This window comes from Denticeps clupeoides, chromosome 15, assembly GCF_900700375.1.
Source record: "Denticeps clupeoides chromosome 15, fDenClu1.1, whole genome shotgun sequence".
In the NCBI taxonomy this organism is placed as follows: domain Eukaryota; kingdom Metazoa; phylum Chordata; class Actinopteri; order Clupeiformes; family Denticipitidae; genus Denticeps; species Denticeps clupeoides.
In genome coordinates, this window is record NC_041721.1 from 9,342,725 (window position 1) to 9,607,256 (window position 264,532).

The following is a 264,532-nucleotide window of genomic DNA, read 5'->3' on the forward strand; positions in this document are numbered from 1 at the left end:
TGGCTCATGAGACATAAAAATCAGTAAGGAAGACGGATTGCTGTTTGTGAATGTGATTTTATTTCGGGTGCAAAAGGCATTGTTTTAGTACACAGTCTATCGCCTTATTCATGGAAAAAAAAGACAAATGCATTGGTGAAAAATACATAAGCGAATGTAAGGTTTATGCACTTGATTACTGGGTTCTGGATTTTGTACAATTTATGATATTTTAAGTGTATAGTAATGTCTCCATGAAATCTTTACTAAAATGTGAGACACCATCATGAAATAATACAACATTTTAAAAAGCCCAAAATCAAAAATCAATTATATTGATCCAGCCAAGACAGATATGGACACAAAAGAACATATGGATCCATGTGTTGTTATTGGCTGAACACATGGATCTCATTTCCCAGTGACAATTAAGCGATTAAAACTATTGTGTAGATGGATGGTGTGAGGGCAGGGTTGGGCGGTATGTATCCACCTGAACTTATTCCACGCAAGTGCAGGAACTTCTGACCTCCATGGCTCCAGGAATGACACGAAGGACAAATGTCTACATACAATACATGAAATACAGCAAAGCCACACCCACTCTGCAAGCACACGCACACATAAACACACGTGCTCTGCCTCACATGCTCAGCATCACTTCTCTCTCTCTCTCTCTCTCCTCCCTCCCTCCCTCTCTCTCTCTCTCGCGCTCTCTCAGCGAGTGTGCAGTAAGTGCAGTGTGCGCTGTAGAAGGCTGTTGAGTGTTGCTCTCCTCTCTCTCCCGCTGCTGATTCTTTTCTCTCTGATTAGTTGCCGTGACTTTGCAGTGGAAAAGGCAGCAGGATGTCTTGAACACGCTCCGTGAACATGGTGCAACGGCGTGGCAACTGACTGCGAGAAGGAAAGGAAAGGGGAGAGGAAGGAGGAGAGGAAAAAAACGACAACCTGTACCTTTATATCCCTTCTTCACTAAGAGGTATGTACAGACTCCACTCCTTCATTCTCCATCAGATCTAAACAACTTTTTGAGCCTGAATAGTCTTAACAGCTGCCTTTGTACAGAAGCTGTCTTTTAAAAGTTTAACCTGCTGGAATGTGTGTGTGTGTTTGTGTGTGTGTGTGTGTTCATTCTCTGTGATTAAAAGGACGGTGTGTTTATCTGCTGTATCTGACCAAACCAGGGTTGCACTCTCACTCAGCACCCCCAAGTTTGTCCTCACACTTCTGCTCTCCACGACTAGAAGTAGCTGCTCTTTTATGTGTATGATTTTTTTCATGTGCGCACACGCTATATGTGTATGTGAGTTTATTGAGTGTGAGTGTGTGGGTTTGCACCCACCTACTGGGGATTGCTTCTGTGGTCCCTGTGAGAAAAAATTAATCAGGGACTCTAACTAAGGGTAAGGTAAAAAATTAGGGATAGGGTTTGGAGAATGCCCATTCTATTAAAACTTAATAATTAGATCACTGTCTTTCCATCTCATCCGAGAATATATCTGGACATTAATTAAAGGTATGCATATAGGAAAGATATCACCTTCTCTAGCTGACAGCCCTTTCTAGGGTTTGTGTATGTATGTGTGTGTGTGTGTGTGTGTGTGTGTGTGTGTGTGTGTGTTCTGTTTCAGCACTAGACTGGTAGACTGGAGGAAAGCTGGTGACTTGTAAACAGTAGAAGGCAGAACAACCCCCCTCTGAGAAATAATGAACGATCCCCAGACAATCCATAAAAGCAACACGCCATAGGAGCCCAGGGATTCCACTTCACACACTCATCAGTGGTCAGTGGTGGGCAGAGTGTGTGTCTGTGTGGTTTTGTGTTTTTGTTTGTGAGAGCAGGTGTGAGTGCTCTGATCATTTATGTTAATGGTATTGGTGTGTGTGTGTGTGTGTGTGTGTGTTGATCAGGAATTCAGAGAACTCCTCTCCACTGACTACAGCTGCCACTATTCTCGACCTCTATCTTAATCAGCCTGTGTCGTTTGTATTGACCTGGTGGGGGGTGATTGTGTCGTACTGCAACAGCTCAACATCTATGGCCTGATGGCCTCTCTAACATTTCCTGCAGCAAAAGAGGTTTATGACATGTAATTGCCATTTTGTGTTTTTACATGCTCTATGACCTGAACATAGTGTGGAAATTCGTAATAAAAATAACCAATGACTTTGACAATGACACACAGTGATAACACAACTGTGTCATTAAGATCATATTTATTATGGATGTGGCATAAATATTTTACCTCTACTTCAGTATAAGTCGACATACATAATAAAATATATGTATTATAGAGATTAATGGAACATTTTGTTTTATATCTTAATGAACTGTACAATTTTGTTACTGAATCTTCTCCGGCGAGAAAAGTGCTGCTGTTTTTACAAAGGAATACAGAAGACTGAGCATTCTGCTTGTGTTTAAGAGGATTTGGCAGGACTCACAAAAAGTTACCATCCCCTCACAATGTATACAACCATCAGTGACCTCCAAGAGTGAAAGTGATTATTTGTCAGCTGTTATATACAGCACTCTGTACTGTATACAGTGAAATGTGTGCTCTGCATTTAACCCATCACCAATTGTGAGCAGTGTGCAGAGCATAGGGAGCTGTGTGTGGGGACGATACCTTTCTCAAGGGTACCTCAGTGGCACCTTGACAGTTGGTGGAGTCAAACTTGTGACCTTCCGATCACAAGTTTGCTTTCTTAACTGATACGCCACCACTACAGATAAAAAATCGGTAAAAAAATGTTTCCTATAGCACACTATTAACTATAATCACAGCAAGCATAACAATACATAACACCCAGTGCCTGATTTTTGCAGCTCGCAAGCGTAAGACCGTCACCACATTCCCCCACAAAGAGCAATACGAGTGTTTTTTGTTGTTGTTGTTGTTGTTGTTTTTACTTTTATGCAGATTAAGTTACAGATTAATTTGTAGAGGTGGCATGGACAATCAAACTTCGTAAGTGCCGTTGTTATGAAACCATCAGATGCTTTAATCATTTAAATTCAGTATTTTTTCATGGTTGAAAGCATTTTACTGCCTCTCTGCATCACACTTCATTGTTTTTTGGAAATACTGATCATCCGCATGTGATCCACATTGCAGTAATGCAATCACTGCTTATGATATTGTACACAACACACCTTACTCTACTCATCACTGTAAAAGAACAGTAGTGCAGTCTGTGGCTCCCAGAACTTTATTTCATGCACCTTTATTTCATGTTCTCTTGCAGATGAAGGAGAAACAATAAACTAGACAGGGTGTTGCTGCATTTACTGATGACTTTACAGCCAACTGGGCAATCCTGGTGTGAGAAACCAATCCAGCCGTTCATTTCATGTGATCAGGAAGGAACAATTAACACAGATTTATTTTGCTTAGGTCTAGATCCAGAAGCTGGCAGAGATGATCTATGGATGCCATTCACATGTCTCAGGCAATAAGCTCTATGAGATCAAAATTACTGATTTGCACCTTGTGTCAACTTAATTTTAATGCCGCTCACCCCTCGTGAACCTCTGTCTTTCCTCCAGTTTCTCATTATTTTTGCTCATTATGCAAAGACATAAATTACGCAAAAAGAGTTCTTAGAGTTCTTAGTGATGCCCATGAGCTTCAAGGTCTGAAATGCTCAAAATGCTGAATTGTTCAGAAAGAGCTGAGATAATTTGATAAGATGAGATAATGAGATCATTTTCATCTAAATAATAATTGAATGCTAACATTTGGGCCTCTGTTGTTGCTTGAATGGGATCCTTTTTGGTTCAGAATTGATTATATGTGCAGTGCAGGTAGGCTGCATTGCATGCATGGGACAGTATTAACCACTTTAAATTATAACAGGGACACAAGATTTTCACAGGAGCACAAGGCCTTCAACCTTTACCAAGTCCAGACGAGAAAATGTTAGTCTGAATTAAGGCTCCAAATTTAGATTCTTCAATTTAGGTCAGACACATCATTCCTCTTAGGTGTAAAATACATTTTGGAATGGAGCAAAGAGTCAGGATTAATGAGAGTGATATTTCAGTGGGCAACAGGGGGCCTTATCCTTTCACAGACAAACTTTTTTCCTCCACATTTCATAGAGAATTACCTTGTTCGTTTTGAGGGTTTTCAAAGGTTATACACACTTTTTTTTTCTGGCAGAGAGCCGCCTGTTACTACAGCGATTTCTCTGTTATGTCTTCACCCAACTACACTTCACAGTACTGCTGTTGCACCCTAGTTTAAGCCCCAAAATATACACAAACACCAATAACAGAGTCAAACAGAAAAGCTAAAAAAAAAAAAAGCTATCAAATCAGACAACAGTCCAGTGCTTCAAGGCAATGAGAGCAACTTATCCAGGAAGCTTCTGAATGAGGAAGCTTCTGCTCATGTAGAGTAGGTTATTGGCATATCATTGGCTCATCTGTCATCATGAGAGGCAAAACTTGGAGGAGGTGAATGAATACAAAGATAATACAAATATAATAGAACATTTCAGACAACATTGTCTGGAAATCACACAATATTTGAAATGTTCTTCCATTGGCTTAGGGTCAGTGTCTGGTGTGATATTTTTGTTCTGTTCTTGGTAAATCCGATCCATCTATTGGTGTGCATAGTCCAATGTTTCTCTGCTTAGGATTTAGGACCAAATTCTCACAAATTAAGGAGGGGAAAAATGAGAGTCAAGATTTAAAGCAATATTTAAAGTATATTTTAGTGTACTAAAACAGCAAGTCAATTTTTAGCACATTATTTTGTGTGCTAAATATAGTGGAAGAAATAATTATTTGATTTTGCCACTATCATAGAAATGATCAGTTTCTTGGTTTATTTGAACAGTGAGAGACAGAACAAAAAAATTGAAACAAGAAAAAAATCCCACAGATTTTGTCCCACTACTCCCTGCAGAGATTCTTCAAGCCATTTTCAACAATGCCTTGGCTGTGAGAAGACAGTACATGGCCCCATCCATCTTCCCTTTGATGTGGTGCAGTTGTCCTATCCCCTTGGCTATGCTTGGGGGCTGCATAAAGTGAAGATATCACCTTCTCCTGCTGACAGCCATTTGCAGCATAATGTTTCCACGTCCATGTTTGACGATGGGGACGATGTTCTTGGAGACATCGGCAGCATTTCTCCTCCTCCAAACATGGCAAGTTGAGTTGATGCCAAAGAGCTTAATTTTGGTCTCTTCTGACCACAACACTTTCACCCAGGCCTCCTCTTATAATTTAGATGTTTAGTAGTAAACCTGTTCATGTGCTTTCTTGAGCAGGAGGACCTTGCAGGCTGCAGGATTTCAGTCCTTCACTGTATAGGGATTTTTTTTTTTTTAGTGACCATGGTCCCAACTGCTTTGAGATCATTGACAGGTTCCTCCTGAGTAGTACTGGGCTGGTTCAACACCATTCTCATAATCTCTAAAAAAAAGAAACTCCACAATGTAAGGTCTTAGTACTTATTTTATGGTTCTTCCATTTGTGAATAATCGCACCAACTATTGTCAGCTTATCACACAGCTCCTTGGTGGAGGTCTTGTAGCCCATTACAGCCTTTTGTAGGTCTATAACCTTGTCCCTGACATCTTTTAAAAGCTCTTTGGCCTTGGCCATGGTGCAGAGTTTGGAATTGGAATTTAAATGTATTATTATGGATTTTTTTTGTTCTGTTCAAATAAACCTATCACTGAAACTAGAAACTGATCATTTCTGATCATTTCACAGGGGATCTAATAATTATTTACCCCACCGTATTATTTCCCCCACCCCAACTGTCTAAAACCATTTCTACTACAGCTGAACTTCAGTGAATTAATGTGAGTGTACTGATATGTACGTTTATATTTAGTTTATGTATGTATGTAAGTATGTATGTATGTAATGTTATGTTATGGTGCTTGTTTATCATCTTGGTACTCACAAAAATTTGCTTCTGTATGTGTGCTCTTTCTCCTACTGATTTGTTGTCTCCTCATCTTCATTCTTACTGTGAATGCTAACTGTGTGTAACAGCAAGATCATGTAAACACATCCTCACAATTATGGAGTAAAAAGGCCCTGTAATGACAGCAGAGACACAGTAAGAGAAGGATGGATATAGTCAGTGAGCGGATTCCTGAGCTGCTGTTTCTAAGTGGAATGTTGCCTTTAGTCGAGAGGGCAGGATGATGTACTAAAACAGCAGGCCTTTAAATACTCAGCAGGAGTTGAGGCTTGTTCTTCCAGTCTCACTAGAACCACCACTGCTGTGTTAAACTGGAGTCAAGTGCAGTGAAGTCATAAAAATGGCTTGTATGGTGAAAGTGGACGCCACTAACCAGTGACTAGATGCTGTTTCGTTGTTGCCCTGTAATTTTGTTAAACTGGTTACTGGGGTGGTAGTAGCCTAGTGGGTAGCACACGGGCCTATGAACCAGAAGACCACAGCTTCAATCCCCACTTACTTCTGCTGTCTCCCTGAGAAAGACACTGAGTTTCTCGGGGGGGACTTTCCCCGTAACTAATTATGGTAAGTCACTCTGGATAAGGGTGCCCGCTAAATGCCATAAATGTATATTGTTTATGTATATCAGTAATCCATTACTATCTAAGTGAGTGCATATAGTATACAGCCAAAGACAACCAACCTAGAGAAGAGATTCATTTTAGAACATTGCATTGATGATAGGATGATGACATGAAAGGGCGTGGCATACTGAATTGATTTAGAACTTTAGCCCTCAAGACTTTTTGGACTTGGACAGAGCACCAAACCGACTAGGACCGCCTCTTGTCATTTCCCTAATTTTGGAAAGTTGAATTTTTAAGGATCTGTGGAAACCCTGCTATGCCATCTGTGCTCTTGCCCAGTTTCCAAAACAAAAGTGAAGTGAAGTGAAGTGTTGTCACACAGCAGCACAGGACGCGGTGTACACAGTGAAATTTGTCCTCTGCATTTAACCCATCACCCTGAGTGAGCAGTGGGCAGCCATGAAAGGCGCCCGGGGAGCAGTGTGTGGGGACGGTGCTTTGCTCAGTGGCACCTTGGTAGATCGAGATTTGAACCGGCAATCTTCTGATTACGGGGCCGCTTCCTAATCCGCTAGGCCAACACTGCCTCTAATGTCTAATGGCTCAGCTGAGGAGCTGACATTTCTGTGGTAGACCTAATAAAAATGTCTCTTGTTGGTTAGATTTATATTGCATATCATTATTGTTTATACGGATGTTGTTTCAACAACATCAGCAACATTAATTATATGGCACGGTATTAACTGTCTCATTACATCATTACTCATCAATCACAATAAATGTCGCCTGGAAAAAACTTTTAAGCAAAGTAAATCACAACTGAAGATATTTTATCCTAGCACAATGAGAAATGTACAATTTGAAAGGTAGTTGAAAGTTCATTCCACAAATGGATTAGAACAGTCTAGAATGGGATTGCAATGCCAGGTGACATTCCAGTGCAGTGGTCTGGATGTATAAGTCTTTATAATTGAGTTCACATAGTTGAGTGCAGATCTAGAAATCATTCTCTAGACAAGCATCAGGTACTAATTTGATTCAGTCAGCCTCGGGTTGCCAGTGGAAGGTCAATGAACAGCAGACTGACACTGAGGAAACTTACCAGGGCGTGAGGTCACTGTACAATTTGTGTGTGTCCCCGAAAGTAAATGATGTTTCCACGAAAACATTCCCCTTTTTACGAGATGGGTGGATTCAAGCAAGCATAGAGCGAGCATTCACCAGATATCAGTGTTTTACACTTAAATAAGTGTTGTGCATGAACAAATTTATATTGTCAACTGAACAAATAATTTAATGATTTTAAACATGAGTGACATTTACTATTGTGAGAGTCAGCACTGCTTTTAAACTAATGTTACAGCATGTCACATGACACCTCCATACACATGTATGCCTCTTTTCAAATGTGCAGCTGGTGCATGTCGTGCACAGACTGTTCAAATTTCAAATTTTGTTTGTCACATATACAGTCATACACAGTATGATATGCAGTGAAATGCTTTAGAGACTGCTATAGACCACAGTCGTGCAAATATTGCAAACATAACCAAATATTACTCTTTTATGTTATTAACATAAAATATGTGTAACAGGTAGGGTGAAGGTGTGCAAATGTTTTTTTCTGAAACATATTTCCTCACCATGACCTCTAATCAAAGTGACCGATTACGAGGTCAGGTGTGAATCAAGCATAGTTATGTCCTTGTCAGGCAATGATGGATCTGTAACCATGGGGACAACAGCCTCTCCTCACAGAAAAACATCATTACATTGAAATTTACAGAGCAATAATAGTTTCCAATATAATTTCCTGTTTTATTTATTCCTAAAAAAAAGAAACATCACTTTGATAATTGTTGCTTAATTCAGGTCTGTACTGTATGAATGCAGACCGCAACACTGTCTTGTTCGATTGGCCATGCTGAAAAAAAGCAAAACTGTGGATGCGACATGAGAAAATTTTCAAAGTTATTGAAATTCAGAGGCACTTTGCATGTGCTCCAGGGCAGCTTTGAATTTGGTTGGTTGGCTGACGTGGGCTGCGCGTTTTCGCTCTCAAACTGCAACCCCACCACTGCGCTGCTGAAAGTTTGATCACAGGCTTCTCTCACAGAGTGTGAGTCTGACAAAGGACCATTTTTAAATTTCACACATCTTTATGTTGAAAGGGGGAAGTCAGCCGGAAAACAGTTTCATTCGACTCGATTTTTCACCAAAATGTTTTCTGTGCGCCTCTGTGCTGCATCACTCAGCTAAAATGATGCAATTCATCTTGGTCACCGGTGAAGAATCTGCACCCTCCAATCTCCCCTGGGCAAATTGAAGGCTAATTTGAGAGAAGATGGATGTGAATTCATGTTCAGCAGAATGATGTTCTATCACCCCACCCTCGAACACCCTCACATAACCTGCAATGTTTGACAAACTCAATTTAGTCAGGTGGAGAAAAACACAAATCAACCACCACTGTGGAGGTTAGTGCGTGTAGGTTGCAACTGAAAATAGGCTACTCTGCGGCAGTAGATTGGAAGGAGAGATCTGGCAGTTAGAAGACAGCATTTGATGTCACTGTGCACGGTACACTCACAATGCCTCTTTCCCCCCACCTTTCAAATTTACTGGCAAATATGTGAAGTTATCAGTATCATATCATCATGTTTTAGTTCAGTTGTTCTCATGTAAACTGTATTTTCTTGTTTTTTTTCTGCTCCTTTTGGGCTTTTTAAAGACTTTGTGGTCCAGGACTATGTGAAGCCACATTTATGCTTGGGAACGAAGTGAATGACAGTCTTGTGTGGAAGAAAGCAACCTCCCAGCATATCTCTCCAAATAAAATTAAAGTCTGTGTGGTACAGTTGATGTCAGAAACGGCTACAAATCTGACAACATGGAGGACGGATATCAGCTTCTTTCCTATTGAACAGGGCCAATGGAGCCACTGCACCCATATTGTTTTACAGTCAGTGCTGAAATACAGCCCCACTGACGTTTTACAGCAGGTCTGTGAGCTGTGTCATCTACACAGGCCCTTGGGAGGATGAATGGGCCCTCGCTGCGGGTTAGCCTTGGGACGGCACAATATTTTCTGCACTCTTTGTAAACAGCTCGCTGGAACCTTGCCGAGAGAACCTGCATGTTTGGATGTGTAGATACGCTTACAAAGGGGTGCTTCCTTCTCCTTTCGGCTCTTCAAGGATGCAGGATTGGCACAGACTCAGACTTCAATTTGGTCATGTTTAGTCAACCCCTCACAATGGGGCAAAACTACAATACACAATAGATTTAAAGAGACTCTCTCTCATGTTTCACCATAGATCAGTCTGTGTGGATGACCTGGTCACAAGGGTTACATTACACCTCATAATCATGCAGCATACTACATCCTTTTTGCTATTTGATTTAAGAGGGAAATGTCAGAGTTCTTTTTTCCCATAAATAATCTACAATATAGTATGTCTGCCTGACATAATTTAAGTAAATGAAATTATTCTTGGAAATGTAGAGATTCTTGCAAGTAGATGATACATTAGCAGTGAATGTGTTATTGATCAAAGAGCGGTCAGTATTCAAGAGAATTTAAAACGTCATGTACCATTATTGCATTTTTGTCTAATCCATAAATGTAAGGTTACACACACGCTATTTCAGACATTTTTTGGAGAAAATCCAATGCCTTTGTTGTAATTGGCCCAAAACAGAGTGTGTAATGATTCATTTATTTTTAAATGTTGCTCAAGGGGACCTCGGTAGCACATTGGTGGTAGGGACAGTGTTCTTTACATTGGCGGTGGGGACTCTTCCTTACCCTTAAACCCCCCCCCCCACACACACACCGCCAGAAGGGAAACAGCCTCCTCCATCTGTGGCAGCACACACAACGTTCCTTAAATTAACCAGTCCTCTCCAGCCTTCGTGAACTGGAACGTGCTGTTTCTCTTTCATTATTCTTTTATAGGGACCGAATCTCATTTCCGCCCCTCTGCTGAGAAACTAATTATCGGACCTGCATACAAAAGACAAAAAGCCTTCCCCTTGTCCATAGGTTTCCAAGGTAACAGCAAACATTGCTTGATCTGCACAGAAGCATATTGTTTATTTTAATGTGCTTCTTTTTTTTTTGATAGAGAGGAATAAAAGATTAAAGTTTGGCCTTCATTATAACAACATTTCTCAGAAATCATACATGGTTACATTCACCTGAGCCTAAAGACGCTCAGTAAATAATCATATGCGGCAAAGTTGGTCAGCAAACATCACGATTAGTGTGGGTTTAAGGATTCTGTGTTAGTCACACAATCAAATGCAAATGACCCTTTTTGGACCAGAAACTGTAATCCATAGCCGCTTAGCCACGACAACGGTAATCACGTGTAAACAGTAGGAAGAGTCTGCACCCTGTCAGATTCTCCGAAACGGAGCAGATGTTTCAAATGTTGCAACACTGGTAATTGGCGGAGGGATGAGGATTTATGATGGAGCGTGTGCGGAGTTTTTAGCGTCTCTCTTTTCAGTTGGCAGAGCGCAGCGCTGGGGAACGCCAGCTCCGCCTCTCTCGAGCTTGCCGCTGTGGCATGTTGTGACAGACAGCGAGGCAGAGTGGCTGTCAACCAAACACAGACATGTTGGGCTGGTGTGTATACATACAGTCAGATAATCCATTCCTGACCTTAAATCGGACTTCTCACTTCTGTAAACATGTTAAAAAATATGAGGACACAACAGGACACAATGCTGTGTATCACTTTACTTTTTAGAAGGGACGAAACACTAAAAGAAATCTGATTTGAAAAATACACGTAGGTTGCATTCATATATCCTGCTCATCTAATAATCTAATAATTTGGAACCATTTTCAGTCCCTTTTCACTCCTCTGGATTGTATATACCAGAAGTTTGGGTGGTGGTAGCCTCCCAGGGGACTGTCCCTGTCACTACTGATTGTAAGCCGTTCTGGATAAGGGCGCCTGACAAATGCCATAAATGTAAATAAGAAGTTGTCATATTTGCACTATAATAAAGGAAAATATGACTAAATGGTCACTTAATTAGTTAAATCAATGCAACAAAATGTCCCATGTGTAGCAAAAGCTGGCTAAATAGATACATAGAGTGTAAATTGCCTTTATAGCACAATGAAGTTCAAACTTTGTTGTAAAGTTTTGTAATAGAGAGATTTGGACCAGGTAATGGTGGATGAATGCTAAATACTTTGTATATCAGCATCGACAATGAATAAAACATGAGCATGAATATTATTTCTTGGTCTGTCATCCTCATTTGAGTGTGAGACAGAAACTAATTAAATATGATAGTAGAATCACAGTTAAAATAAATGTGGGATTAACTGATTTGGCTCAAAATACAAGTCATTCCAGTTTATGCACTAGCATCAATGTGAATAAAATATCAACACCATTTCCTGTAGATTTTGCTGTATTTCATCTATAATCCGAGTACAGCTTTGATTCATGAAATAATAAATGAGAAATTAAATACTTAATGTTTGTATTAGTTTATTTAATCACGATTAGAGGTATTTTATTTTTGGCAGTAAACTCAAAGAAGAGGAGTAGAAGAATAAGGATGATTAGGGAGTCCTGATCCATTGCACCCGGCACCAATTGGCCTTAATGTATTGGGACTCCCTTAAAACCGGAATGCAGCCGACGGATCGGGACTGCAACATTACAGTGTACACTGTCACTTACTTTATGTTTGTTTTCATTTCCTGGCATCGCCACACACCTGCAGGTTTGTTTTTGTTTGATTCCTTTGTCTTTTTAGCCCTCATGCCATTTTATCCTTTGTTGTTATCAATAATTCTCATTTGCATGATGTCCTGTTTAATTTGGGTAAATGGGGTGTGGACTGGTGGCCTCCAGGACTACCGTCCCTGTAACTGTTGATTGTATGTTCTGAGTGGCAAGACTTAACTATGAAAACTTCTATAAGGTAGAAGTTTTACATTCTGCAAAACTTGGATATGAATAATAAACATGCCCATTAAATGAAAATGCTTAATAAACATCCAAGGGTAATGACTTTAAGGCACACAAACATGTCTTTATTAGGATAAAGTTTTTTCTACGTTCCTTCTCCTTCTCTGTTCTCCTTCTTGCTCCATAAGTGCAATCATATGCATTATCCAGCCTGTTCATGGTTGCGAGTCCCGGTGGTGTTTGTGTGTGGGTGTGTTTCCAGAGCGGAGCTTCGCCTCATTGCTACTCCAACTCATTACCTATTCGTTCTCACTAAGCTCTGACGTGATTCGTGTTGGTGGTTTCTTTGGGTCAGCTGTACATTGTTTGTGTGCATTATATGTGTGTGTTAGTGTTTGTGGGGTCCTAGATTTTCCAAAGGCTTATCCATGACAAAGAAAGCATCTGCTTTGTGGGAAAATGTAATGCAAACTACTCTCATTTGGAAAAAAGAATGAATTACTCAGAAGTAGTTATATAAATGCAATAGGTGTGTTATGCATGTGTGCATGTTAAGACACTGTCAGCAGGTAACTTCAGGCAAAGCTGTGTGAATGGGATCTTGTCAGCTTATCTGTTATTTCTCATGGGTTCTGGAACAGTAAGAGGTTCTGCCTCTCAGATGAGGCAACAGAGCAACGTGCTGCTCTGGGATTTCTCTCACTCTAAGGGGGAGGGGCTTGGAGGGGACGCACATGGAGAAAAAGAAAGAGGAAATCCCACCAGTAAAGCAGAAGCTGTGAAAGAAAAAAAAAAACGGTTGTGCTGTCTCCCGGTTTATCTGTACGCTGTGCACGTAGAAGAGCTCCTCGGTGTGTGGGTGATCTGATGTGCTCTATCGCTCTCTCTCTCTCTCTCTCTCCCTCTGTCACTCACTCTCTCTCACTCTCACTTTCTCGCCCACCCATACCTGCATGTGTCAGTAGGGCCGATGTGGGCATGAAACGGCTGCAGTCAGCAGTGTGGCTGCAGAGGTGATGTGTGATGGAGGTGACGTGTGAGTTGCAGTGTCACTGCCCCCGAATCAGCCTCATCTGCCATATCTTGCGAGTTCTTCGCACCCCTTCCCCTACAAACTTACTCTGCCACTCAAGCCACCAGTCAATTCCGACAGTGCTGCCTTCTTCACACATGACTCACTTTCTGAATAGGATATGCACAGCCTCTGTTCAGCGTTTTAAGGTTATCTGCTTCTGGTTACGACTCACAAATTACAAAAAGTGAAATTTTATTAAACCTTTTTTGTCAATTAAAAGTCATTCCCATTCATCAACCCTGTTAATGAAATACTGCTTCTCCTGGATTGACTGATTATTGGCTTCCCAGATACCAATGTGAAGAGGTAGGGCATTTCCTCTGATTAGCAATCTTTGCAGTTTTCCCACGGTTCCCACACCCCATTGATGTGAAGTGAAAGTGATTATTTGCCATATGTCATACACAGCACTTGGCATTCAGTGCACAAAATCAAATGTGTTCTGAATTTAAAGTGTGGGCAGCCGTGAAATGTGCCCCGGGAGCATTGTGCTCAGGGTGACTTCAGTGGCACCTTGATGGCTGGTGGATTCGAACCTGCAGCCTTCTAATTTAGCTAATTAGCTTTAGCCTGTACATTGAAAAGAGCCCAATGTTGCATTTTTCACACATTTTCAGGAACAACTGTTTTATGATATAAACAAGAATCATAAAAGGCTCAAATGATTGTTTGAAAGCTGTCTGCTGGGCCTCTGTTATTTCTTGTTTCCTGTAGTCAGTTTGTCGTGCCTCACCCTAACTTCAGAAGTCAGAAGGGATGTTTCTGACAGCAGTTGTCAAAAGCAACTCTGACAATGTGGTTTGTGTTCTGTGTCCCCTGGACAGGTGAAGAGTGGTCCACAGTCATGAGGAGAGCGGCGTGTGTGAGAATGTGTGTGTTTGTGTGTGAGTAGGGTGTCCAGCGCTGCTCCCTCATGCTGACAGAGAGATGACCATGTACCAACGCTGGTCCTTTAACACACTGGCCGTCATCTTCCTGCTACTGTCCACTGCCGGTGAGAGTTACACGTACAGACACATTACATACCAAGTCACAATTCTTCGCATATACAGTGTAAAAGAAAAGTTGTTGGAACTTCATACCTCAACTTCATACCCATGCAGCTATTGCCTTAAATTTTTTATTTTAAATTTTTGTTGTGTTTTTTTTTCTAGTTTACTGGGGACACTGTATATTTGAATATGGTTAATAAATTCTCAGTAGATTATCAGAAAAGCAGTTCTCATATTATTTATCTGGAAAGTCCTGATTCATAAATTCTACATGTTGACTTGACAGAAAAGGTACAAAAACTTTACATCAAATCCATAGGATACATGAAATGGTTATATGTAAATCTTTTTTATTATTTTTAGATCCAGTTCAAAATATGTAAGTCACTTAATGTTCATGCCAGATTAATTGCAAACCAATACTCAAAATAGAAAGTTCTAGAATCTGATGAAGCTCAGTTAACATTATGTGACAAGATGATTAATGAGTTCATTTTTGCGTAACAAAATAACCAACCAGTTTAATTATTACATGTATACATAATTTGACACAATTTGCAATGTATAATAAGTATGGCAGGAATGTAGAGAAATCAATTGGGATCTGCTATCATATCCTAACTGGTGTCCCTGTTACATCCTGTGCCCTTCTCTCTCCATTTCCCTTAACTAAAACAAATATTCTGGAAGGATGGTCTACTGTGAGTCCTGCAGTTATCAGCAAGGATATGTCTAGTGGACAAAGTTCATTCCATGCACTCTTGTTCCTAAGTAACTGTAGTTTAGTGGATGTGTCACGGGTGGGCTGGACATGGCATGAAGGAGGACGCATTCGCACGATCACAGGACAGGGGTTTAATACAAACTTCACGAGACAAGGGAACATCAACACGCACAATGACCCGACGGCGAACAGACACGAACAGGATAGTTTTATACAATTATATAAATAGACAGCAGGTGAACACGATCAGGAAACATTACACAGGACGAACATGAAACTCCGGTCCGGACTCCGGATCCGGAGTAACCCCTGCCGGTCCGGATCATTACAGGATGACACAGATGAATTGAGTAGACATACCCGTCCTTTTGCATGCCACAGTTGCTTCTGCCATGTCTTCATGGCTTTTTAAGTCACACATGCAATCTATGTGATATAATGAAATTATGTTTAATTTTCCGTGAAGCCTAAACAAGGTGAAGCAAGTTTAATGACACTGCCCAGTCATGTTTAATGGACTATGTAACAGCAGCATCGGGCACATAATGGGCACCAGTGAAAGGTTTACACTTAGAAACCGCAGTCACACAGTAACCTCTGAGTGTGGGGATCTCAGAGTGGGACCTAATTGCCACAATCCCATTTCACCGTCTGCTGTTGGGTGGTTGGTGATCCTTAATTACATGTCACATAGAAAGCCTGTGGACAGTGTGTGTATAGTGTGGGGAGCTGAGAAACGTAACCCTCCAGCCTGCATAAAAAAGCAGAGACATGAATATTTGACTGAAGCGTTGTTGTGTGAGGGGGGGGGCTTATTGTGTTTGAAGCGCCTTCAGCCTTTTTAAAGCTGTCTGAGAAGCCATGCAATAGACTGAGGGAGGAGAAAACAGAAACAGGTCTAATTTTAGGAGGGTGGACAATATTCTTGTGCATAAGGTTATAAAACACAGGATTTCAATGAAGGTTCCCCATGATGGTTCCCCATCATACTTACAGCAGCATGTTGGTCTAAGTGCCTTTGATGGAATAAAAGCTTGCTGTGTGATCCCAGAGGATTTTATGGGCAGTTTATGCTGCCGTCTAACATGCTAGGAAAATGGACATGTGTTATTAATATTGTTAATATCACCAGGTCGTCTTAGGACAAAGTCAATGTGAAACATCTGTGGGCCCCTTTTAAGTAATATCCTCTTAAAGTGAAAGATTTCTGTAATAACAGTTGCACAGCTGGTTGATATGAACTCAGAGCTTGTCTGTGTGTGTCCACTATTGGTGTAATAAAACACGAATGGACCCGAATGCTCTAAAAAATGCATTCTGAGGTTATCTGATACCTTAACCGAAACCCTCTAACTTTAACTGCAGCCAGAACCATGTGTTTGAACCTATTGGAACCCATATGGCTGAGTGCCGATTTTCCATTTATGCCTGAAAAATATTCCTAGAATGATTTTGTATGTTTCATTTTGTGCATGAAAAAGGCATCACAGCGTCCACTACACTTTAAAATGTATGCAAAGAAGTAAAATATTTACAGATGTAACAGACAAGTCTGATATCCTGTTTCAAACAGAATGTGTGGTTGAAACTTTTGTTGAATTTTTTTCATAGATATACAGTATTTCGGTATATATTCTTTGTCATAATATTTAAGTCAAAGTGATTATTTTTGTTATGTGTCCTCTGCATTTAACCTATCACCCTTTGTGAGTAGTGGGCCATGAAAGATGCCCGGGGACAAGTGTGTGGGGACGGTACCTTGCTCAGTGGAACTTTGACAGTTTGGGATTTGAACCTACAACCTTTCAGTCAACAGTCAAGACTGCTTCCTAAGCTGCAGGTCCACCACTGCCCTCTGCAGTGCTATGCTTGTGTTATGTAATAGAATCGTTGGTCATGAGAATGTTAGTATCTTTTTTTTTTTTTTTCTGAATTTAGACACATCTGGCAGTCTGTGCTGCTGTTTAATATTACCCCTAACATTTCTCACATTAATCCATAATGGTCATCAGTACAAGGATATCCAGCAAACCCAAATAATTTGATGATATTAGTTAAAGAGGTGACAGTGGGAATGTCTACATTGTGATTACGTTATTGACATACTGCTCCTTCATTGTATTTCAATTCAGCCCATTAGTACAGAAATACAAATGTGTAAGTGAGAAGACATAATTATTTGCATATACAGTGGCTACAAAAGTATTCAGACCCCTTAAATGTTTTACTTGTTAAATTGCAGCCATTTGCTAAAATCATTTAAGGTTTTTTTTCATTAATGTACACACAGCACCCCATATTCAAGAACAGTCGCAGAGTTGTTCTGCAGTCACTCCATGATTATTTTAACTGTGTGCTTAGGGTCATTGTCTTGTTGGAAGGTAAACCTCTGGCCCAGTCTGAGGTCCTGAGCAATCTGGAGAAGGTTTTTGTCCAGGATATCTATGTGCTTGGCCGCATAAATCTTTCCCTCTATTGTAACCAGTCGTCCTGTCCCTGCAGCTGCAAAACACCCCACAGCATGATTCTGCCACCACCATGCTTTGTTGTTGTGACTGTATTGGACAGGTGATGAGCAGTGCCTGGTTTTCTCCACACGTACCGCTTAGAATTAAGGCCAAAAGTTCTATCTTATTTCTCATTTTAGCAAACGCCATGTGGGCTTTCAAGTATCTTGCACTGAGGAGAGGCTTCTGTCAGACCACTCTGCCCAACTGGTGGAGGGCTGCAGTGATGGTTGGCTTTCTACAACTTTGTCCCAGCTCCCTACAGCATTTCTGGATTTTTTTGGGGTTCTTCTTTACCTCTCTCACCAAAGTTCTTCTCCCCGATAGCTCAGTTTGGCCGTACGGCCAGCTCTAGGAAGGGTTCTGGTCATCCCAAACGTCTTCCATTTAAGGGTTATGGAGGCCACTGTCCTCTTAGGTACAAGTGCAGCAGAAATTTTGACCAGATCTGTGCCTTGTCACAATTCTGTCTCTGAGCTCTTCAGACAGTACCTTTGACCTCAGGATTCTCATTTGCTCTGACATACATTGTGAGCTGTAAGGTCTTATATAGACAGGGGTGTAGCTTTCATAATGAAGTCCAATCAGTATAATCAAACGCAGCTGCACTCAAATGAAAGTGTAGAACCATCTCAAGGATAATCAGAAGAAATGGACCTGAATTAAATATATGAGTGTCACAGCAAAGGGTCTGAATACATAGGACATGTGATATCAGTTTTGCTTTCTTAATAAATGTTCAAAAATGTCAAAAATTCTTCCGTCAATATTGGGTGCTGTGAGTAAAATAATTTCACTTAAATTATTTTAGCAAATGGCTGCAATATAAAAAAAAATCATATCCACTGTATATAAAAAAAAAACATTGTATTCTGTATGTATGTGTATACCAAAATAAATATACTACAATTATGTTGACCCTGCAACAATCAGCAGTCTTTATGTGTGTGTGTATGTGTGTGTGTGTGTGTGTGTGTAAGCAGCTAGGATGCCTGCAAGTGCTATGGCTTCACAGGCCATTAAATTAAATGCACAGGACAGCCAAGCTGTTGACGGTAACCTTAAAAACTACAAGATGTTAATGGTTCAAATTAAAAGCAAAACATTACAATTATATTGACATAGGCCGTTAAAAGGCAGGTGTTTTTCATTTTGCAACCTGAAGATTATTTCTGTTTTCCCTCTCGTACATTCCAGATATGTGAGACTCATGTTATTGCTTGACTTTCTGCCTACTTGGTTGACGGCTACATGGCCCAACTCCTGCCAAATACCTTCCCTGGTAATTTAGAGCCTTTTATGGGGTCAGAGGCTTTTCTAGAGAGCCCTTGGCCCTGTCTCTGTCAGGTCTGATTTATTGATGCCATTAATGACCTCTCCACACTTCTGTGCAAACTGATGATTAGACTTTTTTCCATCATTAACAAGAGGTCAAGTGGGGTAAACCTCAACCAGTTTCCTATATTGTATTATTTTGGTTGCTCATGTAATATTCAGGCCCAATTTTGGACCCTGTCGATTCAGAGCAGATTAAATGTCATTGCTTTGGGAGTGAAAACACTCCCTCATTTGCGGCAGAGATGTCACACACACATACACAGTAGCGAGAGTCAGTGTTTGTGGGAGAGGGGCTCTGAGTTCCTGATGTCAAATCCACGTTTCTTCTTCAGACAACCCTCATCTATATGCAAATGGTAGGGCAGCCAAGGTACAGGACCGTGGTGTGGTCAGGATGGATTTTTGACTTGTTAAGATTGAGTGGACAAGTGAACACATTTATTCCTTGATCTTCTTTTGACAGGATTATTACCCGATTGATTATTAACAGCATCGGCATAATGTGAGAAGTGGAAAATCTGAGATCTTCTGTTTTAAATGATTCATTATACAAGTGGCCATTCTATGCAGCTTGTACATCCTGGCCTCTATCTCTGTGTGTGTGACAGATGTAATGGTTGACAAGATTCTGATTCCTAGCAGAGAAGAGGGACATTTTTAATGAGGTTTCTGCTGTAAGGTTCCAAAAGACTAATTACCACCAACATCAAAGCCCCTCTCTCCCTCTGTCTCCCTGCATCCCCTCATCCACTTTCCACCTCTCTCACCCTTGCCAATCTATTCCTTCAGTCTCCTCTGTGCTCTGTCTCCTCCCTCCCCTTCTTCATTTGTCCCTCATTATTTTACCTTTTTCCCAGTGTTGTATTGTTTGTAACCCCTCCCCCCCCTTGCCACGTTCACCCTAACCCCTAACGCCAGCTGGCTAACCCCGCGGTCCTGGAGTGAACCTGCTCATTATCCCGGCCCTCATTATCACAGCCCCGTACGATTCACAGGCAGTAAAGAGAATGGCACTGGGAGCGTTCTCAGCGCCTCGCTCCAAATCGCCCAGTGAGTAATGCTGCTCCCCCCTAATGGAGAACCTGACTGTCTGCCATGAACACGCTGGCCACGTCCAAATTCACTAAACTGGCACACTTCCCTTCCCTCAGCTGATCTGGGAGAGAAAGAATGATGGCAGAGCAAGTTCCTTGTTAATACACAGTTTAGCTGGGTAACCAATCAGTTGCAACAATTGTCACAGCCAATCACTGGAGCCATGAAGGGCAATTAACAGGACTGAAGAGGGCCATTATCACTTTGTGTTGACTTCTTTTCCCTTCAGCTCTCTCAGCGCACTTCCGAGTCTGTGAGCCCTACTCTGACCACAAAGGGCGCTACCACTTCGGTTTTCATTGTCCCCGCCTCTCCGACAACAAGACCTACATGTTCTGCTGTCACCATAACAACACAACCTTCAAGTACTGCTGCAACGAGACAGAGTTCCAGAACGTCATGCAGCTCAACCTAACTACAAACACTGATGGCTTCACACATAAGTGAGTACCAACATATAGATTTCAATAAAAGTTTTGGCCAACCTTTAGTAAAAAGAAGCTTCCGGTCTGTTTGCATGTGTGCACTTACACACTAATAGCAGAAGTCACATTTACAGCCGAACTGATGAATCAGTTATAGCCATTACCACTTTGATTGGTGAAGCTCACGCTTATTGGTCAAATTTGCAGAAAGGTTGCAAATTATTTGCAAGGTCATGTATAGTTCATTGAGGTTGGTTTAATTTGCATTAACTCATGAACGAGATGTTCTGTGACTTCCTGAGGTACTTCCACATCCATTAAGGGCAACACAAGCAAACATGAACAAAACTCATAGTGTAAATAATAATACATTATCCATTAATCCATTAATGAGCAGGGAACCATTATAGCTAAATTCGATTGCTGATAGTGGCCAAGAGCTATAACTTGATTTTATATAACTTGTTTATCCTTCCATTTTATATCTTTAGTGTGTGTAAAAGTGTTCAATTAAAAGCAATATGTATGTAGCTTTTCTCAACAACTACATAATTAGTTTAATAATTAAGGTGACATTGCCTGAAGATCTCTCTTCCCGAAATGTGTTGAATTTAATGAGCGGTCAAATGCATATACCCTGGCCTTTTACTGCCGGGCCTCCCCAGTTCTGCTAATTAATTGTTTTATTTAAATTAACTATTGCAATTAAATGAACCCTACCTTAATGATTTTTGTTTTCCAGGAATTTTGCTGCTACCAACTATAATATTACATAGCCACTGTTGTTTATTGGGTGAAATGTTCTGGTTCTCAATAAACTTATGTTAATAAATATTTGTAACAAAAATTAAACTAAATGAAAATGAAAAAATGAAATGAAAAAATGAAAAAACTATTTGCACTATCTGCTGTGGTATATGATCAACGACTTAACATCTAAGTGTTATGTTATGTACTTGGTCGGCAACCATGAATGCAGGAACCAAGGTTTCCCAGCAAAAAATTGCCCAACGCATCACAATACCCTTCACATAGTCCTGATGCTCATGTGTCCATTGTAAACAACCCAGCCTGGTCCTTGGTTGTTTTAGCCTAGTGGGTAAGACACTTACCTATGAACCAGAAGACCACAAAGTTACAGGTTGAAACCCCACTTACTATCATTTTGTCCCTGAGCAAGACGCTTAACCTTGAGTGTCTCCAGGGGGACTCTCCCTGTCACTACTGATTGTAAGTCATTCTGGATAATGCCATCTGCTAAATGCCATAAATGTTAAATAGTCAACAATATTTTCTTCACTTGTAAATGGTGCTGGTGCTTTACTGTTTCTGTAATGAAAACAGTGATGTGTTATATTCAATTTTAACAAGTTTTGCACAACTTTAAACTTTATTTACCAATTTCTAACCTCATCAACTTAATTGGCAGTCTGTCTCAAGTGACAGTACAGTAACAACACGGTTCATACACCTTCCATTACCTTTGTAGAGCGGCTTGAGTACAAAAAAGACAGAGTAAGAAAAGCTTTAGCTGAAAGAGCAGAGTGGCGTCTTTTAAAAGGAGTCAGCCACTGAGTGCCAGTGGAGTGTTATTATTACTCAAACAACGGCCTGGACCAGCAAGACACTCCACATGCTGAGAAGCCTTAGTCATCCAGGCAGGCCTTCACAGTAGCACCCTGACATGCTCCCTAAATCAAGAACATGTTGCAGAAACGCGGACACGTGGTGCTTGCATTGAGACAAACGCATGATGAGGCAGGACCCCATCGGTTCTGAGTGTTTTCACGCCCTCAGCGTGACCCAATCACACTGAGCTGCTAGGCTAGTCAGCATGCTTTTCCCTCCATTTAAATGAAGCATAATGCCTGTGTGGGCGGGGTTCATCAGCAACCAGCCACAGCGATCAAAAGAGAAGACTATCAAGGCCTGTTTGTTCTGTGAGTGACAGAGTGTGAGGAGAAACGAATGTGGCATTAAAGTTGCACACAAATGCACGCTGTGACATGCACAGGGGACACTGTCATTTTTATGCTTCCATCTGTCTGTGTTTTTTCAAGCCCCCCTCTAGTTTTGGTAGCACATGTTTTTTTTTTTTCTTCCTTTAAACTGCCTCACGTTCCTTAATTTGTCAAGCATTTCAGATTAGATCGGCTGGATGTTTGATGAAAGTATCACTTGGAGAGCTGCAATTTTAGCATTTTTTTAGCATCAGTGCAGAAATGTGCGGCTCTTGAGATCTCCATATCCTCCCCATAGTCACGAATCATAAGATGGGGGGAAATGCAGTAGATGCTGTCGGGTTTCAGTCTGTTTTTCATTTTCACTTCGCCTGGACAGCAGTGCCCTGCGGATTCTGCGATGAAAACAGTGATAAGTGGTCACAGCTTCCGGAGTTCCTTCTTACTGCTTTAACCTTAACTTACCTGGTTCTAGTTCTGCCTGAAATGTGCATTATATGAATGTAAATATACAGCATCAGAATCAATTCTCAATGTTTTCTTCTAACGGCGTTACAGATCACTGGGGTTTTAAGTAATCACCTGCATTAAATGCACCTTCTTAATGTGTTCATAATACAGTCATATCACATTCATGAGCTGCCATTAAAACGTACAACCCCAGATCAGAAAAAGGTGGGACATGGTGGAAAATGTGAATAAAAAGAGAAAAACAAGTAATAAATTTATCTCAAATTCTATTTCATTGCAGACATTATGAACACAAAATAATTCATGTTTTTTCTTGTCAACATTATTTGATTTGTAAATAAATATCCATTCTTGCCACTCAGGCTTGGAACACAGTCCAAAAAAAGTTGGGACAGTACAGCATTTACCACTTCGTACAGTTCCCCTGTCTTTTAACAACACTTAAAGGACGTTTAGGCATTGAAGAAATCAAGTGCCTGCGCACGGGTCAGTTAATCAATTCTTGAGCTTTTTGTAGTATAAGCTTCTTTTTTCCATCTGCATTCCCCCCACAACAGCAGGATTAGTGACAGTTTAACTAAATGCAAGACAATGGCAATAAAGTGCACTAGTGCCTCTGTATTGCTATAAATTAAATTCAGTCATCTCTCTTTCTGTAGCAACTACACAGCTCTCGTTGGCGTGTGGGTGTACGGCTTCTTCGTTATGGTACTACTGGCCCTGGACTTCCTGTACTACTCAGCCATGAACTACGAGCTGTGCCGAGTCTACCTGGAGAAGTGGGGGCTTGGTGGTCGCTGGTTAAAACACGCCCGGAGCCAATGGCATGCCCACGCGATGGAACGAGAGCAAGTTCGTGGGCCCAGTCTCAGTCTGAGCCACCATCATCATCATCACAGACACAGCCTGAGAGGAGAGGCCCAGAGCCCGACCAGCATGACCTTCCAGACCTCCAGCGCCTAGTGGGTCAGCCTCCATGTTACAGCATTAAACTCTTTTGCAATATATAGTCCCCTCCAAAACCATCAAACACGTTTGTGAATGAGATAAAAAGATGAAAATAGATCACAAGTTGTATTCCTTAGGAAGAATGCTAGATATCTGAAACAACAAAAGACATTTTATATCAAACCAGATTTTCAGGTGAGCAAAAGTATCTTACCCACGGGTGTAATCATATATGTAGTGGCTATTAGGGATCCATCCTAAAATTCAAATTTTATTTGTCACATACACAGTCATACACGGTATGATATGCACTGGTCACAGCAGAGAGAAGAGTCTATTGTTGGGGTGGCTGAGGTCCTTCACTATCTTCCTGGCCCTGGTCCAGCACTCCTTGATTGAAGGTCAGGGAGCTTGGTAGCCCTCTGTAGGGCTCGTGTGTCCTGAATGGTGCTGTTCTCGAACCAGGTTGAGATGTTTCCCGTCAGCATGCTCTCTATGGTGCAGGAGTAGAAGTTCCTAAGCACCTTGGAGCACAGTCTAAAGTCTCTCAGGCGTCTGAGGTGGTAGAGACGCTGCCTGACTTTTTTCACCATGGCATTGCTGTGACAGGACCATGACAGGTCCTGCATGATGTGAATACCGAGGTATCGGAAGCTGTCCACTCTCTCCACTGGGCTCCTGTTGATGACAGGGGTCTGGTAGTTACTCTTCTGCTCGGTACTATTAACTCCTTTGTCTTACTGACGTTCAGGTGGAGATTGTTCCTCTGGCACCAATTCTCCAGATTTCCAACCTCCTGCAGGTAGGCTGTCTCGTCGTTGTCAGAGATCAGGCCCACCACGACAGTGTCGTCAGCAAACTTTATGATAGTGGTGGAGTTTGTAGTGGCTGCACAGTCATGGGTGTACAGAGAGTACAGCAGGGGGCTCAAAACACAGCCCTGGGGGGCTCAAGTGCTGAGAGTGATGCTGTCTGTGGTCTGCCAGTTAGGAAGTTGGAGATCCACTGACAGAGAGATGAGCTGAGTCCCAGGTGCTCCAGCTTGGTGGTGAGATTATCTTGTTAAATGCTGAACTGTAGTCGATGAGAATCCTAAATCTTGATACTATTGATACCAAGTTTATATCAGTATTGGATCGATACTAACACAATGGTATCGATCTTTTCACTCTTCTGTTTCTGTACCATGTCCCACTGAAAGTAAACGTGTCAGTAGAAATACTGCTCCTCACACATCAACGTGACTCGGTGACATCACAGAAAGGGCTGGTCTTAGCCGGTTTGGTGCCTTGGGTGAGCATAAACCCCACCCTACAGCAGATTCAATAATATTTATTTTTTGTATAAAGTACAAAAACACCAATACCAAACTGAATCTTATTTGGTATTGGGTCGAAAAGGAAATAAGTGGTATTTTGCTCTTAGTTTGAGCTTTGGTTCTGACCTCACATTATGCTGACATTTGAATCATGTTCCTTAGCAACAATGACAGACTGATTAGAGGGAGAGATATAATATAACATAATATCATCTAAGTCAACTAAAAATATTGTCCATTCATTTATGCTTTATATTTGGTCCCTCAGACTGGGCATAAGATGCCCAGACAGGGTTTTGTAACATGAGTCCTGGCACTGGCGTGTGTCCCTGTGTCTGCTGTTGGATGACCTTATATGACTGTGTTGTTGTCCATCATGGAACTACATGAGTATCAGGTAGGGTTTGGTTTAGTGTTATCATTGGTTAGAGCAGAATTACCTTCATACAAGTTATGTTTTGAGGGCATTTACTAGTTTGTAATACACCCAGACCTGCTGTTTTAAAGTCTTTTTTTTTTTGTAAAACCTTCATATCAGACCACTCTATCCACCAAAACCTCCACGTTTCACCTGCTTAGCTGGGAAAGAACCTTCTGAGAGGGAGCATGTGTAATGTGATGAAAGGTCAGAATCAACAGCCAATACTAGGCCGTTACTGGGCCAACAACAGACATTGTTTTAGTGAAGAAAGGATCACATCATATTTTTTTTCCAGAGGCCAACCATCTGTTCTTAATAACATAACATTTCCACCCCGACTGCTGTGATGAAATGAGTTCTGTGTAAGATAGCATGCAGAAACTTTGGTTTGCTCAAAATGAATATAGGTACACATTAACCATTTACATATTGACTAGATTGCATGCCCTTCAGGAAACAGGGGGGTCCCATTTACAAATGTAAAACATAAATCTACTTTGGGTACATTCAGCTAATGTGCTGCCCAAGACAAAAATAGAATGTGTGTTGCTTTTCTCCAAGCTGTAAAAGAGGTTCTGGTTCTGAGTCTGTGTGTCTGATTTGAGGATGCTCATCTAATTTGGCTCCTGGAGCTGGGAATAATTTGATTTGGGAAACATTTCAGCTCCAATCAAAAGGACTTTGCTTCATTTCCTTCAATAAACAACTCAGGGGGAGATCCAGTTAGTGTCCCTGGAAGCATGTTTTGTTTGTACCTTACATGGGGGTAGGTCCTATTATCCTGCATTTTGAACTGGGAGGATTTAATCCCCCATATGCACATCAAATGATTCCTTCTCCCCTGTCCAATTTTTACTCCATATTTACTCTTCTCTGAACAATTGTTACAAGTCCACCAGGTTCTTCCTTAGACAGCCATGAGCTTTGCCTTCATATGTCAGGTCCCATCCTGTAGAAACAGCCGTGAAATAACGTTGAAAGTCATCCGCCCTGCACCAGGGGATTCATTCAGTTTTGCATATCTCTTATTATGGAGTAAAATTGGCTTTGACTTTCATTTAGCAAAATTCTGAATTTGGTGCAAATGTGGTTACTGGGTACCTGGAGCACTGGAGACAAGCATAAGAACAAGCATTATACCCTCACATTTTGAAGATCCTCAACCTCTTGGAGAATATGCTAATAAACTTCAGTGTTCCCTGGGCATACCCAAACCTTTAGCTTCTTGAACAAGTGGTCCTATGTGAGACTGTGGGACCTCAGATGTTCCTAGTGCAAGACAGCATATAACCAGGTAGGCTACATTATAAATGGGCCCGAGCTGTCTAACTAGAGCAAAGCAACCACTAACTCCAGTCCAGTTGGACAAATGAGGGCAAATGATCACTTGATGCATAGCACAGAACATTTATCATTATTACAAGTCGGAGCATTTGTGGGTTTAATTATATGGCTTCTTTTCTAAAATAAATTGCAAGTTTTAGCTAAGGTGAGCGAGGTAAGTTTGAAATTGGGTTTTGCGGGCTGCTGATTCTCTGCTGGTTGTCTCCTGCAGGTACTCACTGCTTGAATCAACAGTGACAAGGGCACATATGCGCTCATTTTTGGACATGTTCAGGCATATGCTCTCAGGCTCCCAGGGCTTTCAGTTTGATTAGGATTGGCACACAAGCACATGTGGAGAAATCATTTACACAGCGGCCCTTGAAGGTTTTGGTGGGGAAAGGATCAAAATATGATAGTGATAATAACATGAAAGCAGCTACTACCAAACCAAATGCTGAATTCTATTGAATATGACCTTGAATTTGACTCTACATGCGTTACTTCTTATATGGTGCTGCAAAAACCCCAAAATACTGAAGCTCTAGCTCAGTGCTCACACCCTGTTAATCTTTTATCGATGGGAAGTTAATTCCTTAAAATGTTGCCCAACTTCTTCAAATGTTAGACATTAGCTAACAAGAAACTTCTATTAGTTTTCCATATCTTCTAGCTGCTTTGGGGTTTCCCCATACAATACATGCAAACCATTGGGGCAATGGTTTCAAACCATTGGGGCAATGCAGCATGGACAAATTCATGCCACTTTGTGTGTCACTGTACTCCTTTGAAGTGCTATGTTACTATTGAACTATTATATAAACCATTGATGATAGATAAAGGGACTTTATTGACACTGCCTCTCTGTTTGTCTTTGTATTTGAGATTTTGCCTCAGTGGGACGTTCTGTTGCTGAGAGACAAGCACCAGTGTAGATGCAGCGGCTGGACGTCCTCAGGACTGGAGCCTCCAGCACGTTCTTGCTCTATCTGCCTTTGCCACCTTGACTCAGCCCGTCACGTTTAACAGCCTTGATCGAGGTCAGAAACTGCTGAGCTGAATCCTGGCCCCCAGACTGTTTCACCAAAGCAAGATTTGGGTAGGGTTTGGTTGGGTTGGGTGCCCAAAATACCAATGCAGCCCCCATTAAGGGATAAATCCCTGTAGTAGCAGAGCGGGTGCAGTTTAAAATGGATGACCCAGGGGAGGCTGGTAGTAACACCATAGTGTCCTGTTTCCCTTGCACACCACCCACCCACCATGCTGTGCACTGGAGCTGAGCTCTGCGTGACACTGACTCATATATTTGGGAAAGACAGACTCCAGATTATAAATATCTGTTTGGTACATTTGTTTCATTTGCACTGCATCAAAGCCAGGTTTGGCTCTTAAAAAACAGTAGGGTTATTTATGACAGTTATAATGGTCTTTATGAGTCTTTATTATAATGTGAACCCAGGCATAATTTTGGATGGATCACTTATGTTGGCTGGTTTAGGTAGGAATGTGTTATTAGTATTGCTTTTTTTAAATAATTCAAAACATGTGAACATCAGTGGAATCACACAGAAATCATTGGAAAATAAGTAAATTCTTTCACATTTGGATTCAACATAAAGACACTGGCCTCTGAGATCTATTATGTATGAAGGGTGTACTTCATATTCAGAGCCTACTGAGACATGCTACTGTGTTACAATAGGGACATATTGTATGTAATCCTATGTCTAATTATGGAAGTTTAGGGTATATAACAAAGCAAAGTACAAGCAGAAAGCAGAAAATATATCAGTGTAGCATTTTTATGGAAGGAATCCTGAAGTAGTACTTAATGGAACAATGCAGCACAAGTCAAAGGTTATATGATGGAGTAGCATATTTGGTATGCTGTTCATCACATACAGTTTTTGTTTTCTTCAAGACAACAAAACTTTTTAAAAAACTGTTACTCCTGATGCAACCTTATCTCATGATGGGATTGTGCTGAGATTTTTCAATTATTCTGAAAAATAGAAAACAGGGGAAAAGGAAGTGGACTGACCAGATTTTTGTCTGGTATGGTGACCATGATTTAGTTTAATTAACTTTTGGTTTTAATGTTTTTTCTGAACTCTAATGGGTCTGTTTGATCATTGGGGTCTGAAATAACTGCAATGTAATTTGTAAACAAGTTACATTGGAGAATCTAAAAAACATAGTTTAATATGAGTAATACCACTAATTAATGCAATTTTTAGTTACCTGGTTCTGTTTTCAAAATCAGATGAAAGAAAATGGTAAGAATACAGAAGAAACCCATAGAAATAATGGTCGTGTGTGAAAATATCCCTCTCAAGAACACCTTTACAAGACAATGGTACATGTCCACTATATATTGCTATTTCAAATCCACCCTTGGACAGGCCGTTAGAAAACCACTATCCGCAATAACACACATAGTCTTGTGTTGCATTTTTGTTTGTGTTTTAGAGCAGCACTTCAGCTCTACTTCTGAATTCTGTCATTCAGATTTTGTCATTCAGGATTTCTATGGCCCACGACATTGGGTAAAGATGGTCAGATATTGGCAGAATTTGAGCTTTTCATGCCTATTATTAATGGCAAGACTGACATATGGTCATATGAAGGAAGTCATGATGTCCTAACTCAGAAGTAGAATTGTGGACTGCTGCCATAGAAGAGACTGTTGTACTTATATTTACTCGTTTTTGAGGTGATTAAGTAGAACTGTGTTTTCTGTATTTTTCTCGGGGTTGGGTTTTTTTTTTTGTTTTGTTTTTTTTTAACAACATGGGCTAGTGTTGGTAACAATTGCCTTAGAGTGAATCTACAGTACACCTGTGCTTCTTAGTGAGAATAACTCCAGCCTAGGTGTGGTGTGGGTAGCACACAGTTTTTGTGTTTTTAAATGACTGCATAGAATGTCTGAGTTGTAATTGCACTTGTTTATCTTTTTACTGTCACAGGGATAAATAAAGATCTACCTTTTGCAGTGTGTTTCAAAAAAATCACAGTAGTCTTTTCTTTAATGAGCATGTCTTCTGATCTCCATGTATGGTAATTATGAGAATTTTGACTGTGAGAGTATGACAGTGGTTGTGTTTTTTTCTGTGTTTCTTTTATTCCTGAAAGTGAGTTCACCTCATTTCAGTTTTACAGAAATTACTCTAAAGAAATATCTTTTCAGTCACTTTTATGATACTACAGATATCGAAAGCATTTGTCTCATGCACACACATAAACTTTCAAGCTATTGTAATTTTGATCCTTTTAAAATGTTTACATTCATGAATGTGTCACGGGCTGAATGGGGAAGGAACCGCAGGAAAAGGACATTGTGGCACCAAAAGGGACTTATTGAACAGGAACAAAGGAAACGGCACGAGGGCCAAAAAATGGGGACAGCTCAACAGGAACAGGGATAAACTAAATCTGACCCACAGGCATGTGGTGATTGCCAGGAACTGAAATACTACTCTGTCACGATGGCTGGACATGGCGAGGAAGAAGGACGACAAAACGAGAGTTTAATACATGATGGACAGGACAAGGGAAACATCACCAAACAATGACCCAATGGAGAACAGACATGAACAGGGGAGCTTTACACAATCAGACACAATCAGGAAACATATTAACACAGGACTAACATGAAATTAACATGAGTGGCCCCTGCTGGACCGGATCATGACATAGGGTGCTTGTAGCCTAGTGGGTAACACACTCGCCTATGAACCACTCGCCTATTAACCCTAAGTTGCTCCAGGGGGGGACTGTCCCTGTAACTACTGATTGTAAGTCGCTCTGGATAAGTGCCATAAGGTTCAGGGTCCGCGTCAATGTAGCCGCGTCTCCCTGCAGCTGCTCTTCTGTATTTAACAGGGCCTAATCGTCCCCACTCAACAAGCTTGAGCTAAGAACGATTTGGCCCTGTTTAGAGTGGTAATCAGAAGGTTCCCACACACTGCTCCCACAGTTAAATGCAGAGACCACATTTCACTGTGTGCACTAGGTGCTGTGCTGTGTGACGTCTGACAACTAATCACGGTCAGTACACTCCTGGATGTCCGTCTCCTAAATAACCGCCTGGAGTAACTTGTGGACTGGGGGGGGCTATGGCCCTGAGGAACAATCCTGGGTGCTGCGGTTGGACATCCCAGCCCTGATTCAGGAGTACCAGGATTCACACCCATCGGTCCTGGGTCCGTCTGGTACTGCTACCTTCCAGTACAACTATGCCACAATAAATCCAGCTTTCTCGATCTCACTCTCTGCTTTGTCTCCCACTATGGAGCCACCTTGCACCAAGCCCCACGCCACCACACATCTTTCACGTCTACCACAATCTCACTCACCTCCAAGAAAACGTTGATTGAAGCATATTTGGCGCCATCGCAGCACACTGCTGACTGAACACAGGTCCTGAACACCCATGTGGACACTTTTATCTGCTCCAATGAGCAGAAAAACGGTCAGTGTTCATTTTGCGCTCAGAAAAAGGCCGTGTGAACTCTCATTTCACTGACATATTTGAAAACATAATATGAAGTAATGTAGAAAAATTTATGGGATGCATCATGATCCATAGGTTATTGAGGCATTGATAATCATAATTGAATGGTGAGAAGGTTCACACCTCTAATCCCCAGTGGCTGGGTTGTTAATTGACAGACTTTTATTTAATTGAATTGTATTCACAGCTGTTATAAAAGAATCCCAGTTATTACTGGAGACTGCTAGTGCAGTGGTATTACATAAGGCTAACAGTATTGTAATTTCCTCATTTCTTGAGAGTTAACTGGAGTAGCATGTCATGTTCCTTCACTTAACTGGTGTGTTGCCACGGAAACAGATAAGCCCATACAGTGTAAATGAGTGTAGATAGCAAGCTGTTGTACAATGGCTGTACCTCCCTCCATTTCATTGAATTTATCACAAGCGTGGTAACTCGCTTGCATGAACTCGATCATGATCCCAGTATGGTAAGGTAAGGCTTGATCACAGAGAGAAGCATCAGGTTTCCATAAAGATCTTCACCAGGATGTGGACTAAAAAGAAGATTTGGAAGATTTCAGGTGGACGGTGGAAGATTTCAGAAGCTTACAGGTCACCTATGACCACAGCTATTTACAATTGCAGTTATTTTTAGCTCTTAAAATTAGCTGCAACATCATCCTAACAGCATAATCCAAATAATGTCCAAATAATATCAAATGCACATACAGACAAATAAAGTGCTGAAAGGGAATGGTTCTGGAAACAAAACTGTCCATACAAAAAAATCTATGTGTTTATAGGTGAAGACAAATGTATTTTTAGTTCAACCCACAGACAGAACAGGAGAGAGCGGAGATAGGCCGAGACTCAGTGGGATAATTAAAATTATGCATGCAAACGAATCACGTCCATTTTTCACCACAGCAAGGTTAATTTCTGGTAGTGTCAAATTTACCGACCAAATGCAACAAATCACTCTGACTTAGTTAATCTATTAAAGTCCTATTATTATCTACTGCCACCATGACTCGCCAGGCAAAAGACACAGAACTATTATTTGGATGGCATTAGGTTGGGTTGTTGATCATGTATTACCTTGTTTATGCATATATTAAAACTTTGTGCCACTTTTGCTTATCTGAGGTAGCCTAGTTAGGGTGGTAGTAGCCTAGTGGGTAACACACTCGCCTATGAACCAGAAGACCCGGGTTCGAATCCCACTTACTACCATTGTGTCCCTGAGCAAGACACTTAACCCTAAATTGCTCCAGGGAGACTGTCCCTGTAATACTGATTGTAAGTCGCTCTGGATAAGGGCGTCTGATAAATGCTGTAAATGTAAATGTAAATGTAAATGTAGTTATTTTAAAGCCTAATTTCTAATGCTTTTATGTTTGATTCATTTCAAACAATACATCCTACATACAGTATCTTGCACATGGGCCTAGCGGGTAAGGACTCATAATTGGACTGTTGCTGGTTCAATTCTCAAACCGCCAAGGTGCCACTGAGCAAAGCACTGTCCCCACTCACTGCTACCGGGCGCCTTTTATGGCTGCCCACTGCTAACTCAGGTGATGGTTAAATGCAGAGGACACATTTTGTTGTGTCACCGTGTGCTGTGCGGCAGTGTTTTACAATGACTGGAGGAAGTGACTTTTTGACACCAACATAGACTAGGTCATAATTGTGTTTTTTCACTAGTAACAAGACAAAAGCAAAAGCAGCCATTATTGCAATTTTGTAAAATAGTTTGAGCATAAATGAGCCTAAATGCAATTACACATTTCTCTGTTGATGCACTCGGAACCATTGATATTATCCTAGTGGGTAAGACACTCGTCTATGAACCAGACACAAGAGACACAAGACAGTAGAATAATGTAAGAATTGAGAGTAAGGTAACTACAATAGAAAGTAAAAAAAATACATCAGAATAGAGTATAGAAAGCAAGATATAGAGGACAGCATACATTATTGCACATAATATTTAACACATGGTGAAATTTTAATAAACAGAAGTGTTGCACAGATTATTTTGCCTTAGTGTATCTAAACTTGGGGTTTTCATGAGGGACTGCCCCTGTAACTGATTGTAAGGTGCTCCAGATAAGGACATCTGATAAATGTCATAAACATCGAAGAAAAAAATTTGAAACTGTAAATACATGGTGTTGATGAGATATTTACAGAGGTTAATATTTTACAAACAAAGGGTGTCCCACTTGTTGTAATACTCCTGTCTACCTCGGGAGGCGCTAGTGCTTTAAATGCATTACTGCAAGTCCTGCATGTCGGGATGACAAAAACAAAATCCTCACAGTGTCTCTAAAACATCCAATCGCTAGTCAACTATATAGTGAACATTGGTGAACTAGTACACTAGTCTAATAGAACTTGGTGTTACAATCTCTGCGATTATACACATATAACTGGAGTTGTCAACTAGTAGCTGCTTCTTTCAGTGACATTAACTTAACTGGGATACACTGACACCTTTCAGCCCCATTCCTCTGCCTCAGATGCCAAATTGGCATATATTGTGGCTAGTTCCTTTCATATGCCTCTTTGATGGCATCATTCAAATGGACAGTCAATGATGAAGACACAACGGCAAGTCTTGGCCCAGAGGACCAGATGTGTGCACAGGTTGGTGACTGCGGAGTTGGATGGGAAGGTGACTCTCTGAATTAGGTTGCAGAGCATGTACCCCTTTACTGCCTACGTATCTCTGGCTCTATTAAACTGGTGGGAGTCAGGAGGTGAATGAGTAGACGTTTTATCATTATAAGTTCACATTTAACTCAAAGTCATAGAAGTCCATGAAATACCGTGATAGACTAGATATTTCTCACTGCATATAATCAGAAGTGCTGCAAGGCAATCATTTTATAATGGAAAAGTTGGGGAACCTGACAAAATTGTTATATTTAGATTATTTTGTATTTGCTGCAGAAAGTGAAAAATTCTACACAACATCAGCTGCCACTAGATAAAGGGCTTTGTTTGACTGTATTTCTTTAGCTTTCCTCTCTGTTAAATCAGACTATTAATCCCAGCTTGGTCCAAATTGCTCTCTGATAAGATGCCGTTTTGTTTCAGAAATTAAATATAATATGTTAAAAGCGATCTGTCTCTTTTTGAGAATCACACAGTCATCTATATCCTGACCCTCCTGTAGAAATTTCATCAGCAAACAGTGATGAACAGAAGACTTGCACAGAAGTGTGCAGTTTTCCAGCTATTTAAAAAATCTCACTTGGAGTAATCTGCAGAATCGACCAGGAGGAGATCTGAAAGCAGCAGGAAGCTTTGTTCCTGGTTCATTAACACACAGCATTATTGTTTGCTCTGAAGCGAATGACTAAACACTCACTTCCACTGTTAATACAGAGTCATGCAAGGTCAGTAGCCTTGGAAGCGGCTCAGCCTGCCCTAAAGAATTTGAGAGTGTTGGCATTCTATGAGGTGTGAAGGCTGCAGCAAAGCTGCCGACGAACGAGACCTTCACAAATGTCGATCAATAGCCTGGTATTGATTCATCAATCACTGCAGGGCTTCATTCAGTCCAGCTTCTTGACTCTTTAGTGCTCAGGCACATCTGAAGATGACAAATTGCCAGAAAATGTCACAGGGACAGGGGGGGGTGTGTGGACATTGATGGTGGACATCAGAAGCTAATTCATACAGACTGAGGATCTGTACAGCATTTCAGAGAGTTTATCACTCTTAATCCCTTTTGCTTACTGGTACGAGTACAAATGCAATTTTAATCTTAGGGAATTTCAGGATTATTTCAACCAAATAACAATTGTTTGATATGAGAGGTCAAGTCCAAAAGATCCATAGGGTTTTGAACACATGTAACAGGGTGTGTGACAGTGCCCAGTTTGAGAGGCCGACACAGCAGGAGGCCTCAGCTACTTAAAGATAAAAAAAAATGGCCATAAACCAATTCAGTTATGGAGCGTGAGGGGCTGGTTAGTGCTCAAAAATTATTTAAATTCATTACATTTTATCTATTGCTTTACAGTCATTAAGAAACATACTTCACTGAAACACAAAAATAGGTAAGATAAGATCAATGACTACCCAATTCAAGATACGCAAAAGATTGTGTATGTACATGTACCAGGATTCCCTGCTAAGTGCACATTGTGCAGCATAAATATATATAGTATCAGTGTATATATATATGAGTATTGATTGAGACATCTGGGCAGCATTTTTGAGAATGTATGAGAAAGTACACTGAATAAAAAAAAAATTGTTAGGTTAACTTAGTTCAATTATGTCCACACATTTGAATTAGGCTACTTGAGACTAAGGCAGGCAAATAGAACTAGCATACTTCAAATGTGTGGAAATAGGTGTCATAATTGACAAATAATTTTTTGAGTGTAGAGACAACACAGGATATTCTTCATTTTCAACAGTTCAGGAATTTATCAAGTCAAGTCAAGTCAAGTCAACTTTATTGTCAATTCTGCCACATGTACAGGACATGCAGAGAATTGAAATTACGTTACTCTCTGACCCATAAAAGTAACATTAAATACAAAAACAGTAACAGTAACGAATACAGAGTATAAATACAATTTAAAAAGAAAGGCACAATATACAATTTTAAAAACACCATATACAAATAAGGGCACATGGTGGAGAGTGCAACATCAGGAGAGTGCAAAAACCAATAGTGCAACAGAGTTTAAGTTTAAAGTGACGAAGTGAAAGTGAGGTAGATGGCAGACCAGAGCTGCACAGAGTGACTGGTGCATGGTCAGTTTGTGTGATTTAGAGTTCAGAAAGTTTGTGGAGCAGAAGAGGGGAGTGAGGGGAGTGGGGGCAGAGCCGGGAGGGAGTTGAGTTTCCTAAATATAGCTTTTTAGCTACTCAATCCATTCAAATAGGGAAACCTCCTTCACCCCTACTGACATAGAGAGGATTGTTGTCATGGAACCATGAAGCAAGTGCCTTCTCCCTGTAAGATGACCCTTTACTGTTGCCAACAAGGCCATTGTTACCTGTTGAGGTAAATTCAGTATATATATTCAGTGTGTGTGTGTGTGTGTGTGTGTGTGTGTGTGTGTGTGTGTTTATATATGTCTATATATGTGATATGTGCTATATATATGCTATATATATATAGCCTATCACAGTACATTAGGAGTAGGGCAGAGCACCAGCCCACCAACAATGTCGGTATTAACTGTGTATAATTGAATACAAATTTGGGCTCCTCACACCCTAGACACTTCAGTCATTCTGTACAGTGAGTTGTCAGTAATCATGTATCAGTCTTTTTATTACTTTGAAATAGCCCTGTGGTTCATAGGACTGACAAGGGTTCTTCTTCATTAACTGGACACAGGCATCACAGTTATATATCACGATATATTACTATGGCATTATGAATATACATGGGGCAGTGGTGGCCTAGTGGTTAAGAAAGCGGCCCCGTAATCAGAAGGTTGCCGGTTCGAATCCCGATCTGCCAAGGTACCACTGAGGTGCCACTGAGCAAAGCACCGTCCCCACACACTGCTCCCCGGCCGCCTGTCATGGCTGCCCACTGCTCACTCAGAGTGATGGGTTAAATGCAGAGGACAAATTTCACTGTGTGCACTGTGTGCTGTGCTGCTGTGTATCACGTGTGACAATCACTTCCACTTTCATACTATATGTGAATGGCAAAACCTCTCTGCAAAACCTCTCTCACATAGTTTCCTGTAGACAGGAATAAATTAACTGACAGTGGGAAATCTTGCAACTTCTCAGGAAATGTTGATGATTTCAAAAGAAACACACAGAAATCTAATTTCCTCATTCATACTGATGTACTGAAACCCACTACTTAGAAATTAGACATAATACTCTGGAGAGGGTGTGGCTTGGCATGGAAACAGGACACGGTTGCACAACTTCACAGAGATATGGGCTTTACTAGGAACAAAGCACAAAACACAGGATCAGGTACAAAGACATATATACTGATACAATAACCTTGCACAGACTACATACAATAGGACTGCTCTATTCACATAACATCAGGTTAAAATGGTCAGGAATTGGGGGACAACAAACACAATAAAACTTGAAACATGGAGCTGGAGTATGCCCCAAAGTCAGAACCGTGACAGATTCACTTCACAGACCAAATCTAGAGCCTATTCTTGTGACTGTTATGAAACAATGATGGACCCTTAGGTGTCAGATTCTACTCTGCTTGTCCAGATGAGGTTCACAGCAGACCCACATATAACTCACTCATGCTTTGTTCTTAATGAATGAACAAATTAATGATTACACATCTCTCATGTGACATTTATGCTGCACTTAAAGTCTTTCTTCATTCACAAATTCCAGTGTTAGCAGACGTCTGGAATTAGTCAAGCTGTATCCTCTCTTCTGGACCCTTAAGGTCACCTCACAGCAGAGGAGCAATTCAGTGTCCCTATTCATTTTAGCCTCGCCACTGGAAGCTATTTTAAAGACACTTCAGAGGTGCATGGCAACAAATAAAATACACAGCCACAGGGGTCTGCCCTTTTGGATCCTCATTGAATTACACTGAAAAAATACAGAAGTATGAAAACCCTCTGCACCTAAAGATTTTCAAGCATTGATTAATCTTTTCTACAATGGGTCTATCATATAGGCACATATGGTATAATGTAACTGAAAGTTACAAACTTATGTTATTGAAAAGTATGCCAATTGAAGCTGGACAGGTCATCACAGGGTCCACAAAGAATCTACAACAATGTAATTTATACATTTTCTTAGTTTTTCCATGGAAAAAAAGACATGAAATGTAAATGAATATAAAAAATACATACAAAAGAATAAGTGATAATAATAAGTTTAAAATTATGTAGTCAAACCAACATCTGCTGAAGCAACATACTATACTAGTTTGAAGTACACCAGCTTTATTTCTTCTTTAATCAGTGCATCTGTTTTCAGCTATGCTGAAATTATTTAATAGGGTTTTCTAATAACCAATAAAAAAATTTACTCTCAAGACTAATAGTTCCTGCAGTAAGATTTACTGCAGTATGCAGTAAATCCATTATTAACAGCCATTGCCAGCTACCAGAGTCATTTACAACATGAACAATGTCTGGACTGGACTCATTTGGTGTCTTTTTAATGCACTAAATAGTTGTTCCTCATCCAAAATTAGGACATTTTAAAATAATCTTAAACTCTAGAACGGTACTATTCATATAATCAACTGCACCCAGCAAACACCATGAAACTTAAGATGGAAATATGCAAGTAGGCCCAGTCATCAAATCATTTTAATAGAGTATTGAATTACAGAATGAAAACCGTGCCACTTGGCAGCGATACTTAAAATGAGAAAACAATGGCGCCATCTACACGAAAAATAGTGTAATGACGAGCACATGCCTCACTGGACCGGGTTGCCAGGCCTTATGATTTCAGTTCAAAACAAAAACTTGATTCTGTAACTTACAGAATAATTTGTGTCACTTTTTCGGGTAGAGAATCGTTGTATGCATGATTAACTGTGCGCAGTTTATAGTTGATCTCGTAAGCACATTTTCCTCGGGCATATGCAGTAATTGTTTTGTGCCACGATATTTTGCCATGATCTGGCAATACCGTTTCCAGGACATCCACAGGTAAACTTGTAAAAGGTTTTTCGGTCTGTGGGTATGGATCCTCCGCCAGCGTCTTTTTACGGAAAAGTCGAAAAGAAAAACCCAGTTGTATTAGCATTCACTGCTGATATAAAAGAATTTAAATCGTATGTTAAACGCCTGAAGGAGTCGTCATACACAAACCACAACGCTTATGCAAGAGGGTAAGAATACGGAGCTAACAAGCTAACTGTTTTTCCCTCAGCAGGGGCTTTTTTATTGTGCTTACGTAAATTATGTACTAGAAAGAATAAATCGATTATTGCGAGGGATGAACATATTATTGGACAGGTGGTTGCCAGATTGGGAGAAATCTTTCCTCTGACAAAAGAAGTAAGCTTCTCTATTGGGGGTACTTTGAATATTTCTAATTTGCAGGGCCAAAAAAGTTTTTGAAATATGGAACAAGTACAAACCACGACTTCCACCCCATTACTTCAGTCAGAACCTGCTGCAAACAGCAGATTTCCTCTACAATAACAAGGTCAGAATGTACACATTTTCTATTTCTGGCACGGTATTTAGCGTCAGGGCTACACTCAGAAAAGTCTTCTGCATTGTTTTTAGTTGCACAAACTTGCCCTGTGGCAGGGCTATGGCCGTCACCTTCAAGAGCTGTGCACGAGCAACATAGAAAACGTCAAAGATGTTGATCACCTGAAGAGCTCCTTCTTTCCAGATGGCTTTGACACCGAACAAGCCAATCTTACCGTGAGTTTAATTTCTCTTCATTTGTTACTGTAGGTTTTGAAACACTGCCCACATTAACTTGTGCATGTCTTTGCGCATCTTTAAACTTGTTATGTCTGTCTCAGTTTCGCGCCCTGCAGGGCCAGATCCTGTGTTCATATTATTTGGAAAAAGAAAAGGGAGAGCAGTTGAGTCGTGACAGGCTGCAGAAGCTTCTCAGATTGCTGGGTTTTCTGCGCATCTTGATGCAGGCTGTGCTTCCCCATGAGCGGCTGTTCTGGATTCTCTACAACGGTGCTGGATGCCATTTGAACTCTGCACTTTCAGATTCTTAAAAAAAAAAAAAGTTCAAAGTACAGAATACAATGAAATATTTTATTTAATAACTAAAATAATCATTCATAATTGTAATTTCATTCTTAGGCTCATTACACATCTACAACATATGCAGATTCCTGATGTCTTCAAAGCAGTCTGCTCAGGTACAACATGCGTGTGTGTGTGTGTGTGTGTGTGTGTCAATTTCCTCTCTATGGTCAAGCAAACAGTGGAGATGCACTGCTGCCCATAAACACTACGTTTTCCAGATTTTATTACCTGTATAAAAACAAAGAAAAAGGCTCTCAATGTAAATGCTGGTTAATGGTTACTTTGTGGCCACCTTAGCTCAGCGCCTGCAAACAGGCTCCTGTCTTCTAGTGGCACCTGCACCTGTTTCTGTCAGAAGTGGTAGGTGGGGCTTAGTCATTTGTCTCCAAGGTTCAACTTGAAACCAGATCACCTTAAATAAAAGGGAAGAGCGACTCAATGGCCAGGAGGTGGAGCCAGAAATTCACCCGACTCCTCCCACACAGGGCATCCTGAAATGACAGGAGAGAATTAAACTAAATGCATCTACACACTGAGGAACATTAGTTTGAAAGGTGGTGGTATGTGTATAGCTTCATCAGCCATGCATCTTTTGCAGGCTCTGGAGTTCCTGTTGTGGGCTTCTGTCTGTCTGGAGGTGTCCATTCCGCTGCTGAATGCCCATTTCGTTACCTGGAGGGCCACTCTCTACTGTGCTGTGTGCCAGTGTTACTATGAAGAGCATCACAGTGCTGAGGCAGAGGTGGGACTCATCAGTTTTTTTACAATCAGCAGAGCAACTTAGGGTTAAGTGTCTTGCTCAGGGACACAATGGTAGTAAGTGGGATTTGATTCTGGGTCTTCTGGTTCATAGGCGAGTGTGTTACCCGCTAGGCTACTACCACCCATACTTGATAATATAGTTCACCAAAACAATCCCTCACTGTAAATTTTGGGATACAAATGGTGTAGAGGACAACTTTGGTTAGCTATACATTCTATATTATGTAATATCATTCTGTAAGGAAAAGCTTTTTTATAAAGTGTTTGGTAAGTTGCTTTGTATGCTTGCTTATTTGTTTTCCATTGGGTTCCTGCCAACTAATTGATTGATTGGTTAATTACTGCAGCGATTAATACGTTTCAGTATATTCATTTATATTCATAAAATTAATTCCTTCTATGGTAAAATATAGTCAAATGCTCAGTCAGAAGGGAAATAAAACAGCTAAGGAGATGACTGCACTGAAATGACTGAAGTTGGGGTTAAGAACTGTCCAAAACAGGACAGTACTTCAGGATGACAATACTAGGATTCATCACACCACCTTAACACCATTGAGAATCTGTGGGCTGAACTGGAGAAGCCGTATGTAGTGGTTATAATCTCACGAAATAGTTTACTCATTGACGCAGTGAATGCATGCTGTATATCCAGTATCGAATTGCCAGATCATTTTCTTTTTTCATGAGAGATCAGTGTACTTTTAAAACAAATGTGTGTTAAAGAAGAAAAGCATGTATCTAGTGGTGGCATGTATGGCAATATGTATTTGCCAATAATTGTTATTAATTATTGTTTCTATGGATTCAAAGCCTTCAAATCAGAATGAAAACCAGTCTCGTAGTTTCCTATAGACTTTCACCATTAGCAGAGATTTAGGAAAGTTAAATGTCTGTTTGTGATTGTCTTGTTTTACTTTTGCATACAGGTGTTTGCAAGACGTGCTCTGAAGAAAATGAGTGACCTGGAAACTCTTGAGAGAATGAGTGGATCGGAAGTTACAGTTGAGTCCCAGCTAGCCTACAAAGAGGCCTCTGTGAAGGTATATAAAATTATAAGCAAAGTATTTTTACCGTGTTATCATGGCCACTTAATATTGATTTTGTTCTGTGTGTATACAGCTTACAGCGATGGTTTTTAAACGGTCTGTGTTTGAAACACGGAGGACATACAAATGCCTTCTTAAGAGTGAACAGATTGAAGAGATCCAAAATGTGAGTAGAACCTTACATCATGACGTAACCCTACCACTCTTCCATCTGTCAGCCTTTTCAGTCAGACTTTCACTCCAGTCACCACCAGTCACTTTCTCAGAGACTCCACTTCTGATGGTCCACATTGTTTCTCAATACTTTTTTCTCAGGGTGGTAGTAGCCTAGTGGGTAAAAAAAAACTGGCAAATAAACCAGAAGACTGCAAACTCTCAGCTTTAAACCCAACTTACTACCATTGTGTCTTGAGCAAGACACTTAACCATGAGTTGCTCCAGGGGGGCTCTACTAATTGTAAGTCACTCTGGATATTGTAAATGCATCGTGTAAATCGTCATTAGTCAGTCATGAAAGCTGGACAGCTGCAGACTTTTTTTTACAGAATACTGAGAAATGACATGACAAAATATGTACAGGAATAAACCTATAGCAAGGAGTGTAGGTGATACTGGTTTAGTAAATTGTCCATTACTTATTTCTATATTAGTACCACTAATTCCCTAATCACTATTTTTTTCCTCTGTTTAGGTACCCTGGCCTCGTAATTCAACAGAGCATCTTCTGATGGAGATGTTTCAAGGCGATGCAGCTCAGTTTCTGGCAATGATGGAAGCGCTGTGGGACACCACTCGCCGCCCGCTCCAAGTTGGCCTCCCTAAAGAGCCTGACATCCAGGAGGTGATGCTGGAGCTTCTGTTTGCTGGTGTCAGGTTACTGTCTGGTAGGACCTCACATACTAATTATGGCATTCCAACAGAAAATATATTCTTTTCAGTGTGTCTCAATTGCATTCTCCATGACATATGAGCCAATAACAGATGGTATTTTTTTATATAAAACTAAAATTCAAACCTCTTACAACAATACAATTCATATTATATATATTTATATATATATATATGTGTGTGTGTGTGTGTGTGTGTGTGTGTGCTTGTATTATATATATATATAATGTTGTCAGTGTTGTCAGTAGAGAGTTAGAACACTGAATGGAGCTCTATCCATTGTGATCTGAACAGTGGAATTCAATGGACTGTACTTCACCATGCTGTATGTTCACTAAATATTTACAGGAACGGTCATTAGACTGATGTGTTATATAATGTGTTTACATGGATGTTTACATACACTACAGGAGTGGGAGGTGTCTAGTACTTCATAGTACTCTACATTGCATGTCTTAATAAAACAACTAGATAAAACTATAAGTAAAAACAGGTGTTCATATAAATCAGGGGAATTGATCAGTCAAATTAAGGTACTTAAGACACTTGAAAATCGTGACTATTCTCTTTGCAAGGATTCATCCATGAATCTATACACAAGTGTTCACAACAAGATAATACCCCAAACGGTTCTTCAATCTGGCACCAATTAAAAAGAAAACATCACAAACATAAAGTGACAGTGTAAGTTTTTGTTTTTTAGTTTATCTCCTGCTGTTCTTAATTGCTTGTCTTCAGTAATATAAAAATAATGTAATACAATAGTGGCAGAAGTTTCTATAGGTAGAGGTGGGCCTATGTAATCCTGGCTGAGAATGAAGAGTATAAAAGTTACAGTTTAACTAAAATTCTGGATCTGGACCTAATTAATATAGATTAATGCTAATTGTCCTTTCCCGATTACATTAAATGAACAGCTGCGTTTGTCTTCACTATGGGGAAGAAACGGCATCCAGAGCTTCTCTCCCCAGGATGTCCCAGCTGACTGTAATTTAATCAATAAATGCAGCAACTGTTTAATGGTTTAATGGTTTTCCTTCTCCTGCGACACAAAACAAATGCTCAGCCCCACCTTTTTGCATGATATGCCATACACACAAAATGATCTGGTGCTTAAAACATAAAGCTCTGTGTAAGGACTTAATTTTTTGCAGGTAATGGAAGCTCCAGAAATCGCATCTGTAACAGTAGACTTCCATCCTGTGTGAATGGAATCAGCACCTCTTTGACCCTAATGGAACTGGCAGCAGCAGGTACATAATTTCTTTAACAACCTTTCATAATTTTTCATAAAGTTCATGGTCCAGGGCATGCTGCCACATTTTCCTGTCTGTCTGTAACCTGTACAGGGGAGGATAAGATCTCAGTAGAAGCTGCAGTGAAATTTGTAAAACTGCTGTTTCTCTATGAGCAGTGGCACATGTTCTCACACCTGTCACATGGCCTTCAACAAGTCCTATCAGTAAGCCTTTCCCATCATCTTTTTCGTTGTGTCCAGTGTTTCTTGTACTAGCACCTCATACAATATATACAATGCCCAGTGGAACTGGGCAGTTAATTAAATTTTGCATCACGATTATAAGCTGTCACGATGGCTGGACATTGCGAGGAAGAAGGACGCATACGCACGACGACAGGGGTTTAAACCAAACAATGACCTGATGGCGAACAGACATGAACAGGATAGATTTATACAATTATACACAGGTGATAACAATCAGGAAACATGACACAGGACGGACCTGACCATGACATCAAAATTTAATCTTAAAATAAAATCTTGCATAATTAATAACTACCTTTTGCATGATTCAAAACTATGAATAAAACCATTTTAAAATACATTTTTAATACCAATTCTATAACCAACAATAATATTAATTTTTCATTTTTGCTGGTTATGAAATGTGTTGTTTTTTTTACTTTCCTTAATACGCTTTTTTATCTGCAATGTGAAAGGAAATGAAAGCTGATAATTACAGAAAGGCTGAGTTAGAACTGACCCTGCTGGAAGCTGTGGCACCTCTGATCTCTCCAAGGAAATTCCAGAGACCAAACTCTAAAGATGGTATCACCTTTTTATGTGGTATTTGCCAGTGTATCAAGCATGCATTTGATACCTTGATAATAGTCAATCAAGTATATCATTTTGTTGTAAAGTTGCAGATGATGCTTTGTGACAGTAGTGTGGTTTTTGTGCACACAGAGAATACCAAGCAGCTGAAAGTGAAAATTGGACCCTCTGAAATTCTAAGTTTGGTTCAGGCTCTGCATGTCAGTGTATGCACATCTCAACAGGTCTGTATATTTTTACAGGGTAGTTTTAATTTTAGAGCTTGTGTTAGTGTGGTGGTGGTGCAAATTTGAAAAAAAAAATGTAGCTCATAATAAGTTAGTCTAAATGTACAGACAGAATTACATGTAGGCAAATATTTGGACCACATGATCAAATGATTAGAAATGTTAGGGAAACATATTATTCATTCTCAAAAGTTTTAACAAATAGGATAATAAAATCAATGCTCACTCCGTAGAAGAGATGTAGTGGAACATGTCCCCTTCCATGAAGGTGGAAAGTATCTGTGCATGGCCCTGAACTTGTCTGTTGATTTCTTAAGTGTAAGTACCACTCTAGCATATAATGTTTTCTATTTGTGTGTTCAGGATATACAGCCAGATGGGGATCTAGTGGTGGACATTATTCTTTTTCTGTGGTCCAAATGTAAACCGCTGTTCCAGAAACGTCAGGAAAGCCACCAATGTCCTGTTTATTACCTAGGCAAGAAGAAGGAGCATGATAAGGTGGTCACCTCACCAATGAGCTCACTGAGATTCCAGAAAAATAATTGTTGAATCATAATTATTGCTTAATATTTTTGGATGCAGTGGTTAAAGATCTTATTAATGCTGAATGAAGTGGCCTATATGTGTAATTTGGTGGAAACTGACCCATGGCTGGCAGCGGAGGTGACATTCAGACTTGCCACAGTCCTGGAAAACAGTGCCAGCAGTCCACTCCATTATGGGAGAAGAACAGGTGCAGTCGGACAAAATTAGGAGAGCATTGCACTTTTCGATAAGTCATGTGTATTTTTTGCTTACATTTATTTGCTAGCATTATATAGCATTTCCTCTTTACTCTGTAGCCACAACTGAAGACAGTAGCCTGGACTGCACATCAGTAGATAAGCACAGCACGTCATCCATAAGTTTAATGGTAAGTCCACTGGGAACTCCAATTCTGTCTCAAAGCTCAAACCAACCAAAATTACTAATTAATCCAGGTTGAGGAAGTGCTCTGTGATCTAAGTGTGTATATGTGTGTGTGTGTGTGTGTGTGTGTGTGTGTGTGTGTGTGTGTGTGTAATGAAAGTCCCCTAATGAGCAGCTGCAGATTGCAAGGGATGTCCTCGAGAAAGGAATAGAGGCCCTCTCACGTGGCAGGACCAGGTTTTTGCCTTCAGATGGATCAGCTATTGTTGATAAGGTCTTCATGCATGTGTGTGGACACTCATTACCTTTTCACAGACAACTAATTTATGGAATTATTAATGTGAAGAATGTGAATACTGCAATATATTTTCCATTACAATATTTTACTGCCAGAAATATGGAAAGTTTGATAGAACTTCATTTGGTGGGGGGGAACCAGCCAACTTCAGCTTCTCCCTTTTACAAGACGTACACCTGGAATTGCTAGTGCTTCAGCACAGAGTTGAGCTCCAGCTGCAGAATACCACCCCAGGTGAGTCCCTGCCCCATCTTTGTGGGGGTGAGGAATGCAGTTTTGAATAACTATGCACATTGATTGGTTTAAATGTTAAGTCTGTTTTAGTGGACATGTTACTTTCAAGAAAAGCACTCCAGAACCCTGTGCCTTAATAATTTCCCTGTACACAGAAACTGTACTTCTGGAGAGGATTGGGAAGAACAAGATCTCCAGAGCACTCTTCTTGACTCAGAAGGCTCTGCTTTCTTATAGAAATGATCAGAGAAATACACAGGACCTACTTGAGGTAACCTTAATTCTCTCACACATTAGTAAGAATTAACCAGATTCACCGATAATTGTTAGTAACAAAATTTAAAAAAAAAACGCAGAAACATGGCCAAGGTATTGATGCAGTCTATTGAATTCCTCCTGTCTAACAGCACCTCTTTTTGTCGGATGCTTAGCAGGTTGTGTTGTTGTTGGAGAAAGCAGAGCAGGATGAGAAGAGGCTGTTTACTTGCAGTGCTGCAGCAGAAGAGAAGAGTAAAGCACCTCCACCTCCAGTCCTGCAGTCTCGCTCCAACCACACCATGGTCTTCAAACCTGCATCCTATGCCTTGGAGGATCAGGTACTAAAATCTGCTGTGTTAGGCCTAATATGATCTAAAATATTACATATGGCTAGAAATTTTTTAATATGCATAATATATATGGCTAGATATTGTGACAGGGTGACAGTGTGAAAAACGTAGTTGTTAAAAAATTATTTAAAAATGTAGTTTAAAAAATGTACTGTTGTCATAGATGCTTTAAATTTTTTTATATCTATCTGCAAGAATAAGACATTGTGACACATTTATTTGTCAATGTGAAGAGAAGTAGCTTAGGGACGAAAGAGAACATGTAAACAGGAATGAAAGACAATTTATATGATAGGCATGTGTAATGATTAAGCAATCACATTAGTTTCAAAAATATTAACAGAAAAATACAATAACTCAAACTTTGTTCCACACTTCTTGTCTGTGATGCAGGTTTCCTGGTACCAGATATTCGGACGAAAGGTAGAGGGCAATGACATGAAAGTTAGACTGGGAGATTGCCAACTGATTGGCACAGGAGACATGGTGAGTTTGAAAGTTTTATTTTCTATGTGTACATTTCAGCTCAAATAGGTCATTGTAAAAAGTAAAATGTGATTCAATGTCTAATTTCCATCAGATACCTTCTGTAGGGGAGTGTCTGCTTTCTGTTGAGGGTCTACAGTGTCACCAGAATTACATCTTTTCAGTAGCAGCCTACGATGCCCAGGGCAATCTGGTGGGTGGCACCATTGGTAAAAGTACCAAGCCAATATTGGCATCCCTGCCATTACCCTTACTGAACTCTTGGGCATACCTTGCACAGGTAAGAATGATAACTAGTGTCAATGAGAACATAATTGTATGCCCTTTGTCACTTTGCCATACCTCCGTGGTGCGCAAAATGCTTACCGGATTCTCTCACATACTGTATTTTGACCGCCCTAGCAAGCTATACTGTGGTTCAATCTTTCACGCATAGAAAATGTGTCTCACATGTTTCATAGCATATCATCATACAGAAGAAATTGCTAATCTTTTCTTGCAAATTTGGCTCGGCTTCTGTCCTAAATGGGGCCTCATCATTTTAATTCTGTATGCGTTCTCACTGTGATGTGGGTCTGTGCGCAGATGTGAGATATGTTAGACTGACCGGTCAATCTGTCTGATCAGGTTGAAAATCAGCCGATTTTAATCCCTTGTGCATCCAAATTGAATAATTGTAGTTAAAAGTCATATTACTTTACTTCACCAGTTATGTGTGAGGAATATTTTATTCCATGCACTGTAGAAATAGTTGCAACAGTTAAGTTTTCAGAAAAAAAAAATATATTTGTTTTATTGTTCAGGCAGCATATCAGACTGCCCAACCTGTGCTGGCTATGAGAGCATGCAGTGAGATTTGGAGCCACTTCACTCACCCCACCACACCATCAAGTGACAATGATGCTCCTGCATTCAACATGGAGGGACTATCTCCAATCAGGCCAGTGACACTGAGCAAATGATTACAAACTGTTTTATTCAGCGCTTTCCTTTGGTGTGGCATCTTAAATAGGTAAAATTAGACTATAATAACTGAATGACTTTCGGTCGGACCCTAACACCTTTTTTCATTAGGCTGAGAATGGAGATCTTGCATCTCTCCTCTGCACATTTGCAGCAGCTATTCTTCTCATGTATCTTCATACAAACGGACATACATGTTCAGGAGTTGGTGCTGTACTGCAACTCTCTCTGTGACGAGGGCCCACTCATCTGGAAACAGGTACAAATGTCTCTCCATCCCTTCCGCTACAGCATTTCCACTTGTATGTGAAATGTAAATGAATTCAACTAATAACTAATACTAATAACTCATAATGTTTCTTCCAGTGTTTCTACTAATTTAGGCACAATTATACCCCATGGTGATCAGTATTCTGTAACTCTGTGGTTATGTAATAAAGGACACTGTCACTGAACTATGTCCCCTTGTTGTCCCTTACAGAAGGCCAGGCTGGCTGAGAGTGAACATGTGATGGTGGCCATGGATCTGGCTCTGTGGCTCAACGACCACAGTGGCGCCCTGCAAGCTGTAGTTCAGTGTTATGGGCTGTTGGTTCCCTTCCTGTATCACCACATCCAGTCCGAGGCTGTTGTGCAGGTGACGGAATGTAATTTTAAGTGCTTCTCAGTGTGTTATGAAAGACAATGATTAGCAAGGCAGTGAAAAAACATGTGAGTTTTCTATCTCTTCAATGGTGCAGACACTGATGAAGTGCCTGTTGGTTCTGCTGGAGATTTGTGATGTGCTGAAAGAAAAAAGACCTAATGCCACAGCAAAGGCTCTGCATCACATGGTGGCAGCTATCACTTATTATATAGCCAAGGTAAAGTTTTTAAACATATAGTCTTGAAGAATCAATCTGAGAACACACACCACTGATTAGTGTCAAAGTGTGTCATGGTGTGTAGTTCACACTCCTAGCACTTGTCCGCACTTGTCTGCGTTAAATAAAATGAAAAATATGATTTCTGTTTTGTGTACCCAGGGCCTACACCACTTTAAAGAGGACTCTATGGCTGTGGCAGTGATTGAACAGGGAAAGAGACTTTTGCAAGAAATGACAGAATTGACAGAACCATCTGTGAAGCAAGACATTGTATGTTAACAAATACTGTATCATTAGTATGTGCATATGTACATATATTATGTACTATATTATATAAATTTTGACAAAGGAAAAAAAAGGACTCTTATATCAAAAAATCCTTAAAATAACATGTTTTTATAGAACCAATCTGGGATCAGTTCAGGATATGCGCTTAGTTAGTTTAAAGATTAGAGTACAGATTAGAGTTAGTGTTTGTGTGTGTGTGCAGGGAGAGAAGAGGAGTCTGAGTCTACCAGTAAATGCAGAGCTAGAAGTACAGCTCAAAGCCCTGGAAGTTCTGACCAACAGAGGAGTCACGTCGCTGCACAGTGGGCCCTGGAATAGAGGTAACTACTGGCTTCAAATTCATGTGGATGCTTGATCTGCCGTTTGTGTCAATGATAATGTAACTTCATTCTTACATTAGGACTTACATTAGTTATTGTCATAATAAAATTCAGGTATGTAGAGACACTTCTACAGACTGACTTCATGTGCAACAGAGGAGGCATTTTCTTGTCTTCCTAGATTGCCATCATGCAGTCATAGCAGGAACCTTACTGTAAAATTGGTGGTTCAAACCTTTTTAACTGTTCATGACAAATATTATGCAATACAAATATGCAATAAATGTATTGTCTATAGATACGAACACTGAGCCTGCTGTCCTGTATAGTGTGGTAGAAGTCCAGCCCCTGAAACTGGCCTTCAAAGAAGGTACCATCAAGCAGCATCAGACACCCAGATCCCATTTGAACATCACGTCATTGCGTTTGTTTTCATTTTACTTGTTTGAGCAGTGATGAAGGTCAGAGGGGAGCTGTGCTTCTTGGAGCTCACTGTCCTCCTGTTTCAGAGAGCTCTAAGAGAGAATCAGCAGCAACTTCTGCTGCAGTGGGAGCAGGATGTCTTCAGCTGGCTAAGCAGGTGTGTGCAGATGTTTGTTTGCTCTACAGTATTTATATAGTGTTGTAAAAGCAATTTGGACAATGGCAGGGGAAGTAAATGAGATTAACAAAAAAACAGGTCTGGTTCAAAAAATATTTACCATGTGGACTCTAACAGGCGAGATAAGAATCTGACTGGGGTTAAACTGACAAGGACTTCTAACAAAAAAGAGCTAAAAGAGTTCACCACATCTGTTATTGAGTACGACAATAAAAAGGTAAGCTTTGATTTTCCTGTAGATGCCTTTCATGTCTGGCTATTGAATTTGCAAAAAGTAAATCAATTAGGTGTAATTGATTTACTTGATTTTGCAGAGTCCAAAGGCCCAGACCTCAAAGACTAATGAGAAGAATCAGAAGAAGATTTTGTTGTCTGCTCTCAAGGAAGATGAGCCAACTAAAATGTACACCCATTAATTAATTTGTTTGTTTTTCATTCTTTTTACTGTCTGTGTATATATATTTATGGCAATATTACCATAAACTTTTTTTTTTATCAGAGAGCAAATGGCAGTGGATACACTGCTGTTCAAGTTGTTTCCATTGGTTCAGAAGTGGCGCCGCCGCCGTCATCCTAGGCAGGTCTGCGCCGACGAGTGCCATTGGCGCTGCCACCTCAACCTCAGTCTGGCCCACGCCCACCTAGGCCACCTATATCACAGTCTGCATTACAATCAAGACAACAGAACAGAGCTTTGGTACAGTCATTGAAGAGATTATACTCACCAGAGCTTTCTCGATTGATTGAATATGGCTTATATGCATTTTCATTATTACAATTCATACTGTCATATTACTTTGAGGTTTAAATTTTTCTTTAGGGTGCGGTTGGAACAGATAATGTGTATGCACAAAAACCACAGTGACAATACTAGCATTAAATGAAAAATATAGGCTTTAATACAAATTTCCCAAAAATAAAAATACAAAACTCTGCAAAAGTAAACTTTGGCCTTTAAGTTTTTAGAAATATTAGTATTTTAATATTTTTATAACTGAAAAACAACCAAATTTGCAATCAACAGTGAACTCTTAAATGTTGTCTTGTCATGTTTAAAATGTTGTTTAAAAGACGTGTAAAACATTGGCCCTGCTGGAAACTGAATTACTAATCTATGTCTGCTCCTGTTTGCAGCTACAACCAACTCCCATCATCTTTTTTCTCACTGAGTTGCACTGGTATCCTTTTGAAGTGGAAAACCATGCCCCAGTCTGGAAGATTCGCCAGCCTTCCAGCAGAAGCCCCAAAATATAGACCCCAGGCTAAATCCAATACTAAGATGAACAAGTCCAGCGAATACTTACAGAGTGAGTCACTCTACATCAAGCTGTATGTAACAACTTTGCTTTTCAAGGAACAATGTGTAAAAGTTTACACCCAAACCAATTGGGGGCACTATTTCACAAGAAAGGTATCTACATTTCTTATAAGAAAATGGCTTCTAAGCGTCTAATAAATAAATACTCCTGATTATCAACTGATTTTTTTCACCAACAACTTTTAAATCTAGCAGCAATTTATTTATTTGCACTTGTGCCTGTATATTCAATACAGGGTTGAGGGAGACACGCTGTTGTGTGTATTTGCCAGTACTTGAGATAGTTGATTAACATGCTAACTTCAGTAAATATGTCTCCTATGCAATAAATTTATGTTTTTGAGATGTTCAAACTGCTTTTTCATATTCATTTTTACATTCTTTTACTGTGTAAATAAAAAAATATATTAAAAAATTGTTCTTTAGATGGTAAAAGGAGCTATGAAGAGGGATCAGACACTGCAGAAACAGACAAGGCCACTGACCTAGAATCTCCACACATGCCGAGTCAATTCATGGAGCAGCCAGCAGATTCCCCCAGATCCCCTTCCTTGCCCCATCAGCACCTGGACATTCTGAACCTGGCTTTAGTGCACCTCAGGAGGGCTATGGTACAATTCAAGAAATCCCTAATTAATATCTATTATTCACAGTTTTTGAACATTTGTTCATTTTCCGAACCTGTTTGTGCACGTCAAGGTTTGTGGTATATGGACATGAAATTAACAAATAATCCTATTTCAATCAATTTTTCTGTGTATGCAATGTAATATAGTTGTGTTCTATTTGCAGGTGCTGGCCCATCGTATAGCTGACTGGTCATCTCTGGTATGTGTGTGCAGTGTTTTGTGGGACCAGTTCATTGTGGTAACTGGACTGATAGAGACAGGACAGGTAACAGATCTGAGTATGGAGCAGTTCTATAAAGTGATTACCCCTCTGCTGGTGCTAGCTGCAGACTTTCTGATGGACATGATGGACCATAAACAGGTCAGGATCCCAACTCATACCCTTCAGATTTAGAATTTCAAAAATAGTACTTAAAACATGTGTGCAGAGTTCAGTTATGTAATAATGGAAATTATGAATATGTGACATTAGAGAATGGAGAAATAATAGTACTAAAAGTCAGGGCATTTCACTTGCATCAGAATAAAGTAATTTGCAGTAAGTTTCTCAGGAAATTATGTTCAGGTAAAATGAACACTTTCGATATCACTATTTAGAGACCAATGGTAATCCTGAAAGTATTCACAGCACATCACTTTTTCCACATTTTGTTATGTTACAGCCTTTTTCCCAAATAGATTAAAAAAGTCTGTGATCAAGAGCGCTCTGGAGCAGGTTTTCATTCACGACATCTGTGTAAATTGCTGCAATCATCTTTTTACACTATCCTAACTAGTCTCCCAGTTCCTGCAGCTGAAAAACATCCCCACAGCATGATGCTGCCACTAACATGCTTTATTGTAGGTATAATATTGGCCTGGTGATGAGCAGTGCCTGATTTCCTCCAAACGTGATGCCTGGCATTTACACCAAAGACCAGAGTGTCCTTCAGAGAGTCCTTCAGGTGCCAGGCAGGCTGCCACGTGCCTTTTACTAAGGAGTGGCTTCCATTTAGGAACTCTACCATACAGGCCTGATTGAAGGATTGCTAAAGAGATGGTTGTCCTTGTAGAAGGTTCTCCTCTGTCAACAGAGGACCTCTGACAGAGTGACCAACTGCTTCTTGGTCACCTCCCTGACCAAGGCCCTTCTCCCCTAATCCTTCAGTTTAGGTGGCTGGCCAGGTCTTGGAAGAGTCCTGGGGGGGTTGAACTTCTTCTGCTTATGGACGATGGAGGCCACTGCACTCAGTGTGACATTCCAAAAAGTTATGCGCCGTGAATACTTTCCGGATGCACTATATGTGTCAGACTTTTTAAAATTAGCAATGCACAAAGGTCTAGTATTTACATCCTGTTGGTCTCTTTGAACACTGCAATATATCATTGGATTGTTCTTTATCACTGTTGAGTAGAGTTCCTCCTTTTCAAGCTGTCATATTTGGTCACTCATAAAAGAGGCCTGTAAAAAATGTTGCACCATTTGTGCTGATGTATTTGTGGTCAGTATTGTGAAAGTGTTTGCACTGTGCACATTTTTATCTTTGAAAAGATATTATGTGCTTAGTGTTCTACAGTCATTATAAGCCATTTATGTGTGTGTGTGTTAAGATTGAAATGTTGCCGAAATGAAAACGTACACATGCAATATGCAAGTATAATGTTTGTCAGGACTCATTGGGTCTGCACAAACAAAAGAGAAATAAAGTCAAACATGACTCAGAAGTCCTTTAATTTATATGGATTGAAGTAACCTGATTTTCTGTAACATTCCACAGCTGTGGAATGTCTATGTGGAGGAGGACACAGAACTGAAGTACAGCCTGCATTTCTCCACACCACTGGATGATGTAACACAGGTGGACCTACGGTGGCTCCGGAGCCTGACCCTGGACACACTGGAGCTGCTGCACTACCAGGCCAAATGGGAGACTCTGGTCCACTTGGCCCTAAAATACAACCACTACACGAGGTCTGTTGTACATGCAATAAAACATAACCATAAAATTACCATACCATACTTTTTTTCTTATAAGAATGTTTTATGATTATGTTGCATTGTGCACAGTGTATCCGGAAAGTATTCACAGTTTATCACTTTTAACACATGTTTTAATGTTACAGCCCTATTCCAAAAATCAGAATTCTACAAACAAAATTTGAAATCACATGTACATAAGTATTTACAGCCTTTGCCATGAAGCTCAAAATTGAGTTCAGGTGCATCCTGTTTCCCCTGATCATCCTTGAGATGTTTCTGCAGCTTAATTGCGGAAATTAACCATTGATTGGACATGATTTGGAAAGACACACACCTGTCTATATAAGGTCCCACCTTTGACAGTTCACGGCAGAGCACAAAACAAGCATGAAGTCAAAGGAATTGTCTGTAGACCTCTGGGACTGGATTGTCTCGATGCACAGATTTGGGGAAGGTTACAGAATAATTTCTGCTGCTTTGAAGGTTCCAGTGAGCACAGTGGCCTTCATCATCCGTAAGGACTCTTAGACTGTCTGACATCTGCAGATCTTCTGGATTCCCATGAGGGAAGATCAGATCTGTAGGTGTATGCTTTCATATTTTGGGGGCCATAATATGCTGATTTTGGTGCATTTCAGTAACAGTAAGCACTGTTTTTAAATCCACGTTATTAAATTCCCCTGCGATAATGAACACTGCATCAGGATACTGACTCTGTTGGCTGCTAATGCTGCTGTGTAATTGTCATAGAGCTGTGGTAGTATTAGCTGCTAGTGGCATGTAAACAATGGTGATCATCACCAGTGGTGGATGAAGTACACAAACAATGGACATGAGTGAAGGAGAGGTATCCAAGGTAAAAATTTTACTTGATGAAATTGTGAGTGAGCCGACTTCCTTGGACTAGAATCAGTACCGCACATGAATGATCTCAGGATGCTTTACTGTTAGCACTTCATCAGAGAAAATAACTTTACCCCATTCCTCAGCAGTCCAATCCCTGTACCTTTTTTCAGAATATCAGTCTGTCCTTGGTGTTTTTCTTGGAAAGAAGTGGCTTTTTTGCTGCACTTCATGATCAGCAAGAACCTCTATCCTTTGATTTCCTATGATCCGATAAATGGTTGATTTAGAACAGTGCTAACATGCAGTAGATATGTTTTTTGGGGATTAAGATCATTTTCATGGCAAAGAGGGACTTTGCAATTCATCACATCACTCTTCATAACATTCTGGAGCGTATGCAAATTAGAAGGATAAAAAACGGAAGCAGTTAACTTTGTGAAAACCAGTATTTGTGTCATTCTCAAAACTATGACATTCTCACATGCCACATGCATTGCATTTGCATTTGTAGCATTTTGCAGACTCCTTTATCCAGAGTGACCTCCTGGTTTCCTCCAACCTCCTGGTTCATGACCAGGCCAATACCATCTCTTGTTCACTTGTTCACACTATCTTGTTCAGTTTCTGCTAATTAAATGTGTGTTATAATGGTGTTATATATGGTGTTTATATATACATATATATATATATGTGTGTGTGTGTGTGTGTGTGTGTGTGTGTGTGTATATTTATAAAGTAATTCTAGTTTCATGTGATTATAGCCACAATAGTATGAATATGAGTCATGAAAACCAGAACAATTGGCAAGGAAGCACGAGCCATAGGTCCACAAAGAGGCAATGAGTGAAATGAATAGAATCAGAGGGTGTTGATGTGTCTGTAGGGAACGTTATACACATATGATCACTCCTCTGATGGTCCACGCCCAAAGAATGCTAGTGGAGAGGATCAAGTTTTGTGGTGGCCCACCAGTACCGCAGCCACATTTCCTCAGGACCAGAGAGATCACAAAGGACATTGTGAGCAAACCAGTGTTTTATCGTTGCTTTTAGCTTTAATGATTAAAGTTGTGCCAAACGTACAATTCACATGATTACACTTATGTATTAAATTTATATTTGTTTTTAGATCAGCTGTAGAAACTATGTGGGCAGGCAGCTGCTTTTAGGGTGGACCCCTGGCAGTAAGAGCTACGCCAGCACTTCAGAGCCCCTGCCACTTGCAGGTACAAGCAAATTATCCTCCTTATCCCAATTACATATTTAAATAAATGAAGAAAGGCCTGTTCTCTATCAAACATTCGCTCGGGATCTCTCTATGGGAAAGCCCTCGGTGTGTCAAATTGCTGAGCACCAATGACACCACGTCTGTCGCAGACAGACCAATGGCAGCTGCCCACCAGGAGCCCCAGCTCACCTATATCAGCTGCTGCCACTGGAATGGCTTTCTTGCACTCTTCCACATGAAGATTGGTAGAATTTCATCAGCACTTGAATTGTAGCTGCCTCAGAATGCAGACTCGTTTTCCTTGAGGTACTGGGGCTTCCTTTCTCCATTCATTCCATGAATCAATATTTGCGGACAGGGAGATGACGGACATTGTGGAGGAAGACAAGAACCACTTGCTCCGTGACTGTATGAAAGAGGACAATGAGTGCGCCATTTTCCTGGATACACAGCCCCCCAGGGGCCTTCAGTCTGGTCAAGGTTTGTAAACAAGCGGCGGCCAGACTGGGCATTGACTTGCGTGTCCCCCAGGATGTCCTCGAGAGGGACTTTTAGACAGAAAGAGACTTCCTTCTTGTTGTGGTGGCTGCGTCTGTGCCAGTCCTAGGATAAACCTTTTTCCGATAAACCAACCAGGTACCCTTCAATGGTAACTCTGTTTTGGACATTGGCGGCATGGAGAACCTCCACAGTCAAGACCTCCGTGGCTCATCACCTTCACCCGACCAGGAGAGCTGCTTTCTCCTCTGCAGGACTATCGATCCTAGGTAAATTGGAGAGTTTCACAGCCTTCATTTACCAGAAGATTTTTAAATCATCTGAGCATTCCAGCAGAGCACTTAATGTGATCTTGCTCCAGACAGTGCACCAAGCGAGGAGCTAGGAAAGCAGCTGGACTTTGGAAACCCCAATCCAGCGACCTGAATCTGCGCACTTCATGAGGCACCATTCAGATCTGCGGCCGTACTATGGGTCTGGCTGTCGCGGGTGAGAAATCGCTGTGGCTGAACTTATCCAGCCTCAGTAACCGGGAGACGGTGGATCCTCTCAATGCCCTGGTGGATTGGAAGAACCTGTTTGGCCCAGTAGTGGAAGCAATGTGACAATGGTGTGACCTCCAGAAGAAAGACTTCAGGTCACCTGATAAGCTCAACACCGGGCCACAACAGGGGGTGAAGCAGTCATATGCGACACCGGCACTGCCCACCTCACCCCCCAGCGGTAAAAAGCACCGGCAGATCTAGAATATTCATTTCCCTCGTCACAGGGACTCCTTTGACTAACGTCTCACTCACTCCCCTGCCACGCGATCTGCGATCGGTCAAGCCAAGGGCGTTCCTATAGTGAGATACCTCACTCATGTTATCAGAGAACCGGGGTTACGTTGGGTAACCTAACGTTTTTTTTCTCTTTGGAGACAAGGTGCTGTTCCAGGTGTGTATGTTTGAGTGCATGTGTGATCAGATTTTTGTTTTGTCTTCAGAGCGTCAGAGGGCTATGTGTCTGGTGTGTGTGCCACTGGATGTTGAGGACACCCTACAGTGTTTCAGAGAGGTGCAACACAAGACCCAGCATGCAACCTGCTCCTTCCAGCACAGTCGCACACTGCTCCTGCAGTTTCTGGCTCATAATCAGCATTGTGAGTCTACTGATAAACTGCACATTAAACATTAAAGGGTCCTGCTAATGTTTGTTTTTAAGTGAAGTATATGTGTCATTGTCACATCCTCGTCTAGGGGTGTAGAGGAACGTGAAACAGATGGGTTTGAAAAAGGGACACATGAAGACTAACAAAAATGCATTTATTTATAGTGAAGCTATATACAAGTAACCAACAAGACAGTCACCACAAATAAACACACAATACAGAGACCTAACAAAGGGAGGGAGGTATTAGGTGACAACTAACAATCACACAGGCAAAAAATTATACACAAAGCAACCTTAACAAAACTACACTACCAAAAACAGTCTGAGGTCTCCTTTTTAAAACTTGTGGCAGCCAATCATTCTGCAGCAAGCGAAGCCAGTTGGTAGGAAGCTCCTCCCACTACAGCAACCTAAAAGAGACAGACAGTCACACTCAAAAGCCAATAGAGACACACACAAAGGTGTATACGACCAGATGTATGTTATTTTGCATATTTTGCTTGTAGACATTGGGCAGTCTTTCTATAAGAAGAGGGATGGTCAGGCTCTGGATAAAGTGGAACTCAATGTTGTAGCCAGCACTGTGGCCTCCATTAATCCACCTGATCTGAGCACAGAAGACTTCAGCTCTCAGGCCTCTATTTACAGCTGCCCCTTACCTCCATCCCAGCTGACGACAGTGCTGTCGTCCTACCTTAGAGCTATCGGTAAGAAAACACACCCTATAATGATGTTGCAAGTTTCTGTGGTGTAATGGTACAGAAACAGACCTTGTTTAAACGGGGCAGTGGTGGCCTAGTGGTTAAGGAAGCGGCCCCGTAATCAGAAGGTTGCTGGTTCGAATCCCGATCTGCCAAGGTACCACTGAGGTGCCACTGAGCAAAGCACCGTCCCCACACACTGCTCTCCGGGCGCCTGTCATGGCTGCCCACTGCTCACTCAGGGTGATGGGTTAAATGCAGAGGACAAATTTCACTGTGTGAACTGTGTGCTGTGCTGCTGTGTATCATGTGTGACAATCACTTCACTTTCTATAATGTTACTGGCTTGACCAGTTATGAAACTGCAGTATACATTAGATATGGTATGTCATTGTAATAGGCATTATAATTAAGAATTATATGTTGTCTTTGCTCTAAAGACGGCCTTACAAGCAAGCATCACTCCCTCGGGGTCTTGGCCCAACACGACTTGGGGAACTTACATTTTTATAATGGAAATTTAAGGTATTTTATTTTAACTCACAGATTTTTTAGCAATTATTTTTTAGAGACAATTCCAATTGTGTGGAAGCAAATATACAGACTCACTGAATAGCATGTACTGTTTGTATGACTTTTAAAATATTTTACTGACAAATTATTATTAAATGTTCTTGTGGTTTCAGAGCCGCGCACTCATGCTGGAATAAGGCCCTAGGCTGTGCCCTGCAAATCTCAGAAATGTCAGACCCATGGGATAGCCTTTCCTGCCGATCTCCAGAGGAGATCCTAAAGCATGCTGGGATATGGGGTTGCCTTCAGGCAGCTGTGCTTATGACCAAAATTGCCCAGTGAGGCTTTCATTTGTGCAATTTGCTAATGAAAAGCATTTAATGATCTGTAACACTAATTTGACGTTATGTTGGTATTTTCTTAGATTATGTCAATATTATAAATGTTTTGCTTTTGCAGATACATCCTCACATCAGATATCGGACAGCGCACCAAATGCTGTCTGCTTGCGGCACATTTGTTCAAGGTAAATCTGTTCTAACATGTTTTTGCCATTATCGCGCCAATCCTTGACTATACTGGTGGATAAGGGCGGTATAGAAATAACAAAAAACATCCCAAAACATACAGGTCTCTCTTATAAAAGGATATTTCTTCAGTTTGGAGCAGTAGTTGCCCACTAATTTCTGGAGAATTGAGATTGGTTTCACAAAGACTAGAGCTTAGGTATAAGAAAAAGTCTGACTTCAGGAAATAACATTTAGCAAGACTGCTGTAGAATGGAAGACATTTTGGCAACCATGTTAAACTCTGCTCTGTTTACGCTTTGTACAGATTTAAGTTATTCAAATGACCTGTCATGATATGTCTGTTTTCTAGTGTTTGTTGGCAGCCTCCATGCCACACCCTAAAGATGACATTTCTTACATCTCCTACACTCTGGACTCGGATGTTGTTCCAGGACTGGATCTCTTCTCTGAGCCCCATCGTGGGGACATCGGCTCTACTGTTTCCAGTATCACTTTCCTCTCCCATTGGCTCTACAGCACAGGGCACCTCATCACGGTAAAAACATAACAGACACACACATTAACCCCTAACCTTTGGCTGCTCCCATTACTAGTCGCCACAGTGGATCAACCAATTCACATTCACATGGCAAAAGTTTAGTGGCGGATTCCTTTTTCAATAAAACCCTCCTCATTTACCTGGGCTTGGGACCGTCACCAAGAAATACATTGTCATGTGAATTGGATTAGACTCACACATAAATAATGTCCAGAAAAACAATGCATCTGTCTTTCTGCTCTGAGATGTCCTTTTGGTCTCTCATAGATGCAGCCTGTCCTTTGCCTTTACCTGTACATGGTGGACAAAGTATGCAGAGACACACCGCGAACCATCAAATGCAGGATTCTGAAGGTGTGTGACTGACATTAGTAGCCATTAGCAGTGTGTGGCTGTGTTCAATTAGTCTTTTGTATGGCCTTATATCATGTCACATTATTATCTATTATCTATGATAAACATATTTAATATGTCCAACCAAGTGGACTTTGTCACCTGAATTACATGATTGTCATTTATGATTGTTCATTGTGATAGACAGCAGCACAGCACACGGTGCACACAGTGACATGTGTCCTCTGCATTTAACCCATTACCCTTAGTGAGCAGTGGGCAGGTTGAACCGGCAACCTTCTGATTACGGGGCCACTTCCGGGAAGCTGGTTTGAATCATCGCTCACCAAGGGTGATGGGTTAAATGCAGAGTCAAAGTCATTTTTATTGTCATCTTACTATATACACGTACACTAGATTGCAGAGATTCACAGTGTGCAAAAGGACGTGGAATAACACACAACATAAAAACATGACAAAGGACATTGAGCATTGAGCTGTAAAATAGTGCAGGTCGAGACAAACTGGACAGATCTGTGCCTTTTCATTTTGTGGACACATTTTGTTGTACATTTTGTTGACAATGACACTTTACTTTCATTTGATGCAAACCCTTGTTCCTTAACTCAGTATCGAAAACAGCTGTCTTGAATTGCTGATTCTAGGTTCGGTCCCTTGCGGAGCTGGGCATGTTCCAACAAGCAGTGAGAGAGATGAATCGCCTCATCAATGCAGAGGACCTTCCCCGGCCATATGGCTCCAACCACAATGCAGAGAGAACCATGGTAAACCTTCCCACACACAAAATATGCTTGAATTTGATTGATTTCATTTGATAATTAGGGTGGTAGTAGCCTAGTGGGTAACACACTCGCCTATGAACCAGAAGACCCGGGTTCGAATCCCACTTACCATATAAACAATGTATTGGGCTAATTGAGCAGTTGTTCTCATTACTGTTACTGGTTTTTACAGGAAATTACAGAGTTTTGTGACAGAAAGAAAATTACGGATTCTGCCAACCTGCAGGTGAAAATGTTTTGTGTTTTCTTCATTTGACCATTCCTATGTAAGGATTGCCCTTCAGTGTCTTTCAGTAAATCCTTCATATTCATTTCCCAACCTGTGCGTCCCTATGCAGTCTCTTGAAGATCTGGTCAAAAGGAAGGTGACATCAGATATCAGAGTACTGTATGGCCCCAAGTTGTGTTTGAGGCTTCTTCTGGCTCAAGCACAGCTCATTTTAGCCCTGTGTAAGACAGTCCACAACCTGCCAGATTCTCTGGAACCAGGTACCACTGCATATCAGAGGAGAGGCCATAAAGCTACAGAGATGATCCAGATTATTTGTGTTCACCTCATCACAACGTGTATGTGTGTGTGTTCATTTTACTATGTCTAGAACCCACTGAACCCACTGATGTTCAGGACAGTGAAATGAGCAGAAGGTCTACCTCCCCAGATCTTCTTTTTGACCCTCAGAAGCAGTTCACACCTGGCAGAGTCAAGGTGCATGTGACTTTTTGTACTGATCTATGAGGTCAGAATTCAAATATTTAGTTAATACAGTGTGAAAATTTTTCACATTGCTGGATGAGTTTGTAAAACCTCCTCACATGGTCATGAAACATTGTGCAGACAACAATAGTAAAGACAGCAAGTATCCAAGATTATATCATTTATTTTCCAGGAACAGATTGAAAGGTGTGAATTTCATTTAAATGATGTTCCTGCATATATGCGTATTTGTGTGTGTGTGTTAATCTTGCAGGCTTTGCTTCTGAGTGAAGTTAGCAGTATGATCGCTCTTCATCTCCCTTCCAATCACGCACATATAAAGGACCCTGAGGAACTTGAGCTCTCAGTAGACACCATAATGCTACTGTCTGCAGTCTACCTAGAGCAAGGCAAAACTGCTGGCAGGTAAAGAACCACTAATCATTTTCTCCTGTACCTTTTTCCCCTTTTGTCCCAAATAAATCAATACATTTTTGGGAGTGTCTGTGATTTATGATTTGTATCCCTACAGTATAGAACTGGTGATTTGTGCAATGAGACTGCTGGACTCTGCCATGCTGAAAAGCAACCCATCTTGCACTACGACCGCACAACCCCCAGAGCCCTCACGCTCCACAGTCAAACTTAAGAAGGTGCTCATCGAGGGGGTTTCATAAGTTCTTAAAATATTTAAACTACCAGTGATATAATGATATAGTTATCTATTTTATATTCCATATTCAAACATTCAAACTATGTGGGTAGTTATATACAAATAAAGGTTAAATTCACCCTAAAATAACTAAGGAAAAAGAAATAAGTAATAAGACTGAGACTGTGAATCTAATTAATTAATATTTTATTAATACTCAAAAATTGAATGCATTTTGAGTGGTCTTTGTATACATTTTGTGTGTTATATATATGTCTGTTTTTATAATTTGCTACTGATGTCTGTTTGTGTTTGTGACAGTGTCACCAAGAAAGAATATCCAAGGCAGACTGGCCTCTTAAGGAAAATTTAACTGACTTCCCTCAAGGAGAGGAGGCCAGAGAAAGGATGAATTTGTCTCTATGGTTGAACTGCAGGCTGGCACTGGTGCAAAGCCTGGTGACTCACTTCCCTGTCACTTCCATCATGCCCAGTGAGCTAAATATCTTTTTATTCTTTCACATAAATATATACTATTCTGGCCCAAATATTGTCAAGTGATATGATCTTACAGTTGTAGTAGTCTAAAACAGTAAACAGTACTGGTAAATGCCACTAAAAGCATTTGCTACTTAAAGCATTTGTGTTTTTCTCAGTTAAAGTGTAAAAAAAGCAATTGCTGTGTGACTTGTTGTAGGTAAGCAGAGTAACCTGATGGCAAGTAAATGCCTAGCAGAAGGTCTGCAAGAGGCTGAGGCTCTGAAGGACCGGGACACACAGGCTCTGCTTTTGCTGCAGGGGGTCATTCTGGACACACTGCAGGGCCAACCCAGAGAAAGCAGGGACAAACTGCTGCAGGTTTACAATTACGGCATTTATCAGACACCCTTATCCAAAGCGACTTACAATCAGTAGTTACAATGTTAGTAAGTTGGATTTGTACCTGGGCCTTCTGGTTTATATGTGAGTCTATTAACCACTAGGGTACTACCACCCTTCAACTTCATTTGCACCTTTTTTAGGGCAATGGTGGCCTAGTGGTTAAGATAGCGTCCTTGTAATCAGAAGGTTGCAGGTTCAAATCCCGATCTGCGAAGGTGCCACTGATCAATGTCCCCACACACGGCGCCTGTCATGGCTGCTCACTGCTCACTAAGGGGGATGGTTAAAAGCAGAGGACACATTTCGTTATGTCACCATGTGCTGTGCTGCAGTGTGAAGTGAAAGTGAAGCACAGCACATGGTGCACACAATGAAATTTGTCCTCTGCTTTGTGTTTCACAATGACAGTAACTTTACTTTCACTTTTCATTTTCATTAATGAACAGTTTTGTGCACTCAGGCCATGGCCACCACAACAATTTTTGTGTGTGTGTGTGTTTAGGAAGCCGTGACTCTGCTGTCTGGACACAGAAATCGGTCTCTTCGTTCTGACCTTGTTTTGGCCAAAGCCACACTAATGCTTTGTAATCTTAGAAACTCAAGGGACCAGAGCCTCCTGGTGTTCAATCAGAAACTTCTGAAGAAGCAGGTGATACTTCAGTTCATCAATATTCTCTGAATAGATCAACAGCTCACATAGCCCATGAGTTGTTTTCCTTTTACTTTCTCCCTCTCAGCTCTTTGCCCTGGGTGAGTCTATAGATCTGGAAGAGGGTGGTACAGTACTGATACCCTCAAGTCCAGGATTTCAGAATATATATCACCCACAGCTTCTTCTGCTGGCCAAAACCACCATGAGCTTGGGTAAGTTGTCAAAACATTTTTTGTATTGATCAGGTTTGCATATAATCAAATAGTATTACATTCACAACCAACAGGTGTCTGTGTGGCCGTAAAGACCATAACTGACCATTCAGAGGAGGGCGCTGAATTAGATCAGCCTTTGCTTTTGGCTCACAGGGTGTTGGACTCTGCCCTGCAACTCACTCAGGCTGCAGCTAATGGAGATTCTCAACTGGAGGCAGACATTTACTACTGTATGGGTAAGGAGATGACAGTGGATTTGGGGGAGTGTTTTTATGTTCAATTCATTTAAAGATAACTTTATCTTCTTAAATGTATATAGGTATGGTAGAAAAACATCTGGTCTCCCTTGGAGGCCTCCAGCCACATTCAGTGGCCCAGACCTTTATGAGGAGCATCACCGTCTGTACAACCCATAACCTCAATTTACTGTGAGTGCAATATTTTGAGACAAGGCAAATCATAAAAAATCCTAAAAATATACAGTACAGGCCAAAACCTTCGACACACCTTCTTGTTCTATGTGTTTTCTTAATTTTCATGACCATTTAAGTTGGTAGATTCTCACTGAAGGCATCAAAACTATGAATAAACACTATGAATGGAGTTATGTACTTAAAAAAAACAGTCACCGGACCTGAACCCAGTCGAGATGGTTTGGGGTGAGCTGGACCGCAAAGTGGCCAACAAGTGCTAAACACCTCTGGGAACCTCTGGGAACTCCTTCAAGACTGTTGGAAAACCCTTTCAGGTGACGACCTCTTGAAGCTCATCGAGAGAATGCCTAGAGTGTGCAAAGCAGTAATCAGAGTAAAGGGCGGCTATTTTGAAGAAACTAGAATATAAAACATGTTTCCAGTTATTTCACCTTTTATTGTTAAGTACACAACTCCACATGTGTTAATTCATAGTTTTGATGCCTTGAACGAGAAGGTGTGTCCAAACTTTTGGCCTGTACTGTATATCTGTCCATTTGGGATCAGATTACTCTCTTCCTTGTGATGGTTGTGGTGCAGTTTACCTAAAAATGTAAATTTCCAGGCAGGTCCGTCGCTGCTACTTGGAGATGGCATTACTTTTCCTGCAGCAGTGGCAGCGCAGCTATCCTGGAGCACAAAACCAACTCACTTCAACACCCAATGGACAAAATGTGTGTTTTGTGGCATTATTTTCATGTTCAGATATGAGTTACTGTATTTCTTATGCCTTATATTTGTAATTTGTTCAGAATGGAAGTCTTACAGAGGAGGTATGTCAGTTGCTCAGCTGGCTCTGTGTGAGAACAGCCAAAGAGGTGAGGAATCAAACTGAGGAACACACACACACACACACACATATACACATATAAAGTCGCTTGTGTTATTGAACTCTGTGTTGCTACTGAAAAATATTTGATGCAAAAATTACCTAAATGTCCATTCATATTGTGTTGATTCTGAAAATTTGGTTCACTTTTACAGATAGCAGAGGCTAATGCCAACTGTTCCCATCTGCTTGATGCCATGAATTCCTCCCATGAGCATATTTCTTCAATAGCCCTAAAATCTCTGCCTCTTTTTGTCACATGTGAGTTGGCTTTACCCAGTGGTGATTTCTGACTAAATCACCAAACCTCTTGCATGCATTTATTTATGTCTGCAATATTTGCATTTGGGTGTGTATGTTTGTTTTAAAAGCTGGCATGAATTCAGAGTCACCCCTGAGCCTTGGCCTGTCCACTGAGCCTGGCCTGAGCAGTGGCACAAGCAGAGAGCTTATCTGGGCAGACCTGTCTCACTACTACACCCACCTAACCAACCTCCTTAACATTTCGCTGCGCTCAGGTAAACCTGGTTTAAATGTATATGTTATATTGCTGAGATAATAAATACTGTGTTTACATGCAAATGGTCTGTGTGTGTCTCAGTTGGACCGGAGTGTTTGGATGGGTTGGTTTCTCTTTTGGAGGACAGTACTATATCGCTAAGGCTGGTTCATCTACAGACTTTCTTCTCCTCCTTTCTGCCTTCTTACAAAGAAAGCTGCCTCTCCCTTCAGCTTCCAATTAGTGTAATACAGCAGCCAAACTTCATCCAGGTCTGTACACAGTTGTTGCACACACAAGTACACACATCCAAATTTGGCAATGTCTCCAGTTATACCTGAATGCGACAATACATTCAAATAAATAAAGTAGAAATTATTTTATAGCATTGGCTTCTGAAGTATGAACCATAGGCTGGATACTGCTTGTCATTCAATTTTTGTCCCCTATTTGTTCTCAGGATATTTGTAATATGTGTGATGGCCACTGGTGTTAGATTTGGTGCTGTGTCCAGTTTGAACTGTTCATGTTCTCAGCAGCAGGGGCATTTTTTTTCTATAAAAGTACTTTAATTTTGTTGGTGATGAGTTTTGCAGTGGAGTTTCAGACTAGTGTGTGCAGTAGATACTGTATGTCCCACCCTTAAGTGTCTGTTTTTTCCAGAGCAAGCAGGCAAATATTGAAATGTACCCCTGGGCTGCTGCAAAAGCAGGACAATTGTGCATCCAATGGCATCAGCAGTCATTGGAAAAGACAGAAAACAACCAGAAGGTATGCCCATCTTATTAGGAAAAAGAGCCGCACCAACAGAACTATTAAGAGTGTCAAAAATAAAAATAACATCCAAGCCAGCACTGACAAAGACAACTGAACTGTATTCAATGTCGGTCCTGTGTTTTTTTTTTCTCTTCAGCAGATATTGTTGTTCTACGCTTTCAACAAAACAACAGATGCTGTTACAGTGGCCGACCTGCAGGTGGGACAGTATGTGGTTTCCTTGTACAGGTTAGTTTTTCTTCTGCTGTGGCACATCACATGGGATGCTAATACTTTTTATGCATCATGATTGTACATAATAAAAATTAGGGATAAGAAAATGATATAAAGTATTAATATCACAAACAGATGGGTGTAAGGACCATAGCTGGCCATACAGAGGAGGGTGCTAACTAGAAAAACATCCGAGACTTTAAAGCCTATTGTGAATTTCAATAAAGAATTAGTTTATTGTTGTTGCTAAAGAAACATTGTGTAAATTGTCAGTGCACGTCTAATATCTCACAGGATCTGTGGATCACAGAAGCCCGTTCCTGATGTCCCTGTGCCTGGAGTTTATACCACAAGGCTAATTTCTTGCTGATAGTAGTTTATTTAATTAATGAGTTGCATGTTCTTACTGCTGTAGAGGTAAAAAGTAGGTTCACATATCCATTTTTCTTTAAGTTCCTAGTCATTGATTGTGGGTTGAATTGTACCCAGGTACATCAAAGACTCCACTGTAGATACATTTTGGTTGGTGGTTTTTAGATACAGGTTTCCACGTAACTGACAAATATGAAGAAAAACATGACATATATATTACTATGAATTTTAGGCTTAATGGAGTCCATGACCAGCTCCACAGGGCTTGCATGAGTCTGAACCGGCCAACTCCTCCCCCACAAACCTCTACAGCCAGCCTTAAGCCAAGACTCAGCGAGACCCCTGACAAAGGAACACACTCTGAACCACAGCAACAGGTTTCCGGAGACACACATGGAAACATCCCACACTTCCTGTGCACATATTTCTTAACACACAATGTCATCACACTTTTGAAAGCTCAGACTTACAGAATTGCACAACAGCAGTTGAGAACAGAATTTGAACAGCAGTGCAGATGTCTTGTGTCTGTGTATCAGGTGCAGTTGGAGGAGAGTTGCTGTTTTGAGATCAGGAACCTGCTGGTGCAACCCCAATGCCAGTCGACTTGCCCCAGTGAGGTCAGCCTCACTCACCTTTATATTCCAGTAACATTCATGCAGTGATTTAAAAAATGTATAATGTAAGAGAGCAAGACCTTTCATAACTGAGGTGATCAGTTTAATGTCCGTTTGTCCTATAGGTACCCTTCGAAGTTAACCTGCAGACACTACAGGATCTGGAGCGCTGTTTCAATCCCTCCAGAGGAGCCACGTTGGAGGAGGAGGCTTTGGTCACATGGATACTGTCCCTCCTCCAACCTATGAAGCAGTAGCATTCAGCAAAACAACCTGTTTAGACCAAACTTGGGAGTTTGGTCTGAGATTAACTCTGATGTTAATCTTAATCTGTGAAACTGTCCCAAAACATTTCGATTGAACATGCAGTTCTGCAAAATATTTTAAAACACATTTCATTTTGAGAATAAAGGTAATCTTTATTGCATCATATTGGCCCTTCACATGATGTGAAAGCCCTTCACATACAATAGGAATGGATCTGGCCCTTGGGTGCTATGTTCTGGAATGAGTCAGTCCACCTCCCCCACATATCACAATATCACAACCATCATATGATTCTGTGTTTTGTTGTTTTTTTTTATCATCTGAAAACATGCAACTTAAAAACATAGTTGTACTGCTGAGGGAGTTATGGTGGCATAAAACAAAAAAAATTTAACAAACTCAGCCAAGGGGAGAGAATAATAAGGATGCATAAAAGAGGTAGGACAAAAAATATGACCAAAAACAAGTTTCAGAACAGGTACTGATTCCAAAGTCCGTAACTTCAAGTTCTACCAGACACACACACTGATAATTTAAAAAGTTTTCCTCCAAGCCTTCCCACCGGAACACCCGCCACCTCCACGTTCCAGTGCTCTCTAGTCCCTCTCTCTCCGCCAGGTCCCAGTAGCTGCTGTGCATCTAACGCTTCGACAGTTCGTTGGATAACCAGTCCAGCCCTTCATATAGACCCGTGCCCTGGGTCGCACAGGTTGCCTGGACGTGCCACTGTAAAGCCGGAGCAATGAGACAATTAGACATCTAATGATGGTTCTGAACTAAATGAGATAATTGAGAGGTAATAACGGTTTATACATTGTGGAAAAGCGGTTTCGAACAGTTAATAAGAGGAACCGCAAACATTAATGTGAAAATCATTCATGATGTATAAAGGCACTTGGGATGCAACAGCACAATCTTTTTTACTGTGATTATTTGTGGGGTTTTTTTATTCACAATTCAGTCCGTGTTGCATTTTACAAGGCAGTATTTAGACTAGTCACTTCTAAAATTTTACCATTGCACATTCAAATAATAAAAAAACAAATACATTACTTTTTAACTCTACTGTAATTCAGCCATCACTACTTTTTTTTTTTTTTATAAACTACGTTGACCGACCCTGTTCAGTACAGTTTGCTTTAAGAAGTGTATGTACTCACAGTTCTAGAACGCAGGGTCTGTAGACCCAGTTTGTCTGTCAGGTCACTCACTGCCATGGCATTGGGAAGGTCCTGTTTGTTAGCAAACACCAGCAGGACGGCATCCCTCAGCTCATCCTCCTGCAGCTACGAAGACAAATCCGGACAAGTCCGCCAATCAGAAATCACCAACCCAACGCTTACTACTACAGCTGCCACTGCTACAACCCTCTTTTTATTTGTACACACTTATACAAGAACACAGTTGGGTGGTGACATTTTTAACAGGTGAGCCGCCTACCATTTTGGACAACTCCTCAGCGGATTCTGCAACTCTCTCTCGGTCATTGCTGTCCACCACGAAGATAAGACCCTGGAAAGAGACAAAGAAGGAGCCTCGTTGTGAGCACAGCACGGGAGAAGCTGTCGGGAACACAGCCGAAGGCGTGACACATGGATGAAAGAGAAGCCATACCTGTGTGTTCTGAAAGTAATGTCTCCAGAGCGGCCGAATTTTGTCTTGGCCGCCCACATCCCATACAGTGAAACAAATATTCTTGTACTCCACGGTCTCCACATTAAAGCCTGTCCGACATGACACAGGGATCTCAAAACTTCACAGAAACAATCTTCTAACAACACCGACAAGATTCAAAGAGTACATGTTTGACTCAGTCATTACAGATAGGCCGTAATAGTAAGATAATACTGTATAATTCATTATCGATAGGGTTGAAAGATGTGGTTATAGAGGACTCAGTCTTACCAATAGTAGGAATGGTGGTTACGATCTCCCCCAGCTTCAGCTTGTAGAGAATGGTGGTTTTGCCAGCAGCATCTAAACCAACTGTGGAGGTGAGAACGCGATAAATTAAAAAAAAAGAATCACACGACTCCCTACAAAATCCGAGTTGGTAACTTGGTGTAAGAACATCTGGAGTAACCTCAGAGGACACAAAGGGAATAAAAGTGCAGGTTTGGGTCTTCCATGAACATTGGGAACATGTTAATCCATTCCTGGCGCAGAGTTCACAGAGACCAAATACAGTCGATTATAAACTTTGGACAAAAACCTAGTTCCGTCCTATAAACAATACTCGCATAGAACCGAGATCCTTTTTGTGGGGACGTGGGGGGTGTTGTCGTCCACAGACTGACAGAAAAAAAACGAAACACAAAAAAGGAATTAAACGCGACGCATTTAGTCGACGGGAGACCAGAGGAAGTCCCCTCACGGTCCCATTCAAACCAAGACCGGTTCCGAAACCGCCTGAAGCCTGGTCGACGACTACAAGCCCACCCATCACCGCCCCGGCCTGACCCACCGAACTTAAACCTGGAGAACGCGGCGGGGCATCCAGCACCCTCCCGCCGACGCCGATCAGGCCACTCACCCATCAATATCCTCATCTGCTTCTTGCCGAAGAGCTTCGAAAACAGCGACGAGATCGTGAGGCCCATGGCTGCTCGGAAGTCCACTGAGGGCGGAGGGAACGCGAGTCCAGCGAGGCGCTCGGAGGGCCTGTAATCCGGTCGCCTGTAAACCGCACCGAATGCGCCGCCTCCTCGGATGCCACGTCCAGGCCAACGCGGAAGAAATGACGTCATCCAGGGAGAAAAAAAAACTTTATTTATAAAACTCGCCTTGACGACGCGTCGTTATCGTGGCGAGAAAGGGTGAAAAAAAAAAAACACATTCTGTTTCATATGATGATGAGCTTGTTTGGTGTTCTTATACTGCACACCCGGTGATAAATTAGACAAAGATGCACGAAACTTGCAGCATTGACAGGGATGTGGACTTGGAAAACAAGATTGAATAAAGACACATTTAGAATATTTTATTCTACACTATATACACGCGACTAATGACGGTATGATTTTGAATTAGTGTTAAGGTGCAACGGTATTTCCGGTGCAATTTTCTAGGTGTAAATTTGATAGGGGTGTCTGAAATGTTAGATTGAACATTACTAGACAGTAAGAATGTTTAAAATATTTTTATGGCGCGTTTCCAAACGAGAAAAAGTGTTGCACGATATTCCGGAAGACACGTGACTAACGGCGGACGTCGTCGTTGTAAGGTCTCATGGACGTTCCTCGCCTCTCTAGCAATATTTCTGCGGACGTCGTGAAAAACCGCGAGCCTGTGCGACGCCAGCGCTGTCAACCGGAGTGTCTACGCCTTTGTGTGAATCCGCCAAAGCCGACTGACCTTCCGTCAGTCGACCTTCCCAACATGGCGGCCTCCTCACCCAGCAACTTGACGCCAGACAGGAAGCAGGAAGAGCGTCCCCGACACGTAACAACGCTGCTGCTGTTTTGGACGATTCTCCTTAGCACAGTACGTAAAACAACCGTGTGAAAGTGCTGACGCAGGGGTGAAACGGCCCTGGCGTCGCTCGCTGTGCGTGGCTCGCGGTTACGAATGTTTTAGCGGAGCAGTGAGTTCACGGCGGTGCGCTGGGTTGTCCGCTAGCATGTTCTGCGCATTGAAAGTGTGCTTACAGTCGACCACTTGGCGCTGTGTAATCGTGATAAATACGTTGTCTCCTGATTACTGTTGCTGCGGCCGTCGGCTCAGCGTTTACGTCTCATAATGTCTGCTTTTTCATCTACAGACCATGAGGTGTTTTTGATCAACCTGCTCGGCAAGCATGGAGAAGTTTGGTATGAGCTTTGGGGGTGGTCCCGGTAAAAAAGAACTGCTGGACACCATAGAGGCACAGAAGAAGCAATTGGTGCAGTACCAAACCCGGTTCAAGGATGTGGTCAGGGCCTACAAGAGCCTCTTGAAAGAAAAGGAAGCTCTTGAGGCCAGTTTGAAGGTCCTTACTGTGTCTCAGGAAGTGGACTTAGGACAGTACAGTGATGGTCCACCCTCAGATCGTGGAGTTACTAGAGCCTTTGTGGAGGGCTCTTGTTTGACCTCTGACCTAGTGGATGACCACAGCTCCCTCCACAGCGAAGACAGCCTGGACACAGCGGTTTCAGCTGAAACGGCCACCAGTGTGGCCAGTGGTAGCACCAAAGGAGACCTAGGGGAAGAGGACCAATCTGGTTCCGGAGGAGATGTTGTATCAGGACACACAGCACCCACATCAACCCAAAGATCAGATGAGACCAGTGGCTCAGAAAGTGGAATCAGTTCCACTAGCAGTGGGGGCCCGGACCAGCCATCACACTCCCCTGCCGAACCAGATCGACGTCTTCAGCAACTGAAGGCCCAGCTCACCACCCTCACCAGCTCGCTGGCCACCGTCACCCAGGAGAAGTCTCGAATGGAAGCCTCCTTCCAGGCAGATAAGCGCAAGATGAAGCAGGAGATGGATGAGCTGCAGACCAAGATGGAGGAGATGCAACAGCAGCATGAGGCTGAGATGACTGCACTACAGGTAGACATCCCCTGCATGATCCATTAACTAATCTGCTGGAATAGTCTTATCAAAGTATAGTTCATCTGAATGTTTTAACCATTTTCTATTCAAACTTTGTGAAAAAAGTTAGAACAAAACAACGTGCAGACATTTTTTCGGTCACATCAGAGTAGGGGTGGGAATCTCAGCAAAGTTCTTAACACAAAGGATATTGATAAATTTCCCATGATAAAGATGGTGTCAGAATGCAGACAAGTCAGCATTGCTCGAGTACCATTTTAAATTCGAAAGCAGAACATAGTCATTAATAAACTGCATATTTGAAAGAACACAGAAATGTGAGTAAGTGCTCTCCGGTAGTTCTATAAATTGAGGTCCCACTCATACATTATACAATGGTCAGCACAATGCAAAAATTAAATAATAAACTTAAAAATAAACTTAATTTAAAAAAATTATTAAATGTCAGCACATTATGAAGTTGATTTATTTTTTTTTTTTATTACTTTTTACACATTGGAACCGCCCCCATGTTTCAAGTAATAAAGTAGTAATATCATCTGCTAGAATGCTAACATATTCTACTTATAATATATAGCATACGCTGTCATTTTCAACTGTCACCTTTGGCTTGCTCACTAGGGGCCTTGAGCACTATTCAAACATTAGGCACTTTGTGTATACAGTGTACATTATAAAAAGTGACGTATAAATCAAATTTGGTTGAATGATATGTCCATCCTGTTCTGCAGGAGCAACTGGCTGAGAGCAAGGCCCGGGTGATCACCCAGCAGCACGAGCGCGAGCAGGAGCAGGGAGACCATGCTCTAATGCTCCGAGAGCTCCAGAAGCTTCTGAAAGAGGAACGAGACCGCCGCCAGGATGCAGAGCTCAAGCTGGAAGACACCCGCGAGACCCTCGCAGAAACCATGCAGGCCGCGGACCGGGGACTGGATTTTGAGGCCAAGCTGAAGGAAGCGATTCAAGAAAGGGAGGAAATGAGAAGGACCATTCGTGCAGCCGAGTTGGAGAGGAACAAGCCGGACCCACGTGTGGAGGAGCTGCTGTGTGAGGCTGAAGCGCTGAAGATACATTTCCAGCAGCAGCTGCAGCATGAGATTGGGAAGGTCAGACTCCCCAGTATAAATGAAGTGTGACATGCACTACTTTTGGACATTTTTTTTAACACGATCATTCAAATATAAAATACTGATCCTGGGTCCTCCCTCTTCCTTTTCTGTCCCCATAATTAATGGTTGGTTTGTAGGTAGATGACCGCTAGACCAGTGACCCGCCATTCATGTTTGAAATGATGTTTTTCAGGCGTCGCAGGCAGACAAGCGCCTCCGAGAGCAGGCCCAGCTGGATGAGGGGCGCGTAGCCAGTTTGGAACAGCGGGTCTCGGAGCTGTCGGACCTGCTGGGAGCTGCGGAGAAGGTGAGACAGAAGGACCAGCAGAACATCCAGATGCTGCGAGAGCGCATTCTTCAGCTGGACACTGAGAACAAGACCCTGGCCATCGCTGCTTCCAGCAGGGTCACTGACTCTGACCTCAACATTGATGAAGCAGACCTGGATGTGAATGACCTAAAAGAGAAGTTGGAGAGGGTGAAGAAGCTCCTCAAACTGGCAGGACAGAGGAGGTCCCAGGACAGTCCCCTGGAGATAGATAAACTTGGAGATGAGGAAGAGATGGTTGATGGTGAGATAGTCCAGTACTATAAGCAGCAGCTGCACCAGGTCAAGGAAGAGTTTGAACGTTACAAAGTTCGAGCTCAGGTGGTGCTGAAGAACAAGAACACCAAAGATGGCAACCAGGCCAAGGAACTGGAAGAGACCCGAGAGCAGTTGGCTGAACTAAAGGAAAAGTACATCAACCTCCGTATCCATATGGACGAGATGGTGACCAAGCACAAACAGGACCTGGATGAGCACCAGCAGGGAGTGAGTGCACTGCAGCTGGCCAAAAAACAAGAGCTGGAGAGACAGGAGGCCCAGCACAGAGAGAACTTCCTCCGTCTGGAGGAGGAGCTGCACAAGCAGCGCAATCGCACCATGGCTCTCCTCACTGAGAAAGACCAAGAGCTTGAGAGGCTTCGAGCTGCAAATTATGGTGTCAGCGAACGGCTGGTAGATGCTTCGGTGGTAGATGGTGATGCACAATTAGCTGAAGACTCAGCTCAGGGAGAAAATGACTTTATTAGCCACGCCCTGAATCTAGCAGGGCCCAACGAGCACACGCTGCTGCTGCTGTATGCCGAACAACTTGCAAGGAAGGACGCGGAGAACCGAGATCTCCGCAAACAGAAACACAGCTTGGAGCAAGATCTTCACCAGCTACAGGAGAAGCTGATCGCAAACGGTGAAAGGCATGAGGAGGAGGCAGCAGAGCTCAGGGCCCAGCTGGACAAACGGTTGCGCGACCAGGGCCGCGATGGCGCCAACCTCGAGTACCTGAAGAACGTCATCTACAAGTATCTCACTCTCCAGGACACCAGAGGGCGCCAGCAGACCCTTACTGCTATACTGACTATCCTGCACTTCAGCCCTCAGGAGAAGCAGGCTGTAGTGAAGCACCAGGCCCCGAGCTGGTGGGCAGCCGGGATGAGGTAATGGCAGAAATGAAGCCAGGACCAGGAGAACAGTGGAAACTTACTTTTTCTTTCTCCTAAAGTATATTGTTGTATTTTTTTTTATCACATGCAGTTTCTCTAATATTCATAAGTGATCCACTTATTCATTAAGAATATTTCTGCCTCTGTGATATTTTTGGTTGTATTATTTAGCATTACAAGGAAGATGGGTTATTTATTTGATGTCATAAAGCTGGCTCAGAAAATAATGAGTATTTTCAGGTGTGTACTGTAGTTACATTTTATTGTTTTGACTGTACATAATTGTACTAAAATGCTTGTATGAACCAAGACATAACTTTACACTATGTGTTCAATAACTGCACAATTTTTATAGTGAGATTTAGCTGGATGGATATATAATGGACATGATATTTTGATTCATTCATATACTATATGAATAAACTATTTTTGCTCCTTTTTCTTTGACTAAATTATTTTCCTCCTCTGACTGTCTATGGAGACGTTTGCCAAGGGTTGCCAGGTCCTCTTATTACAAGTTAGTCTGGTTTATTTTATATATACGTGTGTGTGTGTTGTATGTGTATAATATTGCATGACATTAGTAAACCAGGTAAATAATGTGGTGGTTTTATTTAGCCGCCCTTTAAACGTGGTCACGCTACAACATCTGGCAACCCCAGCAAGAGGAATTTCTCAAGGAATTCCGATCGCAAACTTTTAACCGTCCGGTTAAAGCAGCTCTTCTTCGCGCTTTCTGCTAATTATCTTTCATTTTTTTGCACTTTGTAATGAATGAAAGTTTCTGTTAGATGCTACTTTTCCGCATAGCGTTCGTGTGGGAGCCGAGGAGTTCCCTGGCTGCTACGTGGCGGCGCGTTTGCGGGGAGGGCTGTTTGTTTAGCGGGATGGCGGTCAGGAGCGGGCTCTGCCGACTCAGCAGCTGCGAATTATAAAGGACGTCCACGGTGCGATGGGGGGAATAAAATAGCCGGCTTCACTTCACTTTAATCTAGCTGCTTGTCGAGCTCCAAACTTCCTGCGGACCAGTCAGGTCTCCAGACGCCGAGAGATGACGAACAGCGCGGCGAAACCGAGAAAAAACAGGGCGTCGGAGGAAACGAGCAGCGGCGCGGAGGCCGAGCGACAGGAGAGGCGAGCGGGGAGAGCCGGGCTGAGCTCCGCGGCCTGCCTGCTGTGCGCGTCTGTGTGCGCGGTGCTGGCCTGGTGAGTACCGCGGCGTACCCCGCGAACCCCGTTCGGTCCGCTTCACTTCTCCCCCAACGTCCCCCCTCTTCCACCCCGCAGCGTCGTCGTGCGGCAGAACGCCCGGCTCGCCGAGGTGGAGGAGAAGTTCGCGCTCCTGCTGCCCGGGAGGACCGCCGGCTGCTCGGAGCTGGAGCGGAGACTCGGGACGCTGTCCGAAAAGGTTGGTGTGGTCGTGCGATGAATTATTCATTCGAAATGTAAAAAAAAAAGCAAAATCCCACAACAAGGTCAGTGCAGACAAAATTAGGCCGACACATTCAAAAGTTTGGGGTGATTTTATAAATGTCTTTTTTTTTTTTTTTTTTTGGACTGGAGACACACGTTTTGTCCATGAAAGAGACATCAAATGGGTCAAAATTCCAGTCCAGACATCTTTCATGTTGTAACCGGCTGGCATCTGGCTGTTAATGATGGAATAGTCTTGAATTGTCTTCCTGTGTTCATTAACCCAAGTCTGGGCAAAAAAAAAGGCTAAATTCTCACTGTAACGGCATATAGAGCATCAGCAGACTTTGGCAATGACTGTTTATTATTCTTGTTGTTTTTTTTTAATGAAAAATAAACAATAACCCTAATCATTAATTATTTTACATGATTTACTTCAGCTTACATTACATTATTTTGAGGTTCATTTAGCAAGTGTTGTATTCTGGACAGGGCCCTACACAGGCCCTACACTTATTAAGGGTATATATACGGTACAGGCCAAAAGTTTGGACACCTTCTCATTTAATGTGTTTTCTTTATTTTCATGACCATTTACGTTGGTAGATTCTCACTGGAGGCATCAAAACTATGAATGAGCACATGTGGAGTTATGTACTTATGTACAAAAAGTGGAGACCTGACCTCCACAGACCTGAACCCAATCGAGATGGTTTGGGGTGAGCTGGACCGCAGAGTGAAGGCAAAGGGGACAACAAGTGCTAAACACCTCTGGGAACTCCTTCAAGACTGTTGGAAAACCATTTCAGGCGACGACCTCTTGAAGATCATCGAGAGAATGCCAAGAGTGTGTAAAGCAGTAATCAGAGCAAATAAACTAGAATATGTTATTTTATTGTTAAGTACATAACTCCACTGGTGTTCATTCATAGTTTTGATGCCTTCAGTGTGAAGCGTCATGAAAATAAAGAAAACACATTGAATGAGAAGGTGTGTCCAAACCTTCTGTTTATACATACTCACAAGCACACAAAGACGACACATTGTCTTATGTGCAGCTGGACGCCTCCAGGATCAGGCTAGAGGAGGCTCAGTCCGCCCGCGCGGTGACCAGAGTGAAACAGGACGTCGCCTCCCTCCAATCCGCCGTCGCAGCAGTGGAGAAGGAAGAGTTCGCAGCGTCTCTGGGCATTCAGCAGGTCAGCGGGCGCTTCCAGAACGTCACCGAGACGTGGGAGGGCAGCCTGGCCGTCGTGATGGCCGACCTGGTGGAGCTGAAGGCCGAATCGCGCACGTCGCATGGGCGTATGATGGAGAGCGTGAACGAGGCAGACCAGCAGCTGCTGGCCCTGGCTGAGCGGATGGAGGAGTTGGAAGACAGCACGCGACGCAACGCCCGCGCCTTCGAGCGCACCGAGGAGGACGACGCCCAACGCGTCCAGGGCCAGCTGGACTGGAACACGCAGCAGGTGGCCAAGTTGCAGGACCGGTTGGCCCAGCTGGCCCAGCAGGACGCTGAACTTCTGCTGAAGCTGGAGGAGCATGTTCCTCGTGCCCGGAAGTGCGAGGAGCAGCTGCCAGTCGTGGAGGAGGCCGTGCGCTCCATCCTCAGACTCAGTGCGGGGCTGAGCTCCACAGAGAGGCGGGTGGAGGAGGTCAGCCTGCAGGTCCTGGGGCTGGAGGACAGCATGCTCAAGGGCCTGTCCCAAGCTCTGGAGCTCAGGCAGGAGCTGGATGCCCTGCAGATGCATGACAGTGGCCACTCAGTAGGCGAGGAGATCGACGTCATCATAGGCCAACTGCAGGAACTGAGGAGCGAAAAGATCAAGTTCAATGAGCAGAGGGATATTTTGATAACAGAGGAACCATCGTTGGAACCTGAACTACAAGATGATCTTTCAAAGGCAGAACAGCCAGTGCCCCAATTTTGATTGAATAATTGGACACAGACTGAGATTATTTTTGTTGTGTATGCTTAATATTTGTTCATTGTAATTGTTTTTTTATTATTGTGCACACTAGGTAGAATACACTCCCCTGTAGGACCTGAGCAGGTTTGACTATGGCATTTGCACAACTTTTCCTCTCATGGAACTTCCCCAATATCTCAAAACAATCAGAGAGAACCTGCTTCTGCCTCTGAATCTCTAGCTTTTCTGTGATCCAAGTGGTTAGAATGGCTTAAAATTCAGATCTTTGTGCTATGAACCCATTACAGTTTGTTACAACCATTACTGGTGACAAAAACACAACTCACGACGACCAAGGCCGGGTCTGGTGAACTAAGCGCTTATCACTTGTCTAAGGAACATCCTTATCAGGTGGAGAACACTGAGCACCAAGCTGTCAGTAGCTGATCCAGTACAAATGGATCACCAAGAGCTGGCCACCTTATTTTTGTTGCTGAATTGCCCATATCCTGCTTATCAAGGTCATGTCATTTGGGAATTTGGAATCAAGTTCAACCGGATTTTTTTCCTTGTTGGCAACATGACCTCATATGTGTCTTATATATATACAGTACAGGCCAAAGGTTTGGACACACCTTCTCACTAAATGTGTTTTCTTTATTTTCATGGTCATTTACGTTGGTAGATTCTCACTGAAGGCATCAAAACTATGAATGAACACATGTGGAGTTATGTACTTAACAAAAAATAGCTGAAAACATGTTTTATATTCTAGTTTCTTTGCTCTGATTACTGCTTTGTACACTCTTGGCATTCTCTTGATGAGCTTCAAGAGGTCGTCACCTGAAATGGTTCTCCAACAGTCTTGAAGGAGTTCCCAGAGGTGTTTACCACTTGTTGGCCCCTTTGCCTTCACTCTGCGGTCCAGCTCACCCCAAACCATCTGGATTGGGTTCAGGTCCGGTGACTGTGGACGCCAGGTCTCCACTTTTTGTTAAGTACATAACTCAGTGCCTTCAGTGAGAATCTACCAATGTAAATGGTCAGGAAAAAAAAGAAAACACATTGAATGAGAAGGTGTGTCCAAACTGATGTACTGTACTGTATATATATCTAAAAGTACTCAGTTATCTCAGTTCCTTATTCTATCACTGATATTATAGTCAAAAGGTTAAGGTTTGTGTTGCTTTTTTTTCATTTATAACAAAAAATAAAAAGAATGAATTTTGATATTCTAATGTGTTTGATCTTGTGTGTGTGAATTAGTTGGCTGTACATTGGTACTTAAATTCTGATTAAATCTGCTTTCCTCATCCTTTGCAGTGTGAGGACCTTCAGGCAACGCTGGGAACGCTGGAGGACCAGATTCCCCATGCAGTCGTGTCAGATTTGGAGAAAGATGTGACCCAGCTGAAGGCCTGGTCCACAGGACTGACCAAGAAGAGGCAGCAGTTCCAGGAGAGACTGTCTGCTCTGGCCCAGGCAGTGGAGAGCATTGAAGATCGCACTTCCACCATCACTACTGATGTCACTGCCAAAGTGTCCCTGGTGCGCACTGACGTCCGGCGGATGGGGGGCCTGGAGTCAGATGTGGAGTCGCTGTTGACCAAAACAGGGCAGCTGGAGGAGAGGTTAGCCCAAGCTGAGAAAACGATGGTCAGACGTATCGGAGATCTCCTGGCCGGCAGCATTGACCGCGTCTCGAATCTGAAGAGCGCATCGGAGAGGAACACCCAGAGCCTGGAGCAGATGCGCAAGCGAATCCCCGAGCTGGCTGCTGCTGACAGACGACTTGGAGAGCAACTGCTGGCCCTGGAGAGCGGGCGGGCGCGGCTGCTGAAGACTGTGACGTTTGCTGGAGACCTGAAGCCCAAAGTATTCACCATCCAGAAGGACTATGCCGCCCTGGAGCCTCAGCTGGCCGACCTGACCCTGAGGATTGGGAAAGTTGCCGAGGACTTGATGAGGCATGAGCAGGACCTCGCCCAGCTCAAGGAGAACGTAGCAAACCTCAGCTCGGTGCATGGAGACAATAGAGAGGTTCACCCATGGGCTTCTGCACCCTCCCACCTCAGTGACCTGACTGGCAAAAATACCCAAAAAGACGAGCTGTAGGACAGACCAGAACCTTTATAAAGATAGTACCATACATTTAGGACTGCTGTGAGGTGTGAGTTTTAAAGCAAATCTTTATATATCAGAGGTTGTTGTTTTTTTGTGTTTCATTTCAAAATGTACCTTACCTGTAAGGTACATTTTTTAGTTACGGAAACAAGTGACCTCTATCCGCAATATAAAGATTTTTGAGACGTGCTAGTAATCTATCTGCGGAAGAGAAGAACCTGACTAGAAATTAGATTTTCAACCAACCTGTGTGTGTGTGTTGCAAATCAACCTATGACATGAAGCATCTCAGAAATACTTATCTTATTCTCCAAAGCTTAATGACAAATGGAAGCCATTTGATCTCAACCAAAGACCGATAATAGAATGTTTTGGCAGAATGTTTGTGAAGAAAATGGCTTACTATTAATTAAGTCTCTGTTTATACTATTAGTTTATCAGGAGTTGGATGCAGCTTTAATCATATTAAACCTACTAAAGTAGTGATGATGATTTTAAGTTTATACTTTAAATGTACGTTCACTGTATTATTGTCATCTTATTTCAATATGCTACTGTTAAATTATTACTGCATTGTTAAATGTGACACTGATTTGGCTTGGGAACATAAACACTAGTAGTTTTAATTAAGCAGTGGCAATTTTTTTTGGGAAATAAGATGGCTTACTACATTTTATTGAATTAGATTAACATTACTACATTTTATTGAATTAGATTAACATGATTATCCCTAATTTTTTTGTCAAATAAGCCAATAAGTCTCTACTATACACTGTAATGTAATGGGATCTTGAGGTTGTGTGCCTTAATGCCTTATCCTTTGTGCCCCGTTCCTCAGGACTACCCTCTCACCCTCTTCTAAATACTCATATATCAATATTTTTGCTGGTTTTTGTCATAAATCACGTAATCAACTTGAGCCCTTTATAAAAATGAGTAAACATTCAACAATTTTCAGGACTTGAAAAATCACTTGAAGACCCAGTTTGAGAAATGATGCCCATGCCTGTGTGTGTGTGTGAAATGTAACTTTTGCATTTGGCAAAGTACATGATCTGTGTCGTGTTGTTTTTTTAAATAAATAATTCCAACATAAATGTATATTTTTTATTCTACAATTTGAGACCGGTTGTGTACACTGTGTACATGTTACTTGTTTTTTAACTTTATAACAACAGCCGAAGTTGTGAATGTGACTTTTTTTTTTTTTTTTTTATTAAAACAAAGAGCAGAAAAATTCAAAACAGTCAGGAAATTATAAAATAACCCTTTAAATGTGAGAAAAATGTACAGTGCCCTTTTCTCCTCAGGATCTAAAGTCTCTTGAAGCACCAATGTCCTTCACCTAAAAAAACAGAATCCACCTCTCCACCAACATGACACAAGCTATCTATCAATTCTCTTCTGCTGCTTCCTCTTCAGCTTCTTCTGCAGCATCTTGTCTTTGATGCTCCTCTGCTTCTGTGTCCAGCAGAGCCATTTTGGCCACCAAGTCTTGCACAGTTCCTCTGAGCTGCTGCAGGTCCCTGACCGCCCCGCTCATGACCTCAACATCACCCAGGGCGTTCACCTGCTTCTCCACAGCCTCCAGCTGCTGGCTGACAGAGGAGACCTGGCTCTGGGTGTCGCCCAGAGAGGCTACGCTGCTCCGGAGCTCCACCAGGCTCCCCTGCAGTCCCTGCAACTCCTCCTGGAGCGTCTGCCTGGCCCTCTCAGCAGCCTGGCTCTGAGCCACCAGAGCGCTTTCGAGGGAGTCGGACTTGGAGAGGATGGCTTCCAGTTTGCCGTTCTGCTCCCCTGTGGAGGACAACAGAGACTCGGTGCGTTCCTCTACCGCCTGGACCCTGTGCTCCAGCTCATCTGATCTCTGCTCTGCTTTGGACATCTCCCCTCGCAGCTCCTTCTCCAGGCTTTCGACGGCCTCGGCGGCCTGCTCCTGTCCGCTCTGAAGGCTCTGGGTCTTGTCAGAGAGCCCCTGAAGACTGGCAAGAGAAGAGGTCACCTCCTGCCTCAGAGCCCCAGCTGTGCTCTGCACCGACGCCCTCACCGACTCGATCTCCTCTGACAAGGAGGCCACTTCCTTGTTTCTGGTCTGGAGCTCCGTGCCTACGGAGGCAATCTGCTCCCTCAGCACCCCGGTGTTACCCTCTGCAACTTGGTTGGCGGTGTGGAGTTCCGCGATCGCGTTGCCCATGGCTTGAAGTTCCTGCTTGAGGAGCACCGGGTTCTCCCGCTCCTCCACGCGCTTCTGAAGCTCCTGCAACTGGCTCCGCGCCTCCCCCTGCTCCTCAGCAAACTCCTTCACGCTGCCGGCGATGGAGCGGCTCAGCTCAGCCAGCCGGTCCTCCACCGTGCGCTCCAGCGAGGCGAAGTCCCGCTCCCGTGCTTCCTTGACCTCGAGGATGCCCTGAGAGAGGTCGCGCAGGATCTCGTTCTGCAGCTTCTGCAGCACCTCCTCCAGCCGCTGTGTCTCCCGCTCGCCCTTACGCACCGCGGCACCCAGACTCTGCAGCTCTGCCTTCCCGGAGCCCTCCGCGGTCACCAGGGCGCCGCGCAGGGAGTCCACCTTCAGCCACAGGAACAAAGAGAGAGAAAGCGATAGGGGAGAGGCAGGGTCAGAATATTTTAGAGAGCTGAAAAACCTGCTACAGTTCGCAGTAAAGCGGACGTTCTCCGAACTTGCCACCTAGGGAGCACCACCGTTGTGAAGTCTGAAGTGAGCCACAAAGCAAAGTGGCAAAGTGGCCTTGTTAAACAATCATCCGTTCGACGAAGGTTTAATCCTGGACCTGTTGACATTTTCCACTCCTTCAAAAAATTATACGAAGAGCTTGCGGCACAAGGGAGGATAAAGAACATTCAATCACATTTAGTGAATTAAATTCATATTCTTTTGACCCATATCACTTCAATTACACCAGTGATAACAGTACTCAGTATAAAGTTTTATGTGACCTGGACTCAGGGACGTCAAGTTATGAAGCAGACAAAACAGCAGATAAAATGACATTCATTTATGTTAAGAGGCAGCTCCAGTTTGCTTTAAACAGCTCGTTTCTGCTACGAATCAGACTGGATTCATCATAAAGACGAATGTTTTCCACTCTGCACATTTACATTTACAGCATTTATCAGACGCCCTTATCCAGAGCGACTTACAATCAGTAGTTACAGGGACAGTCTCCCTGGAGCAATTTAGGGTTAAGTGTCTTGCTCAGGGACACAATGGTAGTAAGTGGGATTCGAACCTGGGTCTTCTGGTTCATAGGCGAGTGTGTTACCCACTAGGGTACTACCACCCTGCACGAGTTGTTTGGTTTGCTTCATAAAACGTAAACCCATTAAATGGTGTAAAAGCCCATATTGTTCCTGTGGTGTGAACATAACAGAAGAAGGGGTTACTTCTGCCAGCAGATCTAGCAACTGTGAAATACAGTACCAGTGAAAAGTTTGGACGCACCCGCTCTGTGGCGGTTATGGAGACTAAGACGGAGCCATTTTGAAGAATCCAATGCACCAGGAGAAAGTGAAGTATGTTTGATGAATCTGTATTTCTTTTTTATGAAGGTGATTAGATGAAGGTGATTAGATGTGACATGTGACACACCACTGCACAGCGCCCAGTGAAATGTGGTCTCTGCATTTAACCCGTCCCCTGAGGTAGCAGTGGAGCAGTGTGTGGGGACGGCACTGACGGGATCGACTTTGAGTTTCCACTTTTAACCGACAGTGTAGCACCTCCGGTGAAATAATCTGGTTTAACTCGACCGTGTTTCGAACATTCATAACATTAATAGCCTAATAACCTCAGGCAATGGAATGTCCCTAGACCCGACAGAGGCACAGACATTCAACTGTTTGGTTAAGAGGCGCTGCTGTGATAAAACCACACAGACGGCTCAACATCAGCGCCACAACAGATTACGGTCGGGGGCACAGCCAAGGATGCATTTTATTGAACGTGTACAAAAAAATGACGCAGGCACTAAAGCCTTTGGTCCTGGGACTTTCGTTTTACCACTACAAGCCAGGGGGACAATTCGAAATATGTAACCAATCAGACTTGATGTAACTACAAAGGCTCAGACCTGGGCAGTCACTTCAACCGTCTTCTACTGTACGGGTTTTATGTGTGATATTGTAATGCTGTGTTTTGTCCCGCAACCACAAAGGACCCAGCACTAAGGTAACTCAGGGATGGATTCTTCTTCTTACATGGACACCAGACATGACGTGCAGACCTTATTTTTTTTGTGTGATCATTAAGCAAATGCGGAGCTTGCAGAGTAAATCTGGACTCGTCGGTGAATGAATGGATGACTGAAACCCCGAATTGATCGGACTTGGTATGTCAGAGCTATATAGAGTTTAGGTAAAGACATTTTGAGTCCTTTTTTCAGGGTGGGGGGCTTTTGGAACGACCGTGTCCCTCTGCAGTGCCAACTCATCAGTTCTGGGGGGAGGGGACGTCCTCTCTGGTTCTCTGCTTCATTTCCTGTCTGTGGAGCCCTTCTGGTTTCTGGGGGTCCGTGAGTGGAACTGTACCCCCCCCCCCTCCCCACATAAAGCTGAATAAAGTCGTACCTGCTGAAGGACGACGTCCTCCTTCTGCGCCGCCCTGCGCTCCGACTGCTCGCATGTGGCGCGGACCTGGGCGACCTCGGCCAGGACCTGCTGCAGGTAGAAGGACGCGAATCCCGCGGCGGCGGCCACGCAGAGGTAGGCCAGCGCGGACAGGAGCTTCGCGCCGGAGCCCGAGGCCGGCCGGACAGCCTTCTGGCTTCTCCTCGCCGCGTCATCCTGCGGCGGCGGCGGCGGCGGCGGCGGCGTCTTGTCGCTGGAGCTCGACGTGCTCTTGGTCCTGTGCTTCGTCGTCATGTCTGAGGAGAGTGAGGACCCTCCCGTCCAGAATGAAGGTCCGTGGGGAGGAGGGCGGAGGAGCAGGGGCGTAACTCCGCCACGCAACTCTCCCAACAACTCTCCAACAGTGACCCACAACCGACGCAGAGCTGTGAAAATCATTAATATGCATTAATATACATTAATAAAAGCGGCAGCGCAGTTATCCGACCTGAAACTAACTTCACCGCAGTCCACGAAACTGGAAACTCTTCTGCATCCAAAGGCGTGTCCTGTCGGATTGTCCTACCTTGTCAGAATTTCCTACCGCAGCATATTTTATAGCGACTGTTCCTGCCAGCTGTACAAATGCGACGTGTAACTTGTTTATATAATAACTATACTATTACACTGTTCATAAACCACAAGTAGTATGTTGTGAAAAACCCATCACCCATCAGATTGTCCTACCACCACTGTTTTATCTGGTTGAATATTAATTATGACACTTTATTGTCCATAAACCACTCAGAAACACAAGAAATGGGTGCTCTACTTAGCGTCTTTTCCTTGAACTAATCCAACTAAACTTTGAAAACCGTGCGACAGCAGCATGCGTTTATGGAAGTGCGCATGCGCGGTTGCCTTTGGTAGGACGTTTCGATAAGTAGGAAGAAATGATAGAACACCGGTTTTGGATGAGGTAAAACCAACCGCAGAAGAAAGTGAGCAGCAACGTGTGTATATATGTACAGGAATCACAACACAACCACGAACACAATTTGCCGCAGAGATTCAAATATATTAATTCAGGTCTTCAGAGAAAACGCGACTTTAATATGACCCAAGAAACCTTCAAAAACGTACCAAAACGCACCTCGTGTTATCTTTGATGTGAAAGCCTCGTACGGAGTGGTATGGCCAAGATGTCGCTGGGTTCCTGGGTTCCATAATTGTCGCAAATAAGTCAGCTTCATCAGTTTCAAATACACGAAGTTCAACAGAAACACAGTTCATCAATAAGTCAAGAATTATTTAATGAAAAGCAATAATGCCAGAGCAATTATGAATGAATGAATGAATGAATGAATGAATGAATGAATGAATGAATGAATGAATTCTTATTTAGAATGAAATATAACATGAAATGGAAACAATTACATTATTTCAATAATCTTCCATTGCTTTGAGTGTGAATTTATCAATACTTACATATCACCATTTTGTGTTGTTGTTAACGTTTCTCTAGCATTTTCCTGAAAGTTCTGCAAAAAGTCAAAAAGTATCAAAAAGTTCATACATTCTTCCGAATGTCCTGGCGGCCCCTAGTGGACGTTTTTTTGGTAATTGCGTCAAGAAAATATTTTATTGTCATCCCAGCCATCGACACAGTACGCAGGGAAACGAGACAGAGTGCAGCAGACTGCATAAATCATGTTTGTGAATATTTACAACAACGCAGCTAGTTCTTTAGTCTAGTTTACTTCATTGTGACGCACAGCAGGTCACTTTCACAGCACACACAACGAATTGTGTCCTCTGCATTTAACCAATGGGCAGCCAAGAAAGGCACCCAGGGAGCAGTGCGTAGGGACAGAAAATGATCGAGGGGACCTCAGTGGTACCTTGGCAATTCGGGATTTGAACCAGCAACCTTGCAATTATGGGTCTGCTTCCCTACCTGTGAGGCCACCACTTCACCCAAGGAATAATGCAGCTGACTAACTAAGACAAACAACAGTAATGTTTTGTGTGCAAAACATGGTTATAATATTAGTATTATTTGTATTAAGCAAAATTTTGCTTACCTCATATTTTCAGCCAGGTATTGTGGACAGCAATTGGACATCAATCCATGTCATTACACATCACATTTTAGGCAAATATTACAATTGCAAGCTTGGCACACTTATCCTTGGCCAGTTTCACCCATTCCTCTTTGCAGCACCTCTCAAGCGTCGATGTACTTTACTTTACTTTACTTTACTTTACTTTACTTTACTTTATTTGGCAGACGCTTTTATCCAAAGCGACTTACAATGGGAAGACACCAGCAATTCTCGTTCGATTTCTATAGAATATCAAGTATACAAACTAAGAGCCCTGATAAGGCTTAGACTTGTCATTGAAGAACATGCTCGGAGAGTGTTGGGAGCTAGACTAAGAAAAATTATAATGTATTTATACATTTTGTATTTGTTTGTTAAATGTGTATGCATGTGTATGTGTTAAATTTGTCTGTAATATTTTTGGAATAAGAGGGTTTTCACCTTCTTCTTAAAAGTGGTGATAGTCTCGGCTAGTCGTGTGGAGGAGGGCAGGTTGTTCCACCAGCCAGGGACAACAACGGAGAACAGACATGATTGGAATCGGAGACCCCGTGAAGAAGGAATTTTTAGTCTCCTTTCGTTTGCCGATCTGAGAGAGCGTGTAGGAGTGTATCTAGGTAGTAGTGTGTTGATGTAGGAGGGCGCAGTTCCATTTACAGCCCTGTAGGCAAGCATCAAGGATTTGAACTCAATGCGAGCAGCTACCGGGAGCCAGTGGAGGGAGGTAAGAAGAGGTGTAACATGGGTGTATTTTGGCTGATTGAAGATGAGGCGGGCTGCCATATTTTGGACCATCTGGAGTGGTTTTATGGTGACTGCAGAGGCTCCAGCCAGGAGAGAGTTACAGTAGTCGAGTTTGGAGATGACCATTGCCTGGACGAGGAGCTGCGTAGCCTGTTGTGAGAGAAAAGGCCGAATCTTGCGAATGTTGTAGAGAGTGAACCTGCAGGATCTGGAGATCGCAGCAACATGATGGTTCAAACTCAGTTTGTTATCTATCCAAACTCCAAGGCTTTTTGCAGATGCCGTGGGTGTTAACAATAGCGATCCAATTTGAATTGAGATAAACGGGTGTCTATATAGTCTATAGTCTATGTAGTAGAGTAATTAAATTGAATAAAACTAATATAATAAAGATATAAACAAACAGAATAAGTTAGGTACAAAAATCATATAAGACACCACCTCACACTGGGTCGAAGGCATAAGAATAACTGTTCTGGGGTTTATATAGACACCCGTTTATTTCAGGGCTCAAGTTGAAGTCCCTAAATGCATTATGCGCATTAAAAACGATCACGCATTTCATTGTAAATTATTTCAGCAATGTTCTTAAAACATAATAAACCAAGCAATTTATTAAAACAGAGTGGGGAAAAAAGTTGAAAACGCTTTTGTTGTTTTCTTGGTGCATTTGTATAATCCTAACGCTTCACACCAGTGTACTTCGTACTACCACTTACGGTGGTAGTAGCCTAGTGGGTAACACACTCGCCTATGAACCAGAAGACCCAGGTTCAAATCCCACTTTCTACCATTGTGTCCCTGAGCAAGACACTTAACCCTGAGTTGCTCCAGGGTTCCAATCAGTGTAACTACTGTTTGTAATTCGCTCTGATAAATGCCGTAAATTCAAAGCTACAATTCCAGAAGTCCCGCCCTCACGCCGGAATGGGCGTGGCTCCAACAAGCCAATCACGACCTTCGGACGCGTCGCCCAGGCTCCCGCCTCCCCGCCGCAGAACTTGTCTGGATGTTTCCTGCCAAAGCCGCGCCGTTGAAAATGGCCGCAAAGAAGGCGGCGAAACGGCGCTTCACGGACGAAGCGCTCCTTAACAGGTGGAATCTGGATTTTTATCTGTCCAAGGCGCTGGATGCCTTTCGGAAAGATGAATATACAGAGTTTTGCGAGATCCGAAATATCTTGCAAAGTAAGTTTCGACCTAGCCGCTTAGCACAGTTGCTAGTAGGCTACGTTTGCGTTGTGTTTATTTTGTATGAACGCATGTGTATATGATTAGCAGAACAGTAAGATATTCTGTACGGCGGTGTTGCATGCAGTTTTTACTCACCTCGGTTAAGAGTAAAGTATGGGATCTCTGCATAGGGATCGTTGCGGAAGATTATAATTTTTTTTAAATATTACATTTCATTTTGTTTCCAGGTTTGTTGGCAAGGCCAGTCGAAGGCAGTGGTGACCTGACTATAAAGTTGTTTCTTCTTCAGTTTCTCTCTCGGATAAATGATGGAGACAAGCTTGGTAAGAAGTAATAAAATATGTGTGAGGGATAATCTACATCGAGTGTAAGTTGTTCCACTTTAAAAGATAATAGAGGTCTGTAATTTTCATTATTGGTGCCCTTCAACTGCAACAGAGGAGAAACAGAGGATAAAAATCATACAATGTGGTTTTATAAAAAAATGTATTTGTATAATGGTGCAGAAAATAAGCATTTGGTCAATAGCAAAAGTTGTACTTGATTGGCAGAGGTCAAATGTTTCCTGTAGGTTTTCACCAGATTTGCACACACTGTAGCTGCTGTTTTGGCCCATTCTCCCATGCAGATCTTCTCAAGAGCTGTGATGTTTCGGGGTTGTCACCAAGCACAAAATGGGGCAGTGGTGGCCTAGCGGGTAAGGAAACCGGTTTGAATCCTGATATGCCAAGGTGCCACTGAGCAAAGCACCGTCCCCACACATTGCTACCTGGGCGCCTTTCATGGCTGCCCACTGCTCACTAATGGTGATTGGTTAAAAGCAGAGGACACATTTCATTACCGTGTACTGCAGTGTTTCACAATGACAATCACTTCATTTCACAGATCCTCTATTGGATTGAGGTCCGGTGACTGTCTAGGCCACTCCCATCACCTTGTAATGCTTTTTTTTACGTGGCCACTCCTTCCTTGCCGGGGTGGTGTGTTTGTGATCATTGTCAAGATTGAAAGATCCAGCCATGTTTCATCTTCAATGATCTCACTGATTGAAGGATGTTTTTGCCTAAAATCTCATGATACTTGGCCCCATTCATCCTTTCCTTAATACAGATCAGTCGTCCTTATATAAAGAAATTCTTTTTTAAAAATCATACAATGTGATTTCCTGTATTTTCACATTCCATCAGTTGTAGTGTACCTATGATGAACTTTACAGACCTCTGTCAGAAAAACTTGCATGGTCTGCGGCTGCCAAATAACTTTTTTTTTTGCCCCACTGTACTAAGGTTTACTATTATTATTATAATAACCTATTACTGAAGCAAAATCTTTCTTATACTGCACTCAAAACATGTCACTAATTCAGGGGTATAGTTACCAATCCAGTCCTTATAATTAATAAAGGTTGGTAAGCTGTTATCTGGTGTCTAATCCCACTATCATCTGCTTTATTTGTGTTTTTTAGATGTTGCATTTGAGTCTGAAGGCTCAGAAACTCCTCTGGAGTCAGCGTTGGCAGTGTTGGAGAGTATTTGTGCTGAAGTGGATGTGCCACAAAATAACCTGGAAAGGGTTCACACTGCAATCAAGGAGATGGTAAAGTTCAGAAGAACAGCATTGAACAGCATTTCTTCCTTCATATATATATGTGTGTGTGTGTGTGTTTCAGCTTGTGGTTGTTTGTATAAAAAGCCAAGCTTTTGCCAAAGCGAAGGAGATGTTGCAAAAACACTTCCCCAGAGAGAAGGATCAAACAGTAAAAGTGAGTTTAATTGTGGAATGTAGCCTTGGAATTACAGTACAGGCTAAAAGTTTGGACACACCTTCTCATTCAATGTGTTTTCTTTATTTTCATGACCATTTACGTTGGTAGATTCTCACTGAAGGCATCAAAACTATGAATGAACACATGTGGAGTTATGTACTTAACAAAAAAGGTGAAATAACTGAAAACATGTACGTGTGTGTGTAATATATATAATCACATCACACATTATATTCTAGTTTCTTCAAAATAGCTGCCCTTTTCTCTGATTACAGCTTTACACTCTTGGCATTCTCTCGATGAGCTTCAAGAGGTCGTCACCTGAAATGGTTTTCCAACAGTCTTGAAGGAGTTCCCAGAGGTGTTTAGCACTTGTTGGCCCCTTTGCCTTCACTCTGCGGTCCAGCTCACACCAAACCATCTCGATTGGGTTCAGGTCCGGTGACTGTGGAGGCCAGGTCTCCACTTTTTGTTAAGTACATAACTCCACATGTGTTCATTCATAGTTTTGATGCCTTCAGTGAGAATCTACCAATGTAAATGGTCATGAAAACAAAGAAAACACATTGAATGAGAAGGTGTGTACAAACATTTGGCCTGCACTATATGTTGTAGTGAACATAGTCGTTATGTGGAGCACGTTGTTTTATTTTATGATTTATTCATAAAATATTTACTTTCAGACCAAGATGCTGTGGAATCTGGTGAAAAGTGGCTGTAGTGATCAGTCAGTGCTGATGCACCCATCCTACAGCCAGTTCAGGCAGGACATGCTGGACTTTATTGAGAGAGTGTATACTATCCCTCAACCTTTTTTGTCCAAGGTAGTTCATAAAGAAAAACCCCAGAGCTCCCCTAGCCGCATCTCACAATGCAGCTATTGTTCTCGCAGGAGTGTGTTTCAAATGTTTGTGTCCCTTGTAGCTGCTTTCCCGTATAAACAATGTTGCTTTTGGAGAACCTCGCACTGGCAAGACGTTTCCGACTGCGAGCCCAGAGAACAACAGCAGTACGACAGAGAGCCACAGCAATCACAGTAATAGTCTGCAAACAGCCACAACCACAGAAACCAGGTACATGCATGTTATATTTCATTATTAATAATCATATTCTTCAGCAAAATATATTTACACATTACCTTGTACAGCACCTTGTACAGCTGGTTGTTTAAAGAGGTTCAATAAATAAACTGAACTGGAACTTTTGTTCTATCCACTAGTTCAGAATTCCAGTCCCAATGCAGAGGTAAACGATTGTCGTTGAATCTGCTGATGAAAGTTTATGCGAAGCTGCAGCAGTCCCAGGGAGTCCAGACCCCCTTCTCTGAATTGTATTGTGGAGATTCTTGCCTGAATGAGCTCAACCTCCGTCTCACGGAGACCCCTGTAGAAATGTTCGAGTCAGCGGATGAAGGGGGGAGCTCGCAAGCTGAGCCGCATGAAGAGGCTGACCGAGGGCAGGAATTTCCAATGGACACAGAACCTGCCGAGGCTGCAAATGCTGAGTTTAAGGAGGCAAGGCCGCAGGCTGACTTGGTTCAGTGGAACAGCAAGACCGACTCTCAAAGTCTCGTGGCCGACCACACGGGGCCCTCAAATGCTCCTAACAACTCAGATGGGAGAGCGCAGACCCCACCCCCAAGCGCTCGGGACACCCCTAGAAATACCATAAGCAGCCAACCGGTCTGTGCTCCAGGTTTTATTCCTACACGCTACTGCACGGTGAATGTAGCTCAGCTGGTACTAGAGGATGACAGTCATGTCAGTGAGTCTGAGGGCGCTGACTCTCAAAAGTCCACTAGCATGACTAGGCCTGAGCTGGAGTGTCCATCCACCACTGGGGTGCTCCAGCAGACCATCACCCCTGAACGTGTTGCTCAGCACCCCCCAGAAGCCACCTCTGATTCCGAAACTACCGAACCCAACCCACCGCACAGAGACACAGCTAGTGAAGAGCCGTTCAGCTCAATGCCAGCAAACTCCCCCCCTGTAAGGAAACGGCGAGTTCAGCGAAGCGACAAACGGTGAGAAATGAGACCTGTTCTCGACTTGCGTCTGTTCTGCTAGTGTCTCTTCCCCCACCCCACCCCGTGGAGTATTAGTGTTTTAAACAGCAGTTGTTTTGCACTACAGGAACATGCTGAATGTATCTGGTGTCAGAGAAGACTGGAGTGATGAGGAATGTCTGTTTGAATGTTCAGCCAGTGGTAATTATTGCATCTAATATGTATAACGTTTATAATAGAACTACATGACAAATATTGTGGCTCCTGTAATTAACCTTGAATGTTTCTTACTTAACAGCCAGCAGAAATAGTTACAACAAAGGAAGAAAGAGGGTAAGAGGGGTTACAATAAAATATATATATATATATATATATATATTTATTTATTCTTAAACCTTGAACATGCAACCTTTTACTGTATATTTTATTATGAACCTCTTGCTTCAATCCTGCTTTTTTTGTGTTACCACAGAAATGGACTGACGAAGAGTCGGAGTGGGTGAAACAAGGTGTTGGTAAATTTGGAGAGGGCAAATGGGAAAAAATTCGCAACTCCTACCCATTCAAAGACCGTACAGCCGTCAATATTAAAGACCGATGGCGGACGATGAAGAAGAACCAGATCTGAAGGCTTTGTACATTTTGTAATTGTTTCTGGTTATTCAAGTGCGATCTACACTTTATTTTTTTCCAATAAAGTGAAAATGTTATTTTCAAACAGACATTGGAATATTAAAATAACAATTATAGTTTCCAGGGTAGGGTAGTGACACAGGTTCTGAACTGTCATTTGAACAGGAATGAGAAGTGAATATGTACAATCCCTGCTATTCTTTTGCAGGAGTTGTATGTTTATATTTATTCAGATGCCCAAGGGAATTGGTTTAGCGATGTAATCAATGTTATTATTCATGTATCAGCCGAAACTGTGATCCAGGATTATGTTTTCACATTTGAATACAATATTATTCCTTTAGGAACATAACACATGCACTGATGTTAAATATATGCACACATAAAAATTGCTGTAATTGCAATTTACCTTTTATTTTTATATATGTCTGATAACATCAGTCAATTTCTGATAACAGGTCATTTCACTTCATTTAATGACTGCAGTGGCACAAACAATTCAGGGAACAATCCAGTTGTGTTTTTTTTTTTTTTTTTTTTATCCTTTCTAGTGTTTTTCCTGTACGTTATGCAACTGAGGGGAAAGAAAACTTTGAATTAATGTTGCTTTAACTGCAAAATTATTTATTTTATTATTATTTTGTACATTTGCTGTACAGGAACTATTTTGTGCTGTGCCTTTTTGTTCATAATATAAGATGACTGAAGCTGAACCATAGGGGTAAATCACTCTTTCATTTACATTACATTACCACTTATTCCTAATTAGGGATGTGGTCGCTGAGGCCCTCCATAAAAAAAAATCTTTACAATTTGCACACCATGTCATGAAATATTAAAACAATCAAATTTTTTTGTTTTGATAATATAGATTGTAAAACTGGGGCTGTGGTGGCCTAGTGGTTAAGGAATCGGGCCCGTAATCAGAAGGTTGCCAGTTCAAACCCCTGATCTGCCAAGGTGTCACTGAGCCTGTCATGGCTGCCCACTACTCACCAAGGGTGATGGTTAAAAACAGAGTACATATTTCGCTGTGTCACCGTGTGCTGTGCTGCAGTGTTTCACAATGACAATCACCTCACTTTTACAGATTGTTATGTGTAAGGTTGCCCTCAGTACCTGGGACTATTTGCTTTATTAATTTATAGGAGTGTTCTGTGTTCTATATTTATATGAAATATTATTCAAAAATCCATTTCCCCCTGCCAGAGAATAATTGCAATGCAAAGACACAAAGTGAGTTTATTTTTCCATTACAAGGTTTATGGAACCAGCTGGAGTCCTCTCGCCCTGAGATACTGTATGTGTAACAATAAATGCGCTACATTAATACTGCAATTAGTTATGCCAACAGACTAAACATGTAAGAATGGTGAAAGCAAATTGGACAGACAGTATCGTTGTGAACTACTTGTGTGTGGATGTATGGTTGCAGCATGAGTTTTAAAATAAAAAAGGTTGCGTGCTGGCCGCCTCTGTATAGGAAAAAAAAAAAAAAAACAGGCCTAGTCTGTTCGAGAGAACTTTTAAAGGCCTGTGGACTGAGACTTGTCTACTTTCAGGTCCTTGGCAACCAGCATTGCTGTGACTGGGTGCATAGCGGACCGGTTCTCCACAAAAGTCTTGATTGCCAGGTCACGGAACTTGTCCCAGTTATACACCTCCCTGCAAAACAACAAAGACATACAGCGTGAGGTAATGGAAAAGTAAGACCAATGCCAGGGAATTTTCGAATATTTTATAAATGGTAGTGAATTTCTAGAATACTGGAACGGACGTTTATTACAATGCTGGCCACTTTTGATTCCTATACAATACTTCATATACCATATGGCCACAGAATTTCAATTAATTTCTGCTGTTCACACCCATTTTTTCCTAATCAGGGTCATGGCTGCTGGAGCCCTTTACCCAAAGTGGGGTGCCAGCCCACCGCAGGGGTCTTTCTTTGTATTACTATTAAAACGATAGATTTGGGTAACAGTTACTTGAAGAGAGGCCGTGTGAATTTCATCCTCCCCTGTTCAGTGGCCATCTTCAGCGCCATGGGAACAGCCTCCTCCAAGTGAGCCCTGACACATACACGCAACCACCTACACAAATACAAGTAACAAAGTATTATGATTATGAAGTATGAACACAGACCGTAACTCGCCAGAACTCGCAACTTTGGAGGTGTTGGGCCATGTCACTGAGCTCCATGCCATAAGCACCATACCCTTGTTATATTATGTTAATTTTAAATATGATTACTTTAAATTCTACATAATGGCTATCAGCTGGGGTCATGCAAATAAATATTTTCCATAAGAGTTCAGCACCTGAACCGGATCTCAGAGTTTTTGATGGAGTTCAGATCATACACCTCCTGCATCCTCTTCACATGGGTGAGGGGCAGAGCTTCCTGTTGAAGCAACAAAAATTGCATATGGATTCTAATTAAACTTCAGTTTTCAACTGTTGATTACATATATTTGTATATGCATCTATGGTAATAAATGTCAGTCTTCAGAGCTAAGGTGACATCTATACCTCCTGAAGCAGGAGAGCCATGAACTCAATAAGCTGGTGGGAGGAGAGGGTCTTCACATCTGCTGCACAGAATCCAGATAGATCTGCCTCTGTAGCCTGAGAGTATAAAATGAATAACATTCATTATTCAGACAAACAATTCAGACCACACCTCAATAATCTATTAACCCAAGCATACAGTACATAAGAGTTCCAACAATACTTAAATGACAATGACAGGTACATCATAATTAGATTACATGAACCTGAAACTTAATGTAGGAGCTTGTGTGTATGTGTGTGTATATGTTTTCACGTAAGATACCTTCACCCATCTTTGGCACAGTGAGATGCAGGCATCTGCCATGGTGGTATCATATCTGTACGAGAGCAAAGTTTAGCAGCGTAAATATTGCGAAACTGTAAAACACTAATGGATGGATGACACACACACATCATACTTTGGCGTAACAGGAGGCATCCCTGGTGTGTGCATCCAGCCATTCCAATCCACCTTCTTCAGAACGTCAACCTAAAACAATATTTATACAAATGTTGCTATTTATATGTCATGCAATCTCTTTCTTCCTTGCACAAACACAATTCTTTATGACAACCTGTAAAATTTCCTCACTGTCACTGAAACAAAAACATGCAAATGTTTTAGGCGGGTATGAAAAATGCTGTAAACTAAGAATGCGTTCAAAAATCTAAACACATTGTTTTTAAGTATGGATGTTACTATCCTTTGGTGCTGCATTTTTACAAGTAGTATTGGTCAGGACGATTGGAGTCCTAAATGCACAGGCAGATACTGATCAATCATGCTGCAAATCTATTCTGCAGCAGGACAACCTTAAACATACAGCTAGTATGATTAAGAACATTTAAACGTGAAAATGAAGTGAGTGTCATTGTGAAACACTGCAGCACAGAACACGGTGACACAACGAAATGTGTCCTCTGCTTTTAACCATCACCCTTAGTGAGAAGTGGGCAGCCATGTGTGGGGGATGGTGCTTTGCTCAGTGGCACCTCAGTGAATCGGGATTCGAACCGGCAACCTTCTGATTACAGGGCTGGTTCCTTAAATCACTGGGGCCACCACTGCCCCAGTGAAAAGAATCACTTTTTCCACGCCTACCTACTATTTGCACAGTACTGTATTTTTGTATATTTTAGACACTAAGAACAAGAAGGACATAGACCCACTTGCCTTGTCTTTGAAGTAGGTATACAGATAGTTCTTCCACTCCTCAGTTGTCACACTGCTGTAAGCAAAGAGCTGGATGTAGGATTTCACAAAGGCCATGAATACCTCTACAGAAAAAGAGAAAGAAAATGCATGAAATGCTCAGAGAGCTTACAACAATGTACCAAGGAACATTGAAGACATTAATAAAAAAGTGGGACAACCACCACCCCCCCTGTACATGAATAAATAAGAGTTGTGGACTTACCTGGTCCTCCCAACAGCTCCTCCAGGTGGTAGAGAAGAGCAAAGCCCTTCTCATAGGGTACAGAGGAGAAGGCCTCATCTGTGTCCACCTCATCCAGGTTGGGCACCAAGTTAGTGAGTGGGTTATTCTTCCCAAATGTGTTGACCTAGAGAGAGATGGAATTAAAGCAATGTTTGCACATGCATGTATGTGTGTGTGTGTGTGTGTGAGGTTCTCACAGATTCCTGCAGTTCTTTCCAGCCCCCCATTGCTTTGAACTGCCTGAACTGCTCACTTTCAAGACACCTGCCAATCATCCGCTCCAAATACACAGTGTGCCCCTCATTGAGCCTGAGTGTAGACAAACACCGAGAAACAAAAAGAGGAGTTTGTGCATGAAGAACAGAAAGATAGAAAAGACAACCTACACAGACCAACAGTTAAAACATAAAGATAATTATAAAATTCTAAAGTAAAGGCTGCTGCTGGTTTTGGTGCTGGCACACTAAGAATGTTGGTGTAAATCAATGGCAAGAATGTAACAAAAAAATTGGTGTTAACATGGCTTACAAAAATAAATGCTCACGAACAAAAGGACGAGATTTGTCAAATTTAGAGGTAATGAGCTCTAGGTATCCCACAATGCTCTACTATCTAGATGATTACCTTGAATTAATGTCTACAGATCTATCACTAGGGTGCAATAAAAAATCCTTGCAAACCAAGTTGCTCACATGACAACTCAATCTTGTGGTGCTCTCTCATTTAGTACCAATAATCCTTCATAAATAACACTTAGGGTGAATACATTAATTTATTCTGCCCAAAAAATGTATCGATTAAACCCCCGTGTAAAGTCTTATATTATGCTCTGGTCTTATCATTGCAATGCAGGGGCCCAATACGTAAACAGCACTGGTGCTATTCACTAGGACAATGTGGGACAAGGTAAAACACAATGAGAGTCACTTGAAGCTGAAAACTCTTAACTGCACATCTCAATGTACTTCTAGGCACTGGAAGATCATGTTAATTATTGTGCAAACAAACCAGAAATGCTCCCAGGTCTTGTTGGTCACAAGATTTCCTGTCCAGCTGTGTGAGATCTCATGAGCAATAACCTGGACATAGCATAACAAATATAATACAATTGGTCATTTTCCACATTGCGTCATATTGCATATATTACACTTTTACACATAATAATGATTGATGACTTGATTTTCAAAAATAACTTAATTTTAAATTAGATTTGCACAAACAGTAAATGTAGACGGTATGGTAATGGTATGACAATGTTTTTTGTGTAAGAAACCCCCTCTTTATTCTTGATGGTTTGAGCAGTGTGTTGTAATGACGTACGTTGGAGAGAGACCGGTCTCCAGCCTAAAGAAGAGAAGACAAGGTCAGTAAAATCTGATACATCGGTGGTTCTCAAACATTTTACAATGAGCGCCAGAAAACATCTGGCCAGCTTCATTGCTGGCATTAAATTCCTAATCACTTTCAATGATACGAATATTTTTTTTCATTAGTGTACTATGTTCAAGGGTGAATGGACCACATTGTGGTCATGTTTAACAATCACCTATGTATGAGAGAGGAAATAGAACCATTCATACTTCCATGTAATGTAATGTCCTGCCACAATGTTACAATGTCATGTAACACAAGTGGTCAGCAAAATTGCAAGAACTCATTGGGTTTCTTGCCAGCGCCATGTTCCCTTTATTATGTAGCTAGCTAACTATCTTTATTGACATGTGTAGTTTAATCAGCAATGAAACACATTGGGCAGCCATGTTTGTGTTCCTTACCAGCAGAGTGGGCGTAGCAAAGGTGAGACAAGGGTTCTCCATCCCCCCATAGGGGAAAGACGGAGGGAGCACAAGCACATCATACTGTCCCCATACATAAGGTCCAGCCAGAGACTCTGCAGTCTTCAGCATAGACTCGGTCTGAGAGAAAAAGAGACATAGAGACTGAGTGATGGGGAGAGACGACAGGAAGTAGCAGACAAGCTGCTGGTGGAGAGTTGGTGGAGTATGTGTGAAAAAACATGAAATGAAAGAAGCTCAGCCTCCTTTTCCTGTTACCCAAAACCCTCTTCTATTTATCAAATATGTTAAGGTTGCAAAATCAAATAGAGAAGTACACTTCTCTATTCTCTAAACAAAAAAAACCAAAAAACTCATCCTGCCACAATCAAATACCACACATGACACAACAAGTATGCACATAAGCATGTAAAGCACTCTGTAAACTAAAAGGGCATAGACTCGCCCATCGCCAGAAATTAAAGTCTAAATGGTGAATTTGGCGTGGTTAACTCCTGCAAAAATCTTAAATTGTGAACTGTTTGCTAAGCATTTTAGATATTGGAGGTGTTCCGGAGGTTGCCCCAGTATCTCTGGATGAATTAGGAGGTATTGTGCTACATCTAAATCAATCCTCTGGTCCCCTCGACGCCCTTACAGCTAGCTTAATAAAGAACATTTTTCAATGTATAAGACAATCATTTGATTAAATATTCCATTATAGTTTTCATCAAAAGCACAGTGCTGAGACTGCACTTCTACAAATTTTAAATGAGAGCAAATCTTAGTATTAGTCTTGCTGGATTTGATAGCAATTTTTTATTCAGTATATCGCTATTTCTTATTAGACAGACAGAGAAGTTGGGTTTTCAGGAGTAACTTCGCAAATGTTACTTATCAAATCAGTAATTTTCAGTGGTAACTAAAATATTCAGTCTTCAATTTGTGATGTGTCTTGTGGAGTGCCTTGGGGCTCTTTTCTTGGCCCACCTATTATTTCTAACTTTCATTTGCAGTTTTCTATAAAGAAATGACTGTATTCATGTTTCTTTCAGCTAAGAAATATTGAAAAGAGTTCAATGTGCTCTCTTCCCAGGATTTCTAAAAAATATTATTGCATTTGTTTCATCATGCCTGGATTGCCTGAACTCGTTATATATGTGCTAAAACCAGACAAGACAACTGAAAACTAATTTTTATTCTTTGGCTTTTAACCCTAGGTGTGCAAATTATTTAATTTGCTATTTTTATGGGGATGTTGTATTTGTTTATAGCTTGCTATATATAAAATGTGTTGCTTAACCAATCTCATTTTTGTCTGTTTAGCATTTTGTAACTCTGCTTAGAATACTACTTTTTGACCATTTACTTACTTACTAAAGACTTTGTTACTACAGCTGTGAAAATTATATTATGGATAATATGTAATACATATTTGGAATATATGGTTCTATATGAGCAAATGAGCATTGTCAAAACTGTTGCCAATGCTTGTCTGTTTAGGGTTATCAAGTCGCAGAAGGCATATGGTGCGCACACAGACCTCAGAGAACTCAAACGCTGCCTGGTCCACATATTCCTTCTCAGACCAGACCCTGGAGCGAGGCCCAATCTCCCTGAGAACAGATAATGAGAGTAAACAACCACCTATCAAAAATTCCTCTTATATCTACTGTACAGCATGGCTCATACCTGCCATGAATCATTTTCATATTTCATTCCTTACCTGCTCTCCAGAGCTCCAACCACAATGGCTATGAGATAAGAAGGCATGGGCACCTAGAAAAAGGATCATCCACAGGTTTTAAGAATTGCGAAACAGATTTATGAAATATTTCAGACACTTCCTGCAAAGAGGCACATGTATCAACATGAACAATAATGAAAGGGAGAGTTAAACATAACAGTTTCACAGATTCAGGTTGTCAGCATCATGTATCAGATGCTGCAATGCAAAACCATCTGATATACTGTTAAGTACATAGGATATCATTCTTCTAGCAACATGATCAACCATATAGTTGAGTTCTCAGTAGTAACTGGCCTCAAGGTAATCACCTGTGTGTCTTTATCATTTGTGGTGATAAGTGGATAATCTATTCTGAGATCAGGCTAAAAGGACTTTGACACATCAGAAGCTATTAGATATTAATGTACAATTCAGAGCTGTTAAACAGTTACAACAGTGCCATACCACCAAAATATACCGTACTGAAAATTAATAAATAAACAGACCGGCTGTCTGAAGCGGTAAATGATTCTGTTGCATTCCTGGGGATCAACCTCCTGTCCATCACGCAGGGCACTCATGACCACAACCAGCTCCTTAGGAACAGATACCTATCAATATGCACACAAACAATAGGGATATCATGAAATACTGACATGTTTATTACTAATCAGCACAATGATTCATACAAAAATGTACTGATGAAGTAATGTATTTAATGCTGCAGACATTTAAATATGATTCTTAATTATGTGCCCTTTTTCAAATTCCCTCAATTGGCTGTAGTCTGGAATTACAGTATTTGGATACCATGAATAAAACCTACAGATTTTGTAATCTAAATTACAAAATTGCTAGTCTGAGAAGCTTTGCACATTCATTGATAGGCACCTCAATCTTGTATTTTCACTTAACAATGAAAACCAGGTTAAGCAAATCAATTAGCCAAATAAAGACAGATTACTGTTTTCACCCTTTAACTTTGTTGATTAGTTCATTTTAACTATGACACTGACACAAGAATGTTTTTAAAATCACAGAAATAATGTATGTGTCTTTCAAGAGAAAAAAAAACACAGATATTATCTCAAACCAGCCCAATCCACAGAACACAATTCAAACTGGCCAATCTGGCAACACAGCTGAGAAGTCTTTGTAACTTCTATAAATTAGCCTAATCAAGGGAATGAACCACTTTAAATACCATTGTGTCCCTGAGCAAGACAGTTCACGCGGAGTTGCTCCAGGGGGACTGTCCCTGTAACTAACACCAAGGTTCTAATGCTCAATTATGCATCAAAGTGCCTACTGTCAGGGCAGTAAAGTAGCAGTATGTGCCAAAGGGGAGATGTTCCGGCTAAGAGGTAGAGTAGCATTTATGTGCTATACCTGAGCATAGTAGGTGTGTTTCACTGAGGGTGTGTCCTGGCAGGGGACCATGGTCCTGCAGTGGGTGGCCTGTGGACACACAAAGACGTATTAACACATTCGCTCTCAAAAACACACAAATTAATGCTACGGTGGTATATAATGAGGTTAATAATGGTTTTGAGCAAAGTTATCAAAAACACACACACACACACACACACAGACTTTGTTCTATGTCTTAAATATCAGAAAGAACCCACAAAGTCAGCATCTTCACCAGACAGCTTCTGTAACTGCTCTGTTTAATAAGGAAATTCTTTTGAAACAGGAATTATCTAAGATTGCTTAATTTCCCATTTGCTGACCACAATCAGGTCTGGTAAACTCTGCACAAACAACTTCAGAGGTGTAACAAGAGTATTTGTATCATCAGCATAGCACATGTTATTTATTTATTTAAACTATTACATATATTGTTATTAAATGGCCATTTTTCCTTTATTCCACTCCCAGCTAAATGGATGCAGACTTTTCTTCTCCACCTGAATTCTTTTCTGCAAAGCCACACATACCCCAAAGGACACTAGTTTAGTTGTCTGTGCTCAACATGTTCTGTTTTTACAAGACTGAACAATTTTAATAAAAAGTATTGTTGATTAGAATAATGGTACTAGTGTAAATAAATAAAACTGTAGTCACATTCCACTGTGCTCATTGTGCACATTTTCTCATGGCTTGAGGGTGTTAGCTGCAGAAAAACAGGAACCGGAACGCCAGACCACAACATCTACAAGTGTTGTCAGAAAATAAGCCAAGGAAAATAAATGGTTTTGAATTACAGCGATTACTAAAATGATTATATTAATCCAGCCACTGGGGATGTATGTGTTACGTCCTAGTATTTTGGTGTGTTTCTGCATTTCCCGATTGCATCACTTCCTGTTTACCCTGCGCCTCCCCTAAGAGGCGACGCAACCTGTTGTGTCTGCCTGCTTCTGTGTTTGTTTTTCTCGGTTTGTATACTTATTTGTTAATAAAATACTTGTTAAATTTCTCCGTTTGGTCTTAGTAGTTTTGTAATTTCTTTTGTTATGGGCAGGAACCCGCTTGTAAAACAAAATTGGGGGCTTGTCCGGGATTTGTTCTGTTTTTCTCTCAGGGACATTTTTGTTTCTCTCCGGGACATCGTTTTTTGGGGAAGACTCACGTTCGACGTTTGTTGGGAACTCTGGTAAATTAGACGTCTCTAGCCGGATTTTCGCAATCCCTCCATCGGAGCGCATTTGTTGTTTTGTTGGTTTGTGTTTGGGGATTTTTTTTTGGGTGGTGTTTTGAAGAGTAAACCCCGGGAGGAGCTTCGCAGATTGTCTTCTGACTGACCGCGAACCTTCAATTGGTAATGCTCTTTGAAGAATAGGAGGTTAATTTAGGGGGATCGAGTTAGGCAAGATTAGGGATCAGAGTTCCCACACGCACACGTTGTTGCGGTTACAGGTGGTGGAAAAAGCGCACGTTTCGCTCCATTTGCAGTCTTATCTTTTTTTTTGGTGCTGCATATCATTCAGCCCGTGTTGAATTAGAGGTAAAACGGCTAGAGTTTGAGGAACGCAAGAGGGAGAGGAACTAGTCACGGGATAGTCACGCTCCTACCAATAAATGTTTTGTTTTTTTATCAACAGTAAATGTTGATTTTTAGTGGCGGGGGTGTTTGTGTTGTGTTTGCAGGTGCCTTGTGATGGCAAATTGAGCCCACCTGTCCCTGCTGTGGGACAGACAGAAAAAAACGAGCGTCAGTCTCCTTTTTCGGGGCTGCGATTGCCGTGCCATCCACCCCGCCCGGCTCCCTACCATTTCCCTTTTGCATCACTTCCGGTTTCCCCTGCGCTTCCCCTAAGAGGCGACACAACTTGTTGTGTCGGCCCGCTTTGGTGTTTGTTTTTCTGTTTCCCGTTTTGTTTGTCGTTATTTGTTTTCATCTGTATTTCTTCTTTATTTATATACTTATTTGTTGATAAAATACTTGTTAATTCTCCGTTTCGTCTTAGTAGGTTTTCGTTTTTGTCATTTCTTTTATTATGGGTCGGAACCCCTAGACCGGCTCGTAACAGTATGTGATTGTGTTTCTTGGTGCTGGTCCCAAGCACCGGGTGGAGGCAGGAAGGGCATCTGCCATTAGGACCAGCCGAAGGGAGATGATGAGAAAAATTAATATACTCATGACATTACCAATTTCATCTCATGCAGTATTTTTTAGTTCTGGTTTTCTAATCATCCGAATGTGTTCTTTTTAAATGTATTAATTACTATATTAATTGCACATTTTTGTGGCTTGAGTGTCAAGATCCAGATGGCTGTGAACCTTCACCAGATCTCAATCAATGACAGCGCCCATCTGTTGCAGATTTACATCTTGGTCCGTACGGCATGGTCATGCAAATGAAAGATGTCTTACAAGAATGTGCAGATGTTTGTTGCTTGCGATGGTTGACTTAGGGTATACAGAATTTCTGATTTTCCAATCATCCTAGACTGTTATATTTTAATAAATTAATGACTAATTGAACTGATGTTCACAGTTTTGTAACAGTTGATGATTAATGTTAATGGACTTTGAGAGGATCACATAAAAGGTCAGTTAGATAATCATATTCATAACGTTCAGAAGCATGCACAGAACGCAGACAGCGTTTACGTGCACACATACCTGACACTGGCTGAACAGATAGGGGTGTTTTTTCCCAGCAGTCTGAGTGGGAGTGAGCCACTGCAGAGCGAACGCTCTGGGAGACGTCTCATAGGCGACCTCCACGATTACATGCTGTCCTCTGCACAAACACACAGACACCCAGTCCAAACCGTTACTTCTTTCTCACCATGATGAAGTGACACACACCATCACTTCCCTTTAACACAGACGTGTCAGTATTAGAAGATCTGAACAGTTGTGAAAACAAGACCTGGACAGCTCAAAAGGCAGCATGATCTCCAGAGGAGATCCCTTGAAACGGTGCTTATCGCCAAGTGAGAACTTAGCAGACTGGCCATTGGCAGTCACAGAGGAGATCTTCAGGTCCTTGGTGTCGAGAGTCTACAAGATAAAAATAAAACAAATATGTGGTGTTTAATTAAGTATGAATCTGCATCATTATCAGGCTTCACATCCTGTGGAGTTCTGCTGAAACCTGTTCACAAATTCCACAGGAAAATGAAATCTTTGGCTGAAGACACACCCATCAGGTTCAGACCAAAGGTTGTAATGCCGTGTGCTCTGGAACTATTTTATCAAAGTTCATAAGCAAGGCAAAGAACACATTCGCAAAGAAGCAGCTTGAGGCATTGCTAAGACCACTCACACAAGGTTCCAGCTTTGTCGCTAATCATTAACAGTTAAAAATCAGCCAAATATCAACCTGAAGCAATCGATTGCTGAATAGAAAAAAAAATATCAGAACCGTTTCAGAGAACCTAATAGGGTTCTGCAGTACTGTTCTCATGCACAGACTACAAATCCAGGAACTGGTATCAAGAACTCACATCTACTGTGTAGGACACTGCTTTGCGATCTAGATTGGTTAACTGGTATTGGGTAATAATTCAGATAACAGTATTTATAACAGATCCCGATAACTGGCTGATTTATGTCATGTCCTTTCTACGTCTTTATAAACTTTGCTGTGCGTAAAACTAATACAAGTGCGACTGAACTCATGCTAAAGCGTATCTTTACAGTGTGGTGTGCGCATCACTCCTCCGTGGCCTGTTACCGCGGCGCATGTAGTGTGTAATGAAGGAATGCAGACTGGGTACGCACGTAGGTGACTGGACATCTAATAAGAGCACACGAGAGTAAAAGCAGCTGTTAGCAGGCCGAACACTTCGCTCTTAAAACTGAGCGGGACGCAGCCTTACCAGAGATGTAAATTTGTCCTCGAGCACCTCGACGGTCAGCGCGACTCGCCCTTTCAGCACATGACTGTCAAAGTCCACGTGGTAGGTCAGGTTCAGGTGCTTGGTCGTACACCTGGAGAAGGAGGAGAAGGAGGAAGGGTCTGAGACGGGAGCCATCGCCGGTCGGTGCGGAGAATAGCCGGGACCGGTCGGGGGCTGCATTTTTAATCCAGCGAGGGATCCATGTGACAGCGGTCGGCGGCAAGGCATTGTGGGAATCGTAGTCGCCTCGTTGAACGCTGCGTGCGGAGGGTGTGGCTGCGGACTACACTGCCCCCTAGAGACGGAGAGGGGCGGCGACCACTGACTGACTAACACTGTAGTGCAACGTGAAAATTGTGTTAAATTGTTTATTTACGTACATGTTTCTGGAGAACTTTATTGGGCCATATTTTTATTTAAAATCAAACAGTTAATATATTGCAAATTTGACGATTATGTATATTAACACTTTAGGACATTTCTCCCTAATACAGAAAGAAGCAAACAATAAAACACTGGCAAAGAGTTCATTTAAAAATGAAAATGAAATGATCAAAACGTATTTTGATTATTTGTCTGAATACATTTGTTATGATGTATTGGGTCAATTAAACTAAAATAATTTAGTTGGAAAATGTATGTTTTAATGTATAACATAAATATGTTATTACTTCTAATAACAAATATATATTTTACTTTTCTATCCCTTCAGCGACAGTATGCAAAGTGTCATGCAATATCTTTTAAAAAATATAACATTTGTTTTGAAATTATTTGAATAAATGCTAATATTAATTACTTTGTTGTTTGTGTGTCATTTGTTTAAATGACTGTCATGATTACTATTTTATTACTAGTTTCTAACTAAATTCTGAGACAATGCATATGCAATACATACGTGGAAGACCATATACTTTAATCGGCCGAATAATAATGCTAACGTTGAGTTGGTATAGGACTGGCGGTACGCGTGTCACTTCCACAGAAGGAGGCATGTGACAAAGTGCCCACTGTATGTGTTTTCTGGTCCGCAGCCATGCGGCCCCATACACACCACACTGTGATGAACTGTGTACTGGCACCTCTGAGCTCCAGCGGCTCAGACCCTCACACCAGCCCGAGGACAAAATGTTCATTCGCTGTATGTACTGTGTCACGAGGTCCAGCTCCACATTTTAGGTTCTCTAGGCGAGGTGCAGTCCCTGTTGTCCCCTACGCCGTGACGTGTGAATTAATGAATTTCTTTATTCATTTTTATTTAGTCGACTTGTCAAGGGTAGCATGAATTGGAGGCCCAGAGCCGCCATCCCAGGCTGGAGTAACGTCCAGCAGACGGCGCAGTGTAATGGAAAGTGGATTTTCTTGTAAAAAAAAAAAAAAAAAAAAGAAAGAAAGAAAGAAAGAAAGAAAAGTGGGGGGGTTTAATTGGTTGCATGTGTTATGACATTTCTGAATTTTGACTGGATGCCTTTTTTGGTGTCTGTTCACCTACATTACCTGCACATCTCTGTTTGTATTTGTGTTTAAGAATTTTTTGGCGGTGACAGCAGATTTCTGGTTTCGACCTGTGTCTGTGTGTGTGTGTGTGTGTGTGTGATTGTGTGTGTGTGAGAGTGAGTGAATGCAGATGTTTTCTGTGCTTCAGTTTCCTGTCAGTGAGAGGATATCCCTCCAGGAAACCGGAAGATGGATCCACTCCCTTATGGTGGCCCCAGTTCCCTCCCTCTCTCATACACACACACACACACACACACACACACCGCTTTTAGAAGTATCTTCTAAAAAAGGTTTTTATTGCCGAGGGAGCAGATGCATTTTCTAACATTCACTGTAGTCGTCGTCGTAATGCATTTAGCCTTATAATAACTTCTGCACAAACTTTACATCATCAGCGACAGTCTCTAAATAGGCCCAGAATAAATCTCTCGGTCTGACTGTCTCCCTCTCTCTCACACATACACACACACACACACACACACACACCCACACACACACGCACACACGCACGCATACGCACATTCGCAGGAAGGAACTCGCGCTCCTCCCAGTGGTCCTGGGCAGGAAGACGGTGACGTCACTTGGAGCGGTTCTACGCTTAGTTCGGGTTACATTATTACTGTGTGTGCGTGTGTGTCTGTGCGTGTGCGTGTGTGTGTGTGTGTGTGTGTTAGAAGCTGGCCAGCAGCGGGCACGGCGAGAGGAGGAAAAGCGTGTTTACACAGACGGCCGCGCGCCTGGGGAATAATGCGCGAGGGGAAGTGAGCCGGCTCTCTGTCTGCCTGCGCTAGCTTCCTGCTGCACACACACACACACACACACACACACACACTGAAAAAAAAAATCAGGATCCCATTACAGTCGGGCTGAGGCGTGGAGACGACAGTCAGCATGGAAAAACGGGGCATTTCGCGGATTTTTTTTCAGTAAAATTTATTAAAGGAAAAACGAACTACAATCGGGGTGAGTAAAATACCTTTATTCTGTTTACTTCCGTTCAATTAACGTTTTCATACTCCTTGAATTTTAACTGTGGCGAAAAAAAAATCCAGAACCATAAACCGAAGTCTATTACATCGAATAAGAAACGGGGGGGGTTCTAATCGAAGATTAAAACTTTCAAGTACAATGTTGGTCGTTTCTTGCATGGTTGGTTGTGTTCTATTGCTAAAATGTACTTGAACAACTTTAGTTCGGTTCAGTTTATTTTGTGGTGACGATCTGATCGCGCCGCTGCCTCTTTAAAGAGCCAGTGGAGTTTCTGCACGCGGTTGCCAAGTCCGCTTACTTTAAGCAAAGTTGTGCATGTTTCTCATACAAAAATAATTCGGCATGTTTGAAGTCGCAGGTGGCTTTGCGTAATTTCTTAGCGTTTGGGCCTCTGTTGCCTTCATTATTTCAGAAGTTGTCAGATCATGTTGTATCTTATTTCACTTCCTCTTCTGCAGATGTAGGCAGTAAAGACGTGTGTGGAAGGTCAAAAGCATTTTTTTAAACATTTTTAAAACTCTAGTATGTATTTATACATTACCATTTATATTACATTCGTTTTAAATAGAACATTTTTGTACACATGCGCAGAAAGTTATTTTGTGCTTATTTTGGCTTCGATTCACAAGCCGATCGTTTATTTGTACCAATTTCTGGCAACCCGGTTTCTGGTTCGTCTAGGAGAAGAAGCCCTAATTGCCATGCGCTTCCGGATTGAATCTGGCAGCAGACAGCGTCTCGAAAATGACTCACTGGGCCAAACAAAGAAACTTTTGAGGCTCCAGGAGCGCCGGCTTGTGCGCACGATTCGCGTCTCTCGGCTTTAGCAAAACTTGTGCTTCTTTTACGCCGGAGAGCCGGGCGGTCAAATGCTTGCCCGCGGAGAACGCTGCGGATACGCACCGTCCCGTCCCACAATCCCTTGCGCCAGACGCCCCCCCCCCCCGTTAAATGATATAAAACAAAGTAAATATCGGACCTCTGGCGGCCGCCGAGTTTTCCACTGGCCGCGAACAGGAAGAGCGCACGTTTAGTCACGGCTAAGTAATGTCTGCACACGCCGACTAATCTCATTAGGAGCTTCCGGCCGCCCCACACTGGAGGCTTTTGTGCGCGGAGCCGCGCTGCTCTGCACGTTTCAGGCCGTGTTCATTAGGAGCTGAAACTATTATTAACCATGTAAATATATGAACCATTTTATGGTTATGGATAAAGTCTAGTCCTAGATTTAAGATGGACAACTTCATTGATAACCTTTAAAAATCAGTGCAGTTCATATTAATGAATATGAACCTTTTTTTTTTTTAATTCACTGTTCCAAAAATTACTTTTGGGCAACATGTTAATCTCATAAAACAGGACTGTAGTATGTAATAGTAATAGTATTGTATTGTGCAATTGTCTATGATTACCACCCCTCCCAGAAGCAGTGTACGATACAGTGGGTGTCAACTCTAATCGTGCTCCACCTAGTAACGAAATGAATCCCATTAAACGGACCTGCCAAGCATTGAGACAAGACTTTTCTGCTTGTGCCCACTGCGTGTCTCCAGCCAGCAATATTCTCGTTGAATCAAGACAGTGATGCATTTGGTTAATTCCACCCGTCTTGTTCCTGTTTATAAGGCCCTGTGACCAGGCTAGAGTGGGAGTCTGTGTTTATGTGCTCTGTTCACTCCAATAGCACATCAAAGGTCACCGCGCGCCCCGTCAGTCACATCTTACCAGTTCTTCTACATGGCTGGTCCGTATGCGTTCTCCATGTGGGCTCACGGGAAGAGAGGGACGAGAGGGAGAGCGGGGTGCTTTGGTCACAGGCAGCACAAAAGGAGGAGAGGAAATGTTCCGTGTGGTGGCGGCCTTTTCCGCATCGTTCCCCCCGCAGCAGGAATTCCTACCTTTCAGAATGGGATGGCCTTTCCCAGGAAGACGCCCTTTGGTGGAGAATTGACGGAAGTCCTCATTTAGACAGCTTTATGGTTTCTCAGAGCTTACCGCACTCCGCAGAGGATGCTTTGGCAGGAAAGGGCTTTATTTCACCTTTTTTTAGGTGGACGGAGAAAGGGGGAAAAAAAGAGTGGTGTGTGAAACTCTGGTTTGGCGACTGTTTCGGCAACTTGGTACAGATGTGATGGTGACAATAATGGTGGTGGCGGGGATGCTGGCGACGTTCTAACAAGCCTGTGTGTGTAAAGGAGTTCCTGGTAAATATAAGTCTGTCTTGGCACAGGGTGTGAGCTCTCCTGACCACATCCTTCTTTGTCACCGCGGAAACATCCTGGACCAAGTCCTGCGTGTCGCCTGGAGCTGCCTGCACCTCCACCTCTGGCCTCCAGGCCATATGCAAAACGAGCTCAGACACACACACACACACACACACACACACACACACACACACACACACACACACACACACGCTGACCGCTATCTGAGCCGTCCGTGCCCGGCACTTTCTGTTTCCTGTGCAGAGACAAGGCCACACGCCTGCTGACACATACACGTACGCAGGGTGCAAAAAGAACAAACTGAGGACAAGTCCTTTTATTCTCAGACGTTCTTCTGTCTCCAAACCTGTCTATAGTGCTGAAGTGCTGCCGCATGTCCAATTCCCCCCATTGCACATTTTCTTGCTGATGGCGTTTGGAAAGGGCTGAACAAAAATGACGTATTGCAGGTAATACCTGATGCTAGCTACACAATGCTAATTTCAGTTTTTTTTTTTGTTTTTTTTTGCTTCTCATAGAGAACACAGTGATACAAATTATTATTATTCAGGATTTTAAAGACAAAACAAATGGTTGTGTGAGAGATGAAAACAGGGTTGGGCTGGTAATGCTGAATACCGAATACAATATCATGAATGTATTCCGTAATAAAATACATGATTGGTACAACAGCTCACTTTATGACCTCAAGCTGTTTCAAACAAATTTATGTTGCATAATGACAGATTTGCGTATGTGATTGAATTATTCAAACAGTAATTGGCAAAGTCAAAAAGAGTTACAAAACCTAGTTCCAGTGTAATATGGGTAATTTCTTGTTTTGTTTTGTACATCTTTGTAATGTATTCAGTGCACCTCAGTGGCACCTTGGCGGTTCAGGGTTCGAACCAGCAATCTTCCGATTATGGGTCCATTTTTCTTACCCTCTAGGTCACCACTGCCACATGTAACACAGTAGGAATCAGCGTTACATGTGTTACAACCCTGTAAATGTAAATATGTGTGTATACACATCCACCCCAAAAATGGAGCACATAAATCATTTCCTATGTCGTCCAACTTGATCTCTTTTCCTCTCCATCCTTCTCTCGCTCCACCACCACACCCCTTCCTCTCTTCTCCTGGTCGTCCCTAATCCATCTTCCACCCTGCTGCGAGCGCTCCCTGAGAAATGATGAAGATGGTTTTAATCCCTGTCCACCCTTTAGCACTGACTTACAGCAACTGCGCTTCATGATGTCATTTCTCTCATAATCATTCACACACACACAAACACTGGAGCTGGTCACATTCCTAACAGTAGCAAATCACACACTAGATGTGGTCTGTTGTCTGTGGTTAGTGATGGATGGGACCAGTTCAGGTTGGTTTAAATGAGCGTTAGATATGACCACACTCTCAACTCATATGTCCTGAGGTTACAGTCGTCCTTCCTCATCCCTCCTACTCATCCTCACTTTCCTCCTCCCTCCCTGAGTTGCAGCTGTCCTGCAAAACTAGTAAATGTACATTCAATACTATAAATATTTATCCCAATCATTACCCCAATTCTTATGAAGGTATTCAGCAATTGAGAAGAAATGTTGAATTTGTAAAAAACGAAACCTCCATGGTTCATCCGATGTGCAAAATTGTGTTACATTACATGCTGGATGACATCTGTGAAAGTGAAAGTGAAGTGATTGTCATTGTGAAACACAGCACAGAGAAATGGTGCACCCTTGGTGAGCAGTGGGCAGCCATGACAGGCGTCCGGGGAGCAGCGTGTGGGGGCAACGCTTTGCTCAGTGACACCTTGGTGGTTCGGGGGCCATTTCCTTACCCGCTAGGCCACCACTGCCAGCAACCACAGCACATCTGTGCTGAAAATGGGTTTAAAACCCAGGATCACTAATCAAATGCAAACTGAAGTGCAGCTAGAGCTTGCTTATCTCCAGGATCTTACACACTAAATGCTGCCCTTTACTGCTGACCTTTTGTGGTTTTCTGTTGTGAGGCTTTCACAGCTCTTTCGTGTTCAGGTGATGCTCTGCAGGAATCCCATGCGGGTTTGTGAAGAAGCCTCTGCAAAGTTGTTAACGTTTCCTGCAGTAAAATCCCTCGGTTTGATGTGTATCATATCGCCTGTTTACTCTTTTTCTATGGCAAAACATAACTGTACAACAATCTGGATCAATTGCACATAAGCAGTTTCACATTAATGCTCAGCAGGAGTTCATATAGATAAAAAGACAAAAAGTGTCACGGTTGCGGGAAAAGCAAGATGCATATGCACGACTCACCAGACAGGGTAACACATCACCAAACGTCATACAAGCAGAAACAAACAGGGCTGCTTGAAACATGTAAACACGGGTTAGAACACCCTTCAATCACGGGAACACAAGACGACCATGAAACTCCTGGACCGGATCCTGGTCCCCTTCCGGACTGGATCCTGACCCCTCCCCCGGCATGACTCCTGCCTCCCAAGACAGTCCATGAAGGGGACCATCCGTTGGGGAACCAGCACCCTGTGGAAAATGAAGCCAACACTGGCCTGGGACATGGGGGCTCAACGCAAACACGAAGGACACATTTGCAGGGGATTTAAAAATACAAAGCACGTAATACAAAACATAAAACGACCTGGCAACGACTAGACGACTCTCATACACGTACTTACACGTGCATACGAACGAAAAAGTCCTAACCAGAGAAGAAGACTGCATCCTCTACTCTTCCTCTACTCGTTCACCTCCGTCACGGCAGCCCCTGCTGGACAGCTGAGAAACCGGTCCGCCGGCGGCTGCATTACGGGATCGAGAGAAGGGAGAGGTACGACGGGGGAAAAACAAGTGACGTATACCGTAGTAGAGCTTCCTCGCTTTGTTGTTCTTGTCTGCGCACTAGTCAATGGGAGGGCGGCCAAGGCTCTGGAAGGAGAGAGGAGGACGAGCGAGATGGGAGAGTTGTCTGTATTTGAACAGTTCCAGTAAGTTAGCAGAGGGACACGCTCCTCTTACCGCCGCAGGGCCGTTACAGTCGAGGGGTATTTATGATTAGGTCTGCCTGGCATCGTTCAGCTTCCTTCTCCATCCATCCATCCTCTCGTTTCCTTTCTGACTCTCCATAATTTTTTTTTTTTTTTTCCTCTCCTGACTGGAATTCAGAATTCCTGCAGATCTGTGGTGGACCTGACTAAACACCCCACATCTTTAACGTTCACACCTCCACCCGCACCTGGTCCCTGTGGCTCGGCACAGGAACAGCTGACCTCAGGACAGTGCTGGGGGCAGTGGTTCGAATCCCGGTCCGCCAAGGTGCCACCGAGCAAAGCACCGTCCCCACACACTGCTCCCCGGGCGCCTGTCATGGCTGCCCACTGCTCACTCAGGGTGATGGGTTAAATGCAGAGGACAAATTTCACTGTGTGTGCTGTGCTGCTGTGTATCACATGTGACATTCACTTTACTTTACTAGACACCTGGGTCTGGTGTGAACCAATCTAGGATCAGAAGAGAACGTGGCCAGGGCTCTGCCGCAGTGCTGTTTTGTTGTTATTTACGTGCCTGTCTGCTAATCTGTAACAGAGCAGGAAATACTTCCTGAGCTACGGCCAGAACTGGCGCCGACATGGCGTAAAAAGGTTGGACTTGCACTGCCGAACCATGAAGCGTCAGTCCAAACACCTAACTTCATTTTAAACGGATTCAATTTCCACAGCGTCCTGTCTGCCTTTACTTGTTTCTGAATGAGGACACACCCGGCTGGGGTGCAAACAGACCCAACTGGTCTGCACACATTCAGTCATAGAGCCTCCAGCAGCCGCTTCTGAGAGCCGAAGTCCTAAATTCTATTTTTTTTTTCATTACACGACAGTGTATGTGAATAGTCAGTTCTGGTTCTATTTTGCATTGAAAGGTGAAAAAGACAATCACCTGTTCTCAAGTCTGCATGCAGGAAAAACAGGTGCCTCACCAGAACAATAAATGCTGCAAAACAATGGTGTTCTGCAGCAGGGACAGCTTTCAAGAATTTGAAAAGTAAACTATAATATAAATATATACGGATCAGATATTGAGCTATTCATGGACACCCTTAGACGTCTAAAGGTGTGCTGTGGTATCTGGCACCAATCTGTCAGTTGCAGATCCTTCAAGTGGTGCAAGTCATGAGATGGTGCCTCTGTGGATCTGACTTTTTCCTTCTTGTATTGAGAATCCAGAGGCCAAGTTGGTTTTTTTCTCTATAGGCTTGGCAACCGTCCCGATTTATAGGTGATTTTGATTTGTCCCTTTCCGGGAAGCTCCAGTCCCGTATTCCAATCACAGCCAGGTCGACCAATAGTAAACTACCTTAAGCATGGCAAAACTCATGCAAGCATTGCTATGAGTTATAGACTGCTTCAGGGATGTCAAATTTGCAGCACGCAAGCAACATCCTGTGAGAACTTTATATCTATTTTTAGGGATGCGCTATAACACTGATTTACTTTTCGATTTGATACCAAGTAAAATTCACGTTGGTATTGGCGATACTGATAACTCATACAAAAACTAAATGTATTTGGAAAATTGAAATAAAAAATAATCTAAATCTAAATTTGGCAACCGTACTAACATCCCACAATTGCTGCAGTTTTGGAGATGCTATGGTCCAGCCATTTAGCCATCAGATATTAATTTACGGCATTTATCAGATGCCCTTATCCAGAGCGACGTACACTAGGTAGTTACAGGCACAGTTCCCCTGGAGACACTCAAAGTTAAGCTTCTTGCTCAGGGACATAATGGTAGTAAGTGGGGTTTGAACATGTGACCTTGTGGTCTTCTGCTTCACAGGCGAGTGTGGTATCCACCATTCTATCACTATTTGGTATTTGGCCCAGTTAACTTGACAGAAATGTCGCACCAATGCCAGGTAATCTGTGTTCACCTCACCTCTCGGTGATCGTAATGTTATATCCCATCACTGTACGAGCTATAACTTCACATAAGAACACAGATTTGGAACAAAAGTGAAGTATGAACAGGTTCATCCAGTCCAAAATATGTTAAAGGAATTTCCATTAATGCTTAAATACAGAAATGATGGTCATGATGGCCAGTTGTTGATGATTACTTATCATGAAGCTCTGCATCTTTTGACAGACATGGAGAGCGCCATCACCCTGTGGCAGTTCCTGCTTCAGTTGTTGTTGGATCAGAGCCACAAACACCTCATCTGCTGGACGTCCAACGATGGAGAGTTCAAACTTCTCAAGTCTGAAGAGGTGGCCAAACTCTGGGGTCTCCGTAAAAACAAGACCAACATGAACTATGACAAACTGAGCAGGGCACTACGCTATTATTATGACAAGGTACACACACTTTCTGAAAATCTGAATTTTCAAAATGTGGTAAATAAACACCAACTCTCAACTCTAACCATTCAGTGTCATAAAATAAACCCGACAGAGGAGTTGTGAAACGGTCAAAGTAAGTTTGTATTCAAATCATATAGACTTTATGGCATCCCCTTGTGATCTCCAAAAAAATCTATTATTTTAAACCACATTTAACTGATTCTGAAAAATTTCTGACGCCTCAGTATTCTAGATCTTTTTGTCAGTTGTTTCTGTGGAGTATTCAAATATAATTGCAAGTATTTTTAAGGCTTTTTTTGACAATTCTATCAAGTTTATGCAAAGAGTCTATATTTGCAGTGTTATCCCTTTTTTTCATGACCTCAGCAATTCGCTCTGGCATGCTGTCAATCAACTTCTGGCCCAACTTCCTGACTGATGGCGACCCATTCCTTCATAATCAGTGCTTGGTGTTGGTTAGAATTTGTGGGATTTTTTTCTGTCCACCCTTCCTCTTGAGGATTGACCACAAGTTCTCAATTGGATTAAGGTCCGGGGAGTTTCCAAGCCATGTTTTGCTCCCTGAGCCACTTAGTTATCACTTTGGCCTTATGGAACAGTCATGCTGAAAAACTGTTCTTGGATGGTTGGGAGAAGTTGCTGTCGGAGGATGTTTTGGTACCATTCTTTATTCATGGCTGTGTTCTTGGGAAAAATTGAGAGTCCACTCCCTTGGATGAGAAGCAGTCCCACACATGAATGGTCTCAGGATACTTTACTGTTGGTACGAGACAGGACTGATGGTGGCGCTCACCTGATCTTCTCCAGACAATCATTTTACCAAATACCCCAAACAATCGGAAAGGGACTTCATCAGAGAAAATGACTTTACTCCAGCAGTACAATCCCTGTACTTTTTGCTGAACGTCAGTCTGTCTTTGACGTTGTTCTTGGAGAGAAGTGGCTTCTTTGCTACCCTTCTTGACACCAGGCCGTCCTCCAAAAGTCTTCACCTCACTGTGTGTGCAGATGCCCTCACACCTGCCTGCTGCCATTCCTGAGCAAGCTCTGCACTGGTGGCACCCCGATCCCGCAGCTGAATCATCTTTAGGAGACGGTCCTGACACATGCTGGACTTTCTTGGGCGCCCTGAAGCCTCCTTCCCAGCACTTAAAGCTTTCTACTTTACGTTTTTGATGATCCGGTAAATGGTTGATTCTTGCCTGTGAAGCACTTTTTATGTAACACAATGATGGCAGCACGTGTTTCCTTGCAGGTAACCATGGTTAACAGAGGAAGAACAATGATCTCAACCAACACCCTCCTTTCAAAGCAACCAGTCTGCTAGTCTAACTCGGTCAGCAGGACAGAATGATCTCCAGCCTTTAGCTCATCAACACTTTTACTTGTGTTAATGAGAGGATCACTGAAATGATCTCAGCAGGTTTTTGGCTTTTGTGGCGGGGTTGAATGCTGTGGAAATATATATGTTTGGGATTAAGTTTATTTTCATGGCAAATAGGGTTTTTGCAATTCATCTGATCACTGTTTATAACATTCTGGACTATATGCAAACTACCATAATGAGAACGGAAACTTTGTGAAAAAAAGCATTTGTGTCATTCTCAAAACCTTTGGCCACAACTGTACATTTATTTAAAGTTGATCAATATTACAATATATACATATTTAAAGCTGCAGAAATTTAATTCAAACAAATATTTAATTATAGTTAATGAAGATGGAGATGGACAGTGAAGGAGTTTTAGGGATTCAGATGACTCATCTTTTGCATTTGCATTTACATTATTTTCAAATGAAGCAGCATGGCTGTCACTCAAACAAGAGAGCAACAGACCTGTGGTGTTCCCACAATGTGCCTGTTGCAAAAGTAAACTGCACAAAATTGTATTCCCATTTTGATTCCCATCTCCTAATCAATTCCTAACATACACATTATAGCAGGCTTTGTAGAAATAATCATGGCTAATCACATTTAATTAATTTGTTAATGTTTTTATAGATTAATAGCATTTTGTGTATATTTTTATATTATATAAATGTATGTATTTTTGTGCATTTTATTCTTTCTGACAGAACATCATAAAGAAGGTGATTGGACAGAAGTTTGTCTACAAATTTGTCTCATTTCCTGACATTTTGAAGATGGACCCACAAGCTGTGGAATTTGGCCGAGAGGCGGGTGTGCCTGTACTCCAGGAGGTGGAGCCTGAAGGAGAAGGGGAGGAGTCTTCCAAACTCTCCCTGTCAGCACTGAGAAGCCCCGCTTGCAGGAATGAGTACCTGCACTCCGGCCTTTACTCCTCTTTCACTGTAAGTTCATTGCAAGGCCCTCCTCAGCTCCTGTGCCCAATCAAACTGGAGAAACAGCAAGAGGCGGAGCGTGGCGAGGTGGAGGGTGGCCGGACTGTCATACGATTTGTCAATCGACAGGAAAAAGGTGGAGCTCTCCCAGTGGTGTCCCTGCCGGCCTCTCCACCAGCTACTTCTTCTAGCGACGTTTTCTTCTCATCCTCTTCTGCCAAAGCTTCCCCGCGCTCCTTATCTTGTTCCCCCTCCCCACCCAGTAGCCCCGCCTATCATCGAGCACCTGTGCTCAGTCATGAGTCTGAGATGGACGAATCAGAGCAGAGTGCTCAGCCCCTCAACCTCTCATCAAATCACAGAGAGCGTGCCCAAACGCAGGCTCCGCCCAATGGACTCCCACCCAAAACCAGGAAGCCCAAAGGCCTGGAAATCTCCACCCCTTCAATTTTATTGGCCGGGAGTGACATTGGCTCAATTGCGCTCAACAGCCCCGCCCTGCCATCAGGCTCTCTTACCCCAGCATTCTTTACTGCACAGGTAAACATTCTTTACTGCACAGGTACCTACATCCATACACTCTTACACACACTGACACACACACACACACACACACACACAGTCACCTTTTTAATACACTGAATTAAGTTTCCTCTTCACAGTATAGATGAGGTCATTTCAGATTAATAATGTGTAACACAGGCTCAGAGTCTCTCTCTCACACACACACACACACACACACACACACACACACACACAAAATTAAATGCTAATCTAGCGTTGTGTTCTAAGCATTTTTGTGCATTTAAGTACCATTGAAGAATCCGCTTATTTACTCTCATTTCTAAATCACTGCCCCGTAGTCCAGCCCCTGTAGTCTAAACCAAACACAGCAACAGAACAAGGAGGAACTCTGTACTTTTGTTTGTTAAGGACCCTGGAAAACTTATTAAATATATTCATTGGTGAGTTTGTATGTTGTAGACAACAGGCCTCAGAAAAAAAGCAAGACAACTGGCAGAGAGGAAGGTGGGGTTAGGCAACGAAGGGAGGGAGGGGAACCTGTAAGTGAAGCCATATGTTCATAATACTCTGAAAGGCAGGCGCACGCCATCGTACCTCAACACACACACACACACACACACACACGGCTAAGAGACAGCCCAGAAACAGAGAGTGCAGCAGAGGAAAAGAATAGAAAAAGTAGTGTGTGTTGGTGTGATGGTGATGATGACAACCCAACTGTAGGCTGTTGGTCTCCACTGACTAAACACACACACACACCGACACACATACAGGCCTGCAACAGTTCCTCGTATGACACACACACTAACTATAAACAGACTTCCTGAACACTCACACATTGCCTTATGTCTTCTGAGCAAGCTCCCCCCCCCTCACACACACACACACACAACTGTAATTGATGGAAGCTACAGCATTATAAACTCTCCCCCCCCCCCCCCCCCCCCCCCCCCCCCAACAGACTCCCTCGGGGTTGCTGCTGACCCCCAGCCCCCTCCTCTCCTCCATCCATTTCTGGAGCAGCTTGAGCCCGGTGGCCCCCCTCAGCCCAGCACGGCTACAGGGACACAGCTCACTCTTCCAGGTACACACACACACACACACAGGGGAGGAAGGAGAATTTGCCCATTACTCTGTTTCAGGACCAGCTTCAGCTCAGCAACAAGCTTTCGCTGTGTGTGTGTGTGTGTATGTTCATCGTTGAGGGTTTCTGCTGTTTTTTTTACTCTTCTTCTCGTAACCATGGTTTTATTGAGGTGTGAATGTGTTCATACATGTTAGTTTTGTGTCTGTTCAGCGTGCGAGAGTGTGTGTGGACGTAGTGTCGTGTTTCAGCACTCATGTGAGCAAGAGGAAATCCTGTGGATACTTCCTGCTCAGACCCAGGGGAGGTGTGTATGTGTGTGTGCGCATGTGTATTAGGCTCCATATTTCAGATCATCGCACCCTACATTTTACCAGCAATGAAAGGGGTGGAGCCTCTCCTCCTATTGTAAACATCACTAGACAACAGGAAGCTTTTGTGTAACCATCTCTTCTCCTTTCATGTATATAAGATTTGATTATATTGTATATTGTCGTCGTTTTAGTGTCAACAGTAGCAATTTTTTTCTCATCCTGACACACTCAGACACAGTAATACTGACTGCAGCCACTTCCTTTCAAACTCAACCGAGAGAGAGAGAGACCACCATCCTCCTTGCAACAGAGGAACTTCAACTCAACTTCTCTGATCCACTGAAGTGGCTGAAGTTGTTCAGTGTGTGTGCGTGTGTGTGTATTCTGGGGCTTGGAAATAAGCTACAGATGTTTCCTCTCTGCTTTGGATATGGGGGGAAAACAGCTTCCTGTTAAAAAAAGGGGACAGGGAGGCGAAAAAAAAAAAAAACCTGATGTGTGTTTCTGACGAGACGTTCTGACCAGAGCTCTCACAACAGGAAGTCCCTCACCTACCATTACCCTGATTCACCACTGGTCACGGGGGAATGAGTATGTGTCCACAGAAGCAGGCCTTAAAATGCCCCCTCGATGGGTTGATGCAAAATGTAAAAACGTTTTTAATCAATTTTTTTTTTTATAAAGGAATTAGCAGTTCATTTCTGTTTTTGTTTTCTTCCACCTCTCCACAGTTCCCTGCATTGCTGAATGGGCCACTCCCAGTTCCTCTCCCAAACCTGGATGCATCATCCTCCCCCCTCCTGCTTTCCCCCAGCACACAGAAATCCTGATTCCAGCATATGGTGGACTCTCATCTCACCTAATGGATTCTGAGACCAGCGGTGTCACTGCAGAACCACCCAAAGAAAGAGTCTTACAAGCCAAATATGGACAAATATACATACTTTTTGCCATTTATTTTGTCTTGATTGTGTTCTCGTGCTGTAAATGTTTTATTGGATGCAGTCTCACACATGCAGTCCAGCCACATTTCCAAACACACATACACATACTTCCCGTGGTGCTAGTGAAACCAGTCATGCTCTGTACTCCAAACCCAAAGCACTTGAATGTATGGCTTCCGACGCAAAGCTCCTCAACACACATCCGTGTGTTCAAGCCCCTCCCCTCCATACACAGCTCTGTAAATTTCCCATTTAGGCACACTGTCCATTTAACCTCGTCAGCCTGCTTTTCCCAGATAGTACGGAATTCCCGGCCCGTTACTCCACTCATGTCATCGCTTGTTTTGTTGAAACTGACGTGCTGGCTGTGAATCAGGTTGTCTCTTTCGTGTAATGTCTTCATGCTCTTGTGTTGTATTATATTATATTGTATGCACTGTGCTTCGAACGTGTTACCGGCTGTGCCTTCTCATTCTAAGAACTGCATTTTTTTGTAATAGACGATATTCCATTTAAATATTGGAAAGAAAAAAATAAGCAACTTTATACAATCTTTTGGTCATTAATGAATTTGATAAAATGTATTCTCATATTAATTTTATATATTTTGCTTTCTGGAAAACTATGCCTCTTTTGTTGTTTCTGAATAAAAATAGAAGCATTGAATGCTACAGAACTCTACCAGTTTTTTATATGTTTTATAAAAATATATATAATAATAAATGGATTAAATATTTTTTTAATATTTCAGCATTTCTCAGCATTCACTGCCCCATCAATCTGGACCATTTTAACTGTTTCAAAATCTTAATTCATGTCTTTCCTATTAACATCCATAAACCCATTTATTTGTTATATGTCATGTATGCACGCATGGTACAGTCCTTTGTTTCTGTACCACAGTCTGTGGGCACAAGATTTAATACTTCTAAAGCTTCTATAAAATAGCCCCCAATAACCTTTGGGTCACTGATTGTTTTGCAGGAATTCAGACAGATTATTTTGCATGAGCTGCGGTCGATACACCCATTATTAAAAATGGCAAAAGGTTTTAATTGGTCATAGGAATCAGCTTGCCAAATATAATTAAGTCCCTTTGAGAAGTATTGTCTCCTGAGAAATTTTGCCTGGATAAAGTCAACAACATGACCCAAGTCTGTAGAATTAGATACTATCTTGTCTTGCAGTATGCACAGAAAACAAGTCCGGCTGATTAGAATCCCACATCTATGTGCAAGAGCAGCAATAATTTGATTGTATGATGTTCCAAAATAAAAATTAAACCTCCATCATGATGTGTTCTTAGATATGTAAATTAATTTAGAGTAAATTATTTTTAATAACTTGTGTGAATTTTATTCCTGTTCATGGTACTTTAGGGTCCCAGCACTCTTTTATCTACTTTTTATTAAGTCACTAACTACAGATCAGTACACCAGCAATGTCTTACTAATGTTCATTTGATGGATTCGCTAGAAGAAAATGTATTTAAAAGCGTCAGTGAACACTGTCTTCAATTCAAAGGGATAATTTCATAGCCATATTCATAGCTTACCTGAGGTTTAAATCTTGAACCGCCAAGGTGCCATTGTTGTGTTAACCGTGTGCTGTGAATCACTTTCAAAATATAACTTGGTATGTGGTAACAACATATACAATTAATAACTAATTATATATTTTAGAATTGCTATGTTTTCAGCATTCTTGAACCCAATCAATCCTAACATTACAATCCATCATTTACTTGTTAAACTTGGATCAATAAACCTTGGTGGCGAAATCTTAAAAAAGGTCATGACATATACTGTATAGTATACTTTTTCCACTGAATGCATAAATTACTTGTTTTTTTTGTAGACTTTTGTATCATATGCAAATTATTCAAAGCTACAAAATATATACATATATACGTAGTTTGTATACATATCATGGGCAAATAAACCACCACACTAAGTGGGATCCTTATGAAAGAGAACAAATTTACTTCACTGGTTAAGAGAAATAAATATCTGCAGTAGAAAGAGTTAAACGTTCAGAAATGGGCATCAATGTCTGAGCGCACGCATCAGTGATCCACAACACGGGATAATCCATGCGTAAGGTACACACACACTTGTCTACAGATAAGGATCATAATTAAAATATTACACACTATTACAATATTAATGCATATTACAGTCAGTTCAAAATGAAATAACACAGTTTGTTCTGTTCAAATAAAACTGCAGTTTGAAATGTTTCATAATCATGTAGAAACTCTGTAAAAGAGCAGTGGTCTGACGCAAACTGTTAAAACGCTAAACAGTTCAGTTTTTTTTAATAATTTTTTTTAACCTCAAAAAAATAAATTTAGCACAGATGTAGGACAGCAAGTCCATCAACATGCAACAAAGACACCATTATTCACAAGGAGCGTTCAAATGTAACAGAAAATATTCTTAATACTGTTAAATAAACTATCGCAGTTTTCACATCCATCATTATCCTTGGGCCCTGAAGTACTGTACAGTCAATGTCATTCCTTCACATACACACTCTCTGTCTCTCTCTCTCTCTCACACACACTCAACAGCTACAATGGAGAGCTAATATGACAAAATTTTACAGTTGTGAGGATGCATAAAACCATTAGGTCTCCAAAGGAAGGTGAATATAAGCACACAATATGTCCATGCATGCAATTAGAATTCACTAACAGAAAAGAGGAAAAAATTGGAGATTAAGGAAAAAAAGAGGTGACTTATCATCACATCACTGGCTTAATTTTTGAATGGCAAAAATGGTCCAGTGTTTCTCTTTCCAATGCACCAAATGGCCTGGAGAAGTAAAAAAAAAAAAAAAAAAGTCAAAATTTAGTCTCTCACTCCCACAGACTCCCTGAAGGCAAATGTGTTCATCCCATGGTCCCTTTGCTCATCAGGGATAACCTTGGTCCCTACCATCAAGCTCATATTTGGACCATGTCTCCCCAAAAATAAATTTGCTCACAAGGACCATGTCAGTGACCATGGGTGGGTTGCACATCTTTTCTCTCATTCTGATCCTCGGCAAGTGGACTCCAATAAAACAATTCAAATCAAAACACTCCAAAAAGGCATATCATCCCAAAGAAGTGAAACTAAAACAGGCAACTTCAGAACAGAACAAGAAACTCCGTAACACGCCGATTGTCCATGGTGACCAAGGACGTTCAACAGAACTGTTTGTTAAATACAGACAGTAGTTTAGCAGCATAACACCACCCACCCAAACCTCCCTGCTCTGTCTCCAAATAAATAATGTCTCACTCACACACACACACACACACTCAGACACACACACTCAGACACACAGCCCAGCCTTCACTCTTTGAGAGGAAGAAAGCGGCACTCAGTTTAACAGTCATGGATGGTGGATGTTTGTGATATTAGCATGTGTGTGTGTGTGTGTGTGTGTGTGTGCGCGCGTGTGTGTGTGTGAGAAGGAGAGAGGGTGCTGGTGTGTGTTTGAGGCCGTAGGCTGCGCTGGGGCTGGTGGGGTCAGCAGGACCCCTCACAGAAGGCAGAACGATCTTTCTACACACGGCCAGTCACAAAGCTGAAGCAACCACCCCAGGTCATCGGTCTGTCTTTGTGTATCTGTGCAAGTTGTGGTGGAGGGTCAGTCTAGAAGAGCATGCTCTGTCTTCGGTTCTTACTGTTTCCTGTCAGGGTGAGAGGAGAGTAAAAAGAGACGCAGAGTGGTTAAAACTGTACACCTCCTGCATTAAGACACTGCCACAGTGAAGGAAGGTGGGGTTAAGACGTGGTCTGTAGTGTTTCTGACAGCAGGTGGAGGGTGACCCCTGCTGGAAGACTGCACTTAATACCACTCAACACTTAAACAGTGATTAAGTCAAACTGGCAGTGAGGTTACGTAGTTTGGATGAAATGTAAGCCATTAAAAATAATTTACAAAACTAAGAGACAATAGATGTCATTTAAACATTAATTATTTGTTAACATTAAAGTGATACTAAATTCTGAGTGTGCGTGCCCACGGAAAAAATGATTTTTTTTGCCCAATATTAAGAATAGGAATAATTATCCAAATAAAAATGAAAAATTATGGAGATACATATCTGTGTTTGATTACCAAGGCTAGCATTAGCTGCAGGCTTAATAAAATCTGGTTTCCTAGGTTTTCGTTACAGATGCACAACACAAATACAACCCTAGGTACTAGTTGTAGTGTGTGTGTGTCTGTCTGTGTTTGTCTCACCAGTTTCAGGATAAGAGGAGTTCCTGTATCCTGGGTCCCTCTGCAATTGCACATCTTTAAGAGTGAATATTGATATGTCTGCAAAAAGAGAGGTAAAATAAGTGTTCTTTTTCTCTAATATAGAAAGCAGATAAATGAGAGAAAGAGAGATTCAGTCTGAGGGGCGGAAACTCACTCTCTGGCAGTGCGTGCACTCGTACGCCCAGGCTTTTAAAGTAAGAGTGCTTCATGGACTCATCAGCAGAGATTCTCTTTTTGGATTCATACTGGTAAAAAGAAATATATATATATATAATTAACACAATAAGTTGTGATTTGTTCAGACCTGTCATTTGGATAAATGCACTACAGAAGACTGGTTGAGGGGGGAAAAATATTATTGGGAAACAAACATATTAGACTTATATTTCCTCAACACCCTCTTATAACATTATAGACTAGGTGTTATGTGAAGATGAACAGTCACGGCCGAAACAATCGGCACCCCTGGAATTTTCCCCGAAATTTGTTGCAATTACAAATGTTTCTCTCCTTTATCGGCATTGGAATAACACAAAAAAACAGTGACATCATTTCACACAAAAATCAAAAACTGTGCTGGACCAAATTATTAGCACCCTTAATATTTGGTTGTGCGGCCCTTCAAGAAAAACAAAAACTGAAATAAAGTGCCATAAAAAAAAAAAATAATGAAATCATATCCACCAACAAGCGAGTTACACCTCTCAACTGGAATTTCCGACCCCACTTCTTTTGCAAACTGCTCAAGGTCTCTCACATTTGAAGGCGCCTTCACCCAACAGCAATTGTGACATCTCTCCACAAGTGTTAAATTGGATTTGGATCCGGACTCATTGCTTGCCACTTCAGAACTCTCTAGCGCTTTGTCTTCAACCATTTTGGTGTGCTTTTAGAGGTATGTATGGGGTCATTGTCCTGCTGGAACAAACCTGACTTTCTGACACTGGGCCCTCCATTGCACCCCTATATATTTTGGAAGTCTTCAGATTTCATGTTGCCCTGCACACATACAAGGCAACCAGTGGTGCGGGCAGTGGTGGCCTAGCGGTTAAGGAAGCGGCCCCATAATCAGAAGGTTGCCGGTTCAAATCCCGATCCGCCAAGGTGCCACAGTGGTGCCAATGAGCAAAGCACCGTCCCCACACACTGCTCCCCGGGTGCCTGTCATGGCTGCCCACTGCTCACTCAGGGTGATGGGTTAAATGCAGAGGACACATTTCACTGTGTGCACCGTGTGCTGTGCTGCTGTGTATCACATGTGACAATCACTTCACTTGAACCAGTGCCAGAGGCAGCAAAACCTCCCCAAAACATTCTGTTTGACTGTACGTAAAGACTGTAGTTCTTTTCTTACATCTTCTGTAAACATTAGAATGATGAGCTTTACCAAAAGCTCTACCTTGGTCTCATCTGTCCACAAGACAGATGAGGATTTTTAAGGATTTGGCTTCCACAAGTACATTTTGGCAAACTCCAGTCTGGCTTTTTTATGTTTCTGTGTCAGCAGTAGGGTCCTCCTGTCTCTCCTGCCATAGCATTTTATTATGTTCAGATGTTGATGGATAGTTTGAGCAACTTGTAGAACATAGCAAAACTTGTTTGGGATTGTTTATCCACCATTCAGACTATCTTTGTTGCAGTCTTTGTGTGTGGTGTGTGTGTGTGTGTGTGTGTCTCTGGAGATTGACCTGTTGAAATTTCCCACAAGTCCTCAGACAATTACCCATCGTTTGGAAAAGGTGCCAATATTTTTGTCCAGCCCGAAATGTTGTCAGATTTGGCTTTTTTTTGTGCACATATTTGTAATTGCAACAACTGTCTGACAGAATTGGTGCATTTTTGGGAAAATTCCAGTGGTGCCGATAATTTCTGCCATGATTGTAAGTGAGAAAACACAAATAAGGTGATATAGGGTCACTTACCCTCAGAAAAGACAACAGCAATTCAATGCCCTCTGTGTCCAACCTACAGGCAGAACAGGTAAGGAGGTGTGAGAATTTATCCAGTTAGTTGGCAAATCAGCAGATAGTGAGCAATAAAATGGGACATTCATTCTCATTCAAACACAAGCCACTCTTTAACTCTTTAATCCTTCTGAAGTGGATATGACGTCAATTTTCAGGTCAATGAACAGGCGAGGAAGACTAAATTGTATTTATGCCTGTTAGATTGATGCACACAGACAATTCAATCAGTGTGGAGTTAGCAACACTGACCTCTTAATTTTAAACCACAATGTTTCACATCATACCACACTTCCATTTTCAAAACACACACATCAAATCTTCACCAGTACTCTATTTCATGGTCTTTCCTGGGAACAGTACCTGGGCGCGTGGTTAATGAAGGGTTGAGGTTTGTACTTGGGAAAGTTGTAAGATTTAAACTCTTCGTTAGAAGTGATCCCTGGCCAGTTCTCCTCAATAGGTGTGCCTGAAATATGCAAATAACATTCTCACAAACCCTGAAATATATATTTTTTTAACTGAAGGGGGTGCTGTTGTTTTCTTTAAAATTAGTGAACAAGGAAAGAAATCAGCTCGCTTAAAAAAAAAAAAAAGAACTTATTGTGTTTATGTGTCTCAGATAAGAGTCATCAGTAGAAGCCATGTCTGAAAAACACATGTTTATTCACATAAATGCACAAACGACACCTACCCGCATGGCATTTTTGATGTACCTAAGTGTGAATGTTACCTTATAGTTAAGTATGACTGTGTGCTTATGCATCCACTCACCCAGTAGTCTAAAAATAAGGTGCAGCTCGTCTTCCACTGTGGATCCAGGGAACAGAGGCCGACCGGCAGCCATCTCATAAAATATACACCCAACTCCCCTACACACAAACACACACTTGTGATATGGCTGCCAAACAAATCAGCCATACTTCCTTTTTTATTCTTGAAGCTGCAGCTCAAATAAAAAACAATGTCTAACACACACACTTACCACATGTCTATCTGAGTGGAATACTCAGAAGAGCCCAGCAGGACATCAGGAGGCCTGTACCAGAGTGTTACCACCTCATTAGAGTACGTCTTAGTGGGTACAGATTTAGCCCTGGCCAGACCTGCCACAGACATAGGGATTATCCAAACTCTATCATGGCGCCAAACATAATACACAAACACACCAGCCCATAGCACATATGAATGAACACAAGTGATTAGCACACCACACACTTACCAAAGTCTGCCAGCTTCAATTCTCCTCTTTCATTGATGAGCAGATTTTGGGGCTTTAGGTCCCGATGAAGAACTTTCCTTCTGTGGCAGTAGGCCAAACCTCGCAAGATCTGGAACAGGAAGATCTACAGCCACAAACACAATCACTCAGTAACAGACTTGAGAACATTTTACTTTTCAACACAACTGCACTACAATGCTAAACATGCAAGGCATTTCTAATAAAGTGACCGGTATGTGTATGAAACCCCTAAATAGACATTTAATTTTGATTGATTCAGCTCAGTGGTTCTTACCTTCACATTGTGCATGCTCATTATGTTCCCGCAGTCATCCATGTACTGCTTCAGGTCCTTATCCTACACAGGAAGTGAGGTCACCAGGACAGAATTTCACTATATTACCAAAGTATTGGGACACCCCACCAAATCATTAAATTCTGTTGTTCCTATCAATTCTATGGACACAGATGTATAAAATCCAATTTTTCATTAAAACATGAATTAGAGCATAGACCAAGCAAGGCCTTCTTGTCAGTGCCTGACTTCACAAATGCTCTTCTGGAAGAATGGTCAAAAATTCCTATAAACACACTCATAAACCTTATGGATGCAATGTCATTAAAAATTGTTCGTGTTGGAGGCATCCCAACACATAGTGTGCATACAGTGTCCCATCATGGCCAGTATTAATTCACAAATGGATGAAGATGATGGAGTTCCAGAAGAATCTTCTCACCAAGTACTCAAAGACCAGCGTCAGAGACTTCTCCGTGTGGACGATGTCATGCAACGTCACTATGTTGGCGTGTTTCAAATCTTTCAACAAAGACACTGAAAGACAGAGGAGATTTAATAAACCCAATCAAAAATAAGTAAATCAAATCACGATTTATTAATTGTGATTTATTACTCCCTCAGGAGTGAGGCTGAAATGATCCATTACTGGATGAGGAAGTTCTGAGAAAGATTAACAAAGTTTTACCCTCTCTGATGGCGGTGCATGGTGCCCCCTCCTCATGCTCCAGGCGAATCTCTTTTAGTGCCACCAGGTTGTCTGTCAGCTTACTCCTCCCTTTAAAAACTGTGGCATACGTCCCCTGGAGACGAATAGAGAGAACAGGGTGAGGGGAATGAAAGTTCTGCACTGGCTGCTGAATCCCCCACATTTCATTTGGGTCTAAATAAATTATGAGTGAAAAAGAACACACTGCTGCGGTTTCATAATCCTTCAGGAAATCCTGTCACCATAAAGACAATACTGAAACTGAATATTTAGCAATACTTTTATGATTCGAGATAGCAAGCCTAAATCATTTAGCATTGGCCATTTGGCCAGAGCCTGAAAACGGAGGAATTCATGTGACCTACAGCCTACATTAACATTCAAATGATTGCACACATCTACTGCTTACGATGCTGTATGAGCCCCTAGTTGTAGCTTCGACAGCTTTGGTTTCTGAATGCATAATACAAACAAGGTCTGAGAAGCTCACCATCCCGTTTAAGTATATTAGTTAAAAGTCATCCAGCCCATCGGCTGTTCTGTGGGTTTTATAGGTAGAAAAGCCAAATGCTCCCTGGGACTGCTAGTGTTAAAGAAGGGTTTCATTCTCTCTCACTATTTGCTGTGTGTGTGTTCATCTCTGCATGCAAGTAGTCAAAGAACCTGACCTCTCCAAGCTTGTCCAGTTTTATGTAGGTCTCCAGCTTCCCAAATCCAATTTCCGACTAAAAATAAATCAGAGACAAGACACATTTTCTCCTTGCCCAGGATAACTGCATTTCAAATTCACAAACAGAGACCATTCACATCGAGCACACAACCATTTCGAACTGATACTGATAACAGAGACACTAAAGGGTCAACAGTTATTTATTGCAGGTAAATAGCCAGTGAGGAGAAATGAAAAGTTTCTGCTATAAATGCTGAAGCATATGAACATGAAGGAGTAAATGAATTTCGAGTGGTGCCAAAAAGAGCAGGGGACACTGGTAGACCTGGCAGCCACTGCTCCGGGCCACCCTCTCCCACACTCTGAGGAAGGGGGGAGAGAGTGATGATCGGCCCAAAACAATGGACACCAAGCAAACAGTGAGACACTGAGGCAGAGAGGCATTCAAATGCAAAACCTAAAGAGATCAGGGTCAGAAAGACCAGCTGAACTTGTGTGTGTGTATGTGTGGGATTTTTTTTCCTTTTTAAATGTTAACATGGAGCTCGTACACACAAGATGAGGACAAAACACACATAAAACCACACACACGTTTACGCACTCACCAAAGACGCTCTACGTGAGCGCCGGCTGAGGGGTTGGTCAAATGGAGGACTGCTGAGCTGCAACTTCTGTAGGTAGCCATCAGGGATTCGAATATCCGCCGGCAGAGAGAGACGCTTGTTGAGGTCCTACACACACACACACACACACACACACACAAACAATGCATAAAAGATGAAACGGGGACTTTGTAAAGGACAGCCTGGGTGCTGGCCGTTTACTGTGCTACAGTACAGCGGTTTGTGCCATGGTTACAGTGTGTATTTTAGATCTGTGTGCAATTTGTTGAGGTGTCCACAAATAAACACGGTGCTGCTGCTCCTTCTTTCCTTCCTACCTACGCCCACACACACACACGTTCACAGGCACATATGCATGCACAGAACTACCAGATCACAAGCTTTTACTTTTTAATAATGAGTGATGTCTGTCGGCGAGCTGTGTTCACATGCAGAGGTTGAACAGCAGGGGGCAGAAAGACGAAGCTGCAGCTTCCTGCTACAGTGAAGACACAACAGGGCATTTCCAGGCAGCATGTGTCTCATTAAAACCCTCACATCAACAGCAAGCCATCATTCAGCCGTGAGGACAAATGGACACACACATTCTCTCTGGAACTCACGCACACACTTAAAAGGGCACGTTGTGACCTCTACATCTTGGCAGATGGAGATGATGTGGTTCTTTACTATCAAGGTCACAGAAAACACACCCAGATCTATAAATGTATCTGTTGTGATGTTACTCGCACACAAACATTTTTCATAGTCTCTGATATGCTGGGATTGCTCACACGCTGACCTGACTACACACGGAATATCAACATTCCGATCCTGTCATGTGGAAGCGAGATGAAAACAAACGCAAGCGAATGATGAGCGAACGAGAGAGAGGCAGAGTGCAAGAGAGAGAGCGAGAGAAAGAGAGAAGAAGACCACGTTCAGGCTTCGGCTCATTACGAGACACTCACCTCCATAGAGATCCGTCGGTGCACCCTGGTCCTCAGACACACCCCTGTGGGAGACTGCACCTCGTCTGAAGATGTGCCTGAAGCCTGGTCACTCTCCCCGTCAGAACCCATCTTCAGGTTCTCGTGCACTATATCTGAACCAGAGGAGAGGTTAGTTCACGTGAGGTTTTTTTTTTTTTTGTGTGTGTGTGTGTGTGTGTGTGTGTGTGTGTGTGTGTGTGTGTGTGTGTGTGTGTGTGTGCGCGTGTACAGAGGGATTTCAGGTATGTATGAACCACACAGATGGTCTGGCTGTGTCTCAAGAAAAACCCTCTTTGCAACAGCCGTCTGCACCCTCTGCCAATCTGCCAATCACAGGAGGCTTTTACTATTCCACGTAGAACTCAAGAACTGATGCACCAAAAAACTGGAGTGATCTTTACGTGTTGCTGTAGTATTCCCAAGCGTGTGTACCCAGTCCATGAAAACGGAATGAATTATAGAGAGGTTCTGGACTGTGTGAATGGGATTTCTGTGCTGTTACATCAACACTGTACTGTACAGTGTGTGTTGTGAGCATCAGCTTAAAGGGATGAATAGAGTCTTTTAGTGGAAAAGGGTTTGCTTAGAAGGGAAGGACTTAAAGCTTTCCCAAAACGCATACCAGGTCTAACGGCACATACACACCTGAGGAAAAACCTTCTGCACAACAACTTATTTCTCCTCTTCACAAAGAAACATTGTAGTTTCATTAATACAGCATTACAGACTGAAATCATTACACTAAAACAGGGGGGAAAAAACACAGAACATGGCATCTTTTGGAATGTGCCTTCAGGATGGTGTGTGGATTAATTCCATTATGTGAGAGTACTGAACAATATATGACTACCTGTTACCAAGCTGGTGTAAACACACACTCCTCTCTTACCAGTCTCTCTCCCTCAAACACACACTTCAGCAATCTATTTGATCACCGCATCCCCCCCGCATTTTAACAGTGTGCTGTACAAAGCACAACATTACAGAGCAGCGGTGAGACATTATAAACTCTTTCATGAGTCGCCAATCTGTTGCCTTATTTATCCCCATCGCCTCCAGCGGGCAACAAAAAAAACTGCAGCTACTGAACAGAAAGGGGAAGCAAAGTGATTGTCGTTGTGAAACACTGCAGCACAGCACATGCTGACACAACGAAAGGTTTCCTCTGCATTTAACAATCAGTGGGTGAGCAGTTGGCAGCCATGATAGGGAGCAGAGTGTTGGGATGGTACTTTGCTCAGTGGCACCTTGGTAGTTCAGGATTCGAACCCACAACCTCCTGATTACAGGACCGTTTCCTTACCTGCTAGGTCACCACTGGCTCGTGAGAGAAAGTAAGATCCAACAAGCCGGAAAAGCTGGATAGTTTAAAAACGGTTTCTATGACTATCTGATTTCACCATAAAAAAAACACACACACACAAACACAATCTGAACCAAACCACAGGTTAAAAGAATGAATCCACCCTTTGTGTGTGTATGCGTGTCAGAATATATACGACCTACTTTTCCCTCTGACACAGAGTTAATGAGAATCTTGGTGTCAGATCTCAGCCTTCACCTTTAAAGGCATCTCACCTCACCTCACCCTCCTGCTCCCAGCACCCTGCCCTAATGAGCGGCACAGCAGCCGCTCCCATCCTGGCACCTTCGAGAGTCGCCGTCTCACCCACGCTCCTTCTCTCTCTCTCTCTCTCTCAGTCTGTCTCGCCCTAACTCACACCCCCACCCATGCCCACCTTTTCCGTTTCCATCACACCTCACCCGCACTGCTGCTCGTTTCTGTCTTTCACGTTCTAGCTCCACAGTTATGCATGTCTGTTTCCCAGTCTATTTGTTAAGTGATGTGCCGAAAAAAACAAAAACAAAACAAGGCCAGCTCTGCTCCACTTTCATATCTGCAATCTACACCTTTCAAGCACAAACGCTCTTCAACTTCAGCAGCGGTGGCAAGTGGGTCAGATTCATGCTGCAAATCGCTGCACTCTACTGCCACTTTACTTCCTGTGGGTTCAGGTGGAGCTCGCATCTGTGTAGCGGCCTGACAATCTCAACTTTAACCAACGTAAGCGATCAGATTAAAACCACCTTTGCATGCGTGTGGTGTTTTGTAATTACATGTTACTTGGGGAAACCAGTAATTAAAGATAACAGGATTGCAGAAACAAACCAACATAAGAAGACATTTTATTTGGAGCTACTGTGTTTTTGTGAGAATGATCAGATGAAGCATGAGAGTGAGCAAGTGTTAGAAAGAAGGCTGCCACACTCCAGAAGGAGAGAGCTGGCGTGCTGATACACACTTCCTGTTCTCTCAAACCCCACGCCCAGCGCTGAGTCACTTCCTCCAAAGTGTGCCCCCCTTCTGCGCGTGTCGTCTACTACAGCGGTACATACAGAGCTCCAACTGTTCCCACGACAACAGCATGGTCTGACTCCAGTCGTGAGCATTTCCTCTCCTGCGTCAGAGATGAGGGTTCGCATGTCTGCGTAATCAGTCATCCTCGCACAATTACACTCAAGTGCCAGGAGGGTTGACCCGGGGGCTTGTTGCAGGTGGGGGTGAGCTGTGCATGACGACAGATTTACTTCTGTGCGTTAAGTGTAATTTAGAAAAAAAACTATAGTTTTTTTTCCCCATTAGAATCATATCAAATTGAGCAAAAAATCCTGTCCAGACACGGTTTAATGTTGTAAATGGCTAAGTGGATATCAGAACAAATGTAGAGAGGCCCATTATCAGCAACAATTAAGAGTTCAATGGAGCACTGCGCTCGCTCATTTAAGTCCGTCAGTTTAAAGGTTCAATGATTATTTGAATTACTTCAACAAATTGTGATCTTGAATACGCAAGGCCTGTTGTTGTTCCACGGTCACTGACTATTGCTTATTAATTCAGTAATTCTTTTAGAAATTCAATCATTTTCTCACTCGCTACCCTTAACCGCTTGTTCCTGTTAATTCCTGACACACTTCGAGTCAAAAAAAATTCCCCTTCGGATGGCAGGAAGAAACCAGAGAACCCGGAGAAAACGCGTACCAACACGGAGTGAGCATGCAAACTCCACTCACACACTATTCAAGCTCATTTCATGATTTTCCTTTTTTTTACTGTAAAACTGTGCAGTGTAGTGTATACACAGACATGGCACTTCATACACAGACATGGCAGTGAGACTGACCGGCATCTGTAACAAACACTGTAAGCGTGTGACTGACATAAGTGTGTGGACTTAAAGAGGTGTATGCGATAAGTTAATGATGAAGAGTGATGTTTGTTTTCTCATGGGATACTTACCGAGCCGGCTGCCATTGCGGGGCATGGCCATGAAGGAGCCGAGGGATCCCCCAATGACGCTGTGGGGTCTACGAAGGGGAGGCTTCTTGAAGGAGCCTGTGTACTGGTGCAGGAAGGAGTGCATGCTGTGAGAAGTGGGAGGGCGGCCATTCCTCACTATGGGCTCTGAAACATGTAAACGCACATACCACACACAGGTTATTCTAAAATAGACAACAGATCATCATCTGTATCTGTGTTGACCCTTTGCAACAAAGGAAAGAAAAGGTTTCACAATTAACCAAGTAAGCATGCACAGATACAGTGCAGAAGACTAAAAGGTTGGCTGGCCATTTCTCCAAAACCTGTAGGGTCAGATATATTAAGAGGGTTAAAATACAGATCTGTATTAAAAGCAGGGCCATTTTAATTTTAAAAGCTTTTACAGACATTTGAAACACTGTTAGCTCTCACAATGTACATTTTTTTTCTAATTTCAATTGAATTCAAAGTATACCCGATTCATAACACAGACATTTAAAGTTCAGTTTATACCTGGTATACTGAATAGTGCATCAGGCTACTCTTAATACTGGCCATCATATTTTAAACTTAACAGCACTCATGTAGCTTTTAGACCAGTGATATTGTTGTCCGGTGCATCAGACCATCATTTTAGTTGCATATATTGGTTTTGCTTAAACATTATATTACTGAAGTGGTGGACAATATTGACACCCATTATACATTTAAATGTTTGGGGCAATAGATTTGTCTGAATGTTTATAGAGTTCACAGAATTTTATTGTGGATCTTTGATTTAACAAAAGATCTGTGTCCCGTGCATCACATGGCAAGTTTTAAAACGGCTTGTATGGCTCTTGTTGTTTATATTGAATGACCCAGTAGTAAGGAACAAGTACTACATACATGTCACACTTGTTCATAGTTCTGACCTCTAGTTATGGGGATAAAGTAGCTTGTGTTATCAAAATGTCCCATGGATCACGTAGAGAAATGTCCAGTAGTTTATTTTAATGACACACATACACAAACAAATCCCTATCCCAATCAATGGTAGTGATTGGTGCAAAGAGACCAGTCACGTCAGTGGCCTCTGCTGCATCAATAAAACCTCTGCAACATAGTGGAGCTGTGCCATTATGGACGTTCCCATAAACTGTGCTGTTGAATCTGTAACGGATTGGGTGAACTGGGTCAGTTAGAGACGGAAAATACAGATTGGTAAAGGAATCAGGCAAGCGGAGCAAACCAGGGCTCATCAATACACTCACATACACATTCTCAAGGGCATACAAGGTCTTTATATCTTTTCCAATTATGTACTGTTTTCTTATTTAAATATGGTTGGGTGGGAGAGGCCTGTGGGGTATTAAGTATATGACAAAAATAATAAACCAGTAATAAACCAGGGCAATAACTGATCAAGCCACTGCCCACCGGCCCATTCTGTAATCACATGTATGTGCTACTGATTCTGTTAGATTACTGATTAGTCAGGTCAGTTTATATCTGGCACTCAAAGCCAAAAGACCTGAGTGATATTAAAAGAGGTCTTTACCAAACATTCAACTTAAGACTCAGTTTAAAACCTTTGGTTTTGTGCCTTTTTTATGCCAAAGTAACAACCATCAACAGAGGCACATTAATGTATGCAAACTTATCAGTCATATTGTCTAGTCGCTGAATTAATCTTGAAAGTACATAATTTATGGTCCTTAATAGCTTCACAGTCATCAGAATGAAATAGCAAAGTCTTTGAGTCATGTACTGCTAAGAACCTCATGTTTAAGTATGTGTCTGTGTGTATATGTTTCAAATCCCCACCAGCCATTCCCACCTGTACCCACACACTCCACTGCCAGCTGCACCTGGCAACAAGCTCACTCACCCTTTCTCTCCCCCTAATTCCCTTGGTCTCTTTCTCTCTCTCTGCCTCTCATTGTTACATAAGGAGATAAATAGGGGCTCTAGAGCCTGTTAGGATCAAAGGCCATCTTGTTTTATTCATTCATAGGCTCCGCCCCCACTCCCTTCATCTCCCCCTCCTGTTCGTCCCCTCTAAAATACTGATTCCCAGTCATTCCTCATGCACCCTCCCTCCAGCCCCAGGTGGTGATCTGTCATCATGTCATCTCAGCACACTGTAGCCTGTCTGGTGGGGCAACACACACACACACACACACAAAAGCCTGGAAACAGAATGCAATATCTGGAAACATATCTTTTCTTTCTTCTTTTTTTTTTTACTGCATACATAGACAGGCTCCCTTTTTGAAGTGGTAAGACTATTTTAATGACTTGGTTTTATATCCCCAAGCAAATACTGAAATCAAATATAAAAAGAGAAAGATAGCAGAAAAAAAAAAAAACATAAGAACTTCCAAAAAACAGGTCCAATGGAGACACCCTGCTGGTTCAGCAGAGAAACAGTCCGTGCCGTGGCAACACCATGGAAACTCCTGAATTTTCCAAAGTCAGCGCCATAGTTACCAATGGCGAGCGCAGCAACAATGTCGTTCTTTAGCTGCGCAGACTAAGCACCTATGTAACCTGCTGATGTAAGAGTGTGCAACATGACACAATGAATAAACACCCTCCCACAATGAAGCATGATATTTAAGTGAATATATTAAAAAAATAAATGTAATCATCTACTCTGATCCCACTGTAGCCTCATGAAGGCCTGATGTCCTGTTGCTAGGCAACAGGGTTCTTAAGAAAAGCACCGTCCTTGCTGAGAGCTCTCGGCAGTCCCCCGAGTGAGCATCGCCTGGTCGCCATACCGACGACCCTGGTCGCAATGAGAAGACTCTCTATTACCAGCCTGTGATGAATGGGTCTTACTCTGGTCAAATGCTCTGCACATGCTGTCTGTGGTGCTGCTATGGCAAATACCAAACACACACATGAACGTTAAGGACCACCTCAAACAATGAGGCATTACTTCGCTTAAATAACTACAGTAAAAAAAAGCTGCATGTACCGGAGTAAATAATGTACTAGAATATACTTTTAAATGCCATATAATATATATGAAAATAATATACTATATTACCTTAGAACAAAACCAAACTGGTACATTTGTTTTCTCACCAGCATGACCTTTACATCATGCACTGGCTATTAAATGCAAGAAAAATAAGAGATTATGAGTTTGCAGGTAATCACAGCAGAGTAAACGTGTGGTGGAGAAATGTAGTTAGACAAACTGGACAAAACTGCAAAATAACTATTCCAAATGTAAAACACAACTTATGTAGGTCATCGGTAATATATACAATTCCTTAAAAAAATGCCGGAAAAGAACTCTTGTGCAGTTATAAGTCTGTGTTTCACTTGTATGACCAAACCACACAGACTGACCCAATCAACCAGACAGCTCTGATGAAATCTATGAAAGGGCTGCATTTCACTTCAACCAACCATTTACATGTAGAGCCCTGCTCCCTGTAACATGCATCAAGCACCAAAGACAATGGCGACTCCAAGCATGCGCCTTAGGGAACATCACTGAGAGATTAATTAACTCATAAATTTCTTATGCCGAAGGCCGATAGACACGGCATTGTGTGTAACTCTCACACTTCAAACAAGAAGAAACATTAAACATTATCGTTGAAGTACAGACAAATACATACTTCAAAAGCAAATGATGAGAAAGATAACACACTCAATTTGTCTCTTATGGTTTACCCTACCATATGTAAATCTTAGCAGCAGTTAAAGGATTTTATAATAAAATCTGTCTGAAGCAGAAGAAGAGATCCCTTCAAAGCGAAACCTGCTCAGGGGAATAGAGACATATCAACAGGAAGTAGAAGGAGCTCTTACCAAACCTGTTCATCTCTCCACTCAATCCCTTCCTCTCCTTACACCGACTCGAGCCTTGCTCCTGACCCCCCCCCTCCTGCCTTCCTCACATGCTCGGCTCACACATCCCTTTATTTTGAAGGTGTTAGGCCCTTATGTAATTACCAGCTGACAGAGTGTGAAAAAAGGTTATATGTTTTTTTTTTTTTTAATGCAGGCCTTTCATCTGAAGCCATCATCACTGCATTCCCGATCAAACGTGATCTCTTGCTTACTTAGCGAGCGTAACATACTAAATCCAAATGTCTTTTTTACATTTTGTGTTCTATCACACTATCTCTCACACACACACACACACACACACACACACACACACACACACACACAGAGAGAGACTGACCGTTGTCTTTGCTGCTGTTCTCTTCGATCGTCATCTGCTCTGCAAGTTCAGACAGGGACTCATCGATAGTCTGACTCCCACGCAGAGTGAGTGACAAACGCCTTTTAAACTTTTTCATTTTTTCCATGGGCCGCTGAGACAGTGGGGGCCTGAGAGAAAGGATGACAGAAGCAGGAGAAAAGACAAAAAAAAAATTATACATACTGAAAACACATTCATCTAATATGTACATTTTAAGTCACCTGCATTATTCACAAATACACAAACAAAAAGGGCGGGGTTCTGCTTGCCCACAGTCAAACTGGCCAAACTGCTACCAGCAGAGGAGTAACAGTACGCCACCACGTTGTGTAGTTGTGTGTACACATACACACTCTGCAACTAATTCCTGGCAGGGTCTTTGGGGAGACAGGGCACACTCGGTAGGACTCTAAGAAAAACTCTCTCATGAATAAACAAAATGCATAATCAAATATTCATGAGCGACAGAAGCCTGCTATACAGACACCTCACCCCACAGTGTGTCACACACCAAAAATGTCTAATTTATGAACAGACGGACAATTCACACAATAAACCATATTATTCTAAAACAAAATAAAATTTCACTACATCAGCTCCTCTGGCAAATATATTCATTTGGTATATGTGCAATATCGTCATAATACTTTATATATGTATCAACAATCTCCTATTATATGATCATATGAGTTCTCCATAACACCATTTTAACAGGTTTACTGTCACAACTATAAATTCACATACATGTGCATCCAACCAATGATTGAATTATTGGTAATCCAAGCTTTTGTCTAAATTTAAATTAGGCTCAGGGTGTATATATGTGTGTGTTAATGTTGTCAAAAAAAATTCTGAGATACTAACTGATAACAATATTTAGTATAGATTTTAATATCAATACGCAAATTCCAGTTTTGCATCTACCGGTGCACGGAAATTGCTGGCAGACCATACAACCATTTTCAACAGGCACCGCAGCAGGCAGTAGCAGTGCCTGGAGGACCCAATGTTTACATGAGAGACGCTTTAAAGAAAATTCTGCAGCCCCAAGTATGTAAAAAGCAATAGCAGATAAAAAAGTGCAAGAATTGCTTGTCGCTATCAAATGGAGCAGAACAACAAATTTAAAGATTAAAAGAGTAAAACAAAGAGTAAAGCAGTTGTTCAAATGTAATAGGAATATTGTAATATCCACTGTCGAGTAATACTATTGAAGTAAGTTAACTCTGAGATTGGATGTCTTGGCTCCTCTCTCCGCGTTTTACAATTATATAACTGCACAACACACATTTATTTTTCACGTCTGCTGCATGAGAAGCGAGGAGTGCTTTTTGGCTCAAAACATTAAAATACATTTAGTTATTTATTCATTGGTTTTCTGAGTTTTAAGAGAATGTGCCGGGCTGTTCGCCTTCACCACGGCATCATCGCTCTGTGGTGTTGTTGGTGGGTGTGGTAGTGTTGACTGACAGATTGAGGGCAGTAGGGCAGCTGACAGTTGAGACAGAAGAAAATGTCACCTCTGTACTAAATATATTTGCATCTTTCTGAAATAAGGAGAGGGAGCTAGAGAAACAGAGAGAGACAGAGGGGGGGAGAACACCACATACTGCTGCATGTGGTGTGTGTGTGTGTGTATCAGTAGTGACCCGTGACGTAACTTCCTCCAGCCTACAGGAAACACCTTGACCAGCAGGGCTGTTCCTGCTCATTGTACAGAAAGACTGTGTGTGTGTTAGTGCTGTGAATTGACCAAATCTCCAAAATCTGCTGAAAGGTCCTCCCTGGCCAGTTTTCCTGTACCAATACACACTGCGCTCAACGATAACATTCACTACCTGGCCCCCCTTAACACACACTGTTGGAAATTAGAGTAATTACGGAGTAACATCTGCATCAGAAATGTGTAACAGGATTATATGTGTAACCAGACCCCTAAATCTCAGTGAGAAAAGATCATCTTTTGACTCTTAGACCTTGTTTGACCAAATTCCACTCACTATGACATAAAGACGAAACACTCTCAAACCCTAAAGGAAATGCGAGTTCATCCTGCCTGTACTGAACACACACAAACACACACAGTTCCCCCTCTCACACACGAACACACCATCTGTTTGTCTGACAAAGCGACAGGGAGGAGGGGCTTCCTGCACTCAGCCTCCCTGAAGGAGGATTACAGACCAGCCCCTTAACCACACACACACACACACACACACACACACAAACAATACACTAACAGCTATATAATCAAATACACCTTCACAACAACAAATGCACGCATCACCTAGCAAACACACACTCTGTATTTACCTGTGGTATATAGACAGGATATTACTGTGCTCCCCCAATCACAATGTTAGCGTAACACACACACACACACAGGCACAGGCACACATAGTTGGTATGTTCCTTTGATGTTGGTTGGTGACTGTTTGGGTGTGTGGGTGTGTGTGGGTGTGTGTGGGTGTGTGTGGGTGTGTGTCACTACTGCCCTGATCCAGTAGCACTCTTCTCACAGCTGGAGTCAAGATCATTAAAATGGTACTAATGAAGGGTGTATGAAAGCACACACACACACACACACACACACACACACACACACAAAGAAGGAATTTATGCACACACACCTCACACAGGGGAAGCACACAGAGTTCACAAGTCACAACATCTCCTGCTTCTCCTCACATCACTAACACCAAGCGTCCTGCTCTCCTTCCAAACGTTTCTCTTCCTGACGTCCCACAATGCCCAACCGGACACTGACACTGTTGTTACGGTAATGTGCTGCATTCTTGGCCAATGAGGGAAGAGGACCAGAGACAAAACCACCTATTGTTGTCCTCAGCCAACTCTCGAAGGCCCAGCAGTGGACACTGGTGAGCTGGCATGGTAGTGGGCAGGCTGGGAGAACGGGTGGGGGTTTGGCCAGCCAGAACTGTGCTCAGTATATATTATGAGTGACAAAACGGTAATCCTGATTCATCCGTCATCTAACCGGAACTTGCATCGTGATCCCATGTCCATGTCGTGTCCCGCTGACCCCTCAGCCATGCTATTCCTTTGCTGCTGCTGCTTCAGTCGGTAGTAATGGTGTCGTCGTAGTCTTCAGACCTTCTGTTTCAAGCTGATACAGGAGAAACGACTTATTTCATACGTTTTTTAAGATGTTTAGTTGTGATTCTGCCAGCTCTGTGGATATGATACATGTTCAGAGGGTATTTAAACCATTTAAAATGGTTACACCACTGCTCCAACCCAGCCACTGGGATGCAGGGGACATTGTATTTCTTGGTGCCGGTCCCAAGCCTGGGTAAATCAGGTGGTTTGCACAAAGTAGGGCATCTGGCGTAAAATGTTAATGGTGCGTAGAACTAAGTTAATCCAGCGTGGCGACCCCTAATCAAAGCACCCCGAAGGAAGAAGGAGGAGGAAGAAGAAGAGGAAATAATGATAATGACTGTCCCTGGTACCTGGGCTCAAAGGGTAAAAAAATGTTATCCACCACTTTGCACTCATGGATATATTGGATAATTACGTGCCAGATCTGAACCAGAGATTAGCATATTTTTACAGCATATGGCTGGATATTAACGGCAATGATCATAAATTCCTGAAATTAACATGTCAGACAGTTGGGATCATACACCCATCCACAGACCCAGTCTGGTATCAACGGTTCATTATTCTGGGGCCTGGTGAAGATTTTCTGCCACTCAATCAAGCACAAACATACACACACTGATGCTCTTATGTGTGTTAGACACCAGATTTCCAGAAGCTTGGCAAAAAAATTGAGGATTACATTGCATGCACACACACACACACACACACACACACACACACACATTCAAAAACAGAGGGTGTACACCCAATACCCAAGAGATGGGCGAGATTAACCCCACGCACACAACCGCACGGTAGAGCGGAATTACGACAGGCACCCCTGTGTGAGATAAGCTCTCTTTGTGTGACTCAGAGCTGGGTGTGAGGTGTCATTATTAGCAGGAGCAGCGAAACAAAGCAGCGTTGCAGAGCCCGGGCCAAGGAGAAGGGCAGGGGGTGGGGCAGGAGTGCTGAGTGCGAGCAACCTCCTTCTTACACTGGGCCATTCCTCCAGAATCTTTACAGATTACAGAAAATTTAATTAAACCATGTGATTCCCTGACATGGCATGAAATTGGTTAACGTTCTGCACGCAACTGTTAACATGGAAGCTCACAAATCCCAGTACCAGACTGCAGCTGTGGTTTAAGACATTGCAGTGTCTCAAAATGGCGAGTCACATGATCCACCACTGTAAACTGTTACCAATTGATTTTCAATGGAAAAAGGTCAAGATATTTTGTCAGAAATGGAGGAGATAAATGCAGTCATTCAATATATAAAAAAGTTCACACACGCGCTATACACACATATACTTGCTGGGGCAGAAACCGTTAGTCAACATTGAAATTTTGATTATGCGAACGAGTTGTATTATAAATGGAATATAATCCATTTGCAGCACAGCGCCGCTGCACTCCACCGATGTTCGTCGGTACCTGCAGTGTACTACAGGAAGTCATGGAACCAGTAGCGCTCCTACTATCGGCAAAGACTGCACTCACAACCAATCAGGGCAGAACGGATTCTTCCTTCCATGGCAGCACGAATGTGATGCATGAGCATTTGAGACGAGGCACCAAGGAGCAGTGATGTCTACTCCGTATAGGTACGTTAAGCCATAAAATTTTCATAATATTTGTTTGTTGACCTGTAGGAATATTATTTAAATGCATTAAATGAGTCCTTTCCTAACTCGTCTTATTGCGTATTTGTTCTCTCGTTAATAATGGGGTTTTCTCTCAACATATTGTTGACAACAACTCATATTCATCTTCGTAATTTTGCAGGTAGAGGCACAACAAATTATTTAGGAAAGTAGTATTATTTACAAGAGTAGCCGTAAAGACTACAAAGACTGTGATAGTTCACCTTCATCTTAATTTGTGGTAAACGATAGAGATTTCAGTTCAGAATTAAGCAAGGTGTGTGAAGCTGGAAGAAATTAATGTTGTTAATGTTACAAATACATGCAATAAAGCTATGAAGCTTAATTTCCTAATGTATATGTTTTACGGGTTGTTTAAATTTGTTACGGAACAACGAGGTTACTAAAACCAACCAGATCCCAGAACAGGTACCACACCTGCAGGAAGCGTTGCACGGGGAGAAACAGAAAATAAATCAGCAGATGAGTCAACTACCAAATTGATAGTCAGATGCAGCCCTAGTAGTTGAACTAAAAGCTGGTTTATGCTGCGATGGGTATGCAAAACCGGCTCAATTTAAAGAAGAAAGCACAAGATCAAAAGGCTGGTGTGACACACACACACACACAAAAAAAAAAAACACACGGCAGCAAAGACCGCACTGCTGGGTCGAGCTAATTAGGCCTGTAAAGCTGCAAAGTCCTCAGAGACTCAGACGTCCTGCCAGGATCCCACATAAAATCACGAACTCCCTCACCAACTAACAGCGCATGAAGCAAGGGCTTGTTCCGTAAACACCTTATGTCCTGAGGGTCACAACAAGGAAGACACTGGAAAGTCGAGTCTCCGTTATGAGGACATTTGCAGGGTTATGAGAGCTCATTAAAATGTTCTGGCAAAGTTTGGAATCCATTTAAAGGTCATTCCATGTGAAATTACATGCTGAGTGTAAGGGGGACAATCAGCATTTTAACATTTTAAAACAATAATTATATGGTTTGTCATGACAAAAGCCAAAATATTAAAACAAAGCACTCTATTAAAACGGAAGAGGTTCTCTTTATATTCAAAGAGAGTAAATGAGTAATCAGAAAATGTTCAAATAAGGTCAAAGGTCCAGATCATAAGCAAAGTGATAAGCTTACAATTTACAAGCAAAAGAACTGGCACATTTATCTAATGTCACATAACACCTCGGTCTCAGATGCTACTCTTCTGATGATGCTGGTATCACACTCTCTCGTGCCCGCAGGACTGCATGTGAATGCCTGTTAAATTTCGCTGACTTGGTAGCGTCTACAGGCAGCCTGAGAACTGAAGTGCGCCACGGTCTCAATGTTGCCTCGATTTGATTAAATAAATATTCAACTCATTTAATATTTACGATGTAGTAAACATGCACTTAGTTGAGTCACATCAATGCATTCCTAATATGACCTGTGGGCTAAACTCGCTATGACTTAAAAATTATGAAATGTAACAGTGTTCAAAATAGCACTTGGTGTTAGTAGCCTAGTGAGTAACACACACGCCTAAGAATCAGAACTCACAGGATCAAAACCTACTTACTACTACAGTGTCCCTGAACAAGACATTTAACCTCAGTGTCTCCACAGGGACTGTCCCTGTAACTACCGAAGCAGCTTTGGATAAGGGCATCCAATGAATAAGCTCCGATGAATTTTAAGCTATGGGACATCATTGAATGTTCCGTCCCAATCTCCTTGCTAAAATATTATTACTGTTTCTGGCCCTAAAGTGCATGTAGGGCACATCCGAGAATGGTCTCCTGTCCAAAATTCCCGAAACCACTGCTGGCTGCGAGGTCTCAAGATAGAAAACCAGCAATGTTTTAGGAAACACAGGCTCAGTCATAACTGTCTAAAACCGAGCACTACATTCAAAAATAAACGCTGGCACTGCAGTCCTGCATGGTAATGGTGGCATCAGGTTTTTCAGTTCATCCTCTGGGCCTGTTAGGAAGGAGGCAAATAGTTCATGCTGGAGTGTCAGTACAAGCAGGGGGGGATCCTTACACAATTTGAGTAAAACTAAAATATCTGAAGACATGAAATATATAAGGAGCAGGAAAAACTGGGAATTTGGGGAGGGGGGGGGGGGTCCAAAAAAAAATTGCATATGGCGTGAGGCCTCTTTTTGTCTGTCTGGTTGAATGTCAGCAGAGTTGTGTGACTATTTCTGTCAGACACCAAAATCCTCACCCGTCGGCATGGCAACAGACACCTCCTTCTCCCAAAGAACACTGCCTGTTTCACACAGATTACAATCAGTAATCCATCCCTTGCTCAGTCCGAGGGGGAAGACAGGGAAAGAACGAGAAGAGAAAGGAGTGAAAAACAAATGGAGAAAGAAAGCAGTAGCTGGAGAGCACGGGAGACAGAATGCAGGAGAAAACATGTGTGTGTGTGTGTGTGTGTGTGTGTGTGTGTGTGTGTGTGTGTGTGTGTGTGTGTGTGTGTGTCTGTGTGTACACTCAGGAGTGAGCAGAATGATATCTTTGTGCTTGGCTAAGAAGCATGAAATCACCACGGCAACTCCAGCGCTGCCAGCAGACAAGAGTAGTGAGCAAAGCACGCAACAGAATACATACAGCAGGAACCTCGCACCCAAATCCTGCTCATTTAAATCCATTATAGGGTCAGGTTCCTGGTCATGGATTAAGACACGCCCTAGACTAAATGCATTTTTGAATGAAGAACTTCACTGGCATTTTTTTTTTTGTCTAAGACTAACTTCAATGAAGTTCTCAATTCAGAAACACTTTTATTCCAGCACTAGGCTTAATTATTGAATTGGAAATTAGCAGAACGCAAATGTCAACACTGGTAAACAACAACATCCCCATTACATTGCATGAGGTATCCATGGTGACCAAGAGGTCACATGACCTAAACATGAGCTAATTTAATCTCCCCCTCTTCATACGTCACGCTCTGGTGTCTAGTGTCCATTAATCTAGTCATGTACTCGATGTCTGCGTAGAGCACTTAGAACTGGCTCCAGGCGCTAACAGCCATCATGCTCTGTTCTATTATTCTATACACTCAGTGGGGTGAGGAACATTAGCAAATATTAAGTGTCTGAATGAAATTAGGACTGACCTAAAAAAAAAAAAAAAAAACGAGAAAAAACACATGAAGTCAAATCTTTTTTTTAAAACATCTTGCTCTAGAAACGTAGGTCTGTGTGCTGCTCTTCTAGACCCCACGTTACATAAGACTCACATTAGAACTGCCGAGATGATTTAATTTGTTCGTTATGAGGAGCGGGCAAATCTTTTTAACAGAGACAGACCTCGGGTGGAACTGAAGAGTTGTGATAATCGCATATTAAGAGGCACATTTAGGAGGAAAAGAGACAAAAAGCACAACATTCCATGAAAAAACAGCAAACCAGTTCTGTTGTTCAGCTGAAATACGAGGCCCTCTGACCTTAATGCCACTGAAGTTAGGCTACAGGTCAAAAGTTCAGATCAGAAAAATAAAATCATAAAATTCAGGCCTCACCTCAAGAACATGATGGTGCATATTCTCTCTCTCAGTTTGTGTGTGTGTGTGAAAGAGAGAGAATTATCATTGTAATTGCATTTTTTTCCAATTATACAACACACACAATTATACAATCCCCAAACTGAACCATGAACCAGGAAGTAAGACTTATAGACAGCAAGTATCCCAAGGGAAATCACTTACTGACAGTTACAGCCAAACCCCAGTGCACACACACACACAGCCACAAATAATCATGTGCCTTCCTTAACATCTTAACAAAATAGAAGCACAAAGCCAACATTATGTTTTACAATAACCAGTGCGGTCCAGTCAGATAAAAATACACAAGTGCAAAAATAGAGCTTTTTACAAGAAGCATTTAAGCCCACAGGACACAATAAGTGCTTTGTGTGAACATGTGAGAGTGTTCATTTCACCTTCTCCTACCAACTCAGCAAGGAGACCAAGCATCCCCAGTGATGACTTAAAATATTCAATACCAGACCCTGCTGTCTCCACTGCCATGAAACATCTGTGTGCGAGTGCACGTGTGAGAAAGCGTACGTATGTAAATCAAGCATACGCAATGTGAGAATGGTCATTACCCAAGTTCCTTTTTCAGAGAAATAAAGAACAAGGATGGAGGGAACAGATGACTGATGGGTACACTTCCCAGCGACCAGACTGGAGAATAACAACACAGGGGACATATTCATGGTGCTATATGAGACGTGTAAGAGACGCACTTGTTTGCCAACTAGCGCTGATGAGCTCTGCATGTTTGGTATGGAGGCAGATGGGGTCCTAAAATGCCTACAGCAGAGCTCACATTTGTGATGTCCACTAAAACCCCCCTGTACAAGGGCTATTAGTACGACAGAGATGAGGGGGGTAAAGCAGGAGGAATGGAGGACAGTCAACCTTGCGGTCAGTAAAGTGGCACATTTTCAATAGGCATACAAATCACATATTGGGCATTGCTGAGCATGATGTGAACGTACAGAATGAGGAAAGAGTGTGTATTAGAGCAATCATGTCTAAGGGCTCCTCTCATTCTTAAATGTTGGAAATTAATAAAAAAAAAAAAAAAAAAAAAAAAAAAGACACACAAATAAGAACAGATATCTAGCAAACCAATTCCATTCTTGTAACTACATCTGTTCAACAAGACTGACGTTGAAGAGACACTATTTTACTTAGTTCTGTGTTTTGGATTACTGACATGTAACACATTCTTGTATGTCTGAAAGACCATCGGCATCCATATTATTTAATTCCCTCCAACCAGACAGATAAGCGATGTTCTGGATTCCCCAAGGATGACATTCCAGGTCTGTTTCATTGTCCCTCTGACAAATAGCAATGTGCTGCGATTCTTCTCTCTTGGTAAACACACGATGGCAGTTATGGAGTGAAATAGACGACGGACAGACTCCTTCTCCACTGATCTCTCTGAGAAGAGTAGCAATGCTGTTCATTCCTCTTACTCATATTAACTGTGCAGGCTTCAACAAATCTCATGCTGTAACCCATGATGGATGTTACATGTGACCAGAGGTGCAAAAAAGCACCTTATTAGCAGAATGTGACTATACAAAGGTCGCACATAGAGTACATGTACTTAACAAAAAAAGGTGAAATATCTGAAAACATAACTCCACATGTGTTCATTCATAGTTTTGATGCCTTCAGTGAGAATCTACCAATGTAAATGTTACGAAAATAAAGAAGAACACATTGAATGAGAAGGTGTTCAAACTTTTGGCCTGTACTGTATATATGTACACTAGGCATCGGAATCACAGAGAATGTCGAGCAATTTCAAAAGCATTTTCTTTCAACAAAATTGATTTCTTATTTAGCCCAAAATCACAAACAGTTCTCACAAATAAAATAATAAATACCTTATACATTTGTTCACGTTTAACAGAACAAATCACGCAGAAGGCCCAGATGAAGAGAGATGGTTCCCGAACACGTTCCCGCAACTGTATGTGAATGACATGAGCCTCCGGACCGCTGACCCATCTCCGCACCAATCCAAACAAACACACACACACACACACACACACACACAACAGCGACGGCCGGCCCAAAGAGCACTCCGAGCAGAACGAGCTTTTGAGGAATTCCATTCACTTGCAAATTTTGGTGACTGGGCTCTAAATGTGATACAATGGCATCACAAGCATTTTTCGGCCACCGTTGTTTACAAGGACTGCAGCAAAAATAAACAAGACAATCCATCCCTTAAATACCAAGCTTTCATGTAAAATCAAGTGCTACGTGTGAAAACCTTAAGTTGTCTCTCCTTGAAATACTGAACCATTTAATTCAGTGGAGCTGTAAGAGCTAAAAGGGCCGATAACATCAATCTTTTAGCAGCGTTTCGTATTGCCAGGTTATTTAAGCAGCTAAATTAAATATTAATTGGACGTCTTCTATGAACTATGACCAAATCTGGAACTGAATCATTTCAGAAGGGGAACTGCAAAGATTTCTTTTTCTACAGGACAAATTGAAATGAACTTTTATTTAAAAAAAAAAAAGTTTTTAAACTATAACTCACCTCTCTTGTTTAGTGACAGAAAAGTCTCTTTGGGACAACTTTACTTCAATTGTAAACTAGCTGGGATTTACAGGAAGGAACAAATAATAATAGGGACTATTATTTTGTGCCACATCACTAGAGCTGTGAACCGTCACTGCTCTCACGATTCATTTCGATTACGATTATCAAGGCATTAATTATTGATGAATAACGATGCGGTCAATGCAGTCGGCATTTTTATGCCGCCGCCAGAAAAATCACCAAGCAATGACATTGTGATGTGTTCGATTATGTTCTGCACTGCATCGATGCAGAATCAACCACGTCTGCATCGATTATAAGATTAACATCACCCACTTCCAGGAAAAAGCCCAAGAGCTCGATTATACCTGGAACAGGCTGAGCATAAAAAACAGCAGGATGGGGAAAATATGAAAGCAAAGTAGAGAGAGATGAAAAGTAAGTAAACAACATGGACCTTTCAACTTATTTATTAGGCCACATTTGCAGAGGGGAAAAAATCTACTACATTATGAAACATACACACTGAACATTTGAAAAGTGTTGACTTATCATGCTAAATGTGAAGCAACTATTATGAGCTAATGAATAAAATGCTAAAAAACATCACCCTCATAATAGACACGACCAAAGCAGCCCTGTGGCATGTGCACTCGCGCCCACACACACACACACACACACTTGTTTCCTGGTAGAGTCAAATAAAAATCCGAAACCACCATTAAGCACAAGCGTGTCAAGCCGCAGACGTAACGCAGGTAAATCTAGGTCTAAAAAATGACAAACGCAACACACAGACGAACACAGCGTGTAGCAGTGCCATATAATACACACACAATAAAATCCATGATTTATGGAGATGATGGAGTCTTCATTTGTTCACAGTACTGTTAGTGACAGAGTGGGGGGGGGGAAGTAAGTGGTAGGTAAATGGCAAACCATACGCCTCATTTTCAGAAACCAAACAGGACCGTATGGAAGCTCTGGAACTGCATCTTGAAGCCAGCGGAGAGAGAGGGAGGAGTCTTGTCGGAGATGAGAACGAAAAGTTTGGCATGGGAGGAAAGCTGGCCTGTCCTGCGGAACTCTCAGGTCGATGTGATAGGACAGAGCGACCCATCTGTGTCAGAGCACCCACAGGAACAGGGGCGCCCCAGTTTATCAGTCCGTCGGCTCCCTCGCTTCCTGTCCCACCTGAGGGCCGCTCCACTTCTCCATTTAGGCCACTGACAGGCCTAGCTTTGTTCCTGCACCCGTAAGCCACGCTCTTACATCACACTTATCTATTCAGACCCACTTAGGTGGTGTTGTCTGCGTTTATCTTTATCAGATCGGATTTACAGCACACATCTGTGGACATATTGATGTCCAAAAAATTCTCAGATACTTATCAATACTAAAATGTAGTATCGATGTCGATATCAATTGATATATATTTTTACTGTTTATTTAACTTTACACAATAACACATGAATGAAATAAAAAAAAAAAGATAATGAATAAATAAAAAGAAAGTTCTCTGAACAATAAATCAAAACCAGGTATTTACAAATATATATATATATTTTTTTAAATAAATCAAATCACAAAGCAAAACAGCATTAACAACTAGGCCAGTCAATCTACTAATGTCCCATTACACATTCTGGAGAAAAGGGCCACAAATTCTCCTAAATTTATTGGAGGCCCCCTTCAGAGACAACATAGGGTGGTAGTAGCCTAGTGGGTAACACACTCGCCTATCAACCAGAAGACGCAGGTTCAAACCCCACTTTCTACCATTATGTCCCCGAGTACGTGTCTCCGGGGGAATTGTCTCTGTAACTACTTATTGTAAGACGCTCTGGATAAGGGCATCTGATAAATGCAAGGAGGGATAAATGATAAATAGAATTTCAGTTATTCATGACTAATGAGGATGTGCATATTGATGAGACATCCTGTTATACCCATAACGGTCCAGGACACCTGAATCTGTACGTACACACACACGCACACACACGCACACACACACGCACACACACACACACACACACACACACACACACACACACACACACACACACACACACACACACACACACACACACACAGGAATTCTGTCCAAGTAAACAAACTCATCAGCCACAGGAATTTGTAACATTCCATAGATAGAGAAGCACGTGCGCACATGCGCGCGCACACACACACACACACACACACAAACTAGAGTTTGACTGTCAGTATTCACACCTGTATGCCTGGACATTAAAGTGCATCTGTTTATTACACATTAAATTAATTAACACAGAAAGTAACGGTATAAACACACTATGTGACTTTAATTAGCACTACTGAATACTGCAATCATGTGACAACAGTTCATATTTTTAGCAAACGAGATAAAAAAAAAAAAAGCTGTTCACAAAGTTAAAAAGTCCAACATCGTGCACTTTGACATTATGTAGTAGGTTTGCAAACTCGATACCAATACTAACGATGGTATTCAATACTGTTTTTGATACTAAAGGGGGGGGGGGGGGGGGGGGGGGGTGAACACAGCAACACAATAATATTATAAGTAAAGAAAGAATATTTTTAAGAAAGTTGGAACACATATACACACACTACATAAAGAAATGAACAAATACAAAATTGTTAAAAAAATTTGTTCTTATAGATTATTTCATATTTCAACAGTGTTGCTTGACAGTGGTAATTAAAATATTCATATTACATTTGAACAACGTAACTCCTCTCTCTCTCATGCTTTTTACTCTCATGTAAACACTGGGTCCTCAAGGTTGCCAGGGAGGGGCTGCCCGCTGGAATGCCTGTTGAGAAATGCAGTAGTCTGCCGGAGATTTACATGAACCAGCAAATGCAAAACTGACGTATCGATACCAGTGCTAGTTGATATGCCTGGTTAGATGTAATGAAGTGGTGTTACCAGAGAACGGCGTAATAGGATGTTGCAGGGAAAGAGATGATGATGATGATCTCTACTATCTACATCTCATGCATGAACATAAGCAGCCTGTTTATTAGTTTAAACGACCCAAGAGAGCGGGATTAAACCCTTTCACACGACGCCCACGCTGCGCCTCCATCTCAATGAGGTTAATCATTCACGTCACTGTGTTTTATCTTCTCTCATCAGGGTGGCTTTAGTGGCTTTGTGATATTGTCTTTTCTCATACAAAAAGGGGCACTACATACACACACACACACACACACACACACACACACCATATAAACTACGCTCAGAATGTAAAGCAACATGATGAGCATAAATTGAAGAACCAATAAAACCTTGAGGCAAAACTAGGCCCCATATAGTCCAGCAGTGATCCTGCAATGTGGAAAATGCACAATAATAGAATTGGCCTCAGGCTGTAGGGGAGTTTAAAAAAAAACATCTCAATTTTCAAAATTTAAACATATTATTAATAAATATTTGCTGCACGGGTTCTAAGAACGAATAAATCCAGTGTTGACACAGCCTAGCAAACTAGAATGTACAGTTGGCAGAAGTTCCATCCCTACATGTGATGTGAGGCTGTCTGCTAACCAGCTTCCTGCGGCTCCAAGTGAGTGGTAAAAAAATGTAAAATAAGAAGGGAATCAACAACAAGCACAAGGTTGTTATTTCCTCCAGCATGTCATATTTACAGAACAAACCATGACTTTGTGTTGCAAAGATTATGTAATCTGAGAACATACAAGATTTCAGATAACACAAAGAGAGTGTTGATAACGCAGATTTCACTGAAGGGCACAGACGTTCTGAAAAATAAGACGGGGAGCTTGCGTCCTCGTGCACCTTCGAAAATGGCTGGCGACAAAATCCATATCCTGCCCGAACTGTCTGAGGTTGTAGGCGTAGACCCCCCTCTCACAGTCTCACACACACACACACACACACACACACACCGAGGGTTCGCAGACGGCTTCGTCATTCCGTGAATGTGTGGAGATGGCTGCTGCAGGCCGAGATCTATGATGTGCGGCTTTTTGGTGGTGACATAGAGAATGTAAACAATGTGCTCGTCATGACACGGAGCCCATGCCACCGGGAGGGGACACAGTGAGACTCACACACACACACACACACACACACACACACAAGCGTACACTCTGGGGCTGCTCCGAATCCGTCGTGTTTCCCTCACTCTCCTGCGGAGTCATAAATATTTCAGACTCTGCGAGATAAAAAGATTCCAGCCGGACAACCATAACCCAACTGTGTCCCTGTGTGTGTGAAAGTAATCCCACTCTGCCTGCCTTTTTAGGTCCACTTGTCACAGACGAGATCATGCGGTAATCCCGACAGATTACAGCTAAATGTGAAGGCCGGCCCCTGCAGCCCATCACCTCTTCACTCAACCTGGCATTAGGGCTGCAACTAATGACTGTTTTGACACTTGACCAGTCCTCGGTCATCTGGTCGGATAATAAACTGCACGAATTATAAAACGGCTCCTATTTGGATACCAGTTTTACATGAAGCGCGAGGGAACTTTCATTAGAAAAACCCTTCACCTCAAAGGGGGCAGGGCACAGCAGCAGCAGAACACCAGGAATAAAACATGGCCTCCGGTCAGGTTTGCTCTCTTTCACTCTGATGGGCTAGATGTTGCAGGAATGGACAGAAAAGATCTTGCCAGGTTAGACAGTTTAGGCCTTCGTTTTCCTCCCACCATCTGAGAGAACCTTCCTATACGGATATTGCTGGCTCTGTGAAGAACATCTCAACGTCCTATCGCACCATTTCAACGTTATCGAGGATGAACTGGTCCCAGGCGTTAGCGCGTTTAATACACGACCATGCCCGATTTATGGCTGCTAATCTTCAACAGAGTGAGGGTTATTTCAGACATGCCAAGTCTCCCGGAACTTCAGAGAGTCTCCTGTGTATTGATGGCAGCTCCCTTACGCCCGCAAATTGAACACAATATCCCAGGAACTAGAGCAAGTAAACAAGAGCACGCAACAGGAAGACAGTAGTGTGCGCGTCATGTGGAATGAAGACCAAAGTTATGACACTAATAATGGTTCACGCCTGCCTGTGTTTCGTGGAGCCAACCTATTTCTTTTACCCAAAATGGGACTTCAAGGGTACATAATTTGGCCTAGCGGTTAAGGAAGCGGCCCTCGTAATCAGAAGGTTGCCGGTTCAAATCCCGATCCGCCGAGGTGCCACAGAGCAAAGCACCGTCCCCACACACTGCTCCCCGGGCGCCTGTCATGGCTGCCCACTGCTCACTCAGGGTGATGGGTTAAATGCAGAGGACAAATTTCACTGTGTGCACCGTGTGCTGTGCATCACATGTGACAATCACTTCACTTTAAAGAAAATAGCTTCCACTGAGGACAGCCCTGCCTCAGATCGCACAAGGGCATCATAAGCCTGGGGAGGCCACGCGCCATACGACTTTACGCAACAGAGCCCCAATGCGCGTTAGTCCGACTGATTTCTCAACGACGCTCGGGCTCGTTGGCGCCGCGTCACTTCCTATGAACTCACACGTAGGTAACAAAGTCGTTTCCCCGCCGCTTCCTGTGCACGCGGCGCCACGCACGGCAGGAGCAGCGCAGGGAACGGACAATCCGTCCTGAAAGCTAAAAGCCCGGCTGCAGTTGTTTTGATGCGGCGATCTGGTTTTTTTTTAATGTGGTCTAATCGTTTTAATCCTCTCCTCTGTCTCAGCGCGAGCGGCCACGCGCTTGTGTAATCTGGACGTGGTTCAGCAGGCGCGTGGCTTAACCGGGTAATCTATCTGGCGCGCCCCGCGGAGGTGGCGAATGAACCGGCCGCACCGCACTTCCTCACGCAGGGGAATGGCAAGGCGTGACCCTCCCCCGGTGAACAAAAATAATAATGACTATAATGTAATTATATCGCCATTACGTTCATATTTTTCAGCAATATAACCTGGGTGAAGATCTGCAGCCTCCACCCCCCCGTGTTCCATCTCAATTTACTCTGACCCAGTAATCTCAAAAGAGTTGTCTTTATTATGAAACCATAATCCTTAATCCTGATGTCTGAATGATACGGTGTCCAGTATCAAAAATGAAGAGCTTCGTGTAAAAGGCTGAACTTTTTTTTTTAAGTCGGTCGGTGAGTTTTTACGGAGAACTCGATATTCTCCGCCGTCAGTGCGTTTGCCTCGCGTCGTTTTAAATATAGGATTCAGCAGCCAGCTGCTTTAGAGAAATGTAGAAGCGGGACGAATCACGCACGCATCGCAAGCGAAATCGCAAGAAAACTGCCCTGCCATTTGCAGACAAACAACAAATTGAGAAATAACAACCCCGTGGACATCGTGTCGCTACACGTGATCACATGCAAGAGGGCCTGTGATTGCCGGATCCCCGAGTGTGCAGTTATTGGGGGTGTTGTATTAAATAAACGGCGGCCTGGAACGCATAGATCCGACAACAAAGGGCATCAGTCGCACTCGCCGATACTGTAGCACAGGCCCTTTGTCTGATTGGGACATTGGGGCTCTTTTGTCGACGCTACGCGCTCATCACGCAGGTCGGCCAAAATCGAACAGAGAGCCGTGTCCACGGAGAGACAGCCTCCGTGTCCCGCATGCACACGCGACCCACCGAAGACAAACACACACACACTGCGCGAGTTTACCGTATTACACTAGGGTGTAGGGTGGTAGTAGCCTAGTGGGTAACACACTCGCCTATGAACCAGAAGACCCGGGTTCGAATCCCACTTACTACCATTGCGTCCCTGAGCAAGACACTTAACCCTAAGTTGCTCCAGGGGGGACTGTCCCTGTAACTACTGATTGTAAGTCGCTCTGGATAAGGGCGTCTGATAAATGCTGTAAATGTAAATGTACACTTCCATGCTGCGAAACCAGGGCGATGCGGGCCCTGCGATCTGGGTCAGGCAGCGAACGCAACCTCGTTTCCACGCAAATAAGAGAAGCTGACGGGGGGGGGGGCAGCTTTGGACAGCATCCCACACTGGTGCTGGGGTGTGACAGACGCCCTTATCTGTCCGTCCCTCCACACACACACACACACACACACACAAGTCATAGAACAGCAGCTGAGGATTTCTCACAACGTAAGTTGACGGGAAAGGTCACGACACCGAACAGGCACAATAAGCATGCATAAAACTAACAAGGAATGAAGTTTTACCTTTTTTTTTTTTTTTTTTAAACTTCTCACAACCTCAAATTATAAAGTTGTCGAGTTAACTAAAGATGACTTATCAACTAGCTGACTGCAACACACGCTGCCCTGCGATCCTGCCTTTTTCTTTATAGCGCAGGACACTTCTCATCTGGCGTGTCTGGACAGTCGAGGACAACTTCACCTGCGTGGTTCGGATTTCAGAGCAGGACGTGTCGTGGGGGTGGGGAGGTCGCACCACCCGCACCGAGCAACGCGTCGGTCTCCTACAGAATCGTAACACAACGACATATATATATATGATCGGCGTCGGGGTGAGACGACATCGAAAAAAATAAAAATCGACAACCTAGAGGGTTTCTATAGTAGTAAGTTTATAATATAAAAAAAGAATGCTACGCCGTACAGGTCACGACACCGGCTCCATTCGCAGCGACGTCGGCGGACGTCGGTAACCTGTCGGGCGCAGGGCGGTACGTGACGGGAAGAAGAAGAAGAAGAAAAAAAAAACACGACCAAACTTGCGCCTCGCCAACGACCTGTCGTGGCGCCTCGTAAACGCGTCAGGGTCTGAGGCCGAGTTCCAACACCCGAAACGCGGCGAGGCGGGCGGCGCGTTTCAGCCGCCTGTCACGCCGCCGCCGCCGCCGCCCGCGACACGACAGCGAAGCAACGCTTACCAGAAGCGGCGGGCCCTGTTCGCACTCGAGTCCCAGCCCTCGGCGTCCCTCCGGAGGCCGGATGCCGCGTTTTCCGCTCGTCTCGCGGTTTTAATGTCGTCGCGCACACGGACCTCTTCGCCTTCCAGAAAAAACAAAACAAAACAACAAAAAAAAAGTTTCGATTTGACGAAAGCCCCGCGGCCGCGGAGGAGCTGCGGGGTCCGGACTCCCAGCGCCTCTGCTCCGGCGTCAGCTCGCCTTTGTGGCGAGGGGTCGGTAGCGCTGGTGGAACCGGGGAGGGGTGCTGCTGCCAGCGGCTGCCCGCATTCTGACGCCTCCGCCTAAACCGTGACACCGAGCGGCGAGGAACGGGATCCTGCCGAATTGTGCGCGCCTCGAGGGCGGAGTGCTCGGCGCGGCGGCGCCCCCTGGTGGCGAGTTCCAGTCTAACACGATCGTCCATGTGTAGATCGTCCACTGGTGTAAAGTTCTAACGAATGATCCTGCATGGTTGGCTATTACTCTATTTTTTTTACATTCTATTGCTATATATTTAATCTTGTGTGCTATATATGTTACTGTTTAAACTGGAGCTAGTTTATTTTTCATTTGCAACAATTCCTGCATAACAAAGAACTGATTAGATTAAATAATAAAAGTAAAGTAAAGACACCTATTTTTAAGGATCGGGACATTAAGATGTGTCCAATTAATGCAGTATCCACGTTAGGTGTGCGTATTGGCAAAGATCTCGCGATATGATACGTATCACAATACAGGGGTCATGATAGGATTATATCACGATTTATTGTGACACTCTACATAGTGCGATATTCTACAGTTCACTGAAAATGTAAAAACAAAGCCGAAATGCAACGGCTCGGCGTGTAATGTTTTGCGCTTTCACTCTACCCGAAATGCCAGGCAGTAATTTAAAGCACCGAGCTGTAGTGCGCCATCTACAGGAGCGGAGGCTGTAGTCACAAGATTATTCTCATCTCTGCTGACGTCACTAAAGTAAACGCTCGACATTTGATGTTGAATTTGGCTTGTGTTTTCTTTATTTTCATGACCACATGTATTCATAGTTTTGATGCCTTCAGTGAGAATCTACCAATGTAAATGGTCATGAAAATAAAGAAAACAGAAAGTGAGAAGGTGTGTCCAAACTTTTGGCCTGTACTGTACATGTTAGACAGAGACACAGACAAACTGGGCAAACAGGGCAGTGCAAGAGTAACATTCAACAAAAAAATCTGACAGACAAGTGCTAAACTAGTGAAATGAATAATTAATGTGCAAGGTAAAATAGTGGCAATATTGCTGGGCAAAATTGAGTGGTGCATTAATAGATAATATCACAGACAGATAATATTACTCAATATAACAGAGGTAGTGTGTGTGTTTGTGTGTCAGACCAGAGTGGAAAGTTCCTGAGTGTTCAGGTGTCTGATGGCCTGTGGGAAGCTGTTGCAGAGTCTGACAGTGAGGGCCCAAATGCTTTTGTTAAGAAACGTCTGGACTACTGCAATGGGGCTTAACCAGAGGTCACTTGATCCACTTCAGTTGGTCCAAAATGCCACTGTGCGGCTTTTAACTGATACAAAAAAACACAAGCATGTTACTCCAGTTCTAGCATCGTTACGTTGGCTCTCGGTTTGTTATAGGCTTGATTTTAAAAATCTTTTGTTTGCTTTTAAATGTCTTCATGCCCCACAGTATCTGTCCGACCTGCCTGATCTGTCGTACGTTCCTCCACGTGCTCTCAGGTCAGCAGAACATTCATTGTTAGTCGTCCCTAAGACAAGGAGGTGTAGGGTGGTCGTAGCCACACCTATGAACCAGAAGGTCCAGGTTCATACCCCACTTACTATCATTGTGTCCCTGTGTAAGACACTTAAACCTGAGTTGCAGGCCAACTCCATTCCAGATTTTAAGAGCTCCCTCAAAACACACCTTTTCTCCTCGGCTTTTAAATCTGTCTATAGGTATTATTATTTTATTGGTTGTTATTATTTTATTGTTTTATTCACTGTCTCTCTCTTTTCTTTTGTCTGTGTACAGCACTTTGGTCAACTGCGGCACCTTAAAGTGCTTCATAAACACATTTGAACCTGAACTTGAAATTTGAACTTGAAGAGCCATGTGAGGGGTGTGTAGGGTCCTTCACAGTGCTGGTGGCCTTCCTGATTTTAAAGTAAAAAAGTGAAGTGATTGTCACATGTGATACACAGCAGCACAGCACATGGTGCACACAGTGAAATTTGTCCTCTGCATTTAACCCATCACCCTGAGTGAACAGTGGGCAGCCATGACAGTGCGTGGGGACGGTGCTTTGCTCAGTGGCACCTCAGTGGCACCTTGGCGGATCGGGATTCGAACTGGCAACCTTCTGGTTACGGGGCTGCTTCCTTAACCGCTAGGCTACCACTGCCCCTTTATGATGTCCCCTGTATCGATACATTATCAGCACGTAAAATATCACCATATTTTCTAACACTCCTAATCCAAGTCCCTTGCACTGCACACTGTGCTCATTTGTGCTTTATCCGGTGACAAGGATCGTCACGGCTTTGGCCTGGAAACACAAAGTCCTTGAAGATTTCTTGCTGTTACTCTTGCTGTTAGTTGTTTAGAAGCTGGAGTCAGATGGTACTGGCCGGTAAACATTTTGCACACTCATTTTATGACTGTCGCACAAAGATTAAAACGATTCGCGTTCAAAGGTGAACCAAACAACATGATGCCACCATTTGTGTCGGGGCCAGCACAAACAGATTTCTAGAATTAGTGATGGAGCGGGTGGATGCATATCATCATGGCTAATAAAGTGGACACTATTCCGAGTGGTTTGTGTTTATTGCATGTCTCTTTCCGCTTGACGTCTGAGGTGACACCTTTAAACAGAATAAATGAAAAGTCACCAAGATTCCAGCTAATCAGCTCTAGACTTGCGCTTAGTATGCCATGAAATGAGGTTTATGTGCGCTTAAAATCGAAGACGCCCCTGGAGGACAATAAATTCAAATCAAATTTGTCACATACACAGTCATACATGGTATGATATGCAGTGAAATGCTTTAGCGACTGCTATAGACCACAATATGGCAAGTGTACAGTGAACCAATATGGTTATGTTTGGTAACCATATTGCAAACATAACCAAATCACTTTTGTGTTTCTAACATAAAATATGTGTAACAGGTAGGGTGAAGGTGTGCAAATGAGTAAAGTGAAAGTTATTCTGGGGGGACTGAGTCCAGAAGTGGTTGAAATTGAAAGTGCTGGAGTGTATGAGTGTTCTGTCCTATGAAGTGTTGTGGTTGTTGGGAGCTCGTATAGCCAATAAAGGCTTCGTGTTGAGATACCAGAGTCCAAAATATCTGTCGTCATACTGTTGTGCAAGGTGGAGGTCTGGTGTGGGGCTTTGAACCCGGGCGTCGGCAGCGATCACTCCGCAGACACGCAGCAGCGGGGGGGAGAGAACGGCGAGCCGGCGGCTTCGTTTCGCGACGTCAGCGCCATTACTTCTCTTCGCCGGTTTTACCCAGGATGTCTCGGGCGGCCGATCGGCTGAAGCTGGTGCTGAGCCACCTGGACCGCTCCAGCGCCGCCGTCGTATCCTTTGTTACCGGCGTCCACGTCGCGCACCAGGGGCGGGCCGTGCGGCGTCGGCGCTGCCGACTGGGTCGCGCCCTGAGCGGCGTCGGAATCCACGGCAGCGCGGGGCGTGCAAAATAAAAGTCTTACACGGGCCTCGGCTGCGGCGACCACATTGTCAACTTTTATTACAAAAAAAAAAAAAAGAATAAATACAACTCTGGCAGGAAAAAAAAATGCACAAAAACGCGTGTTTACTCGACCCTCCGGCAAGTTGAACTTTAACGCGGTGGTAAATACAGAAGGCGTCCTCCACCTCAGCACCGGCGGTGTCCGACCCGCGTCCCCACACGCTTCGGTAAGCGGTCCACTCTTTCCTTAAAACAAACTTCTTCTGTACAGAAATGCGAGAATCTCGTCACGGAATCGAGTTTGTTTCTGCGCAACTGAAATTACGCGGGTGTCTGCGTTCAGGAAAAAAAAACCCCAGATATTTTATTGTCCGCTTGCCTAATACTTGTATTATTATTTATGATTATAATAATATGATTTGTCAGGAACCCCCCCCCCCCCAAGTTCACGTTGCCGTGAACTTCCTGCTCTGGTCATGGGAGTGATGTGAAGGGCACAAAGTCCTCCGGTGAATCACCAGGACAAGAGAGGCCTACTGTCGCCAGCTCGTTCATGACCTGATTACTGATGGCGTTTCTTTTTTATAAGGTACACTTTAGACACGCCCTTGCTGACCCCAGAGCAAAGGATCTCTTATGAAGACGACGGGTACCTTCTCATAAAAAACCTGGTTTCAGAGGAGGACATCGAGAGGTTCAAGTAAGGACACAACGAATGAATCAACTAATCTACGGTGATGAATAAATCACAGTTATCGGCTGCCCTAAAACTGATGATTTGTAACTGACAGCGCTCTTTTTTTTTTTAAATATAGTTTTACTTGTATCTACAGTATAGACCAAAAGTTCGGACACACCTTCTCATTCAATGTGTTTTTTTTTTTTTTTTATGACCGTTTACATTGGTAGATTCGCACTGAAGGCATCAAAACTATGAATGAACACATGTGGAGTTATGTACTTAACAAAAAAAGGTGAAATAACTGAAAATTATTGTTTTATATTCTAGTTTCTTCAAAATATCCGCCCTTTGCTCTGATTACTGCTTTGCACACTCTTGGCATTCTCTCGATGAGCTTCAAGAGGTCGTCACCTGAAATGGTTTGAGGTTTTTTTGCACTTGTCGGCCCCTTTGCCTTCTCTCTGCGGTCCAGCTCACCCCAAACCATCTCGATTGGGTTCAGGTCCGGTGACTGTGGAGGCCAGGTCTCCACTTTATGTTAAGTACATAACTCCACATGTGTTCATTCATAGTTTTGATGCCTTCAGTGAGAATCTACCAATGTATATGGTCATCAAACTAAAGAAGGTGCGTCCAAACTTTTGGCCTGTACCGTACATTAAAAAAAAACATTTCAATGCTTTTCAGGTCTGAGTTTGAACGAGTCTGTAAAAAGCAAGTGCAGATCCCAGGAATGGTGGTCATGAGGGATGTGGCCATATCCAAATCTGAGTTTGTGGCTGACCAGAAAGCTGTGTCCAAGCTGCAGGATTTCCAAGAGGACCCAGAGCTATTCCGATATTGTGAGCTCCCTCAGGTCCATACCCATGCTGTTGTTTACTAGCCGCACAAGGCACTCAATCAGTAAAGAGCAATAAATTCTTCAAGACTTTTTAAATACTGTTAATCTATGACAGAGATACTACATAGAAAGGAAATCAGTTAATTACACCTTCATAATATACTTATGTGTTGTGAGTGTTTGTGCATGTTTGACTGTGATCTCATGTGTTTCCCATAGATCCTGAAATACGTGGAGTGTTTTACTGGACCCAACATCATGGCAATGCATACCATGCTTATTAACAAACCCCCTGATGCTGGTATACAACCACGTTCAGTAAACATGCTAATAATATCCAGAAGTGCCACGCCTGAAATGCTGTAACGGCTATGAATCGGTTCTCAGGTAAGAAGACGTCTCGCCACCCCATGCACCAGGACCTCCACTACTTCCCTTTCCGTCCAGCTGACCGTGTTGTCTGTGCCTGGACTGCCATGGAGAAGATCTGCCGGCAAAATGGCTGCCTAGTGGTGCTGCCTGGTTCACACAAGGGCACGCTTTTGGAGCATGACTACCCTGAGTGGGAGGTGATGTGTGTTTGAACCAGGCTTACAAAGCCTGTTGCTTTAAATTTGGTGTTGACACCGAGCATTTATTCAATAGTGAGTAGAATCCAATTTTTTTTTGTACCTGGCAAACATGGATTGAAGTTTTCCGTCGCTGTGACTGATTTCTGTCAACTGAGTACACTTAAGGCCTTCACAGACCGAACCCGTCCAGAACACGCTAAGAACAGTCTTAAGAACAGGCCAATAGAAACAAAGCATCGAAGTGGGCGCTCAATGTAAGAAACATTAATGAACCGAGTTTTGGGTATCTGTTGCTAGAGTGTGTCATACATGAATAATATCAGACATTAAGTTAAAATTGGAACTTTTTCATCTTCAGCTACATATTTCTTGATCATAAACCTGTTATTACCTTACTCTCACTTTCTCTCTTTTTTTCCACTCCTTTTTTTTGTGGTAGGGAGGGGTTAATAAGATGTACCACGGTGTACGCAACTACGATCCCCAACATCCCAGAGTGCATCTGGAAATGGAGAAGGGAGACACAGTCTTTTTCCATCCCCTTCTAATCCATGGCTCTGGCATGAACAAGACAAAAGGATTTCGTAAGGTATCATGCCCGAATATATGTTACTTCGAACACATCTTTCGCAATTTTAACTAATTATAGCTATTACATTGTGCGTGTACTCTAGGCGATATCCTGCCACTATGCCAGCGCAAACTGCTATTACATTGACGTGAAAGGTACAACTCAGGAGAACATTGAAAAGGAGGTGAAGGAGCTTGCAGAGAAGAAATATGGGATTGCTGAGAACACCATTACTTTTGAGGTACAAAGCCACAAAGCATGTATGAACAGTTTTCTTATGCCTTTATTGCCAACAAAGTTACACTAATTGCTAATTACTCGGGCATTTATGTTTACAATTGTATTTTTCATTGACTAGCAGTTTAATAATAATATTATGTAAATCTACGTTTAGTTAAGTTTTAGATAATACACTCCTGAAGAGCATTTTGTGCTGGTGGATCGTAATCAGGTTGTAAGTAGAGGTTCAAAATGCAAAAAAATAACCTTTTGTGGTGCAGCGGTTGGCCTAGCGGGTAAGGAAACAGACGCATCTGTTTTCGCCAAGGTGCCACTGAGTAAGGCATCGTCCCCACACACTGCTCACTGCACCAATGCTCACATTTCACAATGACAGTGAGTTTAAGACAGTAGCCCTTGAAAGGCAGATTTTGCACAAATATCTGCCGTTCATTTTCTGTCAGACATGCACACTGTGCAGAGTTCCTGATGGCAAACGCAAAAAGGATTTCTGTCTTTGAACATGGGAGAATTATTGAGCTGCTGAAGCAAGACACAGTACGATACCTAAATTAAGGCTCATACTGATGCTGACTGCAAGCCAATAATTATAAGACATCCGTTTTATTCTCTGATGAGGAAAAATTAACCTACATGTCCACATTGTTTCCAAAGGTAGTGGCATGATAAGATCTCACTGGAGATGTTTTTTGTCTATGTGGCAAAGTGAATGGAATGGTGCTGCAAGTTTTGCAAGGGCTCCAAACAGCAGAGGGCTATGCAGAGGGAATTCCTCTTCACTAGGGCTGCACAATTTTGGGAAAAAAAAGACATATTGCAATTATTGAGATCAATATTGCAATATGCGATTGTGATATGATAAAGGGCACTTGCTTGTATATCAATGAAAAGTCGCATATAAATTACTATTAGTGAAATGTTTCATTTCAAAGTGAAACGTACAAACTACTTATAACAACTTGAAATGCCCAGTGCTTTCAAAATACAATATTCTACAAAATTAAATAATCACAAAAAACTAGGGTTTAGTTTTTAACCCTAGGGTTACATTACTGTGGAATGACAAACCCAGGTAAGGCTAAACAACTATTTTGATTATATTTGGCCATTATAAAATCCCGTATTATATTTGAGAAAAGTTAACTAAACAGCTAAAAACAGTCTAAATAGTTAATGCCTACGTTTAGCCAAAAAGTTGTTTGGAGGCTGACTTGAACACAGGAATGCATAGCTTCGCTAGCTTAGCCTAGCTTAGCTAAGGTTAAGACTTATAAAACATGATTTTATAATGGCCAAATATATTCAAAACAATTGTCCAGCCTTACCTATGAAATGTAATCCCCGGGATCTGGTTTGGAGCGTACAGCGGTTTGTACAGCCCCAAGCAGCACAAGAGTGATGCATTTTTATGCACTTCTCTCCATACACATGTATATGCTTCACTCCACAGCAGAGCCTCTCGCAATATGGCGGCGACGTTGACGTTCGAGGCGTACGAGGCGTCTACCCATATGTCTATGCGAGTCACGAAGTCATGTGACCAAACACATCACATTCGACTGAAGTGAGACTTCAGTCAGCTCGCAAACTTTGAGAGAATGAGTGATATGTTGCTGATTTAATCCATGTACTAATCATTTAAATCGCAGCTTTTTGCGTTCATGTAATCGCACAGACTGACATCGCGATTATGATTGTGATTAGATTAATCGTGCAGCACTACTCTTCACTGATTATGATCCACCAGCATGACATGCTTATGCTTAGGAGTGTAGCAAAAAACACTTATATTTACATTTATGGCATTCAGCAGTAGTTATAGGGACAGCTTCCCTGGAGCAGCTCAGGGTTAAGTGTCAATGGTAGTAAGTGGGGTTTGAACCTGTGACTTTGTGGTCTTCTGGTTTATAGGTGAGTGCATTATCCACTAGACTATTATAACCCTATATGTGTAATGTTTGTGTGTGTGACTTCAGGACTCCTGGGCTCTGAGGGGTCGGCTGGTCCGAGGGGAACGAGTTTCCATGTAACTACTGATACCTTGTCACCCAGAGCCTGTCACTGGAGAGTGATATATCACATGCACTATTGATTATATAATGTGAGGTGGATGATCTTCAGGTAACATGTAGATTATTGTGCTCAGAATTGCAAATAGCTTGCAAAGCCAATTTATATGGTTCAAAAAGGGATTTTTATGAAACTGTGCCTCCCATAACCAAATTAACACAAAGGTATTCTCTATGTCTAGTTTGTCCATGTAAATGTCACTAATAGGGGTGTGTATTGGCAAGGATCTCACAATATGATACGTATCACAATACATGGGTCATGATACAATTATATCATGATATATTGTGATACTGTATCTTTTATTTTTAAAGTTCTTTGAAACTGTAAAAACAGAGCTGAAGTACAAGATGCTATGATTGGTCTGTCATATTTCACAATAATTCAATGTACACAGCTGTACAGTGCCATATACAGGAGCAGAGGTTATAGTCGCATGCTGATTCTCATTTCTGCTGACAAAAATATGCTGTATCCAAAAATAGCGTTATTTTATGTCCCTGTATCCCTACAGTATCACCACGTAAAATATTGCGATATATTGCTGTATCTGCATTTTCTAACACCCCTAGTCCCCTGGTAACAACACTAGTGACTAATTAGAATATTAGCAACAGTGCAGTCACAACATGGTCTGAAAATGATTTTTAAAGGCACAGCAGAAAAATTACAACTAGAAACATACAAGTAATTCATGAGCCAAGTACCTTGAACTGTTAAAAAGACAATATCAGCCTGTTAGTGTATATGTGACCAACTGTAACCACTAAGAGCAAATTCCAAATTCAGCAATCAGCATTAAATTAAGGTCATTTTACAGCATTCCCAAAAAGGTGAAATCCTGGAAGGGACTGGTACCAATGGATCTTGAGAGTACGGAAAGAGAATGCCGCAGATGTGATACTCATCTCATTTGAAAAATGAATTAGATAAAATGCAGATGCAGACAGACATTTTTTTTGAGTGTTTAAAAAAATATAGGAATTTGGTTTCTCTGAATGCATTTTAATAATCGCTGAGGATGGTATTTTAGCCATCTGGTCATGCTTACAATATATATATAAATATGTAATGTACTATATTATGTACTTCTTTAATACTAGTGATTTGATGTGATTAAATGTTTAATTTAACTTAGGTTATTTTCATTTAGAGTCAAAGCAAGAAAGAAACTATGAAATGTTGAGTAATAATGCATATGCTAGACTGTTTGCATATGTTTTTGTTCAATATGCAGGAACTATTAATTATTCAAATAAAAATCCAGAAATATGAAACTTTTTTGGTTTCCTTGAATTTTGTTGTGGCCCTTCTATGAGTTGACAGTGTCGTCAGTGGCCCTTATCCAATTTGAGTTTGAGACCCCTGGTCTCCAGATTCTATTATGCTCATCTCTGTTTTCCATATATCTAATCATCTGGCACTAGAGAAACAGAAGTAGTGGAAACAGCTTGTATTGACTTTAGAAAAATGCCATGTGTTTATGGAAAATGTTCTGTCCTGAGCCTAGTGATACTGATCTTTTCCACTCCTACATGTGACAATCACTGGGACACATGTTTTGATCAGACACAATAAGGAGAAAGGCCAACGTTCATTCCCACAAATGTATAGGATCTTTCACCTAGAAATTGTGTGACATGCAGCTGATATTTCAAATACAGCAGTGTGAAAGTTATTATATAATTTTATATCATTTGCGGTGCTGGGACATAAAGGACATTATGGGGCAGTTGTGGCCCACTGAGCAAAGCGCCGTCCCCACTCACTGCTCCCCGGGCGCCTGTCATGGCTGCCCACTGCTCACTTCACTTTCATTTCAGCTGGGTATTCCAGCAGGGGGCTGGCAGACAGCAACAAGCGAAAACCATCTGAGCCACAAGAATGCAAGTCTTTGTGAGGACCTAAGTTAATAACTAATAACTTTAAAATAATATTTTAAGATATTCTCATATATGTACATTCCACACATTTGATATGCATATTTGTATCATCTCTTGTGTTGTAAGTGATCACCTTCAGTTGAACACACACACAAGGTGTGTTCTTACTAACAAAGGTATTCTAATTAAGATTCTGTTAAAAATTCTGAAACTCTAACCTAAGAATAAAGTATTTTTATTAAACTGTGATGGCAGACCTGTCAGCTACACACACAAGTATCAGGGTTTTAGAGGGGTGTGTGTATGTCTGTACCATTATTGGTAGAACCTTAAGTATCTTTGTGTACCCCTCCTTTTCTCTGGGCTCCTCCCATGACTTAGTGAAGTTCCAGATGCCTTTTACAACCTCACTCTCTCTCTCTCTCTCACACACACACACTTTGCTTGACTCCATGATTCTGGTGGCTGTGTTGCTGCCTCACACACTCCTGCGGTGATGACGTGGACACGTGTGCTTCTGCTTTCTCTGCTGACTGGGGTTCTGCTCCTTGAATGTGAGTCCTGGGGAGGTGTGTGTGTGAAGGTGCATGAGTGAGATTTGAGTTGACTATAAGGCAATGTTTTCCTTTACTTAAGGGCAGTAATAATAATATTAGCTAAGGTAATTGTTGTTATTGATATGTCAAATATGTTTGCATAAAAGGAATGACTGCTTGGTTCCATCATTAACCATATTTAATGCCTAACAGAGGTAATAGATTGACCCCCATAGCAATTTTGAGAACCACTGATTTAAATGAAATATTATTCAAATAATGATGAAAGCTTTGAAATGACCAATGTGTTGAATCCAAGTCCCCAGAGAGGCTGAAAGTGCCGCAGTGCAAGATGGAAATGAAATGGAGACCATGGGTGAGGTGACAACACACACACACACACACACACACACACACATATATATATATATATATATATATATATATATATATATGCATCATGGGATCCTGATCCCACACAAATCTACCTTCACAGGGTCCTCTAAACGTGTCTTCATGCCTGCGTCTGCCGCGTCCAGCTTCTTCAAACGTCGCAGCCGTCGATCGGTGGGATATGCAGAGCTTATAGGTGAGAGAGGGACTTTTATTAGGTGATCTTTGTTTTTGGTGGGGGTTCTGCTGTACCTGACCAGTCAAGCTCAGGCTGTTGGATTTAACACTCTTCTTTTTTTTTGTAGTTAAAGTATGTGGGTGTAATATATTATATAATTATATATATAATATTAATATAAGTAAAATTATGTAATTTCTGTATGTGGTATCCTTTCTATGTGTGTATTTGTGTGGGTGGGTGTCTAGGAGTGCATAGTTGGATCAAGTAGTGGAATTTACAGGCACATGATCACACTCACACACACTGTGTGTAAGTGGGAGGCAATATGGAAAAGTAATACAGTCTACAAGAAATATGCAAAGGAAAAATGCCTGAGCAAGTCAAGAGGGGTAGAGCCAGAGAAGCAGTGACACGTGTGCAGGAGTTTTATCATGTGCTTTCATATCGTTTTTTTCTAAAATATTCACTGCTTTAGTCAATCAGGTAACTATACACTGTTCATGTTATCTTTTTACGAACGATTACCCTGTAGCTGAGCAGAGAGTGAAGCTGGCTGCGAGTGAGCGAAGAAGGGAGTACAACGAAGAGCAGAGGGACGAGTATGAGAACTATTTGGAAGAAGAGCGTGACGGTGAGCTTTCACAGTATCTGAAGTCGTGAGAACCAGATGGGTGAAAGCCGCTGCCTGAGATGCGTCAAACGTCTCTAGCTGCGAGTCAGCTTTTGAAGACGCTGATTGAACTGGTTTGATACTGTTCTCACCCACTGCATCCCTAAAACGACTATGGAGACTCCCCCCACTTTTAGTTTTTGTTTCTCAGCTGTTCGTTGGTGTTATATGTAAAGGACGTGAGTGAAATCTTCAAATCAATTTGAGTCTGTTTGAGTTGTCTAGAGCAGCGTTTCTCAAACTACAGTACAGGCCAAACGTTTGGACACACCTTCTTCATGTGTTCATTCATAGTTTTGATGCCTTCAGTGAGAATCTAGCAATGTAAATGGTCATGAAAATAAAGAAAACACATTGAAGGAAAAGGTGTGTCCAAACCTGTGGCCTGTACTGTATATGACAGGGTTCCTGCCTGTCCACAGAGCCTTGCTTCTGCACCAATGCAAAAATAAGCAATTAAGTACTGTCTAGAAAATGTACTTCATTGTGTATGAAATGCGGTCTATACAACTTTGATGTCGGTATACGGTTACAGCAGGAAAATGACGAGGCAGCATATTGCAACCAAATGGCGACCCTCGACCTCTGTTGTGCTTTCTGTTACAGAACAGTATGAGAGGACCAGGGAGAAAAATGAGCAGTGGCGGGAGTTCCACTATGATGGGATGTACCCACGGTACCCTCACCACCGCCCCTACGTTTGAGGAGTCAGCACCTACTCAGTGATGCAAATATAATCTAGTTTTCTGCTTATATAGGGGATATTTGTGTTCAAATAGTTGTTCAAAAAGCAGCCATTTATAAGCTGCTTATACTACTAATTATGTGTTGGAAAAATCTGATTTCAAAGTAATTTCTGGAAGTCTTTATAACACTTTTAATATAAGCAGAGATGCTTCTGTTAGAATCATATTGACAACAAAGCATTATGGGATTGATCTTTGAATAATTTGTAAACAGGCTTGTGACCGGATATCTTGTGTACTATAAAGGTAAAATACAGAAGTACTGTAACCCAGTCTGAAACAAATCAGCACCTGGAATCAGCTGGAGTCTTGAGCACCCCATAAAAATTTTAAATATTAATGTGAAAAGAGGTTTAACACATACCTGCCACACCCCATAAACTCAAGGTTCCTCCGGTTCATTCCATGAAAAATCCCCATGAACCTAAGAAACTCATGAAAAAGCAGCAACCTCTGGTGAACCCAGATTTTACAGTCCAGACAAGCCCACCCACAAAAGGAAAAGGAGTTGAAATGCCACAGCTCTGCATTTATCAGTCTCCCTAGATCAACTCAGGGTTAAGTGTCAAACTACGGTGATCCTGGTCCGCCCAGGAGGTGCCGTATCTGTGTCTTGTTTGCCTAATTGCCCTTAAAACTCTGTTATACCTAATTTCTGGCCCTTAAAAGCCCTGACATGTTTCTAGTCTGCACCACTTGTCCTGTATGCCTGCTAACCGCTGTGGTGTCTGGTTGTAAGTAACCCATAATTTCTGTCGTCTTTGGCCCTTGTGTTGGTTTGTAAGAAAATTCACTATGCATGTGTGCTGTGACGTTATGTGTAAATGGGGTTTTCTGGTTCATATGCAGGTGCGTCACATATTAGGCTACTTCCACCTCCTCTCCATACTCAGCAAAATTATGTAAAGCCAAACTTAACACAATAAACGCAGGGAAAATTTATACCAAGGCTAAAAACAATCCCTGGCATTGAATGCCCCTGTCTTTATGTCTTACATGGAGAAGACCCTCAATATCAGTTTTGTCCACCAGTGATGCACCAGACCACTTATTTCCTGGTGCCAGTCTCAAGCCCGGGTAAATGGGGAGGGTTGCGTCAGGAGACCTTTTTGGGGTCAATTGTGCAGACAACCAGACTGACTGATCAGCTGTGGCGACCTCTAACAGCAGCTGATGGAAGAAGGATGAATGCTACCAACTGTGAAGAATCCGTTCCTTACAGTCTAGGGTGGTAGTAGCCTAGTGGGTAACAGGTTCAAATCCCACTTCCTACCACTTTGTCCTTGAGCAAGACCCTTAACCCTGAGTGTCTCCAGGGTCCCTGTAACTACTGATTGTAAGGCACTCTGGAAAAGGGTGTCTGATAAACGCAGTAAATGTAAATGTCTAGAAAGCTCCAAATCATCTCTTCTATAAGCCTTCTCTGAATAGATGACCCCATTCTTCTGAGGTATATGAACATATATATTCCTGATTATGTTCATGTTGGTATACCACTATTTACTCTTCAACTGAATAAATTTTAACTATTACCCTGCCATTGGCAAAAAACAATCATCTGTGGATCCCACTGGTGCAGAAGAAAAAAAAAAAAAAAAAACAGGAATATTTTTCTGGAAAACCCAACAGGGACAGTCAGTGGAATGTGAGGCTTATAACATTCCACGACAGAAACCTTCGACACCCGACTCTTTCCTGTCAAACGGCCAGCGATGCAGTGTTCCAAAGGCAACTATTTAAATTAGCCCTCATCTTTCAGCAAAAATATACACCAAATGCAACACACATATTTACTAATGAAGCTTGATTAATATTTCCACCAAAAAGTGCAACATAAATGTTGACAACAGCAATTGGATTACTTTGGGTCAATTAAAGATAGGACTTGATGTTATGAAACAGCATGACCATATGAGAAATTGTTAAAAGAGTACCAATCTATGCACAAATGCATTGACACAAATAATTTAATACAAACATATAGTATAAAATACCAATACATGATTTCAACACACACCTCAGTGTATAAAATCCTAAACATCCTAACACATTTTTAAAAAGCAGATCACACGTCATGGCATGAGGCATTGCAAATTCTGTGATTCTGTGGGGCTGGATTTACAGAGAAAGCATCTCACTGCCCTGAGGAAATGACTGATCATCAATGGGGGTTCAGGCTTCCATAAAAGCAGCTTGTAAAAAGCCCAGAGGAGCAAGTACAAACATTGCCAATTCTACTTCATGCTGTTGAGGAATTTGGGCTGTTCCTCTCCCCGGGGCAGAAGGAGCTCTCCTCCTATCTTAGGACCATTCTTTTCCTGAGGTAAAAGATATATAAAAATATATATAAAATACAACAAAAACGATAACGTAACCACATGCAAGTGCGACAAAAGTACTTGCCTTCAGCATTCCGTCTCTCTCCCATTTAAACAGACCACAGTTACTGAAATGAAATATACAAAAGAAATTAAACAATATTCCAGTGATATATTTATGCTTGTAATTTCTGGCAGCCAATGCTGATGTATTCTCTGACTTACTATTACATCTCTATGGTATATAGTACACGACAAATTGAGTATTGTGTAGGTTTTTTGAAGCTTTTGAGATGTTCAGAAAAGTCTGATTCACCAGTGTGTATTGACACAAGCAGGTTTTCATGGTGCAGAATCAGGAATCGATATGTTCAAAAAATAAAAACAACAAAATTAAAGTTTGCATTCTGGATGAAAAATGGACAGTTTCTCCTTTTGAGGATAGAGATAATAGCTTCATTTGACCCATGTAGTATTTGTGTCAACATTTTTGTGTCCCCTGGTGCTCCCATGCTGCCCCTCCTCTGACTCACCTGCAGGGTGAACAGGGGAATCGCGCCAGGCTGATCTTCCGCTGACCACACGGACATTTAAAGAAGCGCTTGTGGGCATCGTGCCAGTGGTAGTCATGTTTCTCTTCCACACAGCGGTCCGCTGGCTTAAAATGTGTGTATTTACACTGTCCAAAAAAAGAGAGAGAGAACGAGGGTCATGTCAGCTCTGCTTTGGAGGCTGATTCATGAAGAAATCCAGTAAAATATCTCACAGTTTTGCAGGTGACTGCTCTGCATTTCTGCTCTCTGATGCTCTTCATTTTCTCCTCCAGCTTTTCCTTCTGAACCAGAGGCTCAAAGTAGTCCTGCATGGCTTTCACCTCCATCTGAGGACAGAGAAATCATTATCAGAAAATAGCTAGACATCATGGCTTGCCACAGCCATGCCACGAGACTGTGTTGAAGGGCATCCAGCGTAAAATATACACTACTCACAATAAGCTAGGGATACTGTGAGAGACTTAGTGGATGTCATTCATACGGTGTTTGTTTCACTTCAGACACAAAGGGTAGACACACATAGGGTAGACACACCTTATTTTGTCTCATTTGTATATATGGGATACTTGTTACTAGACATCTAATATTAATGGTCTTGAACAGCACAATATTCACTTACTTCCCCCATCAACCATGAAAACTGTGATTTAGCATTGAGAATCCTTTGGAATTCCTCTGATTGGATATATTCCATCTGTTCCCGCCTCCTTTTCTGGACTGGCTCCTCCCCTTCCTCTGTTGCACTTCCACCTATTTTTTGAGTTCAAGAGCTGCCAGTGACCAAACATTTATCAGACCAATCTGATTGGCTGTTAGTAAGAGACACTTACCCTCAGGTGACGTGCGGTTCTTCTCCACGCGGGCTGAAATTTCAGTGCCGTTCGAGCGTTTGCGCTTCACTGCATTCGGATCTTCCTTGGTAATGGAGACACCTTTTGACTGGAGTCTTCGAAGAGCTGCCAGCTGTTTGAACGAGAATCAATAGTAACTTTATAGTCAATGACTGGTTTTAACTGTTAAAAATAAATAAGTAAAAAAATAATTATACACACACAGGCAAATTCACAGCATTCACATCTTCTTGGTGATGATGAGACCTTTTGACTGAAGATTTTGAAGAGCTAACTGTGTTATGGAGTGTGAACAGAGCTGTGGTAGGTTTTCATTTTCAACAAACCAAGATGCTTTATTACAGTGGATTGGTGACAAGTATGATGCATATATATACACACACACACACACACACACACACACACACACACATATATATATATATATATATATAGATTAATTTAAAAAAAAAAAAAAAAACACTACTGTGCGGGTACTTCACATTGGGACTTTCACACTGCATGATATCTACATTAGATTAACATAATACTTGCAAATCAAAGCCCAAGAAACTCAAACTTCTTGTGTCTACAAGTTGTAGGCAGATGTGTTTAGCAAAGACTTTTTTTTTTCCACAGAAGAAAAAAAGATATCAAAATCAAAATAGAAATGACAACAATATCCCCAAAATAAACGAATCAAAATACATATAAACATATACACACATAGAATCTTTGTGTGCCTCAGCAAGATACTTAACCCTGAGTTTCTCCAGGGCAACTGTCCCTGTAACCAGGCATTGGATGGCCTAATGGACCAGTAATCTGAAAGGTGCCACTTAAAAAGGCACCGTCCCCAAACACTTCTCCCCGAACACCTGTCATGGCTGCCAACTGCTCACCAAGGGTGATGGTTAAAAGCAGAGGACACATTTTGTTGTGTCATCGTGTGCTGCGCTGCAGTGTTTCAACATGACAATCACTTCACTTTCACTACATATTGTAAGTCACTCTGGATAAGGGTGTCTGGTAAAATATTTATCTGCTAGAAACATGTAAACACAAGACAAGACACAAAATGCAGTTGCATGAAAAACTGCCTGAAATTGCAAAGAATCTGAACATCACATAAATTGGTGTGTACTACTGGTCGTTCTATCTACAGCAGAAAAATGAGAGGAGGCCTCAGTACACAGAATAACCAGAGTGTGTAGTTTAAAAATCCGATGCCTCACAGGTCCTTAATTGGCAGCTTCATTAAATATGACCAGTCTCAACGTGTATACTGTGAAAATAATTGCAGGAAACCTGAGAGACTGAGGTGAACAAAACATAGGAGCTGGAGACATAAAGACTGAGTCATGGCCAGAAGGTCTGAGGCTTTCAGATCATAAAGAAGAATATTGGGGCTGCTTTGGTGGAGGTAAAGTGGGAACAGTAAGTAACATAACCTTGAAAGGTTATTGCTCAACTTTGCAACAGCATTCCATACCTTGTGGACAGCACCCCTCCAAACCATTCAGGACTATTTGGAAAAGAAACAGACGTCTGCAATTCGATCAGTGGTGGCCTAGCGGTTAAGGAAGCGGCCCCGTAATCAGAAGGTTTCCAGTTCGAATCCCCATCCGCCAAGGTGCCACTGAGCAAAGCACCGTCCCCACACACTGCTCCCCGGGCACCTGTCACGGCTGACCACTGCTCACTCAGGGTGATGGGTTAAATGCAGAGGACAAATTTCACTGTGTGCACTGTGTGCTGTGCATCACATGTGACAATCACTTCACTTTGTAATGGAATAGAGCACATTGACAGACCAAGCAGTACCGACCACACAGTCAATCCAACTTTTGGCGGGTAGTCCATAAGTATGGAGTGAAAACTCTTCAAATGACATTGACTAGTCAAAAATCTTTTCCTCTAAAATTCCTACGGTATACTAAAATAGAATTGCGGCAAACAAAGGTTTCTTTAATAGCAATGGACATCTTGTTAACATTGGAATATGTCAACCATAATTCAATATTCCGGACCATCTACTGTCTGGAGAAGTCTGGCCAGAAGACTAAAAATTCTCTCTTCACGGGGTCTCCGATCCCAATGGACTCTATTCTCCTTTGTTGTCCCTGGCTGGTGGAATAACTTGCCCTGCTCCATTCGACTAGCCAAGACATATACCATCTTTAAGAAACATTTGAAAACCCACTTAAAAAGTACCTCAAATGAGTAACACACACACACACACACACACACACACACACACACACACTCAAAAAATTCCCGAGCATGTCTTCTCCAAGGAGTCTTCTCCTTGTAAGTCACTTTAAATAAAGGTGTCTGCCAAGTAAAGTAAAGTAAGAGAGCTGCAGCCAGATAGCACTACATCGGACTTGGAAACAAAGTCAAGCAACTCCACAAGTCATGAAAATGTAGGAACTGGGGTGCAGAAAAATGGAGGCAGGTGCTCTGGACTGATTTTTGGCTTTAGCTGAAGTCAGTTTGTTCACCAATGGCCTGGAGAGAAAACCCAATAGGTAAAAGTGAAGCATGGTGGATATTCCTTGCAAGTGATGCCTTTCTGTGAATGGAGTCAGAGATTTGGTCATGATAAATGGGGTCCTCAATGCTGAGAAAAACGGGCAGATAATTATCAATCATGCTATACCATCAGGTAGGCGTTTGATTGGCCCTAAATTGATTCTGCAGCAGGACAACTCCAAGCATTAGAAACAGGAGTGTGAAGAAACAAAGATTTGAGGAAGCCTCCAGACACAGATGATCTGTGGTTTGTTCTGCAAGACGATAACAACCTACCAAAAGAATTCCTTGATTTTATGCAAGCATACACTGTATAAAATATTGATTTGATTTAGATTTCATTCCCGTTCATTGAATTCTTAGTTTGTAGCATTTTCACATATTACTATAAAATCGCACAAGAAACAGTCCTTACGCCCTTTACCCAACTCGGCCACATCTCATGCGAATTCTGCTGGCAACCCTATTTCCTCACTGAACAGACCTCCACGTTCACACAAGATCATTTGTTCCCCATCCAAATCCTGATTATGGTCTTTCAAGGCCTTAAAATAAGTATCACCACAATCTCAGCTAATTACAGTCTTTCACCGCGCAAACTTCATCCAGTGACAGAGTGACCTGTACCTTCGCAACTGAAATGCTGCTGCTAGGAGGTGGAGGGGACAGGTCAAGGACAATGTCGTCGCCTTCACAAAATCCTCTTCCCAGGGTGGGTGTGGCTGGGTCTGAGGGGCAAGGTGTTGGTCTGACAAGTGGGGTCGACTTCCCAGAATTCTGTAGCACTCTGAAGGAGGAAAAAATAACACACAATGAAGGCTTCTCACCATTAAACAGTCCACAAAATATACTGTCTCAAACAGCAACACTTTTCTTCTCTACACTAAACCTCACACACACACACACACACACACACACCTCTTCTGGATCTCCTCAGCCCTTTTCTGGCGGTTCAGAATCCTCTCCTTATGCTGTGCTTTCTGTTGCTTGAGGAGTTCCGAAGCAGATATAGACTGTATTAACGGTCCAGCAGGATCTACAAACGCACACACACACACACACACGTCCAGTCACAACAGAAACCTTATATTTACCTACCAGAACATTCAGTTATCTACAGCAAATTAATGCACTTACATTCAACCAGTGATTGCTAACTAAACATTCAGTCCCCCTGGAGCAACACAGGGTCTACAACAAGCTGCTTAAGTCACCTTTAGCTTTGGCTTGGCCAAGGTGTCTCTTGATATTGAGCGCCCCTGGTGTTGGCATTGACAGTAAGCTTTTAAAATCATCAGAACATCCATCCACCTCCTCTGACTTAAGCACTAAACAAAATAAATGCAAAAATAGTGTTAAAACTAAAAACCTTTCCATTTAATGCAGTATGGTTTATGTGAGCAGAATTAAACCACTCACCTAATTTATGAGGCATGGCAGCCGCATGATCTCTGATAAACACACCGGTCAGCGTGGACTGGTTGTTTTTTTTAGGCTTCGGTCCAGATCTGCAGTTACACAAATTCTAATTAAACCCCGAGGCGGCTGCTTTACACAACGGTCCACGTTGCGTTACACAGCCAGGGAGAACTACTCACACACTGGCTGCGCAGGCCAACGACGACACACCCCCGTAGTGGAAATCACCCTGACAGAGCCGCTCTCGCAGACTCCCACGGCCCCTTCCACGCTTGGGGGCGGTGCCCGAGAAACTGGACTGAAGCTCCGCCCTTTTCGAGCTCATCTTCTTGTATTGGGCTTTGACATGGTACTGACAATACTGACACTCAAACTGCAGAGAAAGGAGCAAGCAAACATATATTTAAAAAAAAACACACCTTTACAAAAATAAACCACACACAGCTTGGGCTGATTTGCCCCAAAAAAATCTAAATAAAACCCAGAACATTCCTGAATTAAAAAAAAAAAAAAAAAAAAGGTGTCAAAGCCATTAACACACCAGGTTAACCAGCTGAGAACAGGGCTCTCCACTCTTCTTGCTCGCCTTACAGGTACCAAAGTCCATGGCTTCTCCCAGTATGAGGACTTTCTGAGGGTGGTCTATTGTCAGGGAAAGCTGAGGGAAAACAAGAGCATGACATGACTGTCTCGTGATGGGGCAAAAATACATACACACACACACACACACACACACATATATATATAAATAAGAGAGAGAGAGAGAGACATCTGAAATGTATTAATCATATATTTGTTGTTGTTCAAAGGCAAATTCACACTATGGCGGACATTTACAATTATGAATTAAACATTATTTTATATATATAAAACACACACACACACACACACACACACACACACACACACACACACACACACACACACACACACACACACACACACACACACACACACACATATATATATATATATATATATAACAATATTTGTTATATATATATTTGCCTAAAACTTGAACAAACCTCATTCGATCCCTCTTTGTTCTTCATGACATTGGGATTAAGGATGCCAATGACTGTGCCTGTGTCGGTTTTCCAAAGGTCAATGTGCACATTTCCAAACAGAAAAAGGGACACATACACTTCTAGGTTATGCAGGTCATTCAGTTTCCAAATACTGAAGGTCTTGCCCTGACAAAAAAGAAATCATCAGTTATTTGAGCCCTTCCTGTAGCGGGCACGTTCAAAGAAAACTATACTACCATAGAGTGGAACACTGAGAGCAGTGACCTCAGAATAAAATCCAGAGAGAGGATTTGCAATTGGAAGGGATTCCTGGTCAAGACTTACATTGCTCTTGCTCTGAGGAGTGATCTTGTTCACCAACACAGCGAAGGTCACCCAGTCACTGTCTTCAAGCTTCTCCCTGGTCACTCTCTCAGGCAACTGTGAGAGCCGGATCATCCTGCGGTCAGCCATCTTGTGCTCAATGTCAATTGAGGACAGGCGTGGTTTCCTGCAGGTGAAGAGGGAATATGTATTATCCATCAAACAAAGGACATATTGACAGTTAATCATATGGCTAAGTTATGGAAAAAAAAAAATTGAAACACAGCACACAGTGACACAACAAAATGTGTCCTCTGCTTTTAACCATGACCCTTGGGCGCCCAGGGAGCATTTTTAAACACACTCTCACTCTCAAAACAAATACAATTTATTCGTGTGAAGAAAATTGTTTAAAAAAACCTGCTACAATACCCGTGGTCCTGATATTTTCCAGTATAAAATAACATTTAGATACATCATTTTGCTATCATACTGTACAAATCCAGGAAAACTGCAAACATGACCATGCATTAAACGGTTTTCAGCAAGTCAGTAGCAGATTTGTTCGTATAATAAGGACTCTCACCGCAGCCTGAGGCCAGAGAATTTCTCCACAGCAACGTCTTGACGGACACTGGGACGAGGCGTGTCTTTGCGCGTGACAGGTGGGACAGCAGCATAAGGCGGCGGAGACCTGAGTGCATCTCTTGCTGGCTGAGACAGGCCATCGGTCTTCACCACTTGGCTTGGTTTCTGGGATAAAACCCCTACGAAAGGATTGAGGGCGAATTCAAAAATAAAACTGAGACAGGAAAAGGGACACCTCTCACTGCCAAAATCAATTCAGCAGAAAAAGAGACAGAATTGCTTCAGTAATTACTAGTGATGTGCGATAACAATGATTTGATACCATGAATAATCTAGGTTAGTAAAGACAAAACGTATCCGATAATTTATACAAAATCTTAATGTGTCTAAAGTGTATTTCAAATGATAACTTCATAATAAACAACACGCCCATCTCTCTTCTCATATTCTGCGTTATGATTTACACTGAGGGGTGTGACGAGGTTTGTGGCGTTGCCACACATCACTCCGCTTACGAGATACGAGATACGTTGTGTGCGCATTTCTACTGACGCATTTGGCAGTTGACGACAGGCGCAAAGAGACATAGCTCGTATCAACTGGGCATCATATAGACAATCCAGTCCAATCCAGTACAGTTCCTGTTAAACCACACATTTTCAACAGATTACCAAACCACATACAGTACAGGCCAAAAGTTTGGACACACCTTCTCATTCAAAGTGTTTTCTTTATTTTCATGACCATTTACATTGGTAGATTCTCACTGAAGGCATCAGAACTATGAATGTGGAATTATGTACATTTTATATTCTAGTTTCTTCTAAATAGCCGCCCTTTGCTCGGATTACTGCTTTGTACACTCTTGGCATTCTCTCGATGAGCTTCAAGAGGTCGTCACCTGAAATGCTTTTCCAACTGTCTTGTAGGACTTCCCAGAGGTGTTTAGCACTTGCTGGGGTCCAGCTCACCCCAAACCATCTCTATTGGGTTCAGGTCCGGTGACTGTGGAGACCAGGTCTCCACTTTTTGTTAAGTACATAACTCCACATGTGTTCATTCATAGTTTTGATGCCTTCAGTGAGAATCTACCAATGTAAATGGTCATGAAAATAAAGAAAACACCTTGAAAGAGAAGGTCCTGTACTGTAGGTCCGGTTCCTGAGGTACTGATATTTCAGTATTGATCCGTACGCCACCAATAATCACCTGCAGTTTTCAGCTTGCTGGTAGACGACACAGAGGTAGACAGTGTGGATTTGCTCGACTTCTGAGTTGGCGGAGAGAGGACGGTGGACGGGGGTATGCTGGGACTTGATTTAGGAGGAGACTGGAAGGATGCCGGGCCGAGCTTGGGTGAAGAGGGTTTGGAACTAGTTTGTGAAGCAATCAACTGCTGCTGGAGCTCTCGCATCTTCTCCTGCATTCTCCTCAATTCGGCTGGGTGACAAGCAAGCAAGCGGTCACACACCGAGCACAAACGATCTCCGGTGTTAACTGATCCCGAACACACCGTTTCCATTCACTGACCTTCCAAGTCTCCTCTTGAAGAGTCCGGGACATCTTTATTGTTCTCCTGGGTCGGATCATCAGCGTTTTCTTCATCCTTCCCGCCTTCTTCTGGTTCCACATATCCCCCATCGCCATCCTCACAATCGCTGTCATTGTCGAACAGGTCGTCCAAGTTGTTGTCTTCTCTACTTGGCTCCCGCTCATCCTGAAACATGGAGAGCAGAACGTCCAGGTTGTCTTCTTCTGGACGTCGCGGGACAAAAGCACGTCAGATTAGATCTGAAACACGATAATAACCAGATCGGGGGGGAAAAAAACGATAACATTACCTTCCATCTCGGAGGCGAATGACGTCCAAATGTAACAAAGTGTGAAAACGATGGACCACGACGAAATGCTGACGTATCAGGAGAACAGCGTTCGCGAGAAGTGAAATCTGCACGCTAATAAGGCGACAACGACAACGTACTTCGGTTTGAGGATACGCGTCCGCCCACTACGAACTGTAATAATCCGCGGGTTTCTCATCTCGCGCCAGAAAGCTGAAGCTCCGCCCACGTCACGGCGCCACGGACGCGCGTGGAACCGATGCTGTGCCTGGTCAAAAGCAACACGTTCATTTTTAATGAAAAGCACCAGACTACCACGGACTCTTAAAATAATCGACCTCCAACGGCTTCGTCGTTCTTACGTTATACAAAAGTTTGTCGTTAACCATATATTCATTCGTTTTTGCTCATTTCCTGACGGGCAAAATCTCTGGCGGCACTGCAGTCCTCGTAACGTGAAACGTGGGTAGAAAAGCCACAGACCTAGAACGACTAGATTCGCTGTGCCGCGTCAGCGCGTCCGCCATATTGCGAGTGGCAGACTCACCCTTTAAACCGATTGAGTCGACGTGGAAACGTATTTTTCTCAATACAAAAAAAAAAATAACCGATGTATGCTCCAAACCAGACAAATGTCTTTGGTTGTATTCGGCGGCATTTGACCATTTTATTACCAAGCTGACCATTATTTGTGTCCGTTATCGGATATATAAATATATTTTTTCTACTATACTAAATCCAAAAAGCAGTTGTCAGTGATGCTTAAATTCTTGACTTGGTCACTTACAATCAATCTAAAAATGTTTAATACTGAACCTAAATTCATTTTTAAACACCAGTCTTTATTAATATTTTTTATTAACTTTGCTTATTGGAATAAGAGTATGAGCAATAACAATATTCTCAAAAGGTTACAATATGTATATAAATAGTGTACCGTACTTGTTGAGATAATTTGACTCTGAATATTGCAATAAAAATTTAATTTAAGCATGTTACTAAAACGATCCATTGGCGGTTTTATAATTGGCAGTTTATTAGTTCCATTGGTCACAAATGCTTTGCTCAACACAAGATAGTAAAGAAAATTTGACCATAAAGGATTTTGAAAAAACTACACTGGACACTGCATAAGCAGCAGTGATCTTCTTCTCCACCTACACGGCACACAAGACAGCCTCTTTAACATAATAATTACCATATAGCCATAAAGTCAGTGGTGGCCTCGCGGGCAAGTAAGCGGACGGGTAACCGCAGGGTTGCAGCTTCAAATCCCAAACCAAGGTGCTACTGAGGTGCCCTTGAGGAAGGTACCGTCCCCACACACTGCTCCCCGGGTGTCTTTTGTGGGCTGATTGAATTTTATGGGTTGAATGTAGAGGACACACTTACATTTACATTTGAGTTCATTGGCAGATGCTGTTATCCAGAGCGACCTACAGCGTGCTTTCATGTTACGATCAACAAAGTACAGCGAGTGCGCGGTTCTGACCTTGATTGGGGACTTCATTGTGTGAAGTCTGCTTCCTTAACTGCTAGGCCACCACTGCCTACAAATCTAAAGTGACAACAACTCCTGGTTTACGAGACCAGTGCTCTTGCCACTGAGCTAACATGCAAACATAGCAAATGTTCTGTTTTCAAATGCTGTTAATTTTTTTGCAAAAAAAAAAAGTTTTGTAATTAATTATTTTATTCTTTTAATGCATGTATCACAATGTAAAATATCACAAAAGTATATTTTTGAGAAAAGCTAAAATATGTATAATTCCCTTTATTGCTTCCAGTCATGTTTGCTATGTTTGCAGATTGATCCATTTCTCAAATATCTGTTTCAAACATACACCGATCAAAACTCTAGTTACATTTGAAATCAAGTTTTTTTTTATCAGTTTTACAATAATACAGTCTCAGCCATGAATAAGCTCCACCATGAGTCACAATCATTGCCCTTAAAGCCATTTTCCGAATTTGCATGCAAAGATGAGTTAACATGTACTGAGGAATTTATAAAATTGATACAAAAAGTTCAAGCTCATGAAGTGGCAAAGAAGTCATGTTCATTCTTCATTTGCTGATGGGAAACAGTGTTGTGAAGAGGGGCTGTTCCTGCTCCTGCAGTTCTGTCGTGTTGTAAGACAGATACAAGTTGGAACAGGGTTTTATGTCAGATAAGCAGTTTTGATGAGACCCACCATGGGTGCTCTAAGACTTTACAATGCATCATAGTGTTGAGAAATAAGTATGTGTATGCTATGTTTATGAATCAAATTTCGATTTGCAAATAGTTAAAAGTGGATTCAAAATGTTTTAACTGTATGATTTGGACTGTATAAACAGAAATTTTGTTTCATTTTAATTGTCATGTCCACGAGCTGACGGGGGAAGGAAGCGCAGAGGCGGGACATTCTGGGAAACATTTATTAACAATAAAGGGAAACAAAACCAGGCACGAGGGCCGAAAACGGTAGAAATAAGTGGAGAACTTAAACGAACCCGCAGGCGTGTGGCAATCGCCAGAACTGAAACAACATAACACACAATAATTGCAGGGTCCACAAAAGAATGTCACAGCGGCCGATGGGCGGCTCAGTAGTGCCTTATAACGGCAGGCCTGATTGGGCTCAGGTGTGTCTCCAAGTGCAGCCAATCGTGACAGTAATGTGGACTTCTTCAGTCCTTTCGCCTTTCCAAACCAGACAACTGCAATTCATTTTAGGCAGGGCTGTGTCAGAGTGCTGTCCCACACAATCCCAATGCCTGCTGGATGAATGCAGACTCTCCCTGTCCCTCAGGGCTCAGCACTCAGTCCTCTCCTTTTCGCCCTCTACATGAGATCACTTGCTGAGGTCATTTCCTCACATGGTCATCTGACAACTGCTATGCTGATGACACACAACTCGTTTTCTCTCTTCCTCCCTCAGATGTACATGCACCCCCCCAAATCTCTGCATGTCTGACATTTCAACTAGTATGGCAGCCCATCATTTAAAACAGAATCCCACCAAAACTGAAATAATATTCATTTCAGCGGATTCTTCACCTCATTAGGATCTTGCTATCTACCTGGACAACATGCAGATCTTTTTTTTCTGCAACTGCATGCAACCTTGGAGACAACCAACTCTCCTGCACCAATCTTTGCCGCTCATGTAGATTCCTTTTCCACAATATCAGACAATTATCTATCAACACAGGCCACCCAGATACTTGTTCAGTCCCTAGTAATCTCACGATTGGATTACTATAACTCCCTTCTAGCAGGTCTACCTCTGAATGCCATCCAACCTGTACAACTAATACAACAACAACAACAACAACAACAACAACATTTATTTCTTATATAGCCCAAAATCACATCCAGTATGTCTCAATGGCCTTTGACAGGCCCTACAGTTGACACCCCCCACACTTGACCCTTCTGCACACAAGGAAAAACTCCACACAAAAAAAAACTATAGGAGAGAAAAAAAGAAAGGAAGAAACCTTGGGAAGGAGTGATACAGAGAGGGACCCCCTTCCAGGGTAGAGTGAGCCTGCAAATGGTGTCAGTGCAGGGCTGGGGATGATATAATAATAAGTACTACAGTTGTAGGGTTGGAGGAGTCCAGGATGTAGTCAGTGTCATGTCTAGATTACGTGTCCACAATGATGTTACTGGTCCATTTGAAGATCCCTGAAGCTGTAGTTGTAATGGTGGTGGTGGCTGTGGTGACCCTCTGGTTTGTTTCATGGTATGTCCTTGTTTAGCAGTTGTCAGGAACCAGGATTTATTTGCTGGTCTCTTCACTGGGGTCTGCCAGTTGTCTGTGTGTTTGATTCCGTGTCTCGGAGAAAAACAAACAGAAGCAGCGGCAGACGGTGGCACTGTACGACCGATACTGAAATATGTGGTTATAACGATATATTGGTGCGGTATGCAGTGGCCCGGTACCCTAACTAGGACAGCCTAACTAGAGTGAATTTAACTTTGTCTGTGTCTAACAGGGGCACTCTGTGATAAACTGGACTTTATAATTGACACTGTGTCAAAGTGAATGGAAATGAGGGTCTAGGATTTTAACAAAAAGCCAGAGAAAACAGATTTGAGATTGGATTTAAACACTGAGACTGTGTCTGAGTCCCGGACACTCACAGGCAAGCCGTTTCACAACTGCGGAGCTCTATAGGAGAAGGATCTGCTCCCAGCTGTGACCTTCTGTACTTTTGGTACCAGTAGTGACCCCGCACCCATTGATCGAAGGGGGCATGGCGGTTCGTAAAGAACCAAAAGTTCACTCAGGTATTGCGGGCCGAGACCATTTAGAGCTTTATAGGTCGAAAGTAGGATTTTGTAGTCAATCCTAAATTTGATGGGTAACCAGTGCAGTGATTGTAAGACTGGGGTGATGTGGTCAAATTTCCTAGTTCTAGTTAGAACTCTGGCTGCAGCATTCTGTACTAGCTGGAGTTTACTCATGCACCTACTAGAGCATCCAGACAGTAATGTATTGCAGTAATCTAACCTTGATGTAATAAATGCATGGACCAACTTTTCTGCATCATGCATTGAAATTATATTTCTTATTTTCGCAATATTTCTAAGGTGAAAGAATGCTATCCTAGTGACATTGTCTACGTCCGAATTGAATGAGAGACCTGCATCAATGATGACACCTAGATCCTTCACTTCAATACTCTGTGAGATAGAAAGGATATCCAGGGTTATTGTGTAGTCAGCCAGCTTATGTCTGGCTGCTTGAGACCCAAGTATGAGAGCTTCTGTCTTGTCAGGGTTTAACAGGAGAAAGTTGGAGAGCATCCACTGTCTAATGTCCTTCAGACAATTCTCTATATTGTTCAGCTGCTGCCTCTGGTCTGGCATTGCTGACAGATACAGTTGTGTGTCGTCAGCGTAGCAATGAAAGCTAATACCGTGTTTGCGGATGACGTCACCTAAAGGTAACATGTATAGAGAAAAAAGTAACGGACCTAGGACAGAGCCTTGTGGAACACCAAACTCTACTTTACTATGTGAAGACGAAACACCATTGATGTCCACAAACTGATATCGGTTGGTCAAATATGATCTGAACCATTCAAGGGCTGTTCCCTTAATCCTGATAACATTCTCTAACCTGGCAAGGAGAATAGCGTGATCGATAGTGTCAAACGCTGCACTCAGATTCCCTTTATAGTAAACCAGAACTGATTACCCATATATGTTAATGTAAATGTAAGTGGCATATTTTATTTAGAACAGTTAAGGGCTAAATTAATTGTGATAAAATTAAATTAAAATAAACAGTATATTTCAGTATATTCCACAAATATGAACAATTAACTCTAACACAATGTTTTAAATAATAATGCAAATCTATTACCATCATGGCTCAATTACATTTGAAATGAGTTTGAAGTCAAGCTTTACACACATAATCACACATGTAGTTCCACATAGTCATTGGTTTTAAAATTTTAAACCACAAGCATAATGATGATTTTGATGCACTTGCTTATTCCACCACACTATTAAACAATTACAAAAAGCTCATGAAGTGGCAAAGAAGTCATGTTCATTCTGCATTTGCTGACGGAAAACAGTGTTGGCTTCAGTGACCTTCTCTTGAGTGTCCAGGTACTTGTTCAACAGGGGTTTGAATTTCTCTGGGTGTCCGTGCATATTATCTATCTTCCACTGAATGTAGGCATTGTTCTCGTTCATGTTGAGGTTATTGGCCAGCCACACCCACAGACGGGAGCAGGGTAACATGGAAACAACAAAGTAGATGGGCTCTTTGGTCTTCATGATGGCTGCATAGTCAGACAGGTACTTCCCCATGGCAGGAGTTGGCTTAATATCAGATACACCCTGTTTATATGAAAAACCACAGACATTACAGACAGGAAAATCAAATTGCATGACAAGTTGTGCATAAGTTACATTGCAGGATATTTCACCCAAATTTTACTTAACTGTCACCTGAAAAAAAAATGGTATAGAGCTCTTACCTTCAGATTATACTGGTTCAAGAAAGAAATTGCAAAGTTTTTATAGCTTTCATATTTGCCTTTCAGGAACTGACTCAAGTCAGCTGGTTCCTTCACTTTATCTCTTAGATCTCTGAGGAGTGCTGTGACATTCACCAGGTAGTTGATGTCCTGAATTGTGAAATTAATGTAACGTTCTGCTGGCAGATTCCCTGACTCCATGCGTTTCAAGAAGTCTAACTTCAGAGTTTCATGGGAAATATATGAGTTGTTGCTCCAGAGGAACTTGTACACATCATCAGGAACTGCAAACTCTGCACATTAAAATGTTTTGGTCAGAGATTTTAGCCATGAATTGCAAGAATAGCTTTCCTTTAAATTAAGTTTTAGTTGTGTGAACTATTGTCAAATTCTATCACCATGCAGCTAACCTGCTTTTCTTCTTCGGGTTCTAGTTTATGAAACTTATCATTTCAATCTTAACAAAATCCTACTTATAATTTGACTGTGCTTTTATTATGAACTTCAGATCTGCCCTGCATAAACTTACAGTGCCATTCCACCCAAATACAAGTTTACAGTGTTATGAAATAAGATCCCCACCAAGTATAATACATGGGCGTGTATAAAATTGTGATTAATGGAGCCTGGCAGTAGGCTGGCTTGGTAGTTAGATATCTTAGTGATACGAAATTGTTATACGTTATACGAAATTGTTACAGGAACGGCTACTATTACAAAACTTAAACATTACCTTCAACTGTAGACCTTCTGTTGTCCAGACCCGTTACATAATTGGAACTGAAGCAGAAGGAAAGCGTCTGTTCATGCTGAAATCTGCATCAATTACTCACATGTGATGTTGTTAACCTACCTGAAAGAAATCAGACAAACCATAGACAGCAGACTGAGGCCCATGATCCACAGGTTTCATGCACGAGTTTCTAAACCAGCCGTCCAACGAGTCTTGTCCTTTTCAAATTCAAGGTCAGAATGCCTCTATATATACAAAGAACTGCATGTAGCAGTGCAACATGACTTTTGCAACAAGGATGTGACAATTTCTCAAAAGCAGCATTTCAGCTATGCCAACACTGAAGGACACTCCGACCCAAAAACAAGTGTTGTACAAAATGTCCTACCAAAGTAGCAATGAGGAGAATTCTGTTGCCAGCAATACTTGCGAATTATATTTGGATCTAGTTTGAATGAAATGCAATTTTTATTCATTCAAGCATGTGTTCATAAATGTGTGTGTGTTTGTGTATATGTATATATGTTTCATACATAAATTCAAAACTTAAAAAAAAAAAAAATTCATAATTATATTGCTGCTGATTATGCAAACCTACATGTGGCAAAATCAAACATAAAAAAAAAAAAAAATCAAACGTTTGTACTCTTTCATCCTTAGATTGCGTCTCCCTACAGCTTTAGAAAATAAATATAACAATTTAAGTTTATTATATTTCTATTTGTTGTTGTATTTGCTTGTTATTAAAATTTATGTGAGCTTTTAACATTAAAATGCAATGAGTTATTTTTTTGTTGCTGAAAATATGCATCACAAATATCACTGTAATGTTTTTTCAGACTGTTACACTGGTTTTGACCTGTTTGCCCCTGAACGTGTGGATTGCCCATGTGTCTGTTCAGAATTCCCGTTTTCCGATCCCGTCCAGCCTCCAGCGCCACGCTCCGAACCACTGCTGCCAACCCGCCAGGCATTCATACAAATTTCACAAGCAACACACTCACACTAGCCTAGATTTCTTTTTATACAAACCATAAAAGAAAAAATATATATACGCAGTGTTATCTTCATTTTACATGTCAATTTCTTTTTTTTTTTTGCAGCTCCGGGTGCCTTCTCTTTTGTGGAAGCCTGGTCCAAATGGCTCTTTTGAGTGTTAAATGTTGCTGACCGCTGCAAATAAATGTGATTTAAAAAGTTCCAATAACACCTTTATTAGTCAATGTAAACATTAATTATATAAATGGCAGTGTAGAGGTACAATTGTCACCCTGATGTTATCAGCAAACAAAACCTAGAGTCTAGAATGATCTGGAACCAACTGCATTCAACACTACAAAAAAGAGCCCCTACCTACAGATTTTCTTTTAAAACATGCCTGCCAACATTAGCCTAGGCACACCGGAATCAACTTTTTAAGTTTGTGTTAGGAATGTCTATGTTTGCCTTGGAGAATCTTGGAAAGAGGTTGCATTGGATAGATCTTCACAGACCACTCTCAAAAACCAAAAGGAATGTTTTGCATCATCCTTCTTGCAAGCCATGCCATTGATGCCGGAATGGCAAGTGTCTGGGCGTCATTGTTTGAGCACTGGTAATTCATTGGGCTTGAAGAAAGCTTGTGACATGCCCATCGCATAGATATACACCTTGGCATCCACTACAATGTTCTCCTTCTTGAGAACCTCTGCACAAGAAAAAAAAAAAAAAAAAATTTGCCATGAAATATAAATTGATTCAAGTGAAAAAGGACATGTATGATTTTTCATATATTAAAATGGGACTTACCATCTATTTTCTTTTGAAATTCATCCAGCGGTATAAGAACAACTTCAACAAATTCTTGAAAAAAAGAGAAAAGAAAATGACAAATTATGTTATTTATCAGTTCATAATTAATAATTATTATTATTATAATTTAATTAGAAAATACATTTTTAAATAAAAAAAATTTTTTTTACCTCCTTCACCTAAAAAGACAAGAACAAACAAAATAATTAGATGTACAACCAAGTTAAACATTTTAAAACAATTTTACTTTTATGTATCTTTTAAAAAACAAAAACAAGACATCCCAGATATGGAATAATGAAATATTCGTATTTAATACATACATACAAACAATCGAAAAAATTACACAAAAATTATAGATAGAAATCAAATTTAATGGAGGTCTGGATTTGAAGAAACACACAACAGGCTGATCCAACTTTGATGCAATTTCCTTAGAACAAGTTGAAACAAGGCTCAGTAGTGTGTGTGTGTGTGTGTGTGTGTGTGTCCTCCACATGCCTGTATGACCTCTCTACAACACCTGGGCATTCATGGCAAATTTTTTAGTCAGGCTCGGCTCGGTCAGTCTATAGTTCCACATGATTCGCTGCTTTGGGGATGTCTTGCTAACCGCCTATAATTTCCACCTGTTTATTCCTTATGCACAACAGCATGTGAAATTGATGGTCAGTCATTATTGCTTCCTATGTGGATAGTTTGATTTCACAGATGTGATTGACTTGGAGTTAAGGTGTGTTGTTTTGAGCAGTGTATAATATATTTGCCAGAAAATCAGTTCTCACCTAGCTGTTGAGTAGGGTGGATATTCTCCAGGTCATCTCCATTAATGTTCACCATGACTATCTGAGTGGTGCAGTTAGACAGGCCAGGGTCCAAACAGGTGACTGGGATACAGATGGAGTTCATTTGCATAATATTCCAATTCAATGTCCTAGGGAGTTTATTGGATTTTCTGGACTGGTTAATGATGTTGGCAGATCAATTTCTTCTGTGTATGTATATGGGACATGTGCTATACCTGGAGTCACTCCTACAACCTCCCCCTTGTATCCAGTCTCCTCTTTCAGTTCCCTCAATGCTGCAGTTTCTGCACTCTCATTATCATCTATGAGACCTGCAAGAAAAAGATGCCATTTTAGTGTGTCTACATATAGTTATTTTGTCCTAGTAAGTGAAAACATTCATTAATTATAGACTAGGTATGTTGTAAGTGATGAATGGTTTAGTTTCATACCTGCTGGAAACTCCAGAGAGTATCCCCCAAGCGGTGGGCGGAACTGCTTCACCATCACAACACAGTCTTTGTGCAGTGTTCGCTTCAAAATGGCAATGATTCCAACACCTATGAGCACATACACAGGACAGCAAATGAATTTGGACAAAGCAAAAAAAAAAAAAAAAAAAAATCATTTGGAACTGACTATTAACCATGGCATGATTTCTACAGATGCTCAACGTATTCATTATCAAATTATTCAAAATGAATCAAATAAATGGACACATTCCAACCATTCTATAATCATGTCACAAAGTTAATTAGTAGAGCTGTCCCTGTCTTCACAGACACATACCATCAGCTATAGAATCACTTTGCCTGGTTGTTCTCTTCACGGTTTCCCATGTTCTATGGTGAAGAGAGAGAAATACAGTAAAAATGTTGTTTGTTTGCTTTGGTCACACCTGTATTGAAATAATGTTAATTGTGTTATTGTAAATTTTTGTATGTAATAAAATAGTCAATTTGGCTTACTGTTTTGATTTGCACACATTGTTCATTTTTCTTTAATTGTCATTATTGGTAATGAAGTGATTGTTATTGCGAAACACTGCAGCACAGCATATGGTGCACACAATGAAATTTTAACCGCTACTTTTAACCAAACACCTTAGTGAGCCGCCATGGAAGGTGCCCAGCGAGCAGTGTGCAGGGATGGTACTTTGCTAAGTAGCACCTTGGCAACTCAGGATTTGAACAGTCAATCTTCTGATTACGGGTCCGCATCCTTACCACCGCCCCAACCATTAGCAGTTTAATAAAAAAAAAAAATCTCATTCTCACTGTTGTTCTAACATGTTTCAGTGCAAAAACCCAGTCTTTGTGTCAACCTGTACTGGTTTTACATGTTGTGCCTGCCACTCGCAATATGGCAGACACATTAACGTATGGTGCCCGCGGGACAACACAGCTAATGCTGCCTCTAGTAATACCATTTCTATGCTCCAACAGCAGTGTATGAGCAGGCCACTAATGTAACGGATGTGAATATTTGCTGTGATAACGACTTGCATTGGATTGCAGGTGCTCCACCCACTTTGAAAATCGCTCCATTAAGAAGCACTTGTCTTCACACCAAAAAAAAAATTACACAAATATTTGAAAAAAATTCCTTTCTGGTGGAATGACAGAGATGGACAGAGTGTTTAACCTTTTATTATTAAATGTGATGATTAGTTATTTTTACTGTCATTGTATCATTATATACAGTAAAGGCCAAAAGTTCAGACACACCTTCTCATTCAATGTGTTTTCTTTATTTTCATGACCATTTACATTGGTAGATTCTCACTGAAGGCATTAAAACTATGAATGAACACATGGGGAGTTATGTACTTAAAAAAAGGTGAAATAACTGAAAACATTTAGTGAAAGTGAAGTGAGTGTCACTTGTGATACACAGCAGCACAGCACACGGTGCACACAGTGAAATTTGTCCTCTGCATTTAACCCATTACCCTGAGTGAGCAGTGGGCAGCCATGACAGGCGCCCGGGAGCAGTGTGTGGGAACGGTGCTTTGCTCAGTGGCACCTCAGTGGCACCTTGGCGGGTCGAGATTCGAACTGGCAACCTTGTGATTACGGGGCCACTTTCTTAACCGCTAGGCCACCACTGCCCCATTTAAAATCTAGTTTCTTCAAAATAGCTCTGATTGCTCAAAATTGCTCTGATTGCTGCTTTGCACACTCTTGGCATTCTCTCGATGAGCTTCAAGAGGTCGTCACCTGAAATGGTTCTCCAACAGTCTTGAAGGAGTCCCCAGAGGTGTTTAGCACTTGTTGGGGTCCAGCTCACCCCAAACCATCTCGATTGAGTTCAGGTCCGGTGACTGTGGAGGCCAGGTCTCCACTTTATGTTAAGTACATAACTCCACATGAGTTCATTCATAGTTTTGATGCCTTCAGTGAGAATCTACCAATGTAAATGGTCATGAAAATAAAGAAAACATATCGACATATCGAAAACATACCGAAGGTGTCCAAACTCTGTGTTAATTCATGACATAAAAAAAACACTGAACTGATTTCAAAAGAATTGTAAAAAATCCACACACGTTGGTGGACAGATTGCTCATTCTGGGAAACAGTATCCACTTTACCACGTGACAGGGTCACTGACCCATCCTTCAGATAAGAGACGTACCTGGTCTGTCCGGTGGGGTCCACATAGGTGGTCTGTTCAAGTTTCACCCACTTGCCCTTTGCAATAACCTTTGGACAGAGTGGAGGAGTCATATCTCAAAGAAACCAAACAGATCCATCTCTTCGTTGCTCATTCAATAACATGCTTCACGTAGAAAAAACGTGCACTTGCGTATTTTAGAGTAATGGGGTGGAAAGAAAAGCAACGCTTTTCAAGCTTTACGATGCTAGTTTAGCATGTAAGCACAGCGGCGTTCCATTTTTAAGCCAACCCAGCAGCAGGAGAACACACATTTTATGCAGATTGACATGGATGCATTTAACGTCCTACCGTCTCCTGCACCACGTGAGGCTCCGTCGATGTTTTTTTCGGGCAGCTCATCCTCGTACCGCAACTCGCTTACGTGCAGAAAGTAATTAATAAACGAGGCGCATGCCGCGGACCTGCTGAAAGAGCACATTCATCCCAGTGAGGGTCACGGAGCGGCGACCGCGAAGACGCCTGTCCCCCCCCCCCCCGTTCCACCCCGGGTACCACGTACGCGCCGGGAGAACAAAAACGGGGTGAAACGGGCCGAGACCGGCCGCATTCCAACAACGATCCCGGATCAACAATCCCGGATCGACGCGTCGGAAAACTTCAGCCATTTACTCTTGTCGAGTTTAAACCCCGATCTACCCCCCCCACAGACACAGAAAACCTTTTAAATCGAAACCCCGCGGCGAACCGCAACAAGGCGTCAATTTTAAAGACGCCGAAATAAACCACCGATCGATTGAAACGCATTTCGAGGGCGGACACTCACGCGCTGGACCGTATATTCCTGTGTGGGGAAAATTGCGTCATGCGGAGCTCCGCCCACACGTGCAACTTCAAAACACGTCCCCGGAGCTGTGGCGCCTGGGACTCGTGCAATGCAACGTTACACTAGCTTAAATAGGTTCTGAAAAACGCCAGTTGCGAGTGCGTTGAAAACATGTTTAAGAACAATATTTATAGTATTTTTTTTTTATTTACACGAACGCGGCCGTTTCTTGTTTTTAGCCGAGCATCTATTACGGTTGCACATATTTTCGAAATTTTCCGAAGCGAGTGGAGCGCAGCATTATGAAGAAGGAACAGGTTGTCAATTGCCAATTTTCCGTCTGGTATCCCATTTTCAAGAATCACACCATCAAAAGGTAAGAAAGGCGTTCAGCTCGGTGAACAGTCGCCATGCCAGTGGCTCTCTTGTGTTCCTCTGGGGGTGTGAGACGGTTTAAACTGCTGGACAGCTCCCTACTCGACTCATATAAAATTCCGCAGAATATCAATATCAGGTTTAAAATAAAGAACGCACGTTCGTGGAAAAAGAGCGGTTCCAATGTCTAATTTAAAAAGAAACCCGACATGAAAGTAGTGTGATGGCAAGATTGTGAATTTGCATGTGACAGAAGACCCAGTCTGTCTCTTCACAAGTTAAAAAAAGAAAAGAAACTTTGTTTGGTGGCAGCAGCACTGCCAAGTTTGTCTTGTCTTTATGATAAAAGTTCTCTGTTCTTTGTTTCAGCCTGATTCTTCCTCTGCCTCCGAACGTAATCGATTATTTGCTTGATGATGGAACACTTGTAGTTTCTGGAAGGTAATGTGATTCTTCTATTTCATTCTTAAACCACTGCAGACCAATGACCAATTTTGAAATGATGTGTGTCAGTGGCCTGTAACTTTCCATTAGGGGGGTAACTAGGGTCGCCAAACCATCCCTAATTGTCCGGGACGTCCCGAATTCTGTGTGATTTTGATTTGTCCGTTCCAGGGCATCTCCAGTCCAGTATTCCAATCACAGCCTCGTCGGCCGATAATAGACTACTGTAAGCATGGCAAAATGATGCTATGTGTTTCAGGGGTGTCAAATTTGCAGTGTGGGGGCCACATCCTGCGAGACTTTATATAGATATATTATTATGGCCCGGCGATATGAAGCGCTGATAACACACAAACAACAGATCCCATAATTCACTGCTGCACTTGCCTTGCTGGACGTGATCTTTACACTGCAGCTGAATCTATACAGGGGCAGTTTCCACTAGGGATGTGATATACCACTGATTTCCTTTTCAATCAGATACCAAGTAAAATTTTGATTGGTATCGGCAAAAATAGCAAAAATTGATAACTCATACAAAAGGGGAGGGGGTAGCAACCCTAGGTTTAACTGTACACATACATCACGGTACGGTTCTGTTGATAATTTGGTTTTAAAGTCACGGTTCAGTGGGGTAAAGTATATAAAAGGGAAATTTCTTCTTTCATAAACAGTGTACAGATGCGTAATTGAGTGTTTGTTGACCCATCACACCTCAGTCTCCATACTTCTTCCCATTAGCCTATCAATATTTTTCTTTTTATCTTACAGTGAAAATATTCACCAAAGTCCGACGAACAACAGTGACTCTGGAGATGATGATGTTTTGGTAAGAATTTTACCATGATTGGTTAAAGGTTGATTTGTCACGGCCGGTGCTGGGCAGCTAGGATGCACACGCACGACTCCGTTACAAAAAAAAGGGCTTTTATTACACAAGACACAAAAACAAGGCTGGAAAACATACCGGCTGACGAAACAATGCCTTCACGCAGACTACAAACACTCAGGAACATTTATAAATTTACATTTATGGCATTAATCAGACGCTCTTATCCAAAGCGACTTACAATCAGTAGTTACAGAGACAGTCCCCCCCTGGAGCAACTTAGGGTAAAGTGTCTTGCTCAGGGACACAAGGGTAGTAAGTGGGATTTGAACCTGGGTCTTCTGGTTCATAGGCGAGCGTGTTACCCACTAGGCTACTACCCACCTCAATCTACAGGTGAAAATATTTAAAGGTAATCAGGCACACGAATGACACAGAACATTCAGAAAACAGTTCGGGCCATGACATGATTGTATTTAATGCTTTAGTGCCATTGTGTTGAAACTGATGAACAATATGTTTGACAGTGGTCTGATGATGAATCGACTGCGACAGTCACAGTAAGGCCATACTATCATACCGAGTATTCAGTATTTTAACTCAGTATATAACAGTAATATTCAGTATTTAACTGAAGCTTTTAATGTATTGTGATTTGGGTTCTGTTGTCATCTTTTAGGCACCAGAGTTTCCAGAGTTCAATGCTAAAGTTTTAGAAGCAATAAATGCTCTTGATGGTCATGTGTTTCCTAAACTGAACTGGAGTTCACCGCGTGTGAGTTTACACACACACACACACACACACACACACACACGTATAAAAGACATGTTATTTTGCAGTGTAACATCAATTCATTCGCTCTCTTGCAGGATGCTAACTGGATTGCCCTGAACAGCTCACTGCAGTGCTGCAGTCTGAGTGAAGTCTTTCTTTTGTTTAAAAGCTCAGACTTCATTACACGTGACCTCACTCAGCCGTAAGCAAAAAAAATGGCATAGATATTCTCAAGGTCTTAGTTGTTCAGACACAGACAACAAGTGTTGCAGGCGAAGCGGCCTCTGCCGTTGGGTGCGATAATAGTTGCCATTTTACCCTTGCTGTTCATGTGTTGGAAGCAGAACATCGAACAGAAGAGCAGTATAAAAAGGCGTCACAAATGGGATTGCATGGCTACAGACAGGTCTGTGTGTCCTTGACAGCCTGTGTTCACCACCAAAAGCTCTTACAATGGCCACATGACCATTATAAGCGAAAGTGATTGTTTTTGTCATTGTGATACATCACTGCACAGCTCACTGCATTTAACCCAGTGGGAAGCCATGAAAGGGGATGGAACTTTGCTCAAGGGGACCTCAGTGGAATCTTGGCAGTTTACGAGTCCACTTCCTTACCTGCTAGGCCACCACTGCCCTCATATCTTGACAACGGCAAAGGTGTCCTGGTCTGATCAATCATAGTTTTTTTGTACAGTATGTGTATGGGTGAGTGTGTGTGCATGAGGGTGTGCTTTGGGAAGAAGGCAAACTGCTGAGTCAGTATGGTGCTTTGCACAACATTCTGAGTGGAAACCTTGGGTGAAAGAGATGTGAACTGATAATTACATTAGAAGAGTGATTTAAGTATAAGGCAAAATGATTCGAACCATGCTCAGCCTAAAAACTTAATTATCATCTTATATCCAGTAGGGGACAATCTTCTGCCAGGTAGTCTTGGAGACCTGCAAGTCTTGGCACCATTCTTTAATGTTTTTTTTAATTTTATTTAAATCCTTAAATGATCAGGGGTGATGATGATGATGATAATGATAATGAGGACGGATCATAGTGTTTAAGACACTTTGAGTGTTATTACAAATCTGGGGTGTTTTGTGCAGGTTTATTCACTGTAATGATGACTCTCCAGACCCGGCCATACAGTATGAGGTAAAGCAAGTCATTGCATTCACCTTTAGACCGCAGCAGAACGATTCTTTTACACTGACCTGCTTACTTTACCTGTTTACTGCTTGATAGCTGGTTCTTCGGAAATGGAGCGAGCTGATCCCAGGTGGGGAGTTTCGGTGCTTTGTAAAAGAGAACAAGCTGATAGGTATGATCTCAGCTCTCACAAGGGCCTTGTCTATCTATTTTCTGTGAAAATGTTTGTAATAGACAATGAAATTAAGAGTAATTTTGAGAGAGAGAGAGTCATATTGTCACCTAACTATTGGCATATAAAATAGCGTGTGTGTGTGTGTGTGTGTGTGTGTGTGTGTGTGTGTGTTATTAGAATTGTGACTTTTGCAACACACTTTGTTTGTAGTAGTAGCTACAGAATGTACACATTTGAGTTCCAGGAGTCTTCAGTTTCTGTCAATGTCTTTTCTCTCCAGCTATCTCTCAGAGAGATTATACACAGTACTACAGTCACATCAGTTCCCAGGAGGACATCATTTGCCAGGCCATTCTAAAGTTCTTCAGGGAGCACATTCAGTACAAGTTCCTGGATGAAGACTGTGAGTGTAATACATTGTTCAAGGCTTGAATTTATGCGACATAATGCCTCAATCACCTTTATCTCTGTCTTTTTTTCATGCATTTAGTTGTCCTTGATGTTTACCAAGACAGCCAGGTGAGCTGCATTTAAAGTATGAATATTTTATTCTATATAGCTGTAGTTAAATGCCTTAGTTTGTTATGTTCTCTCTGATAGGGCCGCGTATGGCTGATTGACCTGAACCCTTTTGGTAAAGTCACAGATTCCCTTCTCTTTACCTGGGAGGAGCTAACCTCTGGGAACAGTCTGACAGCAAATCAAGCAGACAATGCCCAGCAGGTAAATATGTTGTCATAATTATTTTTCCATGCTGATGTGTGCCCTAATCACTAATCAATTTTTAATTCCTGTTCTTAGGAGAGACCTGAATTTCGCTACACCACCAGTGAAGTGACCGTTCAACCCAGTCCCTGTCTGAGCTACAGGATCCCTCGTGACTTTGTAGACCTTTCAACGGGAGAGGACCCTTACAAACTCATTGACTTCCTGAAGCTGGTGAGATATTACAATCCGCTTAAATAAGGGTTAGCATTTTAAACTTCTAAATCTCCATCAACTCTTTCTTGTAGAAAAAAGGCCAACAGGAAGATGAAGAGACTGAAGAGGAGGTCTAGAAAAGAGCCACCAGGGAGCAGTCAATAGATTTTTGTCCCCCTTCCCCATCTTTAGTTTGTGTTAAACTGATTGCTCTTAAAATGCTCTTAGACTTTACCTTATTTTTTTAAATAATATCTAACATATTTTATACTAAATAACTTAGTATAAAATATGTTTTCTTGGGATACTGCATGAAAGGTTCTATGTGCTTATTGACGTAGAATAATCATACATCTTCTTTCTGTTGTTTTCTGTTTATTCTTATTTCAAAGACACAGTTCAGAAGGGGTCTTCTGACCATATGTCTGCAGGATCTGGGTCACATTTAACCCTTTGCACATCATATTCCTGAATCTCTGTCCATATGTTTTTGTGGTCATTTGTTGCTCTATTTTTAGAACCAAAGTGATGTAAAGTTTAATAAAAGAAGAAAAAAAGTGGAGATTATACAAACCTGGTTCCAAAAAACGTTGGTACGCTGTATAAAATCCTCAAATAAAAACAGAATGCAGTGATTTGCAGATCTCATATTTTATTCACAATACAACTGAGTGAGCATATCAATGATCTAAACTGTGTAAGCAACCCCTCTATTAACACAAATGTGGACATTTCTGGGAGGTGAAAGTTGTCCCATCCAGAAGATGTCTGTAATATTTCTGGTTGCTTTCTTTTTATTTTCTTTTTAAATGAAAAATGTTGTTGCGCCGTTCTTTCATCTGCTCATCCTGACTTTTGCTATTGCTGTGAGTTCCACTAGGGAGCGACATTTACCTTTCATACTGAGACCACCACCATTAATATTTGTATTTATCAGATCAGAGCGACTTACAATCAGCAGTTACAGAGAGAGTCCCCCTGGAGACACTCAGGGTTAAGTGTCTTGCTCAGGGACACGATAGTAGTAAGTGGGGTTTGAACCTGTGAACCTGTGATTTTCTGGTGTCCACAAGGTTAAGATCAAGATCCAGATCTAACCTAAGGACATTAAACTGTTGGAAGGAGAGACGGCCACTGAACAGATTTGTTACTGAATGAAAACATGACCAGAAAATCTGATTTTTATATAAAATATTCATTAAACTGTACTTAATGTAACAAGAACATGCTAATAACAAATAACATTTATTCTGCTTTTCAAAATTAGTCATGGTGGTTTCTGCTTTGCATGAACAGGGTGGCATGGGATGGAGTCAAATTCCAGACCTGTTTTTTTTTTCTTTTGGCCCAGTCCACCTTTTTTGTCCCTGTCCACATCTCAGAAGGAAGTTGACTTGTATCACAGAGTGGTCGTTCAATCCTACAATTTTAGTTTTTCGTTGTCCTGGCAGAACAGATAAATCACAGCAACATGGCTGCCCTGCTGGCCAGTATAACAGAAAATTGATAGGTATGTATGAATAGATATTCGATAATTTAGGTCTGGTGTGCCAGTAGCATGGTTCAAAAGGATTGTAAAATGCCACTGTGGAGAATATCGCGAGTCAAGCAAGCTGCAAAAATCCTACTGTTGGAATAACCTGCAGTGGTCAGATATATTTTTGACCACACACACACACACACACACACACACACACACACACACACACACACACACACACAATGATACTGTATGTTTGTTTTCTCACAGTGATGCTACAAATGTATATGATGCTACATTCGTTGGACATTGGGCAACAACTATGTGTAAAATTGTACATATGTTAAAAACAAAATTGTGTTCTGAAGAAGGGGGGTGGTGGTGGGTGAAAAACATAAAAAAAAAAACACCTGATGTATGTGTGTGCAGCGCTTGTTTTTATTATATTTTTTAAAATGGAATTTAGGTATGACTGAAAGGAGATTTGGTTCATTCTTCAGAGAGGCACCACTCTCCTTCTCATCTGCCACGTACGGGAGAGGGGGGTATTATCCTCTCTCAGTTCATGGAGGGAGGGGGGGCAGAACGTCAGTCAGATCAGACTTGCTATGATTGCTGAATCAGCGCTGTGTGGGGAGAGAGAGGGGGGGGGGGTCGTGAGCTGGGGGAACTGCAGTAGTTTGCAGCTGGAATACTCATGAGCACACACACACACACACACACACACACACAAAGAGCTCGGCTGGCAGGCGGACCTGCCTGCTGCAGTAATTTCATCCTCAGCCTCCACCGCCAGGCAGAGTCAGGGCCTTTACCCACGTCCCACGCAGGGGTACCAGTGACACGGTGCCACGGTGGGGCAGTGGTGGCCTGGCAGTTATGGAACTGGCCCTGTAATCACAAGGTTGCAGGTTCAAATCCCGATCCGTCAAGGTGCCACTGAGCAAAGCACCGTCCCCACACGCTGCTCCCCGGGCGCCTCTCATGGCTGCCCACTGCTTAAAAGCAGAGGACAAATTTTGTTGTGTCACCGTGTGCTGTGCTGCAGTGTATCCCAATGACAGTCAATTTACTTAAAAAAAAGGACCAGACTCGTAAACCTCCCATGTTGTACCCCAATCCTCTCCAATTTGAATTTGGGAGGAAGCCCTAAGGATCTGAAGTGCTGTAAGATCATGGTGGTTATCTGGTCCCCTCGGTGTGATGCGGCTGAATTAGAGTCGCATCATACTAGCTGCGTGTGCCTGGTCGTCTTTTTTTGGTGCAATGCGAATTGCCAGAAGACCTTCCGGACGCTGGAAACGCGCGCACGCGCGCGCGCACGCACGCACGCACGCACGCACGCACGCTGGTCGAGCGTCGAGCGGGATGCTACTCGTCCCACTCATCGCCATAACAACCGGTCGGGCGGCGGAAACCCGTCGCCTCCTTGCAGCGGCGGGGTCCGATCGAGAAGTCGACGAGCAGGTGACACCGCCGGCCCGCCCCGCCCCGCCCCGCCCCGGCCCACGGGCTCACGTCGAACCGATTAAAGCCGCCGAGCCCGCAGCGGCGGAGGAAGGAGAGGCAACCGTCACATTCCCCCCGGCCACGGCGCCACGGTCCCCCCGCGCGAGCAGGAAGTGTAACCCGACGCGTGGGAAAGCGGCGAGTTCCCCGGGGACCCGAGGCAGCGGCTCCAGCATCGTCGGCACCATGGCTCGCGAGAACGGAGACGCCGGGAAGGGCTCGTGGAAAAAGCAGGTCGACGACATCAAGAAAATCTTCGAGTTCAAGGAGATTCTTGGGACGTGAGTAACTTTTTTTTTTTTTTACTATTATTCTTTTTTTTTCATTACGGTCGTAATCGGACCGGAACACAAGTGGACCCGCCAAACTTCGCCGCCGATGAAAGACACAAACACACAGACAAACGACGACAACAACAAGCAACTAATTCTCTTTTTTTTTTAAATCCCTGCCCAGTAATTATTTTAATTAGAGGACCTCTGCAGAAATGAGCGTCCTGGCCTCGGATATCGATCAGCTCTTTTATTAACGATTCCATCCATCGATCGGTTTCGTCGGATCCACGTTGTCCGTTCAGATGATTCATTTGCTTCTGTCGTAAATCAATCCCTACATTTGCAAGGACAAAATCCTACATGGCCAGTCTAAGTTGCCTTTTGCAAATATTTCAGTTCTTGTCGGAAGCAGAACAAGGTCGTCGGCATCCAGTTCGAATTGATCTTTTTTCGGCACTAAATTCCGCAAAGCCGACAAAATGTCACTTCTCTAAACCGGTCGTTTTCAGGGTGACGAGAAGAGGAAGACGGTGCGAAGAGTGCTTATTATTCAATAGTATTAACTTGTCATTACCATTATGTATAATCTTATCACATTGTCACCATCATGTGTCGGAATCAGAATCGAGTATGTGAGCGAACGCATACAAGGGAGTTTCATTTCGGCCGATGGTGTCCCTCAATCACAAACAACGACAATATACAATAGAAACAAATCTTATACACACAAAATTACTGTAATGATGAATTTAGAACTATGTGTCAAAATGCTGTGCATTTGCTATGATTCTGGGTTAAATCCACCTCATTTGTGAATTGGCCTCGTGCCGCCTCACATTCAATGGGAACTTGTGTACAGAGTATAAAAAAAATATTGCTAGACCAAGATGCTAGCTATCTCATTCACGAAAACAAGGTAGACGACAATTATTGGCTTATGTCGGCAATATTCAAAGTATAAATTACGGTCTGGAATTTGTACCGTCTGCTTTTCACCTTATGTATTCCTAATAATTTATCGTGAGTACGTTTGTAAGCCACCCGAGTCATGACCCTCAGGGATGAATTGAGCCGTTCACTTAAAAGAGCCCTATGGCCAGTGGTTCACAGGTGGTTCCCGGGCTGCAATATACTGTGGTCGCTTTTATATCGCGGTTTGCTTACAGAGAAGCAAAGGTCATGTCTGTTCTGTGCGATGTTCTCAGAGAAGCACCCGCATCTCCCGTGCTTAGATAAACGGCGCTGTCGGGCCACGGAGGGGGGGTGGGGGGCAGGTATGACCTTTCTAGTTCCGACTCTGATAGTAATTGAGTTCTTCGACCTTTCGAGGCGCCTCGGAACAGTTTGTTACGGGCAAAATTACTGGCACTCGTGTCCCGTGGAACGCGGCTTGATTTACCTAATGGTGCTGACAGGGGGATCATGCGTGATTTGCAGGGTTCGGGACTCGCGGCGTTGAGGCCTGGTGATTGTAGACCTGTTGGTTTGTGTGTGTGTGAGTGTGGATCTTCTCGATATCTTATGTTTATTCAGGCCATTCGACTGTAATGAGTGTAGTTGGCTCGATGGCCGTGCTATGTCAGTTCCTAAAACTTTCATCCTTTGAATAGCTTTTAGAATTTAGCTAAATGAAAGATGTCTGTTTGTTACAGGGGCTTATCCTTTTGGGGTTAGACTTCACTGGATCAGTGCACGACCTGTGAGCAGGCGATTGCTTAAATTTTGTCTGAGTAGCTGAACCAAGTTGCATTACACTAAAGCAGATCAATGTAGGGACACAATGCAGCTCATTAGAACTGGTGGAACTGATTTGAGATCATTTGTTTTTGTGATGACTGGCAAACTCAGACTCGCTGTTCCTTTAAGATTATATTTAGTAAGTTTTCCAGCATGTATTTGTCATTGTAATGGTAATGTTGGCAATCAGTGATAAATCAGCGGTAACAAATGTTGCTAGAGAGTGATTCTAAATAATGCAGTAATGGGCAGAGAATTCAAGATCATTAATGTATATGTGCATGTGGGTGTCTCATTGTGCAAGGAAGCCTGAAGCCTTTGCCCACACATGGAAGTTTTTCCCCCCTATCTCATCTGCTGGCAAGAGGCTCTCAGTTGGGCGCTAGGACACCGCAGTCATGGCAACACAGGACTCAGGAGTCATGGCAACTCAACATACCCTTACCAGTTGTGGCGATGAGGCTGTAGGCAGGGTTTGTGTTAGACGCCTAAGAGATGGGGGTGTGGTATCACGGTTCGATTACAATTATCAATCGCGATGCATCCCATAAATTTTCTACATTGTCACATGATGTTTTCAAATATGTTTCAAACCTCCAACTGAACTTATCCAAAACTGAGATTCTGATCTTTCCGGGCAACAACTCCCTTCAGCAAAACCTCTCAATTCAAAGTGGCTCGCTACTGTTAATGTCACAACCTTTAGGCATGACGAGGCAGGATGAACAGAGAGGAGGACGAAGAGGTGACGAGATGACGAGGAAGAAGGACGCAATCGCACGACGTCACGATACAGGAGTTTAATGGTGAAGAACGGGACAGGGGAGACATCCGAGATGTAACATATCAAAGACCCGACGGTGAACAGAAACGAACAGGGCCGCTTTATACATTCGACACAGGTGAAAACGATTAGGGAACATTACACAGGACAACAGTGAAAACCCTTCCGGCTGCAGTCACCATAAAACCACTCCAGATGGTCCAAAGTGTGGCAGCCTGCCTCATCTTCAACCAGCCGAAATACACCCATGTCACGCCTCTTCTTACCTCCCTCCACTGGCTCCCGGTAGCTGCTCGCATTGAGTTCAAATCCTTGATGCCTATAGGGCTGTAAATGGAACTGCACCCTCCTATATCAATACACTACTACCTAGCTACACTCCTGCATGCCCTCTCAGATCTGCAAATGAAATGAGACTGAAAATTCCCTCTTCACGGGGTCCCCGATCCCAATCGACTCTGTTCTCCTGTGTTGTCCCTGGCTGGTGGAACAACTTGCCCTCCTCCATTCGACTAGCCGAGACTACCACCACCTTTAAGGATCAGTTGAAAACCCACTTGTTCATATTTCAGACGAGTCTAACACTAACACACTGCACAAAATATATATATATTTTTTTCGTCTAACACTTAACAATTTCCGAGCATGTTCTTTTTCTGACAAGTTAGACCTTATCAGGGCTCTTAGTTTTGTAAACTCAAAATCTAAAGAAATCAAATGAGAATTGCTGGTGTCTTCCTCTTGTAAGTTGCTGTGGATAAAAGCGTCTGCTAAGTAAAGTAAAGTAAAGAAAAGTAAATACAAGAGTTGAGGTTCAGTCCACACTCAGTCACCCACTTTTAAGAAGAAGGTGAAAACCCTCTTATTCCAAAAATATTACAGACAAATCTAACACTTACACAAGCACATGCGTACACATTGAACAAACAAATACAAAATGTATAAATACATTATAATTTTTCTTAGTCTAGCACCCAACACTCTCCGAGCATGCTCTTCAATGACAAGTCTAAGCCTTATCAGGGCTCTTAGTTTGTAGACTCGATATTCTATAGAAATCGAACGAGAATTGCTGGTGTCTTCCTCTTGTAAGTCGCTTTGGACAAAAGCGTCTGCTAAATAAAGTAAAGTAAAGTAAAGTAAAGTAAAGTTGTATCAGTCATTTATATTGGTGTCCTGTATAAATCCTGTTACAGCCTGAAGCCATCTGAAGCCTGTAATAAAGTGCTGCTGTGTATCACATGTGACAATCACTTCACTTCACTTTGTAGATCTCTGTACACTCAGACCCTGTTAAGATCAACTCTTACCTGGAGCAGCGCTGTACTACTGGCACTACGTTTTAATGAGAATGTTTATGCTGCTGCCAGAATATCACCAAGCAAAGTCATTATGATATAATCAATTATGTTCTTCCTTGCATCGATGCAGAATTTTCCATGTCTGCATCGTGATAAATCTATTATACAGTTCATTTCAACACCCCTACTCAAAGATAAGCTGATGTTGAAAAGACTTTAGTGGAGATGTGCTGAGGATTGGATGAAGATGGAATCTGATGTTGGCATTTTCATAGAAGAATGAATGCTTGATAACATAGCACAGAGAATTAATATTGGTTAGTTTGTTAGATTTGGTTTTAAAGAGTTGACTATTGAGTGATAACAGTGAAGGTGTGATTAATGTCTGCTTGAATGGGTGCGCCCACTGAACGGAGGAAGAATCCTCTGAGAATGACATTTGAAAGGTTGCAAAGTTGCCAGACACCAAACTTGTAGACCCACCAGTATATTCACCTGATCCTAAGCCCAACTCATCCTGTATGCTGATAGGATTTAATGGGCTGATTTGTCATGGTGCAATGATACTCACAGTGCATGAGGATTGTTCACCAATGTCGTGTCAGATATGCCATCAGGGTTTACCTAAATACGCATATCCAAACAAGGGCTGCTGGCTAGTTATCTGTGTCTTAGAGAGGAGTAAATATGCAACCAGTGTAATTATTGCTGACACCCAGAAGACAAACTTTAATTATGTCAATATAGGCCATCTTTGGACATCCCAAATGTGATCTTTGTTATAGTCATGGACCATGGATGATACCAAGCCAATCAGTCTGGTTGGTGAACTAGTGAACACGACACTAAGGTGTTACATTTGATAAAGTTTAGTGAAAATGGTCAGATCTTCTCAACACAACAGTGTCATTAACATGGTAGTGGGGTGTTAAGGGTGGATGAGAGCAGGAGCGTCACAGTGGCATGGTTAGAGAGAGGATTACCAGTCTAGTTGTATAGGTTAGGTCTTTCTAATAAAGTGGCTGCTGACTCTAGTAGCCACTAAACGTAGGTATACTTCGGTGGCATTTTAGAGGGTCAAATAGGATCTCACACACACACACCCACACACACACACAGCCACACTATATCAGTGTCATACTCCTGTGTAAATATTTTCACACTTTCAATGCTGAACACTCTCTTAAGCATGAATAGTATAATTAATATTGGAGTGTGACAAAAATTGTGGGAAAAACTGTTTTAAGTCAATGTGTGCTTGCATGTATGTGCCGTATGTGTCAAGTGCAGCCTTCAGCATGACCTCTGACCCATCACTTCTGGCTCCTTCAACAGAAAGGGTGGGATAAACTGCATTATTCGTCTCGCTGTATGTTTGTGTGTTTGTGTCTGTATGCCAGACTAACACATGACCCTGACTCTTGTTTACTGTGCACTGTCTCTGTCTGGTTGCCTGACTCTTGCAACACAGCCTCTGCCATCTGGTAACACGTCTGCTGCATACCCATCATCCGAACGCCATCCTGTCACAAAGCCGTCATATCAATGGGCAAAATGCTCTTTCAGGCCCTTTAAGTTTTGACAACAACATTACATTATCAGGATGCTGATATACACAATTTAATTTCTATCAAATTGAAATGGAACACACAATAAACTGTTGTTACAGCACTTACATGTTTCATTGCTTGGAAATACAGTGTTTTGCTATGTTAAAGCTTATGCAATATTTTGAGTGTTTCTGAAATGCCAGTTACTCTGTAATTCTGGTGGCAACATCCAGTGTATGTAAAATGTCATACCATACCATGCCATACCAAACTTATTTATGAAGTACTTTAACACAACAAAGTGCTTGACATTAAAATAAAAAAAATTAATTACCCGGGACAGGACAGACATGGACAAAAGTTAATTAAAAATAAAGAATTAAAAAAAATAAAATAAGAGATTACATGCAGCAATTTAAAAATGGGTTGAATAAAACAGAAAACTTTTAAGACAGCGTAGTTAACAAGTTAAGAAAGGACTGCATAAGAAACCACACAAAACACTGTTTTTACAACACCTTATAAGAACCACCTCACACTGGGTTAAAAGCCAGGGTGTAGAAGTGAGTTTTTAAATGAGATTTGTCCTTGTAAAGTGACCTAGGGACAGTCATTTCCAATGTCATATTAGACAAGCGCAAAACATGTCTAGTTTTTATCTATAACTACTTACTTACATTCTGGCCTCTGGATGTAGAGTATATGGCTTTAGAAGAGATTACCCAAAGAATGGGGTTATGTAATGATACTCTGTGCATGTGCGTGTGAGAGAGTAAGATTATTAGAGCTTTAATCCTGATGGAGAGTGGTTTTTCATTTTTTCCTGTCCATTCAGATGAGTCTGGACTTTGTCTGTTTGTGGTGTTTATACGGCTGCGCTGACTCCCCCTCTCCCCACGAGAGTACCACGGGTGTTAGACTTCAAACGACTGAATCTTTATTGTGGCTTTTCAAAACTATTAATCATTAACACGCTGACCTTGGCATTCTTCGAATGTTTGTTTTTTTTATTAACTTTCTTCCTGAAAAAGGAGATGCACAAGTATATGTAACACTGGTGAAACATGTAACTTGTTTAGCCACGTGTGGTCTATGGTTTCGTGTCCCGTGTGTGTTTGTCGTGCGCGTGGAAAGCTACGCCTGAATTATTGATCACCCCAGGCACCCACATGGGCGACATGTGTCATGTGACCATTTCAGCAGGTGCAATCCAGGTGCATTCGGCCTCAGTTTCTCCTGGAGACATACAAACTTAAGCTGCTGCTTACACTGACGCCCTGCCAGTAGCACCATATCTGCCCACATCTGTGCCCACAGGGCGTGGACCAGGAGAAGGAGAATCGGGCATGATGAGAACATTGCTGATAATTTACTAATTATCAGCAATGTTTTATTGTTCCAGTGTTTTATTATAAGCACATAGTTAGTAATGTAGAAAAAGAAATGTATTTTACGAAAGCGGGTGGTGGGAGGGCTCAACAGATGTAATGCAGTGAGTGAAGAAGCTAAAAGGAGGAAGGTAACGGCAAAGGACAGACAGAGTTTAGAGGGCGGTGTGGCAGAGAAAAGAGAGAGAGATATGAGAGGAAACATCCAGGCCATAGTGCCCTTAATTGCCTGTTCCACTTCCAGCATCATGCTCCTGGCTTTGTCCTCTTTCTCTCCCGTTTTTTATGGCTGGAAAAGTGCACGGCTGGCAGGAGGAGCGAATTTGGGGTGTGACTTTGCGACTTAACTTTAACATTCTGAAAACAGAAACACACAAAACACACACATTTACAAAATATGAGGCATTTCCTGTATCTGTCGATCGGACCTGCACATCGTTCAGGAGGAATAGCCCTTTCTTCCTGGCAGAACTGCTTTAGATCTGGCATATTCGCTGGAATATGCCAGATCATGGCTCTCTTTAAGTCATTATATTGGCCACGCCAATAAGTGGATTTTGTCTTCTGAATACACTCTATTGATTTGCTTTGATGTTTTGGGTCTACAGAGTATCAGCTGATTTGCAGACATTATCCTGCAGAATTCTGATATACTTGATAATAAAACCAATGTCAAAATTATTAAATCAAACTCAAAATAACAAGGCACGTGAGTCCTTGGTCATTGGATATTGTCATTGGTCTTGAGTGGCTCTTGCCATTTTGTCAAGTGTTTATGTGCGGGGAAAAGTCAAAAACAAAAAGCGGAGAATGTGCAACGTAAATTTTGAATGTGCGTGATATTTGGACTGAGATGTGCAAAACAAACATGGCGAATGTGTGTAACATATGTGTGAGCTTTTGTTTGGGATGTGCAAAAAAGAAGTGTGTGAGTTTTTGTCCAGGATGTATGGGCAAGCTTTACATGTACATATGCAAGAACAAGTTATATGTGCAAACATTTCATGTACGTATGCAAAGAAAAGTAGAACACGTGTAAGATTTTCTTGATTTATATCCTCGGGGGCATCTCATAACAAAATAGACACACTCACTAAATTAAGAGTAGCTGCCCATAGGCTTCCCTGTATTTAAAGTGAGCGCATGCCCACACATTTTTACATCTATGCTCAATGTAGCTCTAATTCAGCACTTTAGACTCTTACTCCGCTTACTCTACTGCATTTCATGTATACACACAGCATGCCATTACACTTGTTGATGAGATGAATAACAAGAGGGGTATTGGTCCACTAAACCAATTAGGTAACATTAGACCCTCCAACAGTGAGAGCATAATGTACCTTTAGTTCTTGTGCCCCATATTCTTGATGGAAAAACAATGCATCTAGTCATATTCACCATCTCAGTGCTTACAGAGAACGAACACTGAGTCATGTTCATTCACACAAATACATGTTACATGGAATTGATAATGTTTTAAGATTTACAGCATATATCAGACGCCCTTATCCAGATCGACTTACAGTTAGTAGTGAGAGGGACAGCCCGCCCTCCTGGAGACTCAGGGTTAAGTCTCTTGCTCAGCGACTCACTGGTAGAAGTGGGGTTTGAACCTGTGAACCTGTGAATCTTCTGGTTAATAGGCGAGTGTTCTAAATGATTGTGTGGAATCAATAGTATGCAATTTGTACAGTATTTCCAGGGAAATGTTGGAGTACAAGCACTATATATACCATGCAGGCTTAAATATCCCACAATGCAATGCTGTAGAGAGGATGACAGCAACAGCCATTGACAGACAGAGTCCAAGGCACCGCCGGTGTTATGCAGTGTGCATGTGGCGGCTCACATTTGCCAACAGTAAAAGGTCCATCTACAGGCACAAAAAAAAAAATGGAGAAGTTCATTGTGCATGTTCTCGGCCATCTGAGGCTCCCAGGAAGTGACAATTTGATTGCAGCAGTGCATTCGCAAGGAATAAAAACGTGTTTATTCACGAAAATACATGTTGAACAATAGCGCACATATTGGGTATGCAGTGCTCAGTGTGCAAGTTTGGCTACTTGCCTAGAAAAGCATGTTTACATGTTGCATGGGTTGTACTTACCATGCTCGCAAGTGTTTTCTACAATGCAAGTGTATTAACTGTTGTTTTTCATGGTGTGATTGTGTGTGCCGATCTTCAGGCATGGCTCAAGCCGCGAGCGGAGAAAAACGGAATCTCCAGGGACTGCACGACATGCACGACTATTCCTCGTGTTTAAAATACTTCGTTTAGCAAATGACATGCCGATGGGTATCGCTGCCAGTTCCTCGGTCCCTCTGTGTAAACTCTGACGCTGTCAGAGACGGCGTGTGCAGATGTCTGTGCTTTCAGCAGACTGCATGTCAGGGATATTTTTCAGTTGTCAAATAATCTTGTGACCCGGAGCACCTCCTTCCCTTTTTTAAGTGCCATCTGCACCCCCCCTCCCCCTCCCCCTCATGTAGGCTTACCCTGCACTGCATATGTGTGTGTGTGTGTGTGTGTGTGTGTGTGTGTATGTGTCACTGGGAGTCTAAGACGTTTGTTCTGTGTACATTTGTGTCTTTGTGCGGGATTATTGGAAGCAGTAATCAGGACGATGCATTCATTAAGAATCAGATTATCCTGGCCTCTCTGCTCCGCCTCTGTCTTTATGGATTTTTATTTCTTCTCATCTGGTCCTGTTTTCTTCCATGATGCCCGTCTGGCTGTCAGTCAGAGAGCAGGAACCCTTCTGTTGTTGTTGTTGTTGTTGTTGTTTGCACCTTGGTTAAATACAGGCTGATTCTAAAGCAGATTAGGGACTAATTCTCTCCCCATCTCCCTCCTGTCTCCCTCCATCTCTCTCTGGCCTAAAGCCTGGAAAACATGCCGCCTCGGGCCATCCTGTTCTTCTTTCCACTCACTTTATTATTATTTTTTTCCTCCATGCACCGTAACACCTACATGTACCGCTTTAGCCGTGTACCTGAGCGGGGTAGGTTGATGTTTGTCTACCACGCTTGGTTCCATGACATGTTGCCATGAGGAGATTTCATAGCCACTCCTCCATTATCGGATCAGCAAACTATGAATAGAGTCATAACCAGCGCCTGTTGGCTGTAGAAGCTATTGGACTTACTGTAAAGATTCATGTATAAAGAATTCATGTATTCAGTCTGATGGAGGGAGAGTGCAGATGTATAAGTATAATCTTTTTGTGCCACTTTATATTTTATTATTTGGTCTAAGCAAATTTTTGTTTTAGGCAGAAGGTGTGTGTGTATACTGATTGAGGTTAAGGTGTATAAACATATTTGATAAATATAGTGTAATATAGTCCAATATAGTGTAAAGATAGTGAGGCAGGAACTTGGCCAGCCCCATTATAAGCTTTCTTGGCTAATTTTTCATTACAGCAATCATAGAATTTTTGTATTTGTTATTAAATATAATGAACGCCATTACAGAGTAATGCAAGTGCAGGTTCATTAAGTGCCAGTGTATGTATTACCAGTAGTGCATTACTGGTGCATTGTCGGGTATAGGACTCGGTTGTGTACTCTTGTGTTGGAATTGGAACACATCCTCTGCTTCCTCACATTAACTTCGGCGCCTCCTCATCCAAAGAGACTGAGCTGCTGTCTAAGCTGCTGTAAGAAGTGCATGCTTTATGTGGATAATGCAGCAAGGGCTTTCCCAAATGGCCCTAATTTACTAATACCATAGGATTACAAACCACCCTTCTTCAGAAATAGCCTGGACAGTGCTTCTGGTGTGTGTGTGCGTGCGTGTGTCTGTACCCCAAATCCTCAGCAATCCGAATATGTCCTCCATCATTTTCCGCATTCTCTTCTCATTTTTCTCCACCAGTTACTCCCCCTGTGTAAACCCTGCCCCTGTCTCCTTTTTCCATCAGATTTAATCCACAGGCTCTGTGTGCTTTCATAATTCTCCATCTCCATGTCGCTTGTTTATTGCCATTTAATTCCCATCCCTCGTTCAGGAGTCTCACTGTGTGCCCTCTCTGATCCTTTGGATTGTGCGTATGTGGCGGGGGGTGTGGTTAAGAGAATTGTTGTATTTATATAATAACGTGGCGGTGAGAGGGGTCAGGTGAGCAGCTGAGGTTGGCTGGCTGGTGGTCGGGGCCTGTTGTGTAACAGGGCTCTGTGACTGAAGCAGCACAGGATGTGACCTCGCTGTTGTTGCCATGGATCCTGGTGCTTACTGGCCTGTCACATTTGATCAGCCCAGAGTGTGTCCCACTACTCTCTCTGGGACAGAGATATCACCCAGCCCAACCCAGAGAATGAGGTGAACGAGGGCCAGTATCCAAGAATTAGGAAAGATTATTTTTATTTATATATATTTGTAATATTTTGATAAATCCAGAATCACCTAGGTAATCAACAGGACATGCCATTGTGAAATATATATTTAGAAAATGGTTTTACAAATGGTTTTACTTAATAGAACAAACTGATACAATTTAATGCATTTCTATTTACAGCATTTATCAGATGCCCTTATCCAGATCATCTTACAATCAGTAGTGACAGGGACAGTCCCTCTGGAGACACTCGGTGTTAAGTGTCTTGCTCAGGGACACAATGGTAGTAAGTGGGGTTTGAACCTGTGACTTTTTGGTCTTTTGGCTCATAGGTGAGTTTGTTACCTACTAGGCTATTATCACCCTGGTGAAGGTGAAAAGAAAACTTCTGCAAACTCTTTCACTTCAAGGGATGCCATAGCAGCTTCTGATAGAATGTTCTAAAGCTCCTGTAGTGGCTTATTCCAGCATAATCCATTTTTTCTTCCACTTTAGCTGCTAACCAGACCAGTTTTATGCATGTATGATTCTGAGTGCCATTTATTTTTATCCATTGTTGGAACAACAAGCTGTCTTTTTGTGGGGGTTGCGGGTATGTTGCCTGGAACAGCAGCGGTAACTTCATGGCAGACCATGACTCTGCCTATCTCATCTAGAGCAGCAAATGCCTTTGACTAGAGGGGGACAATGGCCCTGCATGTTCTGTAATTTCATCCTACCCATCAAAACATTCTTATTGTCCCATAAACCAGTACACCTTATTAGCTACATAATTTGCATTAAACGGCTCCACCCTGAAATTTTGTCCTTTGAATCACACATTCTAAATGACATTCTCTTGCTACTTCATATCTTTTCCTCATTCAACATAGTGACTAGATGTGCATGTTGGCACATAACACTGCAGCATCATACTCCATTGATATATATTTGATATAAATTTGTACCAGAATTCAAAAACTTCTATTTGCAGGGACATTCTGTGAACAAATAATTAGTTTGACTATTCATTTGAGATTCCTTTAACAATGCAACATTGTTGTATTTTATTATTCTATCATTATTTAGACACATTTGGATCATTAGTTTTAGAATTTGTTAATGTCAGAGTCTCCCACATTTTGATAGCAGCTTCCTGATGCCTGCAAACTGAATAAAATATCCTGGAAAATAGAGCAAGTATTTTTTTCTTTCAGCTCTTTATTTTTTGCTTAATATTAGAAATGTTTTGTTTCTTTATTAAAGACACAAAAAATAGGTTAATAGCTAAAAATAAAAATAAGTAAGTGTTACACACTTACATAAAGGCAAAGTTGTCGTTCCACAGATCAGAGTACAACCTGACGAAGCTCAGCTAGTCCTTTACTATTAGTAGTGTCCCAGGGACTTAACCACAGTACGTTCTTTAAAGACACCACATTTTATACATGCCATTTATCAGACCCCTTATCCAGAGCAACTTACAGCGGACAGTCCCCCTGGTGACACTCAGGGTTAAGTGGCTTGCTCAGGGAGGGGTTTGAACCTGTGATTTTATGTTCTGGTTTACAGGCGATTGTCTTGCCCACTAAGCTACTACCAACCCACAACTGATAAACACCAGATAAAAGAAGTGTTGAAATACCAGTTTCCTGTCCTCCTTATTCTTACAATTAAAATATTGCTCTTCCTGATATCCAACTCTGAACCATACTGAGAGCAGACCTTCAATAACAGTTGAGTGCCAGTGCTATATGGACAGATCACTAAATCATCTGCAGTCCTACCAACTACACATCCTGTTCCACAGTCACTCAACTGTTTTGACAGATCGTTCATGTACACATTAAAAAGAAGAGACACAATGCTAACCCCATTACAGACACACAATTACCCCATTTAACATACATAGACTGGTGAGAGTAGCAGAATTCTAATTAAAGACTTAGGGACTCCATTATGTAGTAATTTATAAAATAACTTCTCATAATTCACATGATTGAAGGCTTTAGAAGCATCAACAAATCCCATAAAAACGGTTGAACTGTGCATGTTATACACATCTACAATCTCTTTCCGAGCAAAAATACACATATCTGTACCCTGTTTTGATTTAAAACTAAACTCATTGTCAGTGGTCAAAATACAGATAATTATCTCTGTTACATACTTTACCAGCTTTTTCTGGAAAAAAAAACCCTGTAAAGAAGACAGCAAGCAGATCAACGAGTTTCCTACTCACAAATGTTTTAATTTATTATCCGTACCACAACTTTATTGTCCTTTAAGCTCACAACTTCATCATATGGTGTGTCATGACTCCGGGCATGATGAGAAAGGAGGCGCTGAAGCAATTTTGGGAAAGGAATATTTAATAAATACAAAAGGAACAATGGTGTGATGGCCAAAAGGAAACAGTCACAGGTATAAAGGTTGCTCTTTTAATCTACGTACGTAATCCGCACAAATGTAAACAAAACATAAGGATAAACACAAAAAAAAGATTGGTCTTGCTTGGGGTAGGATGCGACGAGGGTCGAGACTCAATTACTGAGCAAGCTTGTCAGAAACACAAGGTATGAAGGTGTCCACATCAATGTTGCAACCCCTTGTTGCTGCATGCACTCTTTTAATGGGTCCTGATCACTTGTGCTTCATTGGTGTCAGCTTGGAGTGACCAGGATCGGTTAATCAGGTGCATCAGTACCCACTGTGTGAGCCCAGTGGCACCTGGGCATCACATCCTTTGTCACGGACGAATGGACTGGTGCCAAACCCCCATGGACTCAGACTGAGACTGAGAACTCAGATCGGCACTGATTAAGAATGCTGGGAATCGCCTGTCACCATGTTGCCGCTTCCCATCACATAATGGTCTTTACCGTCATGTGATCAATATTTTCCAATACAAAATCAATATTTTCCAATACAAAACGTTTACTTTGAACCCAATTGAATAATTCATAGTAGTGTTTCTGCCACATCTGAGTAATTGTCTCTGAGCCGCTTGTACCATCAATGTTTGCTGACAGGGATGTTTTACATATTTTGAAAAGTATATTGTGATCGTTTTATTTTGATATATCACCCAGCTCACATTATATCTCTTCAGGTTGATTTGGTTGAGTATAAGTTTTGACATTTGAGCCTGGTCTCAGTATTGGAGCATCCGTATTTGAACCCGGAACATCCTTGAAGCAGAACCCCATTCAAGTTTGTGTTCCATGAGGGGATGACACTGATAAAGAACAACCATCCATAGTGCTGATACTTAAGTTGAATGATCTTAATCCTAGTTGAAGCACCTTGAACCCACCAACTGACTTCAAGCTCCACTTTGGCTAATCAATGAACAGAAAGTGGCTTTAGCTTAAGTGTCTTTCCTACTGACCAAAATGTAATGCATAGTTAAAGAAAAAAGCATAGTTTAATCAATAATCAATCGAAGTTAGTGACAGAGGAACATAAATTTTTACTTTTCTTTTTAACCACAGACCTTAAACTGAGGTGGTCAGTTCCTTTCTATGAATGTAATCAGGCACCCAGTAGCGCTTAGCACATTATATGTGACAATTGCTCCCTTTGCACTTGATTTATTTTGCTGGTGATGGGATTTGAGTTGGTGCCGCAGAGGCAGCGCCTGTAGGTGCCCAAGGGGGCGGAGTTTCACACTCTGAACAAATCAACATTCGCAGTGTGGGGTCTGCCCTGCATAATGCTCAAGTGTTCTCTAGTAGTGTTTATTTCAAAATGGGTATGAGTGATGAGTGTTTTCTGTCCATGTGTGGTCTTCAAAAAGATAGGACCTTTTGGTGTTAATTCCTAAAAACAAGAAGATTTAAAGATAGGTTGAGGCATCGAAAGGTCATAGATTTCATAGAGGCAGTTATTTGTTACACATTTATTACCCTACGTCTTCACAAAGACATGGCCATAAGGATCCTGTGGGCATACAGGCCTTGCTGCTGCCATTTATCTTCAAGTCAGGCAATTTACTGAGACAACACTGTTCCAGAAATGCTTCATCCTGCCCTCACTCCTTTCCTCCTTCTCTCACTGGACCGCCTTTCTCTCGCTCCCTTTTTTTCTCCTGTGTTTTATAGACCTACTTTGTGAAAGTTCCATTACAGAACCTCTCTAAGGGATGTGAATAAAGTAGCTTTGTCTCTGTGTATATATGGGTGTTGAAACTGGAATCTTGGGTGCAATAGATGATGTGTGTTTGTATATGTGAGGAAGAATTTGCCTGTATTTTATGCATGTGTGTGTATGAAAACCTTGGCCCAGTTGTAACTTGGCCCTTAGGTAGGTGTCCTTGAGCAATGCTGGTCTCAGCGGCACTGTCTGCATATATACAGAGGGTCAGAGGTGTGTGTGTGTCTGTGTGTGTGTGTGTGTATAACTTGTCCGAGCTCAGACATACACTCCAGCAGAATATAGATCAAGGACTTGTCATACTATTCAGTGACCATTCCTTCTGACTTTATTTAATTCAGAGCAGAGAGAAAACCAATTGTTCTGCTTTTAATGTGTATGTGTGTGTTTGTGTGTTTGTGTATGCTTGTCTGCATGGATTTTTTATTGATGTTTTGTTCTTTGATGTTTTTCTATGTTAGAATGTGTATGTATAATATATTTATGTATTAGGCAATATATAGGCATTTTTGTGTATACTGTGCTTGTCTTCTGGGTGTGTGTGTGAGAGCGGGAGAGAGTGTGTTGAAAAGGAGAGTGATCAGAGGGGCGTATCACACAGAGAGCATGCTGGGATGCTGCAAGGATGAATCAGCACTGTGGGTAAGAACAGCACAGCTGCAGTGTGTGTGAGTGTGTGTTTCTACATGATGCTCTAATCCAAACATCCCTCACAAGGGTCTAACCCCTAAACATCAATTTAATCTCAGTATCCAAAATGTTTCTTATTTAAACCTTTGTCCCTGTAACTCAAACACACATATTCCAAAGAGCTTTCCACTCAACCATACCAGTCAAATAGTAACCTCTGAACATAATTGCCATATTAGCATAATTGTCGTTGTTGGTGGAGCACCGTGTGTGTGTGTTCATGTTGTCTAATTGACGCTTGTTATTATATTAGACAACCGTGTGGAAATGTGGGACAGTTATTTCCTAATGGGTTTTCTGAAGGACAAGGACCTCCTCCATTTTTGCCAATTGCTTAAATGTTTCCCCTTTTGCTGCAAATTGGAAAACCTTGGTTAAAACCAATGCATTATTCCCATTGGTCTGTTCACTATGCCTGATCATAACCTTCACATTGGTGCGGTCTGCAATTTTCTTCTGGCACTCCTCTGACAGCACTGACGGTTCTACTTTTTTACCATGATAAATTATATTCTTCATATTTCTGCATGATGATTTTTTACCCTGCTGAGAGATAAGTCCTCGGAGAAGCCTCAAAGGGAACGTGCATCTGTCGGGTTATGAGTTAACTGTGAATCCGTCAGGATTTGTGAAGCTGAATCTTCTTCAGGAAACCTGAATGTGTTGATTGTGCTGCGAGAGATCGGTCCCTTGTGTATTAGCAAGCAAAACAGATCGTCTGTCTGTTCTCCCAAGAGACTGTCTTCTGTCAGTGCAAGAGTACCTCACTCACTGATTGAATTTTTTTTTTAATTGTTGTGAGACTGAATGATAGAGGGTTATCCTTAAAGAAAAATGAAATTTGAACATCATGTCATTTGGGACAAAATAAAACCCCAACTGTGTGCAGAACTTAAAATGATCTTAAAATCTTTTGACAAAGAGCTGTACATTGATGCTGCGCTCAGTATGGACAACATTGTCTGTTGTCGTAAAATGCTAGGGTCCTGATTGATTTCCACATGGCTGTCATTTGTTTCCATGGTGCCTGAACCCCCCCGACTCCCACATCCAACCTCAGTTAGCACCTATATATATCTGCATCATAACTCTACCTTTGTACCATGTGCAACATTCTATTGTGATGCAGCATGTGGTATGTTTGTGTGTGTGTGTGTGTGTGTACTCATGCATCCATGCAGTCCAACATCTGGCACTAGCATACGCTGCTAAGATCCAGACTCACAGGCTGCTTGGTCCCTGACCCAAGCCCTCCACCCTCACATCACAGTTGTACCATGGGGGAAGGGAATACAAGGGTGATGTTCTCTGTGCAGGCAATGCAGGTGCGTGTTTGCCAAAAATGCTGGCAATTGTGTGTTTGTATATGGGCTGAATGTGAATATAACATAATGTTTAACATGCAGTTGTTTGAAGATGTGTGTGCTGCTGCATTTGCGTGTTTGCATTGTGTGTCCTTGGTTGTAAACAGACACGCTGAAATGATACCCTTGTAGTCACAGTGAGAGGTTCACTGGAGCGAAAGTGAATCTTGCAGCACTCAGTAACGTGTGCAATTCTGTCCACCTAATGACTGCATGTTACAAATTATGAATACATATTTCTCCCTGCACTCCTCCCAGTGTTTTATCGACAGTTCCACAGCTTTGTGCGCTGTTTTGAATGGTAGATTTGTTCTCTCACATATTAATTGTTTCGTTCATGCTCCAAGGAAGCTGCTCGTACTTTGCATGTGCATTTGAGGATGTGTGCATGCATCCTAGCAGCTGCCTTAGCACAAACTGCTATACAAGTGAATTTAGTATTCGACTTGCGTGTGCTTACCCATGTGAGTAAATGCTGAAACCAGCTTTTAACCATGGCTATGTGTAGTATACTTTTTTTGGCCATTACACATTAACCGGCATTTTTGTGAATGCTGTGTTTTAAAATGCCTGATTCCAAAAAAACTGGGATGCATGTTTTCAGTCAAATAATCGTGTGAATCACCTCAATAAATTTTGGAATATTCGAATAAAAGAATAAAGCCAAATCAGCTATGTTTTGTTAACTTCCTGTGATCAAAGCTAGTGACAATCCCTACATAAAAATGCAGACGCATTTTTCACAGCTGCCGAGATGCTCAGACTTGGGAGCAACACGTTTGCAGTGTGTTTGCAGTGTGTGTGTGTGTGTGTGTGTGTTTTTAAGGTGCGGGAGCGGGGAATTCAGGAGCAACTAGAGGACAATATTTAAATGCACACAGTACCATGTGTTATCTGAATCAGCCCTTAGGCAGAAACTTAAAAAACTTAAAAAACAAATAAAAAGTTGCCCAACTGAGCTGTTGAGAAGAGATTTGCACAACATTTATTTTGGAAAAATGACCAGATCATCTCCCTGCAAATGTAATAATATCATACATAGAAAATACACACAACTATTGCTTTTTGCTCTTTGTGGTACTTGTGTTTTCAGTGTAAAGCACGAATGATTTTGGGAAAAGGGTTAGAACTAAATCAGGAGAGAGAAGACGAGATGAAGTTATCTAGACAGAGAAAGAGATCTATCAGAGTGACATGAAAGAATAATAAGACATGTAATTACTCATGGTCCCTGTGGCTCAAAGTGGATATTATATCAGAGACTGGAAGATGAGGAGGAATTAGAACGGAGATAGAGTGTGTGTGTGTATGCACTGTACATCAGCTCTTTCTCCTCCCTTAAGGGAAGAGGATTTAGGCTATGTGTGTGTTCATGGCTTGTCTTCAGAGTCATTAGGTCAACTATCAGTTTTACAAGCGGTTGCCATGGCAATATGGGAGAGGATCCACTAGGCAGTGGTATAGCTCAGTGACCATGGAATCCTGAGCACAGCTCTAATAACCCGCACCCATAGGGTCACACATTAATCCATCACTCACAGACACACTGCAGAAAATGTTACTGATTGACCTGCAGTGTCAATTTATGAATGTTGCCTTGGGTTGTGAAATTGCTGAGATTCATGATGTAACATGATATTTATCTTTAAGTCCCTATAGGCAGAGTGATTGGGGAAAATAATGAACTGGGCTGTGTCTTCAGCCATTAAATTTTGGTGTTTGTGTGTTGGTCGTTTTGTGATTCATATTTCTTTTCCAGCAATTACATGTTTGTGAAGCTTCCTGCCTGACCTCCAAGTCTCTCTCATGCAGAGGAAATGACACAGAATATAGAACATAATAAGACAAACACACACACGGAGGCACACAGCAGCGTGCTCACGCTGGGCTCAGAAGGTTGCTGCATTCGCATGCGCTCCCTGCTCAGATTACACCTCTGCTGCGTAGTGCCCACACACTGATCAGAGCTAACAGCCCAGCACGCATTCACATCTGAATCCTTCACTGTCATTATAACACCTACACACACACGCACACACACACACACACACACACACACACACACACAGCCAGACCAAACTGCAGCTTTAGTAAGTTTGCAGAAAGTGCTTTTGGAGGTTCTAGTTGTGGCAAAACAATCAATATGGTGTATCCTCCTTCTATTGCATACCGGTTACCTAGCAACTGCAATGTGTTTGATATGATTGGGGAATCACAGGAGATTAAATTTTCTGAGAGCATTCAGCAGCTTATTGTACCAGGAAAATGAAATACACACAAAGGGGAGACACACTCATACACATGGCACATTGTCACTTGCAGGTGGCTAATACACAATCACACACACACACACACACACACACACACACACACACACACACACACACACACACACACATATATGTAGTCCTGTCAAAACATATGTAAAACATGGACACCGTGCCTCCATTGCCTTCTTTTTTGTACAAATAAAGCCAAAATGCTTTATGCTGGAGAGGAAAGTTGATATCAGTAACACCACCTAATTTTGTAGCCCCAACCAAAGGTGCATGGACAGCAGATGGTCTACAGTAGCCATGGCTGTCAATCACTTAATTCCCAAGTGCAATTATATGTTATTGTAGTAGAATACTATGGTAAGCAGGAGAATTACAAATAAATGCAAAAATGGGCATAGATCACATCTGTGAGGGCTTTGCTTCTAGCACCTGCTAGAGAGTTTAGGTAATCCCACCCACCCTCTTGGGAAAGTGATAGACCCTTCTCAAAGCCAGTGCCTTTATTTGAGGAGTGTATTGATTGCTGTGGGGAAGAAACTTCACATGCTGGATAATTGCTTGGTGTGAGGTGTGTGTCTGCTGTGTGCTCCATTGGAGTGTTATATCTTGCAAAAAGATGGTGTTTTCCATTGATTTCTTTTCTGTGTGAAATCATTCCAGCTAATTTACCAATGGGAACTTACTCATGTGGGCTAACAAACTGGGTCTGGGCTTAGAAATGTCACAATCCAATGGACAGTACAATTATCCAGTAACTCTAAATGGGGAGCAAAATCTGGGTCAATAACAAACTACTGTCAAAAATGAGTCTACAACTGAACTACGTTAAGGAGTACATGAGGAGAGCAAGGTCCAGAGCACATGATGGGATGGGACAAGGGCCTTCTGGACAACAGGTGGAGTAGCAAAATGAAAATTGCAATTTTCAGTTCTACAGCTATGTTACGGACTGAAGCTTTTCTTAACAGCTAGCCGTGGATGAACTGAGAGCAAAGGGGGCAGTTGAACTAGAAACAAAACTTGCCTGTGGCATGAAAAGCTGGTGGAAGCAGATGCTAGAGAGAGGGCAACCTTTCAGTTTAGGGTGGCTCAAGGTACCCAGCTATGCCAGATGGTGCAAGATGAAGTAGGAAAATCTGTTGAGGAAGAGGAACTTGGCAGAGAGAGCTGAGGCTGTGATTCAAAGGGCTGAGGTGGCTCTGCCAAGTCTCACATTTGCTTAGTGGACAAGTTAACCCCATAACCTCTTAAAACTTAACGGATACACACCATAGCTAGCATCTTCATTCTGTTAATTACGAATGGCCTTGGACTCACCAACACCACAGAGAACGGCATGATAATTACTAATTAACAACAATAAAATAAAGTAGTTGCTACAAGTAATAGCGGATGAAAGGTAGAATCTGTCAAATCTGTTCTTAGTGCTTTAAGAACTTTGAGTGACTTGGAGTAGAGAACATATGGTGCCTTACCTAGCGTAGTGTAAAGACTGTGTACACACACATATATGCACGTGGGTCCAGCTCAACAGGTGGAATAGATCAAGTAGGTCTTGAAACTCAGTTATCAAGATTTACCGGTGATGATACGTAGTGTAATGGTAGTGTGGTCTTTTACTAACTAACTAAACTAACTAAATATCTGTCACAACCATGGTGGCAAATTTATATGAGCAGGATTGTGTAACAGGAAACTTTGATGCAAGCTGACGGCAGAGATGCAACAAGTGTTAGTAGCAGTGTGCAAGGAAAATGATATAGTTTAAATATTGAGTGGCTTAGCATGATGCATATATTCCTTCTCTACAATATCAGACGAATCCGCCCTTATCTGTCAACCCAGGCCACCCAACTACTGGTTCAGTCCTTAGTAATCTCACGACTGGACTACTGTAACTCCCTTCTAGCTGGTCTACCACTATGTACCATCCGACCTCTTCAACTAATACAAAATGCAGCAGCACGACTGATCTTCAACCTTCCCAAATTCTCCCATACCACCCCTCTGCTACGTTCCCTTCACTGGCTCCCAGTAGCTGCACACATCAGGTTCAAAATACTGATGCTGGCCTACAAAGCCAAACATGGAGTAGCACCATCCTACCTCACAGCCCTTATTACACCTCACACTACACCTCGTATACTCCGAGCCTCCAGTACTGCTCACCTGGTCCCTCCATCTCTGAAGGAAAAAGGAAAACATTCATCTAGACTCTTCTCCATCTTGGCCCCTCGGTGGTGGAATGAACTTCCCCTCGAGGTCAGAACAGCTCAGTCACTGAGAACCTTCAAACGGCAGCTCAAGACCTTCCTCTTTAAAGAATATTTAGATTAAATTGTAATTTTCTTGTTGTCGAGCTTTGTGTACAGAATCTACAACAGAGTGAATAAAATAGATGTATTCATAGTTGGGGGTCCTAGTGAACCGGAATTGATCTCTTCATCGATGGTAACTTGAAAGCACGTTGTAAGTCGCTCTGGATAAGGGCGTCTGCCAAATTCCGTAAATGTAAATGTAATGCAAGAGGGTTCCTTCGCTCATGCTGTTTTGGCACAGGTGGATGCCCAATGGTACTTTGGGAGTACTTTCTAACCCACGTGCAGGGTTATGAGGAGGTCACTTTACATGCGTGTTCCCTACACTAGTCCTATTAGAACAAGAAGACACCATCACCGAGGAACGATATATTTATTAATCTTAACACGCAGCCAGTATCAACTAGGACAGCTAAATCCTGCCTTACTCCATTTCACTAAAGGGTCATAAGCTGACAATTCACATTATTTAGGAAGATCGGATGGATGAAGATGTAATGTCCTTTGATGGAGACAAAGGTATGTGTATAATACATTTTTTAGATAATGTCAGAAGTATTATATATAACATGCTCTTTAGCTAATAATACAACTATAATCAGCATAAAAATACCTGTTGTCTTTAAAAAACCTGTGAGGCAGCGGACTCATAAATCCAGAACTGCCAACGTGCCACTTCCCATAGTAAGTTCCACTTTACCACGATCAGAACAGCTGTCGTAAACATAGAATCTGTGCTCAATTTAAATTTTTCAAGGGCCCAGATTGTGCATTGCAATAAATTGAAATTGAACTGTGAAAACTGAAGTGGAGAAGTAAATTTGCGGCATTTAAAATTTCATTAAAATTTAGATTTAGTTTGAACACTTACTTTGTGCAATTCAGATTCAAATAGATTTAATTCAAATTCAGTTTCTACTGGAATAAATCTCATACATAAGACTCAAAGGTTTACAGAAACTGCATTAAAATAACATGAGTGGGTTCCAGTAATGCCTGCAAGCCAGAATATACTAATATAGTTTTGTTATTGCTGTTATTAGAATTCCTGTCAAGCAGTGTATGTTTATGCCGACATGGAGAGGAGCTGAGATGTGAGAGGTCATTGAGGTCAGCCTCTGTGAATGCTAGAATATGGGAACATCAGTTGAATTTCATTGTGGTTCACATGCTATGGACTTTAGTATTTGGACATTTCTTTTCTTCTCTCACTCACTGTCTTTTTTACTCACTCGCTCATTGCAAATCCAATTCAGGATTCTCATCTAAAGCTAATTCAATGGCTAATGAAAAAAAATGCTTCTTTTTTTTGCCCTTGGCAAACGAGTCAACGATTCAACGAGTCACAGCAGTGATGTAAATGTAGAAACTGTAAATGTGTCCACTGGCTCCACTGTGAATTAAACAATCAGCCAGCATGACCTTAATTGCGTTCTTCTCACTTTCTGTCTTACAACAGCTCTTTTGTGCCATCAAATTAAATGCACTCATATCTCGTATTCATTCATTTCCTTCATTTCTCTTTTCATCCATCACTGACTTCTGCTCTTTGCCAGACAAGCGCTTGCCTTATGTCTTTGTATAGTATCATTAAGACAGTGTGGAATAAAATATCTTCATCACAATTATATTCCATTCAGTGGTCAAATCAATAGTTTTGTCTGATTAAAGATCCATTGCACTACAAAGACTTGGGTCTTGGATCACCTGAAATGTTTTTTTTTAGGTAATGCCTCAGGTGTTGAAAATTTAAAAAAGCATTTGGTTTTATCTGAATCAGTTGTGTTTTCTTTATTTTCATGACCATTCTCACTGAAGGCATCAAAACTATGAACACATTTGGAGCACTTTTGCCATTAAGTACTGAGCCAAGGTCCTCAGACCCCTTTTTGAGACCATATGCTGGTCTGGTTGGCCCTGGGTTCCTCCTAATACAGGATAAGGCTAGACCTCATGTGGCTGGAGTGTGTCAGCAGTTCCTGGAAGATGAAGGCATTGATGCTATGGACTGTCCTGCCCGTTCCCCAATCCAATTGAGCACATCTGGGACATTGTGTCTTGCTCCGTCCACCAATGGCATGTTGCATCACAGACTGTCCAGGAGTTGGTGGATCCTTTAGCGCAGGTCTGGGAGGAGATCACACAGGAGACCATCTGCCAACTCATCAGGAGCATGCCCAGGCTATTGAGCCTCATTTTAACTTGTTTTAAGGACATTACACCAATGTTGGATCAGCCTGTAGTGTATTTTTCCACCTTTATTTTGAGTGGGACTCCAAATCCTCCATGGGTTGATAAATTTGATTTCCATTGATCATTTTTGTGTGGTTGTTGTCAGCACATACAACTATGTAAAGAACAAAGTATTTAATAAGAATATTTCAGTCATTCAGATCTAGGATGTCTCATTTTTGTGTTCCATTATTATTTTTGAGCAGTGTATATTGTTCTCCGTTAAACACAATTGGCGAACAAGCAGAGCCTTGCTGACAAAATGACATGCTTTCAGATGCAGTGTGCATGGGGCAATATTCAATTCATACCTTTGGCGCACACACATACACACAACATTGTGGCCCCCTGTTGTCTGAACAGTTCCGATATTACATTACAAGAGCAGCTATTATGGGGTGAATACTGCAGGTTGTGTGTTTGTGTGTGTGTGTATGAAATCCTCACTGGCCTGCTTGTTTTATCCAATTAGAGAGGCTCATTATACCAGCAGAGAAAATGAGTTTGTTCACTCATGACACGCACACCACGACACACTGACAAAAAACAGGCCTTATTTGTAGGACGGTGTTTGTACATTTCCTTCATGCACTCTCATCCAGCCCCATATCTGGGATGCGGCAGGGATGGGATGGATTAGTCTGGATTTGGTGGCCGCTTGTGAACTTTAGCACACAGATCAGGGCTGAATATAGATCCTTCTGCTGGAAGGATCTCCTGTCACTGGTTGAGAAAAATAACCGTGTGCGCATGAATGAAACAAAGAGACTGGAAGGTGAGGTGGAATAGAGAGGGAGTGTGTAGTGTGTGTACTGCATGTCTGTTGTGCCTTTTCCATTCACATGTGTTTGCGGAGCTCTGTAGATCTCATGAATGAATTTCCACAGTCACAGGGAAATGCCATCTTAATCAGGGATTAGTGTGTGTGTGTGTGTGTGTGTGTGTGTGTGTTTGCATGTGTATATGAGATGTGTATATGAGAGAGAGTGATTAAATGCTTACACTTGCACGTTTAATTAGAATTGGGACACGGCATGTCTTCATGAAGACCAGTTTAAGTCTTAGGTCTTGTTACATTGTAGTAGTTACATGTTTATGATTCATATGATAGACATTTTTATACTATGCGCATGTATGTGTGGTTGCCAGGGGAATGCCGAATGAAACTTGTGTTTGTGAGGATATTGTTAGAAATCTGTGAAAACTGTCTGCTCTAAACGTGTGAATGAGAGAAATGGAGACTGGAGGGAGGGGCTCAGAGATATGTTAAGAGGATACACACACACATGTACACACACACACACACCGAAGAGACTCAAATGGACAGGAGATGTGGAATTCTTCTGCAATGGGTTCTGTGGGTGCAAAACAGAAATAAATTTATTTATCAGGGAAGACTGTGTGTGTGTGTGTCATCCACCTGTGTATGTGTGGATGTGGGTGTTTGCCTTGGTATCTGCTCGCATGTGTGTTCATGTATGTAGCATAGCAACAGGCACAGATTGGCCAAGGCAAATACTCGTTTAATTCTTGACGGGGCGATTCTGAGGCTTTTATGCACTGTGACAGATGGTGCAGAGGGTCTGGGTCTTACCTCATCAGTAAATGGTTTTTTTTTTTAAATGACTGCAGGGGCAATGGGCTGAGCATACACACACACACACTAGTGCTCATACTCATAAAATCTCATTCCTTTATTGCCTCTTCTCCTTTCCTCTGATACAAAAACACCTAAACACACACATTCTCCTTTCTATTTAGACTGAGGAATGTTCATTAGTCTAATTTAAACCACAAGCTTTTGAATATTGTGGTTATTGCAAGATTACAGAAATATTTTTGATCAATTTAGTCCCATGTAAAATGCCCAGTTCCTTTTTGTTTATTATACTAGTTCATTATAGTATTGTATGTCACATGTTCATTATAGTATTGTATGTCATATGTCGGGCAAACTACTGAAACTGTTAATTGGTTGACAATAAAAACTAGTAATACACATTTTAGTAATAGTAATACACAAATCAAATTTTTATTACCATTCAAAAGGTTGCTAACTATTCTCTGTAAACCTAGTGACATCCTAAAAGAGCAGCAAGACTGGGGCTACTACTGTCTATGTTATTAATGTTAACTATTAAATCACCCATAAAACAAATCCATGTAATTAAAAATGCTCCTAAGGTTATTTTTAAATAATATAAAATATTAATATAATAAATTCAGCCAATAATATAATAAAAACAAATAACAAAACAATTTTATACTGTATACAATTTTTAAAATTTTGTTTTTCAAATGGTTTTTAATCCTTGTATAGCATTATAGAAGAAATCATTCTACAGGGATCAGGTAAACAATATAAATATATGTATGGTATATTATATTTCTCCACAGCATATTGCATATTACGATCAATATTGTTATTTCAAAACTCTTGTAGAGGATACTTTGAAACCTCCATTCCAACCCTTGCCCTAATACACGAATACATTTCACAGTCCAAACCCACAATTCAGCAGCTGCCTCTGGATATGGCATCGTGTTGATGCTGCAGATGGTGGAGTAGGCTGCACCATCCTTCATCTCGGTCAGGGCCGGAAGGCGTGGGCTCCCCGGCCTCCATTCATCTGGCTGGGGAACCAGGACACAAGAGAGATGCTCCATCATAATTGATAGGTTCTATTACAGTTCTCATCAGGAGCATGGGGCAAGGAATATAGACATACATGTGCATATTCATAACCATTCATTTTGCACCTCCATATCCAATTAGACCAAACATTTCTCAATTGCAACAACATCATTTCTAGTTTGCCTATCTTATCTTCTTTCTTTGTTCCTCTGTCAGTGGTGCATTTTCGGAGGTGGTGTTGGCGCAGGAGAAGGCCACTGGTCAGATGTTCGCAGTGAAATGCATCCCTAAGAAAGCGCTGAAAGGGAAGGAGAGCAGCATTGAGAATGAGATCGCCGTCCTGCGCAGGTGAGTGTCATCTGCTTCCTGACGTATCCATGGAAACGACCACACAACATTTAACCCTCCAGTGCTGCAGCTGCACAGGTCGCCATTGGCGAGATTGGCCAATTCTGAGAAATTGGATAGAGCAGACGACTGATTTCAAGCAACAGCGGAAAGAAAGAAAAGGCAAAATTATAGATTTAAACATTGGCACAATATTTTATTGACATATTGTTGAGGCATAGTTAAAATTGGCCAATATTTAAATTAGATATGCATGTTCTTCGCATTTACATTACATTTACAGAATTTATCCAAACACCCTTATCCAAAGCAACTTGCAATCACTGGTTACAGGGACAGTCCCCCTGGAGCAACTCAAGGTTAAATGTTTTGCTCAGGGACACAATGGTTCATAGGTGAGTATGTTGCCTACTAAGCTCTACTACTCACTACTTTAATTGTTTTATACGTCCTGGCACCTCCTGCCCACCAGGTTGTGTAACGTCCTTGTTTGTCACCCTGTCTTAGCCCTAATTAAAGCTTTTCACATTTATCCATATAGTCTACCTATATAAGCTCGTCATTATTTTCATTCCTAGTCATGTGATGCATGTCTATCTAAATGCCTTTTCTAAGTAAATATGCAATGTCTTGCCTCATACCCTTATTCCAGTATGTCCTTCTGTTTAATGCAGCAACAGCTTCTGTAGACCTTGTAAAACTTGATAACCTGACATTATCTATACGAAACTGTTATGTGTTTAAAACCACGAAAAATAGTCATGTTTTATCACCATTCTGAATTAATGTGTTAGTTGGTAGCTGGCCAATCTAAGGGTTATGCATGCACTTCTGTTGCTATTACACTACCACTGTATTATGATAAATAATAATGAATTGAACTGGTAATAACAGAGCATTCTAGTGCTTTGGAAAAAATGTCAAAAACTGCATCATTTTATACTGGTCCCATTTTTGGTTCTCCATAGCGTTTCTAATCCCTGCATTTAGAACTATAGCAGATTTCCTCCCTCTGGTTCCCTTATGTCATTTATCCATCCCAAAGACCAAAGCTATCACACACCTGACAACATGAAAGGATAAGATTAATCCACAAGCCCCAACACAGGAAACCAGATTGCATTGTGTCTGCTGTTAGATAACCTTTGGACATAAACCTGTCTCTGTCCTTTCTATATTCCAAAAATCTATGTAAAATAAATAAATAAATAAATATTAACTATGCATCAGAGAGCTGTTCTCCCATGAAGTTCCCACCCCTAGATAGACGCTTTCTTTTGTCCTTCATCCTCCCTTTCATCATATCCTGGCAACTGGATGACTGATAGTTAATAATGTCTCCTGCCATCCATCAAACAGCGGCTGTGCTGCATGTATGTTTTTTTAGGCAGCGTGACTGGGCTTTAGTAAAGGAGATGATGACCTCACTCCGTTTAAATGATGCCCCAATGGCTCATGGGTAGTTCCATGCTGGGGTTGAAAGCGTTGCGTCCGCCACACTGCAGAGGATTAAGATGCCTGGGTTATTCTCTCTTCTCCCTCCTCCCCTTCTTCCTGCTTTACTTTCATTCTGTTCTGCCGTTTCATTTTCTATCTGCACTTTCACTCTCTTACGTTCTCCCTCTATAATTAACAGAGGTGGCGGCATCGGATGTGTCGTGCCACAGTATCTGCCCACTCGCCCGCGCAAGAGAGAAAGACACTGTGATTGGAGGGAGGGCAGGAATGAGAGAGAGATGTGTAGGAATGAATGACCCAACAATAACAAGCGAGATAGATAGATAGATAGATAGATAGATAGATAGATAGATAGATAGATAGATAGATAGATAGATAGATAGATAGATAGATAGATAGATAGATAGATAGAGGGAAATGGCTTTTCTCCGAAAATGCAGTAGTATCTGTGAACCCATGTTACATAAGTGGATTCTCTAAGTCTCTCTGAGGAGAAGAGTGTGTGTTTGACCTACACACAGAAACACACACAGCACTGAAAGAACACTGAAACCCTTTCTGCCCACTCATGCCCATGAGAGCTCTGTTTCCCTTCGAGCAAATGCCTGGTGATAGAGGGGCAGAATTCAGTGTTCTTTTGGGATGGAGGTAGAGTCTGGAAATGATGCTGACTGGCTAAGGTCTGTCACCTTGTTGACAAATCCGTGTGAATCCAGATATATTTTAATTGAGTTTTTATCTGAAAAATTCTGAATGGATACTGGCCCCCTCCCTTTTTTTAGTGGGTGTGTGCGTGTATGTGTGAGTCACCCTGTTCAAGTTAATCGTTAGGTCAGAAATTGCATTTCCATCTCTGAGCTCCCCACCTGTTCAAAGGTCCAGTCAGTTGTCTATGGTTGTTTGTGTGTGTGTGTGTGTGTGTGTGTGTGTGTATTGTTAATGGTCTTTTGCTGTCGTCACCTACTTTCATGCTATTGCACGGCACTTAGACCTGCTGAGCCACATGCTGCTTCCTACTACAACTTTTCACACACGTATGCACATTGAAGGTGATAGAAAAAAGGCTCTTATAGAGTGCAGAGAGAAGATTCTGATTCATTAATTAGAATGGAAATTGTCATTTTCTTTTTATTCTAATCTGTGTGTGCACGTGTATCTGTGTGAAATGGTCCCCTGTCTTTTCACAGTTCAATTAATGAAGTTCACAGTGTTTTTTTTATGATTTTATGCAAATGTGAAGCAATTAAATAGTCACATTATAATTATATGGAAACAGGCAGTTCTGGTCTGGTGTGTGCTAATTGCTACCTGAAAAAAGCCAAAAAACACTCACACAAACACATTTATTCATCTGTATCTATGTATCTGTATCTATGTACTAGTACCTACTAGGTGTGCGCAGTGGCCTCACACAGTTTTGAGTTTGAATCATGTGTTTTTTCATGTGTGGAGATTCCACTGGGTTCTCTGGTTTCCTCCCGTCACCTACGAAATCCATAGGTGTGTGTCCGTGAATTGCTTTCTCTTTTTTAATTTTTTTTGTTTTGTGGAGAGTAGTTTGAGTAGATACTAATTTTAACAAATCTTTATATAACCATTGTACTGTCTTCTATATAATAAGCCCACTCCTAACCTTACACTCAAAATTAACCTCAGAAACCAAACCGAATGCACATTCACATGTTTTATATATGTTTATTTTTTTTGTAAATAGGTGCATTTCCAACACAATGTGATCTGATGGTATCACTGTTTTTCAATCTTTTTGCAGAATTAAGCATGAGAACATAGTGGCATTGGAAGATATTTACGAGAGCTCCAACCACCTGTACCTGGTCATGCAACTGTGAGTACTGCAGCCACACCTTTAATACACCCCTCAAGATCATTTGTTGGTCCTGTTCCTTTGGGCATCTAATGATTTTCACCCCAACCTGAGACATAAGTTAAAAGAGGCAGGTTTTAAGGTGGCCTCCAGAACCAAGACTAATAGCATTAATAAACACTCAAGATACTTAGACTATATAAGATTTTATTTTATGGAGAAAATGGTATTCAAATGGCTAGTGGATGTGTGTATGTGTGTTTGGATAAAGAGTCAGAGCCAAAAATGGTGGGAACATGACGTGAATGGAATCCATAAAAATATTCAGGATGACGGGGGCTACTTTTAACTCCATCTGTCAGTGCCTCGCCTAACGATTCTTGCAGCAAGACAGGAAAGACAGTTCGGGCGACTGTCGCATCTACCAGCTCTGAATCTGGAGAAGGGTTCTTATCTACAAGGGGCCGATGTGTGTGCAGATTTTTGAAGTAACCTTTAGATCAGCTGCTGGGTGTTCAATTCATTATCCCTGTTACTTGGGAAGTTGGATAAGATTAGAGTGGAACTTATCTAGAATGACATCATGTTCAGACTGAGATCTCATCTGTATCTGATTTAGGACCACATATTGAAGTTCATTCAATCTTAATTGAAAATATTTGTGCTGTTCACACTGTTTAAAAAAAGATCTGAATCACTTATTCAAACAACCAGTTAGATCTGGTTTTCTCAAAATAAAGAGTTTGGAGTCTGTTTTATACTCAACTCTCTCACTGCCCTCAGTTGTAAGCACTCTGAGTTTGTACCCTGCCAATGTCTCCACATCCACACCAAGTACAAAGCTTTTGGTTGAATATTGAAGGAATCACATTCATTGCTTTGGAGTCAAAGTACTATTGGCGTCATAGTACTTTACTTTTTTACTACATTGCAAGAATTGAATAGACCTATGAATTCATCACTTATTACATACGTACATACTTTTCCCTTGGCCATCAAATAAAGGAGTAGAATTTCCTTATGTTCCATATGTTCCTCCGATATTAATTGCTAAGTATATCAAAAACAAGTGGCTGGGTAATGTTGCTTATTATGCTCTACTGTAATGTAATTCCCTTTGTCTTGCAATTGAATAACATCTTGTTAGTGTTAACACATTAACATTGGCAGCTCCAATGTTTTCAGAACAGATGTATCAAATATGTCTTCAAAGTAACATTAGGCCAGAACTTTCCCTCATGTGCAAACTGTACACCTCACAATGTCACACTCGTGTAAGAGTAAAAAGCCCAGGTCACATAGTCACAGCTTTATTAAAGGTAAACATTAAGTAAACAAGCATGGAAGCTAGTTGGCCAGGAGGTCCTGTATACGTTACAGATCCCCCACCCCAACCATGCAACACTGGGGAACTAGGCAAGAGTCTGGGATTTCATATTAGAGCAAAAGGGCTTAAGCAATTAGTCTAGATTAAAAATAGTTTTGTCCTGTTACATGCAGGTAGACACAGTATTTAAGACCTTTATATATATAAAATGTAATTATATTTTTTACTTGATCATAAAAATATCTCATATCATTTAAAAAAAACAAATGTAAAAATGTCATTATCAAAAGCACTGAAAGACTATGAAAGACATCTCAGTTGTAAATAACTTCATCTGTTTGTGTGTGTGTGTGTGTGTGTGTGTGAAGTGTGTGTGTGAAGTGTGGCAGGTGTGACAGTTTCAGCTCACACATTCAGGCAGCTCATTAGTTCAATTAAGCTGAAATTAACAAGAGGCAGGGGGAAGTGAGGCTGAGGCTGCACACGCTGAGCCGTATTCATCACACCAATGTATCAGTGTTCACAGGACGTGATGTCACTTAATGTGTTTGTCATTCTGGACTCTCTTCTGCACGTGGAGACTCTGTGCCTTACAACTAGACTGGGGAACAGTCATAAATGCTGCTGGGAACACAAATAGAACACTGTTTTTTAGGGTTAAAACCTAAAACGTTTTTTTCTTGTGTGGTGAGTCACACACTGTCACCTGTTTGAGGTGTTAAAAGGTTTCACCAGTTTCTTGCACAATAGGTGCTTAAGACCTTCAGGTCACTCATAATAACACACACACATACTAATCCTACATTTTCTTCTCTCTCTCTCTCTCTCTCTCTCTCTCTCTCTCTCTCTCTCTCTCTCTCTCTCTCTCTCACACACACACACACACACACACTCACACAAGTTATTTGTCACACATGCTGATGGATTTTTCTGCCTTGCCTCTGATGATAGGTTTGTTGTTCTCTGATAAACCACTGCTGGACTCATCAGTCACCTACTGACAGCAGGGGCAGGTAATTTTAGGGTGTATGTACATGTGTGTGTGTGAGCATACAGCTTGGTCCATGTGCATCTCATTCCAGATCTTAAGGAGACATGTTTTGTTAAGATATCGTCGACTTGTGTAAATTATGAGTCGGGTAGCTGCTACAACACATACACACCAACACAGAGAGCCATACATCCTGTCTCACATGTGTGCACATGCTCAAAGGACAGGTTCCCAGGGACCAAATAAAAGCGAGAATAAAGAGGGCAACTCCTGGGATTTAGGCTGAGTCTTGGAGAGGGAGCTGGAGAAAAAGGAAGGGATGTGCCTTTATAAAATCAACTCAAACTTACATATACATCTATTCAGTTTAATCAGCTTTAGCATATTTTGAAGGGTAACATGAGATAGATCTGGCTAAAAAAATGGCACAAGTTGTATATGTTACCTGGTGCCTGATCAATTTTATGGTATTTAACTCTGCGTTATTACTAAGGTTTGAGACTCTTGAGACCCTAACACTAACACATACATTTGCCTTTAACTTATTAATTTTTATACTGTAGCATTGTCTAAATGGCTTATGGTAAAAGTGCTGAGCAGTATAGATTTACTCAGTCCTGGTAGTGAAGTTGAAGAAGAAAGGGGAAAAAAAATACTGTTAAAAATGGATTTACATGGGTGCAAAAAGAATATGTTAAAAGAACTGGACCAAAAAGGGATTAAAGGGAGAAGCCAGCACCACCATAAATGCAGGAAGCTCTTTTTAGGCATACCCTTCTGATCAGGATGTTAACAAGTAAATTATCATTATCAATGTTATATAAGTATTGTTTGTCCATTAACTTAATATCAAAAATTCTGCCTAAACATTGTTCATGTTGTAAATGTCTATGTTAGCTGGAATTATCTGTCAATGAAATATTGACAACATTGAGAGTCCCAAAATTTGTGACAATTAGTATGGAGTTCTAATGGAATGCTGTGTAAGTCTATGGTAAGTCTGTTACTTTAAAAAGGTTCATTGATTATTAGAAAACCCTATTTCAGTGATCTATAGCTGAAAACAATTGCTCTGATTAAAGAAGCAATAAAACTGTCATTCCCCAAGCCCCATTTGAAGATCATTAATGCAGAATCAGAACAGCCCAGTCATCAGCTAACTCCATTATCAAGCAGCTGACCCATAAAAGTGTGAACCTCACTTACAAATGCTGCTACTACAGTCATGTCCCAGAGCAACACATAGACATATGTTACACCGGAGCAACTGAACCCATGGTAAGTGAATGGGCCTGTGCATGTCTGCTCTGTTTTATAAATCTGGTCCAGTATGTGGTCCTTTAATACATGTTAGGATGAGTGAAGAAAATCACCAACGTCTATCCAGACTGGAACTAAAGTACCATCTGTACTGTTATACTGCCATCTCTCACCCTCCTCCCTCACATTCTCATTATCTTCATCTTTTCTTTCCTTAATGACACCTTGGTGGTGGGCACTGGTTTGAAATTATTATACATAAATATTGAACACAACTCAATCACAGTGTGATTTCTGTGCCATCTGAGCGATGGAGAGGCAGTTGGACAGTTGCCTTTTGCTGATTACTCCAGTATGCTTACGCATAGAGTTGCGTAACCATGGTGATGGGTGGCAGATTGTCCTCATCATTAGAGCACTGTGATTATTCTTGTGTGCTGTGTGTGTTTAAACGGAGATTATATGAGGGCAGGCTGGGCTTCCTGTTGAAGCGCTTATTCATTTTCATGCCTACACATGTAAGTTCAGTGCAGAACACCTCACTGATTGCTCTGTGTGTGAGTGTGTGTGTGTGTGTGTGTGTCTGTAATGTATCTGACACACACTCTAACGTAGATAATTTAGGAAAAACTGCCATTCCACATATTCACATATTTTTCCACAGCTTTATCTAATTGTGTTGCCAACCCAGAAACCCAAACCAGCTACAGCTACCAAATGCACGCAGGTACACCAGGGGATGCATCACTTTTCAGTAATACCATATAAAGACAAATAATTCCAGCAATAGGAAATTTTTGTAAATTGGGTGCATTTGGACCATAAATGTGTGATATATTCAAAACCTTTAACTTTAAATTCATTACTTTACCCTTCCAGTCACTGATTAAATATGTAGAGTCCCTGGGGCAACATTGGGATAAATTAGTTGTTTATTAGCAGGACTAGTGAGTTTAGCACTAATTGCACACTTATCATTGCCACACACTTTCAACATGACACTGTGAAGATCAGAGTAAAGTTAACAGTGCTATATAGTTCTGGTGCAAGCAGGGTAATCTGACTATGCCTGTGTGATTAATGAAGGGGCAGAATGCAGTGCCCCCTAGGGATGGGGAGACAGACCCATGCCCTCTGGCTACAACAGCTCCATCTGTGAAGGGAACAGGGATGTGGGACGCTCAGAGAAGAGAGCACAGAAAATTAGATGAAATGACCAAACACTTTGTTTTGACAAGTGTGTGTTTGTGTGTGTGTTTATTTGTGGGAGTGTTTTGTCAGGTGTGTGACAGTGCCTGTGGATATAGGGTGAAAGTGGAGATCACAGCAGGATATGCACTTCCAAAACAAATAGACAGGCAAAGGTTTTTACACACCATAACTTCAACAAACGGACACACCAAGACACACATGCTATTAATGAGTGAGTATGTGTGCTCTAAAAGACATGAAAAAGTACTATGAGGAGAAGACGAACCTTCTGTACCAGAAGGGGGTGCTGAGGTGCTATAAAAGGGGTCAGTGGTCAAGTCCAAAAACTACAGTTCCTGCTCCACACTTTGTTACTGATCCTCTTCTTTTGCTAAACATCTAGAGAAGAGAAATAGATGGAAGAAGAAGAACAATTGGGCTGTGGCCAAGCATATGGACAACATAAATTCAGTATCAAATGTTGATTACTAAATCCCATCACTAGACAAATCCTATCAAGATCATTTGTTCATTATCTTATTCTATATATGTAGTGTTGGGGAGTAACAGAATACTTGCACAGTATATTAATATACATGTACATGTATGAATTCAGATTAATTAAGTAATAGGAAACCATAAATTATTTTACAACACCAGAATATTTTATGTATTTCCTATTTTTCCACTTTAGCAGATTAGGAATTAAATACATGGTTAATGAAAGATTGGGCCTTATTTAACCTGACAAAACATCTTGTGTTGTGTTCTTGTGTTTTGGCAAGACAATATGGAAGTAATCCAAAGCATTAATACTGAATATTTTACAAATTACATGAGGCTATGTATTCTGTAATCTGCAGTGGAATACATTTTCCACCCTTTTATTAGTATATGTTTTTTGTGAATGGTCTGTCAAAATATAAAATTAATTATTTCTGTTAGCGTTGTATCAACATCATCTTTCATGCCCATTGAGGAAATGTTATGTTGTAATCAGAGGTAGGTAGTAATGAGTTACATTTATGCCACGATTGGGTGCGGCTGGGGACTCACCTGGCACCAATCTGATTGACATCAGGGCTCAAGCCATGGAACAGGTAATTAGGAGTAATTAGGGACATGGCTGAAGCCGGATTATAAGGAATTTTGGAGCAGCCGGTTGGGGCTGCGACATTTTACGTGTTTAGTTGTTTTAGGTTCTGGCAATCGCCACACGCCTGGGGGTTTGTTTATGTTCTCTTGAGTCAGCTTATGAACTAGAAACTTTACACTTACATCACTACATTGGGTAACATTTTTAAAACAATTAAAAAAAAAGTTTATTCCATAGATTAGATATGTTAGGACCAGAAGACCCAGGTTCAAATCCCACTTACTACCATTGTGTCCCTGAGCAAAACACTTAACCCTTAGTTGCTCCAGAGGAAGGAATTAGCATTTGTGCCCAGATCTAGCCAAGATGATCAATATGATCATAACAACTTGTTACAATAGCAGTCACTACAACTAGTGAGATTCAGGTAGCAGATTGTACTACAAGTTAATGAACTGTGAATGACAAATCACACGTGTACAGTTTATCAGTCAGAAGTAAAAAGTTGCAATTAGAAATTGTGAATCTTTAACTCTAGAATAAAGTGCTGGATTTGCAAAATTTAGAGGAGTTTATGCAAAAAAAGTTGGTATTCGCTATGAAGTGTGTGTGTAAGATGTCTCTCTTATCTGCTGTACTGTAAAATGACCTGGCTGCTGCTTGGGTGCCGTGCAGACACTGCTTGCTACAGTCTAGTGAATAGGCTGTGTCAGTCAACCATAGAAAAAGCACAGATTGGAAAAAGCATTTGATGCTTGCACAAACACACACCAGCTTGCTCAGAATTTCATACACTGATGAACACTATGATAAGAGGTGTTGAGGTGATGTGGGTATGATTTCTAGAAATTTCTTTCTTTCTGACATTTTAGGGTGACTCAGGGTCTTGTGTGTGTGTGTGTGTGCATTTTAAGTGTATTGGCTTGGACACACCATCTGTTTCTAAGTGCTGGTAATAATGTTTGTGCAGTGCAGCCTGCTCTGTTATAATGGTACTTTCAAGACACACACAGCATACCACTTCAGCACTCAGTCTATGTCTACAGAGTCTGTGTATTCATGTACCTATAACGCTGTGGAATTATGGGATATGGACTTTTTTTTTTTAAATAGATATTTGCCTAACCAACGAAAACACTCCCTGCTGCAACAGTTCAGGACTGCACACACACATGCACACACACGCACAGCTTCAGCTTAGTTATAAGTAATGATATTCCCATTTAAGTGTGTAGTGACTTCCATCTTTAGATTGAAAGGAGTAGTCAATATTTTTCTCTCTTTCCCCCATCTGCAGTGTATCTGGGGGGGAGCTGTTTGACCGCATTGTTGAGAAAGGCTTCTACACAGAGAAAGATGCAAGCACACTCATCAGACAGGTACTGGACGCAGTCAACTACCTCCACAAGATGGGCATTGTGCACAGAGACCTGAAGGTGAGTTCAAACATACCAAGGCTCAAGGTTAATTTCTTATAATATGTCTATTATACATGTACAAATTTTGATGATCAATGTTTCTCTATGGTCCCAGTGCAACATACAGTACAGGCCAAAAGTTTGGACACACCTTCTCATTCAATGTGTTTTCTTTATTTGACCGTTTACTTCAAAACTATGAATGAACACATGTGGAGTTATGTACTTAACAAAAAAAGGTGAAAAAACTGAAAACATGTTTTATATTCTAGTTTCTTCAAAATAGCCACCATTTGCTCTGATTACTGCTTTGCACACTCTTGGCATTCTCTCGATGAGCTTCAAGAGGTCATCACCTGAAATGGTTCTCCAACAGTCTTGAAGGAGTTCCCAGAGGTGTTTAGCACTTGTTGGCCTTCACTCTGCAGTCCAGCTCAACCCAAACCATCTTGATTGGGTTCAGGTCTGGTGACTATGGAGGCCAGGTCTCCATTCATAGTTTTGATACCTTCAGTGAGAATCTACCAATGTAAATGGTCGTGAAAATAAAGAAAACACATTGAATGAGAAGTGTCCAAACTTTTGGCCTGTACTGTATATTAACTCTATCATCACAAAAACATTACAAAAACTTCACAAGGTGCATAGTGCAAAAAGGAGGTACAATAACTTCAGTGTGCTAACTTGTTAAGTTAACTCATGCTCAAATGCAAAAACAATAAATATCCCGGCTGTCTGAGGTTTAGACTTACTTCTTTTCTTTTTTCATGGAACTACAGTAATAACTACTATTTTCTAAATGTGTAATTTCTAATGGAAATTTTTTCATCTTTCTCACTAATCTATACATGTAGAACACACACTCGCATGCCACAGCAGTTGTGAATGCTGGAATTTTTTTTTAAATAGGCTACATTTACGGGAAACACACACACACACACACACACACACACTCGTGTTGCATTTTGGAAAATTTAGACAGCTGTCTAAATTTGGAAGGCACGGGTGTATATGGCTTAGTCTACAACTATAAAGACTACAGTAGACACTGCAAACTGAAGCTATACTCCATTCACTCATTCACTCAGAAATACATTCAGATGTAAGAATATGCATGTTGGTGTGAATTTAAAGTGAACATTCTATTTAACATACTTATTAAGGTGAATTAATTTGACATGTCTAGTACTTATACCATAATGCCCACTGAAAATGTGTAATTACAGTACCTTTACAGTTTTAGGCAGGTGTGAAAAAAGTAACCCACTAGGCTACTACCACCCTGGTTTTTTATAGGCACACTTAAACAAAGGCAGAGATTTTGTAGATTTAGGCCTCATCCTGACCCTCTGAATGGAATACGTGTTTTTGCGATGTTTGATTGGTATTTCACTTCCATTTGCTTCACACTGTTTAACACTTGTTGCTGTTTAATGTTCATATTCCCTCTGCATCATTGCATGCAGCATTTAATCAATGCTTTTCAAACATGCAGCCAACTGAACGCTGGTGCTGAACGCCCGTGTAGACACCTTGATTTGCTCTGATGAACACCTGACTCCACACTCACAAAAATGTCTAGTTCTGTGTGAACAAGGCCTTATACAGTCCCTGACAAAAGTCTTGTCGCTTCTGTACAAATTGACCTCAAGTGTCGCTGAAATATATTTCTAATCAATCTTTTTTTTTACAAGAAATATCTCAATTTACTCCCAACAGCTTTTGTAATAATGTTTCTGTGCAAAACTATCAAAAAGTATTCTAATATTCAAAGGTTGGTGAAGACCACTGAGTACGTTTTTAATTTTAGAAAATTAAATAAGTGTTGTCGCCTTGTCATATGAGCTTCACCTGGAGTAATAATGGATCAATTAGGTCTCAAGTGTGTATAAAAAGAAGCCCAGTACACTAGACCTTCACATCAACTGCAACTAGACCTCTGCAAACATGCCTAACATTCACCCTGAGACTAAAGTGTTGATTATCAAGAGGCTGCAGACCAGATCCACTGCTGATGTGACAGACACCTTCAATGTGTCTCAGCGTCAAGTACAGAGGATAAAAAAAAGATTTGAAGAGATTGGAGACGTTTTTGACAAGCCCAGGTCAGGCAGACCCCACAAGACAACTGCTCGAGAGGACTGTTTGTTGGCTCGGAAATCCAAGGCCAGCCCATTTTCCACTGCAGCAGAGCTCCACGAGACCTGGTCACCTGAAGTCCCTGTGTCAACCAGAACAGTTTGTCGAATCAGTGCCCAGAAGCCAGCAATAAAACAAAAGGCAATTGAAAAAACGTGTGGCATTTGCCAAGGCCCACAGCCTGCTAAAAGGATGCACGCTGGAAAAGTGGCAGAAGGAGGATTTTTCAAATGAATCTTCTGGTGAATTACACCACAGTCGCCGCAAATATTGCAGGAGACCTACTGGAGTCTGCATGGATCCGAGATTTTGGTGGCAGAAAAATCATGGTCTGGGGTAACATCCAGTATGGTGGTGTGCGAGAGATCTGCAGGGTGGAAGGCAACATTGATAGTCTGAAATACCAAGAAATCTTAGCTACCTTTTATAATCCCAACCATAAAAGAGGCCAAATTCTGCAGCCGGATGCTGCTCAATTACATACTTCCATCTCCACATCAAAGTTCCTCAAGGCGAAGAAGATCAAGATGCTCCAGTATTGGCCAGCCCAGTCACCAGACATGAACATCATTGAGCGTGTGTGGGGCAGGATGAAAGAGGAAGCATGCAAGATGAAACCAAAGAATGTTGATGAACTCTGGGTGGCACGCAAGACCGCTTTCTTTGCTATTCCTGATGACTTCATCAATAAATTGTATGAATCCTTGCCAAATTGCTTCAAGCTCATGGAAGTCATACAAGATATTACATTTAGGTCTCACAGCACCACTACTTAATCTGCTGACATATGTTTGTATTTGCAATAAATTTGTTCAATTTCTGTATAGGCGACAAAAGTTTTGTCTTGCCAAAATTTGACCTTTCTGTCTTGATTATATGCTAAATCTTTTTTCAGTGAAACTAATTGATTTCAATGCATTAAAATCATTTGTGAGGGTTTTAGCTTTTCATATGAGCTATTTCTACTTGATTAATTAAAATCAGGTTAATAGCAAGTGTTTCTACAAAATAGATAAGTGACAAGACTTTAGTCAGGGACTGTATTCAGGTGTATAATACAGGTCCTAATACAGGTCCTGCAACATGGCTTGACCAAACACAGTAAGAAGACTCAAGACTCATTTCTGTATGCTGAATCAACAAGGACTTTCAAGCTCTTTTGAAGAAGCACAACGGACAGTGTTGAGGATTGCAGTGGTTGGCCAAGGAAACATGAAAAACACAAATCAGGAGGTGTCCAGCGGGGTCAGCAGCTCAGAAATACAATGCTGAGAAAAATCAGATACTTATCCATCATGCAATTCTGCCCTGATCTCAACCTCATCGAGTCTGTCTGGGATTACATTAAGAGACCGGAAGATCTGAAGAAGCCCACAGGTGCAGAATATCTGTGGTTAATTCTTCATGTTTGGCACAACATAACAGCAAAGTTCCTTAATAAACGGTAATCAAGTCTACCAAGACAAGTTGATGCTGCTGATGGAAAAGAGAGGTGACACCAAAAATGTATTTATTTCAGTTTAGAAACTCTTCTGTCCCTTCAATGTACCATTTTTTAAACACATGGTTTCATTTTAAGAGTTGAAAAGTTTGATTGTGTTGCAGCTTGTGTTATGACGCCTACATAAACTAGAATGAACTGGAGAAAAATGTCTATATTCAAGAGCAAAGTTTATCATTATATAAATAATACTAATTATGCTACTTCTATGATTATTATTAAACCACAGCAATATAATGTTTTAAGACTACTTGCTGTCTAAGAAGTTTTCATTAACAATAATCCTGCTTATATCCCTTTTCTGTCTCTGCAGCCAGAGAACCTGCTGTATTTTAATTCTCAGGATGGCTCTAAGATTATGATCAGTGACTTTGGCCTTTCGAAGATGGAGGGCACCGGAGACGTCATGTCCACTGCATGCGGCACCCCAGGCTACGTGGGTAGGAGTTCAGTTTTTGTTGGTTGAGAGAATTCTTTATTCATCTTTGAGAGTGAAATTTAATGCATTGCCCACTCCCAGCAATAAAACATGAGCAGCTTGCTAACAAAGGACTCTGATTTCCACATCAAGCTCAGAACCTTTGTATTGAATGTTAATGTGTGGAGATGGATGATCACCCCCTTTGTGAATATTCGTCTGGCTCCCTGTGCTGTTTGGTTTTCTTTTGATGTGGCTACATTTATGCTGTAATCCTGTTTGACTCATGAAGGATTTTGTGCATTTTGGAAACACTTTTCCACAGACTGTGCGGATTTATTCAGACTTTTAGATGCAATACGAAGCACAGTGTGAGTGTTTTCGGTCTGGCAAGCTCTTATGTGTACAATTAGCTCTCACTCGCCATGCATACAGAACTCATCCTTATCACGCGCTGACAGATATTGCCTGGGGGTCACCCGTGCACTATGAGCCAGCATGACTGCCCCGTCACTTAGGGCCAAAATGGCTGATCCCCTAACTAGCATCAGTAAGACAGTAAAAGCCCACCCTCAGGGCCAGTCACTTTCACAGTGACACCCTAACATGTACGTTTACGGAACGACTGTGGCGCTGACAGATGTTCCAGCCTGATTAGAGGACAGCATGTTAACGTGTTAAAGCGGCTCCCCGTGGCCTGGGCAGCATTACGGCGGCATTAAAGGACTAAGCCACACTCAGGGGATATTTAGAATAAACCTCAGTTTACTTTCCCTGGCAGAATGGAGACAGAGGTTTACTCAGTATATGAATGAAAGGACGCCTCATGTTAGTCACGCTTGCGTGTTTGCTTTACTGCCTCATTATTGGTTTAGTGCGAATGTGTTGTGTGTCTGTGCTTTACTGAGCTCTTGTTGGTACATTGGAGGTCGTGTTACCGTGGAGACCTCTGCAGCAGTTCTGCTTTAATAGCCGGCTGGTGATTAGACACTGATACTCGGACCAGACACCATGGTTACCAGCTGGCCCTGGGGCGCTCGTATGCACAAGCGTTGGGTTCCTCTTGCTGTCACTTATAAAGAAAAGAGCTGGACAAACTGTGTGTGTGAAATGTTAATGGACTGCGGGAAAGGACTATATTTGTAGATTGTCTGTGTGTATGTCATCCACACATCCACGCTGATGGAATAAATTGTGTTCTTTCATATTTGGATGGTCCTGTATGGTTTAAAAATATCCAACGTGTATTAAATGTCAGGTTGTTGCCTCAGAGAGCTTGAGAGCATTTACAGCTATTGTGTTTGAATCCTTGTATGTGTCAATTGCAAATGTGACTTGTTTGTGTGTGTGAGTGTGACTGCATTGTAAAGGCATGCATTCAGGCAGTGGAAATGGAGGGTGTCAGTTTAAAGCCATTGGAGCTGCTTTCCTTTTGTCTTAAAATGGTAACGTTCAGTCTTCATTCTGCCAACCCGAGGAATTTTTGGATCTGCACGTCAGCTTGGAGAGTGCTACACACACTTTCTCGCACACACACACACACACACACACCCACGCACTGAGAGCTTATTGCAGGGCTTTTACGGGGGTATAAATCTGATGGTAGATTAAGATGTGCTGCTGAGAATAGATCGTCCCAGTGATCACCTTCCAAAAGCCTGCATTCCTGCACTGCAAATATGCACACCTCACTTACGTACTGGGGCCACTAAATTAAAAACAGAGGGTGCGTGTACACGGGATGCCTGCATTTTGTGTCAGTTTTGAATAACTGAATAATTACCTTATAAGCACACAATAAGTGTGTTTGACATGCCTTGAAGACCGATACAGCTCACAGCCAGGCATTCGAGAAATTCTTATGCCAAATTCTTATTTGCATCTAGTGGTTATTGCTATTTTAATATAAATTGACATATTGGCATATATGAATTGACACAAGGTCATGTGCCACCTCACAAATAAAATAGCGTGACTGCTTCAAAAGGAAGCATACAGCCTGGCATCTTGTCTGCTTTTGTCTTCCATCCTTTTCTTGTCTGAAGTGTCGAAATGGATGAAACAATGACCTGCCTCTCAGTTCTCTTACACAATGTCTTCTCCTGCTTCCCAATCCTGTAGAAGTGCTGATGCACACCTAGCCCAGGTAGGCCCAGGCAGCAGAGATAAGGTGCATGCGACTCGGGACTAGACAGGAGAGCAGATAAAGCCATTGGCCATGTCTTTCAACATGTCTGTCCTGTTACATCAGCGCTATTAAAAAAGAGAGGACAGGGACATCATCCAGACCGCAAGGATGAAGCCAGGAGACAGACACTATTCACAGGAGAAACAGTGACGCACGTATGGAGAAAGTGACAGCCCCTCCTGTACACCAATGCAGCGTGCCGGTCTGGGTGAAGGAGCTTTGTGCTGATGACTGAAAGCTTTTGCTGAGCTTTAGAAACTTGTTTCCTGTCAAGAGAGCTGAAAGACTGACAAGAAAACAGGAGAATAAAATGTTAAATGAGAGTGGAATACTTGTTTTCTTTGTGTGTGTGAATGAACCTCCGTCTGAACCGACAGTCACGGACGTGTTTTCTTCTAGACTGATGTGGTGTTGTGACTGGACTGATTGCTTTTCTCAGGCCGGAGATCTGAGGGCTGGCACCACATTCAGCCAGTCATTACCAGTCCCCCACAGAGCCTCACAGGCATCACTAATCCCCTACAGAGTGGACTCAAAAAGATCTGAGAAAGCAATACCGACCAGATCTTTACAGCCAGGCTGAAGAACAAGAATGCACACGGAAAGCCAACACACTAGTTCCCATACGTCTAGACCCAAAGCACATAATGAACAATTCAGGTGGCCATTGTGACTATGTTATATGCGGTGTTGGGGAGTAACGGAATACATGTACCGGCGTTACGTATTTAGAATACAAAATATGAGTAACTGATCCGGTCTGATCCGCGCCCGCACCGCCCCGGGACACGCATGTGCCCGCTGCCACCAGGACGACCCGGCCGGGCAGCGCTGCCTAAAGCCACCTGCCTGTTCCAGAACAAACACAAGTGTGCGTAATAGTGCGCGTAATAGTGCAAAATTTCCGCAAAATGTTCCATTTTCTCCAAGTTCAGTATGAGTGCGAGGAATAATTAATTCATACATTTTTATAATCATTTTTGTAATAAAAATGCATTAGAAAAGCAGCACCTCATATGTTTATGGCAATTGTTAGCAATTATTGGATTTTTGGGGAGGGGTTAAGTTTTTAAACAGTTCAGCACTGACACCTTAGATGGTTCTTGTTGCCTTTGTTAAATGGCCATGAAGTAATATTGCATTAAAACATATATTGTCTTGTGTTAAAAATTATATCTGGTGGCAAGGTTTAAAGTGAATTTTGTCATTGTCACATCAATTTTAAAATATCTGATTTGTATTGAAGAATCTTTAGTATTTTGAAATTATTTGTGGAAGAATAATATTGACAGTAAATGCCAAAAAAGTATATTATTAATTTTTTGTCCTAATCAGGAAGAGGGTCATTGTAAATGCAGATTTTTTTTTCCATGTGCAAGGCTACTTTTTATTTTAACTAAGTGATGGAATATGTTGGTGACCATAACAGTAAATACTTTTCAATGGTATAATACTCGTTTTTTGTCTAATACTCTTCCACTTTTCAGCTTTATAAATAAAGAAATGGCTGAAGAAAAACAGGGCTTTTTTATTATCAGTGATTTCCACATTCATGTAGTTGTAAAAAGCATGAAAATATATTAAGTAATCCAAAGTATTCAGAATACGTTACTCACATTGAGTAACTTAACGAAATATGTTACAAACTACATTTTGGGGCATGTATTCTGTAATCTGTTGTGGAATACATTTTAAAAGTAACCTTCCCAACACTGGTTGTATGTGACTTCTTTATAGCAGTATACTGTAGAGAGGTTGTCCCCAACTGGTGGCCAGACAAAGGACTGCAGGCCATGATAGCTGCCAAGACAAGCCCAGTACTGCAGTGTACAGCAGGCATTACTGGACAGCAGTAGCCCCAAAAATCTCAAAAGGACATGGTAGAAATATTTGTTAGGGACTTTTTTTTATTAAAAAAACAAAATTGATTGATGTATTGATTGAATTGATTGATGTATTGATTTGTGCCTAATAACTGATTTCCAGAGCAGTCGTTTCTTGATATTCTGACTTATGAATTTCTCTCCAGGGCTCACTTTCTCAGGGCCATTCCTTTTTTTCCACATGTTCCCTTTGTTTGCCATTCTTCTCTTCTGATAATCCTTCTGTCTCCCTCGTGTTTTCCTCAGCTCCAGAGGTGCTGGCACAGAAGCCCTACAGTAAGGCTGTAGACTGCTGGTCCATTGGTGTAATTGCTTATATCTTGTAAGTATCTTTCTCGTTCAACTTCTGTCACTACTGTTGGCCATAATTATTCTAATATTTGAGTCACTGTACAAGTATAAGCCAATTATAATAATCTACAACAGAATCTCTCAGATATGGTTTGGAGTAAATGATAAAATAAAATACAATAACCAATAAACAAGTTTGTGTTTGTAGTCAACACAAGGAATATATAGAATATATAAGGAATAAAATTATATAGTTCATTAACAGGATAAGATTGCTAATCCTGCATATCAGTAAAAAATCAACCTTACAACACTCCTTAAAAAAGAACGTGGCTATTTATCTACAGTTAGTCATACATTTAGGCTCAACCCGTATTCTGTGAAAATTGAACATGTTCTATTTCTGATAGTTATTGTACAGAACTTTTTGCTCTTATGAATCTCTGTTGTCGCTCTAGTTCCGAAGCTTTCTGGGACATAAAGGACATTTTCCACCTTGGGAGGTAAAATAAACAGCAAGGCCTCAGTCAGTGTCTGAGTATCTGAGAATGTGTTTCTTCAGGGGCTTTCAGTCGATTTTTGTGTTGGGGGACAATAAAATTTGCTCGACAAAAGAGCTTCTCTGACTCCAGAGTACACAGCCATTGGTTCAGTTTGTGTGTTCTTCCCGTCGATCATTTCTTTCATTTTGTTTAACATTATTAACTCAATTCGCTAACATGCTGACCTTATAAAATGCGGTGCTGGATTCTAATGAAGTAAATGTAATTTACATGTATCTCTAACATACTAAAGTATTTAAATTTAAGGGAAAAAAAGCACTCCAAAAATACATGACAATATATATGATGTCTTTGTGAAATACTGCAGCACAGAATACTCCTTTTAACCCATCACCTTAGTGAGCAGTGGGCAACCATGAAAGGTGCCCGGGGAGACAGTGTGTACAGACGGTACTTTGCTCAGTGGGATTTGAACCAGCAACCTTCCCATTACAGGTTTCCGTTTCCTTACCTGCTAGGCCACCACTGACCCCCATGCACTGGCACTGGCATTTCCGGATTGCTACAAATATATACAGATATGCAGATGAAATGTACTGAAGGGAAACACATTTTATTAAACTTTAACTTATATTGAAGCTGAATCTTATGCTGAAACTGTCAGTGTCATTCATGTCATTCAGAGTAATTCATGACATTCTGTTACATTTTCATTTACAGCATGGAGCTACTTACATAAGTGGTGTATCAGTGGTGGTCTTCAAAAAAGTTGGCAAAGTCTTCCCCAATTATTGAGGATCGAGCTGGGGGAAAATATGTTGTGCAATTTGCGGAGACCTTGGATGCAAGTATCCAGTTTTTTAGTTGTTTTTTGAAAAAGTTACTTCCAGTGGAACATTTGAAGAAGATCATGATATTTTGACAAATCTGAGCTGTGATTTCTTCCACTTCCTTTCTGCTGCTTGTAGCTCCATACAATTGCTGCGTAGTGCGTTTGAGAGCCAAGGGGCAGGAGGAGAAGCCGTCCTGGGTTTGGATGATAGAGGACAAAGAAGGTCAATGGATGTAGAGAGCAAGGAGATGAGAGTGTCACGGGCTGATTCATTTGAAGCAACTGATGAGGTGGAGATTGGATGGAGATAGTGCCGAGTGAGGTGATGATGATGGTTGATGTTCGGTGGAAAGGTGATATGGAAGGACGTAAGAGATGTGAAGCTGGGTGGTGATGAGGTCTGTAGCTAAAGATGGAAGACTGAAGACTAGGTCCAAGATGTCTCCCCTTTTATGTGTTGATGATCAACTGTTGTTTTACAAAATAAAGGAATAGAGAAGAGGATGAAGACAAGAGGAGGAAAAAGAGAAGACAAAAGATTTTCAAGAGTGAGATTAGAGTGACGCTAGTATTGGTCACTAGTTCAGTTTTAGTTTTGGTTCATTTCTTTCTCTCATCTTGTCATTAACGCACAACTTCATTTGTTCATTAGCATCATGAATGAAAACTGCAACTATAAGCTGCACTATAAGGCGTGTGTGTGGGTTTTTTTTTTAAGATACGGACTTCTGACAATGATTATACGTGTTTACAGCAGTGCTCTGGTCACGCGTTGGTGTCAGCAGGCCTGTTAGCGCAGCTCCCTGCCGCTCGGGCCTGCCTTGAGAGAAATCGTTACCGTAGACGCTGCACTTTTCCAGGAGGCAGGAAAGCCTCACGCCTGGTTAGCCTTTCCGCAGTTGAAGAAGAAGGTTGCATCGGCAGCCAGGCGAAAACAAGCGCCAGTTCACAGGGGTGTCATGACGTACATGGGCTCCAAAGCAAAACCCTCACAAATCAGTCAGAAAATGTGCAGTTTTTCTCTGTTCGCTGGTGTATTGACGGGGAAAGGAATTTTAATGACCATGGCAAATCAAAAGGTAGAGAAATAATACAAAAAAAAAACAGGCCATAATGAATTCAAAGTGAAATTAGTCTGACGCGTGTACCTCTCTCAAATTCAGTCAACCTAGATTCTCAAATGAGAAAAAAAAAAAAATTAATGAGCTGTTAAATGTGCGTTGGAGGGAACTTTTCACATTGTTCAATTTCACTCAAATGTCATCTCCTGCTCTGCCTGTCCCTTTGTGAGATGTGACACATGAATGCAAAACAATGTATTTTAAGATCTAAAATAAGCAAAGCCATTAAGTCCCCAGAGATGTCATGTTGTCATTGGGTAGTGCAGACGGTGGCCTTTCCTTTCCTTTTCTTGTTTTGCTCGGCTAGAAGAAGTGGATTTATCCTTTTTCATCTCGGAGATGATTCTTACATGGCGCTTACAGAACAGATTACATTCTGTAATTGCTGGATTTTCCTTTCTTTTCTTGTATTTTTTGCAATCTGCACAGCACCTTACTCAAGTACCTATGTAGGTTCTGAATGTGTGTACATATTTTTTCCTGCGTTTTGATTTATAGTTTGACTGACCTTGATTTGATTTTGCATCCGATGGCCTGCTCCAAACAATCTCCAATCTCTTTGTACTTGTACAACGACAATATAAGCATCTTGTACCTTGTATCACTCTCCCTGGAGCAATGCACGATTTTATGTCTCATCCTTGGACACGATAGTAATAAGTAGGGCTCAAATGTACGACCTTCTAGATTAGATGGTTGTTTCTTGGTTTGTTAGATGACTAGGTTACAGGCCTCTGTCTTTCTGTGCAGGTTGTGTGGTTACCCTCCTTTCTACGATGAGAATGACTCCAAACTCTTTGAACAGATTCTTAAAGCTGACTATGAGTTTGACGCACCTTATTGGGATGATATATCTGATTCAGGTAACCCCTGTGTGTGTGTGTGAGAGACTTTCTATGTGTTAAGATCATTTGTTGTGTGTCTGAGTGTGTGTGTGTGTGTGCGTACTTTCCAGTAAATATTCTCCACTTTCAGACCCAGGCTTACAGGAAAGAGCGCTGACTATTCCTGTCGGCATTTGATAAACATGCCATGGGAGAACAGCTGGTGTCTGGGTTGCAAACTGTGTGTGTTTGTGTGTGTGTGTGTCTGTGATCATTTATAGTCTTTTTAAAGGCTTTGATTTACTTTACTGTGATTTACAGCGAAAGACTTCATCAGCTGCTTAATGGAGAAGGATCCAGCAAAGCGGTACACCTGTGAGCAGGCACTGCGTCATCCCTGGTGAGTGTGACCTTTAACCTCTTATAGGGTATTGGCGGGTAAATTAGGGTTTAAAAACAATTTGTACATGTTAATGTGATGAATGTCAAAGTTGGTTTATTGTTTTCTGATTTAAATTATGGCTGTTGGTTGCTTTTTAGCAGAGGTGGGTAATAAATAGTTACATTTACTTGAGTAACTTTACGAGTAGGTTTACAATGCAAGGCAACACTAGTAAAACCTAACTCTTACTTCACTACACTATGCAACACTTGACTCTGTTCTTTTTTAAACCATTTATATTCTTTATTTTTGCCAGAGAGATGCCACCAGTTGATCTAACACGTTTCACCAGTCAGACGTAGCCATGCAATCACTTGACCACTCACAAACTGGGGCGCCACAGCACGGCACAAACTCATCACACAGACACTGAATGAAAAATGCCAGATGCAACTGTCTCCAGTGCTAAAAAGTTACAAAAAGAATACAGAATCCCTTTCATATCAAAATGTTTTTGTAGACATTTTGTTAAATGGTGCCATAAGCTAAGTAGACCACTATACATTCTCTATAGAGGAAGGAATTAGCATTATCGTTTAGTTGTTTTATGTAATATATCAGTGCTAACACTTATAATTAGCATATATAAGATAGTTTGTACATTCAGATTTAGTCCATTATTTACTACAAATCATACTTTATTAATATTATTATTAATACAAGAATTAGAACATTTCTATTTTTTCTGTCTGACTCTTTTCTAAAACATATAGTTATATACAGTTATTCAGTACTTGAGTGGTATTTGGAGTAACTCATACCTGAGTAAAGGTTTATGGCTATTTTATCCACCTCTGCTATATACGGTATATACTGCTCACTGGAAGCAATACGTTGATCAGTGTAATGCACACTGGTTTAAACTGTATCTATGTATTTGTATCTGTCTAATTCTGATGATGTATTTCGGTTGGCCTGGTGGTTAGACTGACATTGCTGTAAAGTTTCATCTGCTTTAGTGGCAGTAGGACTGAATCTCCTCTGCCAATTAGCAAGTTCCCCCTCTCTCTCTGGAGTGATGGTCCAGCGGTGAAGGAAATCTCCTGAATAAATGTGGGCCAATTAGCTGCGGCCACGGCTAACGACGCTTCAGCCGTTCCTGGGTACTAATCACCAATTAGCAAATCCTCTCCAGACAGATGGAAAGCGGAGTTAACGAGGGCCCACTCTGGGCCAAATGGGGAGAAAGGAGGGAGGAGGAGCAAACATTTTTATGTAGATGTTGGGGTAGAATGAGAGATGAAATTAGTATATAAATGGAAACGAAGAACAACTGAGTCATGGCAGCATGGGGACACTTTATGGGTGTGGTCAGTGTGTGTGTGTGTGTGTGTGTGTGTGTGTGTGTGTGTGTGTGTGTGTGTGTGTGTGTGTGTGTGTGTGTGTGTGTGTGTGTGTGTGTGTGTGTGTGTGTGTGTGTGTGTGTGTGTGTGTGTGCGTGCGTGCGTGCGTGTGTGTGTGAGAGAGTGTCAGTGAGACAAAGTTGTTTTCTTAGACCGGTTCTCCATCCTTCACTTGGCTATGCAGTCTTAAACTGATACACACAGATTGTCACAGATGATCTGTGGTGTGTACTTCACAGGATCGCTGGTGACACCGCCCTCTGCAAGAACATCCACGAGTCTGTCAGCAGACAGATGCGTAAAAACTTTGCCAAAAGCAAATGGAGAGTATGTACTTAGCGTTATTTATATTGTTTTTGTCTGTCTGTCTATGAATCATTTTGACATAACTACTGTATTTACATTCTTACAATCTTTATGTTCTCTACATTTGAACAATGGACTGAATGAATTTGCATTAACAGTAAAACATTAAACCTTAACGCAATAACTGTTTACTGACGCTAGTTTATTTGCACCTGCTAGCGCCTTTCTGTTTAAAACCAAATGATGGCACCTCTAAATGCACCACAACTGGGATGAGCGGCCACCATGATGGTTTAGTAAATAAATCACTGACTGTGTCACCAGCAAAGCAGCCCCATGGTGATACATAGAAACAGACATGCAGTGACAAAATATAAATGTTGTTATAGTTTATGTTATCCATTACAATATTAAAATGTTCAGTTTTTAACAAGCATTTAATTCATTTACATATACCTAGATAAAATTTGGTGAGTCTTTGTATTGACTCTTATTCTAACCCTCCTCATAGTTCCCACATTCTCTCTTTTTCACCCCACAACAGCAAGCATTCAATGCCACGGCAGTGGTTCGGCACATGCGCAGACTCCAACTGGGCAGCAGCATGGGCAGCAGCATGGGCAGCAGCATGGACGGTTCCCACCCATCCAATAGCAGCCAGGGAAGGACCCAGAGTCAAGCCAACAATCAGAGTCATCCGTCCAACCAGACTCCCAACCAGAACCAGGTTCAGACAACAAACCAGAACTTGAACCAGAATCAGAACACCATGCATATCAAGAGTCCATCTTCAGACTCCAGTCCCATATCCCGCAAGGACTGTAAGTAGGATATTGCTGTTGCCTCTGGCTAATACTTTGGAATTCTGATATATCATAAAATGGCTAGTGACATTGCTGCAGGTTGAGCCATGTTCAAGCCTTGATAAAATACCTTGTCAGTACTGTGTGTTTTTTTTTTTTGTTGGTGAATTTAGTTTTAGTTTTTTTGCGCTGTTTTGGTCACGTCTGGTTCATCTCTTTATTCGGGACAGGTCCTGCCCCTCCCGCCACTCCCTGCAGCCTGGCATCTGCTGCTTCTACTCCTGCTGGTGCAGCAGAGGTCTGCCGACCACGCCCTTCCACTGTTGCCACGGTAATTACTGGGCCCAAGTGACGCCAGGTTCTGCGGGGAGAGAGCTGGGAGGCCACCGCCCTGTGAGCCACGCCCCTCAGCCCTCCCCCCGCCCTGTCTCTCCCACAGAAATAACAAGGAGAGGCAGAGGACTGTCTGATTGCCATAGCAACCAACCTCACTCACTGCATACGTGCACACACCCAGACTTCAGAGGAGGGTGATGCTGCCCCACACACACACACACACACACACACTAATGCACTCAGAAGAAAAAGCATGGTGTGTTTCAGAGCTCTACAGAAACAGTGTGTGAAGCATCGTGCGTGTGTGTGTATATGCACGTGAGGGTTTGGCCGCCAATGCTGGCATGACATCAGATGAATCTGTAAATCACCTCCAGCTACAGCTCCACGGTTTACTTTCTGTGTTTGCTTAGTTTGTTACTTTCATGTCTTTTATCATTTTGTTCATTTGATTTGACCATGAACTAACTCCACACTTCTGGTTTTATACTATTCCACCTGTATTTATTGTTATTCTTTTTAATGGATTTTTCTGTTTCTTTTGGGGTCAATTTCTGAAGCATATGTTGCTAAAGTGCTTTATGAGAACCATACGACTGTTGAGTGCTGTATCCTTGCTTTTCCTATTTGCACAGGAGTCGTAGATGCGATTTTCAGACGTTTTAAAATAACGCATGTACCAGTCGAGCTAGTCAGTGGAAATGTATCTAACGAAAGAAAGAGATTGTAAACAGTTCACTAAACCCACTTCTGTGGGACCAGAGGATTGTATAATTTTTGTTGTCTATGGAAACATGCAATATGTTTAATTATTTTCTTACTTAAAACCTTTTTGTAAAAAAAGAAAAGAAAAAACACTCTGCATAGGACACACAGAGTGTACAGTGAACTATGGCAATGACTTTAGGAGGTCGGCTACGAAGGGTGACCTGTTGGTCCGCTGCGCAGTAGAGTGGGAGGTTTTATCTCTAGTTACACAGTGTCAGTGTTTTTCTTTTTTAAACTCCAGATGCTAGAACTGTTAACCCCCAACCCCCCCGCGACCCCCCACACCCCACTGATAAGCCATGACATGATCCATCTGCGCCCAGTTTTACGAGTTCTCAGGGACTTCCACAGCAGCACTGGGCACTATGACGAACGTTTCCATAGCAACTCCTCCTGTTGGTGTGTCTACGTGTTGGTGTATGTCTGTGTATGTGTCTTCTGAAGAGTGGACAGCACTGCAAGTGATGGCTCACATAACTTTCAGATGCCGATGCGGGGAAATGGGTGAATGGTGTGAAAGAAGGAGGGAAAAAAAAAAAAAAAAGAAATGCTAGGGCTATATGAATGAATGCATTTATGAAAGCATGAATGACAGATGAGGGCTGATTGTACAGAGACGAGGGAGGAATGACGTGTACGTGCCTAGCTTAGCAATGCTAAAGCAGAAGTTCCGTGATTTCTCTGTAATGTTACAATTTCGTACACACGGAAAAAGTTCATAAGCAACAATGCCCCTCTGATGAGCCAAAAGAAAAAAATCTATTGCAGACTTATGTGATGGAAATACAAACAAAAAATGGTTTGTATAGCATTATGCCTTGTAGGGCTAGTAGGACAGATTCGTGATGTGGTTTGACTGATTTGGTGATCTGATGCAAAGATCTGATGCAACAGATCCTACGTGATGTTCAGGTACAGAACATACAGTATGTATTCCGTTTGGATTTTCTGGTTTTGCCCTGTGATGTAAAACGGTATGCTATTCCTACCAAACACATATGTTGTTAGCTGCATCGCTGTCCATTTCTTCAGAATGAAAGAAAGAGAGTTTACACTTTGGCTGTACTATATACTGTCTTTTTCTTACGTCGTATGTGTATGTCTTCAAATTGATAATGTGCATGTGGCTTGTCCAAGTAAAGGCTTTGTAAATAGATTGTGAATACTATTTCTTTTTTTTTTTTTTATCTCTGAGAGACAGTAGCCCATGGGCATTTTGGTTATGACATTATTGTCCAAATGTGAAAAGCATGAATAATGTAATGTCATTTCTGGGTGTGAAATGACTGAAAGGGAGTGTGGAAAGACAATGTAACTGTACTTCAGGAAATCTAGTGCTGGGGTACTGTGTTGTTTTTTGGCAATGGCAAAAAATATTTGATGGGCACCTTTCAACCTGGTTTAGCATAAATAAATAAAACTTCAAGACTAAGATAACAAATAAAAAAAACATATAAAAAAGACAATATAATGAATGATAACGTTACTTATCTTTGAACATTTTAATGTTTTTGAACATCTTAAAATCATTTTTCAGTTCCAATTTTCAGGAAATGTTAACTTGAAACTATTATGTGCCATATTTTCCTCCAATAACTCACATTGTCTGGCCCCTTGCATTCAAAAACCGGGAGGTAGCTTGTCTGGTTACCTTCACAGGTTTTACAAACATGATTATCCTTACAAAATACCTTCAATAATACCTAAGTCAATATGATCAGAAAATTGCTGGCTTGTATGGACACTACAACAAGAATGTGAAAAATATGCAACCTTGAGCCATAAAGTGAAGATTCCATTTACAGTCTTTAAAAAAAATATTTCTCATCAACAGCTATCTCAGTTATGGAGTTTAGACTTCAGATCCAATGTACAGGCAACCCTTAGGGCTTATCTGTGAGCAGAGTTTCTCGATCCTGCTCCTGGAGAACAACCTCAGAAGGTGGTACTCCAGAATGTTTCCTGTCGCTGCACTGCGTGCAAATTCACCGCCTCCATCATTAGGCCTTTAAGCAACACTTGGGGTGAACAAAGGTCAGACTGGAGTGAAAATGTTCTTGCAGGTGGCACATGGAAAACTTGACCCTCACAGATACAGCAAACACACGTATCTCCAGAGACTGGTGAAAAGTTATGGTTTTGATGTTGTTACGGTGGTCATTACCACCTGAGCCCAAAGTCTTCAGATGCCCATGGGTGAACCAGAGAAAACAGTGTGAGGGATGTTTGTGTGTGCGTGTGTGTGTGTACGTGTGCTCGGTGGATTGTTGATGATTGTATTCTCTCTTTGGAATGTTGTGTGCAATGGAACATCACCTGACTGATCTGCCATGCCCTTGTGTCCAGTTGTGTATCCGTGTCTTCAACTGCCTCTGTGTCTCTGTGTCTCACCCCTGCTCTGTGTGACGTTCGACTTGTCGAGCACTGTCCGCTAACTTAAATAATGTTTTGCACTGAGACTCCCCATCAAGAGACAATTTTTGTCCAGGATTAGACTCTGCTCTTCGGGCGACCAGACTGGAATGTTCTAATACAGTGATGAAGGATGCCATTTTGCAGACGTTTCATCGTTACTACAGTGGGAAAAGGTTTCGGATGCCTGTTTCATTTCGAATCCAAGCTCAGGTCCTGAGTTTGTCTCCTTTAAAAGTCAAACCTGTGACTATGTCAGTGATAGCCATGGCAAACTGTGCTCACTAACACGACTGACTGTCAAAGCAAAAGCTGGCCAAAATTATGGGAAGAAAAAAAAAAAAAAACGAAAGAAACGCATTGATAATTAACGCTATCTAAATTGCATAGTTTTTTTTTGTAATGAAATTCAAGCATGTTGATGAACAGTTAAAGGTAAAAAAAAATCCATGAGCATCACTTGATATGTCTTCATGATTTACTGAATCGCTCTGCATTATGGTGAACACAGGGCTGGGTTATTATAAACAGGTCTTGTGATCATTGCGTTCATGGGAATCGCCATGCCTACACCCCCAAAAACAGTAAAGGGGAAACTATATAGAACACCCAGTGAAATGTGAAATATATATACTCTTTTCTTTGCATGTGAAGAGAATGGTGATCAATTTTCTTTCCTCCTCCCCCTCCCCAACATTTCACATATCGATACTAACCTTACTGTGATGTAGAACATGTGTTAAAACGGGGCTTGTATATTTGATGCCTTTGACAATCACGTGCACATATCAGAGTTTTTACCATGCTGAAAACCAAGGAGAGAATGAACGATTGTTTTGTTCCTTTTTTTTTTTTTCTTCAAATAAATCCTGAATGATCATAAAAAAAAGAAGAAGTTTGTTGTGGTTGTTCTCTCTGTGTGAGTGCGAGTGTGTGAAAAACACCCCACCGGTTTCCGTCGGTTAGGCAGGGGAGAAGAAGACTCGTCTCTCGCATCCGCCACTCCAGCAGGTTCACTCTACCTCGTGATCACCTTTCGTTCATTTTCCATGGCTGCTAATAAAATTTAGCAAATGAAAATTGACTATTTATGGGTAAGTGTGATTTTGGTTAAATTACGGATAGATCCAGGTTTATTGAAGATTGTAAATTTGCAAAGCAAACAAATCTATTTCTCTTCTTCAAATGAATCTTCTGAAGGAATCTGAAAAAGGCCCCCGGCATGGGTTAATGCAAAGCGGAGGAGCTCTTTTCACACAACTAATGTCCATATCAGACATTCACCTCCAGAGATATCAGACATCTACGAAGTACTGATGATTTTTCTCATCTTTTGGTTGAAATATATATTTTTTTCGGACTGGTTCAGTGTTTAGCAGATTCAGTTTCTTTCACCTCCACCAATGGATGTGTAATTGTAGAAATTTATGCTGCATCCTATGGCTTTTAATAGGACGGCCAAGAACATGTGAATTTTTGGCTTGGGCCTCGGCGTTATCCGTGTTTTCCCCCTAGTTGTAATCATTACCGAAAACTTACTACTGCGCAATTCTCCGGACACCAGAGATCTGTGGCCATCTGTGTGTTGGGTGAGGGTTATTTCAGTAATTTCTCAGACGTGTTTCAGCATGTGTACTCCTCTTTTCCCTGCTGTAGACACCTCATCTGTTTCTGCCTAGAGGTCTAAATTCTCTTCATCTCTATCGCTCTCCCACACCCACAGACACACAGAAAAACAGGAGGTCCGTTCCCTTCAGGACAGCAGCACTGCCAATAGTTGTCCAAGCCCTTTTCTAAACAGCTAAATGAATGAAGGGAAAGAGTTGTTACATCAGGCAGTGGTGGGAAGTGGCCCCGTAATCAGAACTTTGGTGATTCGAATCCCGATCAGCCAAGGTGCCACTGAGGTCCCCTTGAGCAAGGTACCGTCCCCACGCACTGCTCCCTAAGGGCGATGGTTAAAAGCAGAGGACACATTTCGTTGTGTCACCGTGTGCTGTGCTGTGTATCACTTTCATGTTAGTTTTTGGTCATAACTTGATTAAAAATATCAGGTTGACCATATAGATTGTATATCTTCCCTCTTGTGGTCTCCAAAAGCTGCTATTCCAAACTAATTTTCTTATATTAATAAGACTTTATATTAATGAATGTATTAAATGTATTAACAAAGTATTAACAAAATTACATCAATCTGGGGCAGTGGTGGCCTAGCGGTTAAGGAAGCGGCCCCGTAATCAGAAGGTTGCCGGTTCACCAAGGTGTCACTGAGCAAAGCACCGTCCCCACACACTGCTCCCCGGGCGCCTGTCATGGCTGGGGACACAATTCGTTGTGTACTGCAGTGTATCACAATGACAATCACTTTCTTTTGGGTTTGCAACATCATTTTCCATTCTTATTCGCAGTGAGCAACCAACCAAAACTTCTGTGACTGTGATACAAAATAAAAAAATAAAACAGGTCAGTCTGACAGCCAGTGTTTTACCCAAAAATGTGGTGGCTCTCGCTCTCCATTACTTCACTTGCTGTTAACCTGGTGATCAACAGTTCCTGCTAATTCCGAGACATGGAAGACATTCATATGTATATTCATCACTTTCAAACGTACACAGCGTGTCTTATCAAGGAAAACACACAAGCTTTCTCCTGGGAAGACATTTTGCAGGTTTTAAGATCATTATGCACTTAAAAGCAATTACCCTAAATGGCCTTCATAAATACCTGACTGCGGTCCCACGGAGTGTCCACAGCATGAAGATATAAGGTCAGAGAATGAGGTAAGTGTTGAAAAATGCAGCAAATTTATTTTTTCAAATCATTTGAAATCACTGCTCTGTTATTCGAAGAAAAAAAAAAAGTGCTGCTGTGCTCCCCATCCTTCCACCTCTTTGCTCCTTCATTTTCTAAGCGGCACTCTTGTTTTCTCACATCCATTCTCTGCTTCACACATGCTGAGACAAACACTTGCTTTTATTCTCCTATTACTCATTCACACATACACACACATCAGTGTCTTTCACTTCCTTTACACACACACACACACATCCTGATGGTGGTGTTAGCTGGAGCTCTGAGTTGAGGTAGCAGAGCTCCTGCATGGGGTTAAAGGTCATGTGTTTATATGTGGACTAAGTGTTTGGAGGGTGCCCGGGGGGCTGGATTAGGCACAGATCAGTTTTTATTCTCAGCCATATCCTACATTAAATGCCCAATTGTTCTGCTGCATGGTTTCTCAATGCGTTATTTAGTTTAGAACAATGTCTTCCTGCAGATGAGTTGTGCATGGTTACGCAGGATGTGTGCTATGGCTACTTGTCGATATACAGGCAGAAATGCATGTATAGGTCTCCTACAGATTTCATTTGCCAGAGGAGCCCAAAACATGAATATTTCCTGTAAGTTGCATATTTATGGGGGAAAAAAAAATCTGTTTCACTGATTTATTAATTAAAATAATAGACATTTTAAATGTTCTCTTTTATACAACATTATAAATAAAAAGTTATAGCGTACACTGAAATGTCTTTAGTTGTACATGTAAATGCAGTGAAATTGTAATTTCATCTTTTAATCTTTTTCTGTGTCACTGAATTTGTCTTTTTACCGTTTACCAATAATATTACAATGAGATCATTTTAAGAAACATTTTTTCTGAAATAATATTCTGCTAATATTCTGGCTATATTATGGACAATGTTTGTCCAGTAAAAAAACATATCTGATAAAGTACTAAGGTTAGTGTTTGTATGTTATAGGTTAGCTGGCTAAATCACTCAAAAAGCTAATTTAATTAGAATTTTAATAGTTTATCATTTAATTTAAATCCACCCTGGTAGCTCTGAAAATAAATTCTAGGAAAATTCACTATGGTAACATTTACATGAATAACAGAATTTAACCTAACAAGGTGGAATTTCTTCAAGGCCACTCACTATGTATCCATAAAACCTAACATCATTCTCTATCAATATTCTGATACAATCCTAAAACATGAAACAATTATACAATAATCCTGGAAAAA

The 264,532-nt window shown here is 41.8% G+C and overlaps 17 protein-coding genes across 36 annotated transcripts; 10 read left to right on the plus strand and 7 right to left on the minus strand.

Moving 5' to 3' along the window:
* Positions 1-677: 677 nt before the first annotated feature.
* On the plus strand, positions 678-29,790 carry shisal1a (shisa like 1a). Of its 2 annotated transcripts, XM_028953752.1 has the most exons (6): positions 678-710; positions 793-958; positions 14,341-14,510; positions 20,402-20,615; positions 23,689-23,991; positions 27,925-29,790. In XM_028953752.1, coding segments are annotated over exons 3-6 (585 nt in total). In that variant the 5' UTR covers positions 678-710; positions 793-958; positions 14,341-14,443; the 3' UTR covers positions 27,926-29,790. The 2 variants fall into 2 exon arrangements, with proteins under 2 accessions (XP_028809585.1, XP_028809586.1); XM_028953753.1 differs by lacking the exon at positions 678-710 and having other exon boundaries at positions 738-958; positions 23,689-23,995.
* Positions 29,791-38,526: 8,736 nt separating this feature from the next.
* On the plus strand, positions 38,527-69,191 carry cfap54 (cilia and flagella associated 54). 8 transcript variants are annotated; one of them, XR_003742599.1, is made up of 68 exons: positions 38,530-39,370; positions 39,585-39,690; positions 39,774-39,917; positions 40,022-40,190; positions 40,320-40,378; positions 40,864-41,007; positions 41,957-42,070; positions 42,150-42,242; positions 42,768-42,960; positions 44,119-44,217; positions 44,314-44,426; positions 44,924-45,032; positions 45,171-45,262; positions 45,629-45,766; positions 45,851-46,001; positions 46,111-46,181; positions 46,338-46,463; positions 46,571-46,709; positions 46,865-46,980; positions 47,141-47,305; positions 47,711-47,803; positions 47,898-48,083; positions 48,607-48,743; positions 48,878-49,025; positions 49,248-49,403; positions 49,507-49,629; positions 49,792-49,902; positions 50,123-50,240; positions 50,539-50,610; positions 50,694-50,820; positions 50,959-51,058; positions 51,156-51,244; positions 51,341-51,538; positions 51,976-52,148; positions 52,586-52,770; positions 52,952-53,149; positions 54,546-54,739; positions 56,478-56,613; positions 56,723-56,819; positions 58,305-58,460; positions 58,978-59,178; positions 59,613-59,697; positions 59,859-60,023; positions 60,145-60,211; positions 60,565-60,750; positions 61,021-61,107; positions 61,752-61,871; positions 62,062-62,115; positions 62,228-62,378; positions 62,489-62,595; positions 62,858-63,009; positions 63,116-63,236; positions 63,557-63,728; positions 63,933-64,093; positions 64,620-64,766; positions 64,855-64,981; positions 65,056-65,220; positions 65,304-65,412; positions 66,023-66,131; positions 66,210-66,275; positions 66,442-66,547; positions 66,658-66,804; positions 66,888-67,057; positions 67,449-67,556; positions 67,699-67,790; positions 68,380-68,524; positions 68,665-68,767; positions 68,890-69,029. XR_003742599.1 is itself a non-coding variant. In XM_028955497.1 (68 exons), exons 1-68 carry the CDS (start codon positions 39,222-39,224, stop codon positions 69,019-69,021), a joined length of 8,820 nt encoding a protein of 2,939 aa, XP_028811330.1. In that variant the 5' UTR covers positions 38,531-39,221; the 3' UTR covers positions 69,022-69,191. The 8 variants fall into 8 exon arrangements, 5 of the variants coding, with proteins under 5 accessions (XP_028811327.1, XP_028811329.1, XP_028811328.1 ...); XM_028955497.1 differs by having other exon boundaries at positions 38,531-39,370; positions 68,687-68,767; positions 68,890-69,191; XM_028955494.1 differs by having other exon boundaries at positions 68,380-68,767; positions 68,890-69,191.
* LOC114765342 (ADP-ribosylation factor 4) lies at positions 69,163-71,749 on the minus strand. Its single transcript, XM_028955505.1, has 6 exons — positions 71,565-71,749; positions 70,937-71,017; positions 70,646-70,755; positions 70,472-70,543; positions 70,192-70,317; positions 69,163-69,757 (listed from the first exon to the last, which is right to left on the minus strand). The coding sequence occupies exons 1-6, from the start codon at positions 71,629-71,631 to the stop codon at positions 69,671-69,673; spliced, it is 543 nt and encodes a 180-aa protein (XP_028811338.1). The 5' UTR covers positions 71,632-71,749; the 3' UTR covers positions 69,163-69,670.
* A 498-nt stretch (positions 71,750-72,247) lies between these two features.
* Positions 72,248-76,542, plus strand: gcc1 (GRIP and coiled-coil domain containing 1). 2 transcript variants are annotated; one of them, XM_028955499.1, is made up of 4 exons: positions 72,248-72,514; positions 72,792-73,565; positions 74,300-74,674; positions 74,871-76,542. In XM_028955499.1, the coding sequence occupies exons 2-4, from the start codon at positions 72,828-72,830 to the stop codon at positions 76,158-76,160; spliced, it is 2,403 nt and encodes an 800-aa protein (XP_028811332.1). In that variant the 5' UTR covers positions 72,248-72,514; positions 72,792-72,827; the 3' UTR covers positions 76,161-76,542. The 2 variants fall into 2 exon arrangements, with proteins under 2 accessions (XP_028811332.1, XP_028811333.1); XM_028955500.1 differs by having other exon boundaries at positions 72,511-72,614.
* A 293-nt stretch (positions 76,543-76,835) lies between these two features.
* Positions 76,836-82,695, plus strand: ikbip (IKBKB interacting protein). Of its 2 annotated transcripts, none has more exons than XM_028955504.1 (3): positions 76,836-77,368; positions 77,450-77,570; positions 80,809-82,695. In XM_028955504.1, the coding sequence occupies exons 1-3, from the start codon at positions 77,214-77,216 to the stop codon at positions 81,598-81,600; spliced, it is 1,068 nt and encodes a 355-aa protein (XP_028811337.1). In that variant the 5' UTR covers positions 76,836-77,213; the 3' UTR covers positions 81,601-82,695. The 2 variants fall into 2 exon arrangements, with proteins under 2 accessions (XP_028811337.1, XP_028811336.1); XM_028955503.1 differs by lacking the exon at positions 80,809-82,695 and adding an exon at positions 78,634-80,183.
* Positions 82,696-82,806: 111 nt separating this feature from the next.
* On the minus strand, positions 82,807-86,750 carry ckap4 (cytoskeleton associated protein 4). 2 transcript variants are annotated; one of them, XM_028955502.1, is made up of 3 exons: positions 86,692-86,750; positions 86,194-86,618; positions 82,807-84,175 (listed from the first exon to the last, which is right to left on the minus strand). In XM_028955502.1, exons 2-3 carry the CDS (start codon positions 86,485-86,487, stop codon positions 83,003-83,005), a joined length of 1,467 nt encoding a protein of 488 aa, XP_028811335.1. In that variant the 5' UTR covers positions 86,488-86,618; positions 86,692-86,750; the 3' UTR covers positions 82,807-83,002. The 2 variants fall into 2 exon arrangements, with proteins under 2 accessions (XP_028811335.1, XP_028811334.1); XM_028955501.1 differs by lacking the exon at positions 86,692-86,750 and having other exon boundaries at positions 86,194-86,685.
* A 3,279-nt stretch (positions 86,751-90,029) lies between these two features.
* terfa (telomeric repeat binding factor a) lies at positions 90,030-95,330 on the plus strand. Of its 2 annotated transcripts, XM_028954953.1 has the most exons (11): positions 90,030-90,208; positions 90,442-90,537; positions 90,843-90,911; positions 91,680-91,810; positions 91,884-91,976; positions 92,663-92,803; positions 92,904-93,052; positions 93,199-94,002; positions 94,112-94,185; positions 94,283-94,317; positions 94,457-95,330. In XM_028954953.1, exons 1-11 carry the CDS (start codon positions 90,031-90,033, stop codon positions 94,610-94,612), a joined length of 1,926 nt encoding a protein of 641 aa, XP_028810786.1. In that variant the 5' UTR covers position 90,030; the 3' UTR covers positions 94,613-95,330. The 2 variants fall into 2 exon arrangements, with proteins under 2 accessions (XP_028810786.1, XP_028810787.1); XM_028954954.1 differs by lacking the exon at positions 90,843-90,911.
* Positions 95,331-95,839: 509 nt separating this feature from the next.
* Positions 95,840-107,611, minus strand: lta4h (leukotriene A4 hydrolase). Its single transcript, XM_028955493.1, has 19 exons — positions 107,391-107,611; positions 106,439-106,569; positions 106,186-106,306; positions 103,503-103,571; positions 102,620-102,724; positions 102,111-102,163; positions 101,928-102,000; positions 100,385-100,525; positions 99,930-99,953; positions 99,618-99,688; positions 98,807-98,918; positions 98,589-98,733; positions 98,345-98,448; positions 97,590-97,660; positions 97,454-97,508; positions 97,150-97,245; positions 96,939-97,021; positions 96,606-96,710; positions 95,840-96,282 (listed from the first exon to the last, which is right to left on the minus strand). Exons 1-19 carry the CDS (start codon positions 107,589-107,591, stop codon positions 96,144-96,146), a joined length of 1,899 nt encoding a protein of 632 aa, XP_028811326.1. The 5' UTR covers positions 107,592-107,611; the 3' UTR covers positions 95,840-96,143.
* Positions 107,612-109,434: 1,823 nt separating this feature from the next.
* Positions 109,435-123,312, plus strand: elk3 (ETS transcription factor ELK3). 2 transcript variants are annotated; one of them, XM_028955548.1, is made up of 5 exons: positions 109,440-109,871; positions 117,256-117,464; positions 119,547-120,314; positions 121,261-121,383; positions 122,429-123,312. In XM_028955548.1, exons 2-5 carry the CDS (start codon positions 117,258-117,260, stop codon positions 122,525-122,527), a joined length of 1,197 nt encoding a protein of 398 aa, XP_028811381.1. In that variant the 5' UTR covers positions 109,440-109,871; positions 117,256-117,257; the 3' UTR covers positions 122,528-123,312. The 2 variants fall into 2 exon arrangements, with proteins under 2 accessions (XP_028811382.1, XP_028811381.1); XM_028955549.1 differs by lacking the exon at positions 121,261-121,383 and having other exon boundaries at positions 109,435-109,871.
* Positions 123,313-124,600: 1,288 nt separating this feature from the next.
* cdk17 (cyclin dependent kinase 17) lies at positions 124,601-159,881 on the minus strand. The gene is made up of 17 exons (XM_028953895.1): positions 159,552-159,881; positions 140,867-141,015; positions 136,654-136,818; positions 133,335-133,468; positions 132,367-132,492; positions 131,760-131,816; positions 131,071-131,185; positions 130,825-130,919; positions 130,383-130,445; positions 130,088-130,211; positions 129,851-129,971; positions 129,640-129,737; positions 129,229-129,334; positions 128,824-128,866; positions 127,056-127,146; positions 126,881-126,958; positions 124,601-126,323 (listed from the first exon to the last, which is right to left on the minus strand). Exons 2-17 carry the CDS (start codon positions 140,991-140,993, stop codon positions 126,286-126,288), a joined length of 1,581 nt encoding a protein of 526 aa, XP_028809728.1. The 5' UTR covers positions 140,994-141,015; positions 159,552-159,881; the 3' UTR covers positions 124,601-126,285.
* Positions 159,882-160,015: 134 nt separating this feature from the next.
* On the plus strand, positions 160,016-169,517 carry phyh (phytanoyl-CoA 2-hydroxylase). 2 transcript variants are annotated; one of them, XM_028953896.1, is made up of 10 exons: positions 160,016-160,043; positions 162,940-163,151; positions 163,436-163,491; positions 163,854-163,964; positions 164,634-164,802; positions 165,007-165,088; positions 165,175-165,356; positions 165,799-165,948; positions 166,034-166,171; positions 168,147-169,517. In XM_028953896.1, exons 1-10 carry the CDS (start codon positions 160,031-160,033, stop codon positions 168,198-168,200), a joined length of 1,167 nt encoding a protein of 388 aa, XP_028809729.1. In that variant the 5' UTR covers positions 160,016-160,030; the 3' UTR covers positions 168,201-169,517. The 2 variants fall into 2 exon arrangements, with proteins under 2 accessions (XP_028809729.1, XP_028809730.1); XM_028953897.1 differs by lacking the exon at positions 168,147-169,517 and adding an exon at positions 165,480-165,613.
* Positions 169,518-170,345: 828 nt separating this feature from the next.
* ucmaa (upper zone of growth plate and cartilage matrix associated a) lies at positions 170,346-173,738 on the plus strand. The gene is made up of 5 exons (XM_028955181.1): positions 170,346-170,677; positions 170,979-171,035; positions 171,156-171,248; positions 171,766-171,864; positions 172,510-173,738. Exons 1-5 carry the CDS (start codon positions 170,620-170,622, stop codon positions 172,605-172,607), a joined length of 405 nt encoding a protein of 134 aa, XP_028811014.1. The 5' UTR covers positions 170,346-170,619; the 3' UTR covers positions 172,608-173,738.
* A 998-nt stretch (positions 173,739-174,736) lies between these two features.
* mcm10 (minichromosome maintenance 10 replication initiation factor) lies at positions 174,737-184,259 on the minus strand. 3 transcript variants are annotated; one of them, XM_028955184.1, is made up of 18 exons: positions 184,066-184,259; positions 183,755-183,979; positions 183,434-183,664; positions 182,223-182,403; positions 181,658-181,823; positions 181,331-181,498; positions 180,847-180,963; positions 180,485-180,678; positions 180,306-180,394; positions 180,101-180,214; positions 179,805-179,922; positions 179,514-179,673; positions 176,352-176,484; positions 176,141-176,271; positions 175,734-175,847; positions 175,501-175,646; positions 175,053-175,095; positions 174,737-174,967 (listed from the first exon to the last, which is right to left on the minus strand). In XM_028955184.1, exons 1-18 carry the CDS (start codon positions 184,070-184,072, stop codon positions 174,884-174,886), a joined length of 2,421 nt encoding a protein of 806 aa, XP_028811017.1. In that variant the 5' UTR covers positions 184,073-184,259; the 3' UTR covers positions 174,737-174,883. The 3 variants fall into 3 exon arrangements, with proteins under 3 accessions (XP_028811017.1, XP_028811016.1, XP_028811015.1); XM_028955183.1 differs by having other exon boundaries at positions 174,737-175,095; positions 183,755-183,976; XM_028955182.1 differs by having other exon boundaries at positions 174,737-175,095.
* Positions 184,260-189,275: 5,016 nt separating this feature from the next.
* On the minus strand, positions 189,276-191,061 carry LOC114765104 (uncharacterized). Its single transcript, XM_028955180.1, has 4 exons — positions 190,910-191,061; positions 190,790-190,836; positions 190,057-190,349; positions 189,276-189,916 (listed from the first exon to the last, which is right to left on the minus strand). Exons 1-4 carry the CDS (start codon positions 190,951-190,953, stop codon positions 189,596-189,598), a joined length of 705 nt encoding a protein of 234 aa, XP_028811013.1. The 5' UTR covers positions 190,954-191,061; the 3' UTR covers positions 189,276-189,595.
* Positions 191,062-191,983: 922 nt separating this feature from the next.
* On the minus strand, positions 191,984-196,880 carry nudt5 (nudix (nucleoside diphosphate linked moiety X)-type motif 5). 3 transcript variants are annotated; one of them, XM_028955453.1, is made up of 10 exons: positions 196,808-196,880; positions 196,333-196,448; positions 196,003-196,070; positions 194,155-194,207; positions 193,818-193,925; positions 193,602-193,697; positions 193,366-193,467; positions 192,751-192,759; positions 192,578-192,631; positions 191,984-192,476 (listed from the first exon to the last, which is right to left on the minus strand). In XM_028955453.1, exons 2-10 carry the CDS (start codon positions 196,381-196,383, stop codon positions 192,367-192,369), a joined length of 651 nt encoding a protein of 216 aa, XP_028811286.1. In that variant the 5' UTR covers positions 196,384-196,448; positions 196,808-196,880; the 3' UTR covers positions 191,984-192,366. The 3 variants fall into 3 exon arrangements, with proteins under 3 accessions (XP_028811286.1, XP_028811287.1, XP_028811288.1); XM_028955454.1 differs by having other exon boundaries at positions 196,333-196,445; positions 196,808-196,851; XM_028955455.1 differs by lacking the exon at positions 196,808-196,880 and adding an exon at positions 196,582-196,795 and having other exon boundaries at positions 196,333-196,484.
* On the plus strand, positions 196,878-202,103 carry cdc123 (cell division cycle 123 homolog (S. cerevisiae)). The gene is made up of 13 exons (XM_028955452.1): positions 196,878-197,183; positions 197,552-197,623; positions 198,398-198,455; positions 198,983-199,015; positions 199,135-199,230; positions 199,326-199,432; positions 200,330-200,378; positions 200,469-200,544; positions 200,828-200,950; positions 201,038-201,066; positions 201,148-201,270; positions 201,349-201,486; positions 201,561-202,103. Exons 1-13 carry the CDS (start codon positions 197,110-197,112, stop codon positions 201,603-201,605), a joined length of 1,023 nt encoding a protein of 340 aa, XP_028811285.1. The 5' UTR covers positions 196,878-197,109; the 3' UTR covers positions 201,606-202,103.
* A 2,193-nt stretch (positions 202,104-204,296) lies between these two features.
* On the plus strand, positions 204,297-260,855 carry camk1da (calcium/calmodulin-dependent protein kinase 1Da). Of its 2 annotated transcripts, none has more exons than XM_028954371.1 (11): positions 204,297-204,738; positions 231,701-231,832; positions 235,062-235,136; positions 242,278-242,416; positions 246,352-246,478; positions 250,774-250,849; positions 254,025-254,137; positions 254,420-254,498; positions 256,123-256,210; positions 256,734-257,010; positions 257,223-260,855. In XM_028954371.1, the coding sequence occupies exons 1-11, from the start codon at positions 204,317-204,319 to the stop codon at positions 257,342-257,344; spliced, it is 1,650 nt and encodes a 549-aa protein (XP_028810204.1). In that variant the 5' UTR covers positions 204,297-204,316; the 3' UTR covers positions 257,345-260,855. The 2 variants fall into 2 exon arrangements, with proteins under 2 accessions (XP_028810204.1, XP_028810205.1); XM_028954372.1 differs by lacking the exon at positions 204,297-204,738 and adding an exon at positions 220,252-220,608.
* Positions 260,856-264,532: the final 3,677 nt, after the last annotated feature.

Coding starts and splice junctions, on each gene's coding strand:
- cdk17 (XM_028953895.1), bottom strand. CDS start 140,993: ATGGAAAAAATGAAAAAGTTTAAAAGGCGTTTGTCACTCACTCTGCGT. Junction 136,819..140,866: donor GAACAGCAGCAAAGACAACG/GTCAGTCTCTCT, acceptor TACATGTTTCAG/AGCCCATAGTGAGGAATGGC. Junction 129,972..130,087: donor ATTGAAGCTGGCAGACTTTG/GTAAGTGTGTGG, acceptor TGTCTGTGGCAG/GTCTGGCCAGGGCTAAATCT.
- LOC114765342 (XM_028955505.1), bottom strand. CDS start 71,631: ATGGGCCTCACGATCTCGTCGCTGTTTTCGAAGCTCTTCGGCAAGAAG. Junction 70,318..70,471: donor CTGAGGAGTTGTCCAAAATG/GTAGGCGGCTCA, acceptor TTGTCTTCGTAG/CTGCAGGAGGATGAGCTGAG. Junction 69,758..70,191: donor AGACCCTGCGTTCTAGAACT/GTGAGTACATAC, acceptor CCGGCTTTACAG/TGGCACGTCCAGGCAACCTG.
- ikbip (XM_028955503.1), top strand. CDS start 77,214: ATGACGAACAGCGCGGCGAAACCGAGAAAAAACAGGGCGTCGGAGGAA. Junction 77,369..77,449: donor GTGTGCGCGGTGCTGGCCTG/GTGAGTACCGCG, acceptor TCCACCCCGCAG/CGTCGTCGTGCGGCAGAACG. Junction 77,571..78,633: donor TCGGGACGCTGTCCGAAAAG/GTTGGTGTGGTC, acceptor TCTTATGTGCAG/CTGGACGCCTCCAGGATCAG.
- terfa (XM_028954953.1), top strand. CDS start 90,031: ATGTTTCCTGCCAAAGCCGCGCCGTTGAAAATGGCCGCAAAGAAGGCG. Junction 91,811..91,883: donor ACACTGCAATCAAGGAGATG/GTAAAGTTCAGA, acceptor TGTGTGTTTCAG/CTTGTGGTTGTTTGTATAAA. Junction 94,318..94,456: donor ACAACAAAGGAAGAAAGAGG/GTAAGAGGGGTT, acceptor GTGTTACCACAG/AAATGGACTGACGAAGAGTC.
- LOC114765104 (XM_028955180.1), bottom strand. CDS start 190,953: ATGGGCCTCAGTCTGCTGTCTATGGTTTGTCTGATTTCTTTCAG. Junction 190,837..190,909: donor GTTTGTCTGATTTCTTTCAG/GTAGGTTAACAA, acceptor CTTCTGCTTCAG/TTCCAATTATGTAACGGGTC. Junction 189,917..190,056: donor TGAACCAGTATAATCTGAAG/GTAAGAGCTCTA, acceptor TCATATAAACAG/GGTGTATCTGATATTAAGCC.
- cfap54 (XM_028955494.1), top strand. CDS start 39,222: ATGGATCCTCCGCCAGCGTCTTTTTACGGAAAAGTCGAAAAGAAAAAC. Junction 63,237..63,556: donor CCACAGTCAAACTTAAGAAG/GTGCTCATCGAG, acceptor TGTTTGTGACAG/TGTCACCAAGAAAGAATATC. Junction 68,768..68,889: donor AGTCGACTTGCCCCAGTGAG/GTCAGCCTCACT, acceptor TTTGTCCTATAG/GTACCCTTCGAAGTTAACCT.
- mcm10 (XM_028955182.1), bottom strand. Junction 180,215..180,305: donor TGCCATGCCTCATAAATTAG/GTGAGTGGTTTA, acceptor TATTTTGTTTAG/TGCTTAAGTCAGAGGAGGTG. Junction 179,923..180,100: donor TGGCCAAGCCAAAGCTAAAG/GTGACTTAAGCA, acceptor GTGCGTTTGTAG/ATCCTGCTGGACCGTTAATA.
- shisal1a (XM_028953752.1), top strand. CDS start 14,444: ATGACCATGTACCAACGCTGGTCCTTTAACACACTGGCCGTCATCTTC. Junction 14,511..20,401: donor CCTGCTACTGTCCACTGCCG/GTGAGAGTTACA, acceptor TTTTCCCTTCAG/CTCTCTCAGCGCACTTCCGA. Junction 20,616..23,688: donor ACTGATGGCTTCACACATAA/GTGAGTACCAAC, acceptor CTCTTTCTGTAG/CAACTACACAGCTCTCGTTG.
- elk3 (XM_028955548.1), top strand. CDS start 117,258: ATGGAGAGCGCCATCACCCTGTGGCAGTTCCTGCTTCAGTTGTTGTTG. Junction 117,465..119,546: donor TACGCTATTATTATGACAAG/GTACACACACTT, acceptor TCTTTCTGACAG/AACATCATAAAGAAGGTGAT. Junction 120,315..121,260: donor CAGCATTCTTTACTGCACAG/GTAAACATTCTT, acceptor CCCCCCCAACAG/ACTCCCTCGGGGTTGCTGCT.
- nudt5 (XM_028955453.1), bottom strand. CDS start 196,383: ATGAGCTGCCCGAAAAAAACATCGACGGAGCCTCACGTGGTGCAGGAG. Junction 194,208..196,002: donor GACCCCACCGGACAGACCAG/GTACGTCTCTTA, acceptor TCTTCACCATAG/AACATGGGAAACCGTGAAGA. Junction 192,477..192,577: donor ATTTCAAAAGAAAATAGATG/GTAAGTCCCATT, acceptor TTTCTTGTGCAG/AGGTTCTCAAGAAGGAGAAC.
- cdc123 (XM_028955452.1), top strand. CDS start 197,110: ATGAAGAAGGAACAGGTTGTCAATTGCCAATTTTCCGTCTGGTATCCC. Junction 199,016..199,134: donor AATCGACTGCGACAGTCACA/GTAAGGCCATAC, acceptor GTCATCTTTTAG/GCACCAGAGTTTCCAGAGTT. Junction 199,433..200,329: donor ACACGTGACCTCACTCAGCC/GTAAGCAAAAAA, acceptor TGTTTTGTGCAG/GTTTATTCACTGTAATGATG.
- phyh (XM_028953896.1), top strand. Junction 163,152..163,435: donor ACCGCTCCAGCGCCGCCGTC/GTATCCTTTGTT, acceptor TGGTAAATACAG/AAGGCGTCCTCCACCTCAGC. Junction 165,089..165,174: donor TAACAAACCCCCTGATGCTG/GTATACAACCAC, acceptor ATCGGTTCTCAG/GTAAGAAGACGTCTCGCCAC.
- ckap4 (XM_028955501.1), bottom strand. CDS start 86,631: ATGATTTTCACAGCTCTGCGTCGGTTGTGGGTCACTGTTGGAGAGTTG. Junction 84,176..86,193: donor AGGACGTCGTCCTTCAGCAG/GTACGACTTTAT, acceptor CTGTGGCTGAAG/GTGGACTCCCTGCGCGGCGC.
- gcc1 (XM_028955499.1), top strand. CDS start 72,828: ATGGAGAAGTTTGGTATGAGCTTTGGGGGTGGTCCCGGTAAAAAAGAA. Junction 73,566..74,299: donor CTGAGATGACTGCACTACAG/GTAGACATCCCC, acceptor CCTGTTCTGCAG/GAGCAACTGGCTGAGAGCAA. Junction 74,675..74,870: donor TGCAGCATGAGATTGGGAAG/GTCAGACTCCCC, acceptor GATGTTTTTCAG/GCGTCGCAGGCAGACAAGCG.
- camk1da (XM_028954371.1), top strand. CDS start 204,317: ATGCTACTCGTCCCACTCATCGCCATAACAACCGGTCGGGCGGCGGAA. Junction 242,417..246,351: donor TTGTGCACAGAGACCTGAAG/GTGAGTTCAAAC, acceptor CTGTCTCTGCAG/CCAGAGAACCTGCTGTATTT. Junction 254,499..256,122: donor CAGGCACTGCGTCATCCCTG/GTGAGTGTGACC, acceptor TGTACTTCACAG/GATCGCTGGTGACACCGCCC.
- ucmaa (XM_028955181.1), top strand. CDS start 170,620: ATGACGTGGACACGTGTGCTTCTGCTTTCTCTGCTGACTGGGGTTCTG. Junction 171,036..171,155: donor AAATGAAATGGAGACCATGG/GTGAGGTGACAA, acceptor CTACCTTCACAG/GGTCCTCTAAACGTGTCTTC. Junction 171,865..172,509: donor TTTGGAAGAAGAGCGTGACG/GTGAGCTTTCAC, acceptor TTTCTGTTACAG/AACAGTATGAGAGGACCAGG.
- lta4h (XM_028955493.1), bottom strand. CDS start 107,591: ATGCAGCCCCCGACCGGTCCCGGCTATTCTCCGCACCGACCGGCGATG. Junction 106,307..106,438: donor CTGCCTTTTGAGCTGTCCAG/GTCTTGTTTTCA, acceptor GTGTTTGTGCAG/AGGACAGCATGTAATCGTGG. Junction 103,572..106,185: donor ATCTGTTCAGCCAGTGTCAG/GTATGTGTGCAC, acceptor GTGTGTCCACAG/GCCACCCACTGCAGGACCAT.